The following is a 288,358-nucleotide window of genomic DNA, read 5'->3' as shown; positions in this document are numbered from 1 at the left end:
CTTCTATACACAACAGAAAAGAAGAAAAGTAACAACATCAGAGAAGAGGAGTAAAGAAAGCACAAAAGACTGCTACAAAACACACCCACTGGCCTGAACAGGAATGAAATGAGGCTGAAAATGGAAAACGAACAGAACACAGGGCTGCGGGCTGCGAAGAATGCAGAGAAAGGAAGCACAACAGAAAAGCAGAGGAAAGTTCAGAATCCACAAGAGACAAGAGAAGAAGACCTCAGACAGAAAACAGAAATGAAGAAAGAAACAAAACATAGAAACCATCCTCCCTTCTATACACAACAGAAAAGAAGAAAATTAACAACATCAGAGAAGAGGAGTAAAGGAAACACAAAAGACTGCCCCAAAACACACCTACTGGCCCGAACAGGAATGAAAGGAGGCTGAAAATGGAAAACGAACAGAACACAGGGCTGCGGGCTGTGAAGAACGCAGAGAAAGGAAGCACGACAGAAAAGCAGAGGAAAGTTCAGAATCCACAAGAGACAAGAGAAGAAGACCTCAGACAGAAAACAGAAATGAAGAAAGAAACAAGGAAGATGAGGAAAAGTAAGAGGAGATTCCCTACCCAAACACCATTATTAAAATAATACGACAAGAATGTAATACAAGATAACAGCACATATCTCGAAAAAGAAAATTAAATATAAACCATACATAGTTATCAATGAAAGCATGAAATGCACTCAATAAGGGGAAAAACGTAAGCTAAATATGTAAACTTGAATGCATGGGTGAGAACCCATGAAGAATCTCTTGGGATGGAGATGCGTTGTGCACAAAACTGGGAATACTCCCCAAACACACCCTATGTAGGGTAAAGATATCCGAGTGAGGACAAACTTTGTGCGGAGAATCCACACCGTGCACTGTTGTAATGTAACTGTGTTAATACAGCACATATGAGAAGGAACCCAGGACATATTCCAAACAATGAAAGGAATATTTGGGTAAGAAACCAAGCTAATGCAAAAGGGCTGTAACTTTTGCATGGATTAAAAAGATGACAACAAAACATTGAGAATAAACATATCTCAAAAATAATGGAACCCTGCACCACAGAAATAGGACTAAAACCTAAACTATGCACCCTGTATGGGTAAAATGTAGCGTGTGCAGGGGCGATCTCCGCTAGAGATCAAACTGTTGTGCACTGAGGAATACAAATAAACAACCCACACTAGACACCTTAAGAAAGGCAAAACATACGCGGAGTAGTGAGGGCATAAGTAAGTGTAATAAAGGCTAGAAAACATTGTGCACTGTAACAATGGTCGAAAACAACCCGAGGGATACACCTCATGTATAGGTAAAAGGACGGTGCACTGACAGTGGGACGACAACCCACGTGAAACACCTCTAGAACAGATAAAACATTGTGCACTGTGAAAAAGAAATGGACACAGCACCCAAACAAACACACCCTAAGTGGGGTAATTCTTTAAACATAACGTGAATGAAGACCTTGTGTAAAAATGAACTATAAAGTACATACACAACGCAGTGAGTGACTACTTACCCGGGTAGAAAACTGTACAACCAGTTCATTAATCTGCAACATATTGTATATAATGAGCAAAACACCCAAGCACACATTCAAAACAACAGCCGAAAATAAACTTTAAAGTGAGAATTGAGACATAAATTCCCCAACTGCCACTCTATGGCAGCGTAACAGCATGAAAATACAGATGAAACATATCTTAGCACACAGTTTTGAACATTATAAATTCACCGCTGCTGAGAGATAGTTAAGTAAGGTCCCAGATGTGAGGGAAAACTAAACAAAGTTTTGAAATATAAGAAGAATGTCCATGGAGGAACCGAGAGGTAACTGCAGTGTTCCCAGTTGAACTTTATTGAAAACCAAGAGTTGGCATGGCTGGCAAAAAGATGTGAGGATCACAAAATGGCTGCACGTTGTTGGCATGCGTCGGGGGGCTCACGGCACGTCAGTGCACCAAAGTGACCACAGGCATAGCTGAGAGTGCCACAGATGTAAGAGCAGAAGACTCCACAATGGTGTTGGCAGGACATCACTGGAAGGAACAGCGCGGGACCCCATGGAGAAGGTAGGCGAGCATGCGCACTCGTTTATAAACAAATGGTGTGGCGGTTTAACCGACAAATGACCAGGGGACGTATGAGGCCCAAGAGAAATAAAAAATGAACTCACCCCATAAATAATACGGATGACCGTGGGAACACGCCAACATAAGGTGTGACTGTTGTAAAAATTCACAGCATGGCTCCGTGTGCGCTTTCCATAGTTGACTGTGTCCAGAGCTGTGAAGATGTTGAAAAGAGTCATCTTTGACGTGCTATACAAAGGTAGCATGAATGCAGAAGTGGCTCTTATCATGCAGCGTCCAGACGTCACACCAGAAAAGGGAGACACGAGGAAGGCTCAGCACAAATGGCAAACATTGTCAGGCTTACCCTCACAGAAGGCACAGCACAAATAACCAAGGGACAACAGGCAGACTGCTGTGGGCAACCGATGGGAGGTCACTGGTGGAGTCAAGGATGCCAGTTGAAGGTGGATGCTTAGCTAGAGAAACTGAAGAGTCTGTACTTGAAGTTGCTTGACGAGGTGATGGATGCAGGTTATTTTGAAGATCGTCGCCAAAAATTGTAGTGATCAAGTCCACGCAGGTTGAGGTGATTCAAAGAGGTTTTTATTGAAGATAGTACACGATCACAGGGAAACCCCACCAGGAGCAGCCAGTATGCTGCTCAGCCCAGCCAACTGTGGCTATTTGACTCCCAACATTCTGTAAGGTGACATCACATCAAGATTCCACAGAGAGGCAAGCATACCATGGGAGTCAAGATACAACACTTTCCGATGCCTGGAGTTGGGCTTCTGACTTCAACCTGCCTCTGGTATTGGGCTCAGGTAGGTATTACAAGATTTTGGGTCTCCTTATCTTTTTTTATGCCATTGTTTCGTGGGGCATGTCAGGCCTTTTTTGCCTGACATTGGAAAGAGACTGGTATCTGGTTAACACCCCTCATCAGCCAGAGTACCTTGAATCCAGGGGCAAAGTGAGCAAGGAAGCCATGTCTGGGCATACCCTGCCAACTTAGGGCCACAAAGAAAACACAAGAAGATGATGGACAGAGGGCTGAAACTTTTCAGACACTCATCTCTAGTCACAGATTTGGATTGAATCCATCATCGTTCTTAAGCTCAATTCGTCACCCCGGTTCAGACCCAGCCATATGCAAATCAGTCTTGACCCTATTCCTCATGAGAATAGCCCAGTCCGAACTGCCAACAAGCATCCTGGGACTGGTTTTGGGGTAACATCCCTCATCAGCCAGGCTAGCTTGAATCAAATCCTGTTGAACCCATTGTTTTTTTGCTCCCCATGCCATTCCAGTTTAGACCCAGCCATACGCAAAAACCCAGCACCGTTCCCAGGATGCTTGTTTATTGGTCCAGGAGGACTTGGCCTGGCAGTTCAGGCTAGACTCTTCCCATTGGAAACAGGGTCAATACTGATTTGCATATGGCTGGGTTTAAACTGGAATGGCATGGGGAGCAGAAAAACGATTAATTTAGGCCCAGAACTCTACTAGGTGAATGTTTGACATTGATCAGCATTCTGTACATCAATTGTTCTTTTTGCATTTGTCACCCCAAGTGGGATGGTTATGCCCAGACATGGTCCTGTGCTCTTCATGCCACTGGAGTCAAGCTAGCCTCGCTGATGAGGAGTGATGCCCAGAAACTCGTCCCATGATGCTAGTTTTCAGTACAGGGAGGAACTGGCCTGGCAGCACGAGCTGGACTGTTCCCATGGAGAACACTGATATGCATTTGGCTGGGTCTAAACTGGAATGGCGAGAAAAAGTACAATGGATTTAGGCCCAGATCGATGTACTGCGGTGAATGTTTGACATGATCAGCATTCTGTCCATCAATTGTTCTTTTTGCAATCAATTACAGTGATAACATACCAGTTTTTGGGAGAACACATAAAAGCCCTTATACACATTTACCAGATACGTCCTGATGCAGGTCTCACTATGAACATGGCAAAGTGTGGGTTTCGAAACACAAACTCGAGTTTTTTGGGCACATATTCTGTGATGGAGGAATGTGCCCAAAAAACTTGAGTTTGTGTGCGAACATTTTCATGGATTTCACTAAGGAAAACAATTCACCGTCATTTCAGGTCACCAGGCGCTGCTTTAACCCCTTCACTGCGGGCGCTATTCTGCCGCAGTGCTAAGGGGGTGGGGGGGGCCACGCGGCGGTCCCATGCTCGTGACGTAACCGCTCCGTCACGGCACGCGGGTGAGCTGTGCTTGTGACGGAACGGTTCCGTCACGGCCCTGCCCGCTCAATAGAACGGGCCGCGCAGGCGCGGAATTCGCGCAGGCGCGGCGAGCGGGCTGTGACGGAACCGTTCCGTCACCAGCACAGCCCACCCGAGGCTCGTGACAGAACGGTTCCGTTACGAGCATGGGAGGGGTTAAAGGTTTGGAAACCGAAAGGCTAAGATGCCCCCTCACATGGAGAGAAGACGGTTAAGACTGCAAAAGTACAACGACTATGAGATCGTGCACAAACTTGGAAAGGATCAAAACCCGGTAGATTACTTTTCATGAGTGCCGCTATCTCATCACAGTTCGCCCTCAAGGAAAGCTGACGCATATCTCAAATTCAATATGAGATCCAGCACACCAGTGGCTTTGTCTGTGGAACAAATTATTGCTACCACCAATGCAGGTAAAGACATGACCATAATTAAAGAACTTATTTCCAAGCACTCAAGGAGGAAAAGTACCTGGCCCATTGCCAATGAAGTTGAATTCAAAAAGTTCAAAAATGTGTAGGATGAGTAGGAAGTTACCCAAGAAGGCGTAATACTGCGAGGCTCGAGAATCGCCATACCTGGAAGCCTAAGAAAGCGGGTCATCAAGCTGGCCCATGGAGGACACAGTTTTATTATAGCCACCAAAAGAGCCTTAAGAGATCAAGGGTGGTTCCCTCGGCTAGATGAATAGGTCAAGAAAGAGCTGAAGGTGTGCCACATTTGCAACTGCCTGTCCCCCAAGGTGACGCAGCACCCAGTGACAGGGTCTGACCTTCCTGCCCATGCATGAAAGAGGGTTGCAGTTGGGCCTTTGGGAAATGGGCACCATCTCATGGTAGTCATGGACAAATATTCACATTTTCCTTTGGTAGAAGACCTACCTTTGACAACTTATGACAAAGTCACAGAAAGGCTTGATGACATCTTTGCAATGTGGAGTATCCCGGAAATCCTCAAATCTAATAATGACCCGCCCTTTAACACCAAAGAGTTCAAAGATTTTCTTGTCAGACTCAGTGTCAAATGCCAGACCCCAATCCAATGGGCATCCTCAAGAGGGTCATTCAACAAGTGTTCATGGAGGAAATTGAGCTGAACCAAGCCATATGACAGGCACTCCACACTTATCAATCAACTCCTCCCTCCACAAATGGTGAGAGTCCAGCCACCTTGTTCTTTGTGTGAGCCATCAGAACAAAACTACCACAGTTTTTTCAAGGTCATCTGCCCTCTCCCCAATGTCTGTTACCTCCTTTCTGATTTCCTTAATAAAAGTCTGGCCGTCAGATTTAGGAGATACAATTTCAGGTTTAATTTCCTGCAGAAATTGTGTCATAATAGGTCGGGTGAGAGGATCCTCTGGGTTTTCTGATGAGGACGCCATAGATGCAGAGGCAGTGGGACCAGCTTTGCTCCACAACGAGGTGACAGGATCCTCTTTTAGGGACAGTGTAGCCTCTTTGCCTGCCTTGTTGCGTGGCATGGCCCTCCAGGCAGCAGTGCTCCCAGAGAGGAGTTATGGTAGAGGTATCCAACCAAGACCCTGCGTGCCCCAGAGCACAAAAGCAAGCCACTCATAAGAAGGAAAAATAACACCACCAGGATGAGCAGAAGACGCCTCCAAATAGAAGTAGTGGCTGTGTGAGGGTGGTGAGGGGCGAGGCTACTACCCTACTAAGCGCTGGTTGCAAAACCTGTAGCAAAGATATGGGCGAGAGAAGGGCAAAGGGCCCGTCGCTTTTCAGGGCCTAATCAACTTTTAGCAGCCCCAGAACATCACTGACCTCAATCCGCAAGAACAAAGGGCCAGATTAATGCATGGAGCAAGACCGCTCAAAGGGGCCACATCTTTGTAGCAGTCTAAGTTGTGTGCTCTAGGCGATGAAGAAGATCGAGGGGGGGGGGAAGAGTCCAGCCCTCCTACACACCCCCACAAGAGGCTGCACCAGAGTCCCGCATCCCAGGTGTGCACAGTGCAGCCACTCCGCAAATGTAACAAGGGCCCAAAGCAGCAGGTCGGGACCTCACTCACCAGGTAGCCAGAGGAACCTATGTTGCCACTGTACAGTCAGGGTGGACCTCGATCATTTCGCACCACCGAGTCAGCAGACAAGTCATGTGCATCTCGCTGTCTGATTGAGGAAATGCCACTTTTTATTCAACAAATGGGGATATGTAGCAGCATATTTATGTTATGCGCACTAGGACCCTCTTGGTTCTGGGTGGACTCTGAAGAGGAAATACGTAACATCCAGGGAGCTGTAGGGTGTGGTTAATGGGACACATTATGTAATGCCCAGTTTGGGAATGTATGCTGGAGAATAAAGTAATGCTTAATAGCAGCTCCAGTGTGGCATAATTCTTCTGCATGCTCCAGGGCTGGGGAAGATGTCACAGCCCCTACCTCCGACCATCATCAGGCATCCAGGTCTTAATGGGATGACAGTTGCACATGGGTGGAAATCTCTTCTTGTAGGGCTTACCCCTTTACAGGTTTTGATTGTTTTGCTAAAGATGCTCCGGATTGATGCCATCACACAAATGAAATTCACTCTCACAGGACTAAGTATGCTGAAGTCCTGCTTGAAGCCTACGTCACTGTGAAGGGGCGGTTGTCGCAGGCTGAAATAGCAGGCAAGGAGGCCGTATATAGTGGGCTATGGTGGTTTATTAAAGTATACAAGTAAGTCCCAGAACAACAGGTGGTGTGACTCCCGGGACGTCGGGTCTTGTACTTCCGCGAGGAGGGTCTTTGTCCGGTCCTTCTTTCCTTGTCCCGGATCCCGTCTGGTGGGCCTTCGCGTTGGATCAGATGTCGGGGAGGTACCTCGGAGGGCAATAAGAGAAAGAAGGGACCGTTAGACCAGTACTGTGGAACAGCAGTCCTTCCGACACCACCACCGGATACGTGTGGGACCAAGAAACGAAGATAAGTGCGGAAAAGGGGAGGAAGGAGGGCGAAGGAGGAGGAAGGGAATAGAGAGGGTGTCCGAAGGGTGAGTGAGGGGAGCGGGCAATGCAGTGAACGTGCTTTACAAAAATATACAGTGAGAGTATCTCTAGCGTGCTCCGTGTCTAAATAGGAGAGACTTTACACTATATACACTGAGCACCTAGGGTGTTCAGAAAGGGGTACTAGGTACTCACGCGGTCCGCCGTAGCCCTCCGATGGACTACGGCCGCTCTTCAGCCACCTCCTCAAGGACTCCACCAATCTTCTGACCATACGTCTTCTTCCGCTCTCTCTGCTCCGTCGTCCTCTGCGTCTGCCTGAGAATCCTGCCACGATACTCCGACCGGGTCCTGGGCGCTGGGGTTGCTTTTCACTGTTGTAGGGGCGGGACTTCCGGGGTTGCATTCAATTACTTCCTGTTGGCGGCGTCCGGGGATTGGTTCCTGCATGGAAGAGAGGGGCGGGATACTTCGAGTCACTGTTGCCGCCCCGTCATGGTGGTGTGTTACGGGCTTTCGGTAGCGGGGATTGTTGTGGGGGCCCCTGGATACCGGTGAGTCGGGAGGGGTGTGTAGTCCCGGCGGGGTTGGACGCGGGATTGGATCACATACCCTTCCCCTAGCTGTCCTACTAGTACGGGTCGGAGAGGAAGGGTAGCGGGATAGAAAGTCAGCGTTGCCTTGCTCTGTGCCTTTCCGGTGGCGAGTGTTGAAGTGGTAGGGTTGGAGGGACAGGAACCAGCGGAGGACTCTGTCATTATGCCCTTTGTTCCGAGCCATCCACTCCAGGGGGGCGTGATCGGTGTAAATTGTGAATTCCCGTCCCTCCAGGTAGTACCTAAGGCTTTCGATGGCCCATTTGATCGCTAATGCCTCTTTCTCAACGACGGCATAATTCTTTTCCCTGGGGAATAGTTTGCGGCTGAGAAAGAGGATGGGCCTTTCGTTCCCTGTTTCGTCTTCTTGGGAGAGGACAGCGCCTAATCCTTGTTCAGATGCATCAGTCTGTAATATAAATGGCAAGGTATAGTCAGGGCTAACCAGGACCGGGCTGGAGGTTAGTGCTCTCTTCAAGTCAGTGAATGCCTGCCATAACTCAGGAGTGGGTTCCTTAAGGGCGAGGTCTGTGTGCGTGGTTTTCTTCAGGAGATCAGTGAGGGGGGCCGCCCTCTGGGAAAAATTAGGAACAAACCTCCGGTAATACCCCAGGAGACCTAGGAACGCCCGTAGGTCTTTCTTTGTTCGTGGGAAAGGCAGGGTCTGGATCGCCTCGGTTTTGGCCTTCTGGGGTCGGATAAGCCCCTCGCCGAGAAGGAAACCGAGGTATTGGACGGTTTGGGCGGCCAGGGTAGTTTTTGCGGGGTTAATGGCGAACCCAAAGGAACCCAGGGAGGACACCACCTCAAAAACGTGTCGTAGATGTTGCTCCCAGCTGTTACTGTAAATGACGATATCGTCCAAATAGGCTCCTGCGTATTGGGAATGCGGGCGCAGGACCTGGTTCATGGCTCGCTGGAAGGTGGCAGGGGCCCCGTGAAGCCCAAAAGGCATAACAAGAAACTGGAACAGCCCCTCAGGTGTAGAGAAGGCGGTTTTCTTTTTGTCCTGATCTCTGAGGGGTATCTGCCAGTACCCCTTGCAGAGATCGAGGGTGGAAATATATTTGGCCTTCCCTATTTTTTCCACCATTTCATCGACTCTCGGCAGGGGATAGGTGTCAAATGTAGACACCTTGTTGACCTCCCGAAAGTCGATACAAAACCTGACCGACCCGTCGGGTTTGGGAACAAGGACGATCGGGGAGTTCCAGTCGCTGACCGATGGTTCGATGATCCCCATCGTGAGCATGTCCTCGATCTCCTTTCGGATAACTGCTCTGCGGGACTCTGGGACTCGATAGGGTCTCAATCGTACCACTTTTCCGGGTTCTGTCTCAATGCAATGAGCGGTGACCGAGGTCCTTCCTGGACAGGAAGAGAAGACCTTGCTGACGGGTGCCAGAGCGACACGGAGGGCCCTTGTCTGTTCAGGGGATAGGGAGGGATCTAGGCAGGAATCAAAGGGAAAAACAGAGGGAAGGCCTGACCCGGTAAGGACAGGACGGGGTCCTTCCCATTTTTTTAGAAGGTTGACGTGGTATATTTGGGTTGTGCCCCTTGTGGGATCCAGCTCCACCTCATACGTGACAGGGGTCACCTGACGCCGAACGACGTAGGGACCCTGCCATTGTCCTAGGAGCTTCTGGTCTGAGGAGGGCATCATTAGAAGGACCAAATCGCCTATGGCGAATACACGGGTTCGGCTTCCTTTATCGTATTGTCTTTTTTGTGCATCTTGTGCTTTCTCCAGGTTCTGTTGGACTATTTCGCGTATCTCGGCCAAATGAGTTTTTAGGTTCTCTACATACTCGGGCAAGGGTCGAGTGCGGTCGGGCTCTGCCTCCCAGGCTTCTTGTGCCATGTCCAGGAGAGTGCGAGGAGGCCGACCATATAACAGTTCATAGGGCGAGTACCCCGTACTACTTTGTGTTTTGCAGCGTATCGCAAAAAGGGCGAGTGGCAACATCTCTTCCCAGCGTCGGGCTTCCAACCCTATCAGTTTTTTTAACGTCTGCTTCAAGGTAGCGTTGTAACGCTCCACCAGACCGTCAGTTTGCGGGTGGTATGCTGATGTCCTGATCTGTTTGATGCCCAGTTGCGCACAGACCTGTCTGAGAAGAGAGGACACAAAAGGTGTGCCCTGATCAGTTAAAATCTCCCGGGGAAACCCCACCCGGGTAAACATCGTGATCAGGGCTTTGGCTATATGTTGTGCTGTGGGTTGCCGTAGCGGGAAAGCCTCAGGGAAACGGGTGGCATAGTCCACTATGACCAGTGCATAGCGACATCCACTGCGGGAGGGAAGGAGGGGTCCTATTATGTCCATCGCTATCCTGCTGAATGGGACGTCAATGAGTGGGAGTGGCCTGAGAGGAACCCTGGGTGGTCGATATCGACTGGTTTTCTGACATATGGCGCATTCGCGGCAATAGGTTTTTACCCGCTGATGTACCCCAGGCCAATAGAATTTGTCCAGTATCGCTTGACTAGTCTTTTCATCCCCGAAGTGCCCTCCCAACAGGTGGCTATGTGCTAGGAAAAGGACCTTGTCCTGGAAGGGGCCCGGGATCAATAACTGTGGCTTCAGAAGAGGCCCTCCCTTCCGATATAACAACCCCTTTTGCTTGAAGAAGTAGGGACCTACTTGTGTCGGGTCTTCTTGGTCCAGGGCCCTTCCCCACGCCTCTTGAAGAAGGGGGTCCTCCTGTTGGGCCGCCCTGAACTCTTGGTCGGTTTGCCATGGGTGTTCTGCGACGGTCACAGGGTAGGCATAGGCTGGGTTGTTCTTCTCCTTCCTTTTCTGGGTCTTTGTTTTCCGTGGTTTGATCTCCTTAAGGGTCGTAGGCAAACCTTGGGAATATGGTGCCTCTTTCCACCACTGGACAAGGGAGTCGGTGGTATCCTGAAGGAGCTGGGGTAGGCCAGGATAATCGCTTCCCAGGATGGCTTGTTCGGGCAAGGCCGGCACAAGACCGACTGTGAGGTCAGTACCAGGGTCTCCGGGGTGCTGCACCCGTACCTGAGCGGTGGGGTACTGTTTTGTGTCCCCGTGGACGCACTGTATAGCCACCATTCCGGTAGGTTTCCCAAGGGATAGAGTCAGATCTTGAGGGCGGAGGACACTCTGACGGCAGCCAGTGTCGGCAAGGGCGAGGACCTCCTGGCCTTCAATAGACACGGGGCAATGGAAGGCAGGGGGTGTGTCTCCTGGTACATGACATACGTAGTTCCTAGCAAAGCCTATCTCCATCGGTACCTCCTTCTGGGGGCACACCCGTGCAATGTGTCCAAAGTTGCCGCAGTTGTAGCACTGAGGGCCAGGATTGGGAGGCCTGTACGGGATCGGAGAGGGCATTAGAGGTGTTGGTTCTTGTCTTCGGGGTAACAGGGGACGGGGAGGACGGATGGATTGCAGGGGATGTGGTCGGTGGACGGGCTCTTCCTTGTGACGCTGCATGTCTTGGGCCCGTCCATATGCACAGGCTATTTCAACCGCCGTCTCGAGGTTGAGCCTGGTGTGTTGGCGCACCCACCTCTGGGTTGGTGGGTGTAGGGAGTTCAAGAACTGTTCTAAGTAGATTTTTTCTAGGATGTCTTCTTTGGTGGAGGTCTCTGGTCTCAGCCACCGGTTAGTGAGGACCTTAATCCGGAAGGACAGAGCCCGGGGATTTTCTTGGGGTCCTTCTTTGGCCTGTCGTAACCTTATCCTGTACGTGTCGTCATCAACACCAAGACGTTCCAGGATACAGCGTTTAATGTCGGCGTAGGGATTGTTGCCCTGGATATTGGCCTGCTGGTAGGCGGCCTGTAAATCCCCCGTCAGAAGGGGTCCGAGGTATTGGCCCCATCGATCTGCGGGCCAGTTTGCTGCCTGCGCGAGTCTCTCAAAGTTCGTAAAGAAGTAGTCCGGGTCTTCCCCCGGGACGTACTTCTGTAGTACTACGGAAGGCAGGGAGGCTGTTGGTCTTGGTTGTCCGATAGCGTCGGCTAGTTTGCCCAGGGCCTGTTCCTGTACAGTTCCTTGACCCTTGAGCACGTCATGGAGCTGGCCCCGGTCGTCCTCTGCGGTCTTTAGGAATTGTTCCATTAACTTCCCGAGTTGTTCCTGGGAGTCGGCCATGCGTTTCATGACGGCCTCCATGCTTTCAGCGTATCCCACTTCTGACACCAACTGTGAAGGGGCGGTTGTCGCAGGCTGAAATAGCAGGCAAGGAGGCCGTATATAGTGGGCTATGGTGGTTTATTAAAGTATACAAGTAAGTCCCAGAACAACAGGTGGTGTGACTCCCGGGACGTCGGGTCTTGTACTTCCGCGAGGAGGGTCTTTGTCCGGTCCTTCTTTCCTTGTCCCGGATCCCGTCTGGTGGGCCTTCGCGTTGGATCAGATGTCGGGGAGGTACCTCGGAGGGCAATAAGAGAAAGAAGGGACCGTTAGACCAGTACTGTGGAACAGCAGTCCTTCCGACACCACCACCGGATACGTGTGGGACCAAGAAACGAAGATAAGTGCGGAAAAGGGGAGGAAGGAGGGCGAAGGAGGAGGAAGGGAATAGAGAGGGTGTCCGAAGGGTGAGTGAGGGGAGCGGGCAATGCAGTGAACGTGCTTTACAAAAATATACAGTGAGAGTATCTCTAGCGTGCTCCGTGTCTAAATAGGAGAGACTTTACACTATATACACTGAGCACCTAGGGTGTTCAGAAAGGGGTACTAGGTACTCACGCGGTCCGCCGTAGCCCTCCGATGGACTACGGCCGCTCTTCAGCCACCTCCTCAAGGACTCCACCAATCTTCTGACCATACGTCTTCTTCCGCTCTCTCTGCTCCGTCGTCCTCTGCGTCTGCCTGAGAATCCTGCCACGATACTCCGACCGGGTCCTGGGCGCTGGGGTTGCTTTTCACTGTTGTAGGGGCGGGACTTCCGGGGTTGCATTCAATTACTTCCTGTTGGCGGCGTCCGGGGATTGGTTCCTGCATGGAAGAGAGGGGCGGGATACTTCGAGTCACTGTTGCCGCCCCGTCATGGTGGTGTGTTACGGGCTTTCGGTAGCGGGGATTGTTGTGGGGGCCCCTGGATACCGGTGAGTCGGGAGGGGTGTGTAGTCCCGGCGGGGTTGGACGCGGGATTGGATCACAGTCACTTGTTCTATAAAAAAATCAATTTTTATCAAACTCCCTCTTCAATGTTTTACAATAACACTGTCCTTGCTTGGATTGTGTTGTGGCGATCTGAACCTACAGTAAATGAGCAGTATCATGTACTCGATTTACTGTCAATGATCTCTAACTGGTGTTTCATGCTTTTCAGGGAAATTCATCCATGAGCCTTTTTACCAATAATTTATAAAAATAGCTCTTTTAATTACTAGAAGTTAGTGAGCTAGTGCAAGCTATAAATCTATGTTAATTTTTTATAATACAGTTTTTTATATCATCATGTTTGTCACTCGGCTTTCAATTGTTTTTGCGGCATGAGCGAAAGTGCTGTTTTCTCATAATATTAACAGGAAATCTAGGCAAACATGCGCCAAAGCTGCCTTGTGCACTGGAAGTAGTGCTACTTGTTTCCTGTCCCTGGATGGGAATATACTCCTTTCTGGATACATGGTCTTGCAATAGCTCTGTTGCTGGCAGAAGCCATCCCCTCCCCCTCGCGGAAGTGTTCTTCTTATAGTTGGTTTCGCTTATTCTGCTTTGTCAATCTGAACATTTCACCTTGGTTTTTTATCCCCCTCCATTTTTATATTTCACCAGCCTTTTGGGACAAGAAAAACAGGGAATGCCCTTAGTAACTGCTTAATTGCGGTCACCAAATACCTGGCACCACCTGAGCTTCAATATCATATACTGGATGAGGTGCTACATTTAAAGGACATGCCCAATGTCTAAGATCTAGAAGCCCCTTCGTTGTGGTTACCCCTGACAATCCTGCTGCATCTTTCCATGAAGATAACTTCTACTTCCTGATCCTTACCCATGGTCCTAACTGTTACTCTATGCCTCCCTTTTTCTTTAAGCCTGTTTCCATTGAGTGCTGTAATTACATTTATCAATTAATTGTCTTCTTATGAGGCACCCTGATTTTCAGTGAGTGGTGTAGCAGCAGTTGCACTTCTGGGGTGTCAACCTTCACTAGTTCATGGGAGACAAAATGTGGCTCACTGACATAATATTGATACATAGAATATCAAAACACAAAAATATTGGAAATTAAATAGTGATAATAAATATATTGACTTCCTATACTTGACTAGTAAAACCACAAATATCGAGAACACATATCTATACTACTATTATAAAGAGAGAACTTGCACCTTTTTTCTCGGGAACCACAGCGCCAATCCACACACCCAATACATTGTTGTAAACCACAGGGTGTGTAGATGGACATAGGCTGCGTAAAATAAAAAATAAACGTAAATTAAAAAAATAAAGTTTAAAAAAAAAGTAGTCCCCTAAAACAAGCGCCGGCCGCGACGTAGCCCTGACCGCGACCTACACCTGCGTGATGACGTGTGGGGAGGAGCGGTGACGTGCGGCGAGGAGTGAGGAGTGGCGCGGCAGCTCCGGTAAGGCGAGAGGCGGGAGGTGGTCCGGGCAATGTCGGGGCGGGCGGGGGCTAAGTCGAATGCGCGGCTAAGGTAAGGCCTCAGGCGGAAGGGAGGCGGGAGGCGGGTGGGCGGGCGGGGGACCCGGCCGGGACTAAAGAAATGCTCAGAATGCATCCCCCAGCCCCCTTCTGCCCCCGGGCAACGCCGGGGCGGGCTGGAAGCGGGCGGGAGGCAGACGGGCGGGCAGTCGTACAAGCAATGTCGGGGCGGGCGGGGGGCCCGGCCGGGACTACACAAATACTGAAAATGCAGCCCCCAGCCCCCTTCTGCCCCCGGGCAACGCCGGGGCGGGCGGGAGGCAGGCGGGCGGGCAGCCGTACAAGCAATGTCGGGGCGGGCGGGGGGCCCGGCCGGGACTACACAAATACTGAAAATGCAGCCCCCAGCCCCCTTCTGCCCCCGGGCAACGCCGGGGCGGGCTGCTAGTATTATATAAATGTAGAGGTGCATGCAAAATTAGAACAATATTAAGAAGAACAAAGTCCAATTAGATCTTTTAATTTTCTGAATTCCTTCTTTGTTTGTTCAAAAATGCTCTTGTGTTTTGATATTCCAAATGTTACAGCCTCAGCCAACGCCCTTTGTTGACAGCAAAAGCTGCAATATAATGCAATACATGAAAAACATATCCTATCACTGCTTAAAAACAATGCTTTAAAATCCATTTCCAAACAAATGGGATGCTCGTCACATAATGACTTCCTTTGTGTTAACACCGGTATAGAGACAAAATATCGACTCCAAAATATCGACTGGACATAATATCGAGTTTTAAATATAGACTGGACAAAATATCGACTGGACATAATATCGACTACAAAAATATCGTTTTTCAGGTAAGTGAAGTAATATCGACTGTATAAAATATAGATAGCAAAAATATCGATTTTTTAATAATATATAATATTTTATAGTGTATTTTTATGTAATAATATGTGTGAATAGTGTGTATTAATGTTATAAAATATTTTATTACATGAATTTTGTTTTGATAATAATTGCGTAATGTAATTCTGTAGCGGGTTGTGGGTTTATAGGGGAATAGGGTGGGAAGTAATTTAATAATAATTAATTAATTAATATATGTTTGTTAATATTTTTAATTAATAATTAATTGATAATTAATTAATATTAATTAGTTAATTAATTAATATAATTTTGAATATATTTTGTATTAGTACATAATTGTTAATTAATTAATTGTAATTAGTTAATTACATTAATTAGAGTACATTTTTAATATATATAATTTTGTGTTATTTTTAAGTAATTAATTTTGAAAAAATAATATTAATTATTAAAATAATTACACGTAATGTTCTAATATATTTACTTTATTGTTATTGTTAATTAATAATTAATTGGTAATTAAATAATATTGATAAATTTTGGGTAAAGGAGCATTTTTAGGGTTCAGGGTCAGTTTTCAGTTCATGGGTAAAGGGGTATTTTTAGGGTTCAGGGTCAGTTTTCAGTTCATGGGTAAAGGGGTATTTTTAGGGTTCAGGGTCAGTTTTCAGTTCATGGGTAAAGGGGTATTTTTAGGGTTCAGGGTCAGTTTTCAGTTCATGGGTAAAGGGGTATTTTTAGGGTTCAGGGTCAGTTTTCAGTTCATGGGTAAAGGGGTATTTTTAGGGTTCAGGGTCAGTTTTCAGTTTTTGGGTAAAGGGGTATTTTTAGGGTTCAGGGTCAGTTTTCAGTTTTGGGTAAAGGGGCATTTTTAGGGTTCAGGGTCAGTTTTCAGTTTTTGGGTAAAGGGGTATTTTTAGGGTTCAGGGTCAGTTTTGGGTTTTTGGGTAAAGGGGTATTTTTAGGGTTCAGGGTCAGTTTTGGGTTTTTGGGTAAAGGGGTATTTTTAGGGTTCAGGGTCAACAAATAAGATTTAAAAAAATTATTTTTATTATTTTCATTTATTATTTAATTATTATAATTTAATTTAAGTCGTTTTAAGTATATTTTAGTAATTAAAATTTAATATTAATTTAATTTAACACTGTTTTTAATAAAGTCGATATTTTTTACATCTATATTTTTGTTAACGATATTTTGTACTCGATATTTTTGTACTTACCTGTTTGTAGATACAAACTCGATATTTTGACTGTCGATATTTTGTCCACGATATTTTGGTAAGTCGATATTTTGTCAGTCGATATTATTTCAGTGATCCGTTAACACCACAAGGTAAATAACCACACTAAAAAACCTATATTCACATAATAGGAGTGCAATTCATGAGTCTCAATGTGCAAATATTATTTACAGGTTAGAATCCTGCGAAATAGAAAAGGTAATGATACATTGGGTAATTCTGAAACAACAGAACTTATAATATCCAAATCACATTAAATGAAGGGATGGCAAATAGGAAAGGGGGGGAGAAAACATTACACATGCTTAACATTACAATGGCGCTCAAGTGACCCAGTCAATATTTGAATCCCATGAGATGCACCATTTAGATTCTATAGATAAAGAGCCACAAATATTGTTGTAAAAAAATTGTGAACACAAATATCGGAAACAAAAATATTGTTACCTTTTAATAAATATAGAATATGTCAAAAATATTGATTCGTGCAATATCGACCACAGTAATGCCAAAATATTCAAATGATCATTAATAAACATAAAAAACACGATTTACATAAAACAATTATTAGAAATAAACCTAAAACATTTTATGCACATGTTTAAATTAAATATAAATATATTACATTGTCAAAATATTGGCTATTCACCTGAATAAAGTATATAACTAAATTCATAACAATACAACCTAAAACATTTTTGCATTAACAACAAACAATTAGAGAGCAACCTAAATAGTAATAACTATATGTAAAAATAGGTATAAATTCAAAACTACCAAACTATATATCATACATTTGAAATAAAACCTAAATCAGCATTTCCCAAAGAAGGAATAAACTGACAAAAAAAATCTAACTAAAATTAAACCAGTCAATACATAAAAGCATAAACAACTTTAACCAATAAAATCAGACAAACAAATGAATCAAATGTAAAAGGCACTCTAATTCAAACAACTAAATACTTAAAAAGCGACAAACGCTGCAAGACAAGAAAACTCTGCCGGATTCTCTGGCCAGACCATTAAAGAAGAAATATATACATCTCAACAACTACCTAACCAAGTAAGTAAAACTTACATTTAAACTTAAGCATACTTGTTAATAAACTTTAATATGTAAAATAGCAAATAATTACTAAAACGGCCCCCATTGTCTATCTCGATACATTGAATTCCAAAAAGAAAAAACTACAATTTGGAAAATCGATAAATTGCCAGATAAAACTACTATCACAATCATCAAAAGATATAGGAAAGTAAATATACATAAATTAATTTATAAAAAAAACTGTAAACTCACCCAAAAGCTAGTAAAAATAAACCTAACAGCCTCAACCTCCTACAAACTATCAACAAATTAACATTCAAAATGAAACAGACTTTTTTTTATCCAACACAAAAGAAAGCACCTCCTCTACACCTCCAATAGAAAAGCTGCAAAACCGTGTGAAACATCTAAACAGAACATTCATGTAAGTGTACAAAATAGAAGTTCAAGTTCAAGAATTTGTATAGCGCACTACTCACCCAGAGGGTCTCAAGGCGCTCGGGGGGGGGGAAGTAGGTGCATGAATTTACACGTAAATAACAAATGTGCCAACTTTAAAATGTTTGATATTTTTATAATATGACACTACTTTCAGATACAATGACGGTGGCAGCAATAACTAACATCAGAGAAAGGAAAGCAGTTACTAAATCACATAGTCTACACCTACAGCCAAGAAAGTGCATCAACAGAAAATATAAATTGGAAATGTGCCAAATATTATTCTAATGCATGCTGTGGAAGAGGAACTACAAAACTTGATTTTGTAATTCATGCAAGGGAGCACAACCACCCTCCATGTGTGACAGAAATAGAAGTAAGGGAGATATTACACGACATAAGAGAGGCAAACACTAGTGTCCAGGAACCCACAATCAAAATCCTTAAAGATATTCTGCCTTAAGTAACAGAGCACATTTCAGGCCAGATAACACCTATACCCACTTAAAACAGTTAATTGTACAAACTAAAACAGCCACAAGCAAAACTCTTCATGCCCCTAGAAGATACCAATATATAGAAATACCTGAACATTTCACAATGACACTTAATGAGGAACCTTTTCTTTTATACAACCACTTAAACAGTGAGAAACAAATCCTTATATTCTCCACAGCAAATACTTACTAAAACTAAGGGCCTTACTATGACTTGGCGGTCTCGGAGTGGGCAACCACCCTGGTGCCCCGCTCAGATACCGACAAAGTCATTAAAGACTGCACATCAGAGTACAACTTATTTTTACTCTGGCAGGTGGTTGTTTGGCAGTCCCATTGCGGTGCCTTTGAAAAAGGCACCGCAGTGGCAGTGTCAAAGGCTGTTCATGCAGTGTATGGACTGTTAGGTCCATGCCCTGCAGGAACTGGGGGTGCATGCACACAGGGGGGCACGACATGTGCTCCCCCTGCATGCACCACATGGCGCAGAGGGAACAGGAGGCCCTGGAGGACCCCCTTTGTTTCCTCACACCACACTTTTCATGGCGGTCGTACTGCCTTTAAAAGTATGGCAGGAAGGAAACTCTTAATGTGCTTGGTGGTACCGTAGCGGCTCTGCCAGCATATTAGGGGCCTCCGACCGCTGCCCCATCGCCAGGAACCTTGGACCCCTGGCAGCAGGAGTAGTACCATGGTGGTCCAACCACCACAGTCTTAAAGTAGCGGAGAGACCGCCAGTGTGGTTGTACGCGGATCGCCACCTCAGGTTTGGCTGTCTATTGGACTGCAGCACTCCTAATAAGTGTTACAGCAAACAAATGATGGACGGAATGCTGACAATGCAAACATTCTCCCCCAGTCAAAATATCTGGGTTAACTCCATCGTTCTTTTGCCCACTACGACACCCCAGTTTAGACCCAGCCATATGCAAATCCGTCTTGACCCTGTGCCCCATGGGAACTCCTAATAAGGGCCTAAGCCACTGTCAACCCTGGACAATGGACGGGCTCCCTAAAAATGTGTCTCAAGCCATTTACTCAGCTATATACCTTACATGATGAATATCAAAACACAAATATCCCTTTCATATATGCCCTACTACCAAATAAACAAAGCAGTATGTACTGCAACTTCTTAAGCCACATTAAACTTAACAAAATAACTACTTACCCAAAAAATAATAATAGACTTTGAGCAAGCCATGATTCAATCCATTTAAAAATGTACCTCAAAACACCCTTACAAGGCTGCTACTGTCATTTCCATTAAAGCATTTGGAGACACCTACTGCAATCTGAACTAAGAGCCTTATTATGACGTTGGCGGTCTTCCAGTGATGCCATCACAGTGCCAGCCGCTGGAGAACCGCCAAAGCTGTGGTTAGCCCACCCGCTGTATTACGAATGTGATCCATGTTGGGTGGGCGATGCGGCTGCGGCGTCACTGCGGTGGGCTGTGATGCTTTGAGGGGGCCTAACATGCAGCTTGCCGCCATGACAGCACCTGCCAGTCTTGCATTTAATGTTAGTCTCATCTGAGAAGAGGGACAAATTGAGTAAATAAGTTGGGCGCTTTTTATAAGCTGATAGCTGGCAGAACCACTGTTCGCTTATTATGACAGCACCTGCAGCACGGTCCTTTCTGGTGTGGCACAGTTAGGACCCCTTAGTTGCCTCTCCACCACCCTTTTTACCGGGGGCTTATTTTCAAGGGCGGTGAAAGGGCAACTCAGAATATACTTGGTGGAGCTGGCAGCAGCACCGCCAGCATATTCATGCTGATAGCAGACTGCCTGCCTCGCGGGATCCTTGATCCCTGCAGAGCTGGCGGCTTGACGGCCACACTCTGAATACTGTGGGCAGTCTCGCGGTGTGGCAGTGGTCGGACCGCCACCACGAGTAAGCTGGTCTTGTGGACAAATAATTTTCACAAAAATTACAAATTAACATTTTGATATTAAGAAAATATAATTCTTTTGAATTGATTTTTAAATGTTATAATTTAAATGATTTTCAATCTTTCATTTAAAAAACAACAGTACTATTCAAATGTATTTAAATTAAAATGTATTGAAAATATTAAGGCACCAAAATTTAAAAATTGCAAAAGATTAATTTTGCCTATCATTAAAATAACTAACATGAAATTTACTTAAAAATATACACTTTTTAAAAATGTCCTCACCCTTATCCCCTAAAGCCCTAATATCACGCTACTGAAAAAAAGTATAAAATTATTATTTATATATATAGACCAACGCTATGGAAAAAACTGAGAAGATTGGGGATTTCTGAAAATCTATTGCAAATTATAATCACATTACATACGAACACCTGGTCCCAGGTACAAATGGGAAGTGAAAAAGGTCTGACGAAACCAATTAATACTTCAAATGGTCTTAAACAAGGATGTCTCCTTGCGCCAATTCTTTTTTCACTATATCTGAGCGATTTACCATCTCACTTACAAAAATGCTCGAGCCTGCCACCAAAGATTGCTCTACAGAGCATACACGCGCTACTTTACGCAGATGATATAGTTATGTTAGACCTCACCCCTTTTGGTCTCCAAAATTTATTGGATTCTTTAAATGTTTACTCGAAGGAACATTTTCTAATCCCTAATCTAACTAAAACAAAAGTAGTGGCGTTTTCTGGTTGGAAGAAAAGTGCTAAATATCATTGGAACCTTGATGGGACAAGAGTAGAGGAAGTAGATGAATATACTTACCTCGGCAGGATCTTTACCAAAAATCTACAAAATCTTAAACATATAAACAATCTAAAGAAAAAATCTGAAATTCATGCGGGGGCACTCTCTAGAATGTATACTGCCACAGGAAGTAGGCATTTTTCCTCTTTACTCAAGGTGTATAAAGTAAAAATACCCTCGGTCTTGTCCTATGCAACTGAACACCTACCTATAAAACAATGGTCTTTCATGGATATGACCGAAGGAAAGATCTTGAAAAGATTATTAAAGGTTTCCACATCAACATCTGTACAGGCCCTCAGATTGGAATTCGCTCTGACAAGTTCATACGCAACAGCAATAGCAAATGTTATTCGATGGGCGTACAACATTCTGCATGCTAAGAAAGGAACATTGAGATTCCTGCTGAAGATTGAGATATTTAAAACAGATTCGCGACAACTCCACTTCTCAAAAAACATGTTTGAAGCGTTCAAAATAGCGAACCTGACTGAAGATATTCTGATAACATGGACAAAACCCCAGTTAAAACTGTTTCTGAAATGCTTTACTCCAAGACTAAGTTATGATTTAGACCTTATGCATTGTAGTAAGTTATCTACATATAAAGCCTATATAGAGTCTTTGGAATATAAGCAATTACGTCCATACCTGGGCCTTTGCCTCACCCATGGAGCAAGAAGGTCCATAACTATGTTGCGCTTAGGCATTCTCCCAGTCTCCATTGTTACATCTAAATGGTCACCAGGAGATTCCCCCATCTGTAAACTCTGTTTTGGTGGTGATCAAGATATTGTGCATATTTTATTTGTTTGTCCGCACGAAAGTGTAGTTAAAGCACGAGCTAGATATCTTAAGCCGATATACCAAAAATGTAATATTACTACAGTAAACAGTTTACTAGCATTATGTAAATATCCAACTGACGAATGGGTTTGTTATAATTTTTATAAATTTTTAAAGTCCTATTTAAAATTATATTGATTATGCTTATGTTCTGTAATTTTTTGTAAATTTGTGGTCCTCAGTTGAGTACCAAAGCAAATAAACTTTTTGACTTTTGACTTTATTTATATATATTAATAGAACTAAAAAATACTGATTTCAACAATTTCATAGCTAATAAGTTATCTTGCTAAAAACACAAATAAAATTGATAAACAAACACAATCAAAAACACTACAATAAATTGCACACTCATTAAGACTTACAAACGATGTTACATACAACAATAATTTATACATTGATATTGTGTACAAATATAATAAAACTTCAATATTCCTGTTGATGATATTTTTTACATCCCGGTATTCTTGACACAATACTTTTGTATCATAATATCGTTTTTCTGCTATTTTGTCCAAACAACCAAAATGCTGCTATCCTCTCCTTTCCTTTCTGTCTCCTCTTCTTTGCCTTGTCACTGGTTTCAAGTGCAAGACATTTTAGGTGATACACCTGCCTGCCAAGGGGTGCATCACCAGCCGTCAGTAGTGATGAGCATGCTACCTAAAATGATTCAGAAACATTGAGAGGTTCTGATTCATGCGGGGTGTCAGATTTTCCTTGCTGAAGTTGAAAAACAAGCATCCTGTCATTTGACATTTGCGGTCACCTTTCATTTATCTCCTGTTGTCAACATACAATTTAATTTTTCTTTTCTCCTCAGTATCTTTGACTCAAAGTGTGGAGTTCAGCAGGTAAGTATCCAGCAAGTAACTTGGTACTCACTATTTGACTAAGCATAAGTGTGGACGGAATGTTGAGTTTGCTGCAGTTCAAAAAGCCCTCTGCATCTTACATAGTGCTGACTACTCAATCTCGCCCCTCCCAGTCCTCAACTCTTGACACTGTCCCTTTAAGAGTTACCATGAATCTTATAAAAAACACTGCTCCTTGTTCCGTCGAGGGCTCACGTGCAACGAGAGGGTGCAGCTTCCAAGCACAGGAACAAGAGGATGCTTCTTCGGATTGCTGCTCTTTTTATTCCTCTTCGGGAGGGCGTGTACCCTCCTCCGGTACGCCTACGGGGCGTGGCCAACGGTGTAGGTGTCTAGGACAACCCTTCTTGGGAGGGAAAAGGCGTGCCCCGGCTACGCCGCTTCGGGCATACCAGCCGTGGCACGCCCCCCGCCCAAAATGGTTTCCCGAGGGGATCCGGGCCCCCTACCATACGTTCGGGGGGACCGAGTGGTCGCCCCTTTCCCTATGGCCGGGATGCCTGTCACCCCCTCCCAACACAATCCCCAAGGATGGGAAGACGGACGCAGTTCTGAACTTTTGGAAGGCGGGAGGGAGTTACCCTCCCGGCCGTATTTATTAAAATATGAAACAAAATTAAAACATTAAAATAACAGTTTCATATCATGTACAATTTTCATTTATTACATTACGATGAAGACACGTTCCTTGGCTAACCTTAACAAATCTCTAGTACAAAGGTTTTCCTAGCCGAGTCTAACATCCTGCAAATGCATACTTTCTAAATTAAAATTGTACATCCTAGCATTACGGGCCAACGGCAAGGTCGCAACCGGTGTCAGATCCCTACTACCAGAACTCCCCCCTCACAGTGTGAGGGCGGGCGCGCAGAGGACTGTACCTCTGTGCCAACTCCAATTTCCCTTGTCTTCGCGGGGGCCCCCTATTTAACTCGACGCCATCTTAATGGTCGTCCGAGGACTCGTGTGAGGTGTCTAGAAGGTAGCGTGGACCCCCCTCCCACCCCACACTGTTTATCACATCCGTCGTCGCGGATATCCGGGCCCCGGGAAATTCGTAGTAGGGGCATCCAGCCGCCTCCTCCCCGTGTGAGGGGCCAATGGCCGCCTCCCCCCGGGCGCTCCCATCCATAATGGGTGGCGCCCCCCCTCTAGGGACCTTGAAATTACTGCTCACCGATCATGACCTTACCGCCACAGGCCGGATAGTTGACCGGCTATCCGGCCCCCCCACAAACTCCTACTAAAGGTCATGCTTTTACAAACCCCTTAACCATGCTATGAAGTCTCCTATGAGTAAGACATTCCCCTCCCGGGACAAATGGACCCCATCCTCGAGATACATGTGATCCCCCCGAATACATCCATGCGGAATACAGTGCAACTGCGCCGAGCGAAACAACCTACCAAGTTTGTTATTGACCTTCTTTACTGAATGGTTCAGTGCTGACACAGAGAGGCCCCCCCGCCACACCTTCCTGGGAATCATGTGGGACCATGCTATCGTGTACCCCGGGATCCTTCTCGCCAGCCAGCTAACAGTAGATAGAACTCGCTCGAATAGTACTCGCCGACCGAGTGTCACCAAGTCATTGCCCCCCAGGTGTACTATGATTACAGACGGCGGTGACCTTGTCTGCCCTAACAGTTCCTCGACAAAACATTGAAACTGGTCAATACAGAGCCCGCCCCTTCCGTGGAAGGTCACCCTGTACCCGTATTCCCCAGCTGCGTGAATCATGTCACCTGCTTTGAATACGTCCCCGGCCCGCCTCACGTATGAGTGGCCCACGACCCACACCACTCTTTCCTCAGCCGGTGATCTCTGACCGCTGGTCCCCAGGTGCCGGGTCGACTGCACAGTCCGCCCCGCATAGCATGCTCGCGAAACTGTAAACCAAACAGAAGACAAGAAGCGTGAGTGCATGACATTGACTTCACAACATGTGCAACCGCACATACCTTTTATAACAGTTCGAGGACCATCGTCCCAGTCGTTTCACCTTCTCAACACTCTGACCCCTGGCTGTAGTCTCTGTAGCAGCCCCTATCCTAAAGGAATGGGTCCCGAAATCGCCCGGGTCCAAGCCCGCCGCTGCGATTGCCATTGGTAGCACCCTCTGAAACTGAAACCTTGTCAGTGGGGTGGCGTCGATGTGTCTCAGCAGGCTTCCCCCCCCATGCATCCGCCCTTCGCGCCAAATATTCCTCAACGCACTTCACCGGGCACATGGGGGACCCTCGCATGCGCTGGACAACAATACTGTCTCCCATAGCACTCTGGTCGGTCTTGGACCTGGCTATTGTGACCACCATTGAATCACCCCTGATTAGAATGTGATCCCGACACAGACCCCCCTCCACATCATTCTTATTTCTTGCAACCAGCTCGCTCACCCGCATAGCCCCATGGAACGCTAATGCGAAAGCGGCCCAGAACAGCACTGCCTCGAACTGGGAGGAACATGTCGTGGGGAGTATCGACATCAGCAGGGACAACCTTTCTAACCCAATCAGGCGCCTTTCGTCTACTCTACGACCCTCAAGGCGTTGCCAACCACGAAGGGCCTTCTTTACCAAAAAGGAAGATGTCGGGTCCTTGATGCCATGCGCCTGCGCCATGAATGCAATGGCGGCCCGGTGCCTATTGGCCGTTGCCGCTGATCGGCCTGCCCTATGCAGTGCTACTAGAAACTTCAGGACATACTCCTACCGACCCCAATTGTTCCCCCCTGTCAGACCCAAAAATGCACAATAGGAACGAAACGCTCCTTCGTGTGCCTTCCTTGTCCTGGGGGCTAAGCTTGCTGCCACGAGGTCTTGTAATCCGGGGCACTGATTAGCCATAGTGCTTCGGGAAATGGTCCGCGGAAGGTAGATAACCCCTGAAAGCCTGCATGTGTGAACGAGAGAGTGCATCAGCCGCCTGGTTCAGTACACCTGGCACATGCTTTGCCCTGAATTGTAGGTTCAGTCTCATGCAAAGTAGTACAATTTCCTTCAGTAATCTCAATATCCACTTGCAGCGTGCTGCCTGATTATTTATACATTCAACTACAGTCATATTATCGGACCAAAACACCACGGAGCGATCTCGGAACTCATCCGGCCATGCCTTCAGAGCCACAAAAATGGGGAACAACTCAAGAAACCCAATGTTACCTGTGAGACCGCTGGTGTGCCACGACGTCGGCCATGTTTGCGCCGACCATCGATTACCAAAGATGGCGCCAAATCCCACGCTCCCTGCTGAGTCGGTCCACAAACCCAGCTCGTCAGAGGACGCTGGCGGCTTGTTCCACACCACTCGACCGTTGAAATCCGCCAGAAATGCCAACCATATGCGCATGTCCTAGCGAACCTCTGCAGACAGTCTCGTGCGATGGTGTCCTTCCTTGAGACCAACCATGGCTTGTGCAATAGAGCGGGAAAAGGGGCGGGCCATCGGTATCACTCTTAGGGCAAAGTTAAGCTGGCCCACTGCTTGTTGTAACTGATGGAGAGTAACTTTCTCTTTGCTAATGCACAGTTCGAGGGAAGCCCTGAACTTCGCTACCTTCCCCACCGGCAAACAGAAACATCCCTCCACAGAATCGAGCTCAATTCCAAGAAACTCGAGTGAAGTAGATGGTCCAACCGTCTTACCTGGTGCCAATGGCACCCCAAACCCCTTCATGAGAGTGCAAAATTCCTGTAACGCTTGCGCACATTGTGTGTCGCCGGCTGCCCCCAAGAACAAATAATCATCTAGGTAATGCATAACCCGGGTATGGCCAGTGGCTTTGGTGAACGCCCATTGCAGAAAACAACTGAATTTCTCAAAATAAGCACAAGAGAGGGAGCAACCCATTGGCATACATCTATCCATGTAGTAACTACCTTGGAACACAAAGCCTAACAGACGCTGATCACGTGGGTGTACCGGGAGCAACCGGAACGCTGACTCGATATCTGACTTCGCCATCAGTGCTCCGGGCCCCAGGCGATTCAACATGGCGACGGCATCATCGAAGGATTCGTACCGCACCGAACAAACTCCCGGGTCAATCGCATCGTTCACCGAAAGACCCCTCGGAGCTGACAAGTTATGGATCAGCCTAAATTCCCCCGGGTCCTTCTTGGGAACTACTCCCAACGGGGAACAGATGAAATCAGTTACTGGCGGGTGCCTATATGGGCCAGCAACCCGACCAAGGGCAACCTCCTTCGCAATCTTCCTCTCAACCACCGCTGGATTATGCTGAGCCGACAGTTGGTTTCTACAAAGTGATTCCCCACGAAAATCCCCCGCCGGGATGTGGAAACCATATGAGAAGCTGTTCCTCAACACCCCAGCGGAGACATGATCAGGGTATTCGTTTAGCCAGGGGATCATTGCCATGATATCCACGGGGGTAGGTAGCGGTACATAATGGTCCCCCTCAGACCTGTTTGGCCCCTCCTCTACCCCCCGTATCACCATTCTTGGCTCTGCACGAACTCTCGGGGTGTGAAGAATTTCCGCAACCTGCACACTCATGTCTGAACTTACATGTCCCTTGTGGCCTTGTGCACTTGCCCCTGTTAAAATTCCAACAGACCCCTTTCCTACCCCATTCCCACTATTCCGTGGTTGTTGGTCGCCAGCGGGACCCGCTCGAAAGGGCGCCACAGGCTTCTGGCGGGAAGGCCCTGACCCATTCCTGCCAAGCGAGGACGACTTCGTCGCGCCCGGCAAGAGCTGCTTCTGCCAAGAGATCGAGTCGAGACAATCCCGCGTCAGAGATGAATCGTACTCCTTGGCCTTACGAAATTTCATATCGTAACCCAACCATTCATCGCCCTCATACGTTTCATAAAAATCCATTATTCGTGCCTGATAGCAAGACACTTCGGTCAAAACCTCGGGCTTACATTCCCCAATAATTGCAGAAAACATCGCAAAGGCCTTGGCCCAATTTGAGATTGTCTCATCAACCCTGAATCCCGCCATTTTTGCTCGCCATACACTCGGGTGCCACAAATCCTTCTGTGTCTTAACATACTCCATCTCGCGATGGTCAGTTAGCAGGGAAAACATATTCACGTACTTATCAGCCCATATCAATTCTTTCGTGGCCAACGGTATATGCTGGACCACCTTCTCCTGTCTTGAGGGCAAAGACCCCTCCCTTGCCATTGGCAATGCTTGCTTACCCGGCTCCACTGCTGTTCCCACCGCTTTTTCGACACCAGCTGCCGGTCCTTCCGAGGTCACCTGTGGGGAGACAAGAGGGAGATTCGCCTTCGCGGCATCTCGTGACTGCCGCAACTGCTGCATTAGTAACTTGGCCTCTTCGGCCGTGTCTCCCGGTGCCGTAGCACCCCCTGTCTTTCTGCCAAGCCATGCGGCTAACTGGGTGGCTAATTCGGGAGGCATGTCCTCCTCGCTGGCGGGCGTAACAACAACCGGAATCGGTTGACCCGCGTCTGGAATCGGTACCGGGGCCTCAACTGGAACGACCGGGCTTGCCGGGGGTAACTCGCGAACCGGGACCTCCTCCCCTGCCGTCCTATTCCTGACCCTTTTACCCCTCCCCGCGGGGACAACTCCCGGCAATGCCGGGCCTATAACCTTCTTCGGTTTACCTGTATTGTTCATTGCCGCCATCTGCTTCTTCATACTCGCCATATCTTTTATCAGCATGCGAAGCATCTGATCAGTCCCAGACTTCTTTCCCGCCTTCCTGCCAGGCATTGTTTAACGGATATTCGATCCCTGTTGCTCAACACGGTCCTGGACCCTAAGGCTCGAAGTCCTGAAAGAGAAACACAAAAATTACAAATTCTCAAAATTGCTCCTTGTTCCGTCGAGGGCTTACGTGCAACGAGAGGGTGCAGCTTCCAAGCACAGGAACAAGAGGATGCTTCTTCGGATTGCTGCTCTTTTTATTCCTCTTCAGGAGGGCGTGTACCCTCCTCCGGTACGCCTACGGGGCGTGGCCAACGGTGTAGGTGTCTAGGACAACCCTTCTTGGGCGGGAAAAGGCGCGCCCCGGCTACGCCGCTTCGGGCATACCAGCCGTGACACGCCCCCCGCCCAAAATGGTTTCCCGGGGGGATCCGGGCCCCCTACCATACGTTCGGGGGGACCGAGTGGTCGCCCCTTTCCAGTTCACTCGCATATATTATTTAGGTCACACCTGAAATACACCATTATTCTCAAAAGGAAATGTACCCTTTTCATAGAAAATAAAACCTGGCAGGTGTCCATCACTCCTCCTCTAGTGAGTTATGGTCTGTTGGATGGGGAGTGTTAGGAGTCAGACAAAACTATCGGAGAATCTCTTATTTACAGGTGATGATAACATAGAACCCAACCTATATATCCAGAAAGAAGACACACACAAGTCATTCACTCAGATATATACCTTACATGATGAATATCAAAACACAAATATCCCTTTTATGTATGCCCTACTACCAAATAAACCAAGTAGCATGTACTACAACTTCTTAAACCATATATAAATGTCATGATTAATAATTGTGCAGTACTTCTCTACATAACAAATGTGTCAAAGTGATAATGATTATAATAATTAACTCAGCAAATAATATATTAAATGTGGGTGATGTCTATGAAAGCCTAATTCATATTTCACCACACATCTGTAACTGGTTAATTCTTTCCCTACACAACGCATCTACAATCATTTCAGCTATTCAGCCCAAGAGTCTGTAATACATCACTAAGCTTTTACTAGGCCAAGCCATGTATAGTTCCCCCAATACCTTATGATGTCATGGGATCGGCAATTGGAAGTCAGCCCTTCAGCATCTTTCTTGATCAACCAGTCCATGTAGTTCATCTTGCTCTTGCACTGTAACGTATGTACCTTTATTACTAACTGAGGGGTGCAAACAACGCCCCTATGTAGAAGCATATGGAAGCTAATGCTACTTTTTCTTCCTCCTTTCAAGATGAATCTCCCCTGCAAATGTGATTGAAATTGTGCACCAGAATTGGAATGATTTCCTTTGCTGTCTTCCTAGTTTGAACAATATTAGAAAAACATCAAATTGTTAAACTGAAAACATGATGATCGAACACTTATTTGTTAGCATTACCATCTAAAGTTAGTAGTTTTTTCTAGACTCTATGCCTATGCACACATTCGCTAATGTAGGCTTGGATTACATTTTAATTATGCCGATGTAATTGGCATAATCTTTGCAACTTCTCAGAACAAAAATATATGCAAAATTACAAGGATTAGGGCAATCCACCACCTCACATTGTTTTGGGCAGACCTTTTAACAGGAGACGTACCATTGGGGTCATTTTTGAAAGCGAGCTGCATTTCAGGTAGATTTATTTCCCGAATGGACCGTTTGGGTAATTTTTGAGGGGGAAACGACAAATACGAATGCGAGCCGCAATGTTTAGACCATTGCATAATTTCCTTTGACGTGGATAGTCAACATACATTTCAGATAGATTTTTTTATCTGAACGGATTGCTCAAGTAATTGTTTAGCACAAAACTACAAATCAGAATGCGAGTGGCACATTTTTGGACATGAGCAACCGAAAATCAACAAGAAATTACATTTTCAAGTTTGGACTGTTTGGGTAATTTTTGAGTGCAAGATGCATTTTGCATAGTTACGCTTAATTTTATGTCGTTATTTTGCATAATTACACTACAGCAAATTGCAGACCCTTATTCTAATATTAAATATAGTCAAATTTACATGCAATGAGGTCTTTCTTGCAAGTAACCTTTGTTATTATTATACGAAAGCCCGCCCGCATAACTGTCCCTTTTGACTGAGGCCGCGGAGGTATTATTTCCTGTGTTCAACAGTGAGGCTACTGAGAGACTCATGTAAGTCATTGCTGGTGAATGGTCACCTTCTCTGATTTTACCATTTCGATTAAGCTCCAGGCTGCAAATATTTTGTCAAATCCTGCCATCACCTTGGATGCATTGAGGGATGATGTGGTTTTCACCAGAGGAAAGTATGAATATTTGTTCATGAACACTGCAAGGTATTTAGTTAACTGCATACCACTAAAGATGTTTATTATTACTAGGTTCCATACCCTATGATGCACATCAAACATTTGTAATGCTGCTGGCTTGCTTGAGTTAGTGGTGCACTGGCACCTGTAGCACTCAATCAATCATAGCATTTGTAAAGCGCTCTACATACCTGTGAGGGTCTCAAGGCGCTGGGGGGGAGTGGGGGAAGCTTCTACTGTTCTAAGAGCCAGGTCTTGAGGAGTCTCCTGAAGGTTAGGAGGTCTTCGGTCTACCGTAGGCGGATGAGGAGGGTGTTCCACATCTTGGCGGCGGGGTGGGAGAATGATCTGCTGCCAGCGGTCACTCTTCAGATGCTGGGGTGGTGGCGAGGGCGCGGTCTGCGGAGCTGGCGGGCGGGGGTGTAGAGGCTGAGTCAGCTGTTAAGGTACGCTGGTCCGGTGTCGTGAAGTGCCTTGTGTGTGTGGGTGAGGAGCTTGAAGGTTATCCTTTTGTTGATGGGGAGCCAGTGCAGGTCTCTCAGGTGGGGTGTGATGTGGCTGCCGAGGGGGATGTCATGGAGTATAACTTCAGCCATTTTGTCTAGCACTGGAAGCCACTTTACTTCTCCCAAAGCTCTTTTAATCACAAAAAATCCTCTATGTTTTTATTGTTTGTCAGGTCACCCACCTATTTCCTTGAGCTCCAGGGGACAACTCTCAATGTTCCTTGAATATAGAAAACCCTCTTCTGTTGTTGAATGCTGTGAGGGCTTTGATTTCTTCCAACGAAATGTCTGAACTTCTTGTTTTTTGTTCTCGGAAGTGTTTATGCATCTGTGACAAAAGTAACTGTTTGACAGATTTATGTCTTAACTGGTTGCGAAGATACCTGATTCCTTGAGATTGCCCTTGGAAGGGTTACTCATAATTCACTCATTAATGGATCATACTTTCTGGCCTCCAGTGGGTATATGGAGAAGAAGTCTGCCGAATTTTGATATTTACCTGGCTTGACTCCAATGTTATAATCATAAAGGCCCCGATTCATATGATGGCAGGAAGGAACTCCGTCGCTAAAGTGACGGAGTTCCTTCCCTGCCAACATAGTGGCAGAACCACCAGATTTATATGCTGGCTTACCTTAAATTCTCCGGCAGCCCTGCAGAGTAAATACGTACAGGCCGTCAAGGCAGACCTGTCTTTCTTTCCATATAATTTAGATGAGTGCAATGGCAGGTCAGTTTTACTGCCTATTACCTCCAGGAAAACCCAGGCAGTAAGGGGCAGTGAAAACTGCTACATGCTCTTCTCTAATTTCTATTTTCAAAAAGAAAATTCAGTTTTGGGATTTTCTTTTTGAAAATAAAAAAAAAACTGCTAGGTAAAGTCCTCCGTCCCGTAACAGGTCCCTGTACCAACCAGAAAAATGCATTGACAGGAACCGCTGTGATGGTAGTTCCTAGCAATGCTTTATAAATGACCGTCACCTTTCCAAAGGAAAAAATTCTGTTTTTTTACGGTATGTTTTTTTTGTGTCTGATAGGCTTCTGTGTGTCTATGTCACTGTTTGTCATTTTGACATGGTGATTCTCTGTTTTCCTCATTTTGAGCCAGTATTGCTCTCAGCCCCACAGGGCTGACTTCAACTGACTTCTCTGTGTAGCTTGGAGTCAAAGCTTGCTGTGAACAGTGGTGGCTCGCAGAAGGAATGCTGTGGGGCTGTGGAGCGGTGGAGCGGTGGGGCAGGGGCGGGGGCGGGGCAGGGTGGGGGGTAGTGGAGTCAGACATACGACGGCAAGGAGTAAAGTAAGTAAATAAATAAATAAAATGATTTACCTTGGGCTTGCTGCATAGCCAACTAAGGGATGCAGCGAGCGCAAGGTAATTATTTATTTATTTACTTACTTTACTTCTTTACTCCTTGCTGTCGTATGTCTGACTCTGCTACACCCTTCCCTGCCCGCCCCCGCCCTGCCTCACCTACCCACAGCATTCCCTCTGCAAGCCGCCACTGGCTGTGAATATTGCACTGTTGATGTTCCTGAATGTATCCTAACATTTGTGGACCATATGAACGGCCCTAGAGTTATCAATACTGTTGGTACCAGAAACTGCAAGTTGGGGGAATCCTGCTCATTATGAGTTGGACCCTGAGAGTCCACTAAGAAATGAAAAGTTACCTGGCAAATTGGTAATTGCAGGTCTGATTCCCCCCAATAATTCTACATTCTGGGTTGGACTTACAGTCAGTGTTTTTTGGCTATTTTGAGAGGCAGAGAACTTAAGGTAAAAGTAAAACATTCATAATTCTGATGGAGGGCCTTTGACCTTACTTCATTTGCTGGTGGCCAGTTGGTGAGTGCCTTTGCCTTTCCAAGTTCTGGCTCCAGCCCTTTTCTGAAAAGATGTACTCAAAGTGCTTGAGCTTTGTCTTGTGAAATTGGCACTTTTCAGCATTGTCAGATTAGTTTCCATTAATTCTTTGCTTACTTGTTGCAGTTCAGTGTCATGATCGTCTTGCTTTGATTATCTGAATACAAGGATGTGATTAATGTAGTTGAATTCATTGATAATGGGTGGATTATTCTTTGCATAGCTTTCTGCGAGATTGCATACACTGATGAGACTCCTAACTGAATTGCATGTACCTCAACAAGCTGTGATGAGTGTAGAATGTTGTGAAGAATCAGCAATTTTTTGCAGCTCCAACTGATGAGAACCCTTGCTGAGGTCAAGTTTGTAAAAAATCTGAACCTTGCTCTGGGTATGGGTTTCGCTCCATGGCTGTGTTAGGTTGACATATGTCTACAAGTATTTTGGATTTGTTCAAATTGTCTTCACTGGACCACCACAACTGGAGAGGCCCATGACATAGAGCCTTTGGATTCTTCGATTATGCAAAGTGTGAGCATGTTTTTAATTTCTTTCTGCGCTGCTCGCTGTAGGTGACTTTGTGCAATGAGTCAAATTGTTCATCAATGTGAAGTGTGGCAAAATGCAACAGGCACAGGAAAGGAAATTTTCAACTTAAATCATAAACTGTGTGTTGAACAGTCTGGGAAACCTCCATTGTATGGAATGGTCAAGCAAGAGTCCTCATGTTTAAAGCCAATCCAAACCAAAGAGGTGGAATGTCCAATGGGTTTAAAGAAGAGCACCTTGAAGGTGGAATCATTGGACCAATCATCCATTTTAAATATGTCAGGCAAACTTCAGGCAACATTAGAAGCTTGAAAAGCCATAACTCCACAAAGAGAGAGGTCGCCAAACCTGCAATAAGTCCACTCCAGCCTCTTCCATGATCCAGCAGAGCCAATAAGCAATTGTAGGAGGAGAAATAGTTTGACAGTGAGAAATGTTTTGAAAGTCTGAAAGTTTATGGATGTGGGAAAGGCTACGAGAGGATGCTGAAGCATGAAGATCCATGCATCTCATATTCTTCAGGGCAGTTGCCGCACACAAGTGGGATAGGCTGGATATTATGAACAGAAAACAGAAGAACAGCCAGTTAGTCCTCTTGGAGATGGAAACAAGTAGAGTTTGGAGAAGAGACACAGTATAATGAAAGTAATCTTGAATGAAGAGGGGGCGGTGGGACATCAGAATATAATTGAGTAACATCGCCAAAGAAGCCCTGGGTGCAGATGTAGGAGCTTGATGAACCACCTAGAATTTGAATATGGGATCTTGCATGATTTCCCAGGATTGGATGTGGTCCCCTGTCTCTCCTCAAAGAAGCAATCTCCCAACCCATGTAAATTCCAGACTAATGATTGTATTACTCTTATCATAGGAGGGAAGAGGAATTAAAGTCCATTCAGTTCCCCTGAATAGGTACCTTAATAATCACAAAAGAGAATGGGCACTTGTATCTACAATAACCAATGGTTATTTCTTGACAACCCTCATAGACGCTGTGATTTTGTTGTTGCGGTGTATCTTTTATCCGCCCCTTCTCGAGCGTCATGACATAGTCATCGGGTTGTCAAGTAACGTGCTATATGCCAGCCTCACCGGAGGCAACCTCTGGTAAGTGTAGAAGTGTCCAGAGAAAGTTAGGACTAGTCCAGAGGGATTGATGTGCAGTGCCAATAAGTGGGTATAAAAACAGTGTTGCACCAGAAACCAAATTTTATTATAAGAATATGCACACTGTAAATTAAAACACGGGAAAATAGTGGTATATTCGGTAATCGAGTTACAGGATTACCATATAACTCTATCATAGTACCATGTGTAGAAAGGTGGAAAAGGTATTTACTTTGCCCCACTCGTTTTTGTTTTACATCCTCTAACCCTCTTTGTTCAAAATGGCGGGGCCATAAACGGAGTAATTAATCCCCTCTTGTACTGCCTGAGCCCACGAGGCCCCTCAACAGTTGCTCGTAAGAGAACCAAAATAGAGATAAGACTCCCCACAGCAAACAAGCTTCTGAGCCAGCCGGAATAGAATCTGAAACTGCTCCTCCCGGCTCTCAAAACAGTAACAACTAAAAGAGGACTAATGACGCTATCCCCCCTACTTGGCGGCCATGTTAAACTATTCTTTCTATTTGGCGGCCATCATGGACTAGTCTTTCTGACTATTGTTCACTATTGGTTCAAACTCTCCTACCCTGCTCTAAAAGCAACAACACCTAAAAGAGAACTATCGTCTATTTCACCTACCACAGACTTTACATATCTATGTACCTAAACTTTGTGTGATTAAGTGTCTGCCTTTTATTGCAGTATTATACTTCTACTGGTATTTTATACACTTTATGTAACCTGCACCCATTTTCACTTTGTCCTCACCGGTAGGGCACTGATCGCTACCTCATATGCTACCGGTTGCACACTAGTGTAATATTTGACTACTGTAGCCTTTGGTTTGCACCTATATGGTTCCAGTATTTCTTTAGTATTTTATTCCTATTTTCATACTGTATACTCTGTAAGCTGCACCCATCTCACGTTTAGCCCTATTATGCACTGATTGCTACCTCATATATATTTTGATCAGTCTTGTAAGCTACACCCATTCACTTTCTATGCCTGGATTACACCGATTGCTACCTCTTATTTTTAACTGATTGCTACCTCCTATATCTTGTACATTGTGTAAGCTGCACCCACCCACTGTCAGTTCCTGGACTGCACCAATTGCTACCTCTTATATTTTTTGGCTATTTTTGGCCACTCACTAGTGTCACTCTTGTGCTATGTAACCTACGGTTGACAGTTGGTCTTTGCATATGTGTATTATTTGTGTACATGTGTATTGTTTGCACCTATATGGTTCCAGTATTTCTTTAGTATTTTATTCCTATTTGCACACTGTATACTCTGTAAGCAGCTCACTTTTATCCCTATTATGCACTGATTGCTACCTCATATATATTTTGTTCAGCCTTGTAAGTTGCACCCATTCACTTTCTATTCCTGGATTACACCGACGCTACCTCTTACATTCTGGTTATTTTTGGCCATTCACTAGTGTCACTTTGGTTCCATTTCACTGATTGTTACCTCCTATATCTTGTACATTTTGTAAGCTGCACCCACCCACTGTCTGTTCCTGGACTGCACCGATTGCTACCTCCTATATTTTTGGCCACTCACTAGTGTCACTCTTGTGCTATGTAACCCACGGTTGACAGTTGTTCTTTGCATATGTGTATTACTATCGTCCTCCCATACCCACCTATACAGCCATCCCAACATGGATCTCATAGGCAAGCACACATATAGAATCAACTACCCATCCACACTCACCAAAAAAGCTGCTAAACGCTTTAAGCACAACTTCCTGAGGTCCCACCCTGAAACCCCCTTTGCCGACACCTACTTCTCACCGGTCAATGGAGCCCTGAACATTGATATCATCTTCCACACCTCACGCAGAGCTCAATGGAGAAAAGCGTTCCTCAGCCTACTCACCGTCTCCACCACCAGGAAAACCGCTCATGGCCTAACTCTCTCCATCACACATCCCAACTCTTCCCTGGCAGAACCACCATTACTATATACAATAACGGGATTATCCGAATTCAATCCACAGACAAGAACCTGGAACTACTAGACAACCTGTTCCCCAAGTTCAAAGAGCACCTTTCCAAGCTGCAGACCTCCACCCATAACTCCTCCAGCACTATCACGCCTGTCGTCACAGCCCCCACCCACAACCCTTCTAACCTAGCTCAGCATCAGACCGACACGCACCTCACCTCCACCCCCAGCACCCTAGTCAATCACCCACCTGCTGTTACCACCCCACACTCCTCAATCACAGGTACAAATCTCTCCCCCTCATACACTAGCCGCCCCTCTAACACTAACCCTTTGTCCCCCACACATACCACTCACATTACTTTCTCCCCTGACATAACAACTCCCACCCACAACCCCTCTAACCTAGATCAGCACCAAGGCGACAAGCATAACGACAAATCCAACCCTTTGTCCCCCCCACTCTCAGTCCCCACTACCAGCCGCTAATTAACGAAGCAGAGCACACCACACCTATTATGATAGCTCCCCCTCCCCACGACAGAAACATCCCCAGCCCCATCTCCCCCCAATCTAAGACCTCACTACCCTTCAGGCTCCCCCATCACCACCAACATACACTCCACTTCCACCCCACCCTCTCCGCCCGCTACCAATCCCCTCCTATACACCACCAACCTCCTCCGTACCTCATTCACTCCCATCGCCCCCATACCCTCTCTCCTCCCTAACACCATCCCGTACGCCGACACCACGGAGCCCTGCGTGAACACCAACCCATCCCCCCACTCGCGCGATAATCCCCAGGGCAGCCACTCACCCATGACTCCCACCCCCAGAACTCACACTTATCCCTCGCTGGACAAGATTATGTCCTCCCTCCTCCAGCTCAAAGAAGACATTCACAACATCAAGGAAGACATTCACACCATGAAAGAGCTACTCATCACACCCCCCAGACACACCTCACTCACCACCACCCCCCCTCTCAACTTGCCCTACACCCGTCCCGACACCCGTCCCGATGACGCTTCCAAGCTACACCCATCACACAGGACCGCGATCCACGCCCACTATCGCAATAACCGCACCCGTCGCCCACACTGGACAGCGATCCCTGCCCACAATCGCAACAACCGCCCCGTCGCACATGTAACCCTCTTTCGGATCTCGACACTCTCACCCTCCTCCGCTCCTACGACATAGCTGCCCCAAACCACCTAACCGCATCGCACCGCCCCATTCCCACGATACACTCAAATCCCTGTAGACCCTCCACACTAAACAACAGAATCTCCGTCTTGAATAACCTTAGAAAAGTCCCCCTCTCTCTAGCACCCTCTACCTCCCCTAACACACCCCTTCTCAAATGCACTCTCCTAAACTGCAGATCGGCCTCTAGACACTCCTCCGCCATCGCCGACCTAATCCTAACATTGGACCTTGACCTAATTATCTTGACTGAAACCTGGCTAACCGAATCCTCTACACCTATAATGGACATTCTGGTTCCCCCCAACTACCACATCATTAGGCTTGACAGGTCTGGCAAGATAGGTGGTGGAATCGCATGCATATACAGGAACAACCTTTCTGTTCTGAAAGTCTCCGCACCGTCCCTACCCTCCCCAACTTCCCACGAATACATCTGCTTCAATATTATCAGTGAGGGCAAACCGATATGCTCTCTTCACGGCATTTATCACCCACCCCGAGACAACCTCTCCTTCGTCCAACAAATCATGGACATGATTTCAACCAACGCCGGACGACAGCTCACACAAATATATCTTGGTGACTTCAACCTCCACTGGAACTATCTCAATGATGCGGTGGTAAATAGTCTTAAAAACTTCCTCGACGACCTAGACCTCACCCAAATATTCAACAGCCCGACCCATGAGAAAGGCTCTATCCTTGACCTTATCATTGCCAAAGAGGACGCTATCCAACTTGAGTCTATCCAACCATGTGACTGGTCAGACCATCATATTGTCACATTCTTCATCAATGAAAAAGTCAAACTCAACACGGGTCAATCCTCCAGACCTAAAGTCTGGAAAAGAGATCTGAAAAAACTCAACCCATACTCCCTACCCCCAAACAGCCGCGACCTCCTGCTCCCTCCTATGGGCGCTACAGATGTCCAATCCTTGACGGACCACTATCTCAACGCCATGACCTCAATAATTAATGAGGCTTCCCCCATGCAGCTAAAAAGAGTCTCCGCTAAAATCTCCAATCCATGGTACGACGGGAGTCTCAATGAAGATAGACGAGCCATGCGAATGGCAGAGCGCACCTGGAGAACAGCTCCCTCTGCACTGCACCTGAAAATCCTGAAGAAAAAGAGAAACACCTACTTCAGGAAAATAAAGCGCTCAAAAGCGAACTTCTTCAGCCTCCAGCTCGACCAAGCAAAAAAACGCCCAAGAAAACTGTTTGAGCTAATCAGAACACAAGTCAAAGAACATCCTCAACCTCTAAGTACTTTATGCGAAGCACCCTCCTGTGAAGACTTCGCCACTTTCTTTACCCAAAAAAATGACAACATAAAGAGTGATCTCCGCACTGACGCAAGCCTCTTCGCCACACCCAACTGCATAACACCCACCGAACCAAAAAACAATGCTACTTGGTCCTCCTTCGACACCTACTGTGAAGAAGAAATAGGCAAACTGCTCAGCTCCTTGAAACCTTCCAATCACCTCACGGATCCCCTCCCTGCTAAAGCTGTCAAAGATTTCACCCCACTGCTCCTTCCACTCTGGACCAAAATTATCAACAGCTCGCTCCAACAAGGAACCATCCCAGGCTCCCTCAAAGTTGGACAAGTCACTCCTTTACTAAAGAAACCTACATCCGACCTAAACAACTACCGTCCCATCACCAATATTCCCACTCTTGCCAAACTATTGGAAAAATGCGCACAATGTTATGTTATGTTATGTTATGTTATGTTAATGGTTTTTGTACCGCGCACAGCTGTCCCAGCAAAGGGGCTGCCCCAGCAAAGGGGCAACTGACTAAACACATTGATCAGTTTGATCTCCTCAACCCTCATCAATCAGGCTTCCGAGCAGGACACAGTACTGAAACTGCTATGACTCACATAATTGACGACTCCCTTTAAATCCTAGATCAAAATGATACCTGCCTCCTCATCCTTCTTGATCTCTCTTCAGCATTCGACACAGTTAAACATGAGAATTTACTCGAACTTTTGAACACAAGAATGGGTATATCTGGGACTGTTCTCAAGTGGTTCACCTCCTTTTTATACAACAGGTCGCAGAAATTCAAGAGTAACAACCAGAAGTCCTCGCCAATACCTGTTTCGTTAGGAGTCCCCCAAGGATCCTCCCTATCACCAACTTTGTTCAACCTAGTTATGGAACCTCTCACCACCTTGCTACAAGCATCCAATGTACTTTTTCACATATGCCCAGATGACACCCAACTATATCTCAAATTACAATCCCCCAATGACATTTTACTCCTGAACTCAACGATCAGAAACACCCAATCCTGGCTTGCCGGCAATCATCTCAAACTCAATGCTCTGAAAACAGAGTTCCTTCTGATCTCACCTCCCGTGAAGATCTCTACCACTCAAACCTGGCTTAAACAGCTAACTGCACTCAATGTTCAACCCACCATAGTGGATTCAGCAAAACCTCTAGGCATAACTCTCGACTCCAATCTCAACATGCAGCATCATATCAGCAAGGCTACTAAGGGAGCGAACTTCCAAATCAATACACTGAGGAAACTTAAACCCTTTCTGCCAGCCAAAGACTTCCAAACTGCAGTACAAGCACTAGTAATCCCACAAATTGAATTCGGCAGCATCGCCCTCTGCGGTCTCCCGCTAACGACTTCTGCACCCTTAAGAGCTTCTCTAAACGCTGCAGCGAGACTCATCACTGGGTCAAAAAAACACTCGCATATCTCCCCTGACTTGAAATCCTTGAACTGGCTGCCTTTTGAAGCCAGAATACATCTGAAAATCGCCTGCATGACATACAAGGCTGTACACCTGTGCTCTCCCGGATACCTCACTCAGAAGCTGTCAATCTCTGGCGGCTCTAGAAACACTAGAGTCACAAACAATCTTCTGCTAAAACCTCGAAGATTCCGGAAGGAAAAAAGTTATAAACGCTCCTTTTCAGGAATGGCACCCAGGATTTGGAACTCACTCCCTCCTGAAACCAGGCTCATCTCCTCCTTCACACTATTTAAGAAAGAAGTAAAAGCTATTCTCATGGCCAAATACATTTGACCTATTAATGTGATCTGTAAAGACTCTGCACTGATCTTTATTATTCCGCTCGATCCCTACGACTAGGTTTTTTACCTGTATTTTTGTCTTACCTGACTATCTATGCACTCATTTATTTGCAATATTTGCATTATTGATGTACCTGTTCTATTTTACTCCCTAATGACCTGCTTTTCACTCTCTTGTTGTTATTCACTGCATTGTAAAGCGCTCTGATATCTGCAAAGATCTTGTTCGCGCTATATAAAACTGTCAAATAAATAAATAAATAAATAAACATGTTTCAGCTCTTTAGGGCCCGCAGGGGTCTGTAGAGCTTTTGTCAGGACAAAAAACAAAAACTTGGTACTCTCACAATTAGTGTAGTCTTCAATGGGGAGTATGAAATTCTCATACTGAGATTCCTGTATATTGGAAACAAAATACGATTAACATTTAATAAATGTCACATCAATTAACAGCATATAGCATGTACACAGAGAGTCTCTGTGGTTAGATCCAAAAATAAATGAATATGTTATCATTTATTTGTATCTATTTATTGTGCACCACACTATGGGCACTGAAACGAAATGTGAGCTTAGAAAGGGATGAGGAGAACAAAGAGATGGCTGGTTAAACTGGTGGTGAGAGTGAGCCTGAACACCTAGCGGTTGTTCATTATTCAAGGTAAGTGCAGTGGTTATCCGGTAATTGTAGGAATAACAGGATAAGGTGAAGTGTTCTGCAATTTATGTGTGTTTAGTTGGTTACAACGGATTGGCAAGTCCACGAGGATGCAGTCGCTTGTATTGCGAGTAAAGGTCAAAAGACTCTAGGACAAGTCTGCTCATATCAATTGGGGCACATTTGTACAATAGAGTGTCAGCAGCGCAGTCTGTTATAGGCACATTGGCGTGCGAACGACTTATAAAGACTCTAGGACAAGTCTGCTCGTATCAATTGGGGCACATTTGTACAATAGAGTGTCAGCAGCGCAGTCTGTTACAAGCACATTGGCGTGCGAACGATTTATAATACGTGGTTCTTTTAAGTCTACGCGTCTATGTAGAGTTACACTGAGTTATTAGAACCACGTAGGGGCCATGCCTGTTGTTATTAAGGGGAAGAGTTTAGTTAACTACGATAGCGGCATGGTGCGTATATATAGCAGAAGCATTTAGTTTTAACAAATTACGGCATAAGGAAATATACAGCGATAGTCACAATACCTTAGTTGCCGGTTAATCTCTCTCCATCAGGCGGACAAGAGACTCGCATTACACGTGGCGTTTGCTAAAATAAACACATAAAACCGCGTGGTTGGTGAAGTTATAATTAAAGAAACCATCGCCGCTTGAATAAATGGAAGGAACGCGAGGGATGCCATTCTTACCCTCGTGTTACCGAACAGTTGCTGCTAGTGATGACTCTGCCCCTGGGAAGGAGGAGGTTCCTTCCTCTTCCACTTTTAATACCTTGAAAAGCGACAAAGGGTTCGCGTTCTCACCCAGTGTCGTTCTCAGGAGGGAAGTTTTAAAGGGGAAGTGAAATGCTCGTTGGTGTCAGTAAAGGCCATTCATTAATATTGCAAGAGGGAACATTCTTTTAAACGTGTAGGATTAATCCCCACAGCAGACATTTTAAAGATGTCAGTATTTGACAAGACAGGTTAGACTGTCGGCATGGCAAAATGACTCAGTGTACTGTTGATATGTCCCGCCAATATAAGACTCTATAGTCTAGGACAAGAAGGTAAAACATTACAACTCAGTACGTATGATAATTTATGGGATGAGTTGTCATTCTGAAGATGCTAATCACTATATAATGATGTGAAATAGTGTCAGTAAAAATGATGCCATGGAATGTTATCGTTCATCCCCGATATGTGGGTTTTGAGTCGATTTACCCATCTTTGCTCCTTTTCGAAGAGGATCTGTTCTGCATTGTTGTTCTTCTCGTGGAGCACCTCTAAAATTGTCCATCTTAGGTCATCACAGGAGTGGCCAGCCTCAATAAAATGTGTGCAAAGTTTGGTTGTGTTTTTCTTCAGTCTTACATTGCTCCTGTGTTCTCCTATACGTATTTTGATCTTGCGGCAGGTCATGCCTACGTATTTTTGCTTGCAAGGACATGTTATGAGGTACACCAAGTGGGTGGAATTGCAGTTCGTGTGCTGCCTCTGTGTCCAGACCAAGTCTTCCGTAAGTTGAAGAGTCTTTGTTGTGTTAGTAAATTTGCAGACTCCACAGGTGCCACAGGGGAAGTGACCAGTTACTGGGGCCATATTGATGTTTCTTATGGTGCTCATAAGGGGTCTTTTCTTTGGACGAGTATGCACTAGCACATCTTTTAGGTTCTTGGTACTCCTGTTCGCAAATCTTGGCTTGGGCCAGTCTTATGCCCCTGTAGTGATTATTTGCCAGTTTTTCCTCACTAATTTCTGTACTTGATAAGTAGCAGGGCAAAACGTAGTGACACATGTGACCAGATCTTTTATTGGTTCCTTTTGATGACTCTGTAGTAAACACTCCCTCGGCTGGTTCTTAGCTCTTCTTTTGCACTTGGAGATTGTCTGAGGAGTATAGTTCCTTGCTTGTAGTCTTTTACTCAAGATTGCGGCTTGTTGTCTATAGTCACTTTCCTTGCTACAATTGCGTTTGTGTCGGAGGAACTGGCTGTAAGGAAGATTGTCTCTGAGTGGTTGGGGGTGAAAACTAGAGTATGATAAGAGACTGTTCTTGGCTGTCGGCTTGGTATACGTCTTGGTCTCTAATTTCCCATTTTCAGAAAAAATAGTCAGTTCCAAAAAGTCAATTCTCTCCTTATTGGCAGTGAAAGTGAACTTGAGCCAACGGTCTCTTCCATTAAGCCAGTCTATGAATGTTGTCAAATTTTTGGTGGTATCCCAAATTAACAGAGTATCATCGATATAACATTTCAATTCGACGTCTTGTACACAAGCTTGCCTCAAGATGACACCATGCAAATGCTCGAAGATCTACTGTTCCTTGAAGAATGGCCTCACCAAACTCCTCAGCATTTTATTCTAGAGTGCTGCCGGCTAGCGCTAAAAGAGAACTACTTTGAATATAATGGTCAACTCTTTTTACAGTGCCATGGTACCTCCATGGGGAGCGCTTTCGCGCCTTTGGTAGCTGGATTGTATGTTAGTCAATTTGAACAGAAATTCGTCCTAAACAATGAAAATCCCTACGTCTCCAGCATATTATACTGGAAACGTTATATCGATGATATTCTGTTAATTTGGGATACCACCAAAAATTTGACAACATTCATAGACTGGCTTAATGGAAGAGACCGTTGGCTCAAGTTCACTTTCACTGCCAATAAGGAGAGAATTGACTTTTTGGATCAGACTATTTTTTCGGATATGGGAAATTAGAGACCAAAACGTATACCAAGCCGACAGCCAAGAACAGTCTCTTATCATACTCTAGTTTTCACCCCCAACCACTTAGAGACAATCTTCCTTACAGCCAGTTCCTCCGACACACGAAGGTTGAGTTATGTAGCACATAGAAAAGCGTTAAATATCAACCAACTCGTAATTTCGGCCTATGCGTAAACAGTTATTTATGCACAGTTTGCAATATGTCGACCACCTCGTAATCAGGGCCTTAGTCTCTCCTGTAATCTTCTTTATTTAGTTAACTATGTGGCTCTTGTAATCTACATTTGTGACAAGTTCGATCTCTCTCTCCCCCCCCTTCACCTCCCACCACCCCCAGTTGTAGTTATAATGCCTCTGATCTGTAAGTCCAGTTCGGCAAGAGAGCGTCTGCACTTTTATTCATGTTAAGGGAACATAATCACGTGACAATTGTCCCTTATGTTGGCTGCCAAATTTGCTTAATGTGCATCTATTTGCTACTTTATGAATCTTTTTGTAAGTTCAGTTACATATTAATGTTTGCTCAATACTGCTGTGATATGCAAACCAAAGAAAAGTAACCTATTTTTACTTGTACTTTTGTTGGCTGTTTGTCTACTTAATGGTAATTATTGCTGGACCTATTCAGATGTACGCGTAAAAATTGACCTTTTGTCTTGAATTTTTGTCCTGAATTTTAACAGTCATTGTCCAGAGTTTACCACCTAAGCAAAAACCCAGCAGCTGGTGGAATTTCAGTTTCGATCTGACTTTCCCGCCTTTGTCTGGGTTTAAAATGACCCCCATAAAGACTGCAGGAAACAAACGTATCTGCTATTTTCGACGTTGAAAACTGAGACAAGGAACTGTTGGCAGTTTCGAATATTATCCAATAAAATGATGGTTTAAGATGTTTCAGTGTTTGATAGAACATTGTGCAGTGATCCCACCCCTTTCCTCCCTCCCCCCCCTCCCCAGCTAAAACAGGAACAGAATCTATAATTGTTGAAAAACGAACATTGGCAGAGCCATTGGGTCTGGCTTCCATGTCATAACGAAGGTTAACAGTATTTGTGCATGGCATGTTTGCATGTGTTAGCACATTAAAGCCAGATCAGTGCTTGTTATTTTAGTAGTTTAGTGCCCAACTAAGTCACCTAGACAGTAAGGTAACTAACCATACACGGCCAATCCAGAATATCATCTTCATGGAAATGTGGCCTTGTTAGAATGTAGTTCTAGTTTCTCACAATACCTATCACCTTTTGGATTTTGGGAACATCTCCATAGCACTAGTTATAGTGGAGGTCATGCCCTCAAATAAATATGTAAATATATTTACCACTCAGAAGCCCATTTCTTGTTCCTTCCTAGTGGTCTCCACTCACATTGTGTGTTGTGTAATTCCCACAGTCCTCGGAAACGGAGCTTTACCTCATCTTCAATAATCTTTATTCAGCCAAATCAATGACCATAAAAGCACAAAAATAAATACAATCCTCACAATGACAGTAGAGATAAAATGATACAATTTGGTTAAAATCCTTAAAACAGCATAAAAAGCACCACAATGTGTGATTCAAGATGTATCATGTTCCTTAGCTTTATAGCAGCAGTAATATAGCTAAGAAAAGAGAAACACATTTCTGGTGAAGCTAGAGATTGCCGATATCTCAGCCATTCTTTATGTGAGGTAAAGTGCTTGTGCAAGAGAATTGGATGTACAAATTGTGCTTTCAGCGTACGAAATAAGGTGCAGAATAGCATAAAGTGCACAGTAGATAGCGTTATATGGGCATCGTGGAAGAAAAGCAACCCAGGAACTGGCCACCGAAAAGGTAACTAAATAATTGACCATATTTAGGGCCCGATTAAGTGTTTTGTAGTGTGAGAGTGGGCCACCACACCAACACCCCACTCCCATGCCACCAAACAGGTCTGCCTGTCAGATTACTAGTTTCCACATGGTCTGGCGGGCAGTCCTTTGGTGTTCCCACGGCGGTGCTTTTCAAAACGAACCCCAATGGGAGCGTCAAAGTTCATTCCTGCACAGACCGAAATTCACAATGTTATGCATTTTGTTCCGTGCAGGAACTGGGGGTACACACATACAGCGGGCACAAGATGTGATGCCCTGCATTCACCCATCTGCACAAAGCCACAAGGGGGCCCTCAAAAAAAAACCTAAAGTTACCTTTCCACCACCCTTTCCAAGGTGGGCTCACTGCCGTGGATGGGATTGGAGTGAGGAAACTGGTTATATATTTGGCAGTGCTGCAACGGCACCACCAAGCATATTGCGACCTCACACTGCCACGCCACCGCAGATCCCTGGCAGTTACAGCAGTCCCAAAACGGTCTGACCGCTGTCCCCGACCGCCATCGCACCTCCACCATGGGTTCGGCGGCCTTCTGGACCACTGAATTCTTAATCAGTCCCTAAATATCATTTCACAGACTACCCACATCTTTTGTACTCTCTGATTAATTAGCCTCTCCCATGCCTCATTAGCATCAAGCAGAAGCCCTAAATAGTTACAAAAGGTACTTTATCCATAGGCATCACCCAATATTAAAAAATTTCACTTTTGTGCGTTTAGGGCCACAAGTCACTAAGAACAATTTTTTTTTAATTCACCTTAAGATTTATTTCTATCATAAAATCATTAAAACCATTTAAAAGATTCTAAAGGCTGTTTGCTTTTAGTACTAACAGAACCGCGTCATCCACGTATAGAAGTACCGGGACTTTGAAAGTGCCAATTTATGGGACGCCTTTCCCGCATGACCCTAAGAAGGTGCATAAGGAAAGGAGCCAATATGCATCCCTGTCTTACTCCTCTAGAAAGGAGCTTTACCTATTAGTGTGCATATTTTTATTCAGAAAGAGGTGCTGTGAAAAGTGGGCATGTACTTGCATATTCCTGTTTTTATTTTAACATCTTAAAATAACAAAGTAAAAACAGAAATAAGGAATATGCTAAAACACTATCAGAACACTGCTAACATATAAATATTTTTCTAATATTGTTTTATTGATTTTCGACCATAATAATTGTCCTCGAACATAGTCATATATGGCGCTGTTACACTGTACCATTATACTTGTATACAATACACAATGGATGATTCATGTCCATACAGTGTGAGGTTTGCACCAGCCTTTACCCATTTTGACAGTTCAACTCCCTTCAGTTCGTGATATCTAATCTGGCCAGTGGTAGTTTAAACTCTGTAGCCTATCAGGTTCTCACATCTCTTTATCTGAGAAGCGTGTCTGTTTGCAGTGCATGTGCATGTGTTTCTGAGACCTGAAAGGATTGTGGCAGCCTGCTCAGCACCCCAGATTAAATTCGGTTTTTTCTCTACTGATGACGGATGATATCCAGAAACACGTGTCTAGAGGTTTACAGCACTAACCTGCACCAACTTAGGTGGAATACTCCAGTAAATATTCAAGTAAGCATGTACCATGAACTGTATTGACCATAATGCAGGGGCGAACTGTGCTAGGAGGTGAAGCAGTGTGCTCCCACCCCAACCTGCATGTGTTTAGTCAGTTTTGCCCTGTCTAAGGTAAGCCACGAAGGGCTCCCAAATATCTTTAGGTCGGGTAGCCATGGGCATCATTTCCCAGTATGCTATCAGCTCCTGGCAATGCGATATGTCCGCAGTCCAGGCCCGTGTCGTCGGGACTGGCCACCTCCCCAGTGTATGGCAGCCCTGCATTTTGCTAGCAATAATAGCATTGCCGTAACTCGTCGACATCCCACTGGGACTGTCCCAACAAATCCCAGCAGGCAATCGATAGGGTCTGGCAAGAGTGTCTCCCCAGTGATGATGCTCACCGCATCACACACGACCACGCTAGGTGTAAAAAAGTAACCTCTGACCTCTGGAAGCGCAGGCAATGCGACTCTGCCATTAGTCCTATTCTGTGGAGCAGTGTTGGTATGTGATAGGTTTTGTGTAGATAGTTAAAAGGTATCAGCCGCAGCCTGTCATTGGGAGACAGATTCTCCATTTGAGAACAGCAATATTACAATTGTGTCTCCGTTATCGTAGATTTCAGATATTTTTCCCAAGAGACCCGGGCCCCCAGGGCTGACATATTTTCTAGTACATGCTCTGCAGTACAGCCAAAGGAAGTACACAACTTATCATCGTTTCCCACACCCAAGCTATGATGGCTTTTTCCATATCCCTCTTCACCAAAAGAGCCTGGCTAAAAGGTAACGATAGATGGATGGGTGGGCCCCCAAAAAGCAGGTGATGAGGCAAACAGATAGTCGAGAAACAGGAGAGAGTACAAGGGGGCAGAAAGAAAGCCAATGAGATAATAATGGAGGTAACTGGCATGACCATGAACTTTTTATTGAGATAAAGAGAAATGGCAGAGAAAAAAGTTAAAGGAAGAATAGATCCCTGACATCAGTAATGGTACGCTACAATTTAGCCAATTAATAGCCAAGGTAAACCAGGGGCCGTATTATGCAAAGCAGAGCTTTATCCTTGTTAGTGCTGGACGCACCTTTCAAAAGGTGCGTTCCGCGCTAACAAGGAGAGTGTCCTGTATTAGATTGAGGCACAGATTCACTAAGGTTTAGCGTCGGGTTAGCATTACTTTTTTTCACACTATCTCAATGCAATACCTTTTTGGGGATTAGCAAACCAACGCTAATTGGTATTAGCGTTGGTTTGTATGAAAAAGTAACACAAAGATGCGTGAAATGCAGCTTTTCCTTACCTTGAGGGGAAAAACGTAACGAGAGCAGTCGGAGGGCATTCTACCTGCTGAGCAGACGCTTGCTCAGTTGCTCCTGGGTCCCTAACGCTGTGGTCTCGCCGCACTCCACCTCGCGGCTTGAGACTACAGCTCCCAGGGAGCTTTGCGGCCACTTCCTGCTTCCGGACACAGAGCGTCCGGAGGCGCTACTTGAACAGGACACTCCCTCCGCGTCGCGGGACGCGAGCGGGCGGGCGCCGGGCTAAGCCCGGGCAAAGGGCGGGCCCTCTTAGGCCCTCAGTGGCAAGAAGAGGCTGGGCTGGGCCACCCCCCTAAGCTACTGTATTAGGTGAGTCTGATCGAGCAACCTTCGAAATGGGAAAAAGAAATACTGCTAATGTGGTACCAGCTACCGAAGGATCTTTTGTGGCCCAAAGTTCCCTAGAAAGCATGCTGGAGAATGCCTTTAACGTGGTAACTAATGAGATTGCCAACACTGAGAGGAGGATGTCAATGGGCTTAGCAACTACACTCTCTGAGACATCTCCGCAAAATGCAAATTATGCCCCCCCACGTTCTCGCACGATTACTATCTCGAAACAACCACTACCAGCTAGCACTCTAGAACCATTGTTAGGTGGAAGCTCTACAACGGAATCCCCACTAGACTCAGCCTCCCCCATGACCTCGACTAATAAACTGGGAGGTGAAAAAAGGAAAAAAGGGGTCCCCAAACCAACGGGAAATAAGAGGAAGCAACCCCCTCGCAATAAGAGCCAGCCAACACCTCAGAGTATGTGGTCCAAGGGGAACAAAGAATCTTCAAGGGGTGGCACTGACACAAGCGAGTCTATACCGCCTGATGACGTGATTCTAGTTGTATCGCCAACAACTCTGGTAAATGAAGATCACACCTCTGTCTGCACGCAGACAGAGTCACTACTTGATAGCATCAGCCAACCAAAAACCAATGGGAACTTGATTGAAACTATTTATAAACAAATGGAAAGTCAAATGATCAAGCAATTTAATACTATTTTTAAACGTTTAGATAGGCTGGAAAACCTTGTAAAGAAAGATGACGTAAAAAGGAAGGGATAAATTAGCCTTGATCTACTGAGGGGAGATCGTCTATTGAAAGACATAGAGTCTATTTGTAAGGTCAATTTGGGTAAAGGGCCAAACACTGTCAGCAGTAGCACACTTACACCAACATCAGCACCCGCTGCCACTTCAAAAAATAATATCACTGCTAAAACTCCATCTACCAAGAAACCACAGCAAACTATAGTCAGCTGTACCCCTTAGCTCCACCTGCGTCACTAGTACGGCTAGCGGACCCCCGAAGGATATTCCCACCCCTGTGGTCCCTAACCCAGGGGCTATAACCACCACTTCCCCTGATAAAGGGCCCGCTGCCACACCAAGGCTTGTGAAGACTATGGGACCCACCCTGCATTTACCACCAGATGCATGCCCATATGTCTTAGTCCTAGCCGGCGTTCCACCACTCAAAGAAGGGCAAGGCGAATCTTGGGTCCAGCTAAACAATAAATGTATAGACTGGTTACGTAAACACAAAGGGGTGGGTCATGACATTTCAAATGAAATCCTGTCAGTCCGCCGGGTAAGTTGGGTTGGTCCCTTATTTAAGAACATCAATGGCGACTGTATTGTGCTCAATTTTCGCCATCCTGGGACAGCAAAATATATCCTGAATAACAATAATATTTACCCAGGTCCATCAACTGTCGTAACCTTACTCCCATTAACTATTTTTATAGGCCCCCCCAGAGATCATTTAACCAAGCACCATCACCTTACCCCTTGTTCAACAGATTTAGTGTCCTATCGGACATGACTAGCTTTGAATGACCACCACCTACACCCACTTTGGAAACATCACAAATTGACCAACCACTCGTAACCGTTTCCACTGTCGAAATACCATGTTGTACCAAACCATTGGCGCCCAATGAACCAGAAACATTGGCCCTACCAATCACACCCTTAACATCTTCCCAGGGCACGCACACTCTACCACCCACTGACAACCTGACCATCCTGAGTTGGAACATCGCTGGTCTCCACGCCAAAACACAAATTAAAGAGTGGATAGAGTGGGTGACTAATTTTGAAGTCTTGATGTTGCAAGAGACGTGGTGTACTAGCCCCCTATTCCTGGAAGGGTACAGTTGTTACAATCAGAATGCATTCCCATCAGCCATAGGCCGACCAAGCGGGGGACTTACTATCTGGGCTAAAATCACGGCAGGAGTTAAAACTGAACTATTACCGGTTAATGATAAGAGCTTTCAGGTGTTGGCATATACTAGTAAGATAAAGTTATGTATAATCAATTTTTATAACAATGATTTTGTAACTCATCCTAATTTGAATTTCACAAGATTATTTGATTTTATAGATGAAATTGTGGAAGGACATAAATATGGCAACTTTGATGGTATCTGTATAGGGGGTGATTTTAATGCCCGCATCCACTCAAGAACCTCTAGCTGTAAAAGAGGCATGGAACTACTTCACCACATAACCTCTCGCAACCTAGTTAACGTTATGGATGAGGTGAAAAGCAAAGGGACTGAAGAACCTCAGGCCACCTATGTAGGGCGAGGGTGCTCAACCACCATAGATTATGTATTTCTATCCTCGATCTTAGGAGATCTCCTACTAAAGGCCAAAGTGGTTGATGTCCCATACAGTGATCATTACCCGATACTAATAAGCTTAAAATCTATCAAAAAACAGGGTATGATGAGAGAAATTGGCGCACAAAATTTATCAGTCTCCACAGACAGACTTAGGGTGGTTTGGAGGGGGGTTGATAATAAGGGAGTTTTGGCACGTATTATTAGGACATACCCCCAACTAGTGTCAGTCTGTCTTTCCACTGACAGTACTGAACACACGATTATAGAGGCCTTTATGGACCTCTGTAAGGCCATAAAAAATGAGATCTCGAAACCAACTCGAACCACCGATAACAAACAACCACGGTGGTTCGATTCCCAATGCTCCAAAGCCAATCGCGATCTTAGGGTAGCCCTTACAACGATCCCACGTGACCAGTCTGCTGTGAGGAGACTGAGGGCTAGTTATAAAACTGTACTTAAAAGAAGGACAGAGGAGCTACTTCAAGAACACTGGGATTCCCTTGTGCGCTTTGCGACATTGAGGGATGTAACTGGATTTTGGAGTGAGGTTAAGAGCTTAAGATCACTGGGAACCAACATCACCCCGATAAATTGCAATATACCAGGGGATGAGTGGGTGAAACATTTTTCGAAAATATATGAGGCCCCACTAAACATCACGGGTCCCGTCCCCCCCTGAACCCCTCTTAACATCACTCTAATGGAGGTAGAAAATGCCATCTCAGCTAGCGCAGGGAACAAAGCTCCTGGCCCTGATGGTCTATCCATCGACCAAATTAAATCAGAACCAGAATTTTGGGCGCCACTACTCTGTAACACCTTCAATCACCTATCCCATACCCGCCGCCAATAACTTGGTCAAATAGCACAATCGTGCCAATCTTCAAAAAGGGCAATAGATTGGATCCTGCCTGTTATCGACCAATATCCTTGATCGATAATACTCTGAAGATCTTAGGCAGGGTCCTTTTTAGCAGGATTAGTATTTTACATCCATGCCAGCTAGGCTTTAGAAGCCACGTGGGCACCGTGGAACAATGCCTAAATTTAAATTTAGTAATGGCAAAGTATACAATTGTAAAAAAATCCCCCCTTTATTTAGGTTTTATGGATTTAAGTTCTGCATTTGATTTTGTTAACCGTTCCCGTTTATGGACAGTTCTGTTGAATTATGGTTTAGATGAATCTTTAGTTCACTTCCTGGCTCATTTGCATAGTGACTTGAGAGCCCGTGTCCGTTTGAACACCCTAGGCGAGGTATCCAGCGATATTTTTATTGGCAAGGGGGTCAGACAGGGGTGTGTCTTGGCCCCCCTGCTTTTTATCTTGTACATAAATGAATTAAGTAACTGTGTGTGTAAATTGACATCTGATGTGCCGCAAGTGAATGGCAGACCACTTGCAGCTCTCCTGTATGCGGATGACGCAGTACTTATGGTCCGCACACCCAATGCACTACGAATTTTAATTTCAGGATTTGTTGCCTACATGGCAGATCTGGGGCTCTGTACAAATTTTAACAAATCATTCATAATGTGTTGTGGTCCAAAAAAGCATAATATCGATTGCATTTCAATAGGGGATAATGTTTTAAAATGTACTAATACTTTTCCTTACCTAGGCTTGTTGTTTGCTGACTCTGGTTCATGGCAACCGCATGTAGCACAAGGTAGAAATAAATTGAGCAAAGCCATAAACTCTGTTACCTCTCTCCGCCAACCACAAAGCGCTGAGGTCATTGCATCAATGTTACATATTTACAAGACCCAATGCTTACCCACAGGAACTTATGGCTGGCGCTGAGGTATGGGGCTATACAAATTGCACCAACATACAAACAGAGGAGAACCGGTTTTGCAGGAAGATCTTGGGGGGGGGGGGGGGGTAATCTCTGCCCCAACTTACTTGTGCCACCAAGAATTGCGCATTAAATACACAAAGGATTTTATAAAAGCCAGACCTGCTCTGTTTTGGCTGAAAATATGGAGGAATCAAGCCGCGTCCCTGACCCGTGACATCATTAAGGACTGCTTGAAATGTGACCAGGCCGCCCAGATACAGTGGCTCGCGGCGGTGGAAAAAAGCCTAGTGAGTGTGGAGCAGGGACATTTATTCACATCTTCCCACATAATAGACTGCTCACATACGAACCTAGTAAAAAGGGCCTTGTATAGCCACTACAACTGTGAGAGAGAAAAGAAAGACCTTACAAAACCGGCCGTCATAAGGTATCCATCATTTTTTACGCCAAGTGACAGGGCTCCTAATTTACCCGAAAGCTACCTGTGCAGAAAGATGAGTAGATGGAACAGGAGCTTGCTGTTCCGGTTCAGGGATGGGAGCATTAAAAATCTATTATGCTTCCCAATAGGATTTAATAGGAATTTGGAGCATCTAAATTGTCCTTGTAGCCATGGTGGCAAACAAAGCCTTTTGCACTTTACACTTTTTTGTGGTTTTTATGTCAAATATACCAAATATTTTTTAATGCCATACTTTCGTAATACTGACCAATTTGACTTTGAATTAGCTTTTGAAGATTTATTACAGTTAAGCTGTGACGAAGTAATTTTTAGAGTCAGTTGCTTTCTTAAATCTGCAGTCCGCTCAAGAGTATCATTGAACTTGCCTTGAAAAGTTTTGTACTGTGAATTGCTGATTTTGCACATCGCCTTATTTTACACAAATAATTGCACTTTGCACACATTATAGAATTACCTTTTGTAGAGTCGCCAATCGTAGTTCTTTTTAATATGAACTTAAAACTCGATATTTCTATTTTTGAAGTTACTTGTACATACACACTATGATGAATTTGCTAATTTTATTATGTGATTTTAAATGTAAGGGCATTGGACTTGGTTTCCTGTATGAAATTCCATGATGTTGAGATTTTATGTACTTTTATGGATGTTGAATCCGAATAAAGATCTTTTGACTTGACTTGACTTGAGTCAATGGGGAATTACTTGGGTGGTACATCTGCAACCACCCATGCTTTTTGACACTAAACCTAATCTACTAACATTAGTAGTCAGGGTTTAGTGCCAAAAATGTATGCTGCTGTAAAGAAGTGTGTTAAAAGGAGAAATGTTTTAATTTCTCCCTTATATTCTTACTTTGCATGCCTACTGCACTGTGTGTCTAGGCATAGTATTTTGTACAGAAAGTATACCCTTTCTGTACAGACCTATGCTAGACTCAGGCATGCACCCTAGCACTATGGCGCTAAGGTGTATGCCTATACTGAAATCAATCAATCAATCAATCAATCAATCAATCAATCAATCAATCAATCAATCAATCAATCAATCACAGCATTTGTAAAGCGCGCTACTCACCCGGGAGGGTCTCAAGGCGCTGGGGAAGAGGGGTATGTTACTGCTCGAACAGCCAGGTCTTGAGCTGCTTCGTGAAGGAGAGATGGTCTTGGGTTCGCTGAAGGTGGGTGGGGAGGGAGTTCCAAGTCTTGGCTGCCAGGTAGGAGAAGGATCTTCCTCCGGCGGTGGCTCTGCGGATGCATGGTACGGTGGCGAGGGCGTGGCTGGTCGATCGTAGCTGGTGGGTGGGCGTGTAGAAGGTCATGCGGTCGTTGAGGTACTTGGGGCCCAGGTCGTGGAGAGCCTTGTGTGCGTGGGTGAGGAGTCTGAACGTGATTCTCTTGCTGACGGGGAGCCAGTGCAGGTCTCTCAGGTGTCAGGTGATGTGGCTTTGTCGGGGGATGTCCAGGATGAGTCGTGCGGAGGCGTTCTGGATGCTTTAAAGTCTTTTTTGAAGTTTGGCTGTGGTTCCGGCGTAGAGGGTGTTCCCGTAGTCCAGTCGGCTGGTGACGAGTGCCTGGGTGACGGTCTTCCTGGTTTCTGTGGGGATCCATCTGAAGATCTTGCGGAGCATGCGCATGGTGTTGAAGCATGATGAGGAAAAGGCGTTGACTTGACTAGTCATCGAGAGGGAGGAGTCCAGGATGAAGCCCAGGTTGCGTGCATGGTCCTTTGGCTTGGGAGCGGTGCCCAGGGCAGGGGGCCACCAGGAGTCGTCCCAGGCGGAGGGTGATGATCCCAGGATGAGGACTTCTGTCTTGTCTGAGTTCAGTTTCAGGCGGCTGTTCTTCATCCAATCGGCGACATCTTTTATCCCTTCGTGTAGGCTGACTCTGGCGGTGGCGGGGTCGTTGGCGAGGGAGAGGATCAGTTGGGTGTCGTCGGCGTAGGAGATGATGTTGAGGTTGTGTTGGCGTGCGATGGCTGCGAAAGGGCTCATGTAGACGTTGAAGAGGGTTGGGCTGAGAGAAGATCCTTGTGGTACGCCGCAGATGACTTCGGTGGCCTCGGATCTGAACGGGGGAGGCGGACTCTATGGGTTCTTCCGGCAAGGTACGAGATGATCCACTCCAGTGCTTTCTCTTGGATTCCGATGTTGCTGAGGTGTTGCACTAGGGTGCGGTGGCAGACAGTGTCAAACGCCGCAGAGAGGTCCAGGAGGATGAGGGCCGCTGTTTCCCCGTTGTCGATCAGGGCTCTGATGTTGTCGGTGGCTGCGATCAGGGTGGTCTTGGTGCTGTGGTTGGCCCGAAACCCGGACTGCGAGGGGTCGAGGGATCCGTTTGTCTCGAGGAAGGCGGCGAGCTGTCTGTTGACAGTCTTCTCAATGACTTTGGCAGGAAAAGGAAGGAGCGAGATGAGACGGTAGTTCTTGAGGTCGGTAGGGTCCGCCGCTGGCTTCTTCAGGAGGGCGGTAAGCTCGGCGTGCTTCCAGCTCTCCGGGAAGGTGGCGGTGTGGAAGGAGGTGTTGATGATGTCCCGGAGATGGGGTGCGATGATGGCGTCGGCTTTGTTGAAGACGTGGTGTGGGGAGGGGTCGATTGGTGATCCGGAGTGGATGGAGTTCATCGTGCGGGTGGTGTCTTCGGTGCTGATCGGGGTCCAGTTGCAGAGGGTGGTGGTGGCGGGCGTTGGTTCGATGGTTGGGTGCGTGGTTGGTGCGTCGAAGCTGTTGTGTATGTCGGTGATCTTGCGGTAGAAGAACGAAGCGAGTGAGTTGCAAAGGTCTTGCGAGGGAGTGATGTTGTTGTTTCCGGTGCTAGGGTTGGAGAACTCTTTGACGATGTTGAAGAGTACCTTGCTGTCGTGGGCGTTGTTGTTCAGTCGTTCTTTGAGTGCCGTCTTCTTGGTGGCGCGGATCAGCTGATGGTGTTTGCGGGTGGCGTGCTTGAGGGCGGTCCTGTTGTCTGTGGTCTGGTCGAGCCGCCAGGCTTTCTCGAGGGTGCAGCAGTTCTTCTTGGAGTCCTTGAGTTCGTCGGTGAACCAGGGGGTTTTCTTGCTGCCGGGTCTGCTGGGAGGGTTCTTTAGTGGTGCGAGGTCGTCAGCGCAGTTGGTGAGCCACTTGGTGAGGTTGCTGGCTGCTTCGTTGTGGTCCGTTGTGCTGGTGGGAGTGTTCTGACTGAGGGAGGCGGTGAGCTGTTCGGCGGTGATCTTGCTCCAGCTCCGGTGGGGAACCTGTTGCGGGTGGTGGTGGGTCATGGTTCTTCTGAAGCTGAAGTGGACGCAGCTGTGGTCGGTCCAGTGGAGTCCGGTGGAGTAGCTGAAGGAGATGTGCTTGCTGGGTGAGAAGACAGGGTCAAGCGTGTGGCCGGCGTAGTGGGTGGGGGTTTTCACCAGTTGCTTGAGTCCGAGGTTGGCGAGGTTGTCCAGCAGGGTGGTGGTGTTTCTGTCATTGTTGTTCTCCAGGTGGAAGTAGAGGTCCCCTAGGAGGATGTAGTGGACGGAGGGAAGGGCGTGCGGGCTGATGAAGTCTGCGATGTCTTTGCTGAATTGTGTGCGTGGTCCCGAAATCAGTACTGGAGCCCAGGTGAGGGGAGGAGAGTGCCATATTTCTGAGAGTATGGCGCTTTCCTGCTCTCTCCCTCTCACGCATTGCAGCCTTTTTGGGGGCTGTGCTGTGTTCCATGACAGTTTTTAGAATCTGGGCCTGCATGCACTGCCATCAGGGGAGCAGGGAACTCGTGCTCCCCTCGGGCAACTCAATCAATGGAAATACGGAGCAGCTGCTTCAAAGCCGCTCCTTGTTTTCCTGTGCAGGCGGCAACCCAGTTGCACTTTTAAGGCAGATTGCACAGCTCCTTGCAGACGGGTGTAACGAGTGGCTGCACCCACCTGCAAAGGGATTTCTGAGTGGTCCATAGAACCCTCTTTCCCCCTTCCAGAGTGCTGCTTACAGGGGGCGACCGACAGTGCTCCAACTTTTAGGTGGCGCACTGCCAGTGTGTACCAGACAACTTCTTTGCCTCTGCGCCTGTGTCTATAATGCAGCACAGAAGCTAAGAAATGCCCTAAGAAATTCCCTCATTTTCATGGGGTCACACCCCCGTGAATATGAGGGAACTCCCTCTGGTGATAGTGCTGCGCTATATGCGTTCCAGTGCTATCTGTATTATAAAAAGTGCTGCACAAGCGTCTGCAGCCCTGTCTGTAATATTAAAGTGCCCCGGCAAAAAAACATTTTGTCTACTTTTCCTTCCATTACTTTAGACGGCCTCAAGGCTTTTGTTAGGAAGATTAAATTAAGGTCCACCGATGACCCTCTCAAACCAGATCTTTTTGGTAAACATCAGACTGCCTCCTTCCTAGCTGTCTGCATCTCATTATTCGCTGCCTTTCCAATTCCGAGGTTCCACAAACTTGGCAACATACTAAAGTTATCCCCGTCCTGAAGAAACCCTCTCTGGATGCCTCCAGGCCGGACGCCATTTTTAGCCAAAGTAACAGAATCATATTTGAACAGCATTTTGATGCAGTACCTGTAGCCTAACAACATACTGGACCCGTCCCTAAATGGCTTCCGTCCTAAGCACAGTACAGAGTCAGCCTTACTAGCTGTAATGGAGCAACTAAGAGCTTCTATGGAGAGGGCAACTTGACTGCACTCATCCAGCTTGATTCCAGCACGGCATTAGACACAGTCTCACATAGCATCTTGAACCATAAACTGCGTGAGATCGGTGCCAAGGGCAGAGTCCTTGATTGGTTTGCTTCTTTTCTGCGAGACAGGTCTTTCCAGGTCATCTGTCCACCTTTCCACTCACAGACACACCCTCGTGCTGTGGTGTCCAACAGGGGTTGACATTGAGTCCGACCCTGTTCAACATTTACATTTGTCCGCTGGCCTTGTTGGAGAAAACTTGTGAAATACAGTTGGTATCATATGCGGATGATACACAACTAGTCTTTTCCTGTACCAAGGATTCCAGTCAGGACGTGGCCAAATTCCAGGAGGATCCGGCAGCCATAGCGGGCTGGATTGAGGTGAATTGTCTTCAGCTAAGTACCTCTAAAACTGAGATCCTCCTACTAAGCAGAGACTCCCATCTCTGGGGCAACAACTTGTGGCCGCCGGAGTCGGGTACCTTTCCCGTGCCCAAAGCCTCGGTAAAAAACCTTGGCATTCAGTTGGACAATGCCCTCTCTTTTGAGGAGCACACCAAGTCTGTGGCAGGGACCTGGTTAGGGTGGATTACTGTAACAGCCTCTTGCTCTGTGCTAATAAATCTGTGACCAATAGGTTCCAACGCATGATGAACATGGCAGCTCACACCTTATTTGTATTGCCTAAGTATAGGTCAGTTTCAGGTGTGCTGCGTCGAGTCCACTGGTTGCCCATTGAGCAAAGAATCCGTTTCTATTACAGGACCGGAGGCTTCAGATTATGCTTCTCTTTCATTTACTGTAAACTCACAACAGCCAATAAACATACAGTTTAATAAAAATAAACTACATTAACCATGATGCTTGGCCCAAGCCACGCCTCCTTAGCCCTACAAGAGCCCTGGTAACAGTCCCAGCTTCCTCTTTCTTTGCTGCTCACCGCAAGAGATAAGTGCTATGCTCCTTACTCTATTGCATTATATTACTGATTTGCTTTATATAGCATCACGCTTATTGGTATACATATCGCTGCTTATTTATATCGATTTACCTTATAGCGGTTGTGTTTGGTGCACGTCTTGTATTTTTTTTTGCCAATATTGTTTGTGCTGATACGCGGTGTTCCCGCGCTCTGGGACCTCTCAGCGGGTCTGCAGCGGCAGCCGTGTGAAGAGCGCTGCAGCGCTCGTGATCGGAGCCTCGCTCATTGCCCTTCGCGCTTAGCGCTGATAGTACCGGCCCGCTCTGCTGGTTTTAGACTCCTCGGCCGGCGCTTCTGACGGTCGCAGGAGGGGGCAGGGCTCTCCCTAATCGCCCGAATGCCTACATAGAGTCGACAACCACTCGGCAAACGCGTGCAGCACCAGTCACGTCCATTGGGCTACCTTTGGTAGGATTTCGGACTCGGATTGGGCTACACAAGTTTTTGACCGTTTTTTCCACTGATTTGCACCGCGTTTTTGTGTAAGCTGGTGGAGAGGACGCCTAACTGGCTGAAATTAGTAGTTGCCTTTCTGGGGAGTGAGCACACTCTCCATATATTTAAATTTCTCGGCTCTGACGCCCCTTGGGCTGCAATAATCATTATACAGCTTTGCTGAGGGGGTCTGGTACTGAAATCTTGTGACTTTCTGTGTGCAGTGGGGCTGACCCCCCGCCTTATTGCTCCTCTTGCGCCTACCTCAGTTCCTTTACTTATCTACCCCACTGTGTGTGTTGTAGCTATGGAAGAGTGGGTGTGTTTTGACGAGGAGGCAGGGGAAGAAACCTATGAGGAGCAGGCTGCTGCTGCAGTGGAAGATAAAATTGTTGAGGCCTTGGACGCTTCGGTTCAAGCCTCGGTCAACAAGGCTGTAGAGAGCACAGTGCCTACTACTGTGCAACAAGCATTGGCGGCAGCACTTAAGCCTATTACAAAACAATTAGAGAACTTTGCAAAACGCCATGGCTTTACTAAAGACAAGTCCGCAAAGAAAGCTCCACCAGCTATGCAGGCAGGCAGCAATGACCAATGGCCACACTCTGACGCTTTAAGTTCCCTAGGAAAACAAAAAGGGGGGTTGCTGCACTGTTCCTATGGAGAGTGAGGGAAGAGTTAACTGGCATGACCACAGATGTTAGAGTAACATCCTGGGGCATCCATTTTGTTGGATGTAATTGCCTCACACACCCCGAAGGATGTCATGCTTCATCATCGGCGGTTGCTCCTCGTCGGGGAGGCGGTGCAATCCCCGACGGGCTCACCTCGAAGAGGGGCTCTTTGGCGGAGATCTTTTTTCCAACAGCCTTATGGTGAGGTGGGGGTGTGTGGGCTGGGCTAGGTGTAATGGTGTGAGGGATATTAAAATGTAGTAAGGGGTACCGGAATTCAGTTTATTCTGGGGGTCCCCTGGCTGCAGTTAAAAAAGTGGGGTTAGCTCACTAGGTGTCAGCAGGTTAGGTCGGGTGACCCTAGATGAGACTAAAGGTGATGCTGGTCGACATGTTTCTCGCTGTGGGTCTAGTCACCCGCGATTCATCAGGACCTTAATAAAGTGCAAGGAAAAACATGCTAGTGTCATGTGTGTCAATCGTTACCTCTGTGGGTACTCCTATGCCTAGACATAGAACAAAAAAGAGGAGGACAATTGTTAATTACAAATCTGCATGTCAACAACTCAAGTCAATGCCAGGGTGTATACACAGTGTGGCATGCTATTGGTGCTTGGGAGTAATGTACAACAACCAATGCATGCCTTGCAAATTGTGTGTGCAAAGTGCGCAGTGAGGAGCACACACAACTGTTGATTCCGTGAGGAGGTTTGTGGTAGGGTGCTGGCTAAAATCAAAGGTTTAAAATAGATTTAAGAAAGATTAAAAAATGCAGCAGTTTAAGAGGACTGAACTGCTCATTTAGTGTAGAATTTGAGCAGGTATAGTATTAGAGGCACCGTTTGTAACTACATAAACAACACTCACTTACATTTCACGATGGCCTCCTCACCCAAGGAAATTGCCTTCCTGGATCTAACTATAAGACTAGAAGATGGGTCCATCAGCACCACCATGTACCGCAAACCCACTGACCGCAATAGTCTTTTACACTTTAAGAGTCACCATCCGAGGGCCTTACGTACCAATCTGCCCTTCGGACAATTTCTACGAATTAGGCGCAACTGTAGTAAGGTATCTGACTATAAAAAGGAGTCCGAAATCCTCTCAAGGAATCTACTTGATAGGGGCTACCCCAGACGCGATGTCCTAAAGGCCAGGAAACGCGCTAGGAACAATAACAGAGAAGCGCTTCTAGAGAGGCAAGAGAGAATCCCGGTTGAGAATCAACCAATCACATGTGTAACAACATACACCCCTCTGTCCACCAAGATTAGGGGCACCATCAGACGCCATTGGGGGATCCTTAACACTGGGGACTTATCCCTAGAAGAACCAAGGTTCGCCTTCAAGAGATCCCAAAACCTGAAGGACATCCTTATCAGCACTAGACCTAAGTGTACCAGGAAAGAAACCCAACAAACTTTATGGCACCTACCCCCAGTAACGGGCCACTATCCTTGCGGAATGTGTGGTGTTTGTAGGTACACCATGACACTTAAGACCATCCAGCTCTCTGAGGCCTTCAAATGGGAGATCAGACACCACACTAATTGTAATACATCACATTGTATATATATGCTCAAGTGCCCTTGTGACTTACTTTACATCGGGATGACCACCCGTCCCGTTAAAACGAGAATTATTGAACACCGTAGCAACTTTCGTTGCAAAAAGACCCATACCAAGATGTGCAAACATTTTGTTGAACAAAACCACGATGAAGACTCCATGAGATGGGTGGTGCTTGAAGCCAGCCCTAACTGCCCAAGCAATGCCCTGTTCCGGAAAGAGCAGAGATGGATCCATCGATTGTCTACAGACAAACAGGGTCTTAACGAGGATATTCCGTGGCACTCACTTTAGGATATCCAGTTCCTTTTCCATTCCCTCGTGTAACCAATTGCCCTACACACTGGTCACATCTTTGACAGTGATCCACCCTAATAGTTTTAACATCAGTCCCCGTTGCTGACACTACACACTATGTAACGCGACACCACACACTATGTAACGTGTTCCAAATGCCATTCATGATTCTTAGTTAGTAAGCTCACCAAACTACAGCATACCGCTACGTTCTTATAACCATACTAGTCAGTGTATGCCCAGGACATATTCTGTGCCCATCACAACATGGCCGCTGTATTTCATATATGAGAGCGAGTGACTTCCGAACAAACTGCTCCTCACACATACCAGCGGGGATTAATCATCGGTAATATGGGGCGATTTCAACCCCCTTTATTTCCCCAACTGGCACAATAATATGTTCAAGATTAGACACTAAGAATGAAGTTCATTCAGCGTAATGCGCCCCAGCACACCGCTGTAAAATGGCCGCCACAAAAAGCTCCCAAACCACGTGATCTGACAGAGGAGGCGGAGACGCGCCGTCACACGCCGACCTGTCAACATGGTTTAAATTGCCCCGGCCGCCGAGCTCACACATCTACTCGAGCTCGGCGGAGAAGGGTAGGTCTGACTGCGCGGACACAGGAGTATGGAGGTGAGTCTACCAGACAGGGATTTAACGGAGGGAGACAGCGTGGAGGTCTTAGACCTTTCAACCCAACTCTGCATGGAGATACATTAACATTAGCTTTAGCAACTACCCAACTACAGGCGCTATGTTATATTTTATCTCCAGCTAAAACCCTGGGCTCATCCCTGATGTTCAGTCCCGCCGACCCCTCATGTGGCATTTAATCCTTAACCATTAGGTAAGTGGGGCACGTGAGACTTCACAATCGATATATACCACTTTGGGTCACAGTGTGTGAGTGTTGTTTCTGTAGTTACAAACTGTGCCTCTAATACTATACCTGCTCAAATTCTACACTAAATGAGCAGTTCAGTCCTCTTAAACTGCTGCATTTTTTAATCTTTCTTAAATCTATTTTAAACCTTTGATTTTAGCCAGCACCCTACCACAAACCTCCTCACGGACTCAACTGTTGTGTGTGCTCCTCACTGCGCACTTTGCACACACAATTTGCAAGGCATGCATTGGTTGTTGTACATTACTCCCAAGCACCAATAGCATGCCACACTGTGTATACACCCTGGCATTGACTTGAGTTGTTGACATGCAGATTTGTAATTAACAATTGTCCTCCTCTTTTTTGTTCTATGTCTAGGCATAGGAGTACCCACAGAGGTAACGATTGACACACATGACACTAGCATGTTTTTCCTTGCACTTTATTAAGGTCCTGATGAATCGCGGGTGACTGGACCCACAGCGAGAAACATGTCGACCAGCATCACCTTTAGTCTCATCTAGGGTCACCCGACCTAACCTGCTGACACCTAGTGAGCTAACCCCACTTTTTTAACTGCAGCCAGGGGACCCCCAGAATAAACTGAATTCCGGTACCCCTTGCTACATTTTAATATCCCTCACACCATTACACCTAGCCCAGCCCACACACCCCCACCTCACCATAAGGCTGTTGGAAAAAAGATCTCCGCCAAAGAGCCCCTCTTCGAGGTGAGCCCGTCGGGGATTGCACCGCCTCCCCGACGAGGAGCAACCGCCGATGATGAAGCATGACATCCTTCGGGGTGTGTTAGGCAATTACATCCAACAAAATGGATGCCCCAGGATGTTACTCTAACATCTGTGGTCATGCCAGTTAACTCTTCCCTCACTCTCCATAGGAACAGTGCAGCAACCCCCCTTTTTGTTTTCCTAGTGCAAGATTCGGACACAAGCTGTAACTGGACCTTCCACCACCCTGTGTGGTAAACCGTGTCCGTTGATCCATTGATCAACTACCTTAACTCCCTCCCTTTTTGATATAGCTTTAAGTTCCCTACCAGCATCGGGGCAGGATCATGGCTATTCTACAGGTGGCAAAGCCAAGGGCAAACAGTACTATGCGGACACAGACACTACTACTACCACTGGTACAGACACCACGGACACGGACGAGGAACCTCCCCCGAAGAAGAAGGCAAAGAAAGGTGCCTCTTTGGCATCAGTCCCCACTCCTAATACACCCTTTACGTTCAACCCTAGAGAGATAGTTCACCCTAGATCTTCAGATTGGGTCCCAGCCATGGCTGTGGCGGAGTACCTGCATGAAAACCTTAGGAAAGGGTTTGATAAGGAGGTCCATAATCGCCTGAGATCTGAATGCCCTCGTCCCGATCTCGCCCATAAGGTGGCGGAGACTCCAGAAATAGACGTTAGCCTACTAACCTTTTTGAAAAAATTCGCAAAGGATCCTAAGAAGGGCATAGACTGCACCTGGTGCGGTTGCCAGGATAAAATGCTGGACGTGGTAGGTCCGTTGGCAAAGATCCTTGAAATGGCACTGCAGGCCAAGAAATCCAACGTACCTGTGGACCCAGATATCCTAGCTGGTTGGACCCAGCGGGCCATCTGTTTATTAGGCAATGCTAATTGCGCGCTGTCCACGGAACAATGCAAGTCACTGCTAATGAGAATGAACTCTAATCTAACTGAATTGGCAGCGGCGGAACCAGGTCCCTTAGATGAGGGTAACTTGTTTGGAGATCGCTTCGTTAAAGACGTCTCCAAGTACGTGGGGACCTTCACCTCACTAGATAAGGCTCAAACAGGAATCAAGCGTGTGTTCCACCAGCAGGTTTTTAACAGGGCCGGACAAGGTCGGGGACGCTCACCAGGCCACTTCGCCAACCAAGGTCCCCCCAGAGGTGATTTCGGTAGAGGTCAAGGTGACTGGGACTCGCCCAGAGGCGGTACATTCTATCCCACACGAGGTCGATTCAACAGAGGCAGATTCCAAGGAGGTGGCAACAGAACAGGCTTCCACGCCCAGAACTCCACAGTTGAGCACAATCGATTGTTTTCCCATTCCGTTGGGGGGTCGCACAAGACATTTCATTCACAATTGGGGTCTTCTGACCCAGGATGTGTGGGTCTTGCAGACTGTTCAAGGTTTCCAACTGGAGTTCTACGAGACTCCCAGGCAGAAGACCGGTCCAAGAACTCTCCATTTTTCCCAACAAGAGAGACTCTTTATAGACAGCGAGATAGAAGAATTGCTTCACAAACAAGCGATAGCGGTGTGCGATTACAATCCACACGGGTTTTGCAGCAATATCTTCCTAGTTCAGAAGAAGGGAGGAGGTCACAGACTTGTGTTAAATTTGAAAGACTTCAATTACTTCCTAGTGTACAACCATTTCAAGATGGAGGGCATCCATCTGTTGGCAGATCTGCTTCGGCAGGGCGACTGGATGGTTCGTTTGGATCTAAAAGACGCCTATCTGTCTATTCCCATCTATCCGCCTCATCGCCGATTCCTTCAATTTCAGTGGAACGGACGATGGTTCGAATACTCGGCCCTTCCTTTCGGGCTTTCCTCTGCTCCTTGGTGCTTCACCAAGGGGATGAAGCCGGTGGTCTCTCAGCTTCGAGAACAGGGCATACGGTTGATAATCTACCTGGATGACATCCTGATCATGGCTCAGACCCCAGATCTAGTGTCGCAGCATCTGCAAACAACCATTTCATTGCTCCAGAATCTGGGGTTTGTAATAAACCAGACCAAATCGGCTCTGATTCCGTCACAACTGACGGACTTCCTGAGGTTTGTGATCAGCTCGCAGACAGCTCAATTGAGTCTTCCGAAGTCGAAACTGAAGGACATAAGGAAGGAGATCCTATCTCTTCTCAACAAACAGATGGTCTCGCTCAGGACAGTCGCCAGAATAGTGGGTTTATTGGCGTCGTCCGTTCAAGCGATATTTCCGGGGCCCCTTCACTACAGGGCGCTACAGAGATTAGAAATCCAGTACCTCCAGAGAGGGCTGGCTTATTCAGACCTGGTGCCATTATCGCAAGTGGTCAGGGACGAGATGCAATGGTGGTTGCACCACGTAGAGGCTTGGAACGGCAGGGCCATTTTCGGTTCACTGCCCGAGGTGGTCATAGAATCCGACGCCAGCCGTTGGGGCTGGGGGGCGCGCTGTGGCGCTGTTTCAATAGGAGGACCGTGGTCTCCTCAAGAGCTAGAGTTGCACATAAATTGCTTGGAACTTCTAGCAGGATCCTTCGCGATCAAAACCCTCTCTCCGCAACAGACGTCATGTTGCATTCTTCTCAGAATGGACAACGTCTCAGCGGTCCGATACATAAACAAGTTGGGAGGGACGAGATCATCCATGCTGGTGCAAATAGCAAAGGAATTTTGGCAGTACTGCCTCAACCGTCAGATCACGGTTATAGCAGAATACATACCGGGACAGTCCAATGTGGTAGCGGACTGGAACTCGAGACATCTGAGGGATTACAGCGACTGGCAGCTGCTTCCCAAAATGTTTCACTGGCTGCAGGACCTTTGGGGTCCTTGTCAGATCGATTTGTTTGCATCCAGGCTGAACAGCCAGCTGCCCAGATTCTTCAGCTGGAGGCCGAACCCAGCGGCGGCAGCGACGGATGCCTTTCTGCAGGACTGGACGGGGGCAGTGAACTACCCGTTCCCTCCCTTTCTTCTCATTCCACGAGTGGCGTCTTACATTCTCAAGCAGAAAGCGGAGGTGATCCTGGTGACGCCTCTATGGAGGTCGCAACTTTGGTTCCCGACAATGTTGGGAATGTGCTGCTACCTTCCCAGGATGTTGCCCTGGTCGGAGTCCCTTCTTCTGGGACCTCTTCGGGAACAACATCCATTGATCCTGTCTCAGCGCCTAATGTTGATGGCATGGAGGCTTTCAGGCAACAGTGGAACTTGCCTGGAGTTTCAGGAACAGCTAATGACTTCATCAAAGAGGCTTGCGCCCCTTCCACGAGTAAAAGGTATTCTTCCGCCTGGAAGGGATGGTTATGTTGGTGCGTGGAACGGGACTTGGATCCCGTGGGGGCAAGCCTTTCACATGTTGTGAATTTTTTGTCTGAAAAAGCAGCTAGCGGCTTAGCCTAAAGATCGGTGAATAACTTCTGATCGGCTATTTCCGCGGGACACTCCCACATTGATGGGAAACCAGTGGGAGTGCATCCCTTGGTGTGCAAGCTCCTCAAAGGGATTCGTGTTGCAAACCCTCCCAAGCCCAAATATTCGGGGCTGTGGGATGTTTCTCTAGTTATCAAACTTCTTGATGGCTGGCTCTCTAATGAATTGCTTTGTAGGAAGCAGTTATCAGCTAAACTCGCTATGCTTTTATGTTTGTCAGCATGCAGGAGATCTTCGGATGTGCGGGCACTGGATGTTACAGGTAGAGTATTTACTCCAGAGGGAGTTTCCTTTACTATTACAGGTCGCACAAAAACTATGTCTAGAATTATTGAATATAATGCCTTTCATAGTAATGCCAAACTTTGTGTTGTCCAATGCTTGAAAGCATACGAGGAGTGTACTCGTTCTTTGAGACCGACTGGGGTTACACAACTTTTGATCGCGGTGCAAAAGCCGTTTAAACCTGTGTCCTCTGCCACTATTGCCAGATGGCTTAAATTTATCATGAGAGAGTCGGGTGTTGATGTTCAACTGTTTGTGGCGCACTCAGTGAGGGGTGCTATGGCTTCAAAGTCATATTTGCTAGGAGCGAATATTCAAGATATTAATCATTGTGCTGATTTGTCATCTGAGTCGACATTCAAACAGTTCTACTATAAGCCGGTGGGAGATATTACTCTGTTGTTTTTGATTCAGCGTTAAACTAGCATAATCTGAAGCCTCCAGTCCTGTAATAGAATCAAAAATTAGCTAGCATTCGCACCAAGAATTTTCAATTCTATTAAGGACACGGAGGCGAGGATTATCCCACCCGGCTATGCCATGCTATTATCATGCTTACCCACCCGTTATATATGATTGATACTGGTTTATACAGGCATTACGGGTTCTTTATATTTCTTTCTAGGTAATGACAAGAAAAAGGAGTGATGATTCTTCTATTGAAGACTGAAGTTGGAACGCTGTTCCCCGTTATCTCACGTTGGAGAATTTTCTGAAGTTGGAAAGTGATTCCGTGTTATTCCATGTTGGAGAATGTATAAGACTTTTTTGATATCGGACTTATTCTGCATGTTCGTGCAAAGAAAGAGGAAGCTGGGACTGTTACCAGGGCTCTTGTAGGGCTAAGGAGGCGTGGCTTGGGCCAAGCATCATGGTTAATGTAGTTTATTTTTATTAAACTGTATGTTTATTGGCTGCTGTGAGTTTACAGTAAATGAAAGAGAAGCATAATCCTCACCTCCGTGTCCTTAATAGAATAGAAAATTCTTGGCGCGAATGCTAGCTAATTTGTGATTCTCAGGGTCCTAGGTTACCACTATATTCCTTCCTGTGCTCTGCGCTCTGCAAATCTACCCCGAATGCGGGTGCCACGATTCCATAGAGCCAGAGTCGGAGGCCGTTCAGTCAAAGTTTCAGCACCTACCTACTCTATGGAAGTCGATGCCTCTCTCTATTAGGATCATCCCCAATCTTTTCGCGTTCAGAAAGGCAGTAAAGACATGGCTGTTTCAGTAGCAGAATCATTACATTCACCTTCTCTCCGACTTTTAGCTCTGGGACGTCCCTTTGCTGGGAAAGCCATGCGCTCTATAAATCACCTAATATAACATAACATAACATAAAGCAGACACTCATGCCCGTTGGGCCACCGGGATACTTTCTATAATACGACCCCAGATATGCTTCAGAGGTGAGACAAACACAAGAATAGGGAGAACAGTCATTGAATGAAGAGCAGGTAATTGTTAAAAGCAATCATCCAATCATCCAAACATGTGCAAATGTCAGAACCAAAGCACGCTGTAAGTATACGTGGAAACTAGTTGCAATGCTTTCTACGGCAGTCAGCTACACCTCTCTAATCAAATCACAGAACACTAAATAACTGTTAAAAATCACAAGCCAGGAAAAACAACTGAAGTTGCATTTGCAAAGTGGCTCAGCGCAGTGCAAGATTAGCCCTACTTAATGTGAATACAGCTTAAAGAAGTGGTTAATGTTTTGCATTTCCTCTTTATTAGCATTCCATAAGCAAAGAATGACAGACTCGGGCGGACATAGCAGCTTGATTTACAGACACGCCCAGAATGGCCCAGAGGGTGCATCTCTTACTACAAGAAATATTTGAGCAATTACTGCCTCTGCTCAGCTTCAACCGCTGTAAATATGTACATCTAAGCCTGTGCCTGCTATTCGCTATGCATGCCAAATAAGATGTTAGCTGTCTTTCACGCTGATCTCCACAGGGTGGCGCAAAAGATTCACACCAGGATAGTTTAGTCTAGTTAAGCATTCCACCCACTCTCCCTCAGTCCCAGTGTCTTTGTATGCCCTTTCTATTCGAAATGCTAGTACTGATAGATAAATAAATAAATACTTGGGGCCTTATTTATGAAGGCCTTGCGCCGCCGGTGCGTCACTTTTAACATGGGAAAAAGTGACGCAGCGGTGGCGCAAGGCCTTCATAAATAAGGCCCTTGGAGTGAATGACAGCAACAAACGGTGGCTAGTCTTAATCTGACAAGAGAAGCACCAAACCTGTGGACATTTTGGGTGCGGCTCTGCGCACATTCGTATAGTTTTCAAGGTGTTGCGATGCCGAGTGTCCTTACACGGCAGGTGGACGAGCCATTGCAAATAATATTCCCCTAATGGGTAGCAATGTTCAATGTGTGGGAAAATTCCTACATCCAACAGAGGTGGCCCCAAAGTTTTAGTTTGCCTCATTTTGCCCATAAAATATAACATCTTGAAATCAATATGCGTAGATTCAAGTCTGCGGTGCTTTGCAAGGTTTGTCCACCGCTGTGATCAGCAGGGCCTGTGTGTGTGCATATGTGTGTGACTTTTTTGCATAGCGCAGACCTGGACAGAAGCCAGCAGCGCGCGGCACCGGTCGGTACCTGGCGTCTGAGGGTGGGGGCATGCAGGAAGGCCGTTCCATATGCTGTGCACAGATGGGGCATGCTTGGTGTCTTTTTCTACTTCTTTGCACTTCATCTTCAGTTTGACGGTGTCCTGGCAGCAGGGGTCCCAGGAGGCACTGAAGCTGGCGAGCGGGCTAGCCAGGGCCTCTGGTTTATATGGGTGCCTTGTAAAATGCACCAGGCAGAGTTTGGTAATAATGATCATTCGTCGACACTCTCACTGGCCTGAGGGGCTCAGGTTTGTGGGGCCGCCGCATGCCATGCGTCTTATACTGTGTTTATTTTGCACTGCATGATTGTTTTATGCATCAAGATGCCTGTTTCCTTGCCTTTTTCTTTTTTTTAACGATTCATTAAAGAATTGTGAAGCAAAAAAAAACCAAAAAAACACTCTACATCAAGACAGCACTGCCATGTTTGTGTGCGCGGGACCGGTGTGGGTGAGACTAACAGGGCAAGAGTGTTAGTGAGAAAGAGGGAGGGTAAAAGAGACAAAAGGGAGAGAGAGATTAGAATGTATGTTTAGGAGGAAGTAAGAGGTTGCTTGAGAGAGGACAAAGTGACTATAGATTGTGAACCATAGAAATGCAAGCTGGCGTGAGGGGAAAAGGAGTGGCGACAGATTAGAGAGAAGAGACATTGTGATGTGCAAGCTGAAGACATTGAAGGGGGAGAGAGGAAGGGTTTGTGAGTTTAAGAAAAGAGGGTGCGGAGTAAGAAACAGGAGCATGCGTGTGAGGAGGTGAAAGAAGCAGATTGGGTTGAGAGAAAAAGTGTGATTCGAGTTGTATTCTCATCTTGTTCAGGGCCATACTGGGAACTTAAAACAGCCCTGGTAAAAATGATAAATTCAGCCCCCATGTGCAGATGTGCTAATGCGCGCTAACCCCAGAGCAACTCTTTCGAGTTGTCGCCAGGATCGCAAACTGTGCACCACCACCGGCCTCCAAGTGTCAAAACAGCCTCCTCAGGCTCCAACCTTTTGGGGGACTGCCCGCTTGCCCGGCTGGACAGTCCAGCCATGATCTTGTTCCTTATGTATACAGAGAAGTTTGTAGTGGAATGTAAAGCATTAGTAGCCCTGGATTATTCTGATGAGGCTAGTTTTTAAACATAGTCAAGGGTCAGGAATTCTGGTCAGACTGATGACCTCCTTTATTTGCTCCAATGGGCATCGAGCACTAGATAATAAACAAAGGAACCATACTAGACCTGTGTTCCACAAACTGTGGGTCGGGACCCACTGAATGGTCGTAAGGCGAATTTTGGTGGTAAACAAAAGTCCAAGCAATAAATAAAGATGCCTTTAAATTCTGTGTTTATTTTGTCAATTTGCTGCACTACCAAGTGAGAGGGGAGATGTCAGGCTATGTGTTCTGACTAATTGCTGCTACATTTTTTTAACATGGGGACTGGTGTTTGCAGACTCCCCTCACTTTGTAGTCAGTGAAAGAAAGTAAAGTGAATTATGTGATCATCTTGCTGGAGTAGAGAAAGTGTGAAAAGAAAGGCAATAAGAAGTCATTTTTTGTAACACAACAAATTGTAAATAACTGCAAGTGTACACGAGCATAGATCAAACACATCTTTTCGTAATTCTGAAGTGTGATGGAAACATATGTTAATAGGGTCAAACCACACTTTAATTGGTGATGCACAAATGATAAATATTCACAGAAACACAATTTCCACACATTATCATTTGAGTGGAATATATTTTTATCAGGAAAACTGTCTGTGAACATTTAGTGACCATTACTATGAAAAATGTGCTGTATGTAAATAACAGTGCACTACCACACACTGCTTTTGTTATTAAGAAATCACCCTCCTTATGTCCATTAAATCTCAATATAGCACTTTACAATGCGGGTTTTACACCGCGATACATTCACAACGCGGTCCTTACAACGACTGCGTTGTTACAACTCAAGTCGTTACATTGACTTGTGCTAGAGGGAGCGTTGGACTTAGGAATGTATCGCGGTGTAAAATCCACGATGTAAAGGTGGTTTCCCGTTAAATCTAGAAGGTTCGTGAAAGTCTGTTGTTCTAAAAATTGGGCTGTGGTTATTAAAAGTTTGGGAAGCCCTGGGGCGTGGCTTGCCCGCCGCTTTGACATGGCGGGTCGCGCTTGAGCTCCGAGGTGACCGGGGTCCGCGTGAGGTTTTTCTGCACCTTTACAGTTCCCCTCATACTCGCAAGCTATACATGGGTATAGGAAGAGGCCAGGAGCAGTTTGAATGTATTTCCTTCGTGCCTGAGCGGCAGCTGACAGAACTTTGGAACTTTGTTGCAGCGCTCGGTGTTTTTTACGAGCGGCTGCCATCTTGCGCCTCGGCTGACGAAGATCGGAATTTCACCTCAGCACAGCGGCGACTTTGTTGCAGGTCTACTGGAATGCAGGAAACAGGTGTCGTTGGCTGTATTTTTTTATTCTTTTCACCCCTACTGAGTTTTCTTTATTCTTTTCACCCCTACTGAGTTTTCTTCACTCTTCACATTTTTTCTTGGGGTAAATGAGACTGTTTGGCTGCATTATGGTTTCTTCATGCCTTGATGCACCTCTACTGGATTTAACTTGCCATTTTATTGTTCAGTGAGACTTTCCTCCTCGTCTTGTGATTACCTAGTGAGGTCTTTCACATAACTGTGGTTTACGCTGATTTTGTGAGATTTCCTGCTTTTTTCTTGTCATGCATGTAAGCCCGCCATTTTGTATCACCTTGCCTTGCCTAATATAAGTGCGCTCTCCTAGTTTTGCACGTTTTTTCTCCTTCTATTTTTCTTTGAGACCAATAGCCTCTGCTTCTTCGCCTGATAGCAATTTCTCTGAACTGGTTTCAGGTTACTCGGATTGTGTCTGTGAGGTTTATGGCTGCCAATATGGGTCGGTCGCCTAATGCTAAAGACTTAAAAGACTCTAATACCTCTCTTAAGAGATCCAAACAAGGGTCTCCTACTCCTGAGTCTTCTCAAAAAGACACCAGTTCCACTCTTGAGACTATTCTGACGCGTCTTAATGATGTACACGATATTGCTCAGTCCACTAAGACAAACACAGATTTATTACAAGTGGAGGTTTCAGCCATCAGGAATGAATTTAAGGCGCTCTCCCTTCATGTTTCAGCCACGGATACACGTATCAGCGGTACGGAGGATTGTGTACAAAAGCAAGCTCGGTCTCTTACGCATTTTGAGCGCTCTCTGGCGGCATTGAGGAGGGATCTCACTGAGCAGGAGGATCGTAACCGCAGATCCAATCTGCGCATTTTTGGCCTTCCGGAAGAAGTTGAAAAAGTTGCACCTTCTATGATCGATTGTTTGCATCAATGGATTCATTCTACTCTTCAGATTTCCTTTCAAAGAGACTTCGAATTAGAACGTGCTCATCGAGTACCCACTTTTCGGTCTAAATCTGCTACTCAACCAAGGGCGATAATTTTTATGCCACTGCGTCATCAACACACAGAGCAAATCCTGGCTCATATGCGCAAAGTCAAAGCGGTCTCCTGGGAAGGTCATCGCATATCAATCTCTCAGGACTTTGCCAGAGACATGTGCCCAGATGCATCAAGCATTTTTGGAGTCGCAAACGGTGCGATTCCTTAAAATCGGCCGTTTGCGACTCCAAAAATGCTTTTTGATATGCATCATTAGTTTTTGTACAAATTCGCTAATTTTGCGAATTTCTTAAATGCGATTGCATTTAAGGAATCGCAATTTTGCGATTCCTTAAATGGAATGCATCATTGTTAAAAAATTAGCGAATTTCAAAATTGCAAGTGCAAATTACCACGAGTTTGAACCTCGTGGTAATTAGCAAAATTGTTTAAAAAAGCACAAAAATGCATTTTTTAAACTGTGAAGTTACAGACACACATGTCCTAAGGACATGTGTATGTAACTTACATGTAAAAGTGCATTTCATGGGTGCAGGGGGGGGTCCTTTGGACCCCCCTCTCCACCCTTGAAATGCTTTGTTGAATTCCGATTTCAAATTGCGAATTCGCAATTCCCATTCATTCCTATGGGCATTTCAGCCCATAGGAATGAATGGGGATTGCGAATTCGCTATTTGAAAATCGCATTTTTTATGCGATTCGGTAAAAATTGCGATTTTTACCGAATCACAAAAAAAATGCGAAAAAAATGATGCATACCATTTTGAGATTCCTAATTTGCGATTCGGTAATTTTCGCAAATTAGGAATCGCAAAACAGTACTTTGATGCATCTGGGCAAAGGTGATAAGAAGGAAAGGCTTTCTTAATCTTGGGAGACGTCTTTCGGAGATGAATATCCCTTTTTCCTTCTCTGGTCCTTCGAAATTTCGCATCACCTTCAAAGGTCGCTCCAGAATCTTCAATGAACCTGCTGACCTGGCCTCTTTTTTGGATAATCAGATGGAATTGCAGATTGAACTTCAGATGCAATCTTCGTCGGCTCCTGGTGCTTCTGGCACTTGATGTGACTACCTATGCCTATAATACTTTTTCTCTTTACAGGTTTTTGAGTTTGTTGGCTCTTAAGATCTGTGTGGTGTTTTTCCTGTTCCACTGATATTGTGGTGTTTTTCTTTTTGCTGCCTGTTCTTGTTTTTTACTTGGTTCTTCAGTTTGGTGTTTCGTTATTGTTTGTATGTCTTTATTGATTATTTGCTTGAATATTTCGTGTACTGTTTCTTGTACTGTTTATTGTTTGGTTACAAGACTTGTTCGCAGATTTCTATTATCTATTTCTATATAGCTAGCATTAAGCTGTTCTTACCATGTTACCGTTATTGTTTGTTCTTTTTGTTTGCCCGTACCCTGTAGTCACTGCATATTTATTTATATGCTTATTTAATTGTTGCTTCACTGATTAATGTGCTTTACCATTATTCGATGCTTTTCTCTACTAGGTCTAAGTTATTCTATTTATATTGCACTTTATTGCTATCTTGTCTAGGTATCATATATGCAATTAATTTTTTCTCTCTAAACTTATGAGTTACATGTTTCTTCTAATACCCTATTTAATATTACTATATATTTAAAATGTTCCTTCCTTTTTCCATTAGATTAAATATAACAAGGTTTGTATATTTTATGAACAGTAATTAATTGCTTATCCGTGCCTTTGAATATTTACTGTATAATTAGTTCTTGTACATATCTCCATTGCTGTTTCATTGATTGTTGTGCTTAACAGCTATTTAATATCTTCCTCTACTAGGGCTAATTTATTGTAATTTATCGTATTTATATTGCATTTTATAGTCTTCATGGGTAGTTCGTTTCTTATTATTCATTTTTTCCTGATGCATTTGAGGTTTGCTCTTGCTTAGTTTACTTAGTCTTAGTATCTATTTAAGCTATGGGATTTTATTCATATAATGGTCCTATAGCCTTTAGAGTCAGCTACTGTTTTGATACATTTTAGTTTCTACCTATTTCCTATTTAATTACTTCTTGTCTTTTTTCTACTTACACTTCATTGATTGGCATGTTTCACACTTATTTGATGTCTTTCTCCCTTCGGTTTTATTCATTTTTTCATAGTGCTCTCTCTCTCCTCCTATGTAGTAACTTCATATATGCATATTTTTTCTATAAACTTACCGGTTGAATTGTTCTTTTTGTAATATTCCTCTTAGTATCAGTCCAGATTTCAGATGTCTTCCTTTTCCTGATTAATCATAACAAGTTATGTGTTACATTGGGGTGGTTCAAGCTGATTGTTATTATACCTCATGACGGTCCCCTTGCTCGTCTTCCCACGTTCCCCCTAGTATGAATTTGGTCTTTTTCAGACCTTTCTCGTTAAGTTCTTTTCCCTCCTTCTCTTGCCTTTCCTTGACTATCTGTTTCTCTCTTCTCTCACTTTCATCTTTTTCTTTCTCTCTTCTTTTTTTTCTCTCTTTGGATTTCCTCATAGGATTCTCCCTTTTTGGTCTTAATGCTTTGTGGTTGGCTGCTTGTATTGGTGTTCTTGTTTGCTTTCTCTCATCCATGTATTGTATTTTCTTTTTTCTGCAAGATTATGTCTGGCTTGAATGTGTTGTCCCTTAATGTTAAGGGTTTGAACCATCCAGTCAAGAGGTCAAAAATCTTGGATTATTGCAAATCTCTTTCCTCGGATCTAGTTCTTTTTCAGGAAACGAAGGTCTCTACCAGAGAGGCACTCTTCCTAAAGAAGGAGTGGGTATCAGATGTTGTCTGCTCCGATGCTTGTGGTAAAAGAAATGTGGTTATCACTTTAATCTCTAAAAATTCGGGCTTGTCCATAGTCTCTTCTGAGCACGATACCGAGGGTCGCTGGTTATTAACTAAGCTGTCTGATGGCAATGCTGATCTTTATGTCATGAATATTTACGCCCCAACAAGGATGATCCATCTTTTTGGAAAGCAGTTACCAAAAAATTGAACGACACACCTCACTCGGGTAATCTTATTGTTGGTGGGGATTTCAATTTACCAATGGATCCCATTCTAGATAGAAATTCAGCTTTTCAGTTTTGCCCTCCTAAATCTCATAAACAAGTAATTAATATGTGTTCTATATCTCATCTTGAGGATATATGGCGTCTACATAACCCCACTGGTAGTGATTTTTCTTTCTTTTCTTCCCCTCATTTTACCTTTTCGCGTATTGACTATTTATTGGTACACTCCTCTCTGGTTTCTTCTTCCTCCTCTCCGCTTATTCACCCTATTCTGATTTCTGATCATGCGGCGGTTACTTTTACGTTGCTGTCCTTTGCTCCTAAAACAAGACCTCACTCCTGGAGATTAAATACTGAAATTTTGCATGGTGATTCCCAGATTCGTGAATTCTCCAATGAAATTGAAACTTTTTTTCTAGAGAATGAAGGCTCAGTTACTTCCCCAATTGTCCTCTGGGATTCATTTAAGCGTACTTTCCGTGGTCAGGTTATTAAGTGTATGTTGAAAAGGAATGCTGCTATCAAAAAGGAACTTACCGACTTGGCAACTGAGATAAAAAATCTAGAAGCTCTCTTTCGACATTCTAAAGATAAATCCTGCCTACAGTCGATTAAGCAATTAAAATATACATATAACACCATAGTCACCAAGAGAGCCCATATTGGGGTTCAGGCTCAGAAATCCAAAAGGCTATTGTTAAAAAACCGAGCTGGTAAGATTCTTGCGGCTAGCTTAAAATTTCAGGAATTCTCTTATAAGTCTTCTCAGATTTCTTCTATTAATGATCACCTTGGCAATAACAAATTTCAGCTGAGGAGATTCTTGAAGTTTTTTGTGGTTTTTATAATAACCTATATACTCCTTCTAATCAATCCTCTTTTGAGCAATGTCAAGAGTTCTTAAAATCTGTCCCAGTAAAATCTATTTCTGTGGAGGATAGTAATTCTTTAAATGGACCAATTACCTCTGACAAAATTATTGCTGCAATTAAAGCCACTCGTTCTGGAAAAGCTCCAGGGACTGATGGATACCCTATTTTGTTTTACAAAACCTTTCTTCCTTTGATTGTTCCCAAGCTTCAATCTGTTTTTGATGCCTTTATTAAGGACGGATCTGTTTCTGGTTCTGCTGCTGATGCCACCATTGTAGTGATTCCAAAAGAGGGAAAAGATCACTCTGACCCCAAAAACTTCCGTCCTATTTCCCTTCTTAACATGGAAGCTAAAAGTTTTGCTAAAATCCTAGCTAAGCGTTTGGAATCCTTCATTCCTAAACTGGTGCATCCATTTCAAACGGGTTTTGTAAAGGGTCGTCTCGCGCGGGATAACATCAGAACCCTTTGTCATATTCTCAGTTCAGCTAAACGCTCCAAGCTCCCGGCCGCTACTTTGGCTCTCGATGTAGAAAAGGCCTTCGATAAGGTCTCTTGGCCTTTTCTACGTGCTGTATTATGTGCACATAATCTTGGGGACTCCATTATTCATATGGTCATGTCCCTCTATTCACAACCCCGAGCCAACATAAGAGTCAATGGCGCTACGTCGTCCTTTTTTAATCTTCGCCAGGGCACTAGACAGGGATGTCCTTTATCTCCACTTTTGTTTTTATTATCCATTGATCCCCTCCTTAGACTAATTGACATACATCCAGATATTAAGGGTTTTTCTTTTGGCCCTCACCGGATTAAAACTGCGGCTTATGCGGATGATGTCCTTATTTTCTCAGATGATGTTGCTTTGGCCATTCCTGCTATTTCTGATACCATCTCTCTTTTTTCAAAGGTTCAGGATACACCTTAAATAAGGACAATACTGAGATGTTCCCACTGAATGCTTATTGTTTCTCTACACATATGGGTTCTGCTGGCTTTAAATGGCAATCTAAGCAATTTAAATATTTGGGTATCTATTTTTGTTCCGCCTTGTATGATACAGTTGCTTATAATGAAAATCAGACTATTCTTAAAGTACGGCGTCTGTTGGACGCCTGGTCTCCGAAACACATTTCATGGTGGGGGCGCCTTCAGACTCTTAAAATGATGATTACGCCTATTATTAATTTTGTCTCTTCCATGCTCCCAGTAAAGTTATCTGTTTCCTTCTTTCATGACATTGATGTTCTTACTTCTAAATTTTTATGGAATAATAAAAGGGCTAGAATTGCTTATAAATTCTTACGAAAACCTTATGATATGGGTGGTTGTAACTTTCCTGATTGGGGAAAATATCAAACTGCCTTTCTGGCATCTCAAGGTGCTCTCTGGTTTTCATCCCCTCCTATTCATGTTCCATCTTGGTTGCTAATAGAGCAAGAACTGGCCTCTCCTTTGCCGACTGCTTCTTTTTTAACTACGTCTACCTTGTCTATTCCTTTTTCCCGTTCTATTACATTGGATACTATTGCTGCGGTAAAAACGGTGGACAAGAGGGTGGCGACTCCATTACACAAATCTAGGTGGTCGTCTATTTGGCGGAATTCTAAAATTAAAATTACTATTACTTCTTCTTTGATGTCTTATTGGGCTTCTAAAGGGATCTCGCTTGTTAATCATCTCTATGATTCCAATAATGCTCCATTACCGTTTTCCTCTTTAGCTCAACAGTTTTCTTTATCTAATTTAGATTTTATACCTTTCTCAAGATCAAAGTGGCACTTGCTAAGGTGCGCCTTCATCCTACTTCCCCTACGATTACTCTCTTTCAATTATGGATTAGGACTGGTCACGTAGCTTTTAAAATTTATAAATTTTTACAATCTACTTCAATACCTACCCATACTGTAGCTCAGCAAAAATGGTTACACCATTTTGACCAGAGTGTCACGGACTATATTTCTTCAGACACCTGGCAGATGATTGGTACATTTTCTCTCTGTAATAAAATCGCCCCATCGTTAATGCAATCTAAATTTTTCTCCGTTAACCTTCTCCATTGGACTCCTACTCGCTTACACTCGTTGAATCTCAAAGAGGACAATCTTTGTTGGAGTTGTGGCTTATTACCAGGCGATTTTACTCATATGTTCTTTGACTGTTCCCTTCTGCAACCCTTTTGGGATCTCATTCACAAACACCTCACATTCATTTTTGGTATTCAGTTTCAACTATCTTTTCCATTAATCCTATTAGGCCCTTTAGCATCCCCAGTCCCTCTTCCCTTAGATTCCATGGAATTACAGCTGTTAGATCTTTTATTGACTGTTGCAGTTAAAGTAAGTTTAATGGAGTGGAAATCATTTTCTTCAGTTTCTTATCATACTTGGTGGGCTTGGGTTTCCTTTTTACGTAGTGCTCATACCTCGGTTGATCACGCCCATCTTTCTCCGTCTATTGCTAGTGGTGTTTGGACTGCTTTGGATACCTACATGGATTTATCTTCCAAAGGGTTGGTTGTACAATACCCCTTTGATATGTCTGGTTGAATGGTGTCTTGTCTGTTGGGATGGTCCGGTGGAAATCCTCCTCTTTCTTTCTTTTCTTGCTTTTTCTCTCTTTCTCTTTCTTCTCTTCTTTTCTCTCTTTTCTTCTTTCTTCTCTCTTCTTTCCCTTCCTTTCTTTTCCTTGGGTACTCTAACTGATAGTGATACTCTTGATTCTTGTTTCTGATATATATTAATTGTTTTTACCATACCTAATTTATTTATCTGATTCTGGCGGGCTACCTTTGTTACAGATGTCTCTTTTACAACACATGCTTGCCTACTATATTTTGATTGTTTTATCCTATATCAATTGTATCACTGATACTTGTATTGTGTATCTTCATTTGCTTTTTCATAATAATAAAATTCTTTGAAATGAAAAAAAAAAAAAGTTTGGGAAGCCCTGTAATAGAATTTACATGTGGCCATGTGCAGGTGATGCATCTAAACAAAAGAGAGGGGGGACCAGGAGCCAATTATGGTCCAGTGCCCATGCTCCTAACGTGAAATGTCTTACTCAAAACAGAGGGCACTGTTCTAAAGAGGGGATACAAGTAGTCACCCACTCGATGTAGAATCATGAAAATTAAGTAACTGGTATAGATAGTCCTAGGCTTCTTAGGGCCCACGTGTGAGGGGGAAAGAGCATGTCTTGTCTCCTAATGCCCTCACACATCCAGAGGGATGTCATGCCTCATCATTGGATGTTTTGCTCCTCGTCGGGCCGGAGATGCAATGCCCTACGATCTTTTGAGACAAAACGCTGTATGGTGTGTGGAGAGTGAGTCTAAAACTGCCTAAAGGTTATCCACATTTTTTTTTTACTAAAGAGGGGCACCCTTGGCAGACTAAAAAACCTGTAGGTCAGGTGTTACCTATGGAGGCTCAATGTGAACTAGGTAGCTAAAGAGGTCGACATGTTTCACGTCTGGGTGGTCCACACAGATCTGTGGCGCTTCTTCAGGACCAAAACAACAAAATTAAGTGCAGTGTGGTGCAAGTGATAATACGTGAAAGACAGGGTCAATGCCCTGAGTTGGTATCCGGGTGTGCACGGTCACACTGTCCCCTGCAGTCTAACTTCACTGGTAGTTAGATATTGGCCGCTCCTGGATACCACCTAAAAATGAGAGGAGAGTTGTTCCATAGGCTAGTAGGAGTCGAACGCTTGCACCTTACCAGGAGTTTTGCTTTGGTGCTGGCTCTTGTGAACCTACCCCAACCGTACTCCTGCCTGCATCGAGTGGGTGGCTACTTGTACCCCCTCTTTGGAACAGTGCCCACTTTTTTTACTAAGACATGTACAGGTGATGCCATTGACATCTGATTCACCTGAGAACCAGAAACAGCAGCAAGCAATATTCGCTTGGCTTCATGTGTGAGGAGATATACCACTTTTGCCTTTCTGGTGCACTGGCAATGTTCCAATGACCCACAGTGAAGACAATGGAGACAGTGGTTGGTATGAACATGTGGAGGGGTTGACAGAAGGCACTCACCTGCCTCAGAGAGTAAGACCTGTTTCAAGTACATCAGTCACATATAAGCACACCCAACAAATGTAGCATCCCAAAACACCAGCTCTACACTTTGAAGGAATTACTCCGTTGTCTGGTGTGAGACAAGCACTGTCTATGGTTATCCCCAGCTTTATCAAGATCAGTCAGTCACTGTCTGAACGGATGAAGTTGGTGTCCACTGAGAGAGCGTTAATCAGTCAGCTCAGCCACAAAATATGTGTGCCACGTGGGCTTAGAGGGACTGAACATTACAGGTAAGCTGCGAAAAAAGGCATTCGCTGATCCAAGGCATGCCTATTTCTACACACTGATGCTTGTTCTAAGTACCTTATTAATCATAAAGCAATGATGCAAGTTTTTGTATCCTTGGTGGAAAGACACCAGGAGCTAGGAGCGTGATGTGGCTGGTACACCATCACCTGGTTGTAGAGAGGCTACACATCCCACTCACAGTCATTTTGTACATTACCAAGTGGCAGGAACTCCAGATGAGGTTGTAGTAGTACTACTCCTCCAACTCACAGTTGCTGTTGTACTCCCAGGCTGAAGTGTCAGTTGGTGGTGACCCTGCTTGTTGGGGCTGTCCACAGGAAGGACACTGGTGGGGCTGGCGCTGGCTTGCCTGGAAATACCTTTTTTTTTCTTAAAGTTGCTTGTAGGATCTCTTGGTTACTCTCTTAGTTCTTTAGTTTCTTAGTTACTTAGTTGCATTGCTGTACCAAGAGTCACTGGGGTTCAAGACTGTCCTCGTCGCCAAAATTATGTTGTATCCTTGGTGGAAAGACACCAGGAGCCAGGATGTATATTCAAGACTTGTTTATTCAGTCTTCAGATCAAGTTACATCTCACTGTACTCCAGCCAGCCTAGTGTGGTACCAGCCCCACCAGGAGCAGCCTCCCTAGCTGCTCAGCCCATCTCCAACTGCCACATTCACCCCACTCAGTCACCCAGGCATTCCACGCATCACAGGCACATCAACAATCTATTACCAAGACACACTCTGGCTGAGCAGCTAGAGGAAGCAGGGCTAGAATACATGTTATATAATTATGTAGGATATAACATAAGTCCTGCCACATTAGGCAGCATCTGCTTGTCAAATTAGAAGAGAGCATATGTAGCCAACAAATTCATTAAGCACTATTAAGTGAGCAGGCAGTAAGAAATTACATGCCTGCTTGTGCAGTGCCTAATTGTGCTTAGAAAACTGCAACCACCTCCTGACATACACAAACAAAACCAACTAGTTTGATGCTGAAAGGCACTGATGGTTAACTGTTCTGTGTACCTAGGGCTTCCAGCTCTGATATGGCCATCGAGAGTGAACCGTAATTCTGACGCACAGGAATCAGGACAATGTGCCAACCAGCCTTCAGCTTGGTGCCAAAGTAGGCCTTGGCGGCAGTCGTGGAATTTCACATAAAAAACTCTGCCAAGCTACGAGGAGTTCTGCGAGCGTTGGAGTGCATTACCTCGCGCCGCTCGCACTTCTTTTTAGCACCGGGTGCTTGTACCGCGCTGTAAAATCAGAGTGAACTTCATCACGTGCAGCACAAGTGGGCGCTGCTTCTTTCTGCCGCTCGAGGAGAAGTTCTACTCGAGCGGCAGCTTCATCAACATGAACGGAAGGTTTCTCAACGCGAGCTGTAGCGACCATCCACGAACGCCTGCGGTGAAAAATCTTGCTGGGAAGCGGTCTAACGTTAAATTTCCCTCACTCATGCTTGCTAACTTACTGTTGGTGAGTGTGAGAGAGGAAAAAACTACACTCCGCTACGCAGAGCGAAGTTTTACAGAACTCCGCAAGCTCTGCGGACTGTGAAAGAAAACCCTAGAACGGAGCTGATTTCTCCGCCCAGGCCTAATGCCAAGCTATGGATCTGATGTTAGATGAGAAATGTTGAGTTTATGTTTCATGCAACATCCATAAAAAGTTTCTTTTAGATTAAAACAAGGCTTCACATATGAGAAATGGAAGGATGTCACTGAGATTATTTGCAGTAATATTAGTGATGGGCTGCTGTGTTACAGTATTAAAAACACAGTTCATTATCCCTGAATATTAGATTTAAACACATTGAGGGGGATATTTATGACCCAGTTTGCGTTGCATTTGCACCACACACCCTGATACACACAAAACGCAAACCTTAAGTGAGATTTATGAAACCATGCAAGGTGGCACTTCCTGCACAAAAACAACCCTGTATGCACCCTTGCACCAAGGTGCAAGGGTGCCTGCATTGATGCTAGGCTACCAAAAGGGTGCCAGCGCAGGGGAAAAGCAGGAATGACTTAAATACTGTGCATTCCTGCCCTTTCCCTGTCATGCAGTGCAGCGCAGCAAGGTGACTTGGTGCCCTGCACTGAGTGACTATTTTGTAAATATGCCCCGTAGTATTTGAACAAGTGTGTCTGTGCCCTGGCCAAACAGCGCACAAAAGAACTGAATCTGGATTATAAATTCAGAGCTGTTCCAAACAGGGTCCCCAAAATACATTTGGCCCAGGACCCTCAAAACCTTAATATGTCCTTGTTTTGATGCGGTATGCGTAAGTTGCAAGATGACAAATGCATTGCTCAGTTTGTTTTCTAGTCTGAATACATAACTGAGGTGGGAGACAGGCCACTGGCCAGCAAGTAATGTTGGAGGAGGGTGCCATCGTAGGATGTATGGACTGTTGCAAAGGGCTTCCAAACTGAGACCTAAGAATATGTCCAGAAATGCCTTGTAGAAAGCATTGACTGAAGCTGACATTTGTAATGACTAGGTGGGGTTGGGTTGTTGAAAGTGATGGTCATTGGTGATCACCATATGTATATGTTGGTAAAGTAGAACCGAGAGGAGAGGGTGTAAAGACTGATACTTATGGGTTACAGACAGTGGTGGCTGCTACCGAACGGGGTGTGGGACGGGGGATTTAAAAATAAAATAAGATCACTTGCCTGTGAACGCCTGCAGCCCCTCCTCGGTCCTCTTCTCTTCCTGGCTTCCGGCAGCACAGAAGCACACAGGCTCGCAGACTGCCAGTCGTGACGATGCTGTCCCCAGCATGACAGCAGCATCGTGATTGGTCTGAGCGACCTGTTTGGCTGCTCAGGTAGTGCCTAGGACAGTTCTCCACCGGCTGTGCAACACAGCCAGCCAGATGGAGAAATGCTAAGTGTGCAAGCCTGTTTGGCCGGCACAAGATGGCTGGCAGAAGGATCATGTGCACTTATAGTGCACCAACCACTCCTCATCCCTTTGATCCCAGCCCCACCCCGCCCTACCCTGGCCCTGTAACCCGTATTAAAAATAAAATGATAATAATTTAGTGTTATTATCATTTTATTTTTCCTTTTTTTACACTGCTCTGGGAGCAGTAGGGCGATGCTCCTCTGCCTTAGTGGAGGAGCCGCCACTGACAGATACAGCTCTATTGAGGAGTACAGGCCCAGCACCAAATCACCCTTAAGGCCCAATAACTCTTTTCAATTCCTCTCCTGCTCTGAAGGGCTGCATCTCTGCAATATCAAGACAGCCTTCTGTCCCTTCGCAGGACCCTCCCTTGCCAGAGAGAGACATCGGGAGCTCAAGGAAGTGCTGACGACATGAGGGAAGCCAAGGCTTGCTCCCTTCATGCTCTGCCGTCAACTCCTCTGCCCAGGATCGCCATAATGAGGGGCGCCATATTGAAGTCCAAAGAGAGGCTTAGGTGGCATCCTCTGATATGAGATTTCACAAATCCAGCACCCTCCCTATCCTGTACCTCGGATAAGGAATAATTGTTTTTGCTTTTTTTTTAAATACAGCGCAAACTCGACCCAAAGGTATTGGAATGTTTTACATAAGCACCAGTTACGTTACGCAAAGATACATTCATTTTTGGTAGGCACAGAGAGATTACGTTATTTGCCCAGCAACACAGGATGTTGAGCCTGGTTCCCCAGTTCCAAAGTCAGCAGCTCTGACTGTTATGCATCATTCTCTCCCCTCTATCTAGGAGCGTGGTGGAGGGCCAGGCCCACAGGTCACCATGATCGTCAAGCCAACAATGCAAGCCAACAATAGGGTAGCTAACCTGTGACTGCCCAAGGCGGTCCCTTCGTTTTCCACTCTGCAGCGGCCTAATTGAAGGGGGGGTCTGGCCTTTCCTCAGATTGGCACCCGCGACAGGCGCACTGAAGAGCGGAGGTGACCATTGCTGACCTGAGACAGCAGGTAAAAGCGGGTGAGGCTGCCGCCCCCAAAACCCATGCCGCCAGGGGTTGCCACCCCCTGTCCCCCCTTGCTACGCCACTCAAAGCCAGTAAGCATAGGACATACGTAGGAGAGGGCAGGAATGGAGGGTCAAATGCCACAAAGTCAGGTGTCTTATAGGTCACCAAATCCCATATATGCGAACAAGGGTGATAGTTGGAAGAGGCATGGGCAGAACGGTGTGAGTCCAATGTACCGAAACAACAAGTTTTTAAAACGAAAAGCTTTACAGTGGGCCTTGATTCATGACAGCAATACCCTAAAATGTTTAGCTCTTTAAAGAATAATATAGGAACAAAAATGTCTTCCGTCCAAATTTGGATTCTTGAAAGTGTTATCTTTGGCTCTGGCTAGGGCTCAACTTGTGCTGGTGCTTGCAGGTGGTTGGTACCAGCACTCACTTTTAGAGGCCAGGACTCAGGACTTATTTTACATCATCAGACTCTGAACCACAGGAGGGTCAAAATAGGGTGAACATGGAGAAAGAAGGAGAAAGATAGGAAAACAGTGACAACAGGGAAAACACAGGATTGACTAAGAACCTGCAAGAGAGATCTAAAGGGACAGGAAATGCATATTGATGCTTGATAGAAGAATGAGGCGAAATCAAGACTAGGGAACTTTGGTATCCGACAATCTTGGTATTTGTTAGTTTTTTTTGTTTCGTTTTTTACAAATGAAGGACCACTCCTTTTAGATCTCACCATGTCACACCTAATTAGATAAAATACAACCAAGGACAGGGTATAACTAAGCACCACATTCATGTAATAGTAATGGAAACAGAATTGTGCAAAGAACTGCCTTTCCAACTTGTCTTCTGGTGTGCACTCTTGTTCTTCACTGGCTTTGGGGTGTTCATTCCACGTATATTTAAAATATAATATAGGTCCAGTTTGGTTTGCACTTTGGTTTAGAGTTTTTACTCTGTGCGCAGAATATAGCTGCATTCTGGTATATGATTTTTTTCCCACTGTTATATTCAGGACATGCCATATGGCTATTACCTGATATATATATTTTGAGTTCTCTACTGTATTCGTAACATACAATACGGCTCCCCAACATTCCTACACTCAGGAATACATTTGCTTATGTAAGCCACTACTGGACCATGTCTACATGAACTGTTGGCTTCTGAAGCCAATTGGATAACCGGATCCTCAATGCCGCAAGGCTGCCCAGGAAGCCTTGGGACCTGTACTGATACTAGTCTCAGAGCTCTCCGTTAAACAGAAGGGGGGGAGCATGAGGGGAAAAGAAGGGGGACATTCTGACGAGGTTAAGTCACTGTACACTAACACAGATTACACTTTTACAACTCCATAAAGGGGAGTATCCCTAATTCTAGGCCTGGGAGGTGTCCTTTATCAGATAATGCTGATGTAAGACAGTGAGCGTGAGCAGGAGTGACCAGAAAAACTCTCCGGTGCTGGACTCGCAGGAGAGGCTTCTCTCACAAACTGATGGAGGTACAGCTGTGTCCCTTCAATGAAGAGCATCCACCAGGCAGCTGGCCCCACTGTCCGGATCAGGGTAGGTCACTCAATGAAGCACATCCCCAGGTGGTTGGCATCACTGACCAGATCAGGGTAGGTGTCGCAAATAGAAGATCCATAGACCAGGTGTACAAACAAGGTTACTTTATTCAGGCTTCGTTCCAGGTAGATGAGTAGGAGAAGGTAAGTAGATAAAGAGTAGCCCCACCAAGAGCAGCCTCCCTGCTGCTTATCCTGCATTTACCAACTGACGCTCAACACACACGCAGGCACCCAAGCATACCATGAGGTAATCACACATTCCAGCTGAGCAGAAGGGAAGATACAGGAAGTAGTTTATGACACTTAGGGAACTAAAACAGCAAAGGAGTGCAATAGTGGAAATGTCATTATAAACGTTACATCTGAAAAGAGAAACAGGAACATTACAAAATGTACATGCATGAGAAGAAACACATCAAATAAACATGCATGAAATGTACTGGAATCATTAGGTAAGATACATCAGTAATAACATCAACATGAAAAGAAACACTTCTAAGGGTATATAACACTAGGTGTAATACAACATGAAAAATGGAAGAATAATTATGTGGAAGAATAACTAGGTGTCATTCATTCTTAACCAAACGGTCCTTCTAGCACAAAAGCACTGTCTTTATCAAGGTTTACTGAGATAAAAACTATGTTGATGGATTGAATGTTTTAAATATTTCTGAGCATCATTTTAACCACATCCCATCCATCATTCTTTGCCCAATGTGCCAGTCCAGATAGGATGACCATTGAGATGTCATCAGTGATGTCACTGACCAGGTCATCAGTGATGTAATATGTGAGGTCATAAGAGGTGCATTGCGGGCGTAAGTTATAGTTAGATCAGTTAAATATAACTGCTGAATTTTTATGATTTTGTGCATGTGAAATCTGAGCCTAACTATAACGTCCCTTTAACCTTTGTTTTTTTCAGTGAATTTAAATGTTTTTTTAATGTTATTTCCTACCTATAACGTCCTGTAACCTTTGGTTTATTTCGTGAATTTCTAAGGATTTCTTCAATTGTATTTCCTAACTGTAACCTGTAACCTTTCAGAGTAGGTGTGTGAGTAGCAGTATGGGTCAGTGACTCTGTGTGTGAGTGGCTGTCTGGGTCTGTAAGTAGGTGTGTGAGTGGCTGTATGGATGTATGAGTGGGTGTGAGTTGTTTTGAGGGTCAGTGTGTGGATGTGTGAGTGGTTTTATGGGTCTGTGAGTGGGTGTGTGAGTAGCTGTATAGGTGTGAGTGGTTTTGTTACTGGCTGTATGTGTCTGTGGCTGGGAGTTTGAGTGGCTGTGTGGGTCTTTGAGTGGGTGTATGGGTGGCAGTGTTGGTCTGTAAGGGAGTGTGTGAGTGGCTGTATGGGTAAGTGAGTAGCTGTGTCAGAGAACAGGTGTGCAGACAGAGGCAAGAGAGGTGCAGAAAGAAGAAAGGAGATTACAGAAAGAGGCAATAGAGATGCATAGATTTGCTAAAAAGGTGCAGAAAGAAACAAGAGCAGTGCTGAAAAAACCAACAGAGATTCAAAAAGCGGCAAGAGGGGTACAGATAAAAGAAGGAAATGAGTACAAAGAGGCAAGACAAGTACAGAAAGAGGCAGGAGGGGTACAGACAGAAGGAAGAGAAGTGAAGAAAGAAGCAACAGAGGTGCTGAAAGAGGCGTGAAGGGTGCAGAAAGAGCAAGAGAAGTACAGAAAGAAGCAACAGAGGTAAAGATAGAGGCAAGAGAGGTGCAGAAAAAGTTAGGAAAGGTTCAGAAAGGGAACAAGGGTACAAAAAGAGGCACGAGAGGTGCACAAAGAGGGGAGATGGGTACCAAAAGAGGCAAGAGGGATGCAGAAATTTGCAAAAGAGGTGCAGAAAGAAGGAAGAGAAGTACAGAAAGAAGCAACAGAGGTGCTGAATGAGGCACAAGGGTTCAGAAAGAACAAGAAAAGGGTAGAAAGAAGCGACAGAGATAGATAGACAGGCAAGAATGGTGCAGAAAAAGGGAGAAAAGGTGCAGAAAGAGGGAACAGGGGTACAGAAAGATGCAAGAGAGGTGCAAAAAGAGAAAAAAGGGATGCAAAAAGAGGCAAGAGGGGTGCAGAAAGAAGCAAGTGAGGTGCTAAAAGAGGCAACAGAGGTGCAGAAAGATGCAAGAGTTGTGCAGAAGCAAGCTAGAGAAGTGCAGAAAGATGCAAGAGAATTGCTGAAAGAAGCAATAAAGGTGTAGAAAGAAGCAAGAGTATTGCAGAAAGAGGCAAGTGAGGTGCAGAAAGAAGCAAGAGAGGTGCAGAAAATGGCAAGAAAACAGCAGGATGAGGAAAGAGGGATGCAAAAAAGGGAAGAAGGGTGCAGAAAGAAGCAAGTGAGGTACAGGAAGAAGCAAGAGAAGTGCCGAAAGAAGCAAGAGAGGTGCAGAAAGAGGAAAGACCAGTGCAGACAGAGACAACAGGGGTGCAGAAAGGGACAACAGAGGTTCAGAAAGAAGCAAGAGAGGTACAGAAATAGACAAAAGAAGTGCAGAAAGAGGCAAGTGAGGTGCAGAAGGAGGCAAAAGAAATGAAAAAAGAGGAAAGAGAGTTGCAGAAAAAGGCAAAAGGGGTGCAGAAAGAAGAGGGAACAGGTGTGCAGACAGAGGCAAGAGAGGTGCAGAAAGAAGGAAGAAGGTACAGAAAAAGGCAAAAGGGATTCAGACATTTGCAAAAGAGCTGCATAAAGAAGCAAGAGCAGTTGCAAATAGAACCAACAGAGGTTCAAAAAGGGGCAAGAGAGGTGCAGAAAGAAGTAGGAGAGGTGCAGAAAGAAGCAACAGAGGTGCTGAAAGAGGCGTGAAGTGTGCAGAAAGAACAAAAGAAGTACAGAAAGAAGCAACAGAGGTACAGAAAGGGGCAAGAGAGGTGCAGAAACAGGTGGGAAAGGTGCAGAAAGGGAACACGGGTGCAAAAAGTGGGAAGAGGGGTGTAGAAAGAGGCAAGAGGGGTGCAGAAAGGAGCAAGCGACTTGCAGAAAGAGGCAACAGAGGTGCAGAAAGATGCAAGAGAAGTGCAGAAAGAAGCAAGAGAGGTGCAGAAAGAGGCAAAAGAAGTGCAGAAATAGGCCAGTAGCTCTAACTCTCGCAAATGCAAAACCTATTACATTGCAAATGCTTCTTTAATTAGTAGTCGTGTTTGCGGAATGGTGGAGAAAGGGTGCTGGGCCTCTGACCAGCGCTCAGGAATTCTGCTGCGTTGTACTTACAGGAGGTACCAGGAAGGCTTCTTGGCCCCCAAAGAACCTCAGGAGTAAAGTGGACTTCATCCCCAATCCCATTGTCTGTAAGGCGGTGCATTTACAGAGTGATGGAGAAAGAGGGCGTGGCCTCCAAAGACGTCGTAGCAATCCCACTGTGTGGGACTTAATGGAGGTATCAAGAGGGGTAGTTGGCCCCCAAGGACATCCATGGGGGCCAACTACCCCTCCTATTACCTCCAGTAAGTCCCACACAGCAGAATTGATAAATTCTTATAGCAGGCCACTTCCCCTTTGCCCACCACTCTGAATATGCGCTCCCTGGCACGCTCTTGCATGGGAATTGAAGTCACCTTCGCTGCTAGGGGTCCTTTGGGGCCAACTAGCCTCCCTCTTACCTCCAGTAAGCCCCACACAGTGGGATTGCTGAGAGGTGGACACAGGCCACGCCCCATTTCTCCACCACTCGGCAAACAAGCACCCTGGTGTGCTCTTTGTTGGAGGATGAAGTCCCCTTGCTTCCTGAGGGTCCCAGGGGGCCAACTAGCGCGGTATTCACCTGTTACAACGCATTTTTTACTCCGCACTACCACTACAACGCGGGCATTACAACGCATACCGTTACAACGCATTGCGCTGGGGGGCGCTCTAGGATAAGAGGTAAGTTTAATTTACTATCCAACACCTTCCCTAGGGTCCACGGGGACTGGAGTTAGAATAGTAAATTATACTTACCACTATCCAGCACCCCAAAGCGCTATGCGTTGTAGCGGTATGCGTTGTAAATACCGCGTTGTAATGGTACGCGGAGTAAAAGTATGCGTTGTAACGACATACATCCACTAGCGCACCAGGAACCTCCAGTAAGCCCCACACAGCTGGATTGCTGAGAGTGGTCCGAGGCCATGCCCCCTTTTAATACCACTCTGCAAACGTGCCGCCTGGCGCACTACTGCTCGGGGGATGAAGTCCACTTGTGTCCTGAGGTCCTCATGACACAAGAGGACCTCATCGCCCCACTAGCAGTGCGCCAGGAGATGCGTTTGCAGAGTGGTGTAAAAAGGGGCCTGGCCTTGGATCACCTCCCTGCAATCCAGCTGTGTGACAATTACTACTGGAGGTACCTGGTGGGCTAGTTGGCCCCCAGGGACCATCAGTATTCAAGGGAACTTAATTCCCCAAGTTAGAATGCACATGGGGGCGCATTTGCAGAGTGGCGCAGGGAGGGGGCAGGCCTTCAGCGACATGCCAGCTTTTCTTTAAAAAAAAAAAAAAATTAGTAGGGGGGCTGTGTGGCCCCCCTTCTTTTAGTATTTTGTGGGCCCTAGGGACCCCATCACCCAGGTCCCGAGCTTTTATTTAAAAAAAAAAAGGGAAGAGGGCCGTGTGGCCTCCCTTCCATTGGCCCAAGGACGCCATTTTCCAGAAACTGGCCAGCATTTTTTATTTTTTTTATTTTGGAGGGATGCCGTGCGGCGCCCCTCCTTAGGCCTATAATTGCCCGGGACCCCATCCCCCGAAGCATTGCCTCTTTTTTTGGGGGGGGGGGGTTCCAATAAAATAGTACGGGAGAGTGGGCCGCGTGGCCTCCCTTCCCTTGGCCACTTCTGGTCTAGCGGACCCCATCACCCAGGGCCTGGCCAGCCTGTGTTTTTTTAGTAGGGGGGCCGTGTGGCCCCCTCCTAAGGCCAATTATGGCCCTGGGGACCCCATCCCCGGGGCCTGCCCTCCATTAAAAAAAAGTATAATAATTAATCAAAAATAACAGGAACAAAAAAGAAATTACACGCCATACCAGTTCCACCTCAAGAATGGGAAAGTTACTTGACAGAGTTATACAAAGAAAATTTAAGTAAATCTGACAGAAACGATACGGATATTAGTACGGAAAAGACCTCTTCTCTGATAGTAGACACCACAGCAATTTCCATAGAAATGCATATCAGAATCGCAAGAAGTACTGCAGCGTCAGGTCCAGATCAAATACCCATCACGGTCTTGCAAGCAAATCCAAAGGAGTGGAGTCAGATGTTACTACCCCTCTTTAACCATATCTTCAAATCTGGGAGAATACCCAAGTCATGGCAGGGGAGTATTATAATTCCTATTTACAAAAAGGGGAGTAAAACTGCTGCCTGTAACTACCGTCAAATAGCGCTGATGGACGCTACAGGGAAAATCTTCGCCGCGGAGGTACTGGATAGACTAAAAGATTGGGCCTTCTCACAGAATTTAATACCTATGCACCAAGCAGGTTTTCGACCGAACCACTCTGTCACGGACAATATCTCCATTCTCCAGACTATCCTAGACAAATACACTGTAAGAAACTCACAGCCAGTGTACGCTGCATTTATTGACTATTCTACTGCTTTCGATCGCGTAGATAGACCTACACTGTGGAAAAAGTTAAGGAGACTGGGAATTTCTGAATATCTGCTGCAGGTTATAATTAATCTCCACACCAACACTTGGTCCCAGGTGCAAATGGGTAGTGAAAAAGGTTTAACTAAACCAATCAATACGGCCAACGGACTCAAACAAGGATGCCTCTTAGCGCCGATGTTATTTTCACTATATCTCAGCGATCTACTGCACCATCTGCAACAAAGCTTAAGCCTACCTCCTAAGATCGCTTCACAAAGTGTACATGTTCTGTTATACGCAGATGATATAGTAATGTTGGATCTTACACCCTTCGGCTTGCAAAAGCTCCTAGACATCTTAAATGAATACTCAAAATCCCATTTCTTAATCCCAAACTTAACAAAAACCAAAGTGCTAGCTTTCTCATGTAAGAAACAAAGCGTTAAATACAGCTGGAAGCTTGACGGGGTAAAAGTTGAAGAAGTGGACGAATATACCTACCTCGGCAGGATTTTCACAAAGAATTTACTAAATTCAAAACAGATAAATAACTTAAAAAGAAAATCAGAAATACATGCCGGGGCACTCTCCAAATTATACTCTGCCACAGGAAATAGACACTTCTCTACTTTGTTAAAAGTGTATAGAGTAAAAATTCCTCCGGTTCTATCTTATGCTACTGAGCATATTCCAATTAAACAATGGTCTTATATGGATCTAAATGAAGGGAAAATCTTGAAAAAAATCCTGAAGGTTTCAAAGTCAACACCAGTTCAAGCGCTTAGACTTGAATTTTCATTAACAAGTACCTATGCTACAGTGGTGCCAATGTCATAAGATGGGCTTATCATATTCTGCACGCAAAGGAAGGAACATTGCACTCTTTGCTAAAGACTGAGACCTTTGAAACAAATGCAACAAAGCTTATTTTTTATAGGAACATGACAGCAACATTTGAAATTGCTAATCTTAGCAAAGACATTTTGCTCACCTGGTCTACCTCTCAATTGAAGCTTTTTCTAAAATGTTTCACACCAAGATTGAGCTTCGATCTTGATTTTGCACATTGTAGTAAGTTAACTTCGTATAAACTCTACACCGAAACATTGGAATACAAGCACGTTCAGCCATATGTTGGGTTTTCCCTCACCCATGGTGCAAGAAGGGCAATAACAATGTTGCGCTTAGGTATTCTACCCGTGCAAACCTTTACTGTAAGATGGTCAGCAGATGAATCTCCGAAATGCAAATTCTGTCAAGGAGGAGATCAGGGCATTGAGCATATTTTATTTGTATGTCCTTATCCAAATATTGTTGCAACACGGTCTAGATATCTTGACCCGATATATACCAAATGTAGAATTGCGAAAGTAAAATATCTGCTACTTGTGTGTAAACAACCACCCAATGAATGGGTATGTTACAATTTTTATAAATTTCTAAAGTCCTTTCTAACATTATATTAATAACTGTGATCTTATTTTTATGTAAACTGTTTTATATTTGTGGTCCTCAGTTGAGTACCAAAACAAATAACAATTTATTTGATTTGATTTGATTTGATTTGAAATTAAAAGGGAGGGCCCGCTTGGCCCCCCTCTCAGGCCACTTCTGGCTCCGGGATCCCATCCCCCAGGGCTTGGCCTCATGTTGGGGTCCATGGGGGGGAACCCCAAAGCCTCCATGGTCTCTGCTGGCTCCCCGCCTCCTGCATGAGCCGGCATTTCTTTTGGGCAAGGGGAGCTGCTAACATACAGCTCCCCTTACCCAAAAACAATTCTGCTTTGCTTTGTTGAAGTGAGAGCAGGGTTCTTGCTCTCACTTCAGGGAAGCAAAGCAGAGTTTGCTATGACAGGGCAGGAGCCGTGCTCCCGCCCTGCCATAACAAATGGCAATGTCATGGGGGTGAGCACCCCAGTACATTGCAGGAGCCGGCACTGGGGGCTGGCAGTCCCCAGGACCATTGAGGGCTCCAGTAGGGGGGCGTGGGGTTCCCCTACCTTCAAGGGCAAAGCGCCGGGGAGGTGTTGGTCCCCAGGGCTTGTGGGGGCCCGCGAGGCCCCCCTCATTAATGAAGTAAGCCCGGGGGGGGTGGTCCCCGGGGCTTGGGGGGCTCACGAGCCCCCCATTAATAAAGAAAGCCCAGGGGAAGTGGTGGTCACCGGCATTGAGGGGGCCCGAGAGGCCCCTGTACTTAATTAGGAATGCCCCAGGGAGGTGGCGGTCCCCAGAGCAGTGTATGGGGGCAGGAGCCCTGCCACACATTTTTTAAAACAAAGCCCCGGGGAAGTGGCAGTCCCCGGGCTGCAGGGGGCAGCGTACCCCAGCATATGATAAACAAAGCCCCGGGAGGTGGAGGTCCCTGGGGCTTGGGGGGGCAGGAGCCCCACAATGCATTTTTTAAAACAAAGCCCCAGTGTGGTGGCGGTCTCCGGGGCTGTGGGGGGCCGCCTGCCTCTGCATACAATTAATCATGCCCTGGGGAGGTGGCGGTCCCCAGGGCTGCGGGGGCCCATACAGGCCCCCGCTAATTAATTAGGCATTGCCTCTGGGACCTCGTCCACCCAGAAGCTTATAAAAAACAAAGTGCAGGAGCCCCCGCTTCGTTTTATTGTTTTTTCCACTCGGATTTGCGCACCCAGGACGAATTTGGCTGAAGTTATTTGTATTTAATTGCTTTGTTTGGGCCTGGACCCCCCCGAGCAGGCCTAGGGGTCAGGGTGTTTCTACCCTGCCCCCTTTTCTTGCTTTTTTACATTTATTTAACTGTTTTCTTGTCACAAGATGGCTGCCACCACATTCTGGTTTGGAGTGTTGGCAGCCAATCAGAATGAAGCTTGCGGCCGGGAGGGTTCGGGAATCCTCCTTGGTGCTCAGAGATATATAAAAAAAATGTTTTACATTTCTCAGCAACTACTGAACGGATTTACGCCATTTAGAAAAAGGGTGTTTTCTGAACCAAGAGCTACCTTTTTGCCAAATTTGGTGTCATTCTGTTTAGCAGTACGGGCTGTAGCCTGTTCCAACATTTCCCATGGAAATTAACACGGAGAAAACGCGTTTTGGTACCCCTCCTTTTTTCTCGGCCCCGCTTGACGAATCACCCCTAAACTTTCCAGACAGGAGCTGATCACAGTGACCCATTCATTTTGAAAATGTTGTGATGGGTCGTCAAACGGCGCCAAATATATTGATAAAAGAAAAAACACTTTTTGAATAGGAACAAGGTCCTAACTATAACTACCTACTGGCAATGATATATATATGTATATATATATGTATATATATTTATATATAGAAACAAAGTCCTGCAATGCGACTCCTCACATGATCACCAGGAACAGATCTCCAAAACACCAAAGGTTTGAATCAAAGAGGTGGCTTTATTTTTCCCTCGCCATCGGCATCATATATATATAACCTATTGGCGGTCGCCAGTAGGTAGTTATAGTTAGGACCTAGTTTCATAGGAAATCCACAACATTCTATTTGGAATAACTTTGGCGTCGGTGGATGAATGTTCGCAAATTTCTCCAAGAAAATGGCCTGCTCAGTTCCGCTCCTTCCCTGAAAGTTTGGGGGTGATTCGTCAAGCGGGGAGCCTCATGCAATTTTCCACAGGGACCTTTAGCCAGGGCTACAGCCCGAACGGCTGAACGGAATTACACGAAATTTGGCAGAGAGGTATAGTTCAGTTCACAGATTGTGCTTTTTGTTAAATGGTGTAAATCTGTTCAGTAGTTTTTGAGGAAATTGCAAGTAAAATCATAGCGATATCTAGAGTCGGAGTTCAGTACGTGTACTGAAATCTGTACAATTACGAGCGCGAGCTACATACTGATTGGCTGTGAACTGTCTGTCAACACTCGAAACCAGGAAGTGTTGGGGGCCATGCTGTGCCTCGCTAGAACCGAGTCAGAAGAAAACAGTAAAACAAAGTTGAGAAATAAGGGTGCGGGGTAGGGTAGAGATATTCTGACCCTCTAGGCTTGCTTAGGGGGTCGTATATGGATGCTTAGTCTCTATTTTTTATTTTATTTTTTTTAAAGAAAAATTGCGGCGTACGCGTATGTAAATACCTACAATTACAAGCAGGAGCTGCATGCTGACTGGCTGTCAATACTCCTGACCAGGAAGTATTGGCAGCCATGTTGTTTGTCGGAAGAGCAGAGTCACAAGATAACAGTAAAACAAAGTTGAGAAATAAGGAAAGGGGGCAGGGTAGAAACATTCTGAGCCTATAGTCTTGGTTAGGGGGTGGTACATGGATCTTTAGGGTCAATTTTTATTTAAAAAAAAATAAAAAAAGGCGGGGTACTCGTGCAGTACTTGTACGCGGTGGAAAAGGTGGAAAAAAAGTAGAAGTCCGTTTTATTCATTAGGTCCCGGGGGGAAAATTACGGGGGCAATTTTTCTGCATAATGGGGGCTTGTAAGGTGCCCCGAGCACTGGGGAACGGCACTCCTCTGGTTTTATTTTGAAGTATGCGAGGGGGGTTACGGTCCTACTCCCCGCAGTCTCAGGGAGCGGCACCCCTCGGGTCATTTAAAAAAAAAAAATGTTGTGAGCTCTCTCTCTCTGTCCCCGTACACGTTGATTACGTACTCCATCCACCGCCATTTTAGTATTTTCTCACCATTGTATTTATTATATCAGTTAGTTAGAACTCAGTAGTTTTACATCCTAGTCTTGAATATCTTACTATAGTATTTCAACATTATTTTTATTGTGGACCGTCATACCCCTCCCCCACAAAATAAAAGAAGTATGTAGTTTTTTTTTAATTAACTTTTATTAAACAATAAATATAAACAAAACTCAATTATAACTATATTAGAACTGGCAAAATAAGTTAAACAATGTTATAAAGAAATTGTGAAATGGATTCCAAAAGGTGTCCGATTGGAAATCTTCAAAAGAAAAAAGAAATTTAGAGTTTAGAATTATGTAGATGTGAGTAAATGAGCTGAAGCATTACAAGTTGTGGTAACTCTACAGTTTTAGGTGTGCAGTGTGACTCGTACATTCCAGTTCTGTTATAGAGCCACGTTCAAGTAGTGTCTATATGGAAGAGCCTACTGTGTTACTGACGCCCATTATGGTGACTTATTTCTAATGCATTCCTATGAAGGATTTGTAGATCTAGGCCTGTGTGCTTACCGTTGTATAAAGCTTGCGGCCAAACACTGCAGGCACTGGGATGGACAACTTCAGGTGGGCTGATCTTCTAGACGTCCAAGCAGACAGCAGTGTCTAAGTTTAAGAGAGATAGAGAAATTATGTTACAGAGAGTGAGAGAGAGAGAAAACAACCTTAAAACTGTGTCGCAGAGTCTGGAGTTGAGATTTTTTGTTGAACCAGACGTAGATTTAGTAGCTCTTTCCATCACTTTACCCATGTTAAAAGTGACTCAAAAGTGGCGTAATAAGGTTGATGATCTGTCAGACTGTTGTAACCTATCTGTTGTCACTGCTCGGAGGTAATTATACATTTTACAGAGACGCTGCTGTACACTACGCTCTCTGGGAAATAATATCAAGCCTGGGCGACAAAAATGATTGCCACTTTATCGGCAGGAAAGTGTAGCTAAAGTGGCGATAATGGGTTTGATAATATGCTCTATGGAATTCCAATCGAAGCTCATGTCAGATGTCCTTCATATCTAACATGAGCTTCGATTGGAATTCCATAGAGCATATTATCAAACCTATTATGGCCACTGTAGCACCAGTTTGCTGCCGATAAAGTGGTGATAATTTTGTCGCCAAGGGTTGATAGTATGGCCGTCACTCGTTTCAGGAATAAAGCTAACACTACAGTTTTACGAGTGCAGTGTACCTGGTACATTTTACTTGTTATAGTGCTGCGTTCAAGTGGTGTCTATATGGAAGTGCCTACTGCGTTACTGACGCCCGTTATGCCAAATTATTTCTAATGTATTCCTATGAAGTATTTGGAGATCTAGGCCTCTGTGCTTACCGTTGTGTAAACTTTGCGCCAAACACATTAGGAAGTGGAGTTCACAACTTTAGTTGAGCAGATCTTCTACACGTCGTAGCAGACAGCAGTGTCTAAGTTTAAGAGAGAAAGAGAAATGATGTCACAGAGAGTGAGAGAGAGAAAACAACATTAAAACTGTGTCGCATAGTCTGGAGTTGAGATTTTTTGTTGAACCAGACGTAGATTTACTAGCTCTTTGCATCAGTATACCTAAGTTAAAAGTGACTCAAAAGTGGCGTAATAAGGTTGATGATCTGTTTGTCAGACTGTTCTAACCTATCTGTTGTCACCTATCTGTTGTCACTGCTCGGAGGCAATTATACATTTTACAGAGAAGCTGCTGTACACTACGCACTCTGGGCCATAATATCAAGCTTGGACGACAAAAATGATTGCCACTTTATCGGCAGGAAAGTGGCGATAAAGTGGCGACAATGGGTTTGATAATATGCTCTATGGAATTCCAATCGAAGCTCATGTCAGATGTCCTTCACATCTAACATGAGCTTCGATTGGAATTCCATAAAGTATATTATCAAACCCATTATCCCCTCTTTCCTGGTGATAAAGTGGCGATAATTCTGTTGCCGAGGTTTGATAATATGGCCCTCTCTCCTTTCATGAATAAAAGTTACACTACAGTTTTACGAGTGCAGTGTACCTGGTACATTTTACTTGTTATAGTGCCGCGTCTATATGGAAGTGCCTACTGCGTTACTGACGCCCGTTATGGCGACTTATTTCTAATGCATTGCTATGCATGCTTTGTAGATCTAGGCTGCTGTGCTTACCTTGTATAAAGAGTGCGGCCACCAGAGTTCACCACTCCACTTGAACTCTGCTTGTATACATCAAAGTATATTCAATAATTTGCAGAGAATTCTATTGCTGTTGCTTGATAGGCCGTAGTTGATTCTGAACGATGTTTGGTGAAGGAAACAAAAGGAGATTTTGATTAGTCATTGAAACTGTGTTGCGTAACTAATATCAAAAGTGAATTTTAATGTGGGCTCTTAATATTCCGTAGTTAAGACTATTGAAGCTCTAGCAAACAAAGGAAGATCAATAAGTTAATAAAGGCCTGGGACAGCGTCGTGACGCAGAAAAAAAATACTATCATGGATGCACAATTAATAATAATAGAGGCCTAAGCATGTGGCGCCGTACAGAAATACGACACAGAAATTTATGCATGCACAATTTTTAAGATTAGAGGTGTATAGGACCTCGTGACTTATAAAGAAATATTTCAATTATGTAAGTACAATTTAAAACCATTGAGGGGTAGGAAAGCCATATGAAGGATACAAAAATAGTATTATGCATATACAATTAACAGTGGAGGCTGATGTTGTGACATCTTCTCTTACCTTTGTTTTTGTCTTCTTTTGTCGTGTCTTGAAAGGCTGTAGTTTCGCTGAGTCTGGGGTGTTTTCGACAGTCTGTGTCTCATAGCAGCAGAGGCAGGCAAAAGAGAGCGTGCTCACAACATTGCCCGCATTATATGGGAGCCGCGGTGGCTGATCAAACCAGGCCCAGGGCCGTCATTGGTAGCGTTTTCGTGGTCTATAAGAATGATGGCCCCTGGGGAGATCACATTGGCTAATGTATTGGATTCTAGGCTAAATGATAGCAAGCATGCTTGGTGGTGGCATGTGGGTAGTGTGGGCGGGTGTGCACCTCGCATGTGCAAGCATGAGTGTGTGCACTAACAATTAACAACAGAGAGAGATGGGGGCGGTGTTATAATGTATGCAGAGGCAGGCCCAGAATCGGATCTGCAATGAGTCAGCACTTCTAATCATTCTCCTTAGCGCGCCCTGAGCTCTGATTTGTCACTGAGAGGGTGATCGCACCATAGTTTGTAATGCTTATCATACTCAGCGTGTACCCGCGGATACAGTACGAATATGCTTTCACGTTACTCGTCGCATTAAAGCTTCGGTGTGACGTCATGTCCACCGTTCTGTACGTGAAAGGGGGCAATGTTTCTACTTGGTTTAAAAAATGTATTTATGTATTTAATGTAGATACTAAGGGCAGACATTTGGGATAACTATGATTTTTAAAAAAAATACTTTTAATAATCATATATTACTTTTAAAAAGAATTACACAAATCGAGGTAGAAGATCATGCGTTCTCGTATTGAAAGAGCTGCGCAAGCGCATCATAAGCCTACGCAAAGCCATGTGACTTTAAAAGTAGAGATTTGATTGGTTCGTAACTTTTCCTATTGCGAGTGTTGAAAGTTCCGTCTCATTATAATTATTCGACTTTGACTTTCTAAGAAGAAGCATTTGTTGTGAGAATCTTCTCAAATAGAAGGAAGATCACCATAATAAGAGCAATGGAGTCATCTTCCAGCAGTTCTTCAGAGGGAGATTTCATTTGTGAAGATCCTCCAAAGAAGAGGAAAGAAGCTCTAATTTGGAAGTTTTTCACTTTTCCAGAAGGTCAAAAAAAGGTTAATGCTGCAAAAGTAACCTGTAAAATTTGCTAAACAACTCTTTCAAGGGGTGATCCATGTAAAAAATACTCCTTTGGCACAGCAAATATGGTGCGACACGTGAAGAACTTGCACCCCAAGAACTTTGCTCGAGCTGAAAGAGGGAGGTTGCGTGAGACCCCACCTGCTGCTACACCAAACACATCAACTGCGGCAGCATTTTCAGCAAGCAGTCCACACCCACATATTGATTCTGACTTTGCTAAAGTTAAATTTCTTTGCATTTATTGCGATAAACTTTTGTGTTATGGGGAACAGTCTATCGACCTGATAAAACGTAGGATACATGATCATTGCTGTCCTCGACATTAGTTGTTCTTTTTTTCATTCTTTTGTTCCACTTGGAATTTGTTGAGAAAACACATAAAAGATACAAAACAAAAAAAAAAAAAAGTTCTTTTTAGAAATACCTTAACTGGTCAAAGAAAGAACTATATTTCTATGTTAGTGTGTAAAAGTTTGTCAGAATGAATGTGTAGTTCATAAATTAATGAATGAACATATTACTAGTGTATGGAGAATGTGAAAGTGCAGAACTATAAGGAAGTGCTACAGCATAAATCTATAAAGTGTTTACCTATAGTATACTGTAGTATGTGCGAAGCTCTTGAATGTAACATATGTACATAAATATGTTAGAAATCTATGCTTCAATTTGCGCTGCTGGTGAAACTGCCTGGGTGAATTTGTATGTGTTAGGGGTGGATTTACAATCCCCTTGTGCCTCTTTTACACAACCGTTGCGTCACTTTTGTGACACAGTGGGGGTGCAAAAGATGTGCCATGGTGTGTGCTATTAACAATGTGACGCATCTGGAGGGTGCATTACATTGTAAAGCTGTGCGCCAAAAGAGGCTTTCCTGTGGAGAATGGGGGTGCAGCAACGCCTCCTAAAAGTGACTGAGTGAAATGTATAACATTTCATTCAGTCACTTTTGAGGTTATGCTGCGTCAAAACCTTGCACATACTTGAAGCAGGTAAAAGGATTGATACAGCTTTGTGAGCATAGGGCCCCTAGAGCATTGCTGGAGTTGTATTATACTTGCAACCGAAGTGAAGCAATAATTAATCCAAAAATTACTTTGCAATTTAGTTTTGTTATTATTTTATAATAAGAATATGAAATATAATCTAAAAAATTAAATACATATAAATATTGATATTAAAAATATAAGAAATTAGTGTAAAAAGAGAGACATAATAATTAATACATTTATAACTTATCATTTACAAAACCTTTGAAATTCACTGAAAAAACCATAGGTTTCACAAACGTTATAGTTAGGAATTAGCATTTAAAAAACCTTGCAAATTCATTGAAAAAAACGTAGGTTTCACACGTTATAGTTAGCTGAACATTTCTTTCATACAAAACCTTTGAAATTCCTCCGTTATAATTAGTTAGCTCAGCTAACTATAACTTGCGCGCCCGCAATGCACTGCTGATGACGTCACATATAACATCACTAATGACATGGTCAGTGACATCACTCATGACATCACTGATGACATCTCAAATGACATCACTGATGACATCACTGATGATATCATCCTTGTGAAAGAATGGCAGAACTCTTTTTGGCGTAATATAAGCTTTGATACACATCTTCAGAAATAGAAAGTAAAAAAAAAAATTTAAATGGAGATAACAATACCACTTACCAACAACCTATTCAGTAATTCCGCCATCTACATACCCATGCACTCATTCACCAACAGTTCTATATAGTCACTTATACATGTACTCACTCATCATATGTACTCATATACTTATAAATTCTGTTACACACCGGCACTCATCCATACAGTTACTCACACACATACTCACACATGCAAATAAACTATCAAACATCCATTTGTTTGCAAATACAGCTATACACACACCACTACACTTACTTTTACAGAAACGTACACATACTTACTCTCTTAAACAATCAGTGATAAAAAGACATACTTATTTATACAGGAACTTTTTGAATCTGTCACTGTCATATATCCTTACTTATATACATCGATACTCACACATGTTTAAAACATATGTACTTACTCATAAAGACACTATTGAAGCAGTCATTCACTCACTAGCACAACCATACACACATTCATCCACCCGTGCAGTCCTGCACACATGCTGTCTTCAAAACACATACAAACAGTGAGTCAGTCATTCATGCATCTGTGATCTAAGTAATACCCGCCTACCAAACCATACAGACAGTCAATTCAATTCAATTCAAAGTACTTTATTCGGTTAAAATTAATAACCATAAAAGCATACAAAGTACAAAATTCATTTACATTAAAATATTACACAAAATCAAAAATGTAGATCAGTTTTCCTTACGATCAAACAATAAACAGTCAACACCTCCAGGAATAGTTACAAGTTAAAGGAAAAAGCAATTAAAAACGAAAGTTGAGGTTCGTTACATTTTGGCAAAGCGATATTGTACATCATACAAAAATAATAGTAACTGTGCTTTAACGATTACTGATTGGGGCAATATCCTTGTCCTATCGGATCACCCTGTCTAAGCCAGGAAGTAGGTTTTGGTGATTATATGTGGGTATCTGCTGGTAGCTGATCGATACAGGGCCCCTCCTGTCCACCCAGTGGTTTTCCTCTACACTCCAACTTGTGGTTGGAAAATACGCAGTTCTGGGGTAGAAATTGCACAATTCCTGTGTTGCTATTGGCCCATCTCCTCTTTGTGGCTCCCAGCTACGCAGATATGGGACGACCTGGTTATCCCTGAAGTTAACAATTACCAGGTCTCCGGCTATGGTTTTGGGTCGGGAACCTATCCACCCCACCATTCTCACATTTAGAATTCTTCCGTCGATATTAAATGGAAGGGGTCTGTTCTTTGGTTTTAAGGTCCTGGTGACCTTCAATTTTTCCGATAGGGAGCTCAGGCACTCCTGAGAGGACACACACATAGGGTGCTGCCTCCGGTGGTAAGTTTATGCATTTATTAATAGCAGCTAACCCCTCATTTGAGATGTCATCAGTGATGTCATCAGTGATGTCACTGACCATGTCATGAATGATGTAATATGTGACATCATCAGCAGTGGATTGCGGGTGCGCGATATATAGTTAGTGCAACTAACTATATATGGAATTTCATTGGTTTTATGTCAATAAAATGTCCAGCTAACTATATATGGTCTTTTCATTGAATTTTCAAGGTTTTGTAAATGCAAATTCCTAACTATATATGGTCTATAACCTATGGTTTTTTCAGTGAATTTCATTGGTTTTTTAAAAGCTAATATCTATAGCTGTAAAATATATTCTTTATTACGTGACGCATCACGTAGCCACGTGAGACGCCTCATGACGCGTCGCATAACCGTGACGTATCGGCTCTGCAGCGCAAACAAAACCCATAACGTAAGCGCGCCGGAGCACGCTTACAGATATATATATATTTTTTTAACCTTAATTATACAAAATCCAAACGTGCACATATGAGCTTAGATACCTCGGGGTGATATAGCGCTTTATAAAAGAATAATAACATAACATAACATAACATAACATATCTTGAGGCCTTGCAAAGGCACATCAAACAAACAGTCCCTACAATTTTGCCAAGTTTGCTGGAAATCTATTCCCTTAATTGTTTTTTTACTGTTTCTCTTGGTTTTCCCCTTGTTACGCTTACCGGGAAAAATCGCAAATTTTTATTTTTTTTATTTTTTGCCCCATGCTGGACTTTAATATCCCCCTCATCAATCCTAGGGGGTCAGGAGGGGTTTACCTTGCCCCCTTTCCTTCATTTCCCCCTTTGTTTTTCACCACATCTTGTCTCTCGAACCTACCGAGAGACAAGATGGCGGCCGCTCCGGACTGTTTACAATGTTGACAGCCAATCAGCTTCTCCTCAGACTCCCGTTACGCTGCCGGTTAGCTGCCCAGTGAGCTGCCCGGTTCACGTACCGGGACAGGCCTCTACGGCGAAAAATCGCAAAAAAAATATTTTTTTTATTTTTTGCCCCGCGGGGTACTTTAATATCCCCCTCATCAATCCTAGGGGGTCAGGAGGGGTCTACCTTGCCCCCTTTTCTTCATTTCCCCCTTCGTTTTTCACCACATCTTGTCTCTCGATCCTACCGAGAGACAAGATGGCGGCCGCTCCGGACTGTTTAGAATGTTGACATACACCGGAGAGCCAATCAGCTTCGCTTCGCGAAGTTCCGTGACGCGTCCGGTACGCGAACCGGGGCGCTAACCGGAGCGCTGTCACAGATATATATATTTTTTTAAACGTTAATTTCTCAAAATTCACTGGAGCACATATATTGAGACATAGCAAAGGCACGTCGGGCAAACCATATCTACAATTTTGCCAAGTTTCATGTAAATCCATTCAGCCATTCAAGCTAAAAGTGAGTCCAACCGCCCTATGGAAAAATGAATGAAAAACGCGTTTTGGGACCTCCCTTTTTTTTTGGCCCCCCCTTGACGAAACCCCCCAAATTTTTAGGGGCTGCTCAGAAACAAAATGTGCAATTTTCCTGAAAATTTCAGCCAATTCCGTCCACAAACGCCAAAGTTATTAGACATAGAATTTTCAGAAATCCCATAGAGAAAAAATCCTAACTATATATACCTACTGGCTATCTTTCCCTGAGGAGAAGGAGACAGGATAAAGGAAATGAGAAGACTTGAGTCAAGACTCATTATTAAATACAGGACCACACAACCGGGGGGCCATAATCTGCACGAAGAACTCAATGTACATTTAGGCTAGCCTGAGAAATTTCTTTTGGATTGCTGTTATAACATGTCGTTTTTTAATAATGTTTTTAACTTACTGAATTGCTTTATTTATGCACTATAGTCACAAATTTATCTTTTTCTGTTTACAGAACCTGGTGGTGACAGTATAAGGGAATATATTCAGCACTTTTTGAGCACCTTCACGTGTGAAAGAACTGTATGACTGGAACATGCCCCACTCGGAGTTGGCAGCGTTGAATTTTTTGCCCACATGGGCTTGATTGAAATTCTGTTGGCAATCCTCCACACGAACTGGGGCCTACTGAGGCATAATTATGACTGTCAGGTTGTTCCACGGCACACTAGGGTTTAATTTTGGTTGGTCGCTTCAGCGTAATGTATTTGCCACATGCTGTGTTTCCCATTTGGGAAATCGACCACCTTCGGCCAAATGATGGACTTGTCACTCGTATTTAAAGTGCTAAATGTGGAATTATTTTCCCGTTTATTCACAATTTTATTTTTCTGTGAACATGCTGCCTCTGACGCCAATTAAGATTATTTTCGTCATGCCTTTCACTTGTTGAACACGTCTTATTGAATCTGAACACAGCCCGCTTGTAAACTGGCCAGTCTGTTTTCCATTGCCTTTGGTATGATGTGAATACCATGTGACCTTTGTATATAGTGCACGTCATTCAGTCAGTTTGTTCTCGTGAAAAAGCAGGTTTCACCTGCGAAACGCGTCGAGAAAAGCCGTTGTGAAATTAAACACGCTTTGCATACTGAAAGTGGCCCGGATTTCTTTTCTGTACGAGGAGAGTATTTTTGCTGGAAAATTTGGGACTCACTATCCCGTCCGAGGCCCGCCACTGGAAGCGGCAGGGATCCAAAGCGACTCGCTCTGGTTGTATATATATATATATATATATATATTTACACGATCTTCAAACCTCCACATGCAGCGGCGAAAGAAGAGACAGACCCCACGCTATCCGGGCAAGATGTTATTTATTCCAAATGCCTTCCAAAATGCAACGTTTCGAGTACTGATGTACTCTTGTTCACACACCACATTTGAAAACGGAAACTTCTTTTATCTGCGCAGTTCTGACCCACCCTATAGGGCCACACCTACCAAACGTGAGTCACATGGTTCTACCTGCTGCTGGGTTCAAGCAATTTAAAGTTACAGTACATATAATAGCTATGTCTTTGAAACATTGTTGCATCAAGAAAAACAAACAATTTGCTGTGAAATGCTTGATACTGATTTTGTCACAGTTACTGACAATCCAAATCGATTACTGTATAAATACTCAAAAGGAAAATATGAATGTTGTATAACTGCATAAATGCAATGATGTTATATACATATATATATATATGTAGAAACTCCACAAACGCCACTTCCAGAACTACACAAGAACGGCGAGGCAGGCAGGCAGAGAAGGAGACGGACCACGAGATTCACAGGTTCTTGGCTTTATTGCAGTTGGTACAACAGGAGGGCAATACGCGTTTTGGGCTTGAAGAGCCCTTGTTCACATGCAAAGAACTAGCGCAGCTTTTTTGTTTTTAAATGTTTTTAGGTGAGTGACATAAGCTCCGCCCTTCCAACAGTCATGTGACTATAGACATAGACAAAATCTTGTGTTTTATAAATGCCTTTTCTTCGTGCAAATACGCAAGATAAGTTAAACACAAATTTTACACATGCCAGTTAAATACTTAACCATAGCAAATTGACATTTCATCATTGAAAATGTTTTTATAAAAATGTCACTAAAAGCAATTATGTGAAAAAATATAACTGGATAAATCCATATAATGCAAAATATCTAAGTCTATAGTAAAAATATTTAAATGTTATTGGAATAGGCTGAAGATAAAGTGCAAATAACAGTGCTGAACTAGATCAGTGTCTAACTGTACATAAAGTGCCAACACGCGTGCTACAAGGAATAACCACAATATAAAATATTGTAAAAATATGATAAAAAAACCTGTGTAAAAAATGCATTAATGCTTAATTTGACAATTAGGAAAAATCACAATTTTGTCTTTTTTTAATAAAAGCATAATTTAAAACATTTTATGCAGGTATAAAATAATTTATCATGTTAAAAAGAGATAAACAACACCCATAAAAAGTGCTAAAATTCTAAATATTAATAAAAGTGGATTAAAATGTGGAGGTGAAGAGTAGTTAACTATTGTGTCCGAGGCTAACAAGGAACTTGACTAGCCACGGAATACAGGAAATTTAGAACATAGGATTAGTCTGCACAAATATATATATAATCCCAATCCTGTGTTCAAGTTTTCCAAAAAGCAGGCACCGACTCCGGGGTTTCGTAATCAAGGGTCTTTATTTACAAGAAAGACGATCAGACGTGTTTCGGCGGACAGGTCCGCCTTGCTCACTACATCTGTACATATATACAACGCCTGTACATGTATTGCACTGTTATACATTTGCAATAAGGTTTATGCACAACAAACTATTGTATTTGCTTCCATTTATTGATTCATTGTATATACAGTACTACAGTCCTCATAATGCCCCATAATGGCTTCAATGAGTTATTGTATGATTTGTGACACTACGAAAGGACTCACATACTAGAGCATTACTTGGCAATCAAAACACATTGGTGTTTGGAGAGACGCGATTGTTTTGTCATAAAAACTTTGGAGATGTGAAGCCTCCGGGAGTGCAACATATTCATTTTTAAGGATAATTAATATTGGGAGTGGTCAATCTCTGACGCTTGCACTGGCAGCAGGAGCGCGCCGTAAACTGATCGCATTGTTGGATGTATATATATATATTCACTGAAAAAAACATAGGTTTCAGAGGCGGTATAGTTAGCTGGACATTTCACTCGTACAAAACCATAGAAATTCCCCCGTTATAGTGAGTTCAGCTAACTATAACTCGCATAGAGAGAGTGTAAGTATGTGTAAGTTTCTGTAGAAGTAAGTGCGGTAGTGTGTGTATAACTGTATATGCAAGTAAATGGATGTTTGATACTTTGCATGTGTGACTATGTGTTTGAGTAACTCTATGGATGAGTGGCGGTGTGTAACAGGATATATAGGTGTATGAGTACATATGATGAGTAAGTACATGTATGAGTGACAGTATAGGGACTATTGGTGAATGAGTGGATGTGTGTGTATATCTTGGAATTACTAAATAGGTGTGTTGTAAGTGGTATTGGTATGTCCATTGTTTTGAAAATGTTAGTTTCTATGTTTGATTATGTGTATCAAAGGTTATATTAGGGTGAGAGGAGGTCTGCCCCTCTATCACAAGGATGATGTTATCAGTGATGTCATTTGAGATGTCATGAGTGATGTCACTGACCATGTCATGAGTGATGTAATATGTGACGTCATCAACGGTGCATTGCGGGCACGCGAGTTATAGTTAGCTGAACTAACTGTAACGTTGGAATTTCTATGGTTTTGTACGAGTGAAATGTCCAGTTAACTATAACGCCCCTGAAACCTATGGTTTTTTCAGTGAATTTCTAAGGTTTTTTAAATGCTAATTCCTAACTATAACGTGCCTGAAACCTATGGTTTTTTCTGTAAATCTCAATGTTTTTTTTAATGCTAATTTCTAACTTTAACGTGACTGAAACCTATGGATTTTTAAGTGAATTTCAAAGGTTTTTTAAATGCTAGTTTTTAACTATGCCTACAGAGGCAGGACATGTGAAGAAAGAAGAAAAAACGCACAGAAAGAAAAAAAGAAATGCAGAAAGAAGCAACAGAATTCCTCAAAGATGAAGAAAAGTGCAGGAAGAAGGAAGACATGCAGAAAGAGCAAACAGAGGAGCAGAAAGAGGCCTTGTTGCAAAATCATCCTGTACCCTCAACTTTTTCAGATGGGTACTGGTGATAACTGACTCTGATGAACCAGTCCTAGAGCCAGTGCTATGCTAAAATACACTTGGAATAAAGTTAAAACACCTACATACACTATGTGTTGTGGTACCCCTGTTATTAGCATGACCTCCTCTGTAAGCCCCTAGTAAAGCATGAGGTGGAAAGAAGGCGGACATTCTGACGAGATTAAGTCACTGTCCACTAACACAGATCACACTTCTACAACTCCATAAAGGGGAATATCCCTAATCCTAGGCCTGGGAGGTGTCCTTTATCAGATATTGCTGATGTAAGACAGCGAGCGTGAGCCGGAGTGACCAGAATAACTCTCCGGTGCTGGACTTGCAGGAGAGGCTTCTCTCACAAACTGATGGAGGTACAGCTGTGTCCCTTCAATGAAGAGCATCCACCAGGCAGCTGGCCCCACTGTCCGGATCAGGGTAGGTCACTCAATGAAGCACATCCCCAGGTGGTTGGCATCACTGACCAGATCAGGGTAGGTGTCGCAAATAGAAGATCCATAGACCAGGTGCACAAACAAGGTTACTTTATTCAGGCTCGGTTCCAGGTAGATGAGTAGGAGAAGGTAAGTAGATAAAGAGTCGCCCCACCAAGAGCAGCCTCCCTGCTGCTCAGCCTGCATTTACCAACTCACACATAGGCACCCAAGCATTCCATAAGGTAATCACACATTCCAGCTGAGCAGAACGGAAGAGACAAGAAGTAGTTTATGACACTTAGGGAACTAAAACAGCAAAGGAGTGCAATAGTGGAAATGTCATTATAAACGTTACATCTGAAAAGGGAAACAGAAACATTACAAAATGTACATGCATGAGAAGAAACACATCAAATAAACATGCATGAAATGTACTGGAATCATTAGGTAAGATACAACAGGAATAACATCAGCATGAAAAGAAACACTTCAAAGTGCATATAACACTAGGTGTAATACAACATGATAAATGGAAGAATAATTACGTGGAAGAATAACTAGGTGTCATTTTAACCAAACGGTCCTTCTAGCACAAAAGCACTGTCTTTATCATGGATTACTGAGAGAAAAACTAAGTTGATGGAGTGAATGTTTTAAATAATTCTGAGAATCATTTAGACCACATCCCATCCATCATTCTTTGCGCAATGTGCCAGTCCAGATAGGATGACCATTGAGATATCATCAGTGATGTCACTGACCATGTCATCAGTGATGTAATATGTGAGGTCATAACCAATGCATTGCGGGCGTAAGTTATAGTAAGATCAGTTAAATATAACTGCTGAATTGTTATGGTTCTGTGCATGTGAAATCTGAGCCTAACTGTAACGTCCCTCTAACCTTTGTTTTTTTCAGTGAATTTCTATGTTTTTTTAATGTTATTTCCTACCCATAACATCCTGTACCCTTTGGTTTATTTGGTGAATTTCTAAGGTTTTCTTTAATTTTATTTCTTAACTGTAACCTGTAACCTTTCAGAGTGGGTGTGTGAGTAGCAGTATGGGTCAGTGACTCTGTGTGTGAGTGGCTGTATGGGTCTGTAAGTAGGTGGGTGAGGGGCTGTATGAGTGGGTGTGAGTAGTTTTGAGGGTCAGTGTGTGGATGTGTGAGTGGTTTATGGGTCTGTGAGTGGGTGTGTGAGTAGCTGTGTAGGTGTGAGTGGTTTTGTTACTAGCTGTATGTGTCTGTGGCTGGGTGTGTGAGTGGCAGTGTGTGGGTCTTTGAGTGGGTGTGTGAGTGGCAGTATTGGTCTGTAAGGGGGTGTGTGAGTGGCTGTATGGATAAGTGAGTAGCTGTGTCAGGGAACAGGTGTGCAGACAGAGGCAAGAGAGGTGCAGAAAGAGGAAAGAAGATTACAGAAAGAGGCAAGAGAGATGTAGAGATTTGCTAATGAGGTGCAGAAAGAAGCAAGAGCAGTGCTGAAAAAACCAATAGAGGTTCAAAAAGAGGCAAGAGGGGTGAAGGAAAGGAGTACAAAGAGGCAAGACAAGTACAGAAAGAGGCAGGAGGGGTACAGAAAGAAGGAAGAGAAGTGCAGAAAGAAGCGACAGAGGTGCTGAAAGAGGCATGAAGGGTGCAGAAAGAGCAAGAGAAGTACAGAAAGAAGCAACAGAAGTAAATGAAGAGGCAAGAGAGGTGCAGAAACAGGAAGGAAAGTACATAAAGGGAACAAGGTTACAAAAAAGAGGCACATGAGGTGCACAAATTGGGGATATGGGTACCAAAAGAGGCAAGAGGGATACAGAAATTTGCAAAACATGTGCAGAAAGAAGGAAGGGAAGTGCAGAAAGAAGCAACAGAGGTGCTGAAGGAGTCACAAGGGTGCAGAAAGAGCAAGAGAAGTATAGAAAGAAGCAACAAAGGTACAGAGAGAGGCAAGAAAGGTATAGAAAGAGGCAGGAAAGGTGCAGAAAGAGGGAACGGGGTACAGAAAGATGCAAGAGAGGTGCAGAAAGAGAAAAAAGGGATGCAAAAAGAGGCAAGAGGGGCGCAGAAAGAAGCAAGTGAGGTGCAAAAAGAGGCAACAGAGGTGCAGGAATTTGCAAGAGAGGTGCAGAAGCAAGCTAGAGAAGTTCAGATAAATGCAAGAGAATTGCCGAAAGAAGTAATAAAGGTGTAGAAAGAGCAAAGAGAAGTGCAGAAAGAGGCAAGCGAGGTGCAGAAAGAAGCAAGAGAGGTGCAGAAAATGGCATGAAAAGAAATAGGAGGATGAGGCAAGAGGTATGCAAAAAAGGGAAGAAGGTTGCAGAAAGAAGCAAGAGAGGTACAGAAAGACGCAAGAGAAGTGCCGATAGAAGCAAGAGAGGCGCAGAAAGAGGAAAGACCAGTGCAGAAAGAGACAACAGGGGTGCAGAAAGGGACAACAGGGGTTCGGAAAGAAGCAAGAGAGGTACAGAAATAGGCAAAAGAAGTGCAGAAAGTGGCAAGTGAGGTGCAGAAGGAGGCAAAAGAAATGAAGAAAGAGGAAAGAGAGTTGCAGAAAAAGGCAAGAATGGTGCAGAAAGAGAGAACCGGTGTGCAGACAGATGCAAGAGAGGTGCGGAAAGAAGGAAGAGGGTACAGAAAGAGGCAAAAGGGATTCATACATTTCCAAAAGAGGTGCATAAAGAAGCAAGAGCAGTGCAAATAGAACCAACAGAGGTGCAAAAAGAGGCAAAAGAGGTGCAGAAAGAAGTAGGAGAGGTGCACAAAGAGGCAAGACAAGTACAGAAAGAGGGAAGAGGGGTGCAGAAAGAAGGATGAGAAGTGCAGAAAGAAGCAACAGAGGTGCTGAAAGAGTCGTGAAGTGTGCAGAAAGAGCAAGATAAGTACAGAAAGAAGCAACAGCGGTACAGAAAGAGGCAAGAGAGGTGCAGAAACAGGTGGGAAAGGTGCAGAAAGGGAATAAGGGTGCAAAAAGTGGGAAGAGGGGTGTAGAAAGAGGCAAAAGGAGTGAAGAAAGGAGCAAGCGAGCTGCAGAAAGAGGCAACAGAGGTGCAGAAAGATGCAAGAGCAGTGCAGAAAGAAGCAAGAGAGGTGCAGAAAGAGGCAATAAAAGTGCAGAAATAGGCCAGAAGCTCTAACTCTCGCACATGCAAAACCTATTACATTGCAAATGCTTCTTTAATTAGTAGTCACGTTTACAGAGTGGTGGAGAAAGGGTGCTGGGCCTCTGACCAGCGCTCAGGAATTCTTCTGCGTAGGACTTACAGGAGGTACCAGGAGGGCTTCTTGGCCCCCAAAGTCCCTCAGGAGTAAAGTGGACTTCATCCCCAATCCCATAGTCTGTAAGGAGGGGCATTTACAGAGTGATGGAGAAAGGGGGCATGGCCTCCGAAAACGTCTTAGCAATCCCACTGTGTGGGACTTACTGGAGGTAACAAGAGGGGTAGTTGGCCCCCAAGGACATCCATGGGGCCAACTACCCCTCCTATTACCTCCGGTAAGTCCCACACAGCAGAATTGCTAAATTCTTATAGCAGGCCCCTTTGCCCATCACTCTGTAAACGCGCTCCCTGGGACGCTCTTGCATGGGCATTGGAGTCACCTTTGCTGCTGAGGGTCCTTTGGGGCCAACTAGCCTCCCTCTTACCTCCAGTAAGCCCCACACAGTGGGATTGCTGAGAGGTGGACACAGGCCACGCCCCCTTTCTCCACCACTCTGCAATTGAGCACCCTGGTGCGCTCTTTGTTGGAGGATGAAGTCCCCTTGCTTCCTGAGGGTCCCAGGGAGCCATCTAGGGCACCAGGAACCTCCAGTAAGCCCCACACAGCTGGATTGCTGAGAGTGGTTCGATGCCATGCCCCCTTTTTATCCCACTCCGCAAAAGTGCTACCTGGCGCACTGCTGCTCGGGGATGAAGTACATCTGTGTCGTGAGGTCCTCATGACACAAGAGGACCTCATTGCCCCACCAGCAGTGCGCCAAGAGACGCGTTTGCAGAGTGGTGTAGAAAGGGGCCTGTGCTGGGATCACCTCTCTGCAATGTAGCTGTGTGACACTTACTACTGGAGGTACCTGGTGGGCTAGTTGGCGCCCAGGAACCATCAGTATTCAAGGTAACTTAATTCCCCAAGTTAGAATGCACCAGGGGGCGCGTTTGCTGAGTGGCGCAGGAAGGGGGCGGAGCCTCCAGCGACATGCCGGCTTTTCTTTTTAAAAAATATATTTTTAGAAGAGGGGCTGTGTGGCCCCCCTTCTTTTAGTATTTTGTGGGCCCTGGGGACCCATCCCCCAGGGCCAGAGCATTTATAAAAAGAAAAAAATGGGAAGGGGGCCGCGTGGCCTCTCTTCCATTGGCCCAAGGAGACCATTCCCCAGGGACTGGCCAGCATTTTTTTATTTTTTTTATTTTGGAGGGATGCCGCGCGACGCCCCTCCTGAGGCCTATAATGGCCCGTCCCCATTCCCCATTGGATGGGGTACGCAGCAGGGCTAACCTCTTTCCCTGATCCTTTTTGCCCTAGCTATGGAGCCGTTCGCTTGCCTTGTCTGCAGCAACCACTCCCTGACTGGCTGGAGATGGCCCGGCCTAGCGAAAGAGGATAACATCGCATTATACGCGGACGACGTGCTGCTGTTTTTGACTGACCCTGCTCGTTCGGGACCTTGCTGCCTTCGGGCACTGGGCATTTTTGAACAAGCATCCGGCCTGCGGCTTAACCCATCCAAATCCGTCCTCGTCCCCTTACATCTCTCATGCGAGAGTTTTGATTGTCAGTCGTACATTCTGCTTCAGTGACTGTCTTTCAAGTACTTGGGGATTTGGATCTCCCTTCTCCCTGACCTCGCATGGGAGCTCAATGTCACCCCGCTGGTTAAGCGGATCCGCGCCGACCTCCTTAAGTGGTGCATGCTGCCACTGAACCCTTTGGGCAGGATCGCCCTATACAAAATGATGATCCTCCCCAGTTTTTTGTACATGCTGCAGAACACACACCTCTCCTTTGCTAGATTTTGGTTCCGGGAGATGGATGGCATGGCCACGAAAATCCTTTGGGGGGGTCGAAGGTCAAGGCTGGCCCTGGCCCAATGCCGAATCCCACCTTTTGACAGAGGTCTCGGAATGACAAACCTCTACCTCTACTACCTAGCAACTCATCTACTCACGATCCACGATTGGTTTAATGGTGGCTGGTCCGACCCGGCGTATCGCTTGGAGCTACACATCCTGGGTTTCTCCTCTATCCAGGGGATGCTTTAAGGGGCTACGGTTCCTCATGCTCTTCCCGAGGTCATACGCGGAGCATTCTTGGCTTGGCATGCATCATTACGGCAAACTCAATGGGTGGGCAGGCTGACTCGCTACACTCCCTTGTGGTGTGGAACCAGGCTTTGGGAAGTTGCCCCCCTGTCAGGGTTCCGGCAATAGGACCTCATCGGGGTAACCTTGTTGGGTGGCGTCTGGAGCGGTACCCATATCCGATCCTTCCAAGACTTACAGGCTAGACATTCCCTCCATCCCTCTCAATTCTTTCACTACTTAAAGCTGCACAACGCCCTTCACTCCCACATTCCAGATGGAACGTCCTTGCCCGAATATAGCCCGCCTGAGGCGCAAGTCCTGACCGGGGATCTGGGGAAGGGTGGAGCCTCTCGGATCTGCCGTTCACTCGTCAACAATACCCCCAACTCCCTTTCCCTGCTCCGAGAGAAGGGGGAGGGCAGGCTTGGGGTTCTAGAGGATGTGGATTGGAGGGACGCCCTTATGGCCCCTAGGACGATTGCGGTATCAGCAAGACTGAGATTGGTCCAAGTCTATTTTTTGCATGCCACCTATCTTACACCGCTGCGTCTCCACTGCTCTAGGATTCGGCCTGATGCTAACTGCCCCCGCTGCTCCCACCCCCGCACTGACTTTTATCATATAATGTGGCTATGCAATGCGATTCCGGGGTATTTGGAATCGTTAACTCCAGACCTGACAGGGGTTCTGGGCTGGGAGGTGCCCCTTGATCCCATGCGTGTTCTGCTGGGCGTCACCGACGGTCTGGACGGTTCCAGGGCTGAGAAGCTCTTCCTCAGTACTGCGTTGGTGGTTGCCAAGAGGGACATCGCGGCTCACTGGCTGGACACTGCCCCTCCCACTCTGAGGTGCTGACGCCGGGGGTGGACTGGTGTGCTGCGCAGGAGCGGCCTCTATATGTAGCCAGGGGGTGCCCCGAGAAATTTCATTGCATGTGGGGGAAATGGGTTGGGGTACTCAACGAATTAGATGATGTGGTACGCTCTCCAGGTGTACGTGGATATACTATTCTGGATTTCTTTATGTGATCTTGATGTCATTGTGATGTGTTTTTCCCCTATCCTGCTAATGTACTATGTACCTTTGAATGGTGCTGTCAAATTCAAAACTCAATAAAATTGATTGTCAAAAAAAAAACCTACCTCTTAAAAAGCGCCACAGGACATGTTTGCACACTGGTGAAGGGAGGGGTGGGGCTGAGCTGACGTGTGCAAACACGCCCTGTGCCGTTTTAATTTGGTAGATTAAGTCCCCTTGAATCCTGAGTGTCCCTTGGGGGCCACCAGGTACCTCAGTTAGCGCCACAGAGCTGCGTTGCAGAGAGGTGTAAAAATGGGCACGGCCTGGGCCACCTCTCTGCAACGCAGCGCAGTGGCGCTTACTGGATGCACCTGGTGGTCTAGTTGGCCCCCATTGGCCTTCAGGATTGAAGGGGAATTATTTCCCCAACTTAAAACGCATCACAGGGCATGTTTGCACACGTCACATCATGCCCCATCCCTTCCCTTCACCACTGTGTAAACACGCTCCGTGGCCGTTTTAAGTTGGGAGATTACGTTCATTTGAATCCTGAGGGTCCCTAGGCTCAAACTAGCCCACTAGGTACCTCCAGTAAGCGCCACAGAGCTGCTTTGCACAGAGGTGTAAAAAGGGGCGTGGCCTCTGAACACCTCTCTGCAGCGCAGCTCCCTGGCGCATACTGGAGATACCTGTTGGGCTAGTTGGCCCTCAGGGACCCTCAGTATTGAAAGATAATTAGTTCCCCAACTTACAACTCGCCACTGTGTGCGTTTGCACAATGGTGAAGGAAAGGGGCGTGGCCTGAGGTGACATGTCTGCAAACACGCCCTGTGGCGCGTTTTAAGTTGAAGAATTTATTCCTCCTCAATCCTGAGGGTCCCTGGGGGACAACTAGCCCACAAGGTACCTCCACTATGCGCCAGAGAGCTGCGTTGCAGAGAGGTGTTCAGAGGCCATGCCCCTTTTTACAACACTCTGCAACGCAGCTCCGTGGAGCTTACTGGAGGTGTCTGGTGGGCTAGTTGGCCCCCAGGGACCCTCAGGATTGAGGAGGTATTAATTCCTCAACTTAAAAAGCACCACAGAGCGTGTTTGCACACATGTCACCTCAGGCCCCGCCCCCTCCCTTCTCCACTGTGCAAACACGCCCCATGGCGCGTTTTAAGTTGGGGGATTAACTCCCCTTGAATCCTGAGGGTCCCTGGAGTGCAACTAGCCCACCAGCTACCTCCATTAAGCGCCATAGAGCCGCGTTGCAGAGAGGTGTAAAAAGGGGCGTGGCCTCAAAACACCTCTCTGCAACGCAGCCTCCTGGTGCATACTGGAGGTTCCTGGTGGGCTTGTTGCCCCCCAGGGAACCCCAGTATTCAAGGAGAATTTGTTCCCCATCTGCAAATGCGCCAGGGGGTGCGTTTGCAGAGTGCTGCTTGGATGGGGTGTGGCCTCCGGCACGATGCCGGTCCTTTTTTTTTTTAAGATGGGGGGTTGTGTGGCCCCCTTTCTTTTTCTAGTTTATTGGCCCTGGGGACCCCATCCCTCAGGGCCTGCCGCCTAATTTTTTTTTTTTTTATTGGAAGGGGGCCGCGTGGCCTCCCTCCCAAGGCCTTAATCGGCCCGGGGGAACCCATCCCCCGATGAATGGCTTTTTTTTTTTTAATATTTTTAGAGGGGGTCTGCATTGCCCCCCTCCTCAGGCCACTTATGGCCCAGGGGACCCCATCCCCCGGTGCCGGCCTTTTTTTTTCTTCGTAAATTACATTTTAGGGAGGGTGGCTGCGTGGCCCCCCTCCCGGGCCACTTGTAGCCCCAGGGCCCCATCCCCTGGGGCTGGCCCTCTCCTTTGGGGACCGAGGGGGGCTCCCCAAACCCCCATGGTCCCACCGGCTCCTCGCGTGGGGGGCGCGTGGCCCCCCTCGTGACATTACAAAAGCCCCGGGGAAGTGGTGGTCCCCGTGGCTGGGGGGTCTGTCACGGACCCCCCAATTATAATATTTAGAGCCCCGGGCAGGTGACGGTCACCGGGGAGTGTGGGGGGGCAGAAGCTCACCCACACAGATTTTTTTCTTTTAATTTGTTTTTATAAAACAAGGCCCGGGGGTGGCATTCCCCAGGGCTGTGGGGGGCATGGAGCCCCCCAGCAAATAGTTTCCAAAAGCCCCGGGGGTGGCGGTCCACGGGGCTTGGGGGGGCCTTTGACCCCCCCACCCATGTAATGTTGTAGCCCCAGGGGGTCCTGGGCCCAGGGGCTAGGGGGGCCTGTGGACCCACCACAAATAATCTAATTAAGCCCCGGGGTGGCGGTCCTCAGGGCTTGGGGGGCCTTTGAGCCCCCAACCATTTTTGTTTGAAGCTACGGGGTTGTGGTCCCCGGGGCTGGGGGGGGCTATGAGCCCCCCGCACATATTATAGAAATAAAGCCCCGGGGTGGGGGTCCCCGAGGCTGGGGGGCCCCTCTGGGCCCCCCATTACATATCTATATTGCCCCCGGGAATTGGACCCCTCAGGGGCTAAATAACAACGGAGCGCTGGAGCCCGCGCTTCGTTTTTTTTTTCTTGGCAGGATCTGCGCACCCTGCATGGATTTTGCCGATTAAAAAAAAAAAATTGGGGGGCCCTGGGGTCCTTATGGGACCCCTAAGCAGGCCTAGGGGGTCAGGGGGTTTCTACCCTGCCCCCTTTTTGCGTTTTGAGCCTTAGTTTGACTGATTTCATGTGCCTCAGCTCTACCGAGGCACAAGATGGCTGCCAAAACTTCCTGGTTTGGAGTGTTGACAGTCAATTAACATGAAGCTCGTGCTCGGGAGGGTGCACGGAGGGTGCACGGATCCTTCGCGGGGTTAGATATCACTATCTTTATTCCTTAATTTCTAAAAAACTATTTAATGGATTTACACCATTTTTAAAATGGTCGCTTTCTGAGGCAAGCAGTACCTTTTTGCCAAATTTGGTGTAATTCCGTTCAGCAGTTTTTGCTATAACAGTGTCTAAAGTTTCCATAGGAAAACTTAATTAGACAGTTACGTAAGTTAGTCCCTCTGTTCTCCTCCTCCACGCTCCGTACAATTGTCTCTGCCACAATAATCTCAATATTAGATTATGGGAATGCCCTGTATTTGGGTCTCCCCAAAACACTGACAAATAGGCTGCAAGTTGTCTTGAACGATGCAGCTAGGCTGATCTTTAGGCTACCTAGACATACTCATGCATCGCCGTTGCTATGTAAGCTACATTGGCTCCCCATAAAACAACGGGTGGGTTTTTAAAGTTTGTGCATTGCCCATAAGGCAATCTATGGTCAAGCACCTGCTTACATTAAAGAACGCCTTGGAGTTTATAAGCCTACACGATCACTAAGGTCCTCGAACACTCAACTGCTGTCCTGACCCCGCTATAAATTAGCAACGAAGGGTGGCAGATCTTTCTCAGTGGTGGTTCCACAGGTTTGGAATAAACTCCCAGAATCTCTTCGTTAGGAACCTAACTTGTTGCAGTTCAGGAAATCCCTAAAAACACTCCTGTTTAGGGAAGGCCTAAGTTCTACTTAGTGCCAGGGCTCTACGTTTCTGTTCTTCTGTTAGCATAGCTTTCTTCTGTCAAAAGCGCCTTGAGACCTGACGGTGATTTGGCGCTATACAAGCTGTAGTTAACAATAACAATAACAAATGGTTTTTTCACCACTACTTTTTGAATTTCTCAGGAACTACGGATGGATTTACACCATTTTAAAAAAAAGGGCGCTTTCTGAACCAAGGGCTACAATTTTTGCAAAATTTGGTGTCATTACGTTCAGCAGTTCGGGCTGTAGCCGTGTCTAAAATTTCCTATGGGAAATAACATGGGGAAAACGCGTTTTGGGACCCCCTTTTTTCTCAGCCCCTGCTTGACGAATCACCCCCAAACTTTCAGGATAGGAGCGGACCGGAGTACCACACGAGTTTTGAAAAGTTCGCAACAATTTGTCAACCGGCGCCAAAGTTATTGCAAATGGAATGTTGTGAATTTTCTATGGAAAATAGGTACTAACTATAACTACCTACTGGCGACCACCAGTAGGTAATATTTATATATTTATATAAATATATATAAATAAATATATGTGATCATGTGATCAAGCGCTCTGTGAAGCGCGAAACGCGTCGTGATGACTGGGAGCACCTTAGCTGAATAAAGCACCTTTTTTGCACCAAGTTTGGGTTCGTGTCCGTATTTGCAGCCTCTTGAAAAAGCCTGCGCCGTACTGGATTGCTCCTTAAAAATAAATATATATATATATATATATATATATATATATATCAGCTCCACACCAGGGGCGGTGGGTGACATTGGAAAGTGGTGGGGCGCAATATGATTTGCATACAGCACTGTAGCGAGCGCGCGCAGCGCGCGAGCCCGAACCCCAAAAGGGGGGTTTGGGGGAAAACCCCCCCCAAGAAAATTTTGAAAAAAAAGAAGAAAAATCGTGCATTTTTATGCAAATTTGAGAAAGCAGGAAGGTTAATAAAGCAATTGTGGAAGTGCAGTTATAACATTAATAGATGGCATAACATAGGTAGCTGCTTATTCAGTATAACCACAGAGCTTCATACATTCTGTCCTATTACGCTCAGGTGCTGAATTCAGACTATAAGACTTTCATGAAAATCTCAGATCAACAATATTCACACCTAAGGTGGGAGCAAACGAGGCACTCCACACTTTTCTGGCAAAGAAACACATTTTAAATTACTGTCGGACTGGTATATACATCTGGCGAAACTCCACAAATAATACCCTAGTGCTAGTGCGCCTCGCTGCGCTGGCGAGATTGTGATAAGTTAACATAGGTGATCTACTTCATTTGTCGTGCCCTTGTCCCAAAAATACGGCCCCCTCGTTGTGCTTGCTTTCCTGCCCCCTGTTCCCTCATTGTGCTTGCTTTCCTGCCCCCTGTTCCCTCGTTGTGCTTGCTTTCCTGCCCCCTGTTCCCTGTGTGTGGCTCTGTGTGTGTGTGGGGCTCTGCGTGTGTGTGTGTGTGGGTGGCTCTGTGGTTGGCTCTGTGTCTATGTAGGTGGCTCTGTGTGTGTGTAGGTGGCTCTGTGTATGGGTGGTGGCTGTATGTGGGTGGCCGCTATGTGCAGAAAAACACTGTGCAAAATGAGGGTACAGTGTCTGCCCTTAAAGTCCAGTGAGCTCTGCACCGTCTTTCAATGAACACACCCTACCCAACAGCGGTCAATGAACCAATCCAGAGGAGAGTGGGAGCACGGAGGACCACACAAGACATGATGAAAGGCTGACCCAACAGCTGCCGATGGACCACACCAGAGAAGAGTGGGAGCACGGAGGACCACACAAGACACGATCAAAGGCTGACCCAACAGCTGCCGATGGACCACACCAGAGAAAAGAGGGGAGAAAGAGGGCGGTATAAGACTATCAAAAGCCAACCCAACAGTGAACGAGAAGAAACCCCAATGAAGTAATGCGATATGATTAAAAGCCAACTCAGTGACTGCTGATATACAGTGTGGCAGAAAGGAACAAAGATGGCTTTACAGAAGTGTGATAATGACATTCAACTCAATTTTAAAGGGAGTGCTGATAGAGAGAAGGTAGGGGTGAGAGTGAAATGATGTTAATGAAGACAGCTCAGCATCTATCAACATTACTGGATAATAGAGAGAAGTCAGGGCGACAAAGAGCTGAACTATGTTTCAAACCAACCTTAACTAAATGTGTAAATGTGCGGTCTGACACCAATCTGATAAGACTGGGCTGATTGTTAAAACAATACCACGACGATCATGCCCATGCCAAGCTCCCTTTATGTGCCCGCACACAGCCACACACTATGGCAGTAAGCACAAGCACAGCACACTCTTTAATGTAGGTAGACAAACTCTGCACGTGCACACTGACTTTTATTGCATATAGGCACCCACGCTTAATATATGCACAGACTCACTTTCCTTGTACAAACACACTCGCTGTATGCACTCAGTCACTACCCTTGAATGCACACATGCTTCGTGTGAGGCCACACTAGAACATGCTTCCCACAGAGACATGTAGGCCACGCCTGTCTGCCCACACCTACACTCTCCTCTATACAGATATACGATGCCCTAGTGTGTCCTCACCCACACTGTCCATGTTCACACTTTCCCTGCTACCCAGGGTTGGACTGGCCTAAGGGGCAATCAGGCAGTGCCCGAGGGGCTAATCTGACAGGTCAGAGTGTAAGAAAGTTTTTGGCTTGTTTTATTACCTGCTGGGAGGGTTTTTGTTGTGTATTTTCCCTGATATTGTCACACACGTTGCCTGCAGCTAGCACAAATGCATGCAATCTCCCTTTACCTTTATTCTCCCATCTCTCACGCACACACACAAACCACTTATATTGACATTCGCACTATGCCTTTGTGCTCCCTCCACACACACTACCCCTGTTCTACACATTATGGGATGCACACACGCACACACACTGAACTCTAACCACACACAAACACGCAGACCCACCTGCTTTCCTTGTTTAAGTGTGTGGGTTTAGGTTTAGTTGAAATGATTTATGGTTAGGAGTTTAAATTTGGGCTGAAGGGGTTGGGCGGGAGGTATTTATGTGTTAAGATGTAAGTACATGGGTTTAGGATCAGACTTGAAGAAAGATGTGGATGTAGCTATAAGATTTGGAGGGGGGTTAGAGGTGAAGTCTCTTCCCCTTGGTTCAAGTTAGGCCTTGGTTTGGGAAGGTTTAGCAGAGATGATAGTTCAGATCGGATTACTTCAAATGTACAACTCATATTTCCCAGGGTGTACACACAGACCCCTTTCTCTCAATGGCTGCCCACCATCTCTCTGTCTCCGCACCCTCCTCCCCCCAGCTCTGTAGACAGCCACAGTATGCCACCGGGGACTCAAGTGTACCTGCAGCACACACTGACCCCGAATGCCCCCTTATCTACCCTCAACCAGACCCTACAAAGACATGCCCACTTAACAGCATACATGGAGGGAGTCTTCCAATGTCTATGCCAGCGTGCCAACACAGGCTTCCCATTTGTGCTCCATGCACCAGTGTATGCCCACATGCAGCATGCAAATGTCCTGTCTGGTCCAAAACAAGCATGCATTGGATGCTACGAACCTCTTTCATGAACGTCTACTCCTAAAATGTTGCCAACACTCTAAACAAAAATATATGGCTGCATTTTCAAAAGTATATATATTTTTTTGCACTAGACTACGTGGCCTTGAAATGTTGCAGGCTGGCCACCTGTTCGCAGAGGCAGTGTCGGTCGCAGAGAGAAAGAAAGGCTCTCTCAGACTCCTAATGATCAAGGCGGCAAAACCTCAAAATAGCGGGGGTGAAAACACTCGCCCTCGGAGTGGTTTCGACTAGGAGCTGGCCTGGGCTCTGATGTCATCTTCCTGGTCCAGCGGCACGTGCAGCGTTCATTCACTAAGGACTACGATTCACTTTAGATAATTAGCGCAGAGAACTAAACCAGGGCTATAATTCGGTTTAGATAATTAGCGTAGAATATTAAATCGAGACCCGATAGAGAATTAAACATAAAATCAAAAGCAGAAAACACGCAACTTACAAAAACGAATACAAATCATAGAAATACGCAAGCTACAGAACTGGGTGGGTTTAATAAAAAAAACTCAGACTTACAGTGATGTCCGAGGTAGTCCTGTGGCTGACAAACTATTACTAACCGATACTCAAGGGACAGACTACTCACCCAGACAGGCAGCGACGGAGAACACACCAGGACTGGAACACACTGACACTCCACGACACCGGGGCCTGCTTGCTTCTCCTCCTGGCTCCTGCCCGGGGTCGCGCCACTCTGCCCCCGCCCACCCACGCGTGGCATCCAATAATGGATGTTGCACGGTCAGGGGCGTAGCTAGAGCGTGTGCCGCCCGGGGCGATCCCTCAGAGTCCCACCCCTGGGGAGGAGGGGAGGGATAACGGGGGAAAAAGGACAAAGAGACACGTAGTATTGCCGCTAATAGTTACCTTGATCATGCAAGTTATATGCACATACATGACACGGTCCAAGGTTACACAGTTAAATACACTGGTGACCGGCAGTACAAAGGAGAACACACAGACTGCCACCATACTAACACTTACATTTGTGACATTTAATTGCAGCTCTCTTCAGCACCTGCACTGCCACATATGCAGTGCAATTCTTAAATCAAATATTGTAGCGTGAAGAACAAACTGACGACTTAACGTTCACTATAAGACAACACATCTTTACTAACATGGATTTGTATGATTTGGATGCATTTCTCAGAATATGTATGTACAAATTGCAAAATGCTCTGACGTCATCCTGAACATTTCTTTGTAAATATGTATGTTTATTATTTGGAATCATTTCTCACATTTTTTTGTAAAGAAATAACTGTAGAGTACTTTAACGTCGTCTACGTGTGGTATAAAATTTCAAATAAAGAAATAAAAACGTAGAAACTACCAGCATTCACAGGGTTCTATACTTTATGGAATGTTCTCCGACACCCCACTGTACAACCGGCGGCCATGTCTACATTTCTGCAGTTGCAGGGAAATGCCTGCAATGTTCAGCTCATGTTTGTGCACGTGGAGGGGCGCAGCTTGCACCGGAAGTACAGGTAACAACAGCAGGCCAGACATAAAGGGAGCACAGCTGCCAAGGTTTCAGATTGCTAAGTGTGACACTTTTTTTCACAAGGAAAATCAAGCAATAAAACAACAGAAACATAAATATCAGAAATTACACCCATTTGAGCAAAGAGAACTGTAAGAAAATTTCAAAATGGCAGCAAAGTACTGGAAATGGAAGGGTACACGCATAGAGTAGAGGTCACAAACCCTCTGCAGACTGTAATTTATCTCATAAAGACACATTGAGCAATTTGATAAAAATTAATTCGCTCATAACAGCAGGGTGTGCAGCGCCACCCGTTATTTATTAACAACCTGAGGCTGAAGCTACGTTGCATTGCAAGTCTAAGCAATTAACATTGAGACACAATTAAGCATGGGGGTGCATGCAAGCCTCAGGAGAAAAGATTGATTAAAGTACACATAGCCTAGGGGCCACAACTCGGCTGTAGGCAGTTTTATTTCAAATATATATACTTTTTGAGAGAGTGGGCCTTAAAAAGCCTGCGCTATCTAAGAGTACTCGCACTAGTGCGTGTTGTTCGTCAGGCTGTAAAAGTAGTCTAAAAAATACATATGGTAGTCTAAAAAATACATATGGCACTGCACATAAATGTTTGCTTTAAAACATACCGTCACTCGTACTGACTCCTGAACATGATCATTAAAATGCCAAAACTTTAAAATGACCATCAGGGTCATTTCTTATACAGGGCACTTGCAGGTTTATGCCTGGTGCAGTTAAAATCATCATTTATTTGATGCTAAGAATGATTGATCACAATGGTCCATTTGCTCGAGTGACTCCCGTGAAGTTTCATTGAATGAGCGCTCTTTCATGGTCATTCAATGTTTGTCCTTTCAATACCTACGCGAGGGAACAGGAATGCGATTTTTACATTATATATATGTCATGCTAAATGTTAACATCATTTCAAGCATTAGTTTGGAAGTGAATAAAATGAGAAGGATACATTTTACTTGTATATAAATATTTTGCTGACATATATTGCTCCGCATTACCCCAAACATTCCTCTACTGCCTGCTGGCCTCGCAGAAATAAAAATGGCTACTGATTCACGAGGTCACTGTGAAGATTTAATTTGGAACAAAGGGATTTATTTTGGAGGTAAAGTCTTACTGGAGTTTAGTTCCATCTGCTTCAGTCACTACACATTTGGCTGCTTGTGACAAGATGTAGTTAAGAGGAACAATCAAGTCTCAGCTGAGGTAAAATTATCCAAGACCAACACAAACTCACTACAGGGAGTTTGAGCAAGCTGTGCCCGCTCTTTGGAGCCATGTAGGGGACGTTTTCTATTTCAACAGCCAACACAAGGATAATAAGGGAAAATATATCCATGGAAGGAAAACACGGTACTGTATGTATTACAGCATATAGGTTTATCAGTTTTCTATTGTGTAAGACGACTCAGAGAAAACAGAACACGGTTTGCTAGGTAGAAAGTTGAAAAACGATCACACATATAGTGACAGTAACAGAATGCTTCTGCGGCCTTGGCATTAGAACGGACTGTTGATCACCCCCTCCCCCCCACCCCCCACTCCCAGTCCGTCTGCCCTCCACCCTCCCAGAACCAACCCCTCGCCCATATGCTGTGCTCTCCCTCCTCGATATCTGTACAGACATGAGTTTCTTAACCAAAGGCACCCCATCCTGTAGTGTTTCTCTCTCAGCCCCACTGCCAAAATATCTGATAATAAATAACCAGCGACAACCTCGTCTTTCTCATCGACTCAGAAGCAGGCCTGTGCAAAACGATTGTTACGCCAGCGTAATCTTGTAAGCTACCCACATTGCCCAGTTCATAGGCACGTTGCACAAAACATGATTTGGTAGATTTTTGCCTGCAGTTGGCTGGCTTGAACTGAAAATGTCTGCTGAGAGACAGCATTTCCGCAAAAAGACATTTTCTTCTCGAACCTGTGTCCTGCCGGTTGCAGGTGTAAGTTGTGTGTGTAAAAAACTATACACTTGCTGTCGCTGAGAAATGTTATTAATGTAAGTTAGTAAACAAGAATTAAGCATATTTTGCAATAAGGCTTGAGTTGCAAATTGTATATTTGCGGATGTTTCACGTGAGTCTTACCTGTCTGAATACACCGGACTATTCATTTTCCTCAGCCTGCTGGGAGGTTTGCGCGGCCTGCTTTCCCGGAGTTTAATAAGAGCCATCTCGAGTGAAATGTGGGGCCCTAAAGGCGCATTCCTGCACGTGCCAAGGACCCTCATGGAGTTGTGCATCGCAGGTCATCTGCTCGGCCTTTTACATTCCACTGTACGCTGGCTTGCCGCCTCCAAAACAGTGCCGCCTGGGGCGGTCCGCACCCCCGAGCTACGTCACTGCGCACGGTGGGCCAGCCAATCGGCACATGGACTGCTCGCCCTGGGCAGCCATTCAAACCCGGCCCGGGTGAAGCAGTACCTCCAGCCCCTTCTCTATGCCTACGGGGCATCGGCGCATGCGCGGGCAAGTCTCAGCCCGGGGGTATCATGCGCATAGTGCTGGCCTGCTGCAGCTGCTGTCACTCAAGCAGCTGCAGCAGTCCCGCCCCCACCCCCTCGGAGTCCGACCGCATGACGAGAATATTACTGAATTAGTGTAGTGCACGCACGGTGCGTCCAGGGCTTGGTGGGGCTACGCCCCTACGCCCCAATGGACGCACCACGCCTGCTCCACACAGCTTGGCACAGCACAGCGCGGCGTGTTGCCAAAGGAAGGAGACGGACCAGCCAGGTACAGCAGAGATGTTGATTTATTCACGAAATCAGCAACGCGTTTCGGGCTTACTCGCCCTTTGTCAAGCTGGAGTTTTTATGAACACATACTGCTTTTATACATATGCTTTTTAAAGTGAAACACCCTAAGTGGTGACATCAGCAATCACATCTTCATATATATATATTGACCGAGAATTTTCCTAAAGAACTACTTGACAACCAACCCTACTATCACTTCAGGAAAAACTTAAAATTGTTTCTTCTCAACAAATTCCTAAATTAATTCACCTAAGCTACTGTCCTTGACCTACCGCATACCCCGTCTAACACACTCTCTGATCACTCTGACCTCGATCCTAAACCCTCCTCTGGATACCCAGCCCCACAATACACTGTATTAATATTCGCTCCCCACCTGCATCCATCTCTTGTAAAGGAGCCCTGTGTACCTGCTTGTTGCACTATATTGTGTGACTTTTCTCTCCCACTTCTGCTACGAGTACTGTACCTGATGTAAACAATGTGCATGTAACTCTTGTAAAACCCTATCCTATGATGATAGCTGCTGTAATCGATCTATATGTAACTCTTGTAAAGCGCTGTGGTGCCCTTGGCTCTAATTCACGCTATATATAACTCGAGTAAATAAAATAAATTAACAAAAAAAAAACATATAACTATATATGTGTGTATTTTAATGAAATAGTATATCGATTGGCTATATTGAAGGTGTGTAAAAACAGAGTAAAAAACAGTAAATACAAACATAAATAAAAAAGACATAAATATGTAGACACATAAATAAAAAAATACATAAATACATACATACATAATTAAAAAGTACAGAAATACTTACACACATAAATAAAACATAAATAAATACAGACATACATACACATATATGCCTAAATAAAATATACATACATTCACACATACATTTATACATAAATACGTGATTAAAAATGTATATATACATACACACATAAATAAACAAATGCGGAAATGCAGACATACATCCACATATGTTCATCAATACAAAAGTACATAAATACATGTGCACGCATAAATAAATAAAACAATACATAAATAAATGCGCACACACACACACAAGTACACAAAAAAGCGGTTACGGAATATATTGTACTAGCTCACTACCAGTTAAAAACTGAACGGCAGCTGTGTGAAATGTTTGATGACAGTGCACGATAGTGAAGACCGCACGAGTGTCGCTTCTGCTCGGTGCTGAGAGCCGCGGCGGCCGCTTCCTGTCAGCAGCAGTTCAAGGCCAGGTTCGAGCGCTGGCGGCCGTCAGTGCGCTTGAACTTGACCGGCCGCCGTCCTGCAGCCCAGGGCTGGCTGAGCTCCGCTCTGCAGCGCGGGGAGGGCTGGGGCGCCCTCTTCCCACGGTTGGCAGCGGCCTGCCCCGCTCTCCAGTGCGGGGCCGGGCCGTGCGTGGGAGGCAGGCTGCGCGTCCCCTGCTTGCTCAATCTTGGCCGTGGGCCAGCTTTGACGTTCTCGCCTGATGCTCCCGGTGTGACGGGGGCTCAGCTGACTCGGCGGTCACGTGAGGCCAGACAGTGCTGCGCTGCACAGGAAACTGTACTCTGTGCATTAATAACAGTCTGTGCAGTGCACTGTACCAGTCCACCGAAGGCTCGTGCGAGTGCAACACTATATGTCTGCGCGTGCCCGGCGGTGCCCGAGGAGAGAGGTGCACAGGGCAGCTGCTGCACAGGGGACACCACTGAAGCACCCCAATACCCCAGAGCCATGGCATGGACGTCATACCAGCTCTTCCTGGCCGGGCTGATGCTCGTCACCGGCTCCATCAACACCCTGTCTGCCAAGTAAGTAGGAGCGGCGGGCATCCCTGCGGGCGTTTCCAGGGGAACCCTTCTCTCATGGTCACTCTTCTTTTGACACTTTCCCTACATGGATGTGATCAAAGGTGGCCCTATTTTTACCTATTATTCTCCCATTTTAATATTGTTATGCATAAGCCAACATCTTGTTTTTATGCACAAGCCAACGTCGTAGAACTCCAATGAAATCTAAGGGTTTAGGGACTGGAACAGGTGTGCATCCTGCTGAGTCTGTCCTCTGTGTTTTGTTATCCCCCCTCTTCTGCTGTGTGATAGCACGGTAGGTGCCTGCATGCACTTTCACCTGTACTTACGGTTCTGTAAACCCCGGGGACTTTTGTCGCGAGGCGTGCCATAGCATAAACATATATATACCCGCAGATCTGTAATGAACCCAGTCTGGAGAAAAAAAATCATTATTTTTGTACAAATATGTGATTCTTCCTTGGAGTTACTCCTTGTTGATGGCTTTACCTAGAGTGCACTCTAGGCAACTTACATTTTGTAATTTGATTTATTTTGGATAGTTTTGAACCTCAGGCGTCTCTTATGTGGCACCTGGGCGCTCGCTGTACATAAGAGACTTTCTAGAATCAACAGGGCACGATTCCGGCCTTGGAGAAGGGTCTTCCATTGGCCAGGGGCAGACGTTGTTAAGCTACAGAATGTTCTAAATTCGCCACGACCGTGTGGCCGGTAGTCCATGGTGGTCCGAGGCAGTGATCGCAGACAGTCGTCAAAAAAGGCAACGGGAGGTGTTTTGCTGCGTTCTGGACTGTTTGAGAAAGTCTGAGCCCCAGGGGTCTGAGAACCCGCGAGAGCTGCTCTCAGAGTCTGAGAGCATAACAGGTTTTTTGTAGTTTTGGTGTTTAGAAAGTTCATGAAAATCTGTATACACCCCAGGGATGTGATAGAGCAGATTCTGCATATAACATTCACTCGGGCAGTGTTTGTCACTTCTTGGAAACTAAAAATGAGAACATTTTACACATTGAGTACCAGAAATGTCAGACTGTCGTGCATTTCCCCAAGTACTCCTGGGATGTTTGTGGATCCTATGAAAGCTACTCCGAGCACAGGAGTAAACTGTGGGAGGACACTTTCCCACTCTGCCCTTTGTGAATCGGGTCCTTGCTGTCTTGGGAAACGCCTTCTGGTTCGATTTTTGGCAGACATACTCGGTTAAAGCTCGTGCAGAGTGGATGAATGATGAACGGGGTCTACTTCCCAGGTCAGGGGTGGGGGCTATTTGTAAGCATGGACACCAGGTACAATAGTGCTACCCGGGCCTGCTATTCGTGCCCCTGAGTGACAATTCCCTTCCTAGCCCTTGACTCAGTGCTCCTAGAGGCATTGCAAGGAAGAGATAGAAAATTAACCTTGTCTTGAGTACTCTTTCTTTTCAAATAGAAGCACTGGCTGTCCAGTGGTTTATTAAGTGCTGTTATTTTCTGGACTAAGTTCTGAGTCTTTCCCTGATACCATGTCCCTGAGCAAGCCTTGTGCTGCTGGTCCCTGCTACCCTAAGGGTCAGTCCTTCAGGGCTGTACCTGGTGCTCAGTTCTGGCTCCAAGCGATACCAAAGGGGATGATGGACGGAGCGTTGGAGCACATCAAACACTCACCCCAGTCCCTAGGTTTAATGCATCATCATTCTTTAGCCCACTCTGCCACCCCAGTTCAGACAGACATGGCCATATGCAAATCAGTCTGACCCTGTGGCTCATGGGAACAGTCCAGCCTGAACTGCCAAGCCATGCCTTCCCTGGACCGGAAACAAGCTTCCGAGGACCGGTTTCTGGCATTACAGCCGTCTTCAGCCAGGCTTGCTTGAATCCAGTGGCAAAGTGAGCAAGGGACTCACGTCTGAGCAAACCCTGCCAACTTAGGGCGAACAAAGCGATACCAAAGGGGATGATGAACGGAGCGTTGGAGCAAATCAAACTGGCTCCAGCTGTGAGGTGAGGCCCCCAGACCACAGAGGTGAAAGGCTCTCATTGTCACAAGTGAGGCAGTAATGCCTGATTGCCCTGGGATTCGAGAATAATTCCAACAGCATTCTTTGAGCAATAAAAATGAGTACAAATGGAAATATATATATATTTTTTTTTAATTCATGGACCCGGTGCACTCTAGGACAAGCGACACATGGAAAAGCTTTCTGGTAAAAAAAAACTTTCATGATAGAATGTTTGTAACCAAGTGCAGGCTCACTGTTAGCACTGAGACAAGAACCAATAGCGCAGAATGGGAGGATACATCTTCTTTTAAAGTGCCTCTGGGCTGAGCCTGCTTTTGAAATATATAAACACCTTTTGCAGTACCAGTGCAGAGCCCTGATCTGAGTGAGAGCTGGGGAAAATAGCCTCATCTGCCCTTCCCTTGTAACTGCCTGGGGCAGCTGCCCAGGTGAAGTAATCCTTTCTGGAGCCGTACCAGCAGAGATGAAGCAGCATATTGGAAACAGGGAAAGCAGATGTAAAGTGGTCCGTGATGGAACAGAGAGAAGCAAATGCAAAGCGGGCTGTGGAACAGGGAGAAGGAGGCAGATGTGAAGTTGTCTGTGGGGCAATCAGTACCATCAATGGCAAAGTGGTGTGTGTTAGAATAGGTTCCAGCAGAGGTGAAGTGGTCTGTGATGGAAAGGGTACCAGCAGAGGTGACGTGGTCTGTGATGGAAAGGGTACCAGCGGAAGTGAAGTGGTCTGTGATGGAAAGGGTACCAGCAGAGGTGAAGTGGTCTGTCATGGAAAGGGTTCCAGCAGAGGTGAAGTGGTCTGTGATGGAAAGGGTACCAGCGGAAGTGAAGTGGTCTGTGATGGAAAGGGTACCAGCAGAGGTGAAGTGGTCTGTGATGGAAAGGGTACCAGCAGAGGTGAAGTAGTCTGTGATGGAAAGGGTACCAGCAGAGGTGAAGTGGTCTGTGATGGAAAGGGTACCAGTGGAAATGAAGTGGTCTGTGATGGAAAGGGTACCAGCAGAGGTGAAGTGGTCTGTGATGGAAAGGGTACCAGCAGAGGTGAAGTGGTCTGTGATGGAAAGGGTACCAGCAGAGGTGAAGTGGTCTGTGATGGAAAGGGTACCAGCAGAGGTGAAGTGGTCTGTGATGGAAAGGGTACCAGCAGAGGTGAAGTGGTCTGTGATGGAAAGGGTACCAGCAGAGGTGAAGTGGTCTGTGATGGAAAGGGTACCAGCAGAGGTGAAGTGGTCTGTGATGGAAAGGGTACCAGCAGAGGTGAAGTGATCTGTGATGGAAAGGGTACCAGTGGAAATGAAGTGGTCTGTGATGGAAAGGGTACCAGCAGAGGTGAAGTGGTCTGTGATGGAAAGGGTACCAGCAGAGGTGAAGTGGTCTGTGATAGAAAGGGTACCAGTGGAAATGAAGTGGTCTGTGATGGAAAGGGTACCAGCAGAGGTGAAGTGGTCTGTGATGGAAAGGGTACCAGCAGAGGTGAAGTGGTCTGTGATGGAAAGGGTACCAGCAGAGGTGAAGTGGTCTGTGATGGAAAGGGTACCAGCAGAGGTGAAGTGATCTGTGATGGAAAGGGTACCCAGGGAAGTTAAGTGGTAGTGATGGAAAGGGTACCAGCAGAGGTGAAGTGGTCTGTGATGGAAAGGGTACCAGCAGAGGTGAAGTGGTCTGTGATGGAAAGGGTGCCAGCAGAGGTGAAGTGATCTGTGATGGAAAGGGTACCAGTGGAAATGAAGTGGTCTGTGATGGAAAGGGTACCAGCAGAGGTGAAGTGGTCTGTGATGGAAAGGGTACCAGCGGAAGTGATGTGGCCTGTGATGGAAAGGGTACCAGCGGAGGTGAAGTGGTCTGTGATGGAAAGGGTACCAGCAGAGGTGAAGTGGTCTGTGATGGAAAGGGTACCAGCAGAGGTGAAGTGATCTGTGATGGAAAGGGTACCAGTGGAAATGAAGTGGTCTGTGATGGAAAGGGTACCAGCAGAGGTGAAGTGGTCTGTGATGGAAAGGGTACCAGCAGAGGTGAAGTGGTCTGTGATGGAAAGGGTACCAGCAGAGGTGAAGTGGTCTGTGATGGAAAGGGTACCAGCAGAGGTGAAGTGGTCTGTGATGGAAAGGGTACCAGCAGAGGTGAAGTGGTCTGTGATGGAAAGGGTACCAGCAGAGGTGAAGTGGTCTGTGATGGAAAGGGTGCCAGCGAAAGTGAAATGGTCTGCGATGGAAAGGGTACCAGTGGAGGTAAAGTGGTCTGTGATGGAAAGGGTACCAGCAGAGGTGAAGTGGTCTGTGATGGAAAGGGTACCAGCAGAGGTGAAGTGATCTGTGATGGAAAGGGTACCAGTGGAAATGAAGTGGTCTGTGATGGAAAGGGTACCAGCAGAGGTGAAGTGGTCTGTGATGGAAAGGGTACCAGCAGAGGTGAAGTGGTCTGTGATGGAAAGGGTGCCAGCAGAGGTGAAGTGATCTGTGATGGAAAGGGTACCAGCGAAAGTGAAATGGTCTGCGATGGAAAGGGTACCAGTGGAAATGAAGTGGTCTGTGATGGAAAGGGTACCAGCAGAGGTGAAGTGGTCTGTGATGGAAAGGGTACCAGCGAAGGTGAAGTGATCTGTGATGGAAAGGGTACCAGTGGAAATGAAGTGGTCTGTGATGGAAAGGGTACCAGTGGAAATGAAGTGGTCTGTGATGGAAAGGGTACCAGTGGAAGTGAAGTGGTCTGTGATGGAAAGGGTACCAGCAGAGGTGAAGTGGTCTGTCATGGAAAGGGTACCAGTGGAAGTGAAATGGTCTGTGATGGAAAGGGTGCCAGCAGAGGTGAAGTGGTCTGTGATGGAAAGGGTACCAGCAGAGGTGAAGTGGTCTGTGATGGAAAGGGTACCAGCAGAGGTGAAGTGGTCTGTGATGGAAAGGGTACCAGCAGAGGTGAAGTGATCTGTGATGGAAAGGGTACCCAGGGAAGTTAAGTGGTAGTGATGGAAAGGGTACCAGCAGAGGTGAAGTGGTCTGTGATGGAAAGGGTACCAGCAGAGGTGAAGTGGTCTGTGATGGAAAGGGTACCAGCAGAGGTGAAGTGGAAGGGTACCAGCAGAGGTGAAGTGGTCTGTGATGGAAAGGGTACCAGTGGAAGTGAAATGGTCTGCGATGGAAAGGGTACCAGCAGAGGTGAAGTGGTCTGTGATGGAAAGGGTACCAGCAGAGGTGAAGTGGTCTGTCATGGAAAGGGTACCAGTGGAAGTGAAATGGTCGGCGATGGAAAGGGTACCAGTGGAAGTGAAGTGGTCTGTCATGGAAAGGGTACCAGTGGAAGTGAAGTGGTTTGTGATGGAAAGGGTACCAGCAGAGGTGAAGTGGTCTGTGATGGAAAGGGTACCAGCGGAAGTGATGTGGCCTGTGATGGAAAGGGTACCAGCGGAAGTGATGTGGCCTGTGATGGAAAGGGTACCAGCAGAGGTGAAGTGGTCTGTGATGGAAAGGGTACCAGTGGAAGTGAAGTGGTCGTGATGTAAAGGGTACCAGTGGAAGTGAAGTGGTCTGAGATGGAAAGGGTACCAGCAGAGGTGAAGTGGTCTGTGATGGAAAGGGTACCAGCGTAAGTGAAATGGTCTGCGATGGAAAGGGTACCAGCAGAGGTGAAGTGGTCTGTCATGGAAAGGGTACCAGCGGAAGTGAAGTGGTCTGTGATGTAAAGGGTACCAGTGGAAGTGAAGTGGTCTGTGATGGAAAGGGTACCAGCAGAGGTGAAGTGGTCTGTGATGGAAAGGGTACCAGCGTAAGTGAAATGGTCTGCGATGGAAAGGGTACCAGCAGAGGTGAAGTGGTCTGTGATGGAAAGGGTACCAGTGGAAGTGAAGAGGTTGTGATGTAAAGGGTACCAGCGGAAGTGAAGTGGTCTGTGATGGAAAGGGCACCAGCAGAAGTGAAGTGGTGTGTGATGGAAAGGGTTCCAGCGGAGGTGAAGTGGTCTGTGATGGAAAGGGGGCCAGCGAAAGTGAAATGGTCTGCGATGGAAAGGGTACCAGTGGAGGTAAAGTGGTCTGTGATGGAAAGGGTACCAGCGGAGGTGAAGTGATCTGTGATGGAAAGGGTACCAGCGAAGGTGAAGTGGTCTGTGATGGAAAGGGTACCAGCGGAAGTGAAATGGTCTGCGATGGAAAGGGTACCAGCGGAAGTGAAGTGGTCTGTCATGGAAAGGGTACCAGTGGAAGTGAAATGGTCTGTGATGGAAAGGGTGCCAGCAGAGGTGAAGTGATCTGTGATGGAAAGGGTACCCAGGGAAGTTAAGTGGTAGTGATGGAAAGGGTTCCAGCGGAGGTGAAGTGGTCTGTGATGGAAAGGGTGCCAGCGAAAGTGAAATGGTCTGCGATGGAAAGGGTACCAGTGGAGGTAAAGTGGTCTGTGATGGAAAGGGTACCAGCGTAGGTGAAGTGATCTGTGATGGAAAGGGTACCAGCGAAGGTGAAGTGGTCTGTGATGGAAAGGGTACCAGCGGAAGTGAAATGGTCTGCGATGGAAAGGGTACCAGCGGAAGTGAAGTGGTCTGTGATGGAGAGGGTACCAGCAGAAGTGAAGTGGTCTGTCATGGAAAGGGTTTCAGCAGAGTTGAAGTGGTCTGTGATGGAAAGGGTACCAGCGTAAGTGAAATGGTCTGTGATGGAAAGGGTACCAGCAGAGGTGAAGTGGTCTGTGATGGAAAGGGTACCAGTGGAAGTGAAGTGGTCGTGATGTAAAGGGTACCAGCGGAAGTGAAGTGGTCTGTGATGGAAAGTGTACCAGCATAGGTGAAGTGGTCTGTGATGGAAAGGGCACCAGCAGAAGTTAAGTGGTAGTGATGGAAAGGGTTCCAGCGGAGGTGAAGTGGTCTGTGATGGAAAGGGTGCCAGCGAAAGTGAAATGGTCTGCGATGGAAAGGGTACCAGTGGAGGTAAAGTGGTCTGTGATGGAAAGGGTACCAGCGGAGGTGAAGTGATCTGTGATGGAAAGGGTACCAGCGAAGGTGAAGTGGTCTGTGATGGAAAGGGTACCAGCGGAAGTGAAATGGTCTGCGATGGAAAGGGTACCAGCGGAAGTGAAGTGGTCTGTGATGGAGAGGGTACCAGCAGAAGTGAAGTGGTCTGTCATGGAAAGGGTTTCAGCAGAGTTGAAGTGGTCTGTGATGGAAAGGGTACCAGCGTAAGTGAAATGGTCTGTGATGGAAAGGGTACCAGCAGAGGTGAAGTGGTCTGTGATGGAAAGGGTACCAGTGGAAGTGAAGTGGTCGTGATGTAAAGGGTACCAGCGGAAGTGAAGTGGTCTGTGATGGAAAGTGTACCAGCATAGGTGAAGTGGTCTGTGATGGAAAGGGCACCAGCAGAAGTGAAGTGGTGTGTGATGGAAAGGGTTCCAGCGGAGGTGATGTGGTCTGTGATGGAAAGGGTGCCAGCGAAAGTGAAATGGTCTGCGATGGAAAGGGTACCAGTGGAGGTAAAGTGGTCTGTGATGGAAAGGGTACCAGCGGAGGTGAAGTGATCTGTGATGGAAAGGGTACCAGCGAAGGTGAAGTGGTCTGTGATGGAAAGGCTACCAGTGGAAGTGAAATGGTCTGCGATGGAAAGGGTACCAGGGAAGTGAAGTGGTCTGTGATGGAAAGGGTACCAGCAGAAGTGAAGTGGTCTGTCATGGAAAGGGTTTCAGCAGAGTTGAAGTGGTCTGTGATGGAAAGGGTACCAGCGGAAGTGAAGTGGTCTGTGGTGCTGCTATAGGGAGCAGTGGTGTTCACATGGTCTGTTGTGGAGTGAGAGGCAATTAAGATATGTTTTTTTTTATGAGGAATGATGAACAGGATGGAAAAGTGGCCTATAGGGAAGCAGGAGCATCAGAGGCCCAGTGTTCTATGGAAAACCAAATAAATGACTAGAAGAATGAATGAATGAATGAATGAATGAATGAATGAATGAATGAATGAATGAATGAATGAATGAATGAATGACGTGACTTGTACGGCGCACAGCTACTAGAGCTTTCCGGCGCTAAGGTAGCACACTCCATAAGAAAAGGAGGCAGAGTTTATTATTTAAACAGAGGGGTTTTTAATTGTCTAGGGACTACTTTTTTGTCTGGGATGCATCTAATGAGGAGAGGAAGAAAGAGCATTCCAATTTTAACCAGCAAGGCCGTATATTCCATCCCAGCATTGCATCTGTGCCTCTCAACACGTCAGAACTCAGCACCAGTGCAGTGACCTGACCTGTTGGCAGACATTTCAGTATTATTATATGCTACTTCCCTTATGCGAAGCTCCTCCCACAGGCTGTCAGTGAGCTGGGGGATCTTGTCAAAGAAACAACTACTATGAACTCTCACACTATAAAATGGCCGTCGACTCAGTGCATTTCATTGTAAAATAAAACAATTCTCCCATGTTTCACTCCAAATCTGCTTATTTGGAGAGCTCACTTGTGAGTTTTAGTGTGTTTTCTAGAATAACACTTCCTGCACAGTTGTTTAGCCGGAGTATTTGCTTTCTACTTAGCAAACATCATGGCAGTTCCAGGAAGGACGCGTACAACAGGAGGTAACCGTCGCCCTGGTCACAGGCCAGGAAGCGCCTTGCCTGCTTTCACTTCATTGCACCTGAGATAAGCACTCCAGACTAGCGTAAAGAGCTGGTTACCTGATCACTGTTGTAGCTGCTGCAGCCCTGTATACATACAATGATGACGTCTTGGCCTTGCCCTTTGAGGCCTGCCTTGGCGGCAAAGCTGTCTGTTACCTGAAGTACTTGACTATATTTGCATTTGACCTGTTATTATCACTTTTTTTATACTGGCCTATTTGGCTCTATTCCGATGAGCATTCTCCCCTCACCGCCATCAATTCGTTGTTTGTTGTAGCTTTCAAAAGCCTATGCAGTGCTTGCATTGCAAAACAGGAGAGGCTGTTTTATTACTATTGTCTTTTTTTCACTGCAGCAGGTTTAGTTAATGTTTTATCTACTGTTAGACCTGACATCCTCCGTACAACGTTTTTCTTTCACCCAGTGTTGTCTGAAATTCGATTTTGTTGGCATTAGGACTCTGTGCGCTCTAACCAGTGCCAAAGTGCTTGCGCTCTTTCCCAAAACAAAGTAAAACTAGCCTACTCCAGATTTACACATTTAATTTACTTATAAGTCCCTAGCAATTACTACATATACACAAAGTTAGTAAATTAAATGCTACTAGACGGCAGCACTAATAGTACCACCCACTACAGAAGGCCTTTAAAACGTGTTTCAGGCCTGCCATTTCAGCCTGTACTGCAGTATTAAGCTGCTAATTCGGCCAGGCAAAATAACATTTTTGCCGTGGCCTAAATCTTCCTTTTTAAAACATACAAGTCACACCTAAGGTGGGTCCTCAACAGCTCATTGGGCAGCATATAAAAAGTAGGATATGTGTTTTTGTTTTACATGGCCTTGTAGTGAAAAACCCCTACTTTTCTTTTTCACTACGGTTGGGTCTATCGCTCCCATTGGATAACAATTGGTTACCTTGTTACATTTAATAAGTGCTAACGTTTGATTGAAATCAGATTGAGCTGTCAAGGTTGAACACAAATTATAATATGAAATTCTCTTTAAGGGTAAAATTGGACTTTAAGTCCAAATTTTGAATATGACACTTTTAGAAAGTTGTACAAAAGGGGGTGGTTTTGTACCGCTTTGTTCGCCATAAGTTGGCAGGGTATGCTCAGACGTGAGTCCATTGTGTTGTATATCACGTGTATAACACGAGATAGCACGAGGTATGACTCGTGTCTATCTCGTGTCTGTTGTCTACCGTTCGGTGCACATGCTGCTGCATCTTTTGAAGGTGGGAGTTGGGAGTAGTTTAGAATGATGTAGTTATAACTTGTTCGACTGGACTCAATGCAAGACGTGTTTCAATAAACACCTTCATTCACAAACTTCCTTGCAAAATGTAATTCTTAACTTCACCTTGCTCGCTTTGCCACTGGATTTGAGCAAGCCTGGCTGAAGACGGCTGTAATGCCAGAAACCGGTCCTAGGAAGCTTGTTTCCGGTCCAGGGAAGACATGGCTTGGCAGTTCAGGCTGGGCTGTTCCCATGAGGCACAGGGTCAGACTGATTTGCATATGGCCATGTCTGAACTGGGGTGACAGAGTGGGCTAAAGAACGGTGATGGATTAAACCCAGACCTGTTGACTGTGTGAGTGTTTGATTGTTTCAGATGCTCCGTCCATCACCACCCCCTTTTGTACCGCTTTGTTCGCCATAAGTTGGCAGGGTGTGCTCAGACGTGAGTCCCTTGGTCACTTTGCCACTGGATTCAAGCAAGCCTGGCTGAAGACGGCTGTAATGCCAGAAACCGGTCCTAGGAAGCTTGTTTCTGGTCCAGGGAAGGCATGGCTTGGCAGTTCGGGCTTTATCCCATTTTTCTAAATTGTTTTGAGAGTTTTCTTGTGTTGTGTTTTCACTTTATTACTGTTTGTATATTACATAAATACTTTACACTTTGCCACTAAGTTAAACCTAACTGTTTTTGTGCCAAGTTACCAGAGGGTTAAGCACAGGTTAATTCAGTGACTTTTGTGGTTCACCCTTACAAGGACTGTGGGTGTTGCCTGAGTGCATCGCCCACCCCCTCCAACCAATAACCCAATTTCTTACAGCCAAGAATGGTGCATATATTCCCGCTCTGTTTCCCCCATTTTCCTTTACTCTCTGTGCCTATTCATTTTCCATTTATGTTTCTTACCTGTTGCTTTTTTCCCCTGAATTAATGTTGCTATTGTTTTCCCCATCTGGCTTCTATCTATTATTCTTCCTCCTCTGTTTTCAAATGAAAATCTGATAGGTCTGGCAATCATGAGCTGGCACATGCCAACAAAGCTATGGACACATTTCTATGTGCCAGCATAATGCCATACCTATTGGCTCTGCCAATGCTTGTTTGCATTGAAGTAAATAGCAGATTTTCTTACTACTCCGTGTATTGACCTGGTAGCAGCAGTAAGTACACCGAACTGCCAAGTAAAGTACAGAATCACCGTTAATGAAATTCCAAAGATACACACGTGAGCCATGCTGCAAATGTGAGGCACTTTTAACCACTCCTAGCGCTCAGAGCAAGAAGCCACGAGCACTTCAGTCCCAGGGCTGATGTGATAAACTCTTTTTTCCCTGCCACGGCATGGCCAGCAGTTCTCAGTTTCTTTTCATGCACTAAAACCGTGCTTTTTTTAGTGCTTGTATTTTGCGTTCACTCGCTTTGTAAAAGTGAAAGTAATGGGCCCGTGTTCCTCGCCCACGTGCCACGAGTGGCTCTGCTCCCGGGTACGGTCATTGGCCCCGCTGCTTGCAGCCAGGAGCTCGACGTCGGTGCTTTCCACTGTGGTTCAATGTTCTTGTTTTGTTCTGAGCTCATGTGTTTTTTAACAGCAGTGAGAAGCAGCATGCGTTATTTTTCAGTGTTCCACTGTCAGTGCAAGCACCATGACTTTTGAGTGTTTTAGGGTTCCATTCACTTCAGTTGCAAAGCTTGTGCGTGTTTCAGGGTTCTACTCACCTCAATTGGATGGCTTGTGCGTGTTTCAGGGTTCTACGCGCCTGAGCTGCGGTCACCAAGAGCGCCAGGGTTCTACGCGCCTGAGCTGCGGTCACCAAGAGCGCCAGGAAGCTTTAGAATGGAGCTCGGCACTAGTTTGATCAATCACGCGCACGCAAGGCATACTTTATCTATCCGTGCTTCCCTTTCAGTGATAAGCAATGAAAGGACGTTATAAACTGGTTTTACTGCTGCACTTCAGGCTGGGTCGGCTCAGCACAAGTCCAAGGTTACTGTCTGTCGTCGCAGGACACATCAGATTTCAATATCGCCCTCAGTAGGCGAGTGTTTTCACCTTAGAGTTTTCATTTTGTTTGGTTCATATTTTAAAGAATCCGTCATAGCTTAAATTAGCGATTCTAAATCTGGCTCCTAACTGTACTAAATTATACTTTTTTTCTAGTCATCCACTCAGAGTCAGCCCTTGGGGTTGTGTTGTGGGGGCGCACGGGTTTTGATTATCAATGGAGATTTTGAAAGAGCGCACTGTGCTCGCCAGTTATCTGATCCTTTCCATCGTGCAAAGCATTATGGGTTTCCGGAGATAAAGACCAGCAGTGATGTCTTAATCCCCCACCCTGCACATCCATAGTCTTTTGGTGCAGGTAAACATGCTGTCCTGTCCATCTGCCTGCATAAGCTCTGTCCTGTCCATCTTCCTGTCTGAGTCCATCTGACCTCTGTCTACCTGAGCTGTGTCCTGTCCATCTGCTTACCTGAGCTCTGTCCTGTCCATCTTCCTCCCTGAGCTCTATCCTGGCCATCTGCCTGAGCTGTGTCCTGTCCATCTGTCTGCCTGAGCTGTGTCCTGTCCATCTGTCTGCCTGAGCTGTGTTCTGTCCATCTTCCTGCCTGATCTCTGTCCTGTCCATCTGCCTGCCTGAGCTCTGTGCTGTCCATTTGCCTGTCTGAGCTCTGTCCTGTTGAGCTGCCTGATGAGTTCTGTCCGGTCCATCTGCCTACCTGAACTGTCCTGTCCATTTGCCTGTCTGAGCTCTGTCCAGCCCATCTGCCTGCCTGAGCTCTGTCCTGTTCACCTGTCTGCCTGATGAGCTCTGTCCTGTTCATCTACCTGATAAACTCTTTCCTGTCCATCTGCCTGCCTAAGCTCTGCCCTGTTGATCTGCCTGATGAGCTCTGTCCTGTCCATCTGCCTGCCTGAGCTCTGTCCTGTTGATCTGCCTGATGAGCTTTGTCCTGTCCATCTGCCTGCCTGAGCTCTGTCTTACTGCGCTCTGTCCTGTCCATTTGCCTGTCTGAGCTCTGTCCTGTTGATCTGCCTGTTGAGCTCTGTCCTCCCTATCTACCTGTCTGAGATCTGTGCTGTTCCTCTGCCTGTCTGAGCTCTGTCTGTCTGAGCTCTGTCCTGTCTATTTGCCTGACTGACCTCGGTCCTGCCCATCTGCCTGTCTGAGCTCTGTCCTGTCCATCTGCCTGCTCGAGCTCTGTCCTGGCCATCTGCCTGCCTGAGCTCTATCCTGTCGATCTGCCTGATGAGCTCTGTCCTGTCCGTCTGCCTGATGAGCTCTGTCCTGTCCATCTGCCTGCCTAAGCTCTGCCCTGTTGATCTTCCTGCCCGAGCTCTGTCCTGTTGATCTGCCTGATGAGTTCTGTCCTGTCCATCTGCCTACCTTAGCTCTGTCTTACTGCGCTCTGTCCTGTCCATTTGCCTGTCTGAGCTCTGTCCTGTTGATCTGCCTGATGAGCTCTGTCCTCCTCATCTACCTGTCTGAGATCTGTGCTGTTCCTCTGCTTGTCTGAGCTCTGTCTGTCTGAGCTCTGTCCTGTCTATTTGCGTGACGGACCTCTGTCCTGCTCATCTGCCTGTCTGAGCTCTGTCCTGTCCATCTGCCTGCTTGAGCTCTGTCCTGGCCATCTGCCCGCCTGAGCTCTATCCTGTTGATCTGCCTGATGAGCTCTGTCCTGTCCATCTGCCTGCCTGGGCTCTGTCCTGTCCATCTGCCTGCCTGAGCTCTATCCTGTCGATCTGCCTGTCTGAGCTCTGTCCTGTCCATCTGCCTGCTTGAGCTCTGTCCTGGCCATCTGCCTGTCTGAGCTCTGTCCTGTCGATCGGCCTGATGAGCTCTGTCCTGTCCATCTGCCAGCCTGAGCTCTGTCCTGTACATCTGCCAGCCTGAGCTCTGTCCTGTCCATCTGCCTGCCTGAGCTCTGTGCTGTCCATCTGCCTGTCTGAGCTCTGTCCTGTCCATCTGCCAGCCTGAGCTCTGTCCTGTCCATCTGCCTGCCTGAGCTCTGTCCTATCCATCTGCCAGCCTGAGCTCTGTCCTGTCCATCTGCCTGCCTCAGCTCTGTGCTGTTCATCTGCCAGCCTGAGCTCTGTCCTGTCCATCTGCCAGCCTGAGCTCTGTCCTGTCCATCTGCCTGCCTGAGCTCTGTGCTGTTCATCTGCCAGCCTGAGCTCTGTCCTGTCCATCTGCCTGCCTGGGCTCTGTCCTGTCGATCTGACTTACGTAGCTCTGTGCTGTCCATCTGCCTGAGCTCTGTGCTGTCCATCTGCCTGAGCTCTGTCCTGTCCATCTGCCAGCCTTTAACGGTTCTTATAAGCATCCTGCATTCATTACCTGGACACAAAGAAAGTATTTCCGGCAGTCCAAGTGCAGGAGTGTCCAATCCCCTCCAATATACACCGCTGGTGAAGGGACTGGGTACAGAGGGCTTCATTGGTACAAAAAGTGGATCATCCCAACCATTGCGGGTGAAACAGCCCTGCCAAATTAACCAGTTACCAATTGTCACTAGCAAACAGCTGATTCTAATTAGACTCCTATGTATCAGGGATTATTTGGTGATAATGGACTTGGACAAGAGAATGCCCGAATTAAGGCCAAACTGGACATCGAGAAAATTAAAAATGCTATACAAAAATGTTGTCTGATTTTTAATACTCCTCCTTTGCAGAATAATCCTGCAGCAGCCAACCCGTTCATTTGTAATATGAAAAGATAAACAGGGTGGCACCTAGGCAGAGTACAAGGATATGTGCATGGAAGTTCCGATGGAACCGTACTTCTGTACTTGAAGTCTTCTGACAGTGGAACTGCAGTAAAGTATTTTTAGGTCTGACCAAAATCATACGTAATTTACCTCCAAAGAGGGGCCTTTTATCAGTTGGCGTCATCTATTACTCTGAAACTGTAACGTCCACATTGTGTCCACACTGTGACCTCCACAATCACTTTTTGGTTTGCTCCAGTAAAGCATTAGACAGTGGGCAGTCCACTTTATCCATTGGCTCCCTTCTCTTTGAGTGACTGCACAAAACATGTGCACATTGTGCATATCTGCCTTAAATAGTTCCTTTCTCTTTAGAGACAGGACTGGTTCAAATGATGCTTTTAAAATATTTTTTTATTAACTTTTAATAGTAGCTATTTCTTTCATCTGCACCTCAGTGTCACGGTGGACATTACATTGTAAATGGTTTGGCCCATTGCAATGACATGGGTTTGGTACTCCCACATACGGAGGGAGTATTTGTATTGGAAGAAGAGTGGGAATATAGCATGGTGAAACTTTGGTCATTGACTGGTTGTGCCTGAGATTTCTGCCACATGAATATGGGAGGAAATGCGGTTCTTGTACCATGAATTTGATGTGTGCAGAGCATTTGAGGTAAGACAACATGTTAGTATCCAAATAAGCAAAACACACAAGATGATGGACGTAATGCTGCACATTGGCAAAACATTCACCCCCAATCACAGATCTGGGTTTAATCCATCGTTATTTTGCTCACCACGCCACCCCAGTTCAGACATGGCCATATGCAAATCAGTCTTGACCCTGTGCCTCATGGGAACAGCCCGAACTGCCAAGCCTTGTCTTCCCTGGACTGGATAAGCCACACCACCCTGGAGTTTCCTGTGTCTTTAGGTTGCAGAACTGCCAAAGGTTGGTCGGGGTGCATGGATGCCAGGGAATCCCGGGCCCAAATTTTGCAGCTCTCCCCCTGAAAAGAGAGAGAGGAAATTGGAAATTTGACATTTACAGGGTATTCAAGGTGAGAAAGTGTGCTAGGATCCAGGCAAGTCCATGATCCTGGATTCCCCACAGTCTCTATGTTTCAGAAAATCCCATGGTTGGTATGGTTCCCTGGATGCGGGCTTATCCAGAACTGTAGTCCTGCAGACATTCCATATGGCAAGTAAGACATGGTTAGGCTTTCTTTGGGTGCAGTTTCACACACGGATTAGCAGAGAGAGGGTTAATCCCCCATTTTGCCTCCCACTCAGGACAGAAATACTTTCTGTTAGCCAAGGGTGGGACCAAGTAGCAAGATAGTCCAGCACCCCAGCCCTTTCCTTTACTCATCCCTTTCCATAGCAGTCCGGTGGACTTTAAAGCCCCTGAGTGGAAAGATTTGGGTGTTGAGGCCATACCTACACATCCCAAGAAGCATAAGAAAACTCACCAGACCATCAAAAAAAGCGAAAAACAAAATGAGGTGCTGGAATTACCCATCCTGGCATTGGGTTGCAAACCCCACCCTTAGGCACCTGAAACGATTTCTGCCAGTAGGAAGATTGGAGGGTTCACCTCCTATCTTCCTTTACCCTCGGTTGCAGGGGGCAGAAATCCCACTAAATGCCAGGGATTGGTGTCCAAAAAAGGAATGGTGTGAGGCATCACCTCTTTTTGGGATTGAGTCCTAGCCCTGGGCTCCAGGTAGTCAATGGGAGGCAAAATGTAAGTTTACCCCCTCTCAGCTGGCCCATATATCAAAACTAGACCCTATGGAAGCCACATTTATTATTGCTTGCACTGGGGTTTGCTACAGTATGTGGGCTCAAGGCACCACATGGCAGAACGACAGTTCAAGGCAGGGGTTTGCTTAGGATACCAAAAATATCATTCAAAAGTGTCAGGATCCTTTGATCCTGCCATCAGGTGGCGCTATTTGAATTATATTTGTGAACCTTCTGCCATCATAAACATTTTGAAACCTGTGCTGCACTTCAGTGTTCATTCCACGAGTTTACAAATCCTCATGGAAATTAGATCCGCTCCAGAACCTATTCCAGGGTGTACGTACCATCTCCTAATGCATTATTGTACTTGTTTGCCTTGCCTTAGCCTTTGATCTGGGAGGAACTTGGAACTTGATCTGACCCCTTCCAGCATACCGATGTGCTAACGAAAAGAGATCAGCACCCTCTTGACCAGCATTACTTCAATGTTGCTGATACATGCTGTTGGTACTGTCCCATTTATGAATTATTCACATGTGAATTAATTGTTTTAAGATCAATTTTATTGTGTCTTCTTTTGCATTTTTTCAAAAATATTAACATATTTTCTATTATTCCTTATACATTATTTGAAAAACATCATATAAATAAAGATGGTCTACAAATACATTTCGAAATTCTTTCTATGTATTGTGACACAGTAAGATATGTTTCTTTGGTATTGTTAAATCTTTGGATGCGTCTCAACATATGAGTTCCTTAATCAAATATTGACTCTGTAGCTGCCAAGTCTGCGAGGATGCCAGAATCAAGCTTTTAGGTCCTAGGTTGTCAGAGGTCAAAGGCCTGCAGCAGGACTACAATTGGAGTTCCTTTAGTTCCATCGGGAGGAATCCGTTAGGGATGTATCGACCAGCGTCTGGTGTGAACGCGCCAGAAGCTGGTTGATACATCCCTAACAGATTCTTCCTGATGGTACTAAAGGAACAACCTAAGACCTAAAAGCTTGCTTCTGAAATCCTCACAGACTTGGCAGCTACGGAGTCAACATTTGATTGAGGAACTCATACGTTGAGACACATTCAAAGATTTTTGCGCATTCTGATTTGATAATTTGAGACGCATCCAAAGATTTTTGCGCATTATGATATGAGGCCACGCCTCTGGATCTACATAGAATCCTTAAAGACCAGTGCGCCCTAATTAGGGATGTCCTCACAACCCCTGTAAGTCTTCCCCTCATACCCTCCTCTGAAAGTGACTTAAATACTGTTCTGTGGTCCTGAAGAAGGTGACAGGCAAATTTTTTGCCCATACCGAAACATGTGTTGACCTTTTGTTCGAAAACAGATTCCAGTTCACAACACCGCAGTGGACAATATCACATGCTGTTTCTCTGCTGAGGCTCGTGTTGATGTGCAGCCTTATGAGACACTTGTATGAATGTTGAGTATGTAAATGTTATAGTACGAATTAAAGTAAGAATGAGAGGTTTGGGTATGTAGATAGTTGGTCTATCGTTGATGGTACCATTGTGTTTTTAACAATACCAAAGAAACATATCTTACTTATTGCGTCACAATACATAGAAATAATTTTCAAATATATTTGTAGACCATCTTTGTTTATATGATGTTTTTCAAATAATGTATAAGGAGTAATAAAAAATGTGTTAATATTACAAAAATAATAAATAAATAAAAGATATGCAAAAAAGACACAACAAAATGTATCTCAAAACAATTCATTCACATGTGAATAATTCATCATAAATGGGACGGTACCAACTGCATGTGGCATCAAATTTGAAGTAATACAGGTCAAAAGGCTGCTCATTTCTTTTCTTTAGCAGTTTATCCCCCTGCACCCAGGCCTAAAAGTATTTCCTTAGGGGGGTCACCTTTTCATACTTCACACGAACTCTTGCCATGCCCTGAAACACATTTCGATCCCTGTTTCACGCCAGAGTTTTGTTCTGCCCACTGGTTTCTTCCTTGAACTTCAGTGCGCTCCTTCAGGGACATCACAGGAGGGGGCTACCTTTACTGCTCTCACTTGTCAGCTGTTATTTCGACCTTGGCACGCGCTGTGTGCGCTGCAGGACCAGAGCTGCTGTGCGATTTTAAAATACCTCGTTTTTCTATTTAATTTGGATTTATTTGCATTTCCCCTGCTTTTAAACCGCGCCTGGCCCTCACCTGCACTCTAACTTGTGGGAACCACACCGTTGTTGGGCGGGTCCGCATCCTCGCGTAATTGTCATCTTAGTAGCGCCATTTTGGAAGTACTTTGTGCCGCTTTTCGGCGCTAGCAGGTAGGCTTGACGCTCTAGTCGTCAGAAGGACGCTAGGCGTGTACTTAAGCCAGGTAAACTGTAGGCTCCCCCTTGTCAGCTGTTATTTCGACCTTGGCACGCGCTGTGTGCGCTGCAGGACCAGAGCTGCTGTGCGATTTTAAAATACCTCGTTTTTCTATTTAATTTGGATTTATTTGCATTTCCCCTGCTTTTAAACCGCGCCTGGCCCTCACCTGCACTCTAACTTGTGGGAACCACACCACTGTTGGGCGGGTCCGCATCCTCGCGTAATTGTCATCTTAGTAGCGCCATTTTGGAAGTACTTTGTGCCGCTTTTTGGCGCTAGCAGGTAGGCTTGACGCTCTAGTCGCAGAAGGACGCTAGGCGTGTACTTAAGCCAGGTAAACTGTAGGCTCCCCCTTGTCAGCTGTTATTTCGACCTTGGCACGCGCTGTGTGCGCTGCAGGACCAGAGCTGCTGTGCGATTTTAAAATACCTCGTTTTTCTATTTAATTTGGATTTATTTGCATTTCCCCTGCTTTTAAACCGCGCCTGGCCCTCACCTGCACTCTAACTTGTGGGAACCACACCGCTGTTGGGCGGGTCCGCATCCTCGCGTAATTGTCATCTTAGTAGCGCCATTTTGGAAGTACTTTGTGCCGCTTTTCGGCGCTAGCAGGTAGGCTTGACGCTCTAGTCGTCAGAAGGACGATAGGCGTGTACTTAAATCAGTCATGCAGACGCGCAGCGGTCACGCGCTGCGGGGACGCCAGATTGACGCCGGAGTTACGCCAGAGTTCAGCCCGTCTGCGCCCGTCCGCGCTGAGGACGCGCTGCAGGACGGGCTGGACCCTGGGACTCCCGGCGTTTCCGTGTCCCCCATCCGGGAGGATTTGTTTTGTAACCTTTTGTCCCTGAGACCCCCTGCGCTCTGCTGCCATCATCGGTTTAGACCCGAGGTATTGCTTCGGGCCCGTTCGTGTCCTTCCTGCACTATTTCTTTTACTTGCTCTACTCAGACCCGTATGCATCCTATCCCCTCTGCGCCTGCCAGTCATATCTCCCAATCCAAACAGGGATTCTTGATCAATGCACGCTCTTTGATCAAACATGGGATTGAATTTCACGACTTTGTTGGCTCGAGGCATCCCGACTGGGTCTTTGTCACCGAAACGTGGGCTTCTGAGTCCTCTGGCCATGATCTGCTTTTGGCCATACCTGAAGGATACACCTTCCTAAGGTTAGATAGAGAACGCTGTAGAGGTGGTGGAATAGCCATTTTTTTTAAATCTACTCTCTCTTGCACCATAAAACCCCTATCGGTCCCTACTGATCCCTTTGAGGCACTATACTTTTGTATTGTGCATACCCCGGCGAGTTCCTTTTCTGGTATTTTACTCTATAGGCCCCCCGGGTCCAGAGCTAACTTTTGCCCAGAACTTTTTAGAATTCTGGAACCCTATTTTGGCAGACCTCATCTCACCATTTTGGGGGACATCAATTTCCACTTAGAGGATTTGGCCTCGAAAGATACCTCCTCTCTGCTTAATTCTCTGGAGGCATGCGATTTTGTCCAAAGAGTTCTCCACCCGACCCACAAGGCGGGGCATATCCTTGACGGGATTTTTTCTAACGATTCTAGACTAGCTGTCGGAATGCCGGTACCAATCACCTGGTCCGACCACCTAGCAGTCCCATTGTCCCTAGACATTCCCTACCCTGATGTTAACGTGGGCACTGGCAAAAAACACTCTAAAAGGAGCTTCAAAAATTTTACTAAGGAGGCTCTAGCCCCTTTTATTCTTAACATCAATATTACAACTCAGCGGAAGGTGGATGAGTCGGCCCAAGAACTCACCAATGCCATTACCAGAGCCGCTGACGAACTAGCCCCTCCTTCCTTGAAATCTGCAGCTCGACAGAAGCCAACTGCCCCTTGGTTCTCAGCCGATTTGAGGCTTCTTAGACAAAAATGCAGCCAGAAGGAACGTGGGTGGCGTAAATCCTGGGATCCCAAAGATTGAGAAGGCTATAAGAGCCTATTACGAGAGTACAAAAATAGAGTCATTAAGGAAAAACAGGATTATTTTTCCAACCTAACCTGTTCTTTAACATCTTCTAAAGAGCTCTTTAAAATAGTGGATTCACTGTGCTCTCTCCAGGTACCTGACCCTGTAGTTGCTTCCCAGGAGCTATGTAACGATATATCAGACTTTTTCTACAAAAAGATAGATGATATTTACATAGCTCTACAGTCGCAGAGGAACTCTCTTAGTTCTGAGGATTTTTCTCGAATTAAACGACTGGAATCTTGGAATAAAGACTCCCCCCAGTCCCTTGAACATTTCCCTGCTCTTTCTTTGGAGGATCTTAATAGCCTGTTGGACAAAACAAAATCGTCTTCCCCACTTGATCCAGTTCCTCTGAAACAACTTAAGAACTGTAGAGAGATCATTCTTCCTCCGATGCTGGAAGTAATGAATGGAGCCTTGGAACAGGGCATTTTTCCGTCACTTTGGAAGAAAGCCATTGTAAAGCCGCTGCTGAAAAAGACCACCTTAGACCCTGGAGTACTGAAGAATTTTAGACCCATCTCTCTGCTGCCGGCCCCTGCTAAGATGTTGGAGACCCATTTGAACCTTCATCTTTCAAACTTCCTTGATACCTCAGGTTTCCTGGACGGGTCCCAACATGGCTTTAGAAAGCTGCATAGCACGGAGTCTGCCTTGACGAAAGTCATGGATAACATCCGCAGAAAAGTGGATTTGGGTCAAACCACCGTACTGGTGCTGCTGGATCTTACAGCAGCATTCGACACCCTGTCTCCCCTTACCTTAACATCTAGGTTAAGGGAGGCAGGGGTAGAAGGACCGGCACTCAGTCTCCTGAGCTCCTTCTTACACCAACGAGAGTAGCGTGTCATGCTAGGTGAGTACCTCTCCCCTGCTAAGTCTTTGCAATGTGGGGTGCCACAGGGGTCGGCATTGAGTCCGACCCTGTTCAACATCTACGTGGCCCCCCTTGCAAGACTAGTAAGATCTCAGGGGATGGAGGTAGTGTCGTATGCCGACGACACGCAGATTATGGTATCCCTGACCCACTCTGTGAACGAAACCGCATCGAACTTTAGGGCCTGCATGCAACTTGTTGCAGAGTGGATGATTTCCAACTCCCTAAAGTTGAATGGGGATAAGACAGAGGTCCTGGTCTTTGGCAAAGACCAGGGCATGTGGTCAGGTGAGTGGTGGCCTCCTTCTTTAGGTAGCTGCCCCATACCTACACAATCTGCCAGGAACCTTGGCGTCATCTTTGACACCCAGCTCTCCATGGAGCTTCAGGTCAACAGAACGGTGGCTACCTGCTGGGGCGTCATCAGGACCCTGAAAAGGATCGTCCACTATCTGTCCCCACAGGCACGGAAACAGGTGGTGATCGCCCTTGTTGGCTCAAGGCTCGATTACTGTAACTCACTGTACGCCGGGGCCAACAAGGGCCTGCTGCAGCGTCTGCAGGTTATACAAAACGCGGCAGCGCGGTTTGCTCTCGCCCTGCCTTGGTTGGCATCTATGACCTTGGCGAGGAAGAATCTCCATTGGCTCCCTATTCCCTCAAGGATTACGTTTAAACTCCTCTGCCTAACATATAAGGCTTTAACTGCAGGCTCGGCTGATGCCCTTGGATCGCTACTCATTAGATACGTTCCGAGCAGATGTCTACGTTCCAGTGAGCTTAATCAACTGGTAACTCCCAGAGCCAAGAAGGCTAGATGGGGGAGCAAAGCTTTTTCTATACTGGCACCTCAGATGTGGAATTCACTCCCCCTGGAAATCAAGCTACTGCCTTCCCTTGACCTCTTCAGGAAGTCACTGAAAACTTGGCTTTTTATTAATGCATACCAGTAAGCTCTGTTTCTGTCTGCTAACAGCCTGTTATTTGACTTAGGCGCCTTGACGCCCACTGGGCATAGCTGCGCATTATAAATGATATTTCATTCATTCATTCATTTCACCTGCACTACGCTACAGCTAGATCACACCTGTTCTGAGTTACAAGCACCCTCTGTGGTTGTAACAATGATGGGATGACACTGTGATGTCATGACGACAGGATGATAACAAGAAATAAAAAGATATTAGGAAAATTAAACCAAACATTGAACAAGAAAATGTACAATTGAATGGTCAACAAAGTGAATGGATGCACAGAAGATCTGAAAGAGTTTCGAAAACACTGGAGAGACTAATTTAGCACTGTTGATTTTGTTTGTTTTTTATTTTAGGGGGGAGTGGGGAGAATGTAATGATGTGATGACACTGATGTCATTTAGAACAATAAGGGCATGGATTCTAGAAGAGAAGGTTAAGGATTTTTAAGATATATCAGTTCAGTTAGTGCAGGGGTTAAGAACTGTTGTAAAAAAGTTGTCTGGCTCTAATAAAGATGATATATATATATGTTTATATATATATATATATATATATATATATATATATATATATATATATATATATATATATATATATATATATATATATATATATATATATATATATATATATATATATATATACATATCTTAGTAAGATTAGTCTCCACAGCTGTGAGGAGGAATTAGATCTGGGCGTCTGTCTTCAGAACCTGTGCTTCAACTGCTGTTACTGGGAGCTCCTACTTTCTTCTTCAGTTGTCCACTCTGCTTAATCCACAGAGCCTGAGAGGAGTCCTGATTCCTGCTATTAGTGTTTGTAGTGTCCTGCTTGCCTGTGGGTGCTCTCTGTAACATTGTGCTTATGTGTTTTCCTTGAGTCACAATCTCACCTTTCTTTCTGCCTATCCTTTCTAGCCTGATATTCCATTTTCTGTGTTTCCCTGTTTGACTTCTGACTGCGTATTCACTGAGTTGGCAGTGGTTCCTTTTATTTCCTTGTTCTGATTTACCGTTCTGACCTTGTTCAGAATTCCTGTGTTTATTCTATGTATCAGCAGGGCATTACATGTTCCATTGCTTGTTGGGTACGTGGTTTAGTATTGAACTACGAAATGCAAAAACTTTATTGAAGAGAGCAGAAAGGCAATGGCGTCGGGCCTTCTCCAAAGATATTAGAGAGGTCTACCTGTCAGAGAGGCGACTCTACCATGGACTGATTAGAAAGGCGAAAACTACATACTATGAGACCAAGATCAACGAAGCTGGTAACTCAACGAAGGAGTTATTTCTGCTTTACAAAACTCTTTCCAGTGGAAAATCTGTCACTGTCCCTGATGACTGTTCGCCTGAGTCTTGTGACAGAATTGCAGATTTCTTTGCCGAGAAAATATCAAGAATCTACTCGGCCTTCCCAACTCAACCCACGAATGGGATAGAGTTTGTGGAAAACCCAAGGGAAAGGGGAAACTCACCTACTCTGACCAATTTTGTTACCCCACCCACAGAAACTCTCCTAAAAATCTGCAGATCTGTAAAGTCAGGTTCCCCACGGGATCCTACCACTCCCAAACGCCTAAGAGACAGCTTGGGGGTCTTGGAGCCCTACATTAGGCATCTACTGGACGTATCTTTTACTACAAAGACAGTGCCTATAGAATGGAAAAAAGCGGTGGTCCTTCCTCTCAGGAAAAAACCAAGCATCAGCTTTGATAAACTAGACAATTTGCGGCCCATCTCTCTCTTACCTTATCTGGCCAAGGTAGCCGAAAAAACGGTCAATCTCCAACTTATGGATTTCATAGACAAAGCTGCCTTATTGCACGACACCCAATTTGGCTTCTGCCCCCGCCAGTCTACGGAATCGGCACTACTGACGGCTGTGGAATCCCTTCGGCAGGGGGTGGATGAAGGTCACACTATGGCCCTTATCCTATTGGACCTGAGTGCGGCATTCGACACTGTAGCTCATTCCACCTTGCTACAGTGTCTGAATGATGGAGGTATAACTGGAGCCGCACTCCAATGGATCCAATCCTTCCTAACGGGGAGAAGTTTCCAGGTCCGTCAAGGGGACCACTACTCCCGAGACATAGAACTGGGTCAGGGCGTTCCACAGGGATCGTCCCTGAGCCCAACTCTTTTCAATCTCTATGTCTCCCCAGTGGCTCCAATCGTTGCGGGACACGGACTACAAATTGTATCCTATGCCGATGACACACAGCTTGTTGTCTCCCTCTCGCGTGCGCCCGGCCTTGCTATGGACAGTTTCAGGGCTTGCATGCAAGATCTAGCAACCTGGATGTCCACAAATTGCCTGAAATTAAATGGCAACAAGACCGAGGTGCTCGTGGTGGGAGGCAGCCCATCTGTCTGGACGTCGGCATGGTGGCCACCATGCCTAGGTGAGGCCCCCCACTCCACGGAAGGAAGTCAGAAATCTCGGGGTCTGGCTCGATGCTGACCTGTCTTTCGGACCACAGATAAACAGGGTGACGGGCATTTGCTTCAGCATTTTAAAGATTCTGCGGAAGGTCCTAGCTCTCCTCCCTACGGCCGCCCGCAGAACGCTGGTGCACGCCCTGGTCACTTCACGCATGGACTTCGGTAACCTACTCTATATGGGAGCTACCTGTAAAGCGATAAATCGACTTCAGGTGCTACAGAATGCTGCAGCTCGCCTCATCTTAAACCTCCCAAAAAGATCGAACTCCAAGGCTGCCCTCCAGTCACTCCACTGGTTGCCAGTGAGGAGCAGAGTTGAATTTAAGTCCCTCTGTACCTGCCATCGTATCCTCGCCAAGAAGGCGCCTGCACCACTCCAGAACCTAATCACCAGATATGCACCAGTGCGTGCTCTGCGCTCCTCGCAAGGAGGTTTACTTAAGGTCCCTAGGGTGAAAAAGGCCCGTATGGGAGGAAGATCCTTCCGATACCTGGCGGCAAAAAGCTGGAATGCTTTACCTCTCAACCTCCGTCTGGACCCCTCCGAATCTAGTTTCCGGAGGAAATTAAAAACTCACCTCTTTTCAAAATAAGTGGGCTTCTCCCCTACTTCTCTTTCAGAGTGCTTCAGTTCAGCGCGGGGACACGCTTTTTGCGTAACCAGGCGCTCTATAAATGCCCCTTAATAATAATAATAATTCTTGAATTCCTTGTTCTGAATGCAGGTTCCAGTTTCCATAAACCAGCAGGGCTTTACTTGCCCCAGTGCTTTTTGGGTTCATCCTGCTCTTGATTCCTGTATTCCTTGTTCTTGATCTCTGAAGCCCTGTTCATAAATCCTTGTCTTGGCTTTCACTCGGTCTCCTTGCTGTCTTATATGCCCAGTATTCCGTTTTTTCTTTCTACTCTGGTATTCTGTCCGTTCCAAATTTGGCGAACACATCTGTTTCCATTTACGGTGTAACCTCTGCCTTGGTCTCCATTCTGATCCGGTAAGGGAGAGACTTCTGTTGTGCCTAGGTCCCTTGCTGTCTTACCTGTCTCTGTGTTGTTGTCAGTCTCTGTCGACCTTTCACTGAGTACCAAAGTATTTATAATAGCAGACCCTACTATGACTTCACTGTAGGGCTGTTGTTAGGAGGAATCTGCTGGTTTCAGTCCAGATGTTGTTCCCTAAACTACTAGGATACCTCCTGTCATACCAGTACAGCAGTCACTTTGATCAAACCTGTCTTCTCGCCGCTGTAGTTCTGTGACCACATTTATACTTTGAGTAGCTTGGTATTTACCTTGCTATGCCACCTTGCTTAGTGTTACCTCTGGAAACACCAATCCCTACCTTCCCTCCTTGACAGAAAGGCGGGATCCTCCTCTTTCTGGTAATACATTTCCTTTTGGGATCAGTACTCAGGGGGACTGAGTTGTGCCCCAGAGCCCTGAGATTAGTGAATGGAGCAGGATCCAAATGGCTCCTTTTACTTTCGCTTCCAGATGTGCTGCTATCGTGCGCTATACGCACTGATCGTCATTCACAAGGCTGCTGAGGGAGGTCTTTCCCAACAGCCTGAAGTGGGGACTACAAAATGGAATCCCTTTAGTGCAAGTACAAAAGGGTTTCTCTGCACCTAGTTCTGGGATGAGAATTTCACGTTCTCCGTACTACAGAGGTAATGTGGAAGGCATGAATGTCAAGTAGCCAGCTTATCGTTAAAAACTTAGGACAATAGGTGGGTCTTCAAAATGTGTCTAAACTTAGTGAGAAAGGTCACTGCTCCAAGGTCATCAAGGAGAGCATTCCAGGTTTTAGCAGCACATAGCAGGAACCACCGTCCACTTATTTAACTTTTGTTGAAGTTAGCAATTTCCTCCAAGTTAGCTGAAGAAGATCTAAGAATTCTTTGTGGTGTGTAACATTTAATATGCTTCCCTGTGAATGAGGAGATCTGGCAAGGGTGGCCTGATGAATGGTGCAGAGGGTTTTAAAATCCATGTGTAGTTTCCTGAGGAGCCGATGCAGCATTTGTAGGAGGTGTTTGGTGTGCTACAATCTGGGGGCTCCGGACACCAATCTGGTGGAAGAGGACTAATCGACTTGAAGTTGTTTAACTAGATGAGATGAACGACCGCAATAGTCAAGTCGGGATCCAACACTGGCAGCAATCACAATCGTTCTTACATTCTCAACAAGAAATGGCATCATTTTACAAAGGATTTTCATGTAAAGTACAGGAAGAAAATGTATGTAGAAAACAAAAGCTTGGTATTAATCTTGCGTCTTGTACTTTTCACTGTTGTGACCAGGATAGGGATCACACCCATTTTTGGGGGCTTGAGTAGCCATTTATGCTTTCAATTTTAGTTTTTTTGCTGCCCATCCATTCCTAGATATATGTCACTGTATGCTGGAAATGTTGGCAAGATGTTTCATAACTATTTAAGCGCACAAATGTGTATTATCAGCATACATGTACAGATTTACTCCTTCTGATTTTAGGAGTTTAGCTGAAGGTCACATGTGGTTGTTGAGTGGATGCGGCGACAATGCCGATCGTTGTTGAAATCCATATTTGAGATGGACTTCCAGGCCACTAAAAGGAGGCAGGTTAACTGCTTGGAGGTGATTTTCCAAAAATGAAGTAAACAAAGTGAGTGCAGTATGAGAAATGCCACCAGCCCTTAGTCGATTGAGAAGAATGGCATAGTCAGCGGTATGAAACGCTGCCGATATATCTAGTAAAATCAAAGCATTTATGTTGCCTTCAGTAGCCTTCATTCTCAGACCGTCGACTGCCCCCCCCCCAAACACCAATTCCATACTGCGGGTCTGATGGAATCTCCCTTGGGTCTGCCCCAACAGCCTTGCTAAGGACAGCTCAGTGCTTAGTTGACTCGTTGCATGATTTTCTAGAAGTTTGGAAGCAGCTGGTAAGGAAGATAAAAGACGACAGTTCTTCATCTCTGTAGGATCACGGGCAAGCTTTTTCAGGGTGGGGTTAACTGTGGCAATCTTTTGCTGGGAAGTTAATATATCTTGAACAATAGAAGAATTTACTAGGGGATGTAGACAGGAGAGTGCCATAGTCAAATAATTTGAGAATGGCAACAGGACAAGAGTGAAAGGTGGAGTTAACTTTATTTAAACTTCACGAAGCATGAGTGCTTACCTGATTAAAGGCTGAAAAGTCTAGCTAGTGAGGCCCTTTCTCTGATGGCACTGGAGGGAAATATACCTCCTCCTTTTGTTTTCTACAATGTGAGATTTTCTTAATGAAATAATTGTTAAGATTATTACATAGTGTTTTGCAGGGAATTAAGTCAGGTATTATTCCAGAATTATCAGATAATTCCCTTATAATTTGTGGAAACCTGCAATCCTCGTATAAAAGTCTGTCTCTAATTTCCTTATTACAGTCAAGTTGCAACATAATTTATTATCTGACTTACATTAAATCGATGCTATTTTTTAGAACAAATTACTAATTGTGTTTTGGTGTGTTTAACATCGCTCTAGTACCCTAGTTTATTATTATATATACTACCATCTTGTGTAAAAAAGGACTTAAGTGGTTTGTGGGAAGGGTGATGGTGTTACCACGTATAACAAGGAACAAAATACCCCCTGCCATAAGCCATAAGGCCATTATTGCAAGTCACCTCAGAGTTCCAGGATCGTATAAAAGAACTCGTCCTTTGGCTTCATTTTTCTATATGGTCACAGAACTCCTTCATGATTTGCATTAACCGTTTAATGAATGGCAGGAGTACTTTATCACATATTTTTGGGATTATGGGAGGTGCTTACTTTCTCAAAGTAAACTGTATGTCTGGCTGTTTTAACTTGGTGTATGCATTCGGGCATAGATTTTTAAAATTCTTTCTTCCTAATATTTACATCTGCATTTATGTTGAAAATGTCTTACTATTCTTTTGGTACATATGAGCGCATTACCAAGGGTCGGAGCTGTTCTGTTATCAATTTAATGTGGATTCCCATGTTGTAGATTCTCATTCTCCCTGGATTCATGATTAATGATAGTACATATCATGAGCAGACAGTGCTGCCGATCTAAATATTGAGCTGCCATCCTTGCTGGCTTTCTGATCTGTCTGCATCGCTACTCACCACGGTCAATCATGCTAAACTCTATGAAGGTGACACGTGGCATTGCATCTCTTGACATGTACACCTGGACCCCAGGCACATGCAAGAATTCAGAAGGTACACATTCCTAAGTCATTCCTAAATAAAGAGAAATAAGTAAGCCATGGAAAATAAGGATAAAACATTACTTAAATCTTGTGGATTGTAGCCAAGATGTGCTGCTTCAGCGCCAAGGAATGTACATGGTGGTGATTCATTGCACACTGGAACTCGTGACTTAAAATAGCTGTGGAAGGAAGAAGAAGAATCAGCAAATTTGTACTAATATGTAGGGAAGAGGGATTTGAAATACTAGCAAAAATGTTCTTGCTAAATACAAAAGAGCAGAGTCATCAACAAGCACAAAGCGGCGGTGAGTCAACGTAGAACTTCAGTGCTCTGGTAGTCTGCCACTTCAGCTCCCTCTGAGTTGAGTTTGGACGCGTTGACTCACAGGATCACAAGCTATGCAAAAGTGTGCGGTGAAGTGAACCTCACGCTTGCGAACTGCAATGAACCTTGAGCTGATCTCTTTCAGGCCCCATTGGGATTAGGGCCTTTTACTGGGGTGTTGGGTGTGGAAGGTGTGCCAAGCAGAAGCTCAGGCATGCCATATTTTGAAGTTAACAATCCACAATTTCTCAATTCTTTATTATGTTTATATGACTAACACACAAAACCAAGGTATATCAATTCATAAAACAACTGCATACAACGCAAGATAAAAAATCATCATAAGAGAATTAAAAAGGGCTGCATATTAGAAACTTTTGAAACCCAAATATTGCCTGGTATAAATATTGTGACCTAAATATCATTTACCAGAAAATATTTTCCCATAGGGGGTAGATCATTAACTCAAATAGGTGACAATATTATATTTACATCAGACAATATTCTGACAATGATGTTCTGGCACAACACCCTAAAAGACATACATCTTTCAGTTTCCACAGATAAGAGAATAGTAATACATTAAGGATCACCCAGCATATTGCCTACACCTCCTTTCAAAGATCACTAAGAAAGTATTCGGTAAGCAATAACCAATAACACTGGACTAACCACTAACCTTAGGTTCCGGAGTAGTGAGCTGCCCGGCATAAAGTGCTTCCACGCCTCATCAGGGTAGTAAGCACTATATAAATATAGTTATAGTTACTGCTGCTGCATAAAGTGGTAAAAAAACATTATGATACTGGGTAGTATGGTGCGGGGCATGCTTGTGCATTAGCTCATACAAATCTGACCAGTGCAATCCGGACACAGCACGACGGGTGCTCTCAGCTAGGCATGGGCTGAGTTCCGCAAACTCCGCGAACAGAGCAGAGTTCACCGCCCATGCCTACTCACAGCACGCATGCCTCTGGAGCAGCTGCTGGAATCACAGCACTGCGGGTGCTATGCATCCTGAGGTGGAAATACTCTACAAAAACCACTTTACTAAGTCCAATCACAGCATTCTACATCCTTCGTCACCTCTGGGTCACTGTCCTGGAGCCGTCATTTAAACCGGTCTATCCCAAGCTTTAGAATAAGGACTCCAGCTCCACCCATGGCTGGGACGCCCTCACTGAAACCCAGGCTCTCTTTCATTCCCATCCTGAGCCTCGGCTGCAGCAGCAACAACAGCCCCTTCAGCGGCCACCAGACACCGCCGTAGCGACAGAGTTCTGGAAACTCACTAGTACTGTGCGCATGTCTGTCGCGGCAAGGATGAATGCTTGTCCTGAACAGCCCCAATATTAGGATCAGGCTATATGGATACAGTTGTTATACATTCCTGTACATCATATAAGAGATGAAGTACTCCTTGCTGTGCATTATAAGGGTATTGCAAGTCACCGAGAAGTTCCAGAAACGTGTAGAGGAACGAGGCCAAAGACTGAGTTACTTTATAAGATTATGGAACTCTGAGATGACTTGCAATGCCTTATTATGTACGCCAGGGGGTATTTTATCCTATATAGTAAATGGTCACACCATCACCTTTCCCACAAACCACGTAACTCTTTCATATGGGACAGCATGCTCGCAAATATTAACAAAACGTTTAGTTCAAAATTAAAGACATCAAGAATCTGTTAGATATTTGTTGCAAAAAGACATTAGAAACAGTTCAATACAAATCAGGTTTTTTCTTTTAAAAAAAAGCTGCAATAGCTCTAATTATGGCCAGAAACCTAAACAAAGGATATTAAATATTCACTGTGACTCAATTCATACACAAACATATAAATACACAACGTTACATGAAAAACATGAAGAATAGGCACAGTCTTCAGTCTTCCAACTATTTAGGCAAGTGTGGCTGTCTCTTTAATTGAACAGACAGTCCACATGAGGAGACAGTCCTTAGAACAGTCACACACTGAGGACAAACTTGTACTCTGTTTCTTTTGTGTGTGTCCCCAATGTCGCTTTCCAAAAATTTCTATTTTTAAAAGACTCCACCAGCAAGAAGTGGTGGAAGCAGGCACTGTGATGTGTGTTGATGTATTACAGTCGAATTCTGGCGTCTTTTCTTTATAATCGGCGCCTTAGTGTGTCACGAGTCTTCAATTATAAAGAAGTTAGAGTTGGGCGTTTATATAGGGATTGCAGTATCCCATGTACTATTATTACATTATGGTGCACAGCTTTTCCCTTGCCCGCTGCTGTGTCATGTCGTTTGAGCGACCAGACCATGCAAGGTTCGGAAAAATAGTAAGTAGCCAATAAGAATGCAATACAATCACTCTTTCGCTGAAAGCATACCATATCTACCCCATCAAATCGGGTAAACCTACCTCTCAACGTGTGAACGGAGCCAAAGCCATTCTCCTGCTATGGGTATCACATCATTGTCGGGCACAAGCTCTGCTGCAAGCCAGACCATAAAAAGCATCGGCATAGCCAATAGGTCTCGCTTTTGGGACCTTATAAGTATTTAGTTATGTAGCACAATATAGTGTTTAACCAGGCAACAACATTAACTGTTGAATGGTTAAACACTTATAAGGCCCCAAAGGCGAGACCTCTTGGCTATGCCAATGCTTGTTCAATATTATATACAAGCCATAGTTGCTGCTTATTTATCTTATGCAACTAACAACCATTGACACAGCCAATAGTCTTGACTTGTAGGTATGATGTGACTTGTTGTATCATATATCTGGATGCAATGACAGAAACAACAAAATACAAGTCGGGCGGAACACTGTGCTTAACACAGATTTTTAGTTTACGTATTTTTAAGCCACGCCCTTAATTACATTGACCACGCCCCTTTGAGAGACCCCACAGTTTTTTCATCCCACTAAAGCCCTGGTGTAGAGGATGAAGAGGGCAGGGAGAGGTGGGCACAAGGAAACAAAAGAACAGGAAGAAAGGCACATTTGGAAAGTGAAATGGACAGAGAAACAGAGAGAGAAGGGAGGAACATTAAGAAAGACAAGGGTAGAGATGGACGGCCGGGTGGGTAAGATGGAGGGGGAAAGGTATGTAAATGGGAGCACAATGGAGAAGAAGAAAGGAGAACGTGGGGTGCTGATTCACAAAGAAAGCTCATACATTTGCATCCACCGACCTACTACTAGGGTGCAGTCATTATGTGACTTTTGAGAGCTAACAGTTACTGTAGAGCATCTGGTAAACGTGCCCATTGCAGTTGTGAAACTTCAAATTGTAATTTTTCGAAATTAATTAAAATTGGTTAAAAATGTCTAAGAACGGTCATACTTTCTGTATGTGTGAAGATTGTATGTGTGCGTGTGTGCAAAAGGATGTGTGCGAAACTGAATGTGTATCTGGGAATGAGCTCTTTTTTTCCTGTTAGGATTGAGACATTGAAGTGCAGGTCTGAAAAAACTGACCCAAATGTTATGCAGCACTTGATAGTCATTCATAGCATTTAGGAAATGTAATGACTGTTTACGGGCCGGAAGTGCACCGAAAGCTTCCCGGTCCTGTTTGAATGACTTAGGTGAATGAAAGTGGATCAACAGAAACTCTGGCCGTCACTGAGGCCCAGACAGGGGCATTTGGATAGAATTAAGTGCTTCTACAGGTCCCAGCTTTTTATACTGTTGGCACCGAAGTGTAGCTGGTGAGAGAGCGCAAACTGACCAAAATGTAGAAATACATCACACTTACACGTAGTAAGCACCAATCATGAAGAGAAATGCCATGAGTGCTGATAGTATCCATAGTTATATTCTGAAATGTGTAGTTAATATAGAAGTTTAAATAGAAGTGGAACTAATACAGAATTGTGTGAAGTAATACGATTTTATTAAACGTGATAATTCCTGAATCCATGTTGTGTAGCTGCTAAAATGTAAGATGGCATATGGAAAGTTGAAATGTGGTAGGCCTCAGGGCCAGAGCAAGACGGGAGGGGGAAGGTGATTAAAATTCACAATATGGATTGCACTAATGTTTAGTATTAATGAGTAGGCTTTTTGATTTATAGATGTGTTTACCGAAATCAGTAGAATATGAGTACTAACATGCTAATAATTAAAGAAGAAGTTGAATGCTATAAAATATAGTAGAGCTGGAAAGCTTTAAATGTACGTATTAGTCTGGGTCGAAGAATGTTGCAATGCGGTTGGAAAACCATGAGAATTGGGATTAGGCTGCAGATGTCTGTCTGGAAGAGAAAAGGGGGTATTCAATTATTAATATAATGAATAGAAGCTTGTTCAAGAAATGGACCAGACATGGAGGAGGGTTCCGGAATGTTTAAGGGGTATCAGCGGGCCGGAGACGAGTCTGAGAAGCAAGGTCGACTCTAACCACAAGGCCTCATCATGGAAACAGCCAGAAGCTACACCACGTGAGGGGCGTCTCACGAGGGGCGTCCTAAATGTTGTTGTATTTTTGTATTAGGGACAGCACCCCTGGGGAGAGTTAGAGCAGACGCCTGAGGATCCTTTAGAGAGCGGATGGGTAGGCAGAGAGGGGCTATGATTGGAGAACTATAGGTTTTCACCAAGAGTCGAGAGTGAGTGGCTTCCCTTGGGAGTCATTCACTGCTGACACCTTTGATAGATTGAGACCTGGTTAAGTAGGGATACCATCTAGAGCAGGGTAGGGAAAGCCTAACCTGTATTTTCCTTCCGCCTGTAAATGAGTGATAGATTTCAATATGTGTCAATGCTAACGGCACTATTGTTTTTAGAACTGGTATTGATAGTGTCCGTTGTTCGTCTGAGGGCTTTCAGAGAACACGTGTACGTAGTTGGGCCCGTGTATCTGGTGAATCTCATCTTGAGATGCTTGTACTTGCAACTTATAATAAATCTTTGAAAGCTAGAAGTTGTTTGTGATCCTTTGAAGCAGAGTCCTTTACTGGGGGAACTAACTTGGTAAGAGATGCACTTTCTTTCCTCAATGACAGGCAATAAAGATTCAGTCGGCCAGACCGGGGTTTTAGATCGATAGTGATAAGGTATTGATCAAAATCTCAACCCTTCCAGTTGGTAGCTATAGAGAATGGTTGCCTTCTTGAGGAAGGTGATCTAGGCCAGGTTAGATTACCCCAAGCCCCCTAGAGACCGATGATCGGAGGAATCGCCCGCGGAAGAAGGACCGGATGACGTGAGACAGAAAAGCAGCAGTATCGGTCGAGAGTGAGTATAAAGGGTCATGCGTGTTAAGATTGCGGTGTTTTGTATTGTATCTATGTTGTAATGTTTGGCGGAGTTGAATGACTGTAGAGAGACTGTGGAACAGGTTGTGAGCGCGCGCAACCGGTGGAAATCTTAGGCTCAAGGAGAGCTTAAGTGGTTCGGGTGTATCGGACACCCAGAAGTAATTGTTAACCGGGGTGAAGGGGGTCATGAGGTACCAGTGACCACCCGAAGGACCAGATAGGGGGAGTGAGTGCGCGAGTAACAGACGCTGGTCGGAAGTTACTGTGTGCGTAAAGAACCTATCAGAGTGACGACAGACATCTCGTCAGTTGGGTTGATAATTACAGATAGACTGTGGACGTACAGTCGAGGGAAGTGACCGCTTGGTCGGAAGTAGTCATTTTTCGGAGTATGAATGGGACGCATGCATGACCGCGAGGAGAGCTGAGAAAGATGGGGTGCTGCTGCGAAGCGGAGACTAGTGACGTCAGAAAGTGCCGCGCTGGGATTGGCCGGACGGGGAAAGACCGCGCTGCGATAGGCCAGCTAGCTAAGCCGCGCTAGGATTGGTGGATTGTCATCAGGAAGTAAACAAAGTATTCAAGCTGGAAATTTTGCGCATAATTATGAAGTGTTTTAAATGGTTAAGAGCGCTGTTTAAAAGAGAGCGCAGGGGATCGTATGAAGGGGAAGAAGCCCCGCCGGAGGGTACGCCAGCTCATTACATGGGGACAAATGTTGGGCTGCACACGATTCTGTGGATCTCAGAGTGGAGTAAGATGACAGATGGAAATGAGGAACTCACGTTCCCGAAGTACGGGACGTATAGATTAGAGGTGCTACACAGATTAAAAGCAATTATGACCTCTACGAGACCCTTGCCTAGACCAACTCAGTTCGAAGCCCTTAATGCATGGATTAGGGCAGCGCATGAGAAGAACATGAATAGACGGCAAGAAAGAGTGAAACGTTCGGTGCAGGCTGCCGAGGTACCATCGTGCCAGGACCCTTGTCATGACTTGCTTCCTGGGGACTGGGTCCTGGTGAAAAAGCACGTGAGAAGCAGCTGCTTGGATGTTCGTTGGCGTGGGCCCTTCCAGATCATCCTGACCACAAACACGGCCGTGAAGGTGGGAGGCCTGCCCAATTGGATCCACGCGTCGCACACGCGGAGAGTTCCAGCACCTCTGGAAGAAACAGCTCCTCTCTCGGATAGACGTCCAGCAACGGACCGAGAAGCCATAGAGGGGGCTAGCCAAGCTGTAGAGGTGCCAGCGGAAGCAGGGAACGAGTCTGACCAAGCTGAGGACGGTCAGTACAACAGCGAGACAGACGACGCTACTGAAGGGGAAAGTAGCTGGGAGTACGAGTCAGACGCTGATAGGTCTGACAGAGAGCGTGAACAAACGAGAAGAAGACGGAGTAGAAGGGTACGCGGAGAAGCTGATTGGCCGCAGAGAAGGAGCTCTAGCTTAAGGTCAACTCTGGAGAGAACCCTTCCTCCGATATCAGAAGACTCAGACCCAGAAGACGGTGCTCAGGGCGCTGAAGCACCGGAGTTGAGGAGGTCAAGAAGAGTGCGGGTGCCTAACAGAAGATACTCCACCCCTGAGTGGACATATCTGGCGACAGATGGCTTCGAAACCAGTGACAGGGAGGATCAGAGCGGTGGTGGTGTCCAGTTCTGAGCCCATCGTAACAGTGGAGATACGATTGTTAGTACCCGGTGTCGAACAAGAAGGGTCACTGACATTCATGCTTCCCCGTCCTCCCCGCCTCAGCAAGATGAAGGACATGTTTTTCACAGAATTGCAATTCCCTGAGTTTGGTACAAAGATATCAGCCGCAGAAGAGCACAATCTTCGTCTGGAAATATTGAATTTTGCTGTCGAAGCTGCAGGCGAGCGCCTGATAGTGGATGCTTAAAAGACTTTGTAAATAAGCGTGAAGAAAAGAAGATTACCTAGCGCCTAGGAAGCAGAGAATCTTAGGGACTTTCCCTGAGTTGATGGAGAAGGGCTAGGGTTGTCTAGATTGAACTAAAAGGAACTTTGGCGGAAAAGGTTGTCAGCTTCCAGTTGCGTGGTTCTCAAGACAAAAGGAGTAAAGAGACTGTAAAGGAACGAAAGAAGGAAGGAACTTTGTGCTGAGTTACGAGAGAGCCACACTATCTGACGAAATGGAGGCTGGTACCCAGAACCGCAGAGCGAAATGTATAATAGGTACACTAATAGTAGGAGTGATAATATTAATAGCTTTAGTAGTAACAGTCTCTTATGTAAAGGGACTTGAGGAAGAGGCAAAGGTAACTGATGTGAAATCTGTAGAGGCGCTTACACCCACCGTTGCGGGTGGGAAAGGGGAAAACACACAAGAGAAAGCGTTATTAGCTGCAGAAGCCCGCAGGTTACACGTAGATGAGTCCCAAGGTGACTTTAGGTCAAATGCTTATGCAAAATTATTGTATGAATATGTGGATGCCATGGAGGTCAAGGACTGCTATGTCTGCATGCAGTTGCCGGCATCTGTAGATGAAGGCATTCGATATCATCACCTCCCGCTGACATATGGCATTACATGTAGCTTATTGCTTAGTATATTTTATGGGAGAGATAGTTTTGAATACTATTTCTCCAATTATGACTCAGTGCTACCAGAAGTCCCAAATTATAAGCAGATGAACAAATGGGATTACTGGAAGAGTGAAGACAGATTGGCCAAGTTCTTCATTCCTTGGATTACATTAGACACTTCACATGCCCGCAGAAATAACCTGACATGTAAGGTGTCAGAGGTCGAGAAAAAGTTCATAGGGCAGGTGGATGATCGGAATAGGAGACAAAAGATTTTGAAGAAATCAGGACAAGGGAAAACAGATTGGACCGATGAAGAAAAGGTACACAAAAGAAAGGGTAGTAGTGGTCCAATAGCTTTAGATAGAACGCAGAGAGGAAAGTTATGTCTTCATAGAGCCAAAACGTATTATGAAAATGTATACGTGGGAGAAGTTAGCTGTGAACATGCTTTCAATTTAGAGTACTACACCAAGGACTTTCTGAAGGGAATGCAAGTGATTCCAAATGTATATTTCGTATGTGGAAGAAATGCCTACGTGAAGCTACCTGATAATTGGTATGGCTCATGTTACTTGGCAATTATCTTCCCTAAAATATACCATGCCCAAGACTTAGAGATCATCGAGGGCAAGACATCATCGAGGGGAAGGAGAGATGTAGGAGGTGAAGAAATGGTTGGGGATGTCTTTGGAGCTGTGTTCCCTTTTCTAGGATTAATTCTTAATGATGTTAAAATTAGACGACTAGCAACAGTCGTAGACAGGTTGTCTGCCAGTACTGCTCAGTCCTTAATGCTGGTAGAAGGAGAGATGCAATCGATAAGGGCTATGGTTCTTCAGAACCGTCTTGCCTTAGATGTCCTATTAGCAAAAGAGGGCGGAGTCTGTAAGGCTTTGAAGGTCCAAGAATGTTGTACTTACATTCCAGACAATTCGAAGCCCCTTGAAAAGGTTATTAGGAACATAACTGATATTCACAAGGAGATCGAAGACTTGAGCAGAGAAAATGTCTGGGAAAAGGTGGGCCAAGGGATAAGTGACGCTGGAGGTTGGCTCACCACCTTAGGCAAAAGTTTTGTGTGGAAAATACTAAAACCTATCATCATAATATTGATCTGTGGGATCGTGTTGTGGGGATTGGTGAGGGTATTCAAATGGTACAGATCAAGAAGGTCAGAGAGGGCTCAGAGAAAGCAGCTGCAGAGATTGGCTGCCATACAAGATAGTCAGTACCGGAGTCTGAGGGCTTTGGAAACCCAGAAACGAGTTATGCTAGCAATCACTGCAGTTTGAGTATTAATGATGACCCCGAGAGGTCATCAAAGGGGGGAACTGAGAGAGCGCAAACTGACCAAAATGTAGAAATACATCACACTTACACGTAGTAAGCACCAATCATGAAGAGAAATGCCATGAGTGCTGATAGTATCCATAGTTATATTCTGAAATGTGTAGTTAATATAGAAGTTTAAATAGAAGTGGAACTAATACAGAATTGTGTGAAGTAATACGATTTTATTAAACGTGATAATTCCTGAATCCATGTTGTGTAGCTGCTAAAATGTAAGATGGCATATGGAAAGTTGAAATGTGGTAGGCCTCAGGGCCAGAGCAAGACGGGAGGGGGAAGGTGATTAAAATTCACAATATGGATTGCACTAATGTTTAGTATTAATGAGTAGGCTTTTTGATTTATAGATGTGTTTACCGAAATCAGTAGAATATGAGTACTAACATGCTAATAATTAAAGAAGAAGTTGAATGCTATAAAATATAGTAGAGCTGGAAAGCTTTAAATGTACGTATTAGTCTGGGTCGAAGAATGTTGCAATGCGGTTGGAAAACCATGAGAATTGGGATTAGGCTGCAGATGTCTGTCTGGAAGAGAAAAGGGGGTATTCAATTATTAATATAATGAATAGAAGCTTGTTCAAGAAATGGACCAGACATGGAGGAGGGTTCCGGAATGTTTAAGGGGTATCAGCGGGCCGGAGACGAGTCTGAGAAGCAAGGTCGACTCTAACCACAAGGCCTCATCATGGAAACAGCCAGAAGCTACACCACGTGAGGGGCGTCTCACGAGGGGCGTCCTAAATGTTGTTGTATTTTTGTATTAGGGACAGCACCCCTGGGGAGAGTTAGAGCAGACGCCTGAGGATCCTTTAGAGAGCGGATGGGTAGGCAGAGAGGGGCTATGATTGGAGAACTATAGGTTTTCACCAAGAGTCGAGAGTGAGTGGCTTCCCTTGGGAGTCATTCACTGCTGACACCTTTGATAGATTGAGACCTGGTTAAGTAGGGATACCATCTAGAGCAGGGTAGGGAAAGCCTAACCTGTATTTTCCTTCCGCCTGTAAATGAGTGATAGATTTCAATATGTGTCAATGCTAACGGCACTATTGTTTTTAGAACTGGTATTGATAGTGTCCGTTGTTCGTCTGAGGGCTTTCAGAGAACACGTGTACGTAGTTGGGCCCGTGTATCTGGTGAATCTCATCTTGAGATGCTTGTACTTGCAACTTATAATAAATCTTTGAAAGCTAGAAGTTGTTTGTGATCCTTTGAAGCAGAGTCCTTTACTGGGGGAACTAACTTGGTAAGAGATGCACTTTCTTTCCTCAATGACAGGCAATAAAGATTCAGTCGGCCAGACCGGGGTTTTAGATCGATAGTGATAAGGTATTGATCAAAATCTCAACCCTTCCACTGGTTTCATCTTTGGGTTCACATGTGGCATTATTCTCCAAGTCCTAGTGAAACCTGACATGCAAAAGTTGATTTTAAGTTCACAATTGGTGTATGGTGCACAGAACCAATTACACGTGAGGTATACATTTTGGATTGTCTCATTGGCATGTTTGCCCACTAAACCCCACACAGAGGCATGCATCCATAAGTCAAACATTCTCGCCTTTACACTTCAGCCACCGGTTACACACCTCACACGCCACAGGGAGCAACCACGCGCCGGGCACTAGTGAGGCTTCTCACACGTGGCCCTCAGAAGAGTGTAGTTTGTTTATAAACAGATTAGCGGCCCTTACGTGACCTGGAGATGCCTGTCTTCAGTTTGGGGTTCTGGCGAGACTCCTTCATCCATGGGAAGATCTGCTTGGAGGCGGTGGGCGAGGCCTTGGTGGAGGAGTCCGGGGCAGCCGCCGGCATGCTGTGGACGGGACACGGAGGGCGGCGGCACCAGGTCTTGGGGGGGCTGGTGTGGGTCCAGTGGCTCTTGGAGGAGCACGGGCTGCTGCTGGCTGGCCTGGGCCCCCAGGCCCCTCATACAACTCTCGCTGACGTCATTGGCCTTGTGGTGGCGCCGCCCGAGGACTGCAGGGAGCCGGCTGGTTGTACTCGCTCTCCACAAGCGGCGAGGCCTGGGGGTACTGCGGCTGAGCGCCATTGTAAGCGAAATCATTTACTCTCTGGTAGGGGTAACCACCGTAGACTGCAGCGCTGTCATAGTAGGTCGCCTTTTGCATTTTGTTGTTTCCCAATATTTATTACAGAAACTGACAGGGACACACGTAAAGAGTAACATTTGGCACCTCTCGGTCACGTGGTCTCTCTCCTCCAATGGGCGCAGCGGGCTGACCTAGGGTGTACAGAGGGCATACTACAGTGAAGAAATCGCGCAAATCGATCTTAATTTCAATAGCTAAGTGACAAGGGAGCCATAAAAGAAACAAGCATTGGCCACGCGTCAGTTAAGCCGCGCGGCCGGGAAAGCCATAATCTGCACTTTAAAAAAAAAGCACGCGCTTCACGCGACAGCAGGTGGAAGGGGCATTGGCGATTTCCTTTCGGGAGCGTGACCATATGGAGCCACCATATGGCGCCGCGTGCTCCCGAAAGGAAATCGCCAAGATGTGCACACGTTGCATTGCAAGCAATGCAACGCGTGCACTTCTTTGCTCAAAAAGCTATGCTGATGGCATTAGGTCCCCTCCTATGCAACGCATGCGCGTTGCGTAGGCGAGACATAAAAAGCAACCTATAGATTGTACACATAGCAAAAGAAGAAGGGGCCATAAAGAAGGCCACAGTGACTAGCTAAGGCAAAGCAAGGAAAGTTAACACAAACTCTGGTGTCTTGAAAGCCATCCCCACCTCCATGGAGCAAATAGAAAGGCAACAGATGTACATTTTGCAGATGTTCAGAAGGACCGGGATGGCTAATACTGACACCACCAAGAGACCTTTTTTGCGAGGCAATCAAATGAACAAGAACGAGAGAGCCGGTGCCTACCTGGAGCAGGTTAATGGGATGATCACATCAGTGTGGTCAGTCCTAAATGGAACTGACTGTGACAGAAGCACGCTTTGAGAGGAACAAGACCAGAGAGACCATATATTTTAAGACTCGGTTTCAGCTATTAATGCCTACATTCAGGGATAAGAGGCTGGAAGAAATTGTATAGGACTAACAAATACAGAGGTAAGCAGAGTAGGAATTAGCAAAGAGACAGACTGCGAAACAAAGGGTTTGACGTCTGAAACTTCTCTACTGGTATCTCTTCCGCATATATTCTTTTACTACACTGGATAAAGTCATACATTACGGTCCAATGGCTGTCTACGATCATTCCAGACTCACTCTTCCCTCTCAGTCCTGTACCAACTAACTGTTGGCCCACAAAAACAGAGCCCTACACAAGCTACTGATCTTGGTCTTTTTCCTTAACCCCTTCCATGAACGTAGTGCTGCGCACATCTATTGGCCGAGCGCGGCCCCGCCCACCTAATCAAGCCGCCGCGGTTAAGCGGTTAAGAATATCTTTGACATCTCTGATTTATGATGTTGCAACTGACACTCAGTGAACAAAAACCTCTTTGCCACACCCAAGCCAAGTAGGGCTCAATCATTTCCATTACTGAGTACATTAAACATATCCTGGCGGAAATTTGCTTATTCGCTCTACTTACAACATTAAAAATTGCTCTCAGGGAACACCAGTCCAAAGTACCATTACTGATGTCTTAATCAAACTAGGCTCTCGCTGAAGCGCTGTGCATCTGGGTCATGATACGTGGAAGTGCTGTCCTCGTATTGTTTAACGTTCTTCATCCTAGTCCCATTAGTAGCGATGGGAGCTGCACCTAAAACTGCCAGTGTCTGATTGCAGCAACAAATACTTTTGCTATGTATCAAAATGCTTTGTTGTAATCGCGTAAACAAATAAAACTTGAAATGGTAGTGACAGTAGTTAGTTCCAAAGCAGCTGAAACTCCAGGATCTGTGGATAATCAGGAAGATTCAGATCACAGAATGTGATCAAACACATGGTATTGTCATTGGGTCTGGAAGTGGAAGCCTCCCATTGTTTGAGGTATGAGTAGTGGCCACAATTCAAACGTCCAATGGGGAGCGGACTCACCAATGTTCCAGTCGAATAAATTTAATAGGTGTCTATTAACAGGCAAAGTCAGTAAAAGTCTAAGAAACCCTGAAATGAAGGCTATTGCTAACCAGCTCTTCTGTTCCTCACAGCAATGTGTTTGTGTTGTACACAGGGACACCTGTTTGATAACGCTGCTGACAATCCAATATTTGGAAAGAATGAGTGGGAAGCCACACAATAAGTGAGATGATTCATCAAATACCTTTTTTTCTTTGTGTGTGTTGACATTTTTTTTTTCACTTTCCCCTTCTTTCTTATTAGATCTGACGTTAGCCAAGAACTTTTGACTATACTACAATTACACTTATATATAATATACCCACTTGCATGCGCTGTCAGACAGCCATCTTCATCCATTAGTCATTAATGAACTTCTTCTGCCAACTAGAGTACAAGGTGTCACATGGTACCTAAGATGAATGTATTGAGTTCATTTCTGAAGATAAGCTAAGATGGTCCAGAAGCGATGGCAGCGGGATTGCTAAAGCATTTGCAGTTCTTGGAAGGCAGCGAAATGTACTGGTGAGCTCCCACTAGTGGATATAAATCACATTGCTTGGGCAGAAGTGATATCCATCTTAGAAACTGGAAGTCTGACTCATCGGGTGAATGCAGGCAGGAAGGACCTAGTTTCGCTTAATTCAGAAGAAACTGAACAGGAGAGCGCTTGCTCAGTTCCGTAAATTATAACCACAAAAGAAGGTTCCTCTTGCACTCTCTACGACAGCTAGAAAGCCTTCCCACACTCTCTGTGCCAACTCAGCTTCCTCAAAAACTCATACACATCAGCTGGGATTCCCTAATAAGGTGGATTGGCTGGAGGCCACATCTTTGTGACGGCAAGTCTTGGCCAGTATGAATCACAGCACGTGAAAGCCAGACCGTGATAGAGCTCGCTCAGCACTTTGTGATTTCATCAGCAGGACACCGTGGCACATAAGTGTCCTAAAGAGCAGGGTAGTCTAAGAATGTGCCTGCTGTCCAAGAAAATGTTTTTAAACTTTTTATAATTGATTTCAATGTTAGGAATCTTCACTTTGCCAAGAAAGTTCTTCTTGGCTAAGGGCCTTATTTGGAGTTTGACAGACAGGATTTACTCCATCAGGGCAATGGGGTAAAGTGCTCCATTGCTCTGAAGGAGTACCCGTCCGCAAATTTACGGATGTCCGCTGGCCGAATAGATATATCTTGCATTGGCAAGAACCACTGTTATCGGGTCAAAACTGATTTTCATGTGGCTGAGTCCAATCTGAGGTAGATTAGTGCACAAAAGAATGGGTTGGAATGCTACCCCAAGCAATTGCCAGTGGTTGGACTTTTTGCATCACCTTTTGTGAGTGGTTTTTTCTGGCCTAAAGTTTTCCAGGCAGAGAAATTGTTTTATAATGTCTTAGGGCTTTATTTACAGTTTGGCAGGTGGGATACAACGTCACAAGGTGGCGGATGCCACATCCGCCATGTTACAATGCATTATAGCTCATGACACTCGTAAAACGCACACGAGGTATCCGCCACGTTTATGATGAATTATCCTGTCTATAGATCTCTAAATAAGACCCTTTGTATGGTAAATATGACACTGAGGTACATGCAAATGCAATGACCTTTACCCGATGCATGTCTGAAATGGATATCTCAAAAGGGATTGGCTGTTTTTTAAAACGTTCAACTTATGAATCACTTTTTGCCTTCACTTTGGGACGTTCAAATTCATAATTTGTGGTTTTCAATGTGTTTGTTATCATTGTGTATTGACATTAGACTATCTTTTAAACTAGTCAATGAATAGATTAGTCAGAACATCTGTTTTACCTCTCTAGCCCTTCCCCTTTCTACATCATTGAAACCATATTTTGTTTGTTTATGTCACTGGAAGCTGGTGCACTGACTTCTGCTTGTAATGGCTATGTTTATGTTTTGGCAATTTTTATAGCGCGCAAATACCCAGGGGTGTCTCGGCGCTGACTGAACAGTCGATGTGGGTTAACCTAGCAGTAGTTTTAGGTCTTATCTACAAGCAGCTTTAGTTGTGTATTGACAATACATTTTTCTTCTAATACATATACATAGAATATACTTTGAGACAGCCCCTATCTCATGATTGGATGTCTTTTTTGGTCACATTTCTGCTTTTGATTGAATGACTTACTTCCCTAATCTTGTGATTGTCCTGCCTAGAAGTATTTCAGTCTTGTGCTTTTTGGATTAGTTGAGTTGTATCCGTCCACTAGTGACTTGATGGGGCTGTTTTAATTTAGTAGTTCACACTCCCTGGGGTGCATGCTTTATTGCATTTCTTCCTGCTTGTTTTTGTCTTCCTATGTGTTTTTTAACTCCCTAATACGATAACTCCACATTGTCCTTCCCTGTTTTTCATTTTTAGGTTGAGGCTGGGCAGGGCATGTACTGCTCTGCGAGGCATGCTGTATTCAGGTGTGGACTTGAAGCTCCGCCCACTCTCCTCCCATATTGGCTTGGGTTATTGCCCTTTGTAAACGGTAGCTTTTCATTAGTCAATAGGCTTAATAGTCCCTCCTTAGAACATCCTTTCGTCATCTTGTAACCCACCCATAAGGACTCGCCTTCTTACGTGTGTTGGTTCTCGGTAGGCTTTAATTTCATTAAATTATTTTCAGCTGTCTGCAGGCAAGAAACGCTCTCTCCTAATTCTTTATTATTTTTTTTAATAGCATGGCACGCCACAGTTTGTGCTGCGTCTAAGATTTATTTGTGGTGTCGAACGTGACGAGCAGCATCTAAAGAAAGGTCCGTGGCTGCCATTATAGAAAAGCATTTGTTTGTCAAGTTGACAAACATATGTTTTTTTTGTTAACGTGAAAGTGCAGCATGTGGCGCTCGTAAACCACAAAAATATTTGCCATGCAATAGGTCTTGCATTTGTGAGAATTTAAGCTATTGTCAATTACAATGCGAATAGCTCAAACTTTTGTAAATGCGAGACCTATTGCATTGCAAATGCTTGTTTTAAATGTGTTGATTTACGAGGGCTTGCGAGTGCAGAGTGGGCAGGGTCCCATGCTAACTTTTCTTGCACTTGCCCACACTTACTTTGTCCGTCCATCATTTTAGAATAAAAGATTAAAATTGGCACTGTGTGTTCCTAGGCACTGTCACCACAACGCGTGCTCGCACATCAGAGGCCATCTTGGAATGTTTTTCTTTTACTGAAAACCCATTGCAAAATTGCTCCTACTGTGTCTGCATGAGATGCAAAGGATGTAATTAGCAATAAAAAAACATTGGCAAAGGCAGTGGCTTATCTAAGCTTCTCAAGGCCCGATTACTGCCAGCACCAACCCTTTTTCAAAAAACACGAGTTTTGGCAGATAAAGTGTTTGCAGCGAAGACAGATTGACTGTTTTGCCCAGGGTCAAACGAGAGAGACAAGTTTGAAAGCCGGGATTAGAATGCACAGTTCCAGTTTCTAGAATCACCTGCTTCACCGCCAGGCTCCCGCTGCTCTCTGTGCTTGGTAATGAGGCAGCGGTTGTTTTTTGTTATCTTCCAGAACAACAGAGGTTTTCCCACAACTTGTTTTCCGAGTTGGCGCCAAATGACGGTCGGCGAATACACAAATATGGCTGCCTACGCTGAGCATGTGACAGACAGGGTTTGCTGTTTACCTGTAATGTTCTGATACATATTGAACAAGTGCACCTTGTGACTGCAGAGCCTTGTTGCTGTGTACAGAGTTTGTCTGCTAAGCTGTCTGTGTGCTCAGGTGACTTGTTGTTGCCATCTGTAGCCTGAGAAGTCAAAGAGTCTGACGTCACTGGGAACGCCCTAGTCTCCTCCCACCAGCTCTTTGTGGTCTCAGTGCTTAGACTTGTTTGTGATTCAGTGCTCTGACCCTGCGCACATCATGCAGGCTGCTGTCAGGTGGAATGCTCCTTCTTGACAGCAAAGGCCGATCTGCAGGCTTAATTTGTAAAAAAATTATGTTAGGTTATGCAGAGGAGGGTATCCTGGTGTTGAGCTGGTGCGAGTCGAATGACAGTTTGGTTAATATCCTTTGTGTTATGGTTTTTAACACCGCAATTCTGAGAGACAAACAGAATTACAAGGGGGGCTTGAGGGGCAGCCGAGCAACGCGAGGTCTGCCCCCGGGCAGATTTGGGAGGGGGAGGGGGGCGAGCAATGAGCAGCCATTTTGCTACGTTGGGCTGCCTGGGGGCATAGCCCAAAGGCAGCCCAAGTTAAAAAAACATAGCCCAATAACTATATCTGGGGGTTTTGCATTTGCCCAGCCACCATTTTAGGTTCTGGTGACCTGGTGGCTGGGGGCACAGTAGTCAGGGTGCTGGTTTTTGCGTTTCTGTGAGGCTTGCGGCAGTGTTTTGGTGTGTTTTTGGTCTATTATAAATGGCCCAAGAAGATTTTCGCGTTTTGGAGGCCATCCGCCTGCTTAGCGAAGCAGGGCGGATGGACCTGTTGGTGGGCCCCCGGGGGGGTGCGGCTGGTGCGGCGGGCATCCGCCGGGGTAGCGGCGGCCGTTTTGGCATGTTCGCCGCCTCGTACGGCGGCGCGTAGCCAGGTAAGGTAGCAGGGCCTTGCTGAGGAGGGGGCACGGCCCTGCGTATGCTGCCAGGAGCAGAGGTTAGCGGGGGTCGGGCGGTAATGGGGGGCGGTGGGAGGGGTCTGCCGCTGGCTTACCAAGATGTGCAGGCGGGTGGGCCCTGGGGCCAGGTATCGAGGGCAGTTGAGGAGCGGACTGGGAGCACTGCTGACAGCTCCCAGCCGCTCTCTGTAATGGCAGAGGCCCGCCCTGGTGTGGGGCCGAGCGAGGGGGCCGGGCGGGCCGAAGCGGAAGAAGGCGTGCTGCTCGGGCCTCTGTGTAAGTGCTGGGAGGCCCGGGTGGAGAGGGGAATGGTGCAGCCGGGGTTGGAGGGAAAGCCCCCCCCCCACGGTGAGAGTTGTGGAGCAGGCCGGCCGCCCCGTTAGTACGGGGGTGGCGGCGATGACCGGCGGGGCCCCTCGGAGGGCGGGGGAGCGGCGTCAAACCGCGAGGGGAAGGGGGGACAGGAGGGGAAGCAGGGGGGAGGCAGCAGTTCCAAAAGTAGTTCCAAATTGTCGGTGTGGGCCTCAGGGAAGGCGGGGGGCTCAAAGGGGGAGCAGTAAAGGGGGCTCAGTTATTGCCTTGGGGAGGGCATAGGTGGATCATGGGGGGGATGGAGGAACGCAGGGTTGATGTTGGGGGGGCGCAGGGGAGGGAGGTAGTGGAGAGATTTGAGGAGCAAGGGGGGGGCCAGGTGGAGGGTGGGGATATGTCACCGTTGCTGCTGGAGTCTGAGGGGAGTGAGGTGGAGGTGGGGGAAGGGGCGGACACCCGGGACAGGGGAGCACTTTCTGGGGCAAGGGTAGTTGATTTGGGGGGGTCCCACGAGGCGGAGGTGGCGGGTCCGTCTGGGTGGGGGGAGGTTCTGGGGGATTTTTCATCAGATGATGGGGGCGCGGGGTAGGGGGGTTGATGTGGATTGATGAGGGGGAGAGTAGGAGTGAGGATGGGGGGAGGGGGCAAGAGCGGGGGGCTGCGGGGAGTAGGGGGCTTGGAGGGTGTAGTGTGTTGACTGGCGTGGTGCAGTTTGAGGGACCCAGCACACCGGACCTACCTTTTCTTTTTCCGGAGGATGTTCGGCGATGGGCTCCAGACTTGGCAGGGCTGGGGACGGACCCTCAGCGCCAAGGTGAAGGGAAGGTCGGGCCTCTCGTGGCAGGCCCGTTGTCGACGGGGGATCCCGTCGTGGTCGGCACAAGAAGGCCCAATTCGAGCTCGCTGAACCCCCACCCACATGGCCGCTACGGCTTGGGGGCCAAAGGAGGAAGAGGAGCACCACTTTGCAATTTGTTATTGATGTGAACAGGGCACGGGATAGGTGGAGCGGGCATAGCAGGGGAAGAGGTTATGTGCAGGGAAGGGTGCAGGTGATTGCGGATGATGAGAGTTTGAAGGAAGGGGAGTTGAGAGATGGCGAGGGCGGAGGGGGGTCCGCGAATGGTGTTGGTGTCTTACAGTTATCACGGGCCCCACGAGAATGGACGGCCCGGACATCTTACGCGACATCGCTGGATCGGAGAGTAGAGGAGCGGCGGGCGTCGACCTTGGCACCAGGTAACCGAGGGGCACGCATGGTGTCCGTAGGGGTTGTGGGGTGAGGGGGTACGGGGGGTTGTTTGAGGAGGGGGAAGTATGTGGTGGATAAGGGTGTGGGCCCGGAGGACGGGGGATTGCCAGAGGAGGGCAAGAAGGTGGTGCTTGGGAGTATGAGCAGCATGGCGAATGGTGGCGCAGCGAGCGGGGCTGGCGTGGCAGATGGTGGGTCAGCGAGTGGTTCAGGAGTGGCGAGCGAGGGGGCAGCTGCGGAAGGGGCGGCGAAGCCAGAGGGTAAGGAGCTGAAGATTAAGCGGCTGCCTTACATGGGTGTTACGAAACTGTTGGGCGTGCACTTGATGTTAGCGACTAAAGAGCGAATTTGGAAGGGGGAGTATGTTGAGTTACTCAAATTGTTGCAACGCGAGGTACGGGCGAAAGAGCGGTCCAAGGAGGAAGAATACGAGCTCCAGAAGAGGCCTAAAGTGCCCCTCACGATTGAAAACTGGATGGTGGCATTTGTAATCTTCGCCAGTGTATAGTGTGAGAAATTTCCGGAGCAATCAGCGTCCTTGTTTAAGTACATGGACGTAATTCGGAAGGCCCAGATCACGGGAGGCGGATATGCTTGGGCTCAGTATGATAAGGAGTTCCGGGCTCGGATGGCATGGGACCCGGAGGCGAAGTGGGGTGAGTTGGATTGTCATCTTTGGCAGCACACAATGGGTTTGGCCGGATCGGGGAAAACTATATTTACGGCAAGCGGGTTCCATCATTTATCAGCCCTTTCAGGGCCGCCCCACCCGTGGAGGGGTGGGAGTGGGTGCAAAATCTCAGTCAGGGTCGGTGGGGCCATGCTGGGACTACAATAAGGGGGCGTGCGCTAGGGAACACTGTCGGTTTAAACACGAGTGCTCAGATTGCGGGAAGTTCGGTCACCCCGTGCTTCACTGCTGGGGAGCGTCGGAACAGTCGCATGGGCCACAACAAGGGCAGGCTGGGGGAGTGCAGTCGGGGAGCACGCAGCAACCTGGAGGAGGTAGAGAAGGTAATGGGTCTGGGCCCAAGGGCTCGTACTCCAGTTAAGGTGGACCAGTTGGTAGCGGCCCTGCAGGGTTACACAAGGGGGCCGCAGAGCGTTTACGGACCGGGTTTCGGAAAAGGTTTTCGGTTAGGTTACGAGGGTCCTCGGTGGTGGAGATGGGCTGACAATTTGAGGTCCGCCAGGGAGCACCCGGGGGTGGTGCAGGAGAAGTTGGAAAAAGAAGTTAGCGCAGGTCGTATGGCGTGCCCCTCTAAAGACTGGCCGTTGGAGGATTTGATTGTGTCTCCTATCAGGGTGGTGCCTGAGAAGGAGGCGGGGCAGTTTCACCTCATCCAGCACTTGTCATGGCCGGCAGGTTGTTCGGTCAACGACTACATTGATAAAAGGGAGGCGGCGGTGTCGTACTCCTCCGTTGACGCGGCCATGGCCCTGGTGGTGGCGGAGGGCGCAACGGCGCAAATGGCAAAGTGCGACATCAACTGGGCTTTCCGGATGCTTCCGGTTTACCCAGACGATTGGGGCCTACTGGGAATCCAGTTTCGCGGCCGCTGGTATGTGGACAAGGCATTGCCGATGGACTGCTTGATGTCATGTGCACTTTTTGAGTGTTTTAGTACGTTCCTGCAGTGGTTTTTCACAGAACAGACGGGTCACCAAGGGGTTACGCACTACCTGGATGACTTTTTTCTGGTGGGTGCACCAGGCTCCACAGACTGCCAGGTGGCGCTGGACAGGTTTCAGGAGCTCATGGAGTACCTGGGTGTGCCACTGGCAGCGGAGAAGACAGTGGGATCAGGCATGGCGCTGTCATTCTTAGGCATTGAGCTGGATTCGGGGGTCTTGGAGGCCCATTACCAGTTGACAAAAAGCAGCAGATGTTGGGTCTGCTGGCGGTCATGTTGACAAAGCAAAATGTGACGGTTTTGGAGATTCAGGTGCTGTTGGGGCACCTGAATTTTGCTTGCAGAGTGGTGTGAGTTGGGCGGACGTTCTGCAGGAGGTTGGGCAAAACGTTGGCGGGGAAGAGGCCGCTGCATCACCATGTGAGACTATCTGCGGGCGTTCCGAAGGATCTGAGGATGTGGCAATTTTTTCTGGAGCACTTGCATGGAGTTCCGATGCAGAGGGGGGAGGACATGGTCTGGGAGGTGCAGATCTTTTCGGACGCGGCGGGGAGCGACGGTTTCGGGCTGTACTGGCAGGGGCGCTGGTGTGCGGAGAAGCGGCCTCCGGAGTGGGCAGGGGTGGCAGGAGCAATGCGTTCTTGGAACTCTTTCCGCTGGTGGTGGCGATTGAGCTGTGAGGGGAGGTGTTGGCCCACAGGCCTGTGACTTTCAATGTGGACAACATGGCGGCGGTGCAGATGGTAAATCGCCAATCCGCCAGAGATGAGCAGGTGCTGAAACTGTTGCGTGTGTTTGTGTTGGGTTGCCTGCGCCATGACATTGCCTTCCGATTGGTGCACGTCCCGGGTATCAATAATGACATTGCGGATGCTTTATCTCGTTCGCAGTGGGAGAGATTCCGTGGGTTAGCCAAAGATGCGGACCCGGACCCGACGGCCATGCCCCTGCAGCTGTGGGAAGTCGGCAACACAGGATGTTTCAGCTGGTTCTAGGGTCTTTGGCGGAATCGACACAAACCACGTATGTGTCTGCATGGGGGAGTTTGTGAAGTCCGGGGCGTGTTGGCGGGCCCCGGGGCGGGAGAGGACGGAGGATGTAGTACAGTTTATACTGTCAATGATCACTAAGGGCCTCACGCGGCTCACTATATCGGGTAAGTTGGCCGGCATTGCCTTCATGGGCAAACTTTTGTGGGGATACGTGCCGTCGGCAGGTGAACTCGGGTCGCGGATGTTGGAGGGTTGGGCCCGCGAGTGTGGAAGTGTGGGGCGGGTCTGGCTTCCAGTATCGGGGTCGTTGTTGGGGAACGTCGTGGAGGTCCTGTTGGGTGTCTGCGGGGATGAGAGAGAGGCTTGTTTGTTTGCTACTCTGATGACATGGATGTTTGCGGGCTCTTTTCGTGTCTTGGGATTGCTGGGGGGCGGTTGGGTGATGGTTTGAGGTGGTCGGAGGTGTCTTTTGGGGTGGGGGAAGTCCGCTTGTGGCTTCGGAAGTCCAAGACGGATCAAAGGAGTGTGGGTAGGTGGGTACCGTTGAGCAGCAGCGAGGTGAAGGTGGTGTGCCCTTTTCGCTGGGGGTTGTGATGGCGGGCGGTGGGTTTGGCGGAAGGTTTAGTGGGAGAGGGGTTCGCAATTGTTGGCAGTGTTGCGGATGGCATTGGAGCGACTGGGGGTTGATGGCAGCAAGTTTGGAGCGCACTCTTTTCGTATTGGCGCGGCGTCTGAAGCGCATAGGAGGGGATGGGGGCGGGAGGACATCGTGCACCTGGGGCGTTCGTCATCCGATTGCTACAAACGCTATGTGCACAGCGAAGGGCAGCGATGTTAAAGCAATGTTTTGTGGTGGCTCATGTTTGACTTTAGTTTCTTGTTCTAGGTTCTGTGGCTGGTCCCCTCCCACGCGACATGACTATTTAGATAGTGGGCCACTCATTTGTCAAGCGAGCTCAGTTACAGGCTCAGGATAGCTATTTCGGCGAGAATTTGGGTTTCAATCCTTAAGTTTTTAAGGTTCACTGGTTTTGGAGAGGGGGGATGCGTTGGAAGGCGCTGGTGGGGACCTTGAATGGGCTGATGGCGGGGGCAGGTGCCCTGATGTGCTGGTTCTCCATTTGGGAGAAAACGTTATGGTGCAGGAAACGGGTTTGGTTCTCATGAGGGCCATGCAAAGGGATTTGGAGGAGCTGGGCGGGTTGTCCGGTCATTTGGACCGAGTTGGTTCCACAGCGGGTCTGGAGAGGGGCGGTCAAGCCTCAGGCAGTGGATAAGGCTAGACGCAAAATGAATGTGCAGATGGTGCGCTTTTGCAGGCACTGGGGTTTGCGAGGGTCTGGCATTGGGACTTGCGGTACGACACACCAGAATTGTTTAGAGGGGACCGGGTCTACCACTCACATTTGGGGGTGGATTTGTATCTCTTAGAATTAAGGGAAGTGTTGTCTAGGTTGATGGGGGTACGTAGAGTGTGAGGAGTTGGGGGGGGCACAGGTTTCGGTGGGGAGGGGATTGGGGGTTGCAGGAAAAGGTGGAGGCGGTGTAATCACCTACCCATCCGCCTTTTCCTGGGTGGCGGAGTTGTTGTTGAAGCTGGCCAAGTTTAGCTGGAGTTTGGCAGTTTATCGTTAAGTTGGGGAGTTGATGAGCGGGAGCGGGAGCGGGGAAATGTTAGGCGGTTGGGAAGTTTACATTAGAGGGTCGTTAGTTACAGTTGCAGGAAGGCAAATAGGATTGTAGGTATTGGGGGGGTAAGAGTTATTGGTAGGTGTGAAGATTGTGTATTATTTAATGTATTGCAATTTATGTATTGTATGATGCAGGGTGGCAGGTTTGTTATCATGTGGGGATCGTAGGGGTGGGGGGAGGAAATGTAAAAGGTGGTTAGGTAATTCGATGTTAGAGAGGTTTTAGTTTTGTAAGGCGAATTGCCAGTTTAATAAAGTGTGATGTGCACCTGTTTCAATTAAGCGGCCGTTTACACACACAAATGGGTGTCGGTGTTGCTTGCCCCCCTTTCCTCCCTCCCAAGGGGGGTTTGAGAGGCAGCCGAGCAACACGAGGTCTGCCCCCCGGGCAGATTTGGGAGGGGGAGGAGGGCAAGCAATGAGCAGCCATTTTGCTGCGTTGGGCTGCCTGGGGGTATAGCCCAAAGGCAGCCCAAGTTCAAAAACCATAGCCCAATAACTATATCTGGGGGTTTCGCGCTTACCCAGCCACCAATTTAGCTTCTTGTGACCTGGTGGCTGGGAGCGCAGTAATCAGGGTGCTGGTTTTTGCCCCGCCCACCCTTCCTGGGCATAGGGTTTTGTTGGGGAGGACCTTTTTCTGTTAAGCAGTTTTTTAGGGCCGGCTTGAGACAGGTGCTTAGGGGGAATTATGTATGTTTGTCGCTTGGAACAGGTGCTGGCAGAGTTGTTGTTGAAGTTGGCCAAGTTTTGCTGGAGTTTGGCAGTTTATCATTAAGTTGGGGAGTTGGTGAGGGGGAGCAGGGAAACGTTAAGCGGTTGGGAAGTTTACATTAGAGGGTCGTTAGTTACAGTTGCAGGAAGGCAAATAGGATTGTAGGTCTTGGGGGGGTAAGAGTTATTGGTAGGTGTGAAGATTGTGTATTATTTAATGTATTGCAATTTATGTATTGTATGATGCAGGGTGGCAGGTTTTTTATCATGTGGGGATCGTAGGGGTGGGGAGAGGAAATGTAAAAGGTGGTTAGGTAATTCGATGTTAGAGAGGTTTTAGTTTCGTAAGGCGAATTGCCAGTTTAATAAAGTGTGATGTGCACCTGTTTCAATAAAGAGGCTGTTTACACACACAAATGGGTGTCGGTGTTGCTTGCCCCCCTTTCCTCCCTCTCAATAGTTTTGACATATTTTCATTTTGTGGTTGTAGATTTAGGGTCACATTTCAAAGGTAAAAAATGCCATATTTCAATGCTTTTCTTTATCTTTTGCATGTCCTGGTATGACCATAACTGCCACATCTGTAATATTCTGGTCATGTGTCAATCCCATACCTGCTCTTTCTCTGGGTCTCTTTTCCTTTTTTTCTCCTCCTCCTTCTTTCTCCCTTTTCTGCCTTTCTTTCTCTCTCTTTCGCTGCGTTACTGTTTGATGATGAAAATTAAGGTGCAGCTGCTAAAAGGAGTGCCGGTGTCAGTGCTTAATTTGAGGCAGTGGTTTCCCGTGCTCAGCACTGGCACTTAATTGTCAAGATCAGCACTTATGACAGTCTGTCACATGGTGTCGCTGTTTTCCTGATTAAGAGATGAGCACAACAACTGATGTTTATTACTTCAATGAGCATTAAAAAGGACCAATACCTGTCGCCCAAGTCATTCTTAGCTTAGACGGTCTGGAATAATCAGAACTGTCACACTTGTGGGTCAGTGAGAGTTAGTAGTTACGTTGGTACTGTCATTGCAGTGCTGGCAGGGGCAATGGGGATGCAAGCAACTGTGGCTTCCTGACAAGGGCCCTGGCACTTATTTTTTCACAAATTAAGCACTGATGCTCAACACCTACAGCCACCAGCACAAATACAATGTTCTTCCTGCCAGAGACACAGTCTAGTATGATTGCTGTCACTACTTGCTTGGGGCATACCTATCACCATTGCACGTGACCCTGCTCACAAGTTGGGATATCTGCATGCAGCAAGATTGCAGTTTGACCTATGGGGGAAGTGTTTGGTGTGGTGGGAGAAGCAGTGCCGGTCCTAGGCCTTCTGGGGCCCCGGGCGAAAGGGAAAATGTGAGGCCCCTCCAAGTGACATCACAGAAAGTGAATTTATTGGACGGAACTTGGAAGAATCAATGCACTGTGCTGTGCTCTGCTCACTGCGCTGCGCAGCGCTTTCCCCCCGCCCCATCATCATTTATTATTCCCGCAACTGCAGGCCGGCGGCGGGCCCCCCTGAGCGCGAGGCCCTGGGCAGCTGCCCATACCGCCCATGGCTAGGACCGGCCCTGGGGAGAAGATCAGAGACAAGCTCCATCATGGCGGCTTTTGCACTGACGGAATGGTATGCTTTATGTGTTATTGTTGCTTGATAAGTTGAAGACAATAACAATTGTTTTTTAACAAGAAAAACAGCTCTTCCCTCCAGAACTCAGGAAAGTACGTACTAGGACAGTAAATTGAGAGTTTTTAAAATAATAGTAACAAAGCCTTCTGTAACCAGCACTTAGAAAGTGCAGTATGAAGCACTATATACTATCTGGCAGATGCATCAAAGTAAATACCGGGAGCAAATGGGCAGATTCTCAGAATCTGCACCTTTGCTCCCGGTATTTTTGCATTTGGGATGCATCATCCCAAATGCAAAAATCGCAATTTAAGGAATCTCTAAATTGAGATTCCTTAAATGCAATGCATGAAAGTAAAAAAAAATAGCGAATTCGATAATAGGGGGAGCGAATTACCATGAAGTTGGACTTCATGGTAATTTGCTAAAACTTTGAAAAAGCACTTTTGTGCATTTTTCAAAGTTTCATGTTGCGCACACACATGCCCTTAGAGCATGTGTGTGTGCAACATATGTGCATAGATCAATTTCAGGGGTGCAACAGGGTGTCATTTTGACACCCTTGCACCCTTGAAATTGCATGAGCAATTTGCGAATTCCAACTGGTACTCGCTAATTGCTCATGCAATCTCCAATACATTCCTATGGGCCTGTAGGCCCATAGGAATGAATGGACCAGCATTCCTTAATTGCGACTAGCAATTTGCTAGTAGCAATTAAGGAATGTTAAGGAATCGCTATTTTAATAGTTATTCCTACATGCATAGGCTTTTGCTATTCCTAAATAGCGATTCCTTAAAAATCGCTATTTAGGAATAGCAAAAGGCCACGTTGATGCATCTGCCAGAATGTGATTTATTTATGAGCCATGCCTCAATGCCCAGCTACCCTTACACGAGTAATTCAATCACAGATATATTTAACAATCACCCCTCAGTTACCCCAAAGGCCAAATTCAGTACCACAATGATATAGCAAAAATACAAAAAATGTAATGTTGTTTTGATTAAAAAGACATTACTGTTTGTAAACCTCCAGATTTTGAGCAATCATCACTATGTGCCCTGCAATAGTTAAAATACAGGATAAAAACAGAAATGTTCACAATAATTTAAAAACCTGTATGTGATCTTCAAAGTATGGCGCACCACAATTAAAAAAATATATAAACATGGCAATGGCAAAAACAGGGAGAGAGAGAAAGCAGACACAATTGTCTATGTTTCAAAAACTGAACTGTTTAATCAAGGGCGTCAAATACTTTATGTGGTGTCCACCTCACTACCTATCAAGTCCCTAGTCTTCACAGATTCAGTATTATAGATAACCTATAACCCCGCGCCCTTAGCACTGGTCCTGCCCTCACCCAAGAGAACACTAGACCTATTGGAACGTAGAATGGGACTTTAAGCAACTGCCCTATACTGGTTCACCTCGTTTCTCCAAAACAGAACTCAATAAAATCAAGGTTTATCGGTCCACAAGAATCACCTTAGGAGTTCCACATGGTTCCTCCCACTCACCCACTCTCTTGAACCTGTTCATGGAGCCACTAACGTTAATTCTGAACCCATCCCACATCCATTATCACATGTATGCAGATTACACCCAACTAACTTGAAAGTCTCCTCCCCTGAAGATATCAAAGCTCTCAACTTAACCCTACAAAAAACCCCAAACTGCCTGACATGCAATCACCTCAAACTTAACACTATCAAAACGGAATTCCTCCTAATCACCGCATCCAATCAGGTACCTGTTACTAACGGATGGATGAAGCAACTAACAGCCTTCAATCGCCTGCTTCAGGTCATTGACTAAGGAAGATCACTGGGAATAACACTCAATATGACCCTTAACATGCAGAAGCCCATCAGTGCAGCCATCAAAGAAGCAAACCTCCAAATGAGCATCTTAAGAAAATGAAAACCCTTCCTTCCCCCAAAGACTTTACCTCTGCTGCCCAAGCCCTAGTGATTCTGAAACCATTATCAAAAATGGGGTAACCCAATTAGTCCTGGACCTGGATATAAGTCGATAGGCAATGAATTAAAATTGCTGGATAAGAATTGATTTTGGTCTGTTGCTGTTTCTCCCTTTTTTCTTAAGTATTTATTACAATGAGCTAGTGAATTAAGAAAATGCTCTAAATGTGTTTGAATTTATTGACTATGTACTGACTATTGCAGCATATACATTGAGGCCTAGTGATTCTGAGGCTGGACTATGGAAGTGTAACCCTAGCTAGCCTGGCCAAATACAAAAATGCCCCCCTTAAGGGCCACTTTTAACTCTGCGGCAAGGCTCATCATTGGATCGAAAAGAAACAACCACATCACCCCTGATTTGAAATACCTGAACTGGCTCCCTTATGAAGCAAGAGTTCAGCTGAAAATTGCATGCATGACCCAAAAAAGCCCTAAACTTCAATACCCCAAGTTATCTTACTCAGAAGCTTGAACTCTCTGGGGGCTCCAGATCCTCTAGAAGTTCCAGCACTTTACTGCTGAAACCACAGAGATTTTCGAAAAAGAAAATCTACAAGAGAGCCTTCTTGGGTACCGCCCCGAGAATTTGGAACACCCTCCCCCCTGAAACCAGACAGTATCCCTCAATGGCATCTTTTAAGAAAACAGTTAAACTACTACTCATGAACACATTTCTGCACTAGGTCCCTGGAACTCTTCTCTCTGAGTTTATCAGGACTCATCAACTTCGCTTGTGACTATGGCTTGCTGTTATATTACTGTTTGCCTTATCTGTCCTAGGATTGTGGTGATCCCGCCCTATATCTTGCAGTGTTTTTAGCGAATATTTTGATATTGATTGTATATGTCTCTGTTCTTTATTATGTGTGAAGTGCTCTGATGCCCACAAGGGTCTTGTTCGCGCTATACTAACCCATCACAAAATAAATAAATAAATTGCACAACATACACGCTAAACAATGGGCAGGCTGCATCAAACAATCAGGTAAAGCCGGGAGCCTTACGGCTCCCTCCACCTCCACTGCACCATTCCTACTTTCATAAACTCAGTAATCTATGGGATTATTCAAAGAGCAATAAGAGGTCTGTTTACCCCATGTTGGTGCTGTCTCTCAGAGCCGTCTAGCTTTATTTCTTCAAGTGTTGTTGGTTTGCATCCCACAGCGAGGCCTTGTTATTTGTTGATGACGTCACCTAGTGACAGAGCACAGGGGCGTGGCTTGACCACCGACGAGCATGGTTGTGTGAGCTAAGAGCTCCGCGCTTGCCTGGGGGTTTATCCTGATCTAAGTGTTGCCCGGTGGAGTCCGCGACCTGAAGGGGCCCCCTAAGATCGTGTGGATCCCTGCGTGGTAACTGGGGATTGGCTGTTGGCTGTGTTGCTCTCCGACGACGCCAAAGCGGCGATCCCTGTCGTCCTGCCTGGAGGGGGGCGGCCATCTTGCTGGGGCCTGCTCCGAGCACTTGAGAAAGGAAACTGTAGCAAACAAATTTTATATTATATGCCATCTCCTATGGGGTAAAACTTTAAATCAATATAGTGTACATCACAACATAAAGAGACAGTAATGAATATCAGAGAATATCATTTGTATAAAAATATAGTCAGTTTTATTTCTATTTTTTGTTTGTATCATATATATTTTTTTCCGGTATAATTGATTCAGGATATTGCTAACATTTTATATACATATAATGAGCAGTATTCACAGAAAAAAACAAAACAAAAGGGACACAAATTATTATCAAACGACAAGATGGATATTGGGGACTTGTGAAGTAGGCAAAGCGGTGGGTTGGAACACTACGCACGTTTCGGCTACTGCCTTCATCAGGAGACCGTTATTTGCAATAATACATTTATAGACAACATTTAAAATCACAAGGTGAGTATAACGTTTCTGTGATATTTTTTTCTCTTAGACCACTTGTCTTTCTTCTAAGTTTTTAAGGGATCACCAGAGAAAAGTATCTTAGATAAGATGGTGATGCCTCAAACGTGATATCGTTTCAAGAATTGTGACGTTTAGAAGAGCGGTATCCCAATGGCTATGTTGCTAGTTAAATAGATGGGCGTGATATCCTTAAAAGACATGGCGATGAAGGTTGGTTATGGATAAAATTACCGCATTCAAAGTTTTGAGGTAGCCATCTTTAAAAAGCGAGAATCTGCATGATATCGCAAAGATTCTCTGTAGTTGGATTTCCGTGGTGCAAAAGCCGTCAACCGTTTTCGGATAGAGTGATGACCCTGTTATTTGTTGATGACGTCACCTAGTGACAGGGCACAGGGGCGTGGCTTGACCACCGACGAGCATGGTCGCGTGAGCTAAGAGCTCCGCGCTTGCCTGGGGGTTTATCCTGATCTAACTGTTGCACGGTGGCATCCGCGACCTGGAGGGGTCCCCTAAGATCGTGTGGATCCCTGCGTGGTAACTGGGGATTGGCTGTTGGCTGTGGGGCTCTCTCCGACGACGCCGAAGCGGCGATCCCTGTCGTCCTGCCTGGAGGGGGGCGGCCATCTTGCTGGGGCCTGCTCCGAGCACAGCATCCCCGCCCTCGCATGGCTGGGAGGCCGCCGCGGAGGGGGGGCGGGCCGGCCGCGGCTGGGCCTGGGTCTGACACGCTACATTTGTCGGCGGCGATCGGAGGCGGAGCAGCTGCGGGCCTTACGGTGGATGCCTCTACCTGTATAGAGCGGCAGGAGGTCCCAACAATCTGGGAATGCTGAGCCGATGGCCTGGTGACGCAGCGGAGAGATCGTCGCGGCGAGCAGGCCTGGTGCAGAGACTGTGAGTGCCCGGGCGCCTGAGAGACCAGCCGGATCGGAATCACGCAAGTTCCCCTGATGGTGGAAAGCGACCACATTTGCAGTGAAGACCATACCCGACGTGAATTCGGACGCTATTGGGAGATTGTTGCCAGGCACAGGTATGAGTGGGGCGAGTGGTGTGGAGACTGGAGAGTAAGCGGTGAGGGACAGCGCTGTATTACGCCGCGTAGACGAACCTCCTGGGGACATCAGACTCAGACCACAGCCTGGAGAGGGTAGTATCAGAAGGGGTGACACCCCTGGAGAATAGGGGCAGGCGGCGGAACACACAAGTACGGCCTTCACGAGACCGCTCGCCAGGCGGCTGGAGCGGCGACGCGGACTCCGGCCCTCGGTGGCTGGGGCGGACCTGGCGAATCTGCTGCAGAAGAGAGCCACATTGTGAGGGGTACTGCCCATTATCGATTGTCTAGCGCCTTGTGGTGTGGGGGAACCATCTGGCTGCGCAGATCCTGGGCGGCTCCACCTGTCCCCCTGAGTTACCTACCTGCCTCATTGACTGACCAGTGGAAGGGGGACTGGCACGGTTGGATGTCGCCGGCTTGGCGGGGTGACGGCGAACCGCCCGCACCGGCGCCTGTGTCACTGGGGTTCGCCTCTGGGAAACTCCGATTGACGCCGCCCGGAGAAGTGACTGGGGCCTGGACTATGGGAAAACCACGGGCAAAACCCGGGGAACTACCCCCTGACCCCACTGAGGAACTTCCGGAGGGCCAAGATCAGGATCCCTCCAGAATGCAGGCAGCGGGGCTGCAACAACAACAGTTGGACCAAATTCTGAAAGCCATTTCAGACACGAGGGAGGCATTACACCATGATATAGCTCAAGTGTCAACGAGTTTGGGGCTACTGCGAGCAGACAATGGGATACTAGTGGACCGAGTCAAACACACGGAATTTACTTTGGAAATGCTAGAGCCGGCCCAAAAGGCGACTGATGCGACAGTGGGAGACTTGTTGCGGAGGGTGCAACACCTGGAGAAAAGAGCGGAGGACGCCGAAGGCCGCAATAGGCGCAATAACGTACGGGTGGTGAACCTACCCGAAAAAGTTGAGGGGGACAACATGGTTGCCTACTTGGAGGCTTGGTTGCGTGATGTGGTGGCCCCTGATGGATTGTCGCAGCTCTACACGCTGGAGCAAGCTCATCGGGTGTCGGCCCGTCCGCCGGCTCCCGGCCGGCCTCCCCGACCTGGGGTGGCACGATTACTGCACTTCAAGGACCGTGATGTTATTCTGCAGAAAGCACGGACAATGGGCCCCTATCGTGTGGATAATGCCTCTGTCTCCATTTATCTTGACTACTCTTATGAGGTCCAACGCAGCCGTTCTTCCTTTCTGGCGGTCAAAAAGGCCCTCCGAGACGAGGGCATACAATACTCTCTTCTTTTCCCGGCTCGCCTAAGAGTGCTGGTGGATGGTAAAGCGCTCTTATTTGACACACCGGACGATGCATGGAGCTGGCTAGAAACGTATAGGGCTGGAACTGATGGCAACAGGGGGAAGGAAAGGACAATGGAGGCCCGCCCGAGACCTCGCAGAGGTCGACGAGCCAGAAAGCAGGCAGCAACTAGCCAAACGCCGTCGACGTCACAGACGGAGTTGGACCGGCAGGCGGCCCTTCAGGCGGTCTCTGCCATTTCGGGAGCGACAGCCACAGTTCCTTTGGTGGAATCGGGGTCCCAGCAGGGGTCGGAGGAACTGGTGTCAGAGGGCTCTGACGACGACAGCCAAACCTTCCCTAATGTCACCCCGAGAACTGCGGATGGCCTCCTGGATGAATGACTCTTGTGTGTTCCAGTTTGTATGCAGTAAGGGGGTGGAATCTTAGTTATGGACTGGGTTAATAGGGAATGCGGAGATGGGCCTTGAGGCTGTAGTGGGAGGTTTGTTTCAATGTTTCCACGTTTTGTGGGGTGGGTGATGCGATTATTTAGAAGGGGGCCCCTCTGGGACGGGGCGGTGCAGGGGGGGTCTTATATTGGAGGCTGAGCGTGGGTCATGGGACGGTGGTATCGTTGTCCTGCGCAGGAATCCTAACCTGTTGGCCTTTAGGAAGGACTTGAAATCTTGGTTGTTTGTGCAGTAGTTCTCTTTTCCCCTTTTTACTTTTGTCCTTTGTTCGTGTTAGGTCAAAGCGCCGGGACACTCCTCGGAATAGCTGAGCGCTATACAAAAACATTCTTAACATTAACATTAACATTAACATTTGGTGTAGAGTCACCCCCTCGCCCTCACGCTAGCTGTGAGACTCTGGTAGCTACCAGAGAGTTCCCACTATTTGGACGGGGTTTGGATGGGTAACTATGGTTTAGCATCTGTTCTGGGGAGGGGGGGATGAGGGTTTGTTGGGGATGTTTTGGGCTCAGGGGAACTGTCAGTGTGCCTACTCAGGGAAGGGAGAGGTTGTTTTGTTGCGGATTCCGGTATGGGGACCCGACTTGAGTTGAAATTCATCACCTGGAATGTGCGGGCTGAATTCCATTACAAAACGGTACAAAGTACATGCATATTTAGTGCGTAGGGGGATACAGGTGGCCGTTTTACAGGAGACCCACATTGATCAGGCTGAGGGGCGGGCGCTACAGCGTAGATGGAGGGGCCAACTGTTTTATACTACTTATTCTGCATATGCGCGGGGAACATTGGTTTGGATGAGGTCGGGTGTTCCCTTCCAGCCTTTGACTACGGTGATCGATCCGGAGGGGAGGTTTGTAGCAGTACAGGGGCGATTGGATGGGAGAGATGTGGCACTGTGCAGTGTGTACGCCCCAAACGCAGAACAGTCAGCTTTTTTCTCACGGTTGTCTGGGAAGCTAGCATCATTCCTGGCGGGCACAGTGTTCTTGGAGGGTGATTTCAACTCAGTCACTGATGTAGATTTGGACCGATCACATCCTCCGCTAGCCCAATCTGCGGTACATCGATTAGCGAAGGTGAGGCGGGAATGGCAGAACACCTGGGGCCTAGTCGATGCTTGGCGGACGCACCATCCTACGGATAGAGATTACTCATTTTATTCAGTGCTGCATGATTTGCATGTGCGACTTGACAGTATCTTGTGCTCACCGGAAGCTCAGGGGCTGACTTACCATAGTGAATATTTGGCGAGGACGATCTCGGATCACAATCCCTGTCTGATAGCGGTACAGTGGTCTAAACAGCGACAAGCGATCCCCACGTGGCGCTTGAACCGTTTGACATTGGAGGACCCAGTTTTTAGTGCTGAGGTCCGAGATGGTATAGAACATTATTTCACGTAGAACACAGGAACAGCATTGAGTAGGGCCCAGGAGTGGAATACTTTCAAAGCTGTAGTGAGAGGGGTGTGTATCTCGTCCACATCGGGAGCTCGCAAGACTTTACTGCAGGATATAGAACAGGAAGAGGTTTGTTTGCGCAGAGCAGAAAAGGCAAGCCATATAGATACGAAAGGGCAGAAGGCGGTCCTTGCGGCATGTGAAGCAGTGGCTACTCAAATTGAACGGTTGCGATGTTTTGATCATAAGGAATATTTGGTATGGGCACATGTGGTGAGGGACAGAGTAGGGTCCCTACTAGCTTGGCTGGCGAACCCGGTGGCCCGGGGCACTCCGATTTTGTCACTGAATACGGCGGCAGGGGACCTAGTATACTCACAAAAGGAGATTAATGATGAGTTCCTACTCTTTTAAAAATCGCTTTATCGGAGCGCGATGCCGGACCTGCCAGACGGGGTCAACGACTTTCTGTCGGCAGCGCAACTTCCACGATTAGACCCTGTACAGGGGGACAAGATAGGAGAGGAAATCTCTCTAGGAGAGATTAAAACCGCAATTAAACATATGGCTAGGCGAAAGACTCCGGGGCGGACGGCCTCCCTGTAGTTTTATGCAACATATGTTGACCTCCTTGCACCACATTTGCAATCTGTGTACAGGGAGGTGTGGGAACTGGGCAGGTTGCCTTCCACTGCTAGAGAGGCGATCATAGTGCCGTTGTTGAAGCGAGGTGGGGATGCCTGCTCTCACTCAGCATATCGGCCACTCTTGATGCTTACAGTAGATTATAAAATTCTAAGTAAGATTCTTGCGACTCGGCTCTTGGAACACATGAGGGCTTTGGCGCACCCGGATCAAGCGGGCTTCATCCCCACCAGGAACACGGCGACGTGTATATGTCGGCTGATTAGAGTTATGGAAGGAGGATGTGATGGCACCTGGGGCGCAGTGGTGCTCTCGGTTGACATTGAGAAGGCTTTCGACAGCGTAGAATGGCCTTATCTGTTTCAAGTTTTGAAGGAATTTGGCCTTGGGGATCGGTTCATACAGTGGACTAAACTGTTATACAACTCAGCTACCGCCAGGGTTCGAACGGGGCCTACCATATCAGCAGCATATCAGGTGGGGAGGGGCACTCACCAGGGCTATTCCTTATCCCCATTATTGTTTGCCCTGGCTATTGAGCTGCTGGCCGCGCATGCTAGACTGGGACAATCTTATGAGGGCTTGTCGCTGCGAGGGGAGGTCCACTACATTTCCTTGTACACAGACGATTTACTGTTGTTCTTGGCGGATGTGGGTGAATCACTGCGAGGTGCCAAAGCTCTGCTTCAGAGGTTTGGTAGTCTCTATGGGTTAAAAGTGAATTGGAGTAAGACCTGCCTATTCCCATTGACCCCGGACGATCGTGCACCCCCAGCTGTGGAGGGTTTGAGATGGGAACCCCATTGCCTACCCTACCTGGGCACTCACATCTATCACAAACAGCCTGACCTCCTGGAAAGCAATGTGGGCAGGGCGATGAAGGGGTCCGGGGCAGTATGGATTTTGGAGCACCCTCCCCTGTCAGTTGCCGGAAGGGAGGCACTGTTGAAGATGGTGGCGCTCCCACGTTTGCTTTACTTTTTTCGCACACTGCCTGTATGGATTCCGGCGTCATTCTTTCAGAGGCTTAGGTTCTTGACCACAGGTTTTATCTGGGGTTCGGGTAGACGGCAAGTTGTGCTAAACACCCTGATGCGGCCAAGGGCAGAAGGGGGACTGGCGGTCCCTAATTTTGAATGGTACTATCTGGCGGCACAGCTACAGTGGCTCACACAAGCGGTGGCTCAGGAGTTTAGAGGCCCTGAAGGACCGCACGGCAGGGTAATTCCCCGGCATGTATTATCATTTATAGTTCTCCAACAGAAGATCAATCTTGATCAGCTTACTCTCGAGGAGTGCACTCTCCGCTTGTGCTGGAATTGGAGCCAGAAACGAGCAGGATGTTCCCACCCATATGCTCCGGAAATACCTCTGGGCATGTGTACAGCCCTTCCGCTTGGGGGGAACTGGTCCGCACTGGTGGTTTGGGAGGAACTTGGGCTCCATATGGTGGGGGATTTGTATAGAGACGGAGCTCTGTTATCATTTCAGGAATTGCAGAGCGTTTTTGAGTTACCGCGGAGAGACTATTTACTGCACGCCGCTCAGGTATGGGGATCCAGCGACAGTGGAAGATAGGGCTACTGGAGCTTCCGACTTCACCGGGTTGCCAGTATGTAACCATGGCGGCAGGTACATTTAAAGCTATCACGTGCCTCTATAAACGGCTGTCAGCCGAGCAGCTTCCACCCTTGATGCTTTGCAAGGCAAATGGGAAACGAATCTCGGTAAATCCATACCGGAGACGACGTGGCCTCAATTGTTGCGACATGCTTGGAAGGGTACGCGTAACGCCAGGTTCCAATTAGTACAGTTCTTTACGTTACACAGGGCCTATTTGACGTATGTCAAAATCCTGCAGTATTTTGGGGGCTCCCTGTCACAGTGCCCGAGGTGTAATGCCGACGGAGCTGATTTCCATCATATGTTCTGGTCCTGTGCGGGGCTGGGGTCCTATTGGGTAGAGGTGGTGGCATATTTGAGTCAGGCGACAGGGCGAACGTTAGAGGTAGAGATGGGGACTTGTTTGTTACTTTGGTTCCCGCATACCCCCAGCACTAAGATTACTAGTAAGTTCTATGACTTGGGGCTAATCATGGCAAAGAGTGAGATTACCATGCACTGGAAGTCAAAGTCGGGGCCTAACTATCAGAGATGGAGAGCAAGCTTTTTAAATTGGGAGGGTAGCGAAGGGACGCTCCGCTTGCAACTAGCTAGGCGTACTGTTAATGATAAGGCGTTGGAGGCGGCAAGGGCATGGGGAGCGCTGGTGGCAGAACTCCAGACCCCCGCTATGGACGATGAGGAAGAGGAGGAGGATGTAGAGTCTGTTCAAGGGGAGCGAGTGATGATACCGGACTGACAGGGAATGTAGTGTGTAATGGTGTGCCGAATGGCTGAGTGGGGGAGGACTACCTAGCGCATTCCGGGCTTGATGGTATTAGCGGACTAGAGTGAGGATGCGAGGGAATATACATTTTAGCAGTGGAACCTTTTTCTTGTTTTTTCCCTTTCTTTTCCTCTGTTTGATTGGCTGGACGACAGAACAGTCCGATAACCTCATTTTGATCTGGCTGAGTAGGGCACACTGGCAGGGGGTGGGTGTAGAGGGGAGGGGGTGTTAGGATTGTTGGGAAAGGTGACAGTTATGGTAACCTTGATTGCTATGAAAATGCTTGGTGAGCCATCTGCGTAATGGTGGTATATGCAACGTTTATTTGGAAGGTTATGCCCATAGAGGAAAATAATAAAATTCTATTTTTAAAAAAACCTAGTGACAGGGCACAAGATCTAAATAAAGAAGAGAGGGGACAAACCAAGTTAGGCAGTATGCAAGTGACATCACAGTAAGTTACATCACAGAGCATAATATTGCACCTGGCATCACAGGAAGTGGCAACTAGAGAGGTAGAGGACAACGCCCCGCCCTACAGCCTCCTCATAACACACTAAACTCACAAAAAAGGTAGGGCAGTTTTTTAAAGCTGCTCACCTTTGCCCATTTAGTATTTCCCATCTAGTGAGCACAAGAACCAGTAAAACAAACATCCAGGTGTTTATGGACGGAAAGGCCTCACCCACTTAGTCGTGGCATGCGTCAACATCGGCCATTCTGCCCTACCTTTTTAGGACAATGCCAACACTGTGGTTTCAACCATTTTCTTGAAAAAAAGGGAGCTCAGAATAAAGTAGCTCTGGTCAGTACAGGGGTCCAGATATTCAAGTTAAAACAACCTCTGTGTAAACCCAGTACGTATCTCTTATTTAAAGGGTACACAGGGTAGGATTAAACGAAGGTCCTACTATAATCCTTGGGTGATTCTAAGACGTTGGCTAAGGATTATGGTGAATGACATTCCAATCGAACTGATTCTGAAATAATCACTGAACTACTGTGACCTACAAAGAATTCAGGAACTGTATACTCTCCTTTCAAGATGAGTCAAGAGTTATAATAGAGTCATCATAAACTATACTGTGAGATGCATACAGCTGGGGTGCTACACCCCAGGATAAACAATTTTTAAATTACCAGCACCAACTCAGCTACACAGGAGGAAACCTTGTGCTTAAGTATACTGTAAAATCTTGCATGTGGGTTGAAGATAACTCCATCTTTCCCACGTTGTTGAAGAGAACCCTTCAACAATGTACACCATATATTCCTTACTTCTTAATGTGTAGAGAGTATGTTGGTCTGGCTTCTTCTTCTGGTCACTGCCACCATATCTGGCCTCCTTTCGCATTTCAAACATGCCCTATAAACACGAGGACATCCATATAGGGAAATGACTACATTTCCCATCATCCCTGCGCACTTCCCTCTGCCATCTAAACCTGCCCAATGAACGTTAATGGGGACTTCAATACATTGAAAGGAATACATTTTCTATAACTCCTGAGCGCGCCGCCGACACGCTACTTGATGGGATGCCCCCGGCCACTGCCGCCTGATATCTATGGCACCCTCATCCAGTGTTCCTCCTGTCGGAGCAACACCATGGTGGCCTGGAATAGGTTACAAGGTGGGGCCAGCCTATGATGAAGTAAGGAGTAAAGGGCAGGGGTTCTGGTGTGCTGAATGATTCCGGGTGCTCTGGAGGAAAGTCCGCCATTGTGTGACTTTAATCACAGAAGTGGCAGTGGCATCACAAGAAGAGACATCAGATCTTATGACCTCAAACATATGTTTAGCACGTCTATCATGAGTATATTTGAGCTGTTACAATATTTAAAAATTGAAATTTCACATCTGAGTTGTGCCAAAAATAGAGACACAACCCCCACTCAAAATCTAGGCCTCAATTTATACATTTTGTTTTTTAACTCTGCCATAAAGAAAATTGCAACAAGGAGAAATGCAACAGTAAATCTGTTCTACTTAATTGGTTGCAAAGTCTGCGTTTCAAAATACTTTATGGGGTAAAGGAACCTGTTGCATACTGTGGACGTCTGAATACAAGGTGAAAGATTTACCCTCCAGGTAATACCTCAGTTTGTCAATGGCCCACCTGATGGCGAGGCACTCCTTTTCCACCGTGGGGTACTTCTGTTCCCTTGGATGGAGCTTTCTGCTGACATAGAGCACAGGATGTTCGACACCGTCATCCCCTTCCTGTGATAGCACAGCTCCTATGCCGGTGTCAGAGGCATCAGTTGCTAGTGAAAAGGGCTTCTCAAAGTTAGGTGGGATGAGAACTGGACTGGTGGTAAGGGCATTTTTCAGTGTTTGGAACGCACGGATGGCACTGTCTGATGGTGGGCTTGGAAGCACGTTTTTGACGTGTTTCTGCAAAAGGTCTGTTAAGGGACTAGAAAGATCTGCGAAGTTCTTTATAAACCTTCTATAGTACCCTATAAGACCTAGAAAGGCTCGTAACTGTTTCTTTGTGGTTGGGAAAGGAGTTCCTGTTATGGCTTTGATCTTTTCCTCCTGGGGCGCTATGACTCCCTCCCCTAACATGAACCCCAGGTATTTCACCTTTGGGAATGCCGCTCTTGATTTTTTTGCGTTCACATGGAGTCCGGCTGCCTGTAGTGCGGTTAAGATATTGGACACATGTAACAGATGTTCTTTCCAGGATGAACTAAAGATGACTATATCATCCAGATACACCGAACTGTATGAGGTGTGTTTTGCCAGTACCCTGTTCATTAACCGCTGAAAGGTAGCAGGTGCCCCATGGAGTCCAAATGGTAAGACAGTAAACTCAAAGAGCCCATCTTCCTTTGCAAAGGCAGTTTTGTGGCAATCCTCCTCCCTGAGTGGTACCTGCCAATAGCCCTTGGTCAGGTCTAGAGTGGTAATGTAACGGGCATCCCCTATCCTCTCTATTAGTTCGTCCACACGGGGTATTGGAAAGGCGTCAAAAGAGGATACAGCATTTAGGGCCCTGAAGTCCATGCAAAAACGGGTAGACCCGTCAGGTTTAGGGACCATGACTATGGGTGAGGACCAATTACTTTTAGATGGTCTGATCACCCCTAGGCGAAGCATGTCCTGTACCTCTTTTCTTACGTCCGCCCTTTTTGCAGCTGGGATGCGATAAGGCCTTTGCTTTACTATTTGACCCTCTTTTGTTCGTATCTGATGCTCTGCCAAATGGGTACACCCAGGGGTGTCTGAGAAGATAGGGGAAAAGGGCAGGAGAGTCGACCTTAGCTCTTCTTTCTCTACTTCTGTTAACTCTGAATTCACTGGTAATTGATTTAGGGTGGACCCACTCTTGTCTTCAGGTAGAGTTAAGTTGGCCTGACGTGGACATGGACCAATCCACTTTTTTAGAAGGTTGATATGGAAAGTTTGTCTCCTATTCTGGGACATTTGTAAGCTGTATGTTGTACGTCCATACGTTTCCATAACTCTATAGGGACCTTTCCACTCACTTCGGAACTTTTGGGTTGAGGAAGGAAGTAGTACGAGAGCCCAGTCCCCTTTTTCTAGGGTCCTCCACTTCTTTCCTTTGTCATAGCATTGCTTTTGAGCAACTTGAGCTTTCTCTAAGTTTGAATATGCCAGGTCTCTCAATTTACCTAACCGAGATCTCAATTGCTGGGTGTAGTCTAACAAACTTCTCTGCTCTGCAGCCCCTTCGGTTTCCCAGGCTTCCCTTGTGATTTCCAACAGAGACCGGGGTTGGCGGCCATAGAGCAATTCGAAGGGTGAAAAGCCCAAACTGCTCTGTACCTGAGCTCTTATTACATACAACGCCAAGGGTAATACTCTGTCCCAATCCTTATTTTCGGAAGTCAGTAGTTTCTTCAAGGTGGTTTTTAAAGTTCTATTGTACCTCTCCACGAGGCCGTCCGTTTGCGGATGATATGCGGACGTTCGGATGTGATGGAGATCAAGCGTTTTGCACACCTCTTTCATCATCCGGGAAACAAAGGGTGTTCCCTGGTCCGTTAGAATTTCACGAGGGAACCCTACTCTTGAAAATAGCTCTACCAACTTGTCCGCTACGTTCTTAGTAGTCGGGGTACTGAGCGCAAAGGCTTCTGGGAACCTAGTGTTGTAATCAACCACAACAAGAGCGTATGTGTGGCCACGGGATGTACGTGGTAGTGGACCAATCAAGTCCATCCCTACTCTATCCCAGGGATTGCCTATAATGGGCATAGGCTGTAGAGGTACTGCTGGTGGACGTGTGAGATTCTTTTTTTGGCACACCTCGCACTGTTTGCAATATGCGTCAGTTTCCTTGTATATTCCTGGCCAATAAAAGAGTCTTAGAATATTCTGTGTAGTTTTTTCACTACCGCTATGCCCAGCAGTAAGGTGGGTGTGAGCATAGAAGAGTATCTGGTCCCTGAACTCCTGGGGTACTACCAGTTGGGTAGGTTCTCCCTCTTTGCTTTCTCTATAAAGCAGATCATTTTCTATTCTGAACCTAGGGTAGCTCTTGGTGGGGTTGGTCTGTGCTACGTGTGCTGCTTCCCAGGCGTTTAACAGAGAGGGATCATTGACTTGTGCGAATTTAAACCCTTTATCTAATACCCAGGGGTCTGCTGACAGGTAGGCTTCTACAGGGTTCTCTTTCAGCTCCCTTTTAAATAAGGATAGGAAGTCTGGGTTATCCACTCCGAGTATTAACTCTTCGGGCAAAGACCTCACTACCCCCACCTTTACCGAACAGGGATCTCTACCTATAGGGTGTAGGGTAATTCTTGCCATGGGGTAGGGTTTGACATCCCCATGGACGCACCTAATTAGTACAGTCCCTTCCTGGCCTATCTGATCAGGGTGTAGGAGTCGCTCCTGAATAACTGATTGTCGACAACCCGAATCTAGTAATGCTCTCACTAACTTCTGGTTGACTCGTACCCTTACGTAAAAGGAGGGGCCCATTTCTGAGGAGTACATGACTGCCCTTGGGATGTATCCGACCTCCATGGGTTCTTCTGCGGGTTTCCTTTGGGGGCACATCCGGGCTATGTGACCCCACTCCCCACATTCAAAACACTGCGGTCCTCTCATAGGGGGGCCGTCATACTTGAACTGCCGTGTTTTCACAGGTTCTGGCACAGTCTTTTTTTTCTCTGGTTTAGTCGACGATGTTATAACTTTGGAACTTTTCTCATTTTCCCAGGGAAAAGACCGGGGTGCTGCTCGATTATAATTGGCTGCCATTTCTATGGCTTGGGCTGCCGTTAGTCCGGGGTGTTGTCTTAGCCATCTCTGTGTCCCGTATGGTAAGACCTCCATGAACTGCTCCAATATGATACTGGTCATGACCTCTTCCTTACTCCGAATATCTGGCCGGAGCCATTTCTCAGCCGCCATTTTTACTCGGAGATACATGGTCTTTGGGTTCTCACCCGGTATTCCCTTCTCTTTTCTAAACCGCAAACGGTATGCTTCCGCATCCATTCCTAGGTGATCTAAAATCACCGCTTTTATCTCGGCATACGAAGACGTTCCTGTTTGATTCGCCACTTGATAGGCAGTTTGTGCTTCTCCCGAGAGTAAGGGCGCCAAAAAGAAAGGCCATTTTTCTTCCGGCCACCCACATGCCCTGGCGGCCCGTTCAAAGTTTAACAGAAACGCGTCAGGATCTTCCCCATTCACATATTTTTGTAAGGCTACCCCTGACGGGTGTGGCCCTATTGGTCGTCTGTCTGTGGCGGTTGTCGAGAGGGGAGTTTGCACAACTTTTTGGATGGCGTCCAACTGTTGGGTCATAGACATTTTGAACAAGTCCCGGTCAGCGTCAGCTGTATTTATTTGTTGGCCTATTGCCCATTCCAATTTTTGTTGTCCATCAATAAGCGTTTGGATCACTTGTTCCATTGCCATGGTCGTTTGGGAAGGAGAGGATCCCACTTCTGACACCAGTGTGGACGTGGGTGAAGGGACGACCGTGACACCAACTGTAGGGTTTAAGGAAGGTTTTATTTTGATAGTTCTGATAGGCTTATTAACCAACGTCTTTCGAGTCCTGAAAGTTAGTCTCTCCCGGGCGAATGTACTGGAGTCCGTGGCGCTGCTCGTCTATAGGCGTTTTCCCCAGGAAGTGGCGTTCTTTCTTCGGGCGTCGGGAGTCTCTCCACATGCAAGAAAGAAGACCAACAGGACGGAAAGCCGTTAGGTCACAGTCCTCTACAGGGTTTGCACCATGGGGGCCCAGGGAGTGTTTGGTTTACACCCGGTGTGACTATTGGTATATACAGTGCACAGTGCAAGAGGGGTAGCGGTAAGAAAGGGCAGGGTGAGGGTAAGGTGGGAGATAGGCTGGAAGGTCGGATTCAGTGGAGGTAAGACTTATATACAGCTGCGCACTACACGCTATCGTTACGCTTTCCTAGCCAAGCCGCCAAACGCCGCCGTACCTGTGTCAGCCACACTCCTCCCTCGGGAGTGTGGCACGGCGGTCCGCAGGGTCGTTGGCCTCCTGGCTCGCCTTGTGGTTCAGCTTCTCCTCCAGCTCCTCTGGAGGCTCCTTCTTCGGTCCTTCCGGTCTCTGCTTCCAACGTGCTCCGCTTCTCCGCCTCCTCGGGTTCCGCCTTCCTTCTCGCGGTGTCTCCACCATTCCCGACGGGTAAGGTCGCCAGCTTTACACATACATTGTTGTGTGCCCAGCTAATCTCAGGGAATAATAATAATGGTAAAATAGCTCCAGAGTTGAATGCACTTGCTGGAGAGATCTGTGTTTGATCTAGTCTCAGTTTTGAATCAAAGTAGAAGCGAGGGTAAATATTTCTCCTGCAAAGCGCATTATGTAACGCGCAGAGGACAGATATTTATTTTATGTAAGTGAGTTACTGCTTTCAATACAAAGAACCTTTTGTTACTTGCAGTTCACAAATTGTAATCCTTCTAATGTAGCACAATGAGCTTTGAAGGACATGGGACTCCTACACCTTGTAACCCTCACTCTCTTATGTAAAACATCCTGCGCATTGATTTAAACACTTATGATTTATTGCCAATTGATGGAAGCCGGAGCCCCCGTCGCGCACCACTGTCACCAAGTGCGAGACTCGGGACTCCCAACTCAACGTTAGACCAAGTAAGGACACCGTTTGAGATAGCCCTGCTCACCCCCTTAGTAGCTTGGCAAGAGCAGCCAGGCCTATATCCAAGGCATGAGTGTTCAGTATGTGCAACCACACTCACAGCAACCCACTAGTGACACCACAAATGGACTCCACATGAGTTTGATAAAATGAGTATAAACTTTATATAGAAAGATATACGATAAGACCCCACTCTACAAAGCCAACATATGTTAACGGGTAATATCCTTTCCAGCTGGCTGGTAGGTTCAAATCCCAACCACCGCTTTCCACTTGCTATGCTGGTCATAATGCTAGAATCACACACGTTTCAATGGTCAAACAATAGTGCACTGCGTAACGATACAATCCTGCGCTTTGCACAGGAGAAATAATACAATGCGTAACGATACACCCCGGTACCTTGCAATGGGAGAAATAATGCTATGCATACTGCTACAATCATGTACTGCGCAATGATTTAATAATGCAATGCGGGCTGCTACAATACTGTACTTTGCAAAGTCCTCATAAACCGAATTCTAAAATCACGAAGAAAATGGATCCAATGTTGTTTCAAAGCTGCTGTTTGGTCAAAATAGAAATAGATATAGCTAAGGACAGGCAGTGTTGCAAAAAAGTATCAGAGTTGAGGGTTGGGAAACTATGTTAAAGAGCCTAAAAATTAATGTCAGATATTAAATTTTTATCCTGGAACGTAAATGGTCTGCGAGTTAGGGCAAGGAGGAACAGAATCTTACAGTATTTACGAGACTCACCCGTGCAGATCATTGCGATTCAGGAAACACATCTAAACAAACAAGAGATCACTGATATACTTAAAAAACTTAAATGGGTTGATAAATTTGTAAGCACGTACCATAAAGCCAGTATTCGTGGTACTGCCATAATTTTTAAAAAAGCAGCAAGGGCCCAGATCACGGACTGGAAAACAGGCGCGAGTGGCAGATGGCTGATAGTTAATGTCCAATTACACTCGAAGGGTTTTACCATTACTAGCTATTATGGACCTAACCAGGCGATCCCTCTTACCTGAATATTCTGCAGAATCATCTGATTACCCGTCCTGATGCCATAATATGGGTGGGTGATTTCAATCTTGTCCTAGATCCAAAATTAGATAAATCTCCCACTTCCAGGGCTGTAGCGCACAGCAACATGAGGGATACACTTCTTAGATGTATGTCGAATCTTGGCTTAAACGACCTTTGGAGACAAAGAGCTGGTAAAGCCATGGGAGTCTCTTTTCACAACTACAAATACAGACATAAATCACGAATTGATTATGCCCTTTTCAGCCTCTCCCTCAAAGATCAGGTTAAAAACATAACATACCTGCCACTGCATCTCTCAGATCACTCTGCTATTCTTTTCTCTGTAAAATTAGAGCAGAAATCCACTCATCCATCTTGGTCATTTGACAGAACAATTTTATTGGAGGAAGAGGAGAAAAATTATCTGATTCATGAAACTGTCTCCTTCTTAGAGCAAAATTTAGGCTCGGCCTCTTTGGTCATGGTATGGGAGGCCTGGAAAGCTTTTATAAGGGGCTGCATTACTGGTAGGGCCTCTTACAGGAGAAAGAAATATGGTGAGGCAATTCTACATATAGAGCAAGAACTGACCCGTTTGGAGTCATTAGATCAGGTCCCCTCAGATAATCAAGAAAGCGGAGGATTTTGGAAAATTCTCGGGATATGAAATAAATGCAGGGAAAACGGAAATTATGGTTTGGAACATTCATAATCTTCAACTCCCGGTAAAATCCTCAATGAGGTACCTGGGAGTTACAATAACTAAAGACTTAGAACATCTGGCTCAAAACAACTTAGCCCGTATCTCCCGCGAATCCCAATCCTTGATGAAAGCTTGGTCCTTTCTCCCGCTTACCATCTACGGGAGAACCAGCCTGATAAAAATGTGTATTCTCCCGAAATTTACATTTATCTTCAACTCCATCCCGCTAACTTTCGATACCAAACAGCTTGCAAAATGTCAGCAAAACATTAACTCATTTATTTGGGGATATAAATCCAGCAGACTGGCCTGGAAAAAACTGAGAAGGAGAAGAGAAAAAGGGGGGCTCGCATTGCCAGATCTGGAATACTACGCCTGGGCATTTCATTTGTCCCATTCCAGGATGCTACTCAAGATCCCCTGGAAAAATGCAAATGGGCTTATGTATAAGACAATGTTATTGGGTTCGGACCTTCCAGTGAATGGTTTCCTCTTCAAGTTTGGCCACCAGAAGTTCTTTAAAAAATTTAGACTAAAGACACTACGGGGCACTATAAAAGAATGGTCTCAAATTAAATCCAAGGCTGGGATAGGATATCTATCTAAACATGCTCCGATTTGGGACTTACATGGGTTATCATCACAGGAAGCCAACGCAGTTAAAAGAGTCCTACTAGATGCAGGAATAACACAGTGGGGGGAATTGTTGGTAGAAGGCTCAATTATGGAATGGGATACTTTCAAGCTTAGGGTAACATCATCACTCTCTTGGATAGTATACTTACAATTGGTTAGCTGGCTTCGGACTCAAATAAAGAAGAAAGCAATGATGGGAGAATACAGTCCTCTAGAAAACACCCTAGTAGAGAGACCTGTGGGAAGAAAGGAAGTCGCACTCTTCTACTGGCACATCATAGAGGATGGAGAGCGGGATCTCAACCTCCCGAAAAAACTCTGGGGTGCAGAGGGAGAACTACATATGGAGAACATATGGGAGGAATCTTTTACCCTCCTCTATAAAAATCATTAAGCCATCATGGTTGAGGCGCAACCACTTTTTCACGCTTCACCGAGCGTACTACTCTCCCAAACGGCTTTCGAAATTCCAACCCGGGAAGTGTTGTAGCAAATGCTCCTTTCCAGAAGCCTCAGATAATTCATATGTTCAACACTCGAATCTATCCTCAGATCATCTATCCCGTGCTCATGGTCGTTAATCATCTTCGGCCTAAATAATAACATCAAGGGATTAAAGAGAGAGTTCTTATTCTATGCCATTTTACTAGCAAGAAGAGAAATCTGCAAAAACTGGGTAAACACAAATCTTCCAACGCACGCAGAGTGGCTGTCTTCACTATATGCAGCATCGAAGGTCGACCTATCTAGAACATGTAGCCCCCGTTCTTTGAGATTTTGGGACCTTTTAATTAATTGGAGAAGGGACAGCTAGTCAACCCGGGGTTTTTTTTTTTTTTTTTCCCCCGGGTCCGATGATTAGGCCTAAAATCTCCTTGTCCAAAGGGAGGCACCCCAGGCCGTACAGTCATTGGACAACTGGCTGAACCGGCCCGAAGGGAGAGGGTCCGTCCAAGCTTTGCTGGAGACATCGGGTCTGACTCTCTGGGTACTGAGAGCTTAGTACTGGGCTTCTCGGTGCTACAGGGAGGGGAGGGTCTCGTGTTTTGCGGCTAGGAGCACATTTGGATCGACTATACGGCTAATGAGGACAAACAAAACAAAAAAAAAATACTGTACTTTGCAATAGAGAAATAATGCAATGTGTAGCGCTACAATTGTGTACTTTGTTATGCAGAAATAATGTCAGGCGTCATAAGACAGTCCGGCAGTTCGTTAGCAGCAATATTGACAATGTGTATTACGACAGTCAGCCTCTTCAATAACAGTTGCCCACCACATGTATCAATGATCATGAAGTACAGCTTCTCACTCAGGCCCCAGTACTGCCACTCCTTGGGTCAGTACGGGCCCCAATCTGAGCTGAAACAAAGGTTCACAGCGCCAGAAGGACTGAGAGGCCGAGAGAGTGTCCCTCCGAGCCCGCACCCCACCCAGGTTGTGATCCACGTTACATGGGGGTGCAACCCCACTCTCCTCTCCTCCTGCAGTGAACTGGGCCTTCCATGCAGAACTTTCTCAGTGGGCCTCAGTGGCTCGGCCTGGTAGGTTAGCTCTTGCGGGGCTGCCAGGCCGGGCTGCGACTGTTAGGAAGGTCTCAGGCGGCTGCAGGGCACACATACCCTGCACCCCTGATATTACACTACTCCGGGTGTACATTCACCACAGCACCCTCCGGGTCTCCTTGGGCATGAAGCAACACACAAAACACTTCACGTCGACTCTGAGGGCACGTTCACCAGGCACTCCTTCCTGCGGTCTCAGTTGGCACCAAGACATGCACACCGCGCTGCAGAGACTCACTTTCTTCCAGTGCACACGATGATCAGCCGATCACCTCCACAGTCCCAGGTTGCACCAAAGCATGCACACTGCTTCAGTCAGACTTACTTCAACTCCGGTGCCCGGATATCCAGGCGCTCTTCACCAACGCCTTCGGTCACACCACAACATGCTCACGGTGTCCGAGCCTTCCTTCTACTCTGGTGCACTCGATGATCAAGCGCTTTTCACCAGCGCCTCCGGTGCACCCCGACACGCTCCCTGCGCGTCTGAGACTCACTCCACTTCCGATGCACACGTTGGCCAGGCGCTCCTTACCAATGCCTCCTGTGCACCACAACACGCACACTGCGCGTCCAAGACTCTCTTCACCTCTGATGCACACGCTGACCAGACGCCTCTTCGCCAATCCCTGCGGTGCACCATGACACGCACTCTGCACGTCAGAGTCTCACTTCACCGTCAGTGCACACGTTGACCAGGCGCTCTTCACCAATGCCTCCTGTACACCACGAATGGCACCCAGAGCATCCGAGTCTCACTTCTCCGTGTGTCCAAGATCACAGGGCACACCTTCCGAGGGTCTCAAGCTGCCACAACACACGCTCCGGAAACCTTTATGTTCCTGTGTTCCCAAACAGGGAGCCAGCTCACCTCGGGCCCTTGGGGTAACAAGACACAGCAGAAAGCACAGTCTTCTTCAAGCAGGGGGACCCAGCGCATACAGCACAGTCCCAACAGCCTCTTCCTTGGTTAAAACAGCAAACTGCAGCCCAACCCCAGATCACGAAGCAAGGGCTGATCCTTCCCAGCAGTCTCTTCAGTTGTTCCTTCCTTAGCAGAGGTTCCTCTTGGCCACGAAATGGGTCCAAGCCTTTTCATTCTCAATCCATTTCTATTCCAACATTCAGGGGACTCAGCTCTCATAGTTATACCCCTAAATGTCTTTGAAGTTTGTTGTGCTCAGGGGTCCCTGACCCATTCCTAAATCAGTTCTGGGTGTCTCCCTCCCAGTGTCATCTTTCTCCCTTTGATACTGGGGTTCTGGATCCTTAATCACTCAGCAGGAGATGGGTCAATTGGTTTATAGCAGCAGCCCAGGCCTTTTCAACTCCCGGGCTTTCCCTCCCCCTACTCTCCAGATGCTGGGCAGCCTGGTGCCATCTCAACCCCTCCCTGGGTTAAGACCTCTCACAGCTCTTCTCACCTCACAGATCCAGACAGTCAATCCACATTCCGCAGAGACACTCAGAAATGCTTAAAGCACAAAACTCAGCCACTTTCTAAAAGAGTGGTTTCTGAACACACACTGACAAAACCACTTTCATAGACAGATGTGTTATGACACTGTGAGTTCATACATACTAAACTTCACCTTTCCATTTTAAATCTATGGGAAACTAGGCTAACAAACACAATACCCAGCCTCCCACTTTCTGTCCTATGGGCAGGATGGCCTTTCACCAATAAAAACGAAATGGAGTATTTTCCACTGTCAGGACATAGCACACACCTGAGTATATGTCCTGCCTTTTATTTACACTGCGCTGTGCCCAGGGTTTACCCAGCACCTACCACAGGGGTGCCCACTGTGTATGCAAAAGAGAAAGTAAGGCCTGACAAGTGGTTGCACTTGTCAGGACAACATGCTAACTTAGCAAACTGCGTGCAGACCCTACACTGCAGGCCTGAGTTCCCTTCTCCGCGCACCCGTGCATTACTAGCCTTGGCACACACAGTGCACACCACTAGGGATTTTACCAGTAAGGCAAACATGCCAATAATGGGCAACCAATTACCATTACACTATACAGGGAACACTTGTACTTTGACACTGATCAGCGGTGGCAAAGTACCCAAAGCATCTAAAAGCAAAGGAGGTAATCACGCCAAGATATGCCAGGTCTAACAGCAATGTATAATGTGTACGAGTGATGTAAAGCGCTCAGACAAACTGAATTGGGTTGAGTATCGCTATAAAAGAAATAAAACAAAAAAGTTGTATTTAAATTGTTATTTGTGTAAATAATGGGACAGACCAACACATCCAACATTTTTACAGTGCATATATATATGTCCCATATACAGGGACAGAACAAAGTCACAAGCATGCCTCTCTTAAGTACCTGTTAAGCGATAACAAGCTGCATGCCTTTTTTCCCTCCATTACATTTGAATCTAGGTGTGAGGTCCCATATAGCCTGATGGCCCCTTAACTTTGGCTTTTGTTTTGAGCTCAGCTGGAACTTAAAGTAACAAAACCCCCTCACTTGCACATTGCTGCTACGAATGAAAGCAGACAATGAGCCGGCACTGCTGAATGTGTCCTGGTGTCTGAAAATTACATGGGAATGAGTTCAGCATATGTTTGTGGGGCCCAACTTAATGGCAGGGGAAACTGCGTTCGCCCTGTGAAAACAGTAGGTAAACGCGGTCTACTCACGCGCATGGACATCATTTAGGAGTCACCAGGGGTCGCTACTGCGAGCCCTAGCCTACAGTTTGCAACCCCTGGCAGATGGCTTGTAACCCGTCAAGAGAGGGATCTTGTTTGCGTGTCTCAGTATGGGTGGCGTAGCTGTCGAACTGTGAGTGTGACTCTGAGTGTATTTTTTTTATGTGTGTTGGTTGCACCTATGTTAGAATGTGTTTGTGTATGTGTTTTGGGAACGCATGCCAGGTTGTGTGTGTTAAGAAAGTGTATGATTGTGACCATTTTAGTCATTCATATGTGACGTAATGAAGTACAGTGCTGGGGCACTACCTGCACTCCAGCTAGACGTCTCTTCATGCACAGATGGTGGTGTCACAGGTTTAAAATTGATAAAGAAAGTGCCCTGTTGGATAGAACCTAATAATAAAGTTTGAAGAGACAATTCAGTTTGAGGCATAAACAATATATAAGGCTAACATAATTCATGTATGTCATGGGTGTCCAAGGCAGGCCCAGGCAGGCCGGCTCCATGCCAGATTTGTAATTTTCATATAAAATCAAGAGATTAACATGCAAATATATCGACTTACCTTAAAAAAAATAGTACTCAAAGGTAGGTATTTGCTACATATATAAGCGATTAAGCTAAATCACTTTTCCTAAAATAGGTACACAGATTTCTTGCTCACGGAGTCAGATTTGACTGGAGAAAAACCAATTGATTGGAAATTGTGTGTGGCAGATTGACTGTTTTTGTGGTGGGTATTTTTGCCTTTGGGGATTGGTAGATGAAATCTGTGTGCAGATTGCCTCCTATCAGGAGAGTTTACACATATGTACCAACCAGGGTCAGCCTATGATTAATGGTTATGCTATAATGAGTCAGCACAGGCACATTGGGTTTTGACCGGCATCTACTGGTTTTTCCATGACACTTGGAGATGCTGCCTGCGCTTTTGAAGCTATCATTTGGTCTTTGTCGCTATGTCTATCTAGGTGTGCTACGGTTGCACCTGTGGTAATTATGGATGACATACACTGGCTGAGCCCAGGGTATCAGCCTGTGTCTGAGCATTTGAAACTGTGATTAAGTGAATTATTGGTGTAGCTGGTCTATGATGGCTTCTCCAGGCCTATGATACTGTGTGTTTGTGGTCTAGCCCCTTGAAGGTCATCACAACAGCCTAGTGAACGTGGCTGATAACTAAAGCACACTTTTATCTCCTTGAATATACTTTTGTTGTTTTTGATTCATCACGTAGTGTAGGTTTTAGTTTTATCAAATTCAGTGATTTCACTTTTGTTAATGACACCAGGACCAATGATTGTGTGACATCACTTTCTGTGAAATCACCAGAGTCAAAGGTCAAATGATGTCACTTTCCGTGGTCACTAGGGTCAAAGGGCATTTGATGTCACTTCCGTTACCCCTGGCATTCTGGTGAATCGACATCCATGCCCGCGTGTACCCTTGACTTGTGCCCTGCCTAGTGACAGTTTAGCAGTTAGTTTTACTCTGACAGGCTGCTCGGCCATCACTGCTGTGAGGTGTGGACGGGCGCCGCCCTCGCACCGACAGAGCTGGCTGTGCTTTCAGCGCACCGTGGGTTTCCACTGGAATCGTTTCTATCGCTCGTGATCAGCCCTCAAAGTTCCAAACATTCTTTAAAGCTGCAAACAACATGCGTGCAGAGGAAGGAAAGGTCCAATGTCTCCAGGGGCTGCCTTCAGGCCAGGCGGCATGCAGGGGCACGCACGCTGAGAGGCGGCACACATTCCAAGAGACGTAGTGTCTGACGTATGACGCAGGCCTCTTAGCATCAAGTGTTCACAGGTTACATGGCCGCTTCGCCAGTCGAGGCTTTTTAAATAAGAATTATTTGCCTTCTGGCCTTTAAAGATTAGTTTTTTAAATAGTGAGGTTAGGCTGAAATATCCCAGTATGGCAGAGGTCTTCAAACTTTTTGATGCCGAGACCCCTTGTAAAACCTTTTTAGGCGTAAGGACCCCCTTCCGACAAAAGATTCTAGAAACTGGTACTCCTCATCATAAACAACTATCGACAACCATAAATGCGCCTGTTAGACCTCATCACATCCATCCATCCATCATTCATCCACCCACACTTCCACACATCCATCCATCCTTCATCCATCCACCCTTCATCCTTCCATCCATACATCCATCCTTTACCTATCCACCCGTCCATCCACACACCCACCTTTTCACACATCCATCCATCCATCCATCATTCATCCATGCAACCTTTTATCCATCCATACATCCATCATCCATCCACCTTTTCATCCTTCCATCCATACATCCATCCATCCTTCATCCATCCACCCTTTCACCCTTCCATCCATACATCCATCCTTCATCCATCCAACCTTTCATTAATCCATCCACCCTTTCATTATTCCATCCATATATCCATCCACCCTTTCATCTATACATCCATCCTTCATCCACCCACCCTTTCATCCATCCATCCATCCACCCACCCATCCATCATTCATCCCCCACCTTTTCACACATCCATCCATGCATCCATCATTCATCCATGCAACCTTTTATCCATCCATACATCCATCCTTCATCCATCCATCCACAGTTTCATCCTTCCATCCTTCCATCCATCCTTCATCCATCCATCCACCCTTACATCCATCCATTCACCCATCACTCATCCACCCACCTTTTCACAAATCCATCCATCATTCATCCATGCAACCTTTTATCCATCCATACATCCATCCCTCATCCATCTACCCTTTCATCCTTCCATCCACCCTTTCATCCATCCATCCTCCATCCACCCACCTTTTCACACATCCATCCATCCTTCACACATCCATCCACCCTTTCATCCTTCCATCCGTCCATCCATACAGCCATCCACCCTTTCATCCATCCATCCATCCATACATCCTTCATCCGTCCACGCTTTCATCCATCCATCCACCCATCATTCATTCACCCACCTTGTCTGTGCCTCTCTCATGGGGGGTCAGTATCTCTCTGCTTCGTCTTCCTCTCTCATGGGAGGGCATCTCTGTGCCTCCCTGCTTGGGGGGGGGGGGGGTAGCCGGCTGTGAAAACACATCTCACCATGAAGAACAGACTCTCAGCCACATTTCTCCTGCCAGGTATGAGGGCTCGTGGGACTTGAACCAATGATATGATTGTAATGTCCTTCTGCTGTCCTTCTGCTGTTTACTGTGTATTTGTAAAGAGCTCTGATACCTACGGGTTGAACTAGCGCTATATAAAACGTTAAAAGTAAAAATAAACCCACAGCTAAGTCCATTGAACTCAAAGGGCTACAGCCTCCTCCCCCACCCCCCCCCTAACCCTCCCCTCCCCCAGCTCCTGTATGTCAGCCTGGCTGCAACAGCTTGGACACACACAAAGGCAGACCAGAGTACTATCACAGGTCTTTAAAAGACCTTTACTTGTTAACGAGGCTTTGATGTTTTTCACACCTCGGTGTGAATTAGGCGGCCTCCACCTTGAGCACCCTCGATCAGCCCGACGCCAGGAACTGCACTCTGGCAGAATCTGCGACCCCCTTCCCAGGACTCCACGACCCCCCTGGGGGTCGCGCCCCACAGATTGAAGACCTCTGCAGTATGGACAGGGTTGTTGGATAATTCAGGGCTGGTTAATGGTGTAGCATGACCAGAGGCTGCATGGTCGCATTTGTTATTTACAATTGGCTGTTTATGTGTGTATGTATTTATTTATTTACTTGAAGTATTTCTATAGCGCCAAACTAGCCATAATGGCAGCGCGCACTTACAATATAGGTGGTTGTGTTGCATTAAGCCACCGTCAGTGCTTAGTTGGCAAACAAAAACATAAGTACTAGGGCCGTATAGTCAGGAGGCCACTGCATCTTGCACCACCCATACCCTGCTAGCGCTGCCAATGACAGTACCAACACAACTACTAACATCACACTCCTACCAGTGTAACAGTTTGGACTATTCCAGGCCACCAAAGGATTGGGCGGCAGTTAATAGTCATTTTGAAATGTGCACTGAATTAACCCCTTCGCGGCGGGGCTAATTACTCCGCGGCGCAAGGGGAGGGGGGCAGCACACGGCGCCGCAGTACTCATGATGAGCTCAGCTCGTCATAAGGCACAGTGGAGCTGTGCTCATGACAAGCTGAGCTTGTCATGACTCCACCCACTCAATGGAACGCCCCGCATAGGAGGGGGAATTATCCCCGTGTGGGCGTTCTGTGGCAGTTATGACGAGCTCATGAGCACAGCTCCACTGTGCCTCATTATGAGCTCAGCTCGTCGTAAGCGCCGAAGGAGTTAATACACAACTGTTGTTGTGTTGAGCTCTAAATTAAACAGACAGCGCCACCATGTGGTAGACTGTCATAAGTGCCAGTGAGGAGCACCATAAACCACCGGCTCAAATTAAGCACTGGCCATAGTTAATCCATGAAGTCTTGGACTTGGGGACTTATAATTCACAGGCAAATGCATCTGAGGTAAGAACACTCAGTGAGTTAACTCCTTACCCGTGGCGCAAATTCCTCCGCGGTGCAGGAGTTCTGAAGAGTGGGCGGGGCCCCGTCAGCCAACAGACGTGCGCGGCACTAGCCAGGTAGTGCCCGCGATGGCCGTTTGCCGACGCGCGCACAGAAGGGGTAAAGCATGTCCATTTTGTGTTTCTGTGCACTGAGAATCCAAACTTGGTTTACAGATTGCATGCAGACATGACAAAATATTCTGTAACAAAGATAAGTCCTTCCAAAGATATGTAGATAAAGTGGTTTTATTGAGTAGATGTAACGGCTCAGCATCAACAGTCCAGATGGATTCCCAGTCCTGGTCTCAATGTCCCCACACAGACTTTAACATTCTATGACTTCATAAGTTCTCATAGTCACATTCTAAATCAAGCACAAGAAAATTACACCACATCTCCCTTACTTAAAATTCAATACAAGTAAAACATAAAAAATGTATTTGTGAAAACTGGAAGTAAAAGTATACATGTAAAACAACAGAACAAATTAAATAATAATTGACTTAAGTCATAATCTTTAAATCTCACAGGCATATTACGAGATCTTTGAGGGAATTTTTTAATCTCTCAGAGAGATTAGTTTCTTCCGTAGTATGTTTACCATTGTTACTGAAGTTCCCATCCTAAGAATTATATGCATCCATAGGTTCCTTCAAACACTTCACCAATCTTGACATACTCCACACACACCCTGTATTGACCTTTACAACATTCTTCTTAATGGACACAATTGTGAAAGGACCAATATAGGTACTCTTACCTTTCAGAGTAGGCTTAGGATTTTTCACTAAAACCCTATCACCACTGTTCCATTTCATATTTTTCACATGCATCCTGGAGTCATATCTGACTTTGTACTTGCGTTGATATTCTGATATACTAGAACATCTTGCTTCTTGAGATATTCCTGAACTAGAGCAATCAGGCAGCCAACAAGGATTTCATTTTGATACAGCTTTCCTACCTCTTAAAGCTTCAAAAGGAGATCTTTGTGTGATAGCATTAGGCGTTGTTCGGTGGTCCCACAACATATCTCTCAAAATGTTGCTAAAAGAGGATCTTGAGTTAATAGCACGTTGGGCACAATCTTTGACAACTCTATTCATTCTCTCAGTCAAACCATTGGCTTGTGATGAGTACAATGCAGTTTTTTGATGACCAATATTATTATCTTTAAGGAAATCATACATCTCATGAGACACAAATTGTACACTATTGTCAGTGACTAGAAATTTGGGTACGCCTTCCGATGCAAACACATCTATGAAAAATGTATAACAATCCTCGTATTCATAGAGGAAACACACTTCGAAGTATAATCAACTAGCAGGATAACTAAATGCTCCCAAAAAGGCAGCAAATCAAAGGGTCCCATGATGTCCAATCCCAATTTTGACCAAACTAGATCAGGAACTTCAACCAGATATAAAGGTGCCCGATTAAGAACATGGGATTTATCACTTTCAGCACAAGCTACACAATCCTTGACAACTTCCTCAATCATGTGATCCATACCAGGCCACCAATGTCTCTCTCTTACCCGAGCCTTAGTGAGACTCCTTCCCAGGTGACCTTCGTGGGCAGTATTGATAATTTTGTTCCTAAACTTAATTGGTGGAACCACTCTATCACCTCTTATGAGATTCCCACATATAAATGAAAGTTCATCTCTCACAGTCCAATATGCTTTCATTTCTTGATCATGGATCTTATACTCTGGTCAACCTTGGTTGATCCACAATTTTAGCGACAACAAGACATCATCTTTGTTCTCAACATCTGATCGCTCATCTCTTGACAGAGTGGACTCAGCCATTCAGTATACACTCTCAATCTCACTCACTGTGGATGCTTCTTCCACAGGTAATCGAGAGAGACAGTCAGCAGACTTTTTGTTGGAGTCAGATACTTTGAAATTGTACTCTTGTGAACCTTCACTCCAACGCTATTACTTGGTGTGGTATGCTCACTGTGCCGACACGAACAAATCTGGATTAAAGGACGGTGATCAGACCTCACAAGAAAAGGAATTCCCCAAAGATAAAATTTTAAATGTTGTACAGCCCAGAACACACTCAAGGCTTCTCTCTCCACACAAGAATAATTCCTTTCAGCATCTCTAAGTGCTCTTGACGCAAACGCAACTATTTTCTCTTCACCATCAACTATCTGAGAGAGCACTGCACCCAGTCCCTTGAGACTAGCATCAGTAGTCAATACTGTTCTTTTATTGACATCAAGATGTCCTAATGTAGGCATTTTACTAATTTCACTTTTGATAGTATCAAAAACCCTTTTTAAGTAAAGCCCTAATAGGTTCCGTCACACAAGCAAATCCTCGCATAAATTTAGAATAGAATTCGGCAAGGCCAAGGAATGATTGTACTTGTTCCCTGCCAATTGAATTCGGAGCATTTATCACACTACGTGCAAGCTCCAGCTTAGGTTGAATCCCATCACCGGAAATCACATGACCAAGATATGAAACAGTTTCCACACCAATTCGATATTTTTCTTTTTTTACTGTTAAACCTTTTTGTCTCAAATTTCCCAAGACCTTTATTAAAATATTACTATGCTCTCCCTTGTCTTTACCATAAATTAGAATGTCGTCTTGAAAAAAAACATGATATTGCTTATGCCTTCCAAAACCTTCTTCATGACCCTCTTTAGGGCATTCTCAAAAAACAGTATGCTCCCAGAGGTGTCACAAATGAGGTAAGATGTCTAGACTCTTTACGTAAAGGAATCTGATGGTACGCGGACGACAAGTCCAATACACTAAATACACGAGCTCCCTTAAGTGTACTGAGTGACTCTGAAATGTTGGGTAGGGGTTGGCGGTCCACCCAAACCCATTCATTTAAACTCCTAAAGTCAACACACATCATGACGTTGGCACCACCATCTTTCGGGGCCAAAACAATTGGGGTCAACCATTCTGACGCTTCTATTTCTTCTATAACTCCCAACTTCAATAACTTCTCCAGTTCAGCTTTCAGTGGTTCTATCATCATGTTGGGTACTCTCCTTACCTTGTGCACACATGGTACAGCGTTTTTTTGAAGAATTATATGGTGCTCGAATCCCTTAAGACAGCCTAAATTGTCAGAAACGACTTCTGGAAATACCTTGAAGTACTCACTATTTTGATCAGTCTGTACATTCTTGTCACTCTCAGAATCCACCAATATAACTTGATCCGTGGGATCTTTGGCACTAGGATTTAACATTTTTTTATTTTTTATTTTGAAGGTTTTATATAGCGCTAGCTCCACCCAAGGGTATCAGAGCGCTTTACATAACAGGGAAAATACACAGTAAAGCAGCAACACAAGTTCCATATTTGGTTAGATACAAGTTAGAGGAACCATTTAGAGTACATAGTGTGAGGAGTACAGGTCATATATGCAGAATGACAATTACAAGAAACAAAAATGTCAAAATATATAGCTATTTTACAGTCTGCAAGGAGGACTCAGAAAGGCAGCAAAGCGATGCAGGAAACACATATACAGAGAGGAGAGCAGGGGGCTACATTCCCCAATATTTAGTGAGGAAGTGTAATTTAAGGTTTTTTTTAAAGTTGGAATAGGAGGGGTTGCAGCGAAGGTCTTTGGGGAGGTTGTTCCAGATGGTTGGGGCATTGCCAAAGAAGGAGCGGGATTGAGAGGAGCTTTTTTTGAGGAGAGGGGGGTATGAGAAGGAGAGAATTGGTGCTTCTCAGGGTTCGGGAGCTGCCAGCTTTTTTCAGTTTAGTTGATAGGTAGGATGGGGTCTTCCGATAGAGGGCTTTGTGTGTGATACAGGCAATTTTGAAGGAGGATCTACCTTCGATGGGGAGCCATTTGAGGGCCTTGAGGGCGGGTGAGATGTGTTCAAAACGCTTACAGTTGGTGGTGAGTGGCTGCAAGGTTAAGAACGGATTTGATGGGGGCAAGATGGATTTTGGGGGTACCAGAGAGAAGGGCATTTCCGTAGTCAATTTTGGAAAGGACCAGTGATTGGGTAATAACTTTGAGGTCTTCTGCCGGAATTAAGGGTTTGATTTTTTTGAGATGCCGTAGTGTGAAAAGTGCACTTTTTGCTGTGTTTTTAATGTGGGAGTTAAGAGTAAGATTATTGTTGATGGTGATGCCAAGGGATTTGACAGATTCTGCGAGGGAGAGAGGGCAATTAAGGGCATTGAGGTCCGCTATCCATGATTGAATGGGGAGAGGGTTGTTCTTGGGCGAGAAGAGGATAATATAAGTTTTGTTAGGGTTGAGTTTAAGATGATTGCTGTGAAACCAGGTTTGGATCTTTGTAAGTGCGGAGTTAAGGTGTATGATGTCAGAGTGGGTTTTAACTTTATAGTACAGTTGAGTGTCGTCAGCGTACAGATGGTAATTGATTTTAGCTTGTTTGAGTACCAGGGTGAGGGGTTCCATAAAGAGGTTGAACAGAGCAGGAGAGAGGATGGATCCTTGCGGTACACCAAGGGAGACAGGAGTTGGGCAAGATAGGGAGTTAAGAATTTTAACTTGTTGTGTTCTGTGTTGGAAGTAGGAGGTGAACCAGTTAAGGACAGTGCCATTCAGGCCAAAGCGATCCCTGATTGTATTGAGTAGGGTCGGGTGGTACACCGTGTCAAAAGCAGCGGTGAGGTCTAGAAGAGATGAGTAGGTCAGTCTCACCCTTGCACAGGGCCAGGTGTATGTCATCGACTATGTTGCGCAGCGCAGTTTCCGTGCTACAACCTTTGCGGAAGCCCGATTGGAGGGGGTCAAGAAGGTTGAATGTGTTAATGTGTTCGTCCAGTTGAAGAAGGGTGCACTTTTCGAGAGCTTTGGAGAGGAGGGGAAGGTTGGAGATGGGGCGGAGGTTGTTGGGGTCATTAGGATCAGCTTTAGGATTTTTAGGAATAGGGGTGATTTGTTCGAGTTGAAGGAAGGGGGGGACATTCCCTGTTGAGAGGGAGGTGTTAATGATAGTGGTCCAATAGGGGACAATGATGTGTTTGAGCTCTTGGACAAGTGAGACGGAGAGGGTCTTTAGTGTGTGCGGATGGTTTGAGATGTGAAAGGATGTTATAGACTTCCCGTTCAGAAACGGAGCGGAAAGTAAGCCAAGAGGCGTTGTTTTTAAGCAGAGTGGAAGTAAGGGGGATTCCGGGCGGGCAAGATAGGGGAGGATGGGTGAAGGAGTTGTGGGAGATTTTAAGGGCGGGGTATTAGGTGTACTGTCCTGGGGAGGTTGAGGGATGGGCGGGGGTTGGGTATAAAGGAAAGTGCGGTCAATTTTGTCAATTCTTTCAGCGAAAAAGCAGGCAATTTCTTCACACTTGTTAATAGAGGCCACTGGGTTGGGTGGTGCAGGGGAGGTTTGGATTCTAATAATGTTGAACAGTTCTCTGGGTCTGTTCTTGGCATGTGAGAGTTGAAAGCGGAAGTAAGAAGCTTTTTCAGAGAAGATGTGTTTTTTATAAGAGCATCTGGCATTTCTAAGGAGAGCAAGGTGGGAAGGTGTAGGGTGTTGTCCCCATGTTCTTTCCACTAATCTGAGTGAGCGTCTCTCTCTATTAAGGTGGAGGGTAAACCATGATTTGGAGGGGTTGTTTTTGAGCATTTTGCTTTTCAGCGGGGCAAGCTCGTCTAAGACCTCTGCGACCGTTTTGTTAAAGTGTTCTATGAGTTCAATTGGATTTGAAGAGGGGGGGTGAGGATGAGATGGGATTGGAGTTTCAGTTCAAGGGTGCCGGGAGGGATTTGCTTAAGATTTCTGTTCAAGATAATAGTTTTGTTGTTTTTGATAGGAACAGGTGGGGTTGGAGGGGATATTTCGAACAGAATGAGATGGTGGTCAGACCAGTCGATAGGGATGATATTGGATAAGGATGTCTGGTCAGGGTTGGAGATGATGGCATCAAGAATGGCTCCTTTGGCATGGGTAGGGGAGTGGCAGAGTTGTTTGAGGTCACTAATCTTAAGAAGGTTGTTGAGAAGGTTGATTGAGGGGTCATTAGGTTCATTCCTGTGCAGGTTAAGATCTCCTAGGAAGATATCTTTGGAGTTGGAGAGTAGAGATTTTGTTAGAAGGTCCGAGAGTTCTTCGGCAAAAGGAAGGGGTTTACCGGGAGGGTGATGGATATTATGAAGCCGTAATGGGGGGGGGGGGGGCGGGGGGGGGGGGAGGGGCGCTTTTCATTTTAAGTTTGGCTCCTAAGTATTCAAAGGTTGAATAGTCATCATTGGTGATTGGGGAAAGTTGCAGTTCTTTTTTAAAAATTATTGCTAGTCCTCCACCTATTTTTACAGGTCTGTCTTTTCTGAGAATAGAGTAGCCAGGGGGGGCGAGAAGGTCAAGAATGGGCGTGGAGTGGTCGTTGAGCCAGGTTTCGGTGAGGAATGCGATGTTGGTATCTTCATTTAGAATAGTTTCAGAGATTTTGGTTGCATGACGGACGGCCGAGCGGCAATTCACAAGCATGCAGTTGAGGGGTTTAGGGCTGTTGCTAGTGACCGGGAGTAGTTGAACGGAGGTGAGTTTCCGGGGGGTCTGGGGGAGTTGGGATAGTTGGGGGTTCTGTTCATCCCCAGGATAACAGGGATCCTGGAGTGAGGGGGAGGCAGATCTTTAGGCGCGGGTTTGTTAGTGTGTTGCAGAGTACGGAGAGATCATGGGCGGATTAGGTATTCAAGGTTCGAGGGGGTCTGTGGGAGCAGGGTAGGAGAGGGGTTGTTGACCAATGTTTGAGATATAGACATTTTCGAGGGTTGGCGCTGGGAGCAGGTGGGCAGGAGAGGCTTGCTGTGAATTTGTTGGATTTGAGCCGATAAAAGTCTTTCCTGAGTAGGGTAAGTTCATCCACTAATGTAGAGAGATTGAGGTCAATGTTACGAAGTGCTTGGTTGAGGATGGATAGGAGGGAGTTGGGCGTGATTGGAATGGAGGGGGAGTAGGGGACAGATTGGTTAGGGTGGGAAAGATTACCGCTAGAGGATAGTGGTACACCAAGAGGCGTGGATGACAGGTGTGCAGTGTTTGTATGAGGAGTGGGGAAAGCCAGGGGAGGAGGAAAGGGGGTGGACCGGAATTGGGAGGATGGGATGGGCAAGAAGGCAGGTGAACTGGTGTGGAGAGGGGAGGAAAGGGGGAGATGAGCGGGTGGAGTGTGGGGGTGAGGGGGGTGTGGTAGTGGCGTACTGATGGGGTAAGAGTGAGGGGAGGAAGGGGCACAGGAAAGAGGAGCTATGGATGTTATGGGGTAATTTGGAGGGGTAGGAGGGGAGCTAGGGAGGAGGAAGGGAGTTGGAGGTGGGCTGTCATTAGGGATCAAGGGAATTTGGAGGAGTGTCGTGGGGGATAGGAGGGGGACTAGGTTCAAGGAGGGGTGTATTATAGGGGAAAAGGGGATTGAAGTGCCCTTACTGATGGGAAAGTCCAGGGGGAGTAGGGTTTGTCCCAAAGAGGAGGGGAGAGCAGTAAGGGGTCATGAGTGGGAGCAGGTGTGGGGCTAGGGTAGCAGATTGAGACAGGGAAGGGTTCACAAGGGGGGAAGACATTAGGGAGGAGGTTGTGAGTTGGGTCGGTTATGTCCGGGGGAGAGGAGTCTGTCTAAGAGAGGCGGTGGAGGGCTGGTAGGTGGTATGCAAGGGTGCGGGGAGGGGGGAGCGAATTACGACAAGGGAGGTTTCAAGAGGGAGGATGTTGTTAGGGAGGGGGTTCGACATTGTGGTGGTGGTGGGTAGCTGGGAGGTTTTGGGGGATTGGGAGTAGGCGTGGGCGGAAAATCCGTTCCGCTCGCGGATTTTGCGGATTTTCGGGAAATCCGCAATCCGCGAGATTTGCGAATTTCCCGCAAAATCCGCAAATCCGCGAGCAGCGGATTTTGCTCGCACTGCTCGCACTGTTCGCGTGAGTTCGCGCCCCGCGAATAAGTGCAAAATTGCAGAAATACGATCTTAGCAAAACTGAAAGTAACTACTTACCAGGTTCAAAAGTTCAGGCTCATCATTAGTAGCCATTTCCTGGAGTGCTTCCTGAGGGGCCCCTCCAGAGTTCAGTTGCCAGTTGAAACTATTATGTGACCCTGCTCTGAACCTCAGAATAGTTACACATATGCCACAAAGGTCCTGAATTACAGCTAAGGGAGACAAGCAGGAGCCAGGCTGGAAGTTAAAATCCATTAATCAGCCCCTAATTCATTATTGTCAGTTGGGGCAGGGCAGGTGTTGTAACTAATTTTGCAACAATGAAAGCACTTAGCAAGTGCAAAAGATCACTAATCAGGGCGCACTAAGGAAGCAGGTGCCAGCTAAAAAAATATTCTGTGACACATGAATCAGCCCCAAATTAATTCAGGTCACTTGAGGCAGGGAAGGTGTGCTTTGCTTTGCCGAAAATAATGTACACTGGACAACCAGAGGGTGTGGTGATGAAACAGAGGGTGGCATGGGTGGGCCAGAGGGTGGCATGAGTAGTCAGAGAGTGGCAGTGGTGACAGAGAGTGGCAGTGATGAAGAAGAGTGTCCCAAACAGGCTGGACACGTAGAAACAACAAGTTCGCGAAACTTGCGACCCGACAGGTAAGTTCGCAATTTGCGAAAGTGTACAAAACCCTCGCGAACTGGCAGAAACACGGGCGAACACAAAAAAAAAAAAATCCGCAAATTCGCGGGAATTCGCGGATTTTGCGGATTGCGAATCCGCAAATCCGCAAAATTCGCGAACGCGAGATCCGCAAAATTCGCTCATGCTTAATTGGGAGGGTGATGGGGGAGGTGTGGGAAGTGATAGCTGGACAGATAGAGTGCTGAAAGAAGTTAAAAGTATGTGAGGTGTTGTTTGGAGGCTTGGATCAGAATGTTTCCAGTTTTGTAGATGGAAATGGATATTTCACCAGGGTGTGGAGAGGTGGTGGAGGTGGTGAGTTTGTAGCCATGGGGGACTGTAATTGGGCTAGAGATTGGGAGGTGCCGTAAGAAGGTACTCTTCCATTTGGAGGGGCGTTTGGTGTAGAAGATAAAGTTAGTTTTAATAGGGGACGTGGGGCTGTGGTAGTTGTCTTCGATTAGGGTTTCGGGATGACGGATTAGGAGTTTGTGTTTAAGATTCTTTTTGGCATTTTTGGTGAGGTGGGGAGGGTATGGGATGGTCCAGGAGTTAGGTCCATGTTTGGTGAGGGCGGGAAATTTGTCTGTAGGGGCAGGAGGAGGGCAAGGAGCAAGGGCAGAGTTAAGGTGAGACATGATGAAGGGGTTTAGCAGGGGAATGAATAGGCAGGTAGGCTAAAAGAAGGGGGAGGTTTGGAGGAGGGTGGGTAGTTTTGGGGGTCCCAGGAGCCGCACCGCACGGGACAAAGAGGTAAAGGATTACGCCCAGGGTGGTATAATGAGATAATCATGTAGGGGGGAGGGAAATGAGGAAAATGATGGTGGTCACAGTAGCCGCGCCGCACAGGGCCAAGAGGTAGAGCTTAACTCCCAGGGTGGTCAATGTGTAATCCGGAAGGGGGGAGGGATTTGTAGCAAGGGAAAAGAGGAGGAAAGCAGGAGGGATGGGGTACGGAGAATAAGAGTTCAAGTGTGCAGGAAGTGCAGTATAACAGCGTAGGTAATAAACATAGTATCAATACAGACATTTGATGATGTATACACAGTCGAAGAACCATACCAAGTGTGTTAAAGTGCATACGGCGGTGGATCGGATTAAATAGTAGAGGTGGATTAGAGTGTTAGTGAGTGATAGGGAAGGGACAATAGCTTGTAGGTGAGAGAATCAATACATCCAGTTTAAGATACAGGCTGATTAGATAAGAAACAGTGTAGAGAAGTGAGAAGAGGAAGAGGAAACTGCGAGCAAGGGGAAGGTCTCGTGAGGGTAGGTTCCGACCATGAGTGTATGAGAAGGAGTTAGAAGGGAGGGCGGGGGATCAATGGGTGGGGTAATAGTGGAAGGGGGTACAGAGAGGGAAAGCAAAATAAATGGCAAAGGTAAACAGTAATAGTACAGGATTATTAAGTGTAAGCAGGTCCGATTTGAACATTTGAGTAAAAAGTATTCATGGAATAGAACAAAAAAACAGTACCGGAATTATACAAAGTACATAAAGATCAAGTTAAATTAAATAGCATATAGGAGGGAGTATAAATATCAGTCGTACCGTGTTTTAGTTAAAGGTTAAGGCATAGTAGTCTGAGCAGTTGAGCTAAAAAAAATATATTTAAAGAGGAAGCATTCAGGCATCGATATGAACAGTACTGGTTATTTGAAGTGCAAGCAGGTCAGAAATTAAAAGCAGTTAGGAAAAGTCATTAAATAAACAAAAATAGCGTATTATAGTTAAAGGTCTAAGTCTAAAGGCAATAGTGTATTTTAATTAAAGGTCTAAGTCTAAAGGCAGTAGAATAAGTGGCGATCTTAGTGTCATAGTTAAAGCTAAAATTAAGGTGAATTGAGGGGTCAGAGGAGATGCAATGAGGGTCATTAGAACGGAGATGCACACTGGAAGTGATTTACATACATATACATTCACATATACATTCACATATACACCCATACATACACACGCGTATATATATCATGCAACAGAGATTTTCAAGTATTAAAAGAGTGTGATAGGCAGTCCAGTATGTCTCCAAAGGTAATTAGTCTTGGCTCACCTTGTAAGCTTAGTGCTGCGAGGGGGTAGAGATATCGCCAGGAGCTAGTTCAAGGGGGTTCTTAAGTTATGTGGGTGATCATGGGCCGAACTCTCCAATATTTCCAGAGAGCTAGGAGAGCGCGGCATAGACGAGGGCGTCAGGGGGGTGAAAGACAGCAGGCTGGAGAGATTTAGCTGAGCTCCATAAGGACAGGGCACTCGGTGTGGTGGAGGGAGACTGAGTTTCTTATTTTCGGTGTGGTAGATAGACTTCCTGTGAGGGGGAAGGTTGGCGGCATTACAAAGAAGAAGGCCGGTTAGCTGCTAACCTTTTATTCAGGAGTGGCGCTAGGATCACACGTAAAGGGTGGGAGCCCTTGGTGCCAGGCCGGCAGCGCCTGGGCGGCTGGTCAAGCGCGTCTGGGGGTCAAAAACAACGGATGTTCCAGCTAGTCCGCAGGAAAGTTTTGCAGTTGGGACGGCCAGACCCCAAAATGGTTCGTTCATTCAAAGTGTCGCCAGATTGTAGCTTTCCTTTTTAATTTAGCAAGACATTTGGATAGCCATCTTGAGGGTAGGCTGTCCCTATCTCCGGTGGAACTGTGTTCTCCCGGCCATCTTGGGGTGGATTTTTTTGTCACGGGTTCCGGTGTGGGTTCCAGTGTGCCCCTTATTGCTCTCTGTCCCCGAGGCTCTCACTGCCCTGTATGAGGGGCCTCGGCAAGCCACAGGGAGGCACTACGCAAAAATGGCCGGTCAGCGGGAAACGTCACTGTGCACCTTTTTTCAATCTTCCTGACCTAAGGGGGAGTAGAAATGCGATGCTGACGGAAATTTTTCAATCAAGGGGGCCACGGTTCCGTCGTCAGCTCCATAGCTCAGCTCAAACAGGCTCCGTTGTGCCGACTACAGGTCCCCCAGCGGATGATCGGTCGGGGCTCCTTCAAGCGACGGCCTCAGCTGGGGGATTCGTGCAGCTTGGGACAGATCCGGTGACGACACACCACAGCGTGTCCAACCTCCGTCAACAGTCTCAGTGAGACCCCGGGGCAGTCCTCGCACTTGGTCTCCCAGTGGATGATGAGTTGGGGCTCCTCCAGGCGACAGCCTCAGCGGGGCGTTCGTACAGCTTGGGCAAGATCTGGTGACGGCACACCACAGCGGGTCCAACCTCCGGTAACGGTCTCAGTGAGACCCCGGGGCAGTCCTCGCACCAAAGGAAAGGTCAGTTCCAGCAACAAGGAGGAGGACTCACCCTTTGGTTCCGTGACTGGGATGCAAGTCGGGACCTTGCCAGGTCGCAGGATCCCGGCAGCGATCTCAAGGACCCAGACCTTAGTATCGGTCCCAGCCTGTCACCTGGTCAGCCCTTTCAACCGGGAGTTGTTGTCTCTATCCTAACAAATTATCACCTCTCTCCGCCACATACATTTTTCCTACAGTATTTCTATCTTTAAACTGGATACAACCTTCCACATAACCAAGCACATTCATTTTGCACCACCATAGCTAACTGGATTTATTTCAGGAGGAATAAGTGCTGTACTGTCTAAACCTACAATCTCATCCCACTGTTTGTTACCGATCATGGTGAATGGAGATCCAGAGTCAGCTAAAACAGCAAAGTTAAAGTCATTGACAAGAATGTTACACTAAGGCATAGACACTTTGTCTGCATCAATCTCGCCATTACTCTCACTTATACTCATAATCACAGTGCGTATAACTTCAGTGTTTTTCCAGAATTCTGAGTTGATTTACAAACTCGAGCATAATGCCCCTTGACACCACACTTCATACAAATAGACTCTCTGGCATATCATTCGAAAAGTGTGAACATCTCCCACTTCTGAAACATTTAGGCTTAGAAAAATCTTAAGAGCTTTTCTCATTTCCAATATTTCCAGAAGAGGTGGAACTGTGGCGAGTTTCACAATCAGGTTTAACCAGTGGAGCCTCAGAATTATGGATACGTAGGTCTTTATCTAATTTTTTTGATTTTTCAAGAGGACAAACTGTAGCTACACCTATTCTAAATTCTCATTCTCAGTGAGAGCATGAACATCACTAGATGTCTCTTTTTTATCTTCATGGTTTTTCTTCATCTCTTTAACCCAGGAGGAAGTATTCTCCATACCTTCAACAATAGCAACAGCTTCAACCAACATAGGATTTTTTGACAATAGTTTTTCTTGCACACGAGTACTATTAGTGCATCACACTAATTGATCTCGAACTAGAGAATCAGAAAGATCTCCAAACTCACATGTCCTTGCTAAGGTTTTGAGAGAGGCAATATAACTTTTCACTCGTTCATTTGTCCCTTGAGTTCTAGTAAATAATTTATGCCTCAGTGTAACTACATTGATGCGAGGACCAAAATATCTCTCTAACATTAACATGGACATCTGATATACATCATTAGGTTCACCTTCTCCATTACCAACTGTAATAAGATCCATACTGTTGTAAATATTACATCCCTCAACCCCCAAATTATGCAAGAGGATAGCTTGTTTTCTGAAAGCTGAGAATTGTTCCCCTCCAATAGCTACAATATATGAATCAAACAAATTCCTCCATCTTTTCCACAGAAGAATTGGCTCTCCTTTTTCTGAAAGGAAAGCTGGAGGTTGTGACATACTTGTCGATGAAGCCATATTGAGTTATAATGTGAATAAACACAATAAAAAAAGAAAAGAAATTAGGGATCAAAATTATAGGATAGACACAGTTGGTTTACAATTAGTGCGAGAACAAATAATAAACTAAAACAAAGAATGTAGTCACCGTAGTCTGCAAAGTAGTCGAAGGTCCTTAGTGAATATAGTCTCCAGTCAGTCACTGTAGTTAAGTTAATAGTGTGAGAAGAAATAATAAACTAAAACAAAGAATGTAGCCATCGTAGTCTACAAGTAGATGAAAGTCCTCAGTAATGTAGTCTCCAGTCAGTCACTATAGTTGAGTTAATATAATGAGCACATAATAACTGTGAAATCAGTTTAAGGTATGGGAAAATTACCACTAGTCATTTGCAGTCCGATAGCCAGCTGTGCATTCCAATATATATGGTTTAAAATAATATTAACCCCTCCCATGCTCATGACGAGCTCAGCTCGTCATGAGCCACGGTTCTCGTGTGCTGATGACGAGCTGAGCTCGTCATGACCGTTAGAATGCTCACAGCTTCCAATAGTAAAAACAGTCCAAAAAGAAAAACATTATCGTAGGGGAATTGATTCTGAGAATGCTTGTCCCCAATCAAGCAGGGTCCCTCGTCGCGAGTGTAACAAAGATAAGTCCTTCCAAAGATATATAGGTGAAGTGGTTTTATTGAGTAGATGTAACCGCTCAGCATCAACAGTCCAGATGGATTCCCAGTCCCGGTCTCAAAGTCCCCACACAGACTTTAACATTCTATGACTTCATGAGTTCTCATAGTCACATTCTAAATCAAGCACAAGTAAATTACAACACATTCCCAACCTGTTATAGTTTTATAAAACAGTACAACTGTGTTAGCAAGCATTATATAAATAGAGAAAAGGAGAGAAAGAGTCTTTAACAGGTTGAGCCATGAAGGATGTGATCTGACCTGTGAGAGGCTGATTGTGCTGGAATGCACAGTGAAAACAGAGGGGCTGATTTAGACTACTGCATTCAGGCAGGTCAGCGGAAGCATGGACTCTGCTGCTGCGGTGCAATACAGCCCAACATATTTAATGCCAAATGGACAAAGCTTTTTGGAGGTCGCAAATAACCTTATTCACAGAATCAGACCATTTGTGACAGCAGAAAAGCATTTAATAGTGTACAAAGCCCTATTTGCGATCCGTTAACCTATTACCAAATTGAAATTGGGTTTGTGATTCAGTATTAGGAAGGGGCAGGTTTAGGGCGTCTCTTGATAATACCGAATAGAAATTTGGTTTAAGTAGGTGGTAAACCATTTACAAATGTGAAGGGTTCCCCAGGGAACCACTGTCTACTCTTAAACAAGCATCAGCATAGCCAATAGGTCTCGCTTTTGGGACCTTATAAGTATTTAGTTACGCAGCACAATATCCTTGGTGCAACAACATTAACTGTTGCATGGTTAAACACTTATAAGGCCCCAAAGGCGAGACCTATTGGCTATGTCAATGCTTTTTTTTTAAGGACAAGCAGTACTATCCGGCTCCGGCTGCCATGTAGAGGTAGAGATAGATGTGTAGAGAGTGAGAGAGAGGTGTGTAGAGGGAGAGAAAGAGGTATGTAGAGAGAGGTGTGTAGAGAGAGGTGGGTAGAGAGAGGTGGGTAAAGAGAGGGGTAGAGACATGGGTAGAGAGAGGGGTAGAGAGAGCGGGGTAGAAAGAGGGGTGTAGAGAGAGGGGTGTAGAGAGAGAGGTGTAGAGAGGTAGAGAGAGGTAGAAAGAGAGGTAAAGAGAAAGAGGTAGAGAGAGAGGTAGAGTGAGGTAAAGAGAGAGAGGTAGAGAGAGGTAGAGAGGTAGAGGTAGAGAGTTAGAGAGAGAGGTAGAGAAATAGAGAGAGGTAGAGAGGTAGAGGTGGAGAGAGAGGTAGAGAGGTAGAGTGAGGTAAAGAGAGAGAGGTAGAGAGAGAGAGAGAGAGAGAGAGAGAGAGAGAGAGAGAGAGAGGTAGAGAGAGAGGGGTAAAGAGAGAGAGAGAGAGAGGAAGAGAGCGAGAGGTAGAGAGAGGGTTAAAAGGTGGTAATTGTTCATTTGTCGGAACACTAGTGGCACATCAGGCAGTACGTACTACCTTTTTTTTTTTAACAACTTTTTATTGACTGATCGCATAGAAGGTACAGCTCTCCGCACCCCGGAGGAACTGTGGCAAATACAGTACAACACAATCAGCGATTCAGTTTATAGCAATATTCAAACACGGAAAGGAAAACCCCCAACCCCCAGCCCCGCACCCCCCCATCCTGACTCACCCCCTCCCCTACCCACCCCCTGCACGGCGTCTCCCTCGTACTGCAGCTAGTGTATATACATGTCCGTAAAATGTCAAGTGTTCCCCTCATGTGCCCGTCGCCTCTGCCCCTTCAACGTCTCTAGTCGGTGCCGGAGGTTCCAGCCACAGGCCCCTGTAGCGTCCTACCTTTTTAAGCTATTCTCATAGTGTGTTCTGGGACTTGTAGTTTCACTTTTAAAACTGCAACTAGTTCCTCAAAAAAACAGCATGAATGTGAATGTGAATGTGAATGTGAATAGGCTTTTATAGAGCGCTCTTACACTCCAGGGAGCATCTTGGCGCTAGACATCGCTGTCCCGACAGAGAAGAAGTAGGGATGCTGCTTAAGGTAGGTCCTATATGTAGATCCTGGTCTATGAGTAAAGTGTGGGTTAGATTAACGCTAAGCAAAGTGAGTCTTCGATTTTGAAGATTCATGTTTTGAGCATTTTACGAAACAGTTTTTCGGAATGGATCAAGCGCATTTGTGATGGGAGCTTGTTCCAGGCTTTGGCTCCAAGTACTCCGATGGATTTTCCACCTTTTGTGGCCAGTCTGAATTTGGGGACTGCGAGTAGGTTTAGGTTGGATGATCTGAGTGACCGTGGGGGAGTGTATCTTCCAAACCTCTGGGACAGGTATGTCGGTCCTGACTGGTGGTAGGCTCTGAACGTAATGAGCAGGATTTTAAATAGCACTCTTTTGTGGATGGGTAACCAGTGCAGGGTTTTGAGTGCTTTTGAGGCAGATGATTTCCTGGGTAGTCTTAGCACCAGGCGGGCGGCGGCGTTTTGAACCATCTGCAACTTGTGCAGAACAGCTCTGTTTGAGCCTGCATAGATGCTGTTGCAGTAGTCTAAGCGGGATGTGATGAGGGCTACTGCCACAGTCTTTCTAGCTGTTAGGGGAAGGAGGTCGAAGAATCTCCTAAGACTTTTGATGATATTGAAACAGGACCCTGCCACTGTACCTGCTTGTTGCTTGAAGGATAAGGCTTCATCAAACCTTATCCCTAGGTTACGGGCCGACGTGATGGTGTTAGGGGGAATTTCGGCGTCTTGAGGCCACCAATTGGAGGGGGAGAAGAGGTTGTTTTGGCCGAAAGGGAGGATTTCAGTTTTACCTGAATTACATTTGAGATGGTTCGTTCGCATCCAATCAAAGGTTGCCGTCAGACAGGTTTTTAAATTTTCCTCCGCTTTGGAGGAGTTGTTATCCAGTACTAGGATAAGCTGGGTGTCGTCAGCGTAAGATATCGTGCTGATGTTAAAGGATGTGATGAGCTCTATCAGTGGGGTCATATAAAGGTTGAACAAAACCGGGCTCAAGCTTGAGCCTTGTGGTACCCCTGTTTTTATGGTTTTTTCATCCGAGCAGTAGTTTCCTAGCATGGTTACTTGTCTCCTATGGCTTAGAAAGTTTTTCAGCCATTCGAGGGCAGTTCCTGCTAGCCCTGACTCTGTCAGGCGGCCTATCAACACGGGGTGTGAGACCGTGTCAAAGGCCGCCGAGAGGTCGAGCAGGATCAGGACGGCCTTTTTCCCTTGGTCCATTGCCATCTTGAGGGTCTCTACAGTATGTAGGAGGGCTGACTCTGTGGAGTGTTTCGCCCTAAAACCAGCCTGGTTTGAATGAAATAGGTGGTTTTCCTCTAGATGTTTTGTCAACTGTTTATTAACTGCCGCCTCGGTCAGTTTGAACAGTAGTGGGAGCAACGAGATGGGGCGAAGGTTGGAGAGCGTGGTGGGGTCGGGTAGGGGCTTTTTCTGCAGAGGCTTGACTGCCGCGAGCTTCCATTCAGCCGGAATGGATGCAGTAGTCAGAGAGGAGTTTATAATGGAGTTTATGGCTGGATTTACCGTGTCCACCAGAGTGTGGAGCAGCATAGGGGGGCATGGGTCAAACGGGGAGCCTGATTTACTGGAGAGGATTGCTTGTCGGGATTCGTCGAGACTGATGTGAGTAAAATTTTTCAACTGGGGTTTGTTGTTAATAGGTAGCGTTGCATCATAGGGAGGGGGTTCAGGAGGGTCAGGGAAGTCTGAGGTAAGTTTGAGTATTTTCTGTTCGAAGTAGTCAGCTATGTCGTTACAGAGAGCTAATGAGGGTGGTATTTCTTGCCTGAGGATTCTGGGGTTCATAAACTCGTCAACAATTTTAAAGATTTGTTTCTGGTTATTGTTGGACCGATTAATTCTTTGAAGAAAATGGTCTTTTTTGGCGTTTTTTATCATAGAGTGATATATTTTCCTCGCGATTTTATAGGCAAGAGCTTCCTTAGGATCATAGTTTTGACGCCATTTCTTTTCGAGAACTCTGATCCCTGTACGTTTGGCTTTTATTTCGGGGGAGAACCAGGGTGCCGATTTTCTATTCTGCTTTTTTCTTACTTTCTCAGAGTTGGCCGGACCACAGCACTCCGAGATCCAATTGCAAAATATTTTGTAATCGGATTCTGTGTCTCCGGACAGCGAAGGTTTAGATTTCTCTGCGGTGAGCAGGAGATTTGGTGAGCTGGCAAGCTTTTTCCAGTCTTTTTGCATAGGGACTTTGATTTTTTGGTTGACGGTGTTAGACCTTTTCTTGTTGGTGGTTAGATTAAAAGGGATTAACCAGTGGTCGGTCCATGTTTGGATCAGCGGGTCTTCGACAGTTAGGGTTTTGGTATTGGTGCAAATGCAGTCTAGTATATGGCCTGCTTTATGCGTGGGCAATTTGGTCAGTATTTTCAGTCCTAGGATATTTGTTAAGTCGTTGAGCCATATGGTGTTGGGGTCGTTGGGTTTGTCTAGGTGGAAATTTAGGTCTCCCAAAACGGTGAAGTTTGCGTATTTTAAGGTGAAAGTGCTGAGAGCATCTTCGAAGCTTTCGAAGAAACCGTTTTGAGGTCCTGGAGGGCGGTAGATGAGGGCTCCCGCAAAGGTATTTTCCTCATTTAGTTGGATGCAGAAACCCATGCTTTCTGCTCCTTTTACGTCTGGGAGTTTAATGGTAGTACATTTCAGTGAATCTCGATGGATGATGGCCAGGCCACCACCTCTGAGTTCTTGTCTGTCGATCCTCTGAATGAGGTATCCTTGGGGGACAGTTTGGGCTATGATCGGGTTGCACCATGGTTTCAGCCATGTTTCGGTTATGAAGAGCATGTCAATGTCGTTTTCCGTAATGAGATCATGAATGTGCTCACCATTTTTGCAAATGGACCTTGCGTTGATCAAGGCTCCTCGAAGCGAGGTTGCGTTATTCATGTTGGGTAACTGTTTTTCCGGAGTGAGGAGAGTTCTGCAATGGTGGCAGCATGCGGGTCCTAACCATGTCTCGGCATTAATAATGTTGAGACAGTGATTTTTGTTGTGATTAAGAGCAAGTAGATCAGCTCGGGTATAGGTAGGTAGTTGATTTGTACGTACCGTGGGTTGGGCAGCGTGTCCGGCCCTGGGCCCGGCCGTGGCACGGACGGGCACAGACGGGCTTGCCTTAGGCGCGCCTCCGGCGCGCAAACGGCGCTCCCGCTGCGCTCGTCCGCTGCGCGTCCTGCCCAGGCACATGATTTATGCGGGGGAGTCGGGGCGTTGAGGGGGTGTGGCCAGCAGAGGGGGCGTGAAAAGCGAGGGATGGCTAAAGGTGCCAGTGCCACACGTACCATGCTTGGGTCCTCATTGCAGATATGTTGTTTAACTTCAGTCCTTCGCTTGTCGTTATAAATAGAGAGAATCTGAACGTGGTAGTGCCAGAATGTAACAATAAACTGGTCTGAATAAACCACTCACACGTGACCTGCGCAGATTAAAAGTAAGGGTTTCGCACTTGCCAAAAAGTTCCTTTCAGCGCTTGCAAGCCGTGCTTTTTTAATTTAAACTATTAGTCAGTGATTGGTAGAGTTTCCAGATTTCTTCCCACCACTTATAGGCAGTAAAGACGGCTCTCCTCTAGACCCTACGGGCACTGCGCCACTCTAGCAAGTGAGCAGGACATCGAGAAACTGGAAGTACCCCTGCTCGTCACGTGACACATCCTTTTAGAGAGCCCGGAGTGCCCTGTGCCTTCCCTCGAGTCAAGGTTGTGCTTCCTGGGAGAACATTCAGCTCCTGTCCTTGGGAGGAAGGACAGACCAGGGGGGGGGACCAGAAAGATGGCAGATAAGAGATCGGCCATGGTAAGACTGAAGGGGAGACAGGTAAAAAAGAGAGAACAGCGACAGTGAGACCACGAAAGAAAGGAGGCGGAGATGGGTGGGGGTCGTGCGAGGGGGCAGCCAGCGCACAGCTGTGGGGAATAATGGAACGATGGGTAAAATTGAGGAGGAAGGTTGGGGGAGCTTGATGTGGAGGGTGGGGATGCGTATGGGGAGATTATGGGCGAGATAGATGGGACCTAAGCGGAACAAGCTGACTCTGAAGAGCAGAGTGAAACGTCACTCAAGAAAATAGGAGTGCATCGAAAAGCAGGGACGTGACTGCTGAAAGGAGACGTATATGGGCACAGAGAGGCGGAGCGAGGTGCGCGCACTTGGGAGAGCGAGAAGAAAGCCAGATGGCGCCTCTGCTCGTGCCTATGCGCGTAACCACACGCACTATGCCACCCAAAAAGCTGTGGTCGGCTTTTCGAAACCCCACTCACTAAATGTCTCGCTGGAGCAGAGCATGCGCTGGCTCAGGCGAGACCTAAAAATGAAAAGAAAACTTTTCATTTTTCTTTTTGAGACGCATCCTGTTTTCCTTTAAGGAAAATCAGCTGCATTTAAAAAAAATGCTGTATTGAAAAAGCAATTACAGACAGGGTGGTCTGCTGACCGCAGCAGGCCACCATCTCTGTGATTTTTGCTATTTCCAATTGGTCGCAAACCAAGACCTACCTCATGAATATTAATGAGGTAGGTCTATTTGTGACCCACTGGGAATCACAGAAAGTGTAAAGCAGACCAGGGCCTGACTGGCTACCAGGCGATTTTTGCTGGTGTGGGAGGGTGGGGTCCAGGTTCACTGCTGAGGGGCTGATTTTGTTGCTGAGGAGCTGCCGGCGCTTCAAAATTAACCATGCAAAACAAATAGCTTTAAAGCATACTTATAAAAATATTTGTTTTGCATTGTTTATTAAGGAAAGCCCGGTAGCCAGTCTCGCCCTAAAGCAGACTTTCGTAAATTGGTGTTTGGGATTACCAATTAGTGAATAGCAAAAATTATCTATTTGGTAATCATTAAACCTTTCCCTATGTCAGGGTCCGACCCACAAAGCTGGACATTTGTTAGACCCTATCATATCAAACATGAGAGAACTTTTATGGCTGAACACCACCCCTATTTTCTGGTCAGACCATTTCCTCACACTTTTCGCTATCTCACTTAAACCTACCAAACACCCTGTCACGGCTCCTTCAGAAACCTTTAGGAGAAATTGGAAAACTCTAAACATGGAGGATCTCAACAATGCATTGAGGAAAGATCACCCATGTTTAGATGGAGATATGGAAAGTATAGCAGAGTCTACACAAATATGGCTAAATGGTGCAGCGAATGCCTGCCTGCCCCTATCCCGTTGCAAAGGAAAAGCACATCGCCCCCCCGCCCCCTGGTACACAGAAGCTCTTAAGAAAGAAAAATCTACATGTAAGACCCTGGAGAGGCAGTGGCGTAAAAACTATGAATTACATCAAAAAGAAGTTTATCGTAAGGCCAGAAATAGCTATCATTCGTCATGCATGAAAGCTAAAGCATGCTATGTTACTACTACTATCAACACGGCCGTAAATAAATCCCAGACTCTCTTTAACACTGTAAAAGAGTTAGCTGGTGAGAATTCAAGAGCGGAGGCTATCCCTCTCAATACCCAGCAGTGCCAGGACTTGGCATCTTTTTTCACTGAAAAGATTGAGAACATTGTCTCTAATATCAACAGAGACAGCACAATCACACACAAGCAAGACAACACCCCCCAAGTCCCCAGAGGAAATTGTCACCTTGAAGCCTGGCCTCCCATTAATTTGGATAAACTGAAGGAACTATTAAAATCTATTAAATCAGGTTCCCCACGTGACCCTATTCCTATCAGCATCATTGGTCAACTAGAGGACTCTGCCATGACTTCCATAGCAGAGATACTGAACGCCTCCATAGAACAGGCCACAGTTCCTGCCTTATGGATACATGCTATGGTCAGTCCTCTGCTCAAAAAGCCGGCCGCAGGCCCTACGATATTGGCCAACTATCGTCCAATTTCATTACTGCCTGCTTTTTCTAAAATTTTGGAGAGGCACATTCATAAGGCTCTTTCAACTTATGTGGAAAATAATGACCTCCTTCATCCGTCCCAGTCTGGGTTTAGGAGTGGTTACTCCACCGAGACGGCCCTGCTCGGGGTCACAGAAAAGATTAGGGAGCTCATGGATGATGGCCAAACGGTAGCATTGGTCTTGTTGGATCTAAGTGTGGCTTCAACACTATTTCTCACTCCAGACTGCTTGGCAGGCTGGGGGAGAATGGTGTCGAAGGCAGGGCACTGGAGTGGATTAGATCATACTTATCCCTCCGCACCTTCCAGATCACCTCTTCTGAGGCATGCTCTGAGGTATTCTACTCTCCTCATGGTGTACCACAAGGATCAATCCTGAGTCCTTTATTCTTTAATTTGTACTTACGACCACTGGCCAACCTTGCAGAAAATTTTGGTCTCATTTTAATGACCTATGCAGACGATTCTCAAATCCTGTTTTCACTTTCTAAATCTGACTCGTCTGCTCCATCTGCACTAAAAATAGGCCTTCATGAAATATTTAGTTGGATGTCGGCTAACCAACTTAAATTAAATGGGGAGAAAACAGAGATCCTCCTCTTAGGGAATAATAAAGATCTCTGGAGTGATCCCCATTGGCCGTCGTCATTAGGTAAACTTCCACCACCAGCTTCTCAGGTCAGAAACCTTGGGGTCATCATAGATGACAGTCTATCCATGACACAGCAAGCCAATAAAGTGGCAGGCATATGCTTTACCATTCTTAGATGGCTACGCAACATTGTCTGGATGTTACCATCTACTACCCAGAAGACCGTATTCAAAGCCTTCGTGACATCTCGGCTTGATTACGGTAACATCTTGTACCTGGGCTCAAACAAAGCAGTAATAAGACGTCTGCAACTGGTGCAAAACGCTGCTGCCAGACTCCTCTGCAGAATCCCTAGATCTGCCAGGATCACCAAACATCTTAGGGACCTGCATTGGCTCAAGGTTGAAAACCGGATTCGTTTCAAAACCCTGAACTACTTGTTTAAAATCAAAGCTGGCACTGCCCCCAAGTACCTACAAGACCTTGCTAAGCCCTACCTCCCCAATCGCAGCCTTCGTTCATGTACAGCAGCGAATTTCGCGGTGCCGAGGTTCAAACGGGCTGGAATGGGCGGGAGATCCTTTGCCTATTTGGGTCCAACTCTTTGGAACACATTGCCCATTCACATACGCAAGGAAGAAAACTATATAAAATTTAGAAAAAGCGTAAAAACCTGGTTGATCGACAAATAAGTGCCTTGTTTGTTCTCTTTTCAATTGTGTCCTGTGTTTTGCTAGTCCGGCGCCGGGAAACCCTTTGTGGGTAGCTGTGCGCCTTACAAGTGTTATAAAATAAATAAATATGTTTATTTATTTATTTATTTTGCATATTTATAGAGCGCTCTAATACCCGGAGGTGTCCTGGCGCTAGAAGGATAGACTGGTGTGATGGAGCGTGCTTACAGAGTGAAGAGCCATGTTTTTAGACCTCTTCTAAAGGCCATCAGATTCTGGGTCTGTCTGAGCGCAAGTGGAAGTTTATTCCAGGCCTCAGCCGCCCCAAGAGAAAAGCTCCTGCCTCCCCAGCGAGCTTTTTTAATTCTGGGGACCTTAACCAGAGCCAGTTGTCCTGACCTCAAAGTTCTTGCTGGTTTATGCCAGCAGAAAAGAGATTTCAAGTGCCTAGGTCCCGAGTCATGGAGGGCCTTGAAGACCATGCATACTGCCTTGAAAGTGATTCTTTTACGAATCGGCAGCCAATGTAGCTTAACCAGCTCCTGAGATACCGAGGCAAATTTGGGTGTGTCAGTGATTAGGCGGGCGGCTGCATTTTGCAGAAGTTGGAGTTTATTCAGTATGCTCTGCTGGGCATTTAGCATCAGGCTGTTGCAATAGTCTAGGCGTGAGAGCACTAGACCAGTGACTATTGTTTTCCTGTGTTTCTTCTCAAGGTAGGGTAGAATTTTCCTGATGGTTTTGAGTATGAAGTGAAGGGAGGAGGAGAGGGCGCTCACCTGGGATTTAAAGGTCAGGGTGGTGTCCACCAGTATACCGAGATTTTTCACTTTACATCGTGCCCTAGAGTGCTCCGCCAGGCAGGCACAAATCTCTGTGTGTTCAGAGGTGTGCGCTGTACTGTGTCTGATGATGAGGGTTTGGGGTGCTTAGGTGAGGCAACCTGAGTTTATTGGTTAAGATATAGGTATTGAAGTGGAGGGAACAAACACAAAGGACCTTGAGTATGTACAGAGTCTATCGCAGGCTGAAAAATGCTAATTATTCAAATCAAAGATAACAGTAAGCAATAAACCATGGTAAGATGAACTTTACTTAGTACGCTTCCCTCGGACACAGTAGCCGTAGTATAGGTACATGCTTGAGTAATGTAAAAACTGACATGTATTTCCTGAGAAACTAATATGACCCTCTTTTTCAGGTGGGCTGACAAGATCAAGGCTACGGGCTGTGATGGAAGCGCAGAGCACAACTTTGACCATCCTTTCCTACAGGTACAAAACGGCTTACTGTTATATTGTACTAGCATGTATTATGCTAGCCTGTGTCACTGTACTTATGATGTACCTGAATTCTATCCGTGAGGTCATCATACAGTAGACGGTGACAGTTTAACCAGCTGCGTCTGGTAGGGATCGTCCTGTGTTTCTCCTGACAATAAAGATACATCAAGAATTCAAGGAATCCCAAACCTATAATTCATAACACCTACACTTAGAAGGATGGAGTTAGTCAAAAACCTAACCTAAGGTCCATTCTAAAGGGCTGGGTTTCCAAAAGCAAGGAATGTAATGTATACAGTTACTGAGAAGCAGCTGATGGCAGTGATTAGACCACGTTAATAGTGGCGGCTCAGGTACAAGGGTGTTGGGGCTCCAGGCCCCTTTTGTGTCCTTATGTCTAAGTTTGTAACTATGTTAAAAGATCATTGCCTGCCTGGACCTCATTCCAAGTGAAGAGAAGACAATCATGAAGAGTTGCACCAGCCCAGCAAACATTCGAGAGCCTGAGTTTTTGCGTTTGAAGTGTCGAAAGGTCAAACATATTACTCTGAATTTTGCATGAATTGCAGAGAGCACAAAACGAGCAGTGATTGCCTCTGTATCTCTGACTTGGTCTGTCTTCTAAAGTTCATACATTAACTTGGAAAAATTCTTATCACTATTACCGTAAGAAAGACATTCATAGTGGACATTGGCCAGACAGTGCTACATCCCAGAGACACACTGTGTTGATATGGTCCTGTTCGTCTGTTCTCAGGGCTCACAACACTTCATGCATGCATGCAAGGGCATTGGTTTGAAATCTAATATCACACAAATCCCTAAACATAAAAACTGAAAAGAAAATGCTATGGGAGAACTAGTTAAAAGCATGAGTGTTGCTCACTCTGAGTAAAAGGGAGTTGAAAGTTCGGAATAGTTGGAAAAACAGAAAAGAGATGCTGGAAGGAAGCTCATGGATGTCTTACATAGAGTTAGCAGTGTTTTTTGGGTCTCCACTGGACAGTGCATGAGCTGTCTCTTCAAGAGACATTCAGTAGGCTACAGACCGCCTATAGGCCTACCATTTGCTTGCTTCAACATCACTCTTGTATCCTTTATTCCCGTTTGTCCATGGCATTCATGTGTCATGCCACTTCATATGTTTGTCCCGTCCTAAGAGCATGGACCAAGTACTTGTGTTCATCCACAGCTCCCATTTTTGGTGGTGCTTTTTATTTGTGTTTAAGCAAAAGACACAAAATTGATGGATGGAATGCATAAAAAATCAAAACATTCACCCCCAGTCAAGAGATCTGGGTTAAATCCATCATTCTTTTGCTCACCCAGTTTAGACCTGGCCATATGCAAATCAGTCTTGACCCTGTGCGTCATGGGAACAGTCCAGCCCGAACTGCCAAACCAGGTTCTCCCTGGACTGGAAATAAACATCCTAGGACCGGTTTCGGAGTTTCATCCCTCTTCAGCCAGGATAGCTTGATTCCATTGGCACAGTGAGCCCAGGACGCGGTCTGGGAATACCTGGTGCACTTAGGGCGAGAAAGCAAAAGACACTCAATTGATGGACGGAATGCAGATCAAATCACAACATTCACCCCCAGTCAAGAGATCTGGGTTAAATCCATCATTCTTTTGCTCCCCATGCCACCCCAGTTTAAACATGGCCATATGCAAATCAGTCTTGACCCTGTGCCTCATAGGAACAGTCCAGCCCGAACAGCCAGGCACGGTCCTCCCTGGACCGGAAACAAACATGAGTGGGTGATTGTGAGTAGGTATATTTGGGTGGGTGGGTGAATGTGAGCAGATGGGTCAACAAAGGAAATGGTGGGTGGGCGAATGTAAATGAAAAAGGAGAGGTACCCCTTAACTAAAGTCAAAGGAAATAGGGTTCACCAACCAATATAAAACAACGATTCCCTTGAGCAAGGTCATGTACATAAACACCATAAGTGGAAAAAAGCAATAACTATAACAAGTAAATCTAGAGTAAAAAACTGACAAAATTTATTGTATACAGTAAAGTTAAAAAAGCAGAAAACATAGTAAGCTGCTTGACACAAGGTAAAAATAATTATAACAATAAAATAACAATCCCACATTCAATATCGACCAGCAATATTGCTAAGAACAGACAGAAAAACAGTAAGACATACAATTTGTGCAATACAAGGTGTGTGTTCTAATATTCTTTTTAAGGCACCGGTGTTATGCACTTTAAGATTGTACTGTGTCAACAACAGTGTCTGAGCCACGAATCACACTGTAGTAGGGTGTCGACGCGTTTCGGTGGTTTGTTGAAATTCTATCCACCTTTATCAAGACAAAGAATCAGTTTCTGTCGTAGTATACATATGTTCCTAAAATAAGGATAAACAGTGGAATTAATATCATGGCAATCGACTCGTTGTTAAAGTAATCCTGTTTACATTTTAGCAGGGACTCTGTAATTCACATTAATTGACAAATATTCACTATACGTCTCTAGATACAGAATTTCTTAACATCATAGGAGACTGAACAGTTTTAATACATTATGCCATTCGAATCTAACACAGGTTCCAGCAAATAAACTATCATTTATATTGGTTCACGAGCGTTCTGTGTTCGCCTCTGGGGGTGACCTGCAACATCGTGGAAGACCGGACATGTCTATTTTGTATTCCACATGCATCTGAAGCCAACTTTTACAGAATACATAGGGGCAGTTGCATGTTATTTGGATTACCTGCCAATTATCATGTCCTGTTTTGATAATAGGGGTGTATGGCCCTTATCTCCCTTCGCAAACAGGGTTATTTTTAGTATCTATTTCATAGTGCTGTTTGTTCCCTGACTCTACCTAGCCCATCTAATGGTTAGAGCTTGTTGCCCTTCCTCCTTAGATAAATGGGCTTATATCCCAGATGCTGGTTTATGCCTGAGTCTAATTAGTTGCATTCCTTGTTTAAAGTGTCAATGACCCATTAGTTGATGTAGGTTTAACATTGATGCAGAGGGATAACTTTCATATAGAGGAAAAACGTAAACATGTAATTTTACCTTTTAGGTGCGAAGGACCGGTCTATAGTGTTGATGCGGTCGTCCTCTGTAATGACGTTATTACTCAAACCGCGGATGCTCGTGAACAACTTTCAAGCTTGGCCTGTAGTAATGTTGCTAGTGGGGAAATTCACATAGTAGTGAACAAGTGGGGGAAAAATTACCTTGTTCCTATATTATGGCTAACGTATCCTGCACTAATGCTTGAGTTATACATGTCAGGTTCAAATTTATCCGTAAATTGTTAAAAATTTACAACAAAATGAGTCGAGTTTGGTATCACATATGGTTCCTTCTGTCCCTTCTGTAGTGTCTTCTATTTTAGCCTTGCTGATGAATCTACCTGCAATTTACAACCATGAAATGATTTTATTACTATAAATTCACTGGAATACATGCTGTTATTCCTAACTTTTACCTGGTGGATACTATATTGCCGTACCTGTTAAGTTGGGTGGCAGTATAGTGCCAAACTTTCTTGGTACACAGCGCTTTACTTTCAATCGCGTTGTGTGGGACCAGAGGCGCCTAAGTCATGCCCCAGAAACGTGAGTATTCGTTCCCTGTAGGGGACGAGACAAGAAACATATAGAAAAATGAGGCGTTTAGTAGGCGTCCTAAAGGATTATGGAGTGAAAGTTTAGGTATGCCGAATTAGCGTCTAACCGGAACGCTTACCTCTACGTCTAATGGCGGCTGCACGCTTCTCTGGTCGTAATCATTCAATGCAAACCAGAGAGCGGGACGCCGTGGTTAAAACGTCTAAACTCGCTGTTCATTGGTTCAATTATTAACCAATGGGAGCTCTAGGTAACGAGCCTTGGAATTAGCATAGCAGAGCTCAAAATTCCTACTTCTCATTGGATGAGAGCACTGATGATTGTGTGGCGCGGCGAGGACGCGTTTTCCATATCGTAGCGTGAATAATCCCTCTTTTTTATTTTATTTAATACTTCTCCCACAATTGTTAGCTTCCTGTTATGTTATTTAGGATAATAAGATGGCCCAGTGCTATCTAGACTAAATTGTTATCTTTAACGGACACACTCTAAACTGGTAGATGGTCCTGGTGATTTTTATTTTTCAAAGAATGGAAGGATACAAGGTCCCTGCTTCCTATTGGTAGTGAGCCTAAGATAGATGTGTGGAGCCGCGGAAATCGGGTTCCATTTCCTGGAGCGAGGTGCTAATAGTTTTTTCTAATATTGTATTGTGTTTTAATTATGAACTTTAAGGTCGCCTAAAAATGAGCACTATTTACTTGCCTGCATTGTGTTTTGTTTGCGAGCTTAGGGTCGCCTATAAATGGACACGCTTTATTTACCTCCTGTGAGATGGTGTAAAGGAACTACCTTAACTCTATTTCGTCATGACTCCGTATTTACATAAAACGGTAAGACACTATCTGTGCCCGCAGTTTATCAAGGTCAGAATGGTCAAGTTGGTTCCCTAATGTGTTTAAGCGCCTCTTTATTTGTAGAATAAGAAAGGGTACATTTGGGCTCAAAAATCGAAACGAAAAGATCGATTGTCCCACGTTCATAGGGTTGGATCATAGTCATAGAAAACACCTAAGGCAAAGATCGAATACAATATTCAAAATTCAAAATTCAAACCTGTTAGAAACTCTCTAGAGGTTACATATAGAGAGGAGAGTCTTATAAGGCATATTTGTGTGTAATGCAGAGGCTAACACAGAACGCTTGTGAACCAATATAAATGATAGTTTCTTTGCTAGAACCTGTGTTAGATTCGAATGGCATAATGAAAGAAACACCCAGTCAGCTGATCTCCAGTGGTTAACGATAAGCCACAAAGGGGGAAGAAGTTTGGAACTCTTTAATATCTACCTGAGGGGTGCCAAAGGTGGCGTATCCCATCTACCCTCCACAGGCCTAGACCACAATTTGGCAGCCTGCAGTGTGGACTCTTATGTAATGCTCGCAGGCGACTTCAATTGCTGCTTTGAACCCCTGGCCATAGAAGACATCTTGGATACTTTTGAGGAGGATTCTAGGAGAGGCATCCCTATTCTTAGCCTTGACCCGATCCCTAAATGGTCGCAAAATGCCATCGAGATTACTGCTCTTTGCATGGAGCACAACTTGCGTGCTGTAAATGGGCGCTCCAAATCTGATCAATCAGGTGCCCATACCTACAACAGACCAGGCCACACTTCAAGGATTGACTTTGTGATGCTCAATTATAACCTCTGGCAACATCATCAAGACATGGAGGTTATAGCATCAAGTGATAGTGATCACAATCCCCTATCACTAACTATCTCATCTCCTTGGCAGGGTGGAAACCAAGGCCCTCCTGGCCATAACTGGAAATCTACCCACGAACTAGCCCCCACAAACTGTAGTAGGCGCTTGAAGTGGGCAAAAGTTGCAGCCGATGAAACAAGGATGACTCAAGCCGGGACTATTTTGGAAAGAGTAGAGTCTCGGATGGACACCCCAGAGCGATCTGATACTAGGATTCTACCCCTATACACCGAGACTGTTTTGGCATTGAGTAATTTATTTATTGTTCCCCAATCTACCCGTAGGGGCCCCGTGAAACAATCAGCTAAGTGGTTTACAGGCAAATGTCGCGTAGCTAAGAGGGAACTCGTGGCCACATTAAAAACCAAAAATGCAGCTGATATTAGGGCCGCTAGGAAAACTTATAAAAAAACCTTAGCTGTAGCCAAGCAGGAATATGATTCTAATTTTTGGGGAGATCTAGTAGAGGCAAGCACCAGGAAGGACGCCAAGGGGTTCTGGGACCTTCTAAGATCCAGGGAAAAGCCGATTGACCAACAGCTCACTTGTAACATTCCGGGGGGCGTATGGTTCGACCATTTTCTGAAATTATATTCTGCACCACCCTCAGGTCCTCTCCTGTCAGGGGTCCCACTCACGGTTTCACTGCCCAAATCTATTTTTGCGCCCATGTGCCAGGCGGAGCTATTTACTAGCTCGGATGTTGAAAAAGCAATCCAATCCATCGTCCCAAACAAAGCGGCAGGTCCTGATGGGATCCCAGGAGATCTATTCAGGAATTACCCGTCTTCCTGGAGTAGATTAATTTCCTCCCTTTTGAATGAGGTATTACTGGGCGGTGCTTTTCCAGACTCCTGGAGGGGCGCTGAAGTTGTACCCATTTTTAAAAAAGGTTCTAGGGACGATCCAGCGAACTACCGGCCAATTAGCTTATTGGATTCTTCCCAAAAGGTGGCAGGAAAAGTGGTTTTGGGCAGAATTAGCCAGTGGGCCGATGAAAATAATATCCTGTCAGATCTCCAAGCGGGTTTCAGAGCAGGAACAGGCACAATCGAGCAGACGTTCCGCCTTCTGATGATCTATTGGAAAGTGGTGGTGCTGGGAGGGGGCAGTCTGTACATGGTCTTCATTGACTTGCGGACTGCGTTCGACCTAGTACCACAAGCACTTTTATGGAACGTCCTCGATGGGTTAGGCCTTCCCCCCTACCTGCTCTCGCTCCTTGTAAAATTTCATGACAGGAATTTTGCCCAAATTAGATGGGGTACACAGGGAGAGAAAACACCTCGTATACCTGTGGACAGGGGCGTAAGGCAAGGGTGTGTGCTTGCCCCCACTCTGTTCTCTCTTTATATCAACGGAGTGGTGGAGCACTTACTTCAGCAACCATCAGACGCACCCACCCTTGCTGGTAGGAAAATTCCGACGCTCCTGTTCGCGGACGATACCCTCCTCATCTCGAAATCCCCAATGGGCATCCAATCGCTGCTCTCCAGCTTTAAGGCCTTTTGTGACGAAAGGGGTTTGGCCATAAATATAGGGAAAACCAAATTTTTGGTTCTTAATCCGCCCAAAAAATCTGTCTTTCCTCCACTCCTAGATTCTGTTCCACTTGATCGCGTTAAAGAATTTGACTACCTGGGAATACGCATCAGTGACACTATGAGCTGGAAGGCACACCATCACAAAGTGTTCTTGACGCACAAAAGGGTGGCAGGTGCCTTGCTCAAGGAGCAGCGTGCCTCATCATTAAAACCTATTGGGGCGCCCCTGGACATCTATAGGGCAAGGGTTGCGAGCGCGGCACTTTATGGTGCCGAACTGTGGGGCACTCATAAAGTCGACACTCTGGCTCACCTTGAGAATAACTTTCATAAAGACCTTATGGGGTTGCCCCACAGCACACCAACCATCCCATTGCTGCTAGATGCAGGTACCCGGGCTATCTGCGATCAAGCGAAACTACGCCCACTTCTGTTATGGTCCAGAATCTGGAATGTGCATGAGCTTCGAAGTTATGCAGAAGCTCTGAATGACATTATGTCACTGCCGGGCTCGCATAAAATCATCTGGCTCAGAGAAGTCAAGAAGTTGTTGCATAAATTAGGATTAGGAGAGGCTTGGGCTAACAAATCTGCACCCCCGAAACAACAGCTCAAAAAGATCTATTGGGCATGGGTAGACAGTGAGAGGGTTTGCAGTACAACCCATTGCAAATCTGCATCACTGTTCTTGTTGATTAAAGATTCACCGTCCAGGGAACCTTATTTGGATATTATCCAGAGCTCATGGGACAGATCATTGTATATCAAGTTTAGGGTGGGGGTGCTCCCATTATGCGAGTTTACGTCCACTTGGAAACCGCCGGCCCAAACTGTACCTTACTGTCCTTTTTGTGACCAAAGGATAGAGTCTGTGTCTCACATGCTGTTCGAGTGCAATGTTTATGCTGCCCCGAGACGTAGGTGGTTGAAGCCCCTCTGCAGGTGTTTGGGAACTCGTTCTCATCTAGAAGCACTGCGTATTTTACGTACAGACGCTAGTCCTTTCTTTTCTACCTGCATGGCAAAATTTTTGGGCTGGGCCTGGCGCCTTAGGACTGCAAGGAAACTGTTAATCCAGTGACTGATCCTTCACACTTAATATGCTGCTATGAAATGTTCTTATGCTGTTGACTGCTATTTTTAATGTTTTTAAAATAATGTATGAAATGCTTTTATGATATGAATTTTATCGAATAAAGCTTACTAATAATAATAGTATTAAAACTGCTCAGTCTCCTATGATGTTAAGAAATTCTGTATCTAGAGACGTATAGTGAATATTTGTCAATTAATGTGAATTACAGAGTCCCTGCTAAAATGTAAACAGGATTACTTTAACAACGAGTCGATTGCCATGATATTAATTCCACTGTGTATCCATTTTTTAGGAACATATGTATACTACGACAGAAACTGATTCTTTGTCTTGATAAAGGTGCTCTTAGGTACGCTCCCATCCTAAGAGCATGGACCAAGTACTTGTGTTCATCCACAGCTCCCATTTTTGGTGGTGCTTTTTATTTGTGTTTAAGCAAAAGACACAAAATTGATGGATGGAATGCATAAAAAATCAAAACATTCACCCCCAGTCAAGAGATCTGGGTTAAATCCATCATTCTTTTGCTCACCCAGTTTAGACCTGGCCATATGCAAATCAGTCTTGACCCTGTGCGTCATGGGAACAGTCCCGCTTGGGAACAGCACCCGGTCTGGGAATACCTGGTGCACTTAGGGCGAGAAAGCAAAAGACACTCAATTGATGGACGGAATGCAGATCAAATCACAACATTCACCCCCAGTCAAGAGATCTGGGTTAAATCCATCATTCTTTTGCTCCCCATGCCACCCCAGTTTAAACATGGCCATATGCAAATCAGTCTTGACCCTGTGCCTCATAGGAACAGTCCAGCCCGAACAGCCAGGCACGGTCCTCCCTGGACCGGAAACAAACATGAGTGGGTGATTGTGAGTAGGTATATTTGGGTGGGTGGGTGAATGTGAGCAGATGGGTCAACAAAGGAAATGGTGGGTGGGCGAATGTAAGTGAAAAAGGAGAGGTACCCCTTAACTAAAGTCAAGGGAAATAGGGTTCGCCAACCAATATAAAACAACGATTCCCTTGAGCAAGGTCATGTACATAAACACCATAAGTGGAAAAAAGCAATAACTATAACAAGTAAATCTAGAGTAAAAAACTGACAAAATTTATTGTATACAGTAAAGTTAAAAAAGCAGAAAACATAGTAAGCTGCTTGACACAAGGTAAAAATAATTATAACAATAAAATAACAATCCATCATTCAATACCGACCAGCAATATTGCTAAGAACAGACAGAAAAACAGTAAGACATACAATTTGTGCAATACAAGGTGTGTGTTCTAATATTCTTTTTAAGGCACCGGTGTTATGCACTTTAAGATTGTACTGTGTCAACAACAGTGTCTGAGCCACGAATCACACTGTACTAGGGCGTCGACGCGTTTCGGTGGTTTGTTGAAATTCTATCCACCTTTATCAAGACACAGAATCAGTTTCTGTCGTAGTATACATATGTTCCTAAAAAATGGATACACAGTGGAATTAATATCATGGCAATCCACTCGTTGTTAAAGTAATCCTGTTTACATTTTAGCAGGGACTCTGTAATTCACATTAATTGACAAATATTCACTGTACGTCTCTAGATACAGAATTTCTTAACATCATAGGAGACTGAGCAGTTTTAATACATTATGCCATTCGAATCTAACACAGGTTCTAGCAAAGAAACTATCATTTATATTGGTTCACTAGCGTTCTGTGTTAGCCTCTGCATTACACACAAATATGCCTTATAAGACTCTCCTCTCTATATGTAACCTCTAGAGAGTTTCTAACAGGTTTGAATTTTGAATATTGTATGCGATCTTTGCCTTAGGTGTTTTCTATGACTATGATCCAACCCTATGAACGTGGGACAATCGATCTTTTCGTTTCGATTTTTGAGCCCAAATGTACCCTTTCTTATTCTACAAATAAAGAGGCGCTTAAACACATTAGGGAACCAACTTGACCATTCTGACCTGGATAAACTGCGGGCACAGATAGTGTCTTACCGTTTTATGTAAATACGGAGTCATGACGAAATAGAGTTAAGGTAGTTCCTTTACACCATCTCACAGGAGGTAAATAACGTGTGTCCATTTACAGGCGACCCTAAGCTCGCAAACAAAACACAATGCAGGCAACCATATACTAAGCCAGCCTCTCACATCTATAATGGTTTAACATATAGCTCGATCGATGCTTATACTGCAGAACCAGAAGGATTTAGGATGCCTATGGACATTTGTAGAAAAGGACTCTTGACAGTTGCATTCATTTGTTTTACAGGAGTGTTAAAATGAAAGATTGTCTCATAGACAGGTCACGTAGAAACAAGTTGTAGGTTTATTTGTCATAGAAACAAGTTGTAGGTTTATTTGTCAGGTTACAGGATCAACTATAACTTACAAGATGATGGTAAGATCCATGTAATGCCCCACCAGGAGCAGCCTCCTTGCTGCTCAGCCCATCTCTTCCAACTGACATCTCCTCCTGTCCCACTCACACAACAATCCAAATGACATCATTATAGACTGAGCCGCAAGGGACAGAACAAGAATAAGGAAGAAGCACCAACCAATTACAATTAGGTTATAGCAACAAGTCATCTCATTGAGTAGTTATACATACCCGTTATTCTAAACACTATGCATAGCTGTTATTCTAAGTGCTATGCTTTCAAAACTGCTGTGATCTTGGATTACCTTGGAGATTTCCTGTTATTAATGTTTCAGTTCTGTGTTCCAGACAACAAACAGAAAGTACATTTTATTATGGGAGAATTATTGCATCTAGCCCATATGTAGATACCCATATGTTTTCCTAAATCACTTTCCAGCTTACATTTATGTATAATCAGCGAAAAAATAGTAGTTATTAGGTCTTACAGTCAAACCCTTGTACAATTGATGCTTGATTAAACATTGATGTATTTTGTGTAAATTGACTCATTTTGCAAGAAGGCTTTGCCAAGATGTGGGTTGGTGACAGGTGCATTTGTTTGTTTCCTAGGCTGCGGGCATGTTCCTTGGAGAGCTCTCCTGTCTTGCCGCCTTCTACATCCTGGTGGCGAGTGACAGAAGAAGGCCAGAACCTCGGCTACCCCCATCTCGTCCATTCAACCCACTACTCTTCCTCCCACCAGCCCTATGTGACATGACAGGCACCAGCCTCATGTATGTGGGTGAGTGATGGAACAGTCTTTACGTGCTGTATGGTAGAGCCAATGATGAAAGCTATTGGGGTGGGAAGAGCAATAGATTAATAACTGGTCCTGAATAAGGTACACAGTTGGACAGGTGGTGCTGTATAGCAATCTATGGTCCAAGGACACATGTTGGTCCACAACTCTAACTGATGATGCCCGTGACTGCTTAGAAAATTAAATATTATTAGCAGATTAATAAAGTGTATATAAATAAAGAAGCAAAATGTAAAATTCAAAACTTTAAATGTTCTGTAAATATGATGGAATATGAAATTACATGAAAAAAATTACGTTTGTATCTTCAGATTTATTCATGGGAGCAGTGCAGCAAACAGATTATAGTATGGACAATGGTAACCCCAATTGAATTTAGAAAACGTCCAACCTTCTAATTAAAATTAAGATTTTTGTATTTGAAAGCTTGTTTCCCTATTGTGTATTGTTTTCTAGTTCAAATCATAGAAATTGCTTCAGCCGGGGTCCCTGGATTTCAATAATTGTTAGTTGTTGGTCCACAGATATCAAAAGTTTAAGAATCACTGATTTATTGCACGAAGAAAACAATGATGCCTGGAAGAATTTAAGTTTAAGATAGTTTTAGCTTGTTTAGAAAAACAAAGCATGGGTCTCCCACTTTCAGAAAATGCTTGAAACCCCTGGATATGAATTTCTAACCTTAACATTACAAGACTTTGCAAGGAGAAATAGCAAAATGACTTGTATCATTATCTTATCAGCCTTTGAGAAGGATCACAAAAGACATTGAGATTGAGCTTTCCTGCTGCTCATAAAATAGAGGATAGGTGTATCAGCTGTATGTGTGTCATGTTGCTTGATGTTTCTTCATCTGCATTTGTTCCACTCGGTTACCCAGTGATAGGCCATACCCTTAGATGATCAAGAGTAAGACTTTAACTGTTATGTTTTAAACTTTGAAATATCTCAGAAATATGTCACAAGCTGCTCTCAGCAGGGGCGTAATGAAGGTCCCTGCATCCCCCACGGAATGGAGGGGCCTGACACCGTTCACCTCAAAGGAGTCCCCCTTGGGCTGGCCAGCTTCAGACAAATAAATCACTCAGAAACTGCAAGGGAATGGGTAAGGGGGGCCTTACCTTACCTTACAGTGGGCCCTCTAAGGTTTTATTATACTACTGGCTCTCAGGTCACTTAGGTACCCATTAGTACGTCCTGGGTTTGCTGGTGTCGATTACAAACCCCCACAGATACAATTAGCAGAGGGGCCTTGTTAACTTTAGGCATGCAAAATTAATGGGGAATCCACATTTAAACTTGAGAGCAGGACTTGGTAACTCCAGTTCCCTTGAATTCCTCATTAGTCACTGCGCTTTCGCCCATATGTTTTGACTGAAATATCCAGGTGAATGAACACAGACCCCCAGTGATCCCACGGACCTTGTATGTCTGATGGCACCATTATCTGCTGTTGCTGGCTCCATGAGAACTAAAATGGACTTTGTAATAAGCCCTTTAGTGCCCTGCAGTGACCTCTGACTGCATAATCAAAAGCTGCAATATTCTAGCCTTGGATAGGCCAACTGGCGTCTAGTCTTTTATCCTGTGCATAGAGTGGAGGTTTCATGAATTAGCCACTGTCTTTTGTAAATATGTTTTTGTGACAACCTTTACAGCTTACCTATCCATAATAAACACTAGATTGATGGCTTTGAGATCTTTACAATGGGATTTCACCTCAGTTACTATGACAACTTCAAATCACCTAGGAATTGCAGCAGATCTGTTTCTGAATTTAAGGAAGTGTAAAACTATCAACTCTGATTTGTGATGTACATGAACTGGCTTCTAATCAAGGAACGAATGAAAGTTTAACCTAAGTCACTGGTTCACAAGTAACTTCTTCTTATATATACCAGGTTTTGGTGTACTGGGTCAATTCCTGTGGCAAAAGTCACATCTACCAGCGTTAAGGGCGAAAAGGGCTTTGAAGGAGTTTAGTATCCTGAGCTCTACAAAGAACATTAAATGCCTCCCAGGTAATCAGCTATTGTACAGGGAGGGCTGGTAAAGTGGATAGTTGTGCCCCCCTGTGGGCTGCAAAATGAGCTCCTGGTTGGTGCTTTCCACCAGTTACAAATGTTCCCCACTGGGAATCAGTAACCAAGATAAGGCAATGCACTAGCTGGAACCGAATGGTTGGTGCCTACCCCACTTACCTCTAATAGCACAATAATAATTACAGGTACTGCTTTTGGTGTTTACAGTAATTGTAAAGTTCCTGTTAGCACATTCAAAATCAAGGGACTGTCCAAAACAGAAACAGAAAGAATAACCTCAGAACCCTACAGAAAGGTTGCTAAGTATTCAGTCTCATGGAAAACGCAACATGCAAATGAAATAAATATGAACTATTAAATGCACTGTAGTAATCAGAGCTGAAATTCTGTCTAGGTTGGGTGGATCACATGACAAAGGTGAGTATAGCATAAAAGCACCTTGAAGACACTTTCATGTCTCCATGATCACTGTTACTCTTGCTATTCCCGTAACATTGTTTCTTTGCCTGTGTTTTACTATGCTCTAGTAACTGTTGTATTTTGTAACTTGTAGACTCACTTGATCCTCATGCAAATCGCTCTGATATCCTTCGGGATCTGGTTTGCGCTATATAAAACTTTCAAAATAAAATAAAATAAATAAATCTCTGACAGTCGGAAGTCTTTTCAGAAGTGAGGGTTGAAGCTAGACTCAACATTGATATAAAAACTTTATGTGCAAGTACACTGGAAAGCATACACAGTGAGAGATGGTGGATGGCTTGAGGACCAGATGGCAGGGTAGCACTGGTGGGAGCCGTTTAAAGGTCAGATCAAAACACAGGCGACCGACAATAGCCGCTGAATGTGTAACTGGATCCCTTGGTAATGCACTTATACTGGCCTTGAGGGATGGACTTCAGTAGGGCCCCTGTTGATAGTCATCCTAACAGAGCCCTTTCTGAGATGTGTTGTAAATTTATTTCTCCATATAGATTCCTCCGGCCAATGAAAAGTAATCGATAGCCTCTTACCAGGATTTCAGTGTTAGTGCTCTTCAGATGGAGGTCCCTCTACTTCATCCAAAGGTGGCTACTTCAAAAGCAATTGATGATCTTGCAGTATTGATTAGGACCATATGTATAGATGGGCAGTATCTGCCTGAGAGTTGCAATACCATATGGTGAATTTACCTCTACCTGGCACTGTAGATGTAGAAACAGTGTCAATAATAATGATCTGTGAGTGACCGCACATGTGGTGTTCAAGTTTTCACCAGGTGGCTTCCGTCTGTAGGACTCTACCTGTTACCCGCGCCCAGTTCTCATTTGCTCAAGTAGAACGCCAACGTCCACATGTTGCAAGTCAATGGAAGGTCAAAGAGGATCATGACTTCAAGTTGTCCATTATCAAGAGGCATGAGCAGATCTTCAGTTACTATGGATTCAGTGCATATGAGTGGTCAGATGTTTGATCGGTGGCCATGTAATCTGTTGTTTGCCTCCTCATTATCATGAAGGTTGCCTTCGCCCACCTTCATTGTCTTTTTGAAAAGGAGCAATCCAAGCTGGGGATATGGTCTGGCTGGTCCTTAGAGTCTGCCGTAGGTTACCTCAACAGAAAGGCAATGACTGGTGGATTTAGAGCAATGATAGTTCTAGCTGCCTTGAGGGACTGTACTACACTCTTGAGTCGAGAGAGCCCAGCAGACAACAAGGTTATGGAAGGAGTGCTTTAATTAGTCTCAGTCACTGTTGATTTCTCTGGGCTGCAATCCAGTACAACTTACTAAATGTTTCTAATATAATGTTTCATGATATCTATAATATCATTCTGACATTACCTACACTTTTGATCTTACGTTAATGTTTGATTTAATTTTTGGGCAAATAGATGATGTTTTTGTTGATTGGGCAGGGATCCAGAGCACACTATGCGTATCCAAATGATATTCTTATCTTCAAGTATTAATACATACGGGATAGATCAGACCAAACGTGAATTTTTCAAAAGTTTATTAGTCAACAGCGTTCACCTCTAGGGAATCACTGTACCTGTCACTCTAGCCTACACGTGTTTCATCACAGCATGTGGCTGTGACTCTTCAGGGCTATAAAGGATATAATAAAAAACAAATAATAACAAAATAATAAAAAACAAAAAGATAATTCAAACATACGAAAAGTATGTGTGAAGAGAAGGGACACCAGTGAAGTGGAAACCAACACAGGACGAGCGGGAGAAAACAAAAGTAACTTTTGCATTGCAATTGAAAAACATTCTTTCTTATATATTCTTAACTCTAAACCTGTGCAACAGAGTAGTGTTTCGTGACATACGGCGCATATGAGGTTAAATAATCCTCCAATGAGTGAACCTTTGTTCATATCTTAACTAACAAAAAACAAGTGTGTTGTGAGGTGACTTGCCAGTATTAACTGTCTCACTATAGACGGTCTTGACTTAAAAAAAAAAAAAAAATAAACACAATTTTGTCTTACATGATACTCAAAGTATAAATAACCTGGTCCATAAGAAGTTAGCAGTATACTGTAAGATGGTTCATAGAGATGTACCGAGTGGCAAAAGCAAATGATTCAGCGTTAATTTAAAATAATCAAACGGTTGTTAAGCCCTTGATAAGCAGTAATCTCTACTTCTAATTTCATAGACGCTCTCAATATGTAAATTATTCTTACATGGAGATCAAGCATGATTAACCATTGTTCGGTTAAGATTGTTTAAGTAATCTTTCTTTATCACACACACCTTGTTTGAGTAAGTACGCAGATAGCCCTTGAATAATAATATGCACAGTCACTAAGTAATTACCGGTTCAAAGTCTCAACTTACAACAGCATTCTCTACATCTCCCCTCACTTGTAAGTAAAAGGAGTAATATTTTTTCTTTCGCAGCTGCCTACCTAAGCCCCATTTAATATTACATTATTGCACGGAATCTAATGGTCCAGTTTGAATTGCAGTTACCCTTAATGGCTTAATTGAGTGACACGGCTTCGTTTCTATTTTTTCGCATGTTTTGGTAAAACGGTACTCCTTTTACTTACAAGTGAGGGGAGATGTAGAGAATGCTGTTGTAAGTTGAGACTTTGAACCGGTAATTACTTAGTGACTGTGCATATTATTATTCAAGGGATATCTGCGTACTTACTCAAACAAGGTGTGTGTGATAAAGAAAGATTACTTAAACAATCTTAACCGAACAATGGTTAATCATGCTTGATCTCCATGTAAAAATAATTTACATATTGAGAGCGTCTATGAAATTAGAAGTAGAGATTACTGCTTATCAAGGGCTTAACAACCGTTTGAATATTTTAAATTAACGCTGAATCATTTGCTTTTGCCACTCGGTACATCTCTATGAACCATCTTACAGTATACTGCTAACTTCTTATGGACCAGGTTATTTATACTTTGAGTATCATGTAAGACAAAATTGTGTTTTTTTTTTTTTTAAGTCAAGACCGTCTATAGTGAAATGAAATGAAATGAAAAAGAAATTTCTAAAGCGCACTGCGGCCAAGCGGCTTCCTGGCGCTGAGGAGCACAACAGTTTCTACAGAGGGTCCCATGAGAGGTTAGCCGGGAAATGCCTGAAGAAAAAGAAAAGTTTTAAGGGCTTTACGAAAGTGGGAAAAAATGGGGATAGAGCGGATGGAGAGAGGGAGATTGTTCCAAATCTGGGGGGCCAAGACAGAAAATCGGGTGCCCCCGGTTCGGGATTTACGGAAGCGGGGGACATGAAGGAGAGAAAGAGAAGAAGAGCGGAGAGAGTGACTGGGAGCGTGGGAGGAGATAAGAGAGTTAATGAAAAGCGGGGCAGAACGAGCGTGCGCCCGGAAAGCCAGACAGGCTAATTTAAAGCGGGACCTGAAGAGAACCGGGAGCCAATGGAGGGATTTGAGGGCCGGGGTGATGTGGGAGGATTTGGGAAGACAAAGGATAAGACGGGCCGCCTGATTTTGGATGGCCTGGAGACGGCGAGTTTCGTAGGCAGGGATGCCTACGTACAAGCCGTTGCCATAATCCAGGCGGGATGTAATAAGGGCCGTGATAATGGTTTTAAGGCCATCAACAGAAAAGAACCGGGAGATCTTGCGAATGAGGCGGAGGGAGGAAAAACAAGAAGACACAACGGAACTGATTTGGGTGTGGATGGACAGATCATTGCTGATCTTGATGCCCAAAGTCCGGACTGAAGAGACAGGAGAGGGGGGAGGACCAAAAGAAAGGGGCCAGGGAGCAGAGGACCAGGGATTAGACGAGCCGCCAGTAAGGACGAACTCTGTTTTATCGGGATTGAGCTTCAAATGATTGAAGCTCATCCACTGAGAAATGAAAAGAAGAGTAGAACAGAACTTAGGAAGAGTCAGCTGGGGAAGAAAGATCGAAGACGAGCTGGAGGTCGTCAGCGTAATTATACACAGAGACCCCCAGCTCGAGAAGAGAGGAGATGAGGGGGCGGATGTAAAGATTGAAGAGAAGAGGGGAAAGGGAAGAACCTTGAGGGACCCCACAGGTGACCGGGAGTGGGGGAGCAGAAAAATCAGAAAGGTGGACTGCCTGTGATCTGCCTTGGAGGAAGGACGCGATCCAGGAGAAGGCAGTGCCTTGGATGCCCGCTGCGCTGACACAGTCGAGAAGGATGGCATGATCGACAGTGTCAAACGCAGCGGACAAGTCCAAAAGGACCAAGGCCTGGGGGAGGTTGCTATCGGCCTTGCCCTTAAGTTCATCTAGGACCGCGAGGACCACTCCCTCAGTGGAGTGGCCAGGACGAAAACCCGCCTGGTGGGAGGCCAGAAGATGATTCTCCTCAATGTAGGCGGAAAGGCAGGATGTCACGTAGCTTTCAAGAATCTTCCCTAGGTAGGGGAGAAGGGAAATCGGCCTGAAGTTAGATGGAAGGGAGGGATCAAGGCCAGCCTTTTTCAAAATAGGAAAAACAATAGCAGATTTAAAGGAGGGGGGAACACAGCCCGAGACCAAAGAAGTGTTAAGAAAAGTGAGGGGGGGGGGGCCGGACAACTAGTGTAAAGAGTTCTAAGGATCCGTGCAGGGGCACAGTCTGCAGGTGAACCGGACTTGACCTTAACGAGCAGGTCAAGGAAGAGCTCAGGAGAGATAGGTTCAAAATGATCCAGAACAGAGGAAGATAGATGAGAGTGGTCAGGCAGAGCAGGAGGGGACACAGTGGGAATATTGGCCTTAATGGTGATAATTTTATTGATAAAATAATCGTTCAAAGAGTTACAGAGGGATTGAGAAGGAGCAGGGGAGAGACAGGCACGGTGGGAGGTAGCAAGACTGTGAACAGTGAGACAGTTAATACTGGCAAGTCACCTCACAACACACTTGTTTTTTGTTAGTTAAGATATGAACAAAGGTTCACTCATTGGAGGATTATTTAACCTCATATGCGCCGTATGTCACGAAACACTACTCTGTTGCACAAGTTTAGAGTTAAGAATATATAAGAAAGAACGTTTTTCAATTGCAATGCAAAAGTCACTTTTGTTTTCTCCCGCTCGTCCTGTGTTGGTTTCCACTTCACTGGTGTCCCTTCTCTTCACACATACTTTTCGTATGTTTGAATTGTCATTTTGTTTTTTATTATTTTGTTATTATTTGTTTTTTATTATATCCTTTATAGCCCTGAAGAGTCACAGCCACATGCTGTGATGAAACACGTGTAGGCTAGAGTGACAGGTACAGTGATTCCCTAGAGGTGAACGCTGTTGACTAATAAACTTTTGAAAAATTCACGTTTGGTCTGATCTATCCCGTATGTATTAATACTTGAAGATAAGAATATCATTTGGATACGCATAGTGTGCTCTGGATCCCTGCCCAATCAGAATAAGAGGGAGGTTTTTATACCTCTTCTCTTTACAGAGGTTAAGGTTTTCCTCTGGCCAAGAAGCACCTTCCTGGAAACCACGACATTCTAATACTTTACCGTGAGAAGTTGAGCGCCAAATTTCTGAACACTTAAAAAACCTGCTCACAGACTATACAAAGATGTTTTTGTTGATGATTGGGTTCAATCTAAAGGCTGAGGTCAATTGTGTTTGCAATTAGATGTGCTGTGCGTTTGTGGACTGAGATGACACATGTATTAGTCAGGTTGTTCAAGACTTCCAAAGAAAGTATGTTCTGCAGAAAGTCAACCCAAACAGGAACACTACCTAATATTTATGTGAGTTAATAAGAAACATTTTTGTTGATTAGGGATGAAGTGCTTACAGGTGATTCCTTTGACAATTAGCTCTATAGAAAACTTGAACTAGCCATCACCCAAGGCCATCAAAGTCAGCAATTTCCTAAAAGCAAGATTCATATTCATGGTGGTTTGTGAAAAAAGGATTTATACCATCTTATTCAGAAATTGAACTGTCATATTCTGGTCATAATTGAGTAGATAAACATCAAAATTGCAATTGATTGAAACTGAAGTTGGCAGAATGTATGGATGAAACACTGCTGCAGACTGGGGTGCATGGGTTGAGCTAGAACTATGTTTTTTATTCCTAAATTATTCTATGTGTGAATCCTTAATAAAGAGGTAGTTCATTACAGTTTGACATAATAAAATGATGTACACTTCATCACGACATATATTATGAACATCTCTATATAGCATGCCTCCATTTATAGGAGGACAGATGGGGCACTCGATCACTAAGCCATTCCTCCTCTCTCCACAGCTCTGAACATGACCAGCGCTTCGAGTTTCCAGATGCTGCGGGGGGCTGTGGTCATCTTCACGGGGCTGCTCTCGGTGGCCTTCCTGGGCCGGAAGCTGCTATGGAGTCAGTGGACCGGGATTCTCATCACCATCGCCGGGCTCGTGGTTGTGGGCTTGGCTGACCTGCTCAGCAACGAGGACAGGGAAGGGAGCCTGAGCAATGTCATCACAGGTGCAGACGTCATTCCTTTTACATGTGTCACAATATATTTTTTTCTTATGAATGGTGACTCATTGTCATGCACAAATGAACATGTGGGATTGGGTTGTCCAGCAAGGTCTCCACACGCCACAAGGACAGACAAACGTTATTCTGCACCTTGTACTTCTCTTTTTTGTTGCAAGATCTTCTTTCTTTTCTTCTTTTTCTTGTGCTTCTTATCTTACTCAGCATTAGAGGGAACTGAAGGGGAAGTGGAGAAGAGGACCAGGGCACCACTGTTGTATAGGTTTTCACAAAACTCTTGCTTTTAGTTGTGTCCTACAAGTGGTGCTTGCAGTTCAAGGAATGTCTTTGTAGCATCAGCAGCACGGCTGTGTTGGTCTGTTGTATGCTCTTTCTGTTAACATGAAGCTTAAACAGCAATTCAAATGTGTTCACCCACAGAGACGTTTTAAGGCATGGGCAAAGTGGGCTCTGGCCCAGGGCCGCAGCCATTCAAGGCCCTGCTGAAAGAACCAGCTCTGTTCTGCAGAGTCTTGCCCTGATGACCTTGAACAATTCTTAAACAAATTGTTTTAAATTCCATTTTCCTTTAATTTATTTTTAATGTGGGTGATGTTTGAGAGTCTATTACATTTTGCAGAGGAATGTTGTGTTTGTGTTTCATGCAAAATCTATTAAAAAAAGTTTTTTTACATCAAAACAGAAACTCACTTATGACAAATGGGAGGGTGTCACGGAGAGTATATGCAATAATGTTATTGAGCTGCTGCTGTGTTACAATATCAAAAACACACGTCACTGTCCCTGTATATTATGTGTAAACACATTCCAAATTTGGACCAGTGTCCTGTGCACTGTCAGTGATCTGGCTAAAGAGGGCATGAAAACGCGGAAATTGGATCATAAATTCAAAGCTGTTCTAAACAGGGCACCCCAAATTACATTTGCTCCAGAGCCCCCAAAATCCTTAAGATGTCCCTAATCACCGACTCTTAACTTTAAATAGTAACATGTGCTTCTTGTCCTTCGTTGAAAAACAAGTGCTTTGATTGACCAATAGGCTGGCGGAGGGCAGAGTGGAGTTGCTCACTGTGCAACGTTCAGCACATAGAATGTATTGCTGTAAACATATGCTACACTACCCTACACTATGCAGTACAATGCTAATGTCATGGAATACACAGCACACAAAGTACAATGCATAGTACAGAACATTGAATGCATAGCATATAATATGCAGGACAGGTTATGCAGTATGAGAAATCAATTATTCATTTCCGAGGGATTGACCGCAACAGATTAATAGGGCACTATTGTGCTAGGTTAGAAATAGAATTATAGATGGGGAACAGTGAATCTGGGGTGTTTTTCACTGAGGGGGTCTGAGTGACGTCAAATAGACAACGAGAGCGAAGCTCAACTTTTCTATGATGTCACTGAGAAACCCCATGTCACTCATAAACCTGTAATTCACTTTTCACCCATCTATCATTTTATGGTATGTATGGACCCCAAAATCACATGCCCCTGTTTTCAACTGCTACGCAGTGGGAGAGGAGTAATGAGGGAGCTGTACATAACATATACAATTATAGATGGGGAACAGGGCATTTCGGGGATGTTTTTCATCGAGGGGTTCTGAGTTACCTCAGAACCCTGAGGTGTAAAAGATCCCTGCAATTCCCATGTTACACACCTATAATGTTATCTTATGTATGGCCCCCAAAAGCCTCCACCCCTGCTTTCAACTGCTATGCAGTGGCAGAGTAGTAATGTGGGGACCATGCATAACATGGAGTCTGTTATGTATCCCTGTCTCAAAGGGAAAAAAATACCTACCATTCCTGACCAACCCCCACCACCTTCCCTTCTTTCCTTCCCCCTCCTGCAGCTGTGCGTTCTGTCAAAGCCGATAAGCAGCGCTGCCCTGGCAGGGCTCTCTGCTGCGCTGACAGGCTCTCCGAGAGCCCTGCCAGCCTGGCCTGGAAGGACTTTATGACGTAGCAACAGTGGGTACCCCCTGTTGCTATATCATAGCAGTGGGCTATAAGATTCAGAAACTGAAATAAACAACTGAGGCTATCTATATGAGGGCCAGACATAACAATACAGTTCACTGATATACCTCTGCTCGGTCCTGATGTATATTGGACACAAGCAGCAGGCTTTCCCCCGAGAAATATGGGATACATTCAAAAAAGTACGTCACAGCATTAAAGTCAAGAACATTACACAATACAATTCTCAATCCACATTAGAAAGGTCATGAAAAATGTAATAAGCAAAATGGTATAAAATAGTTAAAGAGACCGCATCTGTGAATTTTAAAATGCTTTAAATAAAAAGCACAAAGAAACCTCAAAACATGAATCACTGTCCAAAAACCTGGTACACTATGATTTCAGGCTAACCTCAATGAAATAGGTGGTTGTTTAGGCCTGGCTGGTCCTTAGCAAAGGCGAAGGCGTCTCTAAATGAGGACCTCAGACATTTTTCTGGAATTCAGACTCTTCCGACAGGGTCTACCTCTGCACGGTGTCCACCATCACCCACCCACTCTTGCATCATATCCTGTCTTGTTTGCTTTCAAGCTATCCCAGAACCTATGTCTACAATGGCCGGAGTCAGGCTCTCCTCTCTGGAGCTCATAGCACCTCTCAGTGGAAATCAGGAACCAGCCCCTCCTCTGATCTGGGACCAGGTTTCACCTCTAGTGGAAGCAGCTAAGAATGTCGACAGGGCTCCCTGGTGTAAACCTTCTGTTACGGAAGCCGGGGCTCTTCGGCCACCTGTGCTTGTCCACTCCGCAATGTGACTACTTCTTGCTGTTGTAGTCTACTCTGTTGGTATTGAGCTCCTCTCACCACTTGTAGAGATCTTTGAAATACAACTGTAGACTGCAGTCAAAATGTCTTTATTGCCTTGTTGCTTCTGGGCAGTAGATGGTTGCAACTGACCTCATACCCTGGTGATGTCCACCCTGTCCTCGGGTGTAGATGCAGTGGTATATGCTGCGGGGACACGTCAGGGGCCTTTAACCTAACCCTTGGTAGAGACATGCAGATGTCTCCCCATGTCTCAATGGTCACATTGATTCTTCTTGCCTCGGCTACTTCGTAGCCGCCTTCCTGGCAGACGGATCAACTTTCCCAGCTTACTAGTCCTGAATCTGGGGAGGGGATGTGGCTGTAGTTACGCCAACTCTGGAGGACAACGAGATTATGGTCCCCACTGGTGTACCCCAGATTCCGGCAAAACAAACCTTGCCACATTGACTGAAAGTTTCTGAACCATCTTCAATACAAAATTGCAGACAGTGTGGGTTTTTATTCTAATATTTGGTGCTGAGACCAGTTTCAGACAGTTTCTGCCTTTTGCTATTCCTCTAGGCTGGTCTATCAATAGTCTTTGTGCTCAGGTGTCAGCAGAAAAGTGGTTTGCAGCGGGCAGTCTTCTTCAGCAGAATTCTACAACTAAAGCAGACAGGCAAGGAGGGTGCCCCAATTAACTACCTACTAACTTGTGGGGTTGGCCCTTTCAGAGTACAATGGGTCAGAAGACAACTCCCTAGCTTCAAAGGGGTCCTCTCTCTCCTTCCCTTGAGACTCCTAAGTCTGACCCTTTCCAAAGGGTTCTTGGGATGCCCAGAAGGAAGCTCGACAACTCCCATCTGCTGTCTAGGCGCTTCTTCCAACCCTCTAGCTTGGGTACTGGTAGATAGTAGCAGATGCAAAATAAATCGAGTGTAGCTGTAGCCACGTGTCACACATGCTCCGCAGGCATTCTCTACACGTAACATAACATGTGTATTTGTAAAGCCTCCGTTCACCCAGAAGGGTTTCTTGGATCTGAATAACAGATGTTCATTGTTATCCTACTCTCATTTTATCGACCTCAGAAGGATAAAAGGCTGAGTGGTCCTGCTCGGATTTGAACCTGTCACCATGAGGTCAAACACAGGCCCCTGCAGTGGGCACATTATTCCACTAAGCCACCAGACCCAACTAATACAGGTACTGTACACAAATGGACTACATATTCTCCTCGTGGATGGGCAACGGATTGCAGGTGATTATCAGACCAAGTAAAAAAGCCTGCCCTCCTCTGACATCATATTGTGTCCACAAAGGCCATCTCTGCGCAGCTCAGTAACCATACAGTAGTCTTGTTAATTGGGGTGCACATGGTGTGCCCTCCCGGGCACAGGGCCCGGCTCGGGGTCTCAATTCTTGTCACAAAGGGTACCTTCAGCGCACAGGTATGATGCTGAGGTAAGGGTACAAAGGCAGTTCTTAGCAGATTGCTGGGTCCTTACCTAGCACGCTTTGCATTCTGGGACTGTAAGTCTGATCTCCTGCTGGTTAAAGGCTGCTTCACTGCACGTGGTCCCATTCCTTCCTAGCATCACTAAAGATAACCTGGATCTATGCAAAGTTCCATCATACGTCACAGACATTGAGTGCTATATAGAACTGTTAAATCAAGAAATAATTATAACGGGTTGTAAATGCAACATCTGTGCCAAAGTATATTTGTGGGACGTTTTTTGTACTTCAGTATATAGCAGGCACAAATTGTTACGTTTTTAATTAATTAAAGGCCTACCACCAAAAGATTTGCATATTCTCTATTATGGCACCGCAAGTGTTTGTTTTGGTTAGTGGTCTAGCAGAAGGAGTTCGGGTTCACTGCAACGGTTTTAAGGACTTTACTAGAGCCGTAGATTGTCAAAAGTGGGTAACTTCTGAAATGTATCTCATTGCACAGACATGACTGCTTGGCTTCACTTGCGATACAGCGTCAGTCACAGTGCGCACATAAGGCAAGGAAATGTCACACATAAGCAATCTGAGAGCCTGGCAGATATAGGTGCACCATGAGGCTAATGGCCGTGCCCAAATCCAACTTTGTATACCCTAAGTCTGTTCCAAATGATTTTGTAGGCCAGGTGGCTGGGCCCGAAAAGGTTTATTGAATGAAAGCGATTCTTATTTACTGAGAAAATAACTTTTTGTTTTACAAAAAATCATTGAACTTCTCCTAATGTGCATGAGTTGAAGGAATGTTACTACAGAGCTCTCAGGTTTCCTGGTTCCATGTGTGAGCAGCTCGTGCAGTCCAGGTGTTTTTGTCATCACATGCTGGGATTTGTAGTCCTGTTTTTATTCTATTAAAAAACCGAGACTGTTAGTCCCAGGATTGAAAGAAAATACATGAAGTAGATGAGCTAGACATAAGTGGAATCTGGAAACTTGAGAGCTCTGGTTATTATTATGATGCAAAGCCTGAACAGCACAGCACAGCTTGTGTCTTTTCAGCTCGCGTCAGCATTTGAGGATGTTGGCAAAGATGGGCAGGCTTCTTATATTTATCTCATTCCTTCCTCAGGCGACCTCCTCATCATCATGGCACAGATTATAGCAGCCATCCAGATGGTCCTGGAAGAAAAGTTCATGGCCAAGCATGATGTCCACCCTCTGCGAGCGGTGGGAACAGAAGGTAGGTGCATGGTAGGCGTAAAGAAGGACCTTTCTGGACCTCTGGATTCAGTAGACTTGTACCATGCATTCCATAGGATGAACTGCAGGAAACCCACAAAAATGTCTCAGGCAAGCAAGGGCCCTGACACAAATATTCTGTGAAAAAGAAATAAAAAAAACACAAAAATGAAAAATAACTCCAGTGGTAATCTGGTACTATCATAGTGTAGAGTTAAACAAAACATGTCCTTAGCCATATTGCCAGTATATTCACACACTTGTCTGTGGTGTGTATTTTCACAGCAACTGTAAATATTACCACTTTTTTTAAATAATATTCTGAGACTGAATGTGATACGAAGACAATGATCAGTAATTCTGGTGCACTTATGACGTTGCTGGTGTCTGCTTTATGTATTTGGAAGTCAGTTTTAGTCATTTTGATTAAATATTGGGAGCTATCCAGGAATTTGAATTTGAAGGTCATATTCCTATGATCATACATGCACCTCCACCCCTAATACAAACACTCACCCCAACGCTAACAATACCACCCATCAATAACCTTGAAAAAGGTGATCTACTTAACACTGGCATTCGACTACACACAGGCCAAAGACCCCACTTTGGCCCTTGGCAATACCAGAAACCTTATCTTCCAAGACATCTTAGTCATGAACACAAAGTTACCCATCAACCCACAGGGCACTGAGTCAAACTCCATTGACCTCCATTGACCCAATCACCAGGCTATGCAATTACATCAAACAAAAAGGCAAATTTGCAATCCATAATCTAGCCCATTCCTTCTCACACGAGTCACTATAAACGCCACAAAAACATCAGGGCATTGTACCAGCTTCTCAATCACATCTGAACCACTTTGCCGCAAGGACTTGGCGTGTGGATTTTCGGAACGCCGACTGGGGTTATCGGGACCCAGCCTGAAAGGTGATTACCTCAGAGTGACCCTGAAATTTTCATCTACCGAAGACCTAGGAGTAGGACTACCCAACGGTGCATACTCTGCACGTTATACTATTAAGGCTACTACCTCTAAGCGACTCATTCAGCAAATGTGAAGCTAGGCAGAAGAAATAGGACCATTTACATTGTGAGGAATTCGCTCGTCTATATAGTAAGGCGGCTATTATTTTCACACGGTTCGCAGAGATATATATGAGAGATTATTTGATAAATATTCACTCTCACTTGGATTTATCTTATCCTTGACCACCTGCATAGAGGGATATATATACTTTAACCTGAGGTTCTGCCTGGATATATATACACGTGTGACGACACCTTGTGTGCCCTGAAGAAGTTCCGCTTGACGGAACGAAACGCGTTGGCTGATCTCTTAAATGGACAATTAAAACAACTTTGAACTTCTTTTGCAATTACGATTCAGCGTTCATTTATTTTGGACAGTCTTTGATTACGAACTTTGTCACCCACGCATAGTGGAGACTGAAAACTCTTAAGCGGTGCTTTTTCAAGTTTGATATTAGTATTGATTTTTCCCAAGGTTTTGGGATATACTCTCAGGACAGGGAGTATTTGAAAATTTGCACGCTATTCTAATGGAAATTATATACAATTATTGGTGATATGTGGGTTGCTGCTTTGAGTACATAAGAGTGGTCCACTGTCCAGACTGTGTTGTACAAAAAACACATCTGAACCACTAACAATGACTGATATTTTGAAATTGTCTTTACCCAAGCTCATCAAACTATGCATCAAAATAGAAACTGACACTGCCAAATAGGCCATCTTCACATCTCTCATCAAGAAAGCAGCTCCTGATGCTGGCATCAAAAACAACTACTGTTGGCATCTCATGCTGGTTGTATGGCACTACAACGCGGGCTATTACCACGCGTGCCATTACAACGCAGTTTTTACAATGCAAGTTGTTACAACAACTTGCGCTGTAAGCGCTGGATAGTGGGATAGTTTAATTTTCTATTCCAACTCCCGCCCACGTTACAGTATGGAAAGTGTTGGATTAGAAAATTAAACTATTCCCTATCCAACAGCGACCTCCAGAGCAAGTCGTTGTAACGACTTGCATTGTAAAAGCAGCGTAGTAATGGCAGCGCGTGGTAATGCCCGCGTTGTAAAGGCTGCTCACCTCTTAAGCTTGTCGAAGGTCTTTGAGAAACCGCTGTTATCCAGCTTCCAGCTCACCAATCAGGGCTTTATCTGAACAAAGCTATTGTCCAGGACAAGGCAATGAACATGGCCTGGTCAAAATCTGAAGTGATGCCCTGGAAATGACAGAGACCGGATAGACATATCTGATAGTGCTCCTAGATTTAAGGATTAGGGCCCCAAATTCTATTGTTCCAGTTTCTTCAACATATCTTTAAAACTGTGAGGGGGGACCTGCTGCCCATCTTAAAGTTGGCACACTTGTAAGGTGCATAGACCTGTTGAGTATTGTCTAGTATCAGAAGACTCTGGATGTATTTGCAATATCTTTGAAAGCACTGTCCAAATATTCTGTTCTCCATTACAATACATTCTTTGCTATAGGTGATGCTTGTAATAGAGAGGGGCTAAGTTCTCCATGTACATATTTCTAACCGTATATTAACTCCACATAAAAGAAAAGTGAACCCACCAGAAGGCTGAAGGTAAATACTCTTCACCTGTGCCACAGTTTTTTTGCTGAAGGTCATTCTATTTCCTTTCATTGTACTCTGCACTTGTTTAAATCACAGGTCACTGACGAGATGGGCTCTTGGCAGCCACCCTGGCACTGAGCACCACTTGGCCTGGACATACCTTATCTGACGAAATTGTGGGACCCACAGCATCATGGTGGCATTTAGAAGCATGTTTAGGCTATCTATACACATGAAGTACTAGCTACATCCAAGCAGAGCTGTGGATGGCCAGTCGTGGAGCAGCCTTTACATGTTGCTCCGTTGATGACAACCCACGTCCCAGGGCTATCGAACCAAGAGGTTCCATTTAATCTCATGTTCTTACTCCTTCATCCATCAATAGACTTACTCATTCATTGTGTAATCCACTCAGCTGTTCGTCCATTCACACATTCACCCCGTAATGCAGCCATCTGGCTATGTTCTCACACGTTCATCCATCTACGTCTCAATGCATCTACCCACTCAGTCATCATGCAGACATCCATTCATGCACTTACAATGCCCTCCATGTACTCAGTCTCTTTCCCATTTCCATCCATTTATGCACCCACTCATTTATCCATTGACCCAACTCTTGAATCATTCTCATAGTCACCCATTCACCAATCCAGTCATTTAATCTATGAAGAGACACTTTGGTTTCATCATGGCAACAATTGCTGCAATTAGATTTAATTCCTTACATATGCCACTTTCTAGGCTGGGAACGCTGATTCACCCTGTTGGCTTCTTAGTGAGAACCCATTGAGTCAGCCTATCGGCTTCTAGGCGAGGACCCGCTGAGTCACCCTTCCAGGTGTCCTTGTATTTGCCCTACCATTCCTTCTGGAAGGTAGATATGTTTTTGCTTCTGCTTTTAAGGTGCATTTGGTCACTACTGGGTTAATTCATGGCCTGCACGTCCTGTTGCTGCAGACACTACAGCACAGTCTGCACTCGGATCCCCAGCTGGTAAACGTCACACTCATGAACCGATGTCTAAATGGTTACTGGATTCAGGAAAATATTTAGTTACTCCTGTGAATACTGATCACCCTCATTGGATCTTGATTGTGTCTGAGCTTCATTACTTAGAATCAGAGGAGTGGGGGATGGTTTGTGCTGCCCAATAAATCTCTAACCTGTGTTTTGGAAAAGTTACCAAAACCCTTGATGTCTCAGTGCATAAGGTTTTTCTGCTGATTTCTTTAAACTCCATTGACATCCCTATCTCTTTGTGTATTTGTGTAGTTTGCCTAAGCGGATTGTATCTAGATTTTTTAAATGTACATAAGCCAAATTCCGAGAATCACAATTTGGGTTTGCAAATCGGTATTTGAAAAGGATGTGTTTAGGGCGTCTCTTCCTAATACCGATTCTCTGTGGTACGTATCAATGTTTTGCAATCAAATTACGGACGCAAAACATTTATTTTTTACTGACACCTCAGAGGAGGTGGTAACCATTCGCAAATTTAAGAGCAGGCAGCGTTTCATAAACGCTTCCAAACAGGATGCATTAAAAAAAAAAAGATTGCTTCATTAAAAAGAGGTCACAGACATGGTGGTCTGATGACCCTAGCAGGATCTCACATGTTGGCGTCGATATATCGATGACATTTTGGTGTTCTGGAAGGGTGACCGATCCACCTGCGAGGCTTTCTGCATCTGGATCAATGAACAAGACCCATTCTTAAAATTCACGGGCACTATTTCTGAAATGTCAATACCATTCTTGGACCTAACCATCTCTTTGGATCCGACGACGATCAGTACCACCCTGTTTAAAAAGGATACTGATAGAAACAGTTTACTCCCTTACAACAGCCACCACACGAGGGCCCTGAGGGACAATTTACCCTTCGGGCAATTCCTCCGCTTACGGAGAAACTGTAGTTCCATCATAAACTTCAAGCAAGAAGCAAAGACTCTACAACACAAGCTCCAGGACAGGGGTTACCCTACACGACTGTTGAAAACATCAATCAAAAGAGCATTAAACAACAATAGAGAATCCTTACTTGAAGTTCATCCCAAAGAACAAGATGACACGATCACATGCGTGACCTCGTTCACAAAGCATTCGACGTTTATAAAAAAGACTGTCAATTCTCACTGGGGCATTCTCAATTCTGCAGGGATGGAGCTACCGCGCCCACGCTTTGCATTTAAAAGGACAGCGAACTTAAAAGACACTCTGATCCATACCCGCCCCAAGAAAACGAGCACCCAACCAGTCAATACCCTCTGGGTCCTCCCACCGGTCACCGGGCACTACCGCTGTGGCTCCTGCGTAGTGTGCCCCCAGACCATCCAAGGAAAAACCATCGCACTCCAAAGAGATTTCACTTGGACAATCAATAGACACACCAATTGTAATAGTTCTAGGTGTGTCTATGTCCTGATGTGCCCATGTAAGATGCTCTACATCGGGATGACGATGCGCTCTGTTAAACAGCGCATTATGGAGCACAACAGTAATATTCGCTGCCTTAAGACACACACCAAACTCTATGAACACTGCAAAGAGTACAATCACTCCATAGAGAGCATTCGGTGGACTGTCCTTGAATGTTTACCAGCAATCAGCCAACAAGCCCTCTTTAGACTGGAACAAAGATGGGTACATCGTTTACACACTGATGAACTGGGTCTCAACGATGCGGTGCCTTGGACGACGTTAGCCAGATAGTATCGTACTCGGACTTTATTGTCCTGCTCCCAGTTATTGCCATTGCGCTTTAATTGATTAATTTCCCGTTCTAAGATGGCGCCTATGTTTACCTCGCCAGCCCAGCAGGAGCCTCTTCGCTGTCTACCCTTGCGTGACGTTGCCTAGCAACCCAACGGACACGCCCCCAAAGCGCGCGCGCAACTCGCTCCCATCTGCAACGACGGGGCTCCACGAGTGTACCGGCTGTCCTGCTACCGGCGTTGACGTGGGAGGGGTAGGTGCCTAGAGGCCTGCTGCCAGCAACCCTTGAGGTAAGGTGTGGAAACCCCCCCTGTATGACCCCCGCGTGCGCTCCGCTGTGCTCGCCGCGGTTGGTCTCCCAACAGCACTTCAATACACGGTAAGCCGCGTCGCCTGAATAACCATCTTGCCTCGCGGTGCTTCTTACTCGTTTGTAGGGACTCCTCACTTGTTGCTGGCCCCACCAGGTCAGCCTGTGGGATCTACACACGGGAAGAGCGGGTGAGTGTACTATTGCCTACTCCTACTCTGCGAGCATGGTAGTTGATGCTAAATATGTCACCCACACCGGTGCTAGCCACCACCTATGATTACACAGAGTGTCAAATGGTCCATTCTTTTGCGGTTTTTAGCTATTTACCAAATATGTTTACCTTGATAAAATTCCTCACGTCACTTGACTACTGTAGGGTTCGAAACACTCACTGTTGCTAGTGTTATTGGTACACAACACACAGTATGTCTGCTCTGATGTGATATAGGCAATCACCACGATGCATGCCACTATTGGAGCATGCCAGCCACATACAGGACGCAGTATTACCTCGTTCTGGCTCAAATTGTTATATATTTTTAACCTTTTCTCTCACAGGAATGCCACATACTGACGGGGTCTGTGTAATTCCTACATCCCGTTACACTTCACTGTCACGTTTCTGATGGCACCATATGATGTACTCGGGCCACAGATACAGCAGTGTCAGTAACCGCCTGTTTGTTTCCTTCCTAGTTCCCGGGAGGTCCATAAAGAAAATAGTAATTCTGCGACACGATTCAGGTCGTATATCCGATCCCTCTTACCTTAGAGGGACCGCAAGCAATATTATGAGCACTATAGGTCCTGATGAATTGCCCTTGAGGCAAGAAACATGTCGACCACACTCACACTAAGGGTTGAATGAGGATTGATTACCTTACCCATCACTCCTTAATACCCCTTAATTTCCTTTTTAACAAGGCAGTGAGCCAGACTATTAAAATTTGATTAATGGACTCTACTGACTTTTTTTAGACTACACTCACGCTCACTATTGCACTTTTTTAGGCCCCTCACACCCACACACCCGTTGGCCAGGAATAAAAGAACTCCGCCAAAGTGCAGCCCTCCGAGCTGCCCGACGGGCATTGCACCGCCAGCCTGCCGTAGGAGCAGGATACCAATGATGACGCTGGACGGCCATCGGATGGGATGACAGTAGTCGTCCAACCGATAACCTGTGTGAGGTATCCTTAAATTCCGAATAGGGTTCACACCATGCACTTCCTCTGTCATACCTAGTGAGAGAAAGGTTAACTTGAGCCAATTAGTTGGCTCCCTCTGGGGAACTCTGTACAACTACTTTGCTTACGACCCTAGCAGGATGCCTTCCTGTGATAGCTGCAAACCTTGATATCAATTTATCTCATTAATCTTCATGAGGTAGGTCGATTTGCGACCCACTAAGAATTGCTAAATGAAACTCAATGTGTTTCATAAATTAAGAATAGCAATTTCCTAATTGTGATTAACAGAAAATCACAATTAGGTAACCACTACTCCTAAAAGGTGCACATATGGCTCCCAGAGTGCAGTAAACCATGAATAAATATCAAAGTATTTAAAAAGAGGAGAAACAGGACTATCTAAAAGAGGTTGTGACAGGTGTATCTCCCAATAGCAAGTCGTGGTTTTTGAGGCTTTCCTTGTTGAAATTGAGCCCCCACTTGGCAACACCCTCTTTTTAAAACTAAGATATGGGAACCTTTTGACCAAAACAACTTTGGCACGCTGGTCTAGGGGGTCTAATGGTCCGGCTCCAGTGGCAGATGAAACTTGTAATATGTGTGAAGGCAACCAGAAAGAAGACGACCTTGATATCCTTTTTTTCTGCACAGCTTATGCATTAGCCAGAAGAAAAGGGATTAAGCCTTTATGTTTATTATTAGGAGTAAGATCCTGCAACCAGGCTTTAAGAATAATTAAAACAGACACAACCCAAACAATAGTATTCAGTGTTAGCCGATTTCTGCACTCAATTTACTTCTTGCGGAGGAAAAAAGGTTGAAAGCTGTAGTGCAAAAGAAATAAGTCTATATGATCAAATATGCTCTAGGAATGCCATAAGGGCATTTTGTATTTTGGTATCTGTTTTGTGCTCAGAGAAAGTTTTATTGGGAAAATTTACTACTTTTTTAAAAATATTTATCTTTTTTAACTTACATATGTTTTATTCATACTAAATGTATTTAAAAATGTGACTCAATGTATATTATAATGAATTGTGCTGTGACTCTTTTATGGCATTTAAGCCGAAATAAAGAAATTTTATGATGAATAAAATATTAACTTATATTGCTCCCTGGTTTTAGAGATTTATGACAATGTAGTCCTAGCAACAGATTACTACACCTGGGCTACTAGTACCACCACTCTCCTCCTCTCACGTCCCTAGCTAAGAAGGATGGGCTATCAAAGAAACATTGTCAGCTGCAGTGGCTTTGGAGCTTTGTCTTCAACTTTACCACTGCGGTTCCAGTTCTTACAGCTTTTTGTGTAATGCAAGCAAGTGTATAGCTAGAAAAATAAAATACCCGACTTTGAACTATACCCCGAATGGTATCGCGAGATCGAGCACAGCAAGCCAGCTAAACAGATGACCCGAAACTGCCATATTATGGTTAATTCCTTTGCTTCTGCCTTTCTTCTTCCATGAAGTTGCTCCCCCTTTTCTCTTCTTTCACGTTTTATTCTCCTTTTATTCCCCTCTATTCAATAGTGCCTATAATAGCCCCTACTGTTCACATATTCTCTGCTTCTATCTTTACTTGTCTTCCTCGCACAGTTTCTCCCCATTTTCATCCTTTCTAAATTTTTTTGGGGACACTTTGTTTGCGTTCTTTAAAATCAGTAGGTCCCCTAACCCTCCTGTACTGATCTATTTCAGGGTATTGTGAGCTTCTGTGCAGGGGAGCTTCTGTGCAGGGGAGCTTCTGTGCAGGGGAGCTTCTTTGCAGACTTTGCAATCGAAGTCAAGGAGGCCATATGTAGCAGTGCAATCATTTCATGTGATCAAACAGCACTGACCCAGAGGAAACACCCTGCACCCATAGTAGCTGCTGAAGTCGGTGGCTCACTGCACTCTTGGATGTAGGCTTTTTGAAGTTCATACTTTTCTGCCGATCAAATTTCAGTTCATCACGTTTTTACATCTGGTTAGGTTTGACTACATCCACCACTCAAGTTGGGACCACTTCTGAGTAAGGTGTCCCTCCCCTACTCTCTTTTAAATGCTGGCCCTCACCAATATGACCTTCCGAGTGTGCAAAGGGTGATGTGTTACGGTTCAGATGTGTGGGTAAGATCCGAGTCTTAACAATCCAGAAACTATTACTGACCACTCAAGGCTGTTGCGACTCGGCTCCCAGGAGTATAGCGAGCCACCCTGCCCCAGACCATTTCACTCTGTCCTTCAAAAATTATGACTATCCGGCATACTGTGTTGAACCCCAAAGGTGTTCCTTGGCACAACAGCATAAAGATGCAGTGCATTAGGCAAAACATTGCAGGTGGACCTCTTCTCTGAAGCTGAATGTAGCCTGCATTCTAGTAGTGCACCGTGCGCATGTGTGAATCTTTGCTTCTGTGATCTTTAACAATGGGCAGACCCAATATCTTGCTGCTGTCAGGATGAGCTCACCTCTTGACTTACAATATATTTATTCTTTTTGTCTTGTAGGGTTCTTTGGGTTTGTCATCCTGACCCTGCTTCTCATTCCCATGTACTACATCCCAGCGCCCGGCTTCAGCAAGGGAGACCGCCCAGTCCTTGAGGATTCACTGGATGCCTTCTGCCAAATGGGCCACCAACCACTCATCATCCTGGCCTTGTTGGGCAACATCAGCAGCATCGCCTTCTTCAACTTTGCCGGCATTAGCGTCACCAAGGAGATCAGTGCCACCACGCGGATGGTGCTGGACAGCCTGCGCACAGTGGTCATCTGGGCGGTCAGCCTGGCCCTGCGATGGGAGAAGTTTCATGGTCTGCAAATCCTGGGCTTCATCATCCTCTTGGTGGGAGCGGCTTTGTACAACGGGCTGCACACGCGGTTTATGTGCCGCCAAGAGTCGAACGACAGCGCGGAAACAGAAAGGCTGCTCAACGGAACTCCGATAAATGAGGGAACCGATGAAGAAAAAGACATCTTGAGCCGATAGTTTGTTTTGTTTTTAGAAGAACACTTTTTACTAAAATGTGCTTTTTTGCCATCACTGTACGAAGACTGACTGTTTTCAGTTAGGGGAGAAGCCTAGATGATGGATTTTAATTCATCCCTAACTTTGCAAGTCTTCACGATTTGTTTAGAAACATTTCAAATGCTGTTGACAAAAGACATTGAATACAAAATAGATATACCTCTATAAATAATTCTAAAGGGAAGCCTAGAAACACGGGTGATGAGACAGTAAAACTTCTCTGTTTAAATTTTGGATTCTCTAGGGAAGTCTTGGGAAATTTGAAGAACTGACCATAAACATGTATGTAACTTTTTTCTCATTATAATACCAGATATAATCTTAACAGACTGCATCATACTCCACACCTGTTTGGTTTAAAAATGTATCCGTTTTAGAAATCAGGCTAAAATACGCCACTGCCACATATTTCTTTTTAGCTCCCTTTTTGTGCATCATGATAAGGTTTCTGTACCACTCACCCACATTTACTTCAATCTTTCTGAGTCCTGATATCATGATCTCTGTGCCCTGCCACACCTTGTTTCACTTTCCCTCCTTGTTTGTGGCCCTAAGAACATACAAGTGCTTGCCAGATTCAGAAAGGAGCACGGGCTGGGTGACAGAGTTACTGGAGGGTGATATCCGAAAACATACTGTCAGGTGTCCCATGTTCAGCCCAGTTTGTTCCTCCGGCTAGCCGCCATTCAACTAAATTAATACCGGAACCAGCTCCAGCTGTGTAACTAGACCTTTATTACAACTTCAGGCAGGGCCCACCCTGTTGACCCCAGGAATTCTTCCTTCATTCTGTTGCTGTCATAGGACCTCATTACGAGTTTAATTATATAGGGTTGGGAATTTACCACATGTGATAAATACCGCTACTGCAGTGTGAGGTGTTTACCACATGTGGTAAATCCATCATATTCCAAGTTTTTAAAAACAAGTGGGGTGTAACATACAGAATCGTGTTTTAAAACACAAAATTCTGCATGTTTTGACTTTTGTCCAGGCATTTCCCCCCAGTTAAGTTCGGCATGTTTTGCCTGCCATAATTCATCAGGGGAAAACTGTGAGGGCGCGATAATTATAATAAAACTCGTACCAACAAATGTTTGCACAGGGATCAGAATTTTGCTCTTAACTTCTAATGGGGGCTTCAGGCTTCCAACTTATCTGGAAATAGAAGTTGTGATTAAAATCTGTGTGGAATTCCCAAATCGTTCACAATCTGAGGGAAAAGTATACAAGTTCCTAACATGCAGGGACATTGAGACTTTAGCATTTCTCAAAAGTGAGCAAATTGAACGGTCAAAGGTGGAGGAAATTCAACTTTTTTTAAGCTTGACTTTCTTCATAAGTTGGTTTTCTGAAGGAACAAGCATACAGGTGCACAGTCCCATATGTGAGTGATGGTGATGATAGAAACAGGGCTGAGCTTACAACTAGACTAGTTTGTTTACTATGTCAGAGAATGATAAAGAAAAGAGAATGGTTTGCTAGATGTTATTTTATCACGTTTTCTCTTGCAGAAGGGAGGAATGGAATCTAAAAACAATATTAAGGTTTGACATTTTCCTTGCTAAAGTGTTGCTTCTTCTTAGTGCTTGCAGGAGACTTCCTTTTCAACCACTAATGAAGATACAGTAATTCATGACTTGCTGCTCCTCAGCATGCACTCTTACTGGCCTTGTCAATAAGTTTCTACCTTCACAATATTCTGCTTGTTGGCCACAATATTTTTGCATGTGGAGATTTAACTCCATATCCTGTACTAGATGGTGTACCTGCTGTGTTGACTATTCAATGGGAAGGAGCGTGTTTCTCTCCACTCTTAGTGCCATGTGAGTTCCAGTATTAATGAGAGTATAAAGTCTAGACTTGGCTGCATGGGAGAGAGGGATCTATTTAGATTTTAGTTTTATCTGTAACACTTCAGACAGTAAAGCTTGACTACTGTAAATTCCCTTATCTCTTTTTGGACCTCCACTAAGTTGACCAATTCATCCTACGAAGTTGCACTAGTTGAGTCAATTCAGTTCAATTTCCAGCTCTTTTCTGTAGTATCTGGTTGTAAGGTATATATAATTGAGACTGGGGGGCTCAGAGATGTCAGGACTAAGTCACTTACCTCTCTGAGCTGCCCCTCTGTGAGCGCTGGGCTTTATCAGTAGGATCCCCGCTCCCTCATACTAATGCAAGTTTGCTGAGGAGACAACATTTATTTCTGTGCTCCCCTACTTGAGGAACTATTCAATTCAATAACTTTATTTCGGTTCAAGGAACCATAAAAGTGCACGCAATCTGTCGCTAATTAATAAAATACACAGAAGGTGATTAATACACAATACAGTACAATACAATAGTATAGTAAAAACACAATGCTTATAAAACTGCATTATTCAATGAAGCAGGAGTGCTTCTCCACCACAGAACAATTCAATTGAGAATATCAAGGTTGTGTTACAATCAAAACTTAAGACCAATTTAAAACTATTACCTCTATTAAGATTAGAATGCTTGATAGAACCCCCCCTTAGGATAATTTCCTATGAGGCAAAAAACTCCAAGAGAACCTATAACTATGGTCTATAAGGGTCCGCTACACCAAGCATTATCTAGGGATGGGCACTAAGTATAACTTAGTCTAAAGTGCACAGTGCTTGGGATAAAACATATTTTAAAATCACTAAAACGTTAAAAACCTCCTTACATCTAGACAACAGTTAGTCGGAAAAAAATGTTTTGCCCACATTTACTCCAGTGTGCCACGTTGTACATAGAAAAAAGGGAATGGAAATTGTACATTTAATATAACATGAACCATACTACCCTCTTGCAATTCACTGGAATGACTAAGAGATGTCAAACACAAGGGACCAATTTCATCCCCACTAAAATAGACAAACATCACAAAAAAGCTTTTCAAACACACCAGAGTGAAAAGAGATATCTAGAAACTGCGAAGACAATAGGTTGATGAGTATCGTTTTTCAAAATTCTAAGGGCCTCATGAAGGTGCGTTGTCCCTGGAGTTGTATTAGCCATTTGGCCCTAAATTTCTTATAGGCTGAGCAAAAAAATAAGGCATGAACCTCTGTTTCCTCAGCTGTGCCACAAGACAGGCATTTCAGCAGTAAAGCATAACTCTCACCCCTCCAGTGATTAGTGAATGTGTACAAGGGAAGTGATCCATGCCTGAACTGGATATAAAGTTTCCTCGCTAGGGCCGGTTGAACCTCGTCCAAGAACTCCTCTGGTCTATAAGTTCTTTAATCCCTGTGATCTTGAAGTCAAATTTCCCAAGGAAGAACTCATCAGGAGGGCAGATAGTTTAAACCCCTTGTAACATTTGACCAGTTCCCCCTTGAACATCACTGACCACAACTCAGCAGGCTCATCCCAAAGACTTGTTTTGCCAATGCTTTTTAGAGTTTCTCTAATATAACGAATCCATGGTAGGCCTAGGATCTCCCCCAGGGCCAATCTATAGAAGATCAGCTCAGGAGCGGCCCATATTCTTCTCCAAAATAGTAGTGGCCTAAGTCTAATCCCCTCCGAAATTGATCTAACACCTAGATTTGTTCAAAGTGGAATTAATGGGGTGCTGGAGGGGAGCTCACTACTTGCCTTAAAAAGTTGTTCTCCACCTACGCAATGTCTTTTACAGGTTTGTATCCCCATAACTCGGCACCATACAAAGTAGCACCTAGGGCTTGCGCTTTGTAAATCTCAAAAGTGGTGCTAACAGGTTTATATAAAGATCCCCTGTACACCCTTGCAAGCCCAACCGTGTATTGTAATAGTTTAAGGCTTTGTTTGGCAATATGGAACGACCAATCCATTTGCTCGCTAAGAGGTAGTCCTAGCTAATCGAAATTAGAAACCCTTTCAAGGAGGATGCTATTCAGGCTGGGGTTTGGACGTGTGGAGCGGGATTGATTAAAAACCATGAATCTGGTTTTAGGAACATTAATTTCTAATACCCTTGCTGTGCAGAAGGCATTGAAGCTATCTAGTGTCCTTTGGATACCCATTGGGGTTTTGAAAGGAGGGTATCGTCTGCAAACATCAATGCCGGTTATTTACAAGCCTAGGTGCATCATTGTTATTAATGGTGTTCAATGTGTCTATAAGACTATTAATATACAAACAAAATAAGTCAGGCCATCACACACCCTTGTCTTACTTCCTTACCAACAGCAACGGGTTCAGAGAGTTACCCCAATTTACCACAACGAATCTGTTCAAAATTATTCTCATGCAGCCTCTTAATTACATGGCACAGGTAAGAAGGAACCCCCATGTCAGCCAATACTGACCGAAGAAAGTCCCTCAGGACTAAATCAATCGCTGACTTTAGGCCTACGCATTTAAAATAGAGACTGCCACGCTCAAGGATGGCGTCTTTCCAATATAAAAAAGTTGCAACCGGAAAGCTTGATCTATAGTAGATGTGTGTTGTCTAAAACCCGCTTGAAAGGGACTAAGAACCTTTTCTTCCTCTATCCAGTCCTGAAATCGATCTAATATTACCCGAAAAAATACTTTTTGCATTATATCAATTAGACTAATAGGTCTACAATTGGCAGACACCAATGGGGAACCTTTTTTATAACTGGATATGAACTTGTACCCAACCCAAGAACTAGCATTAAAATCACTCACAAATACGGGCCCCAGGCTTTCAGTTCAGAAAAGTAACGGTCCCCATGAATTTTATCAATGCCCGGAGCCTGATGGGGCCAATCTTACCAATGGCCCTGAGTACTTTTGTTCAAGTTATCACAAAATAGCTCCTATGTCCAGAAGAGGGCAGGTCACTACTTGGCCAGCCCTTATCAATAATTTCAGCTACATGCACCTCCTGACTGTCCGATACTCCCTATAGGGACTGATAGTGTTTGTTCCAGAAATCAGCTGCAATATTGTGTTCTATATTATTTCTACCCTCACCATTACCAAATGTAACTATATTCCAAAATTCCTTGGAATCCGTACGCTTAGTAGCATGAAGATGAGAGTCCTATTTTGCTTTATGTCACCCTTTTTCGCAGAAATAATGGCATTTTTATAAACAACCCTCTCAGATCTAATCATATAGCTATCTTTACTTTTTAAAGCCTATATTAGAGCTAATTTGGCAGCTCTGCATTATGTATTGAACAATGTGGGTATGTTCTTCCTGGGGCCCCTAGATCTTACCTCGGTATAAAATACATTGTTTAATTCACCAGCTAGTGATACATGAATATCAGCTACCCTGTTGGGGTAACCAACTTTACAATCAGGTGCGATAACTGAACAATGCAACTAGGTATTTACCCACCACCTTATACAGAGCATCAATTGAGTCTGGGGAAGGCAGCTTTGTAGACCAATATATTTTCCGCCTAGACAAGGTCAACCTCAATCTATCGTCCAACATATCTATACAAGTTGCCGAAACACTTGTAAAGGGTAAAATTATATTGAGGGACAGAGCAATTATGGTTACTATCGTGCCTGGGCAATATTCCCAGATCCAGAACTAGGGGCCATAACCGCGTGTCCACAAGCACATAGTCAATTAAAGATGAACACCCTATCCGATTTAATGCGTTGGAGCCCTGTCTGTCTTACTTCGCCTGTTACATGCCGGAATAGATGGTTCAAGGTGAGGGCATTTATTCGAAGGGCCAAGGGTGACCATTTTTTAATAGGGGGAATAGCCAGCGCTGGAATAGCCTATAGTCTGTCCTCGTCACTCAAAATGTCATCATGATTGACATTGAGGGACCCAAAATGACAGTTAAAGTTGCACCCAACCATCTTAAAGGCATTCCTTGGAAGTGAGGACAGGAATGTGGATAACTGCTCCACAGCGGGAGATTCCTGTCCAAAACCCACTGGTCTAGAATAAACATTGACCAAATATACGTTAGTTTGAAAAGCGAAAATTATTAATACACTCAAAATCTCGTCAGAAGACATCTCCACCATTTTGGCCCTGGAGCCCAAATGAGCGGCTACCCAGGTGGACAACGCCCCTGACAGTCTACCCCTACCCCTGCAATAGCAGCCTTAATAAAGAATGCATAGCCTGGATGCCGAATTTCTTTCCTCAACAAGGTTTCTTGAATTAAGCAGAAATCATACTGGTCTATAAATGACCCCCAGTCACTACACTCCAACTTACCCTTCAGTCCTGCAACTTTCCAAGATACCACCATAGAAGACTTTGAGACTTCCTGGATGCCTGATACCTGGCGGTCCCCCCCCCCCTCCCAGTTTAGAGCTGATTATACTGGACATGGGCTTATAAGGGCCTTGATCACACACCCCTGCTATTATCATTTACTTCAGAGTGATCTTCTCGAGAAATATGATCTTGGCAGGGCTTATAGTGGTCTGTAGGGGCCAAGGGAACATCCTCCCTCATATATTTGACACCTGTCTAATAGACCTGAGTGAGTTAGCAGGCTTACTTCAGCTCAGCAATAATCTCCCAAGGTGTGGGCCTAGCTTTACACAGTGTGATCTGGCTTGAGACATTGATAGGGCTTCCATGGTCACAACAACCACCCTCAAAGGACATGGGAACATTGCTGGCCCTACACACAGAATCTCAATCCACCCCCTCCAGTACACAAAATATGTTGGCTACTGGAACCATATAAGACAAGGCGCAGGGCACCTGATAGAACACCCAGACTTACATTTTGAGTGAAGGGGATTCAGGATCTTCTGATAAGATTCACCTTGTAGGGGAGGTCTACAAAAATAGCCCGGTGGTAGGAGGGTTAGGTCAGAACCCGGATCCTGCCTAGATAATTCACTTACCAAAAGATCTTGAGCCAGCCTTGGGTTCCTAAAATTAATGATAGCACAGTCACCAGACCTATCTACAGGACCTTTCCCAATTCAGCTCACCCTACAGGTCAAAATAATGTTGCCGGTTCTGTTAGTGGGAAAGTTCCTGTGTCTTGTGAGGCAAAGCAAACATTTGTTTGTTTGATCCTCATGACATTCCCTCTGGCCCGTTTCTAACCCTAGAACCCCTGAAAATATTGCATCACAGGTGCATGAAGCGGGTGCAAATTGATAATTGGGGGTTTTATAACACCACTGCCTGTCCTTTTTGCCAAAGTTAACACAGACTTGTACCATATGGCCCCACAATACCCCGACAGTTGCTCGCACAATTGCTTCTCCCTTTATCATTCATATTATTGGCCCTAGGTGCGGCAGCCATGGGGGAGAAATCAGTCTACCCTTAGACCCCTCCAGAAGCCACATTAGGGACGCCCCCACACAATTGCTCTAACTTGCCTAAACGAGCTATTGTTTGGGGGAGTTCATCAAGAAAGACAGTTTGGACCTGGGCTAGAATGTCTCTTACCAAACACATTACAAGGGGGCTGTAGAGCGTTCCCACCTTACCTCTCATCACATGCAGGGGCAGTATCGTCAACGGTGGGACATATGGCTGGAAAATCCTCTCTAGCGTCTTTGGTGGGCTTGGGGTGCATCAAGAGAAATATTTGTTTTTGAAAGCCAAATGCGACCTTGCGCTCCTTTCATCCGTCAAAGGGCAATTATTGTCAATACCCGCCGTCAGCTGTTTTCTCCAGGCTGGTAAGGGGCCAGAAGATTATCGTTGATGGTCTGCTCGTACGTGCAATCTACATCAGCACTCAAAGAGAGCCGCCTCCAGTCAGTTGAGTCATTGGAGTCAACACCCCTATAGCACTTTGCAACATCCTATCAATTGAAGTGGGCATTGGGGAGGGTTGGGTGGGGGGCTGGGGGGGTGCTTGCGACAGAGCCCTCCTTTGGCATTTCCGTTAGCCAATGCCAAAGAGCAGCTCTACTGCATGTTATCTTTTTAAAAGGAAGCCTAACATCAAAATATGTGGGTATAATGGTCACCTCAGTCACAATAAGCCCAGCATAGTCCTTCCAGTCCAGACAAGGTATCCAACCACTCACCCAACAGTCGCAGCTCCGCCTTTGGTCTCCGGAAGAAGGATGTAAGAGATGTGGCCCAGCCTTGTCCATCCACGAATGGGCGCAGATGGGCCAGCTTTTGGTCCGGTCTTCGCCTGGACCATGCCAGGCCGCGACCTGTGCTGCAAGATGCCTCTGTCTGATTTATGGCGCTCTGGCCCCTGGAAATTGACACAGCAGCTGAAGGAGCTGGGGGATGTAGTCTCCCACAACAGCAGGGCAAGGTCACAACAGTGTTCGAGGCACTTTTTCTACTTTTCTTATTTTGTTATTTTTCTCTCCTTTTGTACAAGAATACTAGCATTCTTTATTAATTTTCCTCAAGGATATGTAAAATAAAATAAAGTAACAGAGATATGAAATTGTCGTTAATGTTAGTTCCTATTTCTGCATCCTAATCCCTTCTGGGAACTGTCTCCTTATTTCTGAGAATTGTCTCCTTATTTCTGTCCTCAGTTTGATTCATACCAATGGTGCACCCAAGGTGATTTCTCATTGAGAGTGGATTCATTTGATCAGGCACTGTTGGAGTATCTGGTGGTACTGAAAGAGCAGGCACCTTCTCTGCAGACAGCCTGCTTTTTGATAGTTTCTCCATTGTTTGTTTTGAAGGAGTTGGTGACAAAGGCCTAACCTGCTACCATTGGCAGCAGGAATGGGAGCCACTGGACCACCCCCGTTAAATTTGCTTGAATTACACCATTTCCAGTATTTTCTCTGTGCTCAACACAATTTCCTTGAGTTTGGGGATGCGGTTGGGGATTGGGAGGCAGTCAGACCTGCCCTCTTGGGCCCACTATCTCCTTTGTTTAGCCTAAATGTTCTAAGATGGGTTTAGAAATTTGATGTTAGTGGTGACATCACAGGAAACAGAAATAATATTCGAAAAGGAAGGAAAAAAGGCTGAATGGTAAACTAGATAAAAGGATCACAGAAACATGTAATCAGTGCTGTGTCACACCGCCCAACACCTACAAAACCCCACCAAAAAAATAACTCTTAAGACCTTACTTAGTGAAATCTCAACTCTTTATTCAAGACAAGAAAGAACATTTTGAACACACACTTAATCTAATTTCATAAATGTCTGCATCTGTTCTACCTCATCTCACTGTTGTGACCTTGGTCCAGCCTTTATCATACGCAGCTCTTGATATGTTGTTCAAGGCTGGGTACCCATGTCCCTTACCTGTTGGTGCCAGGCACTGATCCTCCTCTCCCAGGCTATGGCTCTCCGCCAGAGTATACTACCATGCAAGGAAGCTGGCTAAAGCTAGAAGCACCTGGCTATCAGAGTCATGCTCCACAATAACGGAGGAATGTGGCAACTAATTAAGATAGGAGTAACAAGCAGCAAGCCACACCTGCAGCAATCATCATACAGATGTTCTAATGTGTACATCACACAAGATAAGCATGAGAGGGGAGGCCACTCTCCTAAGGTGATCATTGCCTACATGCAACCAATGAGATAGGGCTTTCTCTATCTTCTTTCCCTATTGATATTGACTAATACACACATGAAACAGTTCAGTCTGAGAAGGCACAATATATGGAGTGCCCTGCACCTCTTTACAATCTGCATACAGGAATTAAGGGGATTTAACAAAGGGTGGAAACCTCTGAGACCAGTGATTACCAATTGATTGACTGCTTCGTAAATAAAAAGATGCCTATAGAGACTACTGGGAAAGCAGCTTTAACATCATCCAGGATATATTCTAGGTATCAGTGGACACCTACTGTGAAGTGGAGATTCTGTTCCAGTTAAGGGATTTGCTTGGTACAGAAAATAAAAACAAACTTAGCACATGAAGAAATGTCCTTTATGGTCATTGCTTTTTTTTAAGTTTGCCGTTTGGTTAAATTACTGACAAATGCATTTGCAATACACTTCCAGGGGAAATCTATTTAGACGCCACATTGAGGGTGGGGAAGGAGGAAGTGCCATAGCAAAATTAGACATATGTCAGCTGAGTTTTGCTGAGTTCAAAGGGAAGCATTGTTGGGCTACAAAGAATGGACAAAGGAAGGGATAGAAACAAGGGCAGAAAATGACCTTGTCATTAACTTGTCACGGTAAATCTCAAAGTCACTGATTAACCTGAGCTTAATGCTCCAGTAGCTGTGGCACACAGCAGACAGGCTTAATTTAGGACAATGTGTAAAGCTTTTTTTGCAGTACCAAACAGTAACAAATTCAAAACACCAAACAACAAATATCCCAAACTGAATCCGAAATATAGAGTAAAAAGTAATAAACCAATGACACCAACATTACGAAAATCCAATTAGAGGAATTAGAGATATGAAAAAGCAAAATAGCCATTGATAGTTTATGGAAGCAGTAGACTGGGACTTGGGCATCATTTCAGGCTTGCCCCGATGAAGCATGGGTTGGATACACCAAGTGGGTGCATTCCAGTCAAAGATGTTACCATAAGACTTAGGGAATAAGCTATATTTTGGCAGACAGATTTTACTCCGTCAGGGTGATGGAGTGAATTACTCTGTTACCCTGATAGAGTACCATCCTGCCAAATTTAGAAATGCCCGCCAACCCGACGGATATTTTTACCATTCTCATGAACTGCTGTAAACATCAAAGTGTTTTTTTTTAAATATGAAAAGAAATGCACCCCTCACCATGGAAGTCACCTCCCATGGTGAGGGAGGCATTTACATTTTTTTATTGACCCATCTTGCCCGATTTGCCTGGCAGTAACGGGCAGTAAAAAACAGCATATGTCTCCCCTAAATTGGGAGATTGGAAATATAGCAATTTCTCGGATGACTCCATGGGGCCTTCTGAGATGTTTGGCCATGGTGTAGGTGTGGTCGTCACCCATCTCTATTTGACAGGCAGACCCTTATGTTGGCAGTACGGATACTCCACCCAACAACATATAATTCAGGCCATTAGTCGTTTTTTGTGGAGTCAAAATCCTCCAGGTGAGCAAGCCTGACGCTATATCTGAGGAAGCTTTATCAAAATCAGTCGCCTTTGCCGCGAAGTCCCACTAAAGGCTCTGGAGGTCTTGGAAGTGCAAAAATATTTTAAGTCCCAACATTTCAGGTTTTCTGGAGCAGCTCTTTTGGGTCACATGTATGTCTTTCCGGACCTCAGGGGCAGCACTTAGTGGCCAGTACTCACTCCAGCAAAGGCCTTCAGCAAAGCCCAGTCCAGGTCCAGTGAGTATTGGTCAACTGGTCATTTCAGGAAAACGGCTTTTTGCAGTTTATTGCATCCCAGTAGCCACAAAGGGTGCCAGTCAAATGACCCTTGGAGCCAACTTCTTTGTCCCGAGTACAAGAGGGACAAGATCCAGTCCTTCATAGCTTCTCTCACCCACCGTCATCATTTGTGTCTTGTCAAATGATTCGGACATCTTAGACCTGATTTAAAACTTGTCTGGAAAATATTGATGACTTTCCATAATTGACAATGGCAGCACCTATTTTTGCTAAATTCTCTAAACAGAAATGACAGTTTTTACTGATCTTTACCACACGTCTGCTCAGGCAACAAAGGATTGCAAAGACATGTCACATAAATGTCTATAATACTCCAGAGTGGCAAAGATTTCAGGTAATTCAAGTACTGCAAATGTTCCTTCTGTAGAACATTACCGGAGGTTTAAAATCAGTGTTTTTGCACCATTCTGCAGGCCCACTGCGGTTGACAGTAGAAAGGAATCAGTGTAAATATATCACCCTCCCCTAAAAGGGTCTCTTGAATTTGCATTGTGTAAATCTCCTTGCATTTAAAAACATCGAGAAATGTTTTATCAGGATGTCAAAGCTCTTTGACAATCAGGTGCATTACATTTAGGACATTTAAAATATCTGTTTCCCCTTCTGAAGCCTGTAAATCTTGCAGGCATTGATAATCCCCGTAGATATTGAGCCAGCATTTTTCAAATAAAGGTGTGTGGGCATAGGAGGCAGCCAGGCAAGATGGGGGGGGGAGGGGGGGGGGGGGTCATTCATGCAATATAATATTGAGGCACCGAGCATCGGCTTCCCTCATTGCCCACAGCCCCCTATATGTTTGCTCATAAACAGTGAAGCACAGTGGCCGAGCATTTATGAGGACATAGACCTAGAGAATGACATATTCAGGCATGAAGCAAGGACCCACTCTTTTCCTATAAGGTTAGCTTAATCTGCCTTCATTTCGCAAGAAAATGGATACATCAGAACCTTAGACTGGAGAACTGTGACAACATCAACTCTATCAGGATTTATCTCAAACTTCTTGAGCAAACAGGGACAGTCTAAGTAGAGAGCCTGAAAAATGCAACTAAATAATATGTTATCCTTCCACCATTTATGAGTCAATAACAGTAATTGCTTTCTCCCTTATATTGAATCCTGCCAGTTGTCCCAAGGCTGCTACATGTTGTATACATTCTCACCAAAACATACTAAACCCTCAAACTATCTTCCAGTGCCCGCTTCATCAAACAGTGACCCTTTCTTTCTTCTTTTACCAAGTATAAAGTTGTTTTTAGTAATGTCATGAGTTAAATCGTGCTCAGATACCACTTGCTCTATCCTTGAGAATTCCGCAATACCTGGATGCTCTTTTTAAAGGCTATAGCTAGAGCCTGGAGTGTGCACGTATTAACCAGTAAACTGGTTGCGTGGTGGTCCTTCCTTCCATCAATTTACATTCACATCATGCTGAATTATTACATGGACGTGTGCAGCACTCGTGTGTATTTCGATTAACAATGTGTGTCATCAGAAAATTATCTACTGGAAATGACGAATCGTGACAATAGAGTAGTATGCATGTTGGCAATGACTAAGATGTGTATTAACACATACCTTCCTGGAGAGATAGAAGTGCATTGCCCCTTATCACGATTTTTTTCAAATATCACCAAAGGACTCATAGAAAATGTACATGTAATTCATATGAATCCCACC

At 45.6% G+C, this 288,358-nt stretch overlaps 1 protein-coding gene across 1 annotated transcript; it reads left to right on the top strand.

The window, feature by feature from the left end:
* The first annotated feature begins 130,402 nt into the window (after positions 1 to 130,402).
* Positions 130,403 to 283,785, top strand: SLC35F6 (solute carrier family 35 member F6). Its single transcript, XM_086928059.1, has 7 exons — positions 130,403 to 130,792; positions 239,925 to 239,997; positions 250,960 to 251,131; positions 259,902 to 260,114; positions 265,497 to 265,607; positions 274,935 to 278,209; positions 281,949 to 283,785. Exons 1-6 carry the CDS (start codon positions 130,716 to 130,718, stop codon positions 275,411 to 275,413), a joined length of 1,125 nt encoding a protein of 374 aa, XP_086784185.1. The 5' UTR covers positions 130,403 to 130,715; the 3' UTR covers positions 275,414 to 278,209; positions 281,949 to 283,785.
* Positions 283,786 to 288,358: the final 4,573 nt, after the last annotated feature.

The sequence above is a fragment of the Lissotriton vulgaris genome, chromosome 6 (assembly GCF_964263255.1).
Source record: "Lissotriton vulgaris chromosome 6, aLisVul1.2, whole genome shotgun sequence".
NCBI lineage: Eukaryota > Metazoa > Chordata > Amphibia > Caudata > Salamandridae > Lissotriton > Lissotriton vulgaris.
Note: the sequence above shows the minus strand (reverse complement) of the source record. Positions and strands in the feature narration are given on the sequence as shown.

Excerpts from the sequence above, each read along its gene's own strand:
- SLC35F6 (XM_086928059.1), top strand. The coding sequence starts at position 130,716 with ATGGCATGGACGTCATACCAGCTCTTCCTGGCCGGGCTGATGCTCGTC. Across the intron at positions 251,132-259,901 it reads CACCAGCCTCATGTATGTGG|CTCTGAACATGACCAGCGCT; the intron begins GTGAGTGATGGA and ends CTCTCTCCACAG. Across the intron at positions 265,608-274,934 it reads GCGAGCGGTGGGAACAGAAG|GGTTCTTTGGGTTTGTCATC; the intron begins GTAGGTGCATGG and ends TTTGTCTTGTAG.